The 288358-nt window shown below is 41.8% G+C and overlaps 10 protein-coding genes, 1 long non-coding RNA gene and 1 pseudogene across 16 annotated transcripts; 6 read left to right on the top strand and 6 right to left on the bottom strand.

Annotated features, from left to right (window-relative positions):
* Positions 1-7940: 7940 nt before the first annotated feature.
* LOC117545537 lies at positions 7941-13767 on the bottom strand. 2 transcript variants are annotated; one of them, XM_034215355.1, is made up of 12 exons: positions 13242-13766; positions 12229-12299; positions 11916-12025; positions 11512-11643; positions 11267-11406; positions 10860-10950; positions 10467-10632; positions 10274-10382; positions 9668-9746; positions 9413-9554; positions 9179-9306; positions 7941-8813 (listed from the first exon to the last, which is right to left on the bottom strand). In XM_034215355.1, the coding sequence occupies exons 2-12, from the start codon at positions 12293-12295 to the stop codon at positions 8499-8501; spliced, it is 1479 nt and encodes a 492-aa protein (XP_034071246.1). In that variant the 5' UTR covers positions 12296-12299; positions 13242-13766; the 3' UTR covers positions 7941-8498. The 2 variants fall into 2 exon arrangements, with proteins under 2 accessions (XP_034071246.1, XP_034071245.1); XM_034215354.1 differs by having other exon boundaries at positions 12229-13767.
* A 2616-nt stretch (positions 13768-16383) lies between these two features.
* Positions 16384-31887, top strand: LOC117545540 (chromodomain-helicase-DNA-binding protein 8-like). Of its 3 annotated transcripts, none has more exons than XR_004568854.1 (6): positions 16384-16449; positions 25010-25108; positions 28185-28296; positions 29456-29623; positions 29761-29915; positions 30988-31887. XR_004568854.1 is itself a non-coding variant. In XM_034215357.1 (5 exons), the coding sequence occupies exons 1-4, from the start codon at positions 17350-17352 to the stop codon at positions 29860-29862; spliced, it is 444 nt and encodes a 147-aa protein (XP_034071248.1). In that variant the 5' UTR covers positions 17229-17349; the 3' UTR covers positions 29863-29915; positions 30988-31887. The 3 variants fall into 3 exon arrangements, 1 of the variants encoding a protein (XP_034071248.1); XR_004568853.1 differs by lacking the exon at positions 16384-16449 and adding an exon at positions 17229-17411; XM_034215357.1 differs by lacking the exons at positions 16384-16449; positions 25010-25108 and adding an exon at positions 17229-17411.
* Positions 31888-33730: 1843 nt separating this feature from the next.
* On the top strand, positions 33731-48911 carry asip2b (agouti signaling protein, nonagouti homolog (mouse) 2b). Of its 2 annotated transcripts, XM_034215358.1 has the most exons (3): positions 33731-33979; positions 47572-47645; positions 48177-48911. In XM_034215358.1, the coding sequence occupies exons 1-3, from the start codon at positions 33865-33867 to the stop codon at positions 48342-48344; spliced, it is 357 nt and encodes a 118-aa protein (XP_034071249.1). In that variant the 5' UTR covers positions 33731-33864; the 3' UTR covers positions 48345-48911. The 2 variants fall into 2 exon arrangements, with proteins under 2 accessions (XP_034071249.1, XP_034071250.1); XM_034215359.1 differs by lacking the exon at positions 47572-47645.
* A 14918-nt stretch (positions 48912-63829) lies between these two features.
* Positions 63830-65065, bottom strand: LOC117545543. 2 transcript variants are annotated; one of them, XR_004568856.1, is made up of 5 exons: positions 64985-65065; positions 64776-64898; positions 64562-64688; positions 64355-64429; positions 63830-64059 (listed from the first exon to the last, which is right to left on the bottom strand). It is a non-coding gene; the product is annotated as an uncharacterized LOC117545543 (long non-coding RNA). The 2 variants fall into 2 exon arrangements; XR_004568855.1 differs by having other exon boundaries at positions 64562-64898.
* Positions 65066-88437: 23372 nt separating this feature from the next.
* Positions 88438-106548, top strand: LOC117545542 (V-type proton ATPase subunit d 1-like). The gene is made up of 8 exons (XM_034215361.1): positions 88438-88561; positions 89721-89892; positions 95369-95547; positions 97400-97479; positions 97664-97741; positions 105685-105861; positions 105955-106032; positions 106384-106548. The coding sequence occupies exons 1-8, from the start codon at positions 88441-88443 to the stop codon at positions 106546-106548; spliced, it is 1050 nt and encodes a 349-aa protein (XP_034071252.1). The 5' UTR covers positions 88438-88440.
* Positions 106549-106645: 97 nt separating this feature from the next.
* On the bottom strand, positions 106646-212660 carry LOC117545615. Its single transcript, XM_034215469.1, has 75 exons — positions 211259-212660; positions 211013-211063; positions 210695-210861; positions 210553-210623; positions 210193-210358; positions 209858-209995; positions 209161-209338; positions 208945-209087; positions 207617-207720; positions 206338-206503; positions 206060-206242; positions 205786-205938; positions 204116-204260; positions 202903-203061; positions 202702-202820; positions 202415-202615; positions 201728-201886; positions 188373-188557; positions 188107-188289; positions 187256-187347; positions 186936-187105; positions 186705-186858; positions 186554-186630; positions 186295-186475; positions 185563-185718; positions 184815-184948; positions 183964-184122; positions 183653-183836; positions 182138-182349; positions 179885-180073; positions 179216-179358; positions 178956-179115; positions 178789-178872; positions 177372-177509; positions 177074-177190; positions 176900-176992; positions 176539-176759; positions 176022-176215; positions 174394-174648; positions 174089-174318; positions 173822-173986; positions 172853-172930; positions 170437-170808; positions 169034-169378; positions 166906-167241; positions 166027-166158; positions 165745-165897; positions 164724-164840; positions 163914-164087; positions 163606-163810; positions 161866-162020; positions 161681-161793; positions 159999-160080; positions 159714-159851; positions 155474-155636; positions 154469-154584; positions 153621-153767; positions 152749-152862; positions 152380-152496; positions 146503-146661; positions 146079-146240; positions 145250-145412; positions 144564-144748; positions 126240-126332; positions 125957-126161; positions 120399-120586; positions 118094-118191; positions 116659-116843; positions 112796-112986; positions 112490-112658; positions 112279-112397; positions 112097-112204; positions 110520-110646; positions 110294-110412; positions 106646-107158 (listed from the first exon to the last, which is right to left on the bottom strand). The coding sequence occupies exons 1-74, from the start codon at positions 211314-211316 to the stop codon at positions 110402-110404; spliced, it is 11457 nt and encodes a 3818-aa protein (XP_034071360.1). The 5' UTR covers positions 211317-212660; the 3' UTR covers positions 106646-107158; positions 110294-110401.
* A 189-nt stretch (positions 212661-212849) lies between these two features.
* zgc:153115 (uncharacterized protein LOC768186 homolog) lies at positions 212850-220801 on the top strand. The gene is made up of 2 exons (XM_034215356.1): positions 212850-213404; positions 215598-220801. The coding sequence occupies exons 1-2, from the start codon at positions 212912-212914 to the stop codon at positions 215840-215842; spliced, it is 738 nt and encodes a 245-aa protein (XP_034071247.1). The 5' UTR covers positions 212850-212911; the 3' UTR covers positions 215843-220801.
* An 847-nt stretch (positions 220802-221648) lies between these two features.
* LOC117545614 lies at positions 221649-245220 on the bottom strand (annotated as a pseudogene).
* On the top strand, positions 245201-248961 carry tsen15 (TSEN15 tRNA splicing endonuclease subunit). Its single transcript, XM_034215231.1, has 4 exons — positions 245201-245357; positions 245438-245519; positions 246599-246734; positions 246849-248961. The coding sequence occupies exons 1-4, from the start codon at positions 245298-245300 to the stop codon at positions 247018-247020; spliced, it is 450 nt and encodes a 149-aa protein (XP_034071122.1). The 5' UTR covers positions 245201-245297; the 3' UTR covers positions 247021-248961.
* On the bottom strand, positions 248436-257795 carry LOC117545461 (uncharacterized protein C1orf21 homolog). Its single transcript, XM_034215232.1, has 7 exons — positions 257686-257795; positions 257403-257562; positions 256026-256166; positions 253836-253915; positions 252182-252252; positions 251549-251612; positions 248436-249624 (listed from the first exon to the last, which is right to left on the bottom strand). Exons 3-7 carry the CDS (start codon positions 256114-256116, stop codon positions 249583-249585), a joined length of 348 nt encoding a protein of 115 aa, XP_034071123.1. The 5' UTR covers positions 256117-256166; positions 257403-257562; positions 257686-257795; the 3' UTR covers positions 248436-249582.
* Positions 257761-261536, top strand: sec22ba (SEC22 homolog B, vesicle trafficking protein a). Its single transcript, XM_034215228.1, has 5 exons — positions 257761-257957; positions 258990-259099; positions 260140-260300; positions 260378-260524; positions 260902-261536. Exons 1-5 carry the CDS (start codon positions 257883-257885, stop codon positions 261054-261056), a joined length of 648 nt encoding a protein of 215 aa, XP_034071119.1. The 5' UTR covers positions 257761-257882; the 3' UTR covers positions 261057-261536.
* Positions 261537-261792: 256 nt separating this feature from the next.
* On the bottom strand, positions 261793-268348 carry imp3 (IMP U3 small nucleolar ribonucleoprotein 3). Its single transcript, XM_034215229.1, has 7 exons — positions 268087-268348; positions 264435-264542; positions 263932-264006; positions 262751-262830; positions 262585-262636; positions 262360-262432; positions 261793-262238 (listed from the first exon to the last, which is right to left on the bottom strand). The coding sequence occupies exons 1-7, from the start codon at positions 268221-268223 to the stop codon at positions 262212-262214; spliced, it is 552 nt and encodes a 183-aa protein (XP_034071120.1). The 5' UTR covers positions 268224-268348; the 3' UTR covers positions 261793-262211.
* Positions 268349-288358: the final 20010 nt, after the last annotated feature.

The following is a 288358-nucleotide window of genomic DNA, read 5'->3' as shown; positions in this document are numbered from 1 at the left end:
GCACTCTCCAAAAACTTGGAGTTTCAGGCTCTGCACTTTCTCTCCTCACCTCATACCTGAAAGACCGTACCTACAGGGTGACTTGGAGAGGGTCTGAGTCCGACCCTTGTCAATTAACTACGGGGGTCTCTCAGGGCTCTGTTCTTGGTCCCCTCCTCTTCTCCGTGTACACAAACTCGCTCGGATCAGTCATTAGCCCGCATGGTTTTTCTTACCACTGCTACGCTGATGACACCCAATTAATTCTGTCCTTTCCCCGCTCAGAGACCCAGGTTGTTGCACGCATCTCTGCTTGTCTAGCTGACATCTCTCAGTGGATGTCTGCTCACCACCTCAAGCTCAACCTTGACAAGACTGAGCTGCTCTTCCTCCCGGGAAAAGATTGTCCCACTCTTGACCTAACAATCAACATCGGCACCTCAGTTGTTTCCCCCGACTCAGACTGCAAGGAATCTGGGTGTGACCCTAGATAACAACCTGTCCTTCACTGCAAACATCGCTGCTACAACCCGTTGCTGCAGATACACGCTTTACAACATCAGGAAGATACGTCCCCAGCTGACTCAGAAAGCGACTCAGGTTCTGGTCCAGGCTCTCGTCATCTCACGCCTAGACTACTGCAACTCCCTCCTGGCTGGTCTACCTGCATGTGCCATCCGACCTCTGCAGCTCATCCAGAATGCAGCGGCTCGTCTGGTCTTCAACCTTCCTAAATTCTCCCACACCACTCCGCTCCTCTGCTCCCTTCACTGGCTTCCGGTAACTGCTAGAATCCACTTCAAGACTCTGGTACTTGCTTACCATGCTGCGAATGGATCTGGCCCTTCCTACATCCAGGACATGGTTAAACCGTACACCCCAGTGCGTGCACTACGCTCTGCATCAGCCAAACGACTCGTTGCGCCCTCGCTGCGAGGGGGACCCAAGTTCCCATCGGCGAAAACATGTGGGTTTGCTGTCCTGGCTCCAAGATGGTGGAATGAGCTCCCCATTGACATCAGGACGGCAGATAGCTTGCACATCTTCCGGCGCAAACTGAAAACTCATCTCTTTCGACTCCACTTCGAGCATTAGAACTATTAACGAAGCACTTTTATACTAATAAAGGACTGGCTTACCTAAAGCCAGTTGAGTAGCACTTGAAATGTTTGGCTCTATGAAACCTGATGTACTTATATGATTCTGTTTTCTTCAAGGTTGTGTCTTCCTGGTCGAATGTACTTATTGTAAGTCGCTTTGGATAAAAGCGTCAGCTAAATGCAATGTAATGTAATGTCATACACAGTGTTGGGACTAACGCATTACAAGTAACGCGTTACTGTAACGCCGTTATTTTTGGCAGTAACTAGTACTCTAACGCATTACTTTTTAAATTCAGTAACTCAGTTACCGTTACTACATGGTGCGTTACTCCGTTACTGCGTTAGTTTTTTTATATAGTCAACAGCCAGGCGAACAGAGATGAGAACTGTACTTAAGTACAGTACTTGAGTAAATGTACTTTGATACTTCCTGTGTCACATGCGGAGACGCGCTGTGGGCGTGTTTGTGTTGTTTACTAACAAGATTATCATGGCGGCGGCGGAGCTCAAGTCTAGTTTCTCCACCTGGAGATATTATCACTATTTCACTTTTGTCGAGCACAAAGAAAAGAACGTTTTAGTTAAATGTAAGTTGTGTCTTGGCGGGTCAAAGATCCTATCTACTGCCCAAACCAGTAATTCAAATATCTTAAAACATCTGCAAAAACAACATGCTGGGACGAAGCTAGTAGCTAAGACCACAGAGACTCAGCCGACGCCACTCCACCTCCACCTAAGCAACAGCGGCTGAATTTTAACCAAAGGACTGTTATCCAGGGAAAAGTCGATAAAGCCATTGCACGGTATGTTGTAGAACACATGCAGGCTATTGCTACAGTGGAGTCACCCGCTTTCAGGGAGCTAGTTAGCATGATAGCATGTCCGGGCGGCACACGGCATATGGGACGGAAAACTTTTTCCAACTACCTGGAGAAAGAATATACAAAAATGGAAAGCCAGCTAATATCGATGCAATCCAGATTGCATATAATGCATGTCAAGTTGATCAACAGATTGTATTATTCTCCAATGCAATAACAGTACTGAAATGAAGGCTATAAGGGCATTAATGGGAGCCCTTTTTTCAAGTAACGAAAACGTTACTTTTCACAGTAACGCATTACTTTTGGGTGTAAGTAACTAGTAAAGTAACTGAGTTACTTTTGACATGAAGTAACTTGTAATGGTAACTAGTTACTGGTTTTCAGTAACTAGCACAACACTGCTCATACAGCATCTCTGTAAACTACGTGTATTCACTGAATTTCACTCTCTGCCTTTAACGGCTCGTTGTAGCTCCAATAGCTCCAGCCCCACCCTCCCTGGGAGCACAGTGTGCTCTGATCGGTCGGGACACGTAACATGAACGTGCCGGGCGGCGCGGTCCCGTGGGTTAGATGCACGTTCATAATGCAGAGGGAAATAACTCTCAGAATAACGTTATTAGCTAATTTTTACAACTTGAGGAACGAATGTTTTTAATAAGGGCTATACAAGTGTTCATACTGGGTAGTTTATTTAGTTTAAAAAAAATTATCCAACGAGTTACAGACCACTCTTTCCCCATGTAAGTCAATGGGAAAAAGTGTTTCCGGGCCTGGCAACCAAACGGAAGTGTAGTACCGCCGTTTGGCCAGCACGAATATTTTCATCTGAGTCCGGCTCACTTCCTGGGGGCTTGGGTTCAACCGATCTGAATCGCTTCCTGAAGCAGTCACGTGGTATCGACAGGCAGCGAGGCTTCGTTTGTCATCGATGACGTCACTGGCCCAAAACGATACAAGCCGCGATACATGCTTCACAAAAAGCTTCGGGGATTACTCGACACACCCTCCGAAGCCTCGGTGCAATACGTAACATCACTAATGTTTACTGTTATAGGAGTAACTTGTACCATTAATGCACCTTATATCATGACCTTTACACCCTAAACATATTCTTTGCACCTAATCTCAACCGCTGTCAATCTACCCAAACCAACACTTTTGGCGCTCTCGCTATAACTCCCCTTTCTTTCCAGGTGGAGCCGAGAGCCCGACCAGCGTCTGCCAGACGACATCACAATTTAATACGGTTGAATCACTTAATACACACTACATCAATAAATAGTATACAATGTGCAAATAGGCAATGTTTAACTGTACTGTGCAAATCCCGCTAATAAAGTGCAAACTGTTCACTAAAGTGCTGAGTGACATTTGTCCTGTGCAAACCCACATGTGCAAGATTACCCGGCCCGAAGCCGTCAGTCCATAGTGACGAAGTTACCTTCTTCACACTCACAAAATACTTTAATGTAAATGTAAATTTAAATGTGAAGGGATGTGTGTAATGTGGTGATTGACATTATTCACCCACGGACCTATGGGTTGGGGTATTGTTCCGCCCGGACATTTTAGTTAACCGGACTTCCTGTTGTGAAATCCGAAAACATTTTTTAAAAATAAAATAATACTTTATTCCGAGTTCGCTTGCTTTTCTCTTTGGAGGTCATCACATAACGGCATTGTAATACACGGTTCGGCTGCATTACATATAGATTCAAAGTGAAACGGCAGGATTGAGGCTGTGTGTTCATGATTTAATAAATGCCCACACCGGGTTGTATTTTTGGACGTTCTGCCTCTGCCTCCTTGCTTAGTCGGGCCGCTCAATTGTCAGCTTCACAATTGGTGTCAGAAGTGGGATTGACCAAGTGAGGAGGTGAGAGTGATGGAGGAACTGAGGCAGATGAGGTCACTCCTGCAGCTTCAGGCAGCCGGTGAGCAGCAGTTCGCACGGGAATCCAGAATAAGAGAGGAACGGAGACTCCGGAGGCAAGACGGCCGATTTGCTAAAGGCTCGACAGGCACTAACTCTGCTGCTGGGGCATCAAAGATCCTAGCGGAGAACCGGAAATTCATGCGGGAGCAGAAAGAGGAGATGCGCTTAGTGGAGGAAGCTCGTCTGATACGCCTGGAGGAGGAGAAGAAACTGGCAGAGGAGAAGTTCCGTCAGGAGAGAGAACGTCAGCTGCTGGAGGAGCTGGAGAGACGGAAACGGCGACAGGCAGAGCTCGCGGCCCAGAAGGCCAGAAAGAAGGAAGAAGAATTGCAACGGGAGGAGCTGGTAAAAATCCTGGAGGGGAATAACCGCAAGCTCAAGAGGGAACTTGAGCGAGCGGCCGCTAAGAAGCTGGAGACGGTGAACAGCAGCCAGCGTCACCTGCAGCGCAGCACGAAGGAGAAGGAGGAGCGCGACAGGGAGCTCATCAGCATGACGCAGCAGATGGCCACGCTGATGCAACTACAGCGGTCCCGGGCGGATCCCGCTCCGCGGGAGAGGCCGCAGTCCCGGCTCTCTGAGAAGAGCGGAGAGATCCAGAACCTCAGGATGAATTATATGAAACGTCTCTGGAAACACCGGGCGGAGTGGAGACACATGGAGGAGGGCAAAATGGCCAAAACGGTTAAGACACTGTGCTTCCTGGGGAGAGGGGTAAGGATATGTGACGAAGATAACTTTGTCACTATGGACTGACGGCTTCAGGCCTTGTATATTGCACATGTGTTTTTTATTTTGAAAAGTGTTCCCCCTCCCGTTCTTTCTGTTACTCCTGATTATGTTCACCTGGTGCCCTGTGTTGTCTCCTCCCCCCCACAACTTTGTCTAATTCAGGGGTGGGGAACCTCCGGCCCCCGGGCCGTATACGGCCCGCGAGACAATTTGATACGGCCCTCGAGGTAACTCACGCAGTGCTTGAATTGGAATGAAAAAGGTGCCAGTACTCTAAAATCAGCAACTTTTTCAAGTCAATTTTATATATATAGCCCACAAACAAGAATTTGGCTACTATAATGCTGGTGGGTTTGTCTCTTTACTACTGTATATTTTAGAAAGGTTCACTGTACTTAACATTTTTTATGATAGGCAGCGGATATGGCTAAAGCTCTGTAAGGTCAATATTAACTGAAAATATAGCAATCAAAGTCTAGATCTTCTGCTGAAGACACATGAAGCAGAGACCTTTCAGGTGAGAGCCCCTCTGGTGGTGTTCAACATTAATGACAAGGAAACAAAGCTCTGGTCAGAAGCATTTTTTATAAAAAGCTTTAACAAAATTAAGTATTTCTGTACATTTTGAATGCAATCTAACTTTCCAACTCAGAAAACGAAAAACGAAAAAGTGCCAAAAGTCTTCTCACATGGCTGAGCTGCTTTGCAATATACTTCACCACTGAAGAATACAAATATGTATAAAGTAAACTATGATGCAATCTAACTTTCCAACTCAGAAAAATGATAAAGAGCATGAACAAAGAACATGTAAAAACAAATGCAAAATTTGCACAATCTAAAATGAGAAACTGTAACTGCAAGTAACAAAGTCTGAGCCATGGTAAAGAGTTACATTGAACACCAAGCTGATCAGATAACTCCCTGGTTGGTCTGAAGTCCTTCTATCTCCAGGATCTGTACAAATCGGCACATTATGCCAAAAGTCTTCTCACTGGGTGAGCTGCTTTGCAATATACTTCACATTGTTAGAAAAGGCTCCAGAAGGCCTTGGGGACATCAGTATCAGGGGCTGGAGCTGGACAGGCTCTTTCATCAGCACTTCTCCTTCCCTTTGCCAGCCAGGACCTCACATACTGTTCCGGATTGAACTGTCCTAGTGATGGTCCATTACATTTAATGAAAACCAGGCTGGACAGTCGGCTGACAGAGAGAGCATTCCTTTTTGCAGTAAGGATATCGTTCATGCAGCTGAATGCCCGCTCACACTCACTAGTGGAGACAGTGATGGTTCGGACTGCTTTCAGTAGAGGCTCCATGGCAGCAGGTGTACGGGATGCCCTGGTTTCCTTGTATTCGCGAAAGCCCTGAACAGTCTCTCTTCTGTCCACTTTCAGCACTTCGCACAAACGTAGCACCTCTACGTCCCCATACTGTACGTCTAACTCCTCTTCAGGCCAACTTCCAGGATGGATAACTTTCATGTCCTGGATTAGCTGATTGTCCCGGGCCTCCCGGCCATGTAATGGGATTTCTCTTGTGCTGACATGAGAGGAGGTTGTGGAAGTCATTCTGTGTCTCAGATTCTCTACCATTAGGGTTGGGAACCGAAACTCGGTTCCAGATGAGAACCGATAAGAAAATGCCGGGTACCGGGTACCCGTACAAAATACACCTTTTCGGTTCTGCTTAACGGTTCCTAAACGCGGTAGACCCTGTATTCCAGCGGGTCCGTCTGTACCGCGGCGACCCGGTGGAATACAGGGCGGACCTGGAGAATCACAGAACGGCCGGTCATCAGCGGGCCGTTGACGGCCGGCTCGGTACACTGATGGCCGGCACCGCCCTTAATTTTTTTAAACGGCATCATGTAAGTTGCGCTGACAGGCGACAGAGGTCCACAGTTGCCCCGCAGCGAGGCTCCCCGCCCTCCCGTAGACAGTTCACGAGCTCAGTCACTTCATAACACCAAAGATGGGTCGCGGTAAACGCTCTGAAGTGAGGCTCCACTACACTAAAAAATAAAAAGACAATTGGGCACAGTGTTAATAGCTTGCCACAGGCATAGCTCAGTTAAAATAAAGCACAGCTATTGTGCAATACATTTGTATTGCATGTATATTTTTTATTTGTAACAATTTCAGTTAAAGCTGAAAAGAATAAAGATATTTTTGTTATCTAAACGTTTGACCTCTTTCTTTTACAATTTTGGAATCGAAACGGGGAATCGATAAGAACCGGAATTGATAAGCAGAACCGGAATCGGAATCGATAAATTTCAAACGATACCCATCCCTATCTACCATACTGCGGAAAAACTGACCTGCATGAATCTGTACAAGCCTGCCATTCTCACGCAGGGCAACACCCTTGAAGGACTTCTCAGCTAGAGCTGTATGAACTGTAGTCATGTGTGGGCCAGGCATGGTGACCATGGATTCAACAACTCGTATTTCTCGAGTTAAGAGCCTATCTGCTGTAGGCAGTGTCATCTCTCTTTTTTGGAGTTGCCGAGAGAGGTCGCTGAGCTCTGTGAGCGCATCGTACATCAGTCCCAGATTGCTGACAAACGTTGCAGATGTGAGCACATCATCCAGGCCCTTGTACTTTGCTCTGTCTCTGGAATCCCTGCTCGTGTCGTTTGCAGCATTTGTGAAGTGATCATGAAGCACTCGGTAGTTTTCCCAGACTGCTCTGACGCTCCTTTCACTTGAAGCCACCCAGCGGATGGACAAAACACGCCCTATCACCAGGAGACGCTGTCCGACTGCTTGCGCACACTGCGCTAACTGCCTCTGATTTTTGGGGGAGGCATGGAACAAGGAATAGAGTTTGTCAAAAAAGATCTGGAAATGATTGAGCCCTGAGACCTCCTTGACCACATCCCCAACTGCCAGCTCTAGACGATGATTGGAGCAGTGCCACACAAACAGGCTTGGGAATTTACTACACAACTGGGTAGCAACGCCTGCACACTAAAAAATGCTGGGTTAAAAACAACCCAATTTGGGTCGTTTTTTAACCCAACGCCAGGATCAATATTGGACCAACCCAGCAGTAGTTAATTTGACCCAACGAAATGGGTTGCGTATTTTAACCCAGCAGATGGGTTATACATTTAATCCAAATGCTGGGTCAAATTAATTACAGCCCTGGGTTAATTCTACCATGAATTGGGTTAAATATTACACCCAAATGCTGGGTCATAATAGCTGCGATGGGTTAATTCTACAAGTTATTATCGTCATGTTTTTAATGCAATACCCATGTCTCTTAAACATTTAAATTACAAACCCTTTTAAAATGCATCCTATATTTGGTCATGCAAATAATATAATATGCAATAAACGTTTTTAAACAATGTTGGAATCTTAGAAAAATATTCATTTTATTGTTATAACAATTGACAGTTCAATAAAGTGCAAACATATTCAGTTCACAATAAAGTGCAAAACTTTCTTTAAACAAAACTTAACATTTATGCATGTACAGTACAGCCTGTAAACAACACACATTAGCAGATCTACAAGCTCTGGTTTGAGAACCACTAATAGCAACATACGTTTTTTCAGAAATGACTGGTTCATATACTGGCTATGTAAACGTTACAAAGAAAATCCTCCAACATGATCACAACAATGTACTGCTCCTTTAGGTGATCCGAACTACAGGAAACTAAGATGTGCAAATAAACATTTTAACAATTTATGCTTCCACCATTTAGCTCTTTTTTTAGCACACAACTTGCTCATAAAATACTTTGAGCATTAGGTAGTATTTTGAACATAACACACACACACTTCACAAATCCAGCAATATTTAATTTAACCAGATAGAACCCTACTCTGAGCCAAGCAGCAGAAGAGAGAGAATAGAACAGGAGGACCAGCAGAAGAAAATAAAAGGATCAAGACCACAAGTCTACTTGCAAGCAAGTATTGCTGCACGCAAGGACGTAGCAGGTTTTGACTCCTCTCCTCCCTTGATTTCGTACACTGCATTTTGGAGGAATTTCCATACAGCTTCACACTGCTTTGTGTAGTCGATGTCAAAGATATAGAATACCTTGAAACAGACATCTACTGCCTGAAGCAATGTGTTTTGTTCCAACGCCTCCCCATCAAGAATAACGAACGCCTGAGAGGTGTGCCAAATATCGTTTCCCAGGGACAGGACATATGGGTAAGGTCTTGACACCTTCGCCTCATGGAGGTACTCCACCAAGTTTGTTCCAACCTGAGAAAGAAATAAAGAACAAAAGACAAGATAAATTAAACAAAGTAAAAGATTGTGCAAAAGCAAAGAGTAAGCAAGATTTGGCAGTGGCTGATACAATGCATATTCAGAAACAATGTTTTGAATTATTCTTGAGCCCAGGAATAACAGGCAGTCAGGCACATTCTTAACCACTTAAACTGGACCTGGGTTGGCTCTGTACTTTAGACCACTGTTTTCCATCTTCACCAAATCTCTTCGCCAAAAATAGCCGATCTAGCTGCCATGTTTGGCTAATGTCCCCGCCACCCCCCCCAAGAATATGGATGCTGGGTTCAAGTGATTAAAAGAATAACATTTCCCTTTAGATATGCAGAGGGACTTACAGGCTTATGATCAATGAAGGCCAACTTAGACTCCTCGATAGTGTACCGGAACACTTTTCGGCCAACCCTGTAGACAGTTGGTGGAAGCAGTGTTGGTAACTGGCTCAGAGCAAGTTCCCCCAAACAATCTGTAGGAAGACAATTTTATAGGTATCAATATGTGGCATGGCATATCTGTGAATTGGTCATTTAGTAGCAAAATAAAGTCTGCTGTACAATATAACAATGTATTACCGGGTGTTAATCCATCAAGCGACGAGATAAGTTTCCCTTCCCGTCTCGCCAGGTGCAGGATCTTGTCTTTAAACAAAGGTAGCCAGGTTTCGAAGAGCTTAGGCGCAGCCTCTCCATGTAGGATCTGAAAGTCCTGTGCAATCTAAATGAAAAATTGAAAAAGAAAATTCAATGTGGCAGCTGACATACTGATAAAAGATTGTTATAAACAATGCATCCACATCATATGTAAACATATACTCCTTCCTAACTTACCATGCCTGGAGTGAATAGATGTGGGAACTCTTGGCGGATCCCTTGAATGTCCCACCCGTTTTCCCTTAAAGACTTGGCCCTGTTTGATAGTTTGCAGAAAGTACAGCAGTACAAGAATGTTAAAAGGATATCACAAAAAGCCCTGAGGGCAGTTGCAGACAGGTGCTCTTGTATGGCAGTTTTGGAGGGTAAGGAGTTGCACTTTCTTGATGGCTGGTGGTAGGGTGTTCCACATTTTGGTAGCATAATAGTAAAATGCATTCATCCCCATGTTTGTGCCGATTATGGGGGGGGGGGGGGAGAGAGTAATGGAGCTCCCACTGGTGTTGTGCCCTTTTATTTTGACAGGTACATGGCACTGGTCCCTTGAAAACCAGGCCCATTGCAAGTTGCTGTACTCTGTCCTCCCCTGAGCCATCCCACTATAGCATCATAATGAGCAGGGGTTAGGTCATAGGTGTGAGAGGTCTAGTAGTAGTTTGTTTTGAGAAGTCTGTAGTTCAGATTTGAATGACTTGAGGTGCTACAGTACCATGAGGTGCATGCATAGGCAAAATGACATTGAATGAGTGCTGCAGCTAGTGTCCTCAGTGCATTCCTACTGACCTGTACACTGCTGTATCCTGCATGTATTGCTCCACCTGGTTGAGGGGCTGCGAATTGTGTTTCAGCCATTCTTTACACTGTATGGCTCTTTCTTCCGATATGGTACATTCTATAAAAGTACACATAAGGATATTAACAATCTCAAATTATATGTCTGTATTGCTTAAACAAATTATTCAGTTCCAACGATTACCTGGTATGAATGTCCTACGAGTGCCAGCTTCACTACTTTGTGGTGGTGTCTGCTGCGTGCTCTGTGACCTGGCCGGTTTTCTCATCCTCTTTCTGACGTTCCGAAGCCTCTCTTCGAGGAATCCAGTGGCTGGGCGGCGGTTCCGTCCTGGGGTGAACCAGTATCCCTGTCAAGAAATGAAAGTCTTTGGTGAATAGAGATGAGGCACATTTTGATAGCGTGGCGACAACATGTGGCTGAGCCATCTAGAACAGGGTTTGTCTGTATGTCTGTCTGACAACACCGGGCATCAAACAGCACAGAAGTCCAGTACTCTGGTGCTGGGAGATGAGTTATATTGTGTTCAACTGACTGTTTTAGCATCAATTCCTCAATAAAATGTTAATTACTTACGAAGCCACTGCTTGAGTCCGACTCGTCCTTCAAGGAGGGAAACCCATGAATCAAAGCTGCAGCCAAGGCCTTTTTTGTCTCACTGGTAGGACTGCAAACACAGAAAAACTAAATTACCAGCAGAGTCAAATTAGATCTTAAGTATTTCTAAAACATGTGTTGCACCCCAGTATAATGGCTGTAGCATATTCTGCAGCTAATAGGCATCCTAATAAATTAAAAACACTACTGAACGTGTGTTTTGGTACATGTGTTGTGCATGTTTATGTTGGTGGTCTAGGTAAATGTCAGACTTGAAAGTAGTGTCCCGTCTTATTCTTTTCCCCTGAAAGAAGATTCATATACCTTTTTCAAACTAACATAACATTCACTAAAAACAAGAAAAAAAACCCACTATTTTTAATTACCTCTCTCCAAACTTCTCCATGAGGTGAGACACCAAAATACGGACAAGGCACTTTCTTTGCGAAGGGATGATCACATCCTCATCAAGGCTCCCCAGGATCAGCTTGCCTTCAGTTGAGCCTGTGAGAATCTGGCGGATATCCTGAGAAAATTGCAAGAAGGGACAACATCACAGATATCGTTTATTACTCTTTAGTGTTGATTAAAGAAAAAAAGTGAAACCCAAGTCTTAAAAAGTGGAGCTTACAAATTGTGGAATTATATGTAGTGTTTGAGGTATCATCGCTGGTACGACAGGTGCCGTTTGGTCCTCCATGGAGGGTGGAGTTGTGGCAGTTGGTTGGACATCAGGACTTGTAGGTGGCACAGCAGGTTCAATCTAAACAGAATCCAGGTTAATGTAACAAACAGTGACAGCCACCTAGAATTGCCGGATGAGCATCAGTAATGTAAATCAGTGTACCACACCAGCGGACTCAGAAGACTGCACACAGTATGCATGGTGTGAGAGATATGCACCACGCCAAAGTTTTGATAAATTCAGAGACCTGTGTAAAGTATGGTTTATATTGACCCCTAAGCAGAAATGAATATGCGTGTGTGGGGGAGGGGTGTAGCCTCTCACATCTGCAGTGATCTAACTATACTTACAAGTCCTCTACATTTTTTGAGGAACTTAAGCCTGGGGCCAGCTTTTGGAATCAATTGGCTGATGGTCCCCTCGTCTAAAAGAAGAAAACTCTCCTCGTCAATTCCCTCTTCTGAAAAACAAAAAACAAGGACATCTATTTAAACCATGGAGAACAGCAAAAAATAAGAGGCTAATTACATGGAAGCTATTGGAATAAAAATGCATTTTCAGTAACATAAAATACAATGCAGTCAATGCCATTTCAAATAATTCCTTTACCTAGCTATACAGACCATCTGCTTGCTGTGAACGTAAAAAAAAACATGTTCTTACCTTTAAATCTATCAATAACGTCTGTCAACTGCCACTGTGTCAACGTGTCACACACAACATCGTCCATTGATCTGAGACAAAAAACACATAAAGAGCTTAATTAAAACAAAACATAAAATGTACATTTGCATGACTTCAACCTCACTTCTGGGGCTAATTTATTCAGTTGATGAGGCTACTAAAACTGACAAATGTCTGCTTCTCCTATTTATTTATTTGTATTACCTGTTGTATTTAGCACACATGAGCCCCACTTACTATGGTTATTAGCATTGTATTTTATCTGCAGACTTATGGTTATATCAAAGCCTTTATTTTTATATAGAGTGATACACTTTTGTGACTGCTAGAAACAGGTCAACCCACAATAGAGCAAGATTAGTTAACCAACTACGGACAGCAGCCACAGGAACTTTTGCAGTCACAAATTGCTGTGAAAAATTGAGAGACCAATGAAAGTTAAGTTACAGAGAACCTGCTTTTTTTTACACCAAACCTTATCAGTCCCCTTATCAGACAGAGAGTGCGACTACCGACACTGGCAGAGCGGCATCCGTCACGTAACATTAACTGCAGAGCGAAAACCACAGTGGCAGTCAGCTCCGCATGGCAGCTAGCTCCGCATGGCAGCTAGCTTGGCAGCTAATGTACGTGACGCAGACGAATAACGGCGCAACATTCCTTTGTAAAAGGGGCTGATATTACTGACATATATAAGCGCCTGGGGTAGCACACTTTCCGTTTAACTTTCCCAGGGTAATGCTACCGTCCTTTAGTTTTCAATCCTGATATCCTATATTTGAACCATCTCCCTAACTGGCAGTTACACAGACTAGCTAGTTAACGACGTTAGCTTTAGCATGTTTGTCGGCTCATTCGGCTTTTTAAGTGAGATAAAAAATAACACTAAATAACAAATTAACTATCAACGTTACCACAATATCGCTCATGGACTAGCAGTTGATGACATTTATTAACAGCTTCACAGTTAGATGACAATGTGTTCTGCTTACCTCCTCCAACTTTCGCCAACGGTCTTTATTGTCTCAATGATCCTCTCTCGCGATGATGATGGTTAAGTTTACGGTTATGCCCAAATATCGCGAGTGCACACAGGATGCAGGGGAAACCCTTTCCCGCCAGATCGCGGTCAAAATCAAACCATGGCAGAGTTCTCTTAATACATCCATGGAAGTGTCCAAGAGCAGTCAATAATGTAGCATGCCTTATTGTTCAAGCCATGTTTGTTGTTTCACATCTTTACAACCGTGAACATTTAAAAGTAGATTGATTTTTGTCTCTGTTTACATTAGTTGGTATCATAGACTGTGGTTGGTATCCAGTTTATTGGTGGTTATACCGCCACCTTCTGCTCTGGAGTGGGAATCAGATATACCCTAATCCCTTTGTCTCAGTTTATCTCAACATGAATGAATCTAATACATGTGAAATGGTTGCGATTCATGCAAACCAATACCCAATACCATAGGCGGCGCCGGCGCGTGAGGCTCAGGTTTGGAAAGGCTTAATCACTTTTTTTTACCTGACGCTGCCCGCCTCCGGCATCTATAGAAAAGAGATCAACTCAGTGTGCAGAGTTTAAATCTCTCAAGTCATATTACAGGATAAAGGAAATACAGTTTAAACTGCCGTATGCAGAGAAGACGCCGACGTGTCGCACTTATCATTCATATTACATCATCAATCAGATCATCGATCATATAATATTATAATATATCATATATTTCCTTATCTGAGTCAGCTTCTCCAGCCATATCTGGCCGTGCAACACTTACAGTGTCACATACTGTATGCAGAAGTATTATTTTAAGCAATACATTATGTTCACGAAACACTCGAGTCAAATGTAATTAAAGTCAGATCTGGTGAGAGAAACCCTGGCTTGATTTACCGAGTTGATAACCAGCGTCGTAGGACCGCTTAGCGAGATCTCGTTTGTTTGTTTGTTACTCAAACATATCCAGGGTATGTTGAACTGGCTTCGTAGTACAGGGCTAGCGGGTGGCTAGCAGCGCTAATGTCAAAGACACAGACATTATACATTAGCCTATATTTGTATTTTACCAGGATGCAGTGACACAAATATTTGGGAAGGCTTAGCCTTCCCTAGCCGCTACGGCACCCGCCGCCCCTGCCCTATACCATATAAATAACCCAGAATGAGTTAAACATTTCATAACCAAATGGTTGGGTAGACAAAAATATTTTGACCCAGTACTTGGGTTGCACAAAAATAACCCAATACCATATTAATAACCCAGAATGGGTTAAACATTTCATAACCCCATGGTTGGGTAGATGAAATAACCCACTGTTTTTTAGAGTGTGTTCTCTTCCCTAGCATGACTGAAGCCCCATCACATGCAAAAGAAACGAAACACTGACCTAAAAAGTCCTCGTTAAAATCTCTTCCAAGACACTCCATTAACGCCTTTGTGATGTCATCAGCCGTTGTTCCATCCAACTCGATCAGCTCCCAAAAAAACGTTTTGGGCTCAGCATCAGCTAATGCTGAGCGTAGACACACAACAAGCACCGTTTTACCACTAATAGTGGTAGATTCATCGACCAAAACACAGTTTTCTTTGGTTTTCTGTAATGTCTTTTGCCATTTTTTTCTTCAGCTCATGAGCTATGTGGTCGATGATTTCGCCACAGGTTTTATTGGAGTGCAAAACCCTGCCCACGTTCAGCCCATTCAGTTTCTGTACATTCAAATCAATTGGCATGTCTGTGAATGGCCGGCTATGTTTGCCAATTTTATATGCCGTTCGAAAAACTCTGATAGTGGTGTCTAATTCAGATGTATGCATAGACTGCACTTGATGTTGAATAGTTTCACGTGAAGCAGATGTAAGGATGTCAGCAGCTTTTACATGGGCTTGTGATTATTTATGTTCTTTGATTTTTTTTCTCAGGCTAGCTTGTTGTTTGCCCTTGTCAACACCGAAATGAGACACTGCACACTCACCCCATTCAGTTGACAGTTTCAGTCCTTGTCCAGTGTGTATTCCCAAAGATTTGACATCTCTGCATATCCGACATCCTAGCTTCTTATCTTTAAGAAGGAGCCATGCATTGGTCTTGCAAAAATATTGCACCTGGTCCGTTGTCCAGCAGTCAGGTGCATCGCTTTGCCCGGTGTTGGCAGTTGCGCCAGCAGCAGCTAACGTTAGAGGCTCTGGAGGAGGCGGCGGAGCTAGTGCTAATGCTAATGCACTAGAACTTGGAGCAGGAGGATCAACCAAAGAAAGCTCCCTATCAGACACAATTTCCAACACAGGCACAGCATTCTCTGTATTTGAAGTTTCTTCCGGTGACAACCGCTGTCTTTTTGCACTTTTATTAATCCACGCTAACATTTTAGAAATGCTAATTTGTGACGTGACTTGCTTTCCTTCTCTCGGGGGCGTGCCTGCTCTGTTCTATCACTCTACATAGCCACCCACTGGGTGGGAGTTGCACTGCATAAACACAACACACGTGCATCTAGGTATGTACATTGTAAAGCATTAAAACATGGTTTTACTAACAGTTTTCAGTATGTTGTTACTTCGGCATTATTATTATTATTATTATTATTATTTTGAAACGTGTATTACTATTAAATCACGGTCAAATAGGTTAATTTTGACATAGTCGTTTCCACCACAGTATTTACATGGAGAAGATAAGCCCCGCCCCCTCTCCAGCACGTTCTGTTTGAATGACAGGAGTAACAGCTGACAGCCGCTGTGAAACTCCAGCGGTTAGAGCGATGAGAATGTCCGTTCGGCACCTCATGACGCATCTACTGAGTACCGGGCGGCTGTATATATATATATGGATGTATAATAAGAACGGCGGGAGAGTGTTGAGTACTGGCACGGTGCATGAGTACCGGAGTACCGCCAGCATGCCGGTACTGAGCAAGAAGTGCCGGTACTCCATGGGTCAGAACCAGAAGTGCCGGTACTGCGTACCGGTGAGTACCGGCCCAATTCCAGCACTGAACTCACGCAAAAAAGAAAAAAATTAAGAAATCTAGACCGCAAAATAATTAAACAAGCGAGTGCCTGTTTTTCCTGGCCATGGTCAGGGTCCTTGAACACAACACGAGCCTAACGTGTCATCACGTGGTATATGTCTCGTCTCGTCCGACAGGGGTTTAGAGCTGCCGGAGAGCACCAGGACGTCGCTCCGGGCCGGGACGTCACAAATGTCAGTACCCATAAGGAGCCGTACACATGCCGCAGTTTTTTGCGTGGCTGTGTCTTCAGTTGTAAGCCCAGTGGCGATCTGTTCATCTGTCATACTGATCATACAGTCAATAACTTTGTTGTTATTAGCATCTGGTTAGCTAGCTATGCTAACGAATATAAGAAGCTTTTTCTCCAACCAGTGAGGTAGGCACATCTTTATATGATCATTATAGTTATAAAAAAAATAAGAGAATAAAGTAAACAGGTATAAAATACTATATGACAGTCAAAAAAAGGTCGTTATTAATAAACAAGAATACAGTTTGAAAGGGAAGTGATTTGTAAAATATCCAAAAAGAAAATCTGCTTACAGTTCTGTTTCATATGGGTGTTGAGAGATGTATTCATAGATCTCTTAATGTTGCTCTCAAAGTGCACCAGATTGATGCTTTTAACTTAAACATTAAAAAAAAAAAATCACTTAAATCATATTCACATGGATAGGAAACTAAATTGCACACATCTTGTGTCCATATCTTTCTGTTTTGGTGGTCATGCCACAATCGTGCACACGCGAGTCATGGTAAAATATCTGGATTAAGAGGTTGCTTTTTCTTTGCACAGCATGAAAGAAAGGCCAAATGAATGGGCTGTGAATTTTAGTATTTTTAAGCAGAGGTCAATAATTTGTACGGCCCTCGGTGGATGTTGAAAAATTGAAATGGCCCTTGAGAGGAAAAAGGTTCCCCACCCCTGGTCTAATTGCTCCCCCCTCACCTGTGTCTTGTTGTGCTGATTAGTGTGTAGGTATTTAGGCTCTGTTTCCCTGTGTGTGGAGGCTGGTAGAGTGTGTGTGTGTGTGTGAGATCCTTGTGGCAGAGGCAGTAGAGATCTACTAGAAACAGTGGAGAGGGAGGAGATGATATGCAGCAAAAGGCCGAGCCGGATGGTTGCTGCTCCATGTGGAACGTGTTCTATCAGGTAAAGCACTTTGGTACCCAGTTATTTATGGTATTGAGTTTGAATTTAGCTTTTGGAATGTAATTTCCAACTGTGCATTGTAGGGGTGTAACGGTTCACAGAAGTCACGGTTCAGTTCGTACCTCGGTTTTGGGGTCACGGTTCGGTACGGGTTCGGTACAACAAGAAAAAGCAAAACAAAGTCCCAAATGCATAATTCCAGGTTTGTTTTTATTTATTTTTGAACAGTAGTATACATTTTTCAGTTTAAAAATAAGGAACTCTGACATTTTGAATAATTAACTGTATTAAACAGTTAAAAACAAACGGTACCACACACACTCAGATGGCCATATTATCAATAATGGCTGATGTCAAACAAAAAGGTTTCATCAAGCTGTACTAAAAAGAATGTATTGAAAATATTACATCATAAATAATAAGAAATTGTTTCAAGGGCGCATAGTCGTTGAAAAACATATGCCAAAAGCTTCCGTTATTTATTTTGGTCTCACGGCTTTCATGGCTTCTTAAAAACAGCGGGGATAAACTGTTGAACTGCTGTTCAATCAGTAGAGACGTGATGTATGAAATACATGTTTATTATCGGGACACATGATATGCGGGAATAGTGATTGACGTATTACAACAAGTAACTGTAATGATGTTTTGGCGATTAGGCCCCGGGTTTGCAGGATGATCATTCAGGAGGGTAAAGAACCGCTCTGATGAACCCTCCGGGGTCTAGACACTGGTGGTGGTGATAGTAGTTCGTCCGATCTGAAGGGAGAAGGTTTCAGCTTGGCCCTGTATTAGGAGGTGAAGGGGTGGAGGAGGGTTGTGCGTTGACGCCTGAAATGACAACCGACAGGGAGGGGAGAGCAGATTTAAGGGGTTAGCAGGTACGATGATTGGCTAGCCGGGGCGTGACGCCCCTGATCGCTTATTGAGATAACGTGTGACACCCGATGATATTATCTTCCTGATTGAACTTACGCTGAGCTACATTTCAATCAGGAGAGACGTGATGTATGAAATACATGTTTATTATCGGGACACATGATATGCGGGAATAGTGATTGACGTATTACAACAAGTAACTGTAATGATGTTTTGGCGATTAGGCCCCGGGTTTGCAGGATGATCATTCAGGAGGGAAAGAACCGCTCTGATGAACCCCCAAAAGAAGTGAAGTATGAAGTACGGAGCTGTGAGCAATTCTTACCTTGCGGCTGGCTGCGGAAATCTATGGATGAAATGAGAGATTAACATGGTGACGTGTTGAGCGCCGGAATCGCTTCCGGGCTGCGGGGTTAGACATGCGCGGACCCACTGGCCGCAACCTGCACTGCAGGGTTAACATGACGCAGACCCACTGGCCGCAACCTGCACCCGCAGGGTTAAACCTAACGCGGACCCGTGTCCGCAACCTGCACCCGCAGGGTTAAACCTAACGCGGACCCGTGTCCGCAACCTGCACCCGCAGGGTTAAACCTAACGCGGACCCGTGTCCGCAACCTGCACCCGCAGGGTTAGCGTACGCAGACCCGGAGTCTTAGCCTGACAGTTACGAGAACAGTTGACACGTATACATGCTGTTATAGGCATAATTACCATTTTTAGTGTTTGAGGGACCTTTTGATAGCCAGCACGGCACTGATCTCCGGGCGGATGTAGGATGTGAAGGCAGAGGAGGACCATCGTCCGAGTTGTTGCAGGGATGAGGATGAGACGCCTTGATTAGCAGCGGAGGTAGCTGCGCCTATCCTGAACGAATGCCCCGAGATAATTGGGGTGATAAGCCGGATCTAATGAGAACTTGCTTAAGTAATGTGATGGAGGGACGCTAGCAGGGGCGCCGTAAGGGGGTGAAAAGTTAGGACGATTCTAAGGGCCCGTGACTGACGGGCCCCAAAATGTATAGAACATTAAGAAAAAAAATGTAAGTAACCTTTCATCAATCCTCAATAATTAATATTAATAGAACGTTATATTGATAAATTACTCACTAAACTTACGATTCATTTAACTTATTTTCTTCCAAAAGTTAATTACACAAAGCCTCTGTACACCCCCTTCTATTTACATGTAATTTTCACAAGAAAAGGTGGGTGTGGTCCATGAGTGGTGGAAATTAGTCTGTTAGCTAATGTTTTTTGTTTACTAAGCTGACATTAAGTACTATTGATATCTTTACAGAAAATTCAGAGGTCTTTCATTTCACTGCTCTTTTAGCTGATATTTAAAAAGGTATGGTAGGTAATTCACTTCAGAAACACTTTTTGTTATATTCCATGGAATGCTCTTAACATCCCGATAGCAATGAATATATGAAATGCTTTGACACTAAATACATACAAAAATGTCATCTGTGGAAGCTGTGGCGCTGTAAAAAGCACAACCAATCATCTGAGCCGGCCCGGCTAAAATAACTGGATGGCCTACCTGCCTGTCAGCCTTCCATCTGTGCACAAACTGTGTGTTGGAGGAGGGGCTCTGTAAGGAACTCTGAAGGAAGGGACAGATTTTTTTCGGTTGTGTACTTTCAAATTCTAGCGCACTCGAGCTGGTTTCTCCATTCTTACCTACCTTTAATAAATGCAGGCACATTTTTAGCGCCTATTCATACTAAATCAGTGGTCCCTCCCCCTGGTGGCAGGACCAACAGATCCATCTTTAGGCTCAGCAGCCCTGTCCCCCCATAATACTGAACCTGAACCAGCTTTTCTCCCAACTGAAGGAGGTGAGCAGCATTGTGTTGAATGACATGCCACTTAACATATCTGAAGGGAGACTGGAATACAATATATATATATATATAACAAAAAGCTAACATCTAATTTAAATTATACATTTCAAACACAGTATTTTCCCACATAGCCAATGATCTATATAAAACAAAAAACTGCTTTTAGTCTATTTAGGATGATGGACAGTTTGAAGCATTGAGTGATCAGTCTGTATTAGGTAAACAAAATGTTAATCACCGACATTTTGGTTATGATATTAATACTAATGTTATTATATTAAAGCAGGGGTGGGGAACCTCCGGCCCGTATACGGACCGCTAGACCATTTGGTACGGCCCTCGAGGTAATTTATAAACAAAGTTGCCTGTGCCTGGTGGTGGGGCCCAATGTGATATATTTTCATGGGGCCCAAAATCTCTGGCGGCGCCCCTGGACGCTAGTGTTAGATCCAGAGAGTGTGATAATAAATGTGTAAGCGATAGTGGAATCTGAGCGGCCGCTATGCGGATGATCTCATGCAGATATTCCCCCCCAAAACGGAGGATGTGCAATGCACGTCCTTAAGGGACAGGGAAACCGCGGTCGTCGTGAGGCCGGCGGAAGCCACGTCCAGAACGGGAGATGATGGCGTGCCGAAGATTATCCGCATGCAAAGTACGGTTGCCCGGTGAGGAAGAGCAATTGCCGTTGGAGATGTTTACTGTATACGCCTTGACGTTTATGTGGATGCACGCAGTTTGGTTAGAGGAACATTAATACCATGAGCTTGATGTGATGCCTAGGCACTCCAGGTGTGTGACTAGGCCTATAGTTACTCATGATTAGGCACGCTGTGCTCTTGGAGGAGTCTCTTCTTGTTTCTTCTTCTCTCTTCTTTCTTCTTCTCTTTTCCCAGTTGAGCGGGGTTATAGGTTAGTAATGTTGTATTTGAACACTAGATGGCGTAAAGCAACGCATGAGGGGATCTCCCTGGGCAGTGGGTGATTGAACTGGGGAGAGACACTATTAATATTATTTACCCGAATAGCCGGTGCACGCGTAGTTTCTCCTTACTTGACTCCCGCTTAAGGCTGAAAGACTTCCGCTGAACGGATGATGGGAACTTAAAGCGCGTCGTTAATATCTGCTTTGAAGAGCCAGCCTTGCCTGCACGCTATTAAGATTACATTATCTCCGTGCGTAGAAAGGGGGAACATTGACCTTGTCATCGAGATTGCCCTGAGCAATACCAGTCATGCTAGTAGCCTACGCTAAAGTGAATAGAGTTGTAACGAGCAGTAGCGCTTGAACAAAGTGACTAGAACGCGACCGCACCTTGAAATATTTATACAGTCGGGCAGCACTAAGAATCTGTTATTGTGTAGGAAATGGTTTAATGCCGCAATGATAGTGACAGTAGTCAAGATGACTGATTAGCTTGGTTGCTAAGCAACATCACCTGTAGGATGCCAGGGAACCTTAATGACGTTGTTGTGATGCAGACGGCGTAAATTCATACTGAAACACATTGCTAACAGATGGGACATTTTTATAGCTGCTTATATGACAGTCGGACAGTGAGTGCTTAACGACGACTGCTGCGTGTGAGTTAACAGTAGAATAGCTCCGGTGCACAATGCACTGCAGCGGCATTTATGCCGCTGAACCACGTGATAACCGATACAACACGGCATTCTAGAAAAGTATAGGTTGAAGAAGTAGTTCTGATTGAATCTGGCTTCGTATGATTGAAAACTACCCGACACAATCCTCCATGATGTTGTTTGACAGCGGTAAGGGAGAAAAACGGCGACGTAAACAATTACGTCATGACGCAGACGCGATATTACACCTTTGAACCTAATTCACCTCTGTAATGCGTAAGGATTTAGTGGATCAGAGACTGTGAACGGATTTGGACAGTGCTGCCGAAAATATGTTGTTGTCGCAGATCCAGCCGTTGGTGCACCGAAAAACGGAATATTCTAGTGGAGAAAAAGAAAAACGATCATTAACGGAGCGTCCACACAGCAGCGTGCGTCGACGCTTGGAGGTGGGCGTATCTGAAGCTTGGGGATTTTTTGCGAGCAACACGACCAACAACCAATCACATGAATCTCCCGCCCCCGACATACAAAGCAATAGCAATGTTAAAACGAAGTAAACTGGATATAAAATCCCCAAACAGGCGAAAACCTACCAGTTTCACCCACTGTCTCTGCCTCCTCCCTCCATGCCTCGCTCCTCCGGTTTGTATCCCGGTAGATGAACAGAGACTGATCATACAGCACCGGGTGATTCACTACCGCTACAATGAATTTCCCCTCAATTTTTTTGAATATGAGGAAATGACCTGCGTAGTCTCTCCCAGCATACACGCGGTTTGATTGGCTATGCGATTGTACTGGCAGATTTGAATAAACGGGATTTCATTGGCTGACGCCTCCGTCGAGGCGTCAAAAGTTGAACATTGCTCAACTTTTGACGCCAGCTACGCCAGCAACGCTCCACGTCGCTTCCCAAAATGCATTTCGGCTAAAAGTGACGTCACCCCATTCAAAGTGAATGGGCAGAAGCGTTGGAAGCTTCAACGCACGCCGCTGTGTGGACGGGCCGTAAGTCAATAAATTGTTCAATTAATATTGGGAGTGAATTCCTAATTTATTTAGTATCTGATCGTGTCATAAACAGGAATGTGCAGCGACTTGGTCATTGAGGAAAAGAAGCCCTACGAAACACCATTCATTTCAGGTAACACTGTGATGAAGCTTGAAACTGCGTTAGTTACTGAGCATTGTAATGGGTAGTAATACCCGAACTGCATTAGCAATGCATTACGATCTTCGTACGCAAAGAAATACGTTACTGAAACTCCATACTGTAAGATGTTACGCCCAACACTACCTGGAACTCACCTTAACCCTGAACTAAAGGTAGCAATGCATTCTTTCACACAGTGATGTCACGAGCTACCCACAATGCAATAAATACGCCATTTTCCTGGAGGTGCTAATATCCTGGAGGTGCTAATATAAACAGCTAGCTAACGTAGCCAGGCAGAGCGCACTAGGTTTTTTTTCTGAATTAACGACCGAAGAAATCGCTGCATGTCTTCGGATTACATCTCTGGACTTGAGGGGTGTGCTCTAGGTCGTTACCAGCGTAAACTAGAGCTGTGTGGGTTGTTGGATTGCCCTTACAGACTGCCTGCAGATGTATGGAAAAACGACTCTCGAAAGTGGCCTTCGGTCGATTTTGGCAGCATCTACGTCTATCTTCTGGAAACACCAAGTGAATACCCCACTTGTCACAATAATATTATCATGCCATTGCATATATGTGGTATTTTAGAGTTGACTATATTTATTAAGGCAATAGACTATGATATTCTGGTTGCACCTTGTGTGAAATGGCAGATACCGGAAGTACGGTGTCGCCCTCGGCCCAAAACCCATGTGTGTGAAAGAATAGTGTTAAACTTCCTGTCGGCTCCCAGACCGTAGTCGAGGAAACGGGGGGGATGACTCTCTGTCGTCTCCCAGGCAGAAGCAAAACATGTATCCCGCTCGCTCGCTCTACCACACCCACGCACACGTGCACGCGCCACACCCCTCTCTTAAAGGGGTAGCAATCTCACTCTGCATGACCCAATGTCATAATATAACGAAACATCTTGTGAATTTGTTGCAACTGCCTTTTGCCAGCGCTACCCTGACGCCTGTTTAAAGTGAGCGCAGGAGGAAGTAGCTTCAATGGGATATAGCTTAAGCCCTGCCTGCCTGCAGGAGGGGTTGTGGTTGAAGCCAGAATGGGTAAAACTCTGCATGCGATGAGGACCCATTCCGCGTGAAGCCGGAAGCGCCGCATTAGGCGGCCCTGATGCCAGTGATGCCTTCTCAAGAGACTGAAGCGTGCGTCAGTTGTTTGCGTGAAGTAACCATTCCCATTAAGCCGGAGGAACTTCCATGGAGCCCGATTTCCTTGTCTTTTCCTCCCGCGTCCGGGTTTGCGGGGGCGGCCGGCTGGACCAAAGCCCTCAGCTGGAACGAAGCCCTGGTGCTGCTTGTGCGTTGACGCCTGAAATGACAACTGACAGGGAGGGGAGAGCAGATTTATGGGGTTAGCAGGTGCGATGATTGGCTAGCCGGGGCGTGACGCCCCTGATTGCTTATTGAGATAACGTGACACCCGATGATATTGTCTTCCTGATTGAACTTACGCTGAGCTACATTTGTCTTTTGCCGGGCTCCGGTGATTGGCAAATCTGGTTGATGCCTTCTGATATGATTTAGCATGTTTGGCGTGTGTTCCCATTAGCATACGGCACCGCTGTCTAACAACGCTGACACACCGTCCTCGTCCGATCCACCACTCGCACACTCCATCGTTATTGTAGTCCACAGGGAACCCGAAATGTTCCCACACAGCTGATTTAAAAGAAACAGGTGGGTTCTAGCTCCTGTGTGTTATCTGAAATCGCCATACTAACTTTTCTTCTTCTTGTATTTTGTTCGTTTTGTTGTTGTGTTTCTTTTTGTTCTTCATTTGTTGTTTAAGGGCGCCTGGCAAACAGCTTTTAGGTGCAATACCGCCCCCTGGATTATATATATATATATAGTGAAGTGGATACTGCCCTGAATGACAGACTTTTTTCCCACTCTTAAAAAAAAAAAGGCGTATTCGTCGTGTGACTGCATGTGCCGAACCGTGACGTCCGAACCGTGACATCTGAACCGTGATGTTACGGGACGAATACGGATACCGTTACACCCCTAGTGCATTGTAAAGACTGAAAAAACAGGCTCAGGTTAAAGCTTGACATGATTTGGTCTTTTACTTAAGAGGATGTTTGTCCTCCTGTGTTGTCTTATTTCCTTGTCTTTCTTTCAGGTGTAACATCTACCAATGGTTGTACATGACAGAGACCTCCTCCACCTCTTTGCTGTCTTACTAGTCAATCCTCCTGATCAGAGCCTTTCCTAAATAGTGGTAAGTTTTACAGTTCAGTGCATAGCCGCGGGAAGTCATTTTGCCATTCTGCACTCCAGTCCAAGTATTCAAAGCTAACCTTCATGTTAACAATATTCTCCTTTGACCCACATATTCCCATAAATGTCAGCGATACAAGCCACATAAATTGTTTGTTTAAGGCGAGACACGGCAGGCAAAAACATCGTTTTTCATGCACTGGTCAATTTTGAGATGTTGTGCTATTTTGATTCCATAACATGTTTTCTTTCAGGCTTTTGGAAGGAAAACGTACAAAATACACATTTAAGTGTTTATTTTACTATAGTTTGTCTATTTGCGTCTGTATATTTCTCCTAAATTCACCAAAAGTTAGCATTCTAACGTAACATAAAGTACCGCGACCGCTGTTTGCACCATGTCAACAGAGATATCGTTGGAAAGCTCCGTCTCTCCTGCACAATCTCATCAGATCCAAATATGGTAATTTCCTTTGTATCAGCAACCAATCGTGAAAGTACAAAAGGGTCTTAAACCAAGAAACGAAATCTCATTGGCTGGTGTCAACTTCTGACAACGTGATTTGTTCAGATGCGTCATGTGGTGTGCTAAAACACTTCCTGGTTAGCTTTCCACTAGAAATTGAAATCTCAAAATGGCAAAAGAACGGCGAAAAAAACGTTCACAGAGAAGACAACAACAATTGTCACTTGCACGAAGCAAGGTTATACAAAAAACAAATGACCCCGAACATGAAATACCTTCACGGAGTGCGTCGATGCGCAAGCTGTCATCCAAAGAACAGGAGGGTTTAGCTAGCGCCTCACTGCAATCTTTAAAGGTCGTTTTCTCAAAATGAGTTGTTTCTCCTACTCTGAGTCCGACATTTCCACTTCAGTTGCACTTACATACACCAAACCTTCCAGTTATATTCCTATCAATATTATGAAGGCTTTTACTGAAGGGTTTGTTCATATGTCATTCATAGCCTGAATTATACAAGTTTTTATACCTAGAAACATGGCGAAAATTGATATTTTAGGGCTGTTGACAGTATTTTCTGATTAATGGAGTGATAAAAAGAGATATCCAAAATCCCTTCTGTAAAAGCCTTAGATGCTAATATGACTACAAAATGAAACGAGAATTTTGAACCTGGCTTTATCCAAAGTTCAGATTTCGGTTCCTGAAATGTGTTAAGATATGCGCAAATTTAATGAGATAATGGATAATTTGCATATTCAGAAAACTTGTAATACAAGAAACAATTGCCTCATTGTAGGTAATTAACTGGAGAGATTTCCAGCTGATATCTTTAAGTTAAAAAAAATTACCCTATTCACCTGGTGTCTCGCCTCTGTTAGGCTTAATACACCATTATCGACCTACATCACTTAGCAACAGCTGCACATTCCCACATGCTAACTATGGGTCTTACGAACCTACATAACATTACAAATAGTCAGGAAATATTATTTACAATATTAATAAAACTATGAATTCAATTTTAACTGATTGACAAGGCAAAATACTGCACAGCGGCAGCAGCATTAAAGGAAACATATCGTCTTACCTTGTGTTGGGGCTTCACAAAACTCCAAATGTAGCCTGGGGTGGCACTAATGAAGACCCTCATTAGAGCAGAAACATCCACATTGTCCAAAATGTTACTATGGACATGCATCAAAGTCAGATGTGTCAGTCTCTTCTGTGTCATATTACTCTAGTTGTAGAGGTGGTGGGCTGAGGAGTAGCTGGTGGTCCACTCTTTTTATTGGGTTGTTTGTTGGAGAAAAAAATCCAAAATCCTTTTTTGCGCCATTCTAGAAAGTTGTCACTCTGCAGTGTGTGTGTGTGTGTCGCGTCAATTACGTCACTCTCCCACGACCTACGACCTAGATGACTCTGATTTTATTTATTTGGAAAATTCAAGCCACCTGACATATAGAAATATATTCTATGACTATTATATGCTACTGTATACAGCTAATTTTATTTTAAGTGAAATCATAACTATTTGATGTAGTTTAATCATTTTTATTTAGGTGGTCACTCAGTTTTTCAAATGTACACCACTCGCCAACAGGGGGTGCTGCAGCACCCCCCAGCACCCCTACAGTTCAGTGTACGTTCATTTAGCAACTTAATGATTTACCGCTGTTGAATAAATCCTATATTGCTAGTCATTTTATTAAAACTACGATTTGTAAACTTTTTGATTCCAATTACAATAATGTTTTTGTTATAATTGTAAAACACATCTTAACATCCATCAGCAATCAATACAACAAATCATCCAACACTAAATAAATTGCTTACCATGCTGCGAATGGATCTGGCCCTTCCTACATCCAGGACATGATTAAACCGTACACCCCAGCGCGTGCACTACGCTCTGCATCAGCCAAACGACTCGTTGCGCCCTCGCTGCGAGGGGGACCCAAGTTCCCATCGGCGAAAACACGTGGGTTTGCTGTCCTGGCTCCAAGATGGTGGAATGAGCTCCCCATTGACATCAGGACGGCAGATAGCTTGCACATCTTCCGGCGCAAACTGAAAACTCATCTCTTTCGACTCCACTTCGAGCGTTAGAACTATTAACGAAGCACTTTTATACTAATAAAGGACTGGCTTACCTAAAGCCAGTTGAGTAGCACTTGAAATGTTTGGCTCTATGAAACCTGATGTACTTATATGATTCTGTTTTCTTCAAGGTTGTGTCTTCCTGGTCGAATGTACTTATTGTAAGTCGCTTTGGATAAAAGCGTCAGCTAAATGCAATGTAATGTAAATAGAAGAAATCTGGACCTATTTCTTTTTATACCACAGCATCTATTGGGACTGCTCATTGATGTCATCAAGAGCCATTGAGTCTACCTTTTGTAGTCGGCCTCTCAGAATGTTTAGCATTTCTTTGTCTCTTAACATTCCTATAATCATTTGTTTTTTTATTGTTGATATTGTTTTGTTCTTTATTTTTGTTGTGAGAATCACAATTGTGTAAGTGCTATATAAATAGTTATACTAATATTATTGTTCTTACCATCATTACTATTATTAATAATGTCTTCTTTGTTTTCTTTATTTATCGCTGCAGAAAGGATCATGCCAGCCCACATCAAACACCTGATCAAGAGCTTGTGAACCTCACTGCTGCGGACACCTGTGTGATATTCCACTCTGACTGGAACCCTCAAAATGACCTACAGGTACGATATATATATCTGCTCTGTCTGTCCTAAAGATAGTTCAAGGTCCCTCCATTCAGGAGGCTGGTGTTAAATTACAGGCTGTTTTTAACATTATTCAGACTCAGCTCGCTGAGCTTAAGCTTCTTTTAAATGTTGATAAAACCAAGGTAATGCTCTTTTCTAAAGCTAAAAAGACTACAGACACTGCTTTGGATATTGTTACTATGCAAGGACAAGTACTTGAAGTGGTTACCAGTTATAAATACCTAGGTATCTGGCTTGATGATTGTCTTACTTTTAAACTTCAGGTCATTAATCTGCTTAAAAAGCTGAGGGTTAGACTAGGTTTCTTTTTCAGAAACAAGTCCTGTTTCTCTTTTGAAGCCAGGAAAAGGCTAGTCACTGTGACCTTTTTACCTGTGCTGGACTATGGTGATTTGATCTATATGAATGCACCTGCCCATTGCCTGGAAAAGTTAGATGCCGCCTATCACAGTGTCCTGAGATTTGTTACTAACTGTAAAGCACTTACTCATCACTGTACCGTATGCCAAGGCAGGTCTGCCTTCACTAACTGTACGGAGGCTCAGTCATTGGTACATGTTCATTTACAAAGCCATGTTGGGTAAACTACCTTTTTATATCTGCTCTCTGATCTCTCGACGAATTGAAAGTACATATTGCCTGAGATCTCATGATGTTGTTTTATTCAATGTGCCAAGTGCTAGGACTGTCTTAGGGAAGAAAGCTTTTAGTTGTGCAGCTCCACTAAATTGGAACAGTCTGCAAACATGTTTAAAACTGAGCACTTTGGTTCCCCTGCATCATTTTAAAACTCAGCTGGGTGACATGCTGTGTGATACTCATGGTACCGGTCTCTGTAAATAGAGTTTGTAAACTGTACCCTGTACATTATGTTGTATGTCATCCTTATTGTTGTTCTGTTGTTTTTATGTTACATGTGTAACTAATGTCCTGCAGGTCACCCTTGAAAAAGAGATCTTTTGATCTCAAGGGGCTTTCACCTGGTTAAATAAAGGCTACAATAGGGCTACAACAACAACAACAACAACAGTCTTTCCGTTTATTCCCTTGGTTCTTTAAGTGTATATTTTCCCATTTAATGCTTAAAAAACGTTGAACAGCAGCTGCACCCTCTTTTCATTTTTAATTTCAGGCTCAACCTCGGTGTCATCGTTTTGGCCAGTCTAAGGCGGTGAAGGTGTACCATCTGATCACTAGATACTATGAGAAGGAAATGCTGGATAAAGCTAGTCTGAAGCTCGGGCTGGACCGTGCCGTCCTGCAGAGCATGAGTGGGAACAAAGAAGGCAACAACAACGGGGTGAGAAAAAGAAAATCTGTCATATTTCTAGATGCCAAGTCATTTTTGGGTCAGTCGCTGTTGCAGTACGCTTAGTTTATTTTCCAAAAGAGTTTTCTAAATCCACTTGTGTAAATGTCTCTCTGCGTCGCCTTTAGCCGGTCCAGCAGTTCTCCAAGAAGGAGATCGAGGACCTACTGAGGAAAGGAGCCTACGACGCCATCATGAACGAGAACGACGAAGGCAATCGCTTCTGCTAGGAGGACATCGACCAGATCCTGCAGCGAAGAGCCACCATCAACACCATCACCAGGTATGTTCTTAGCAGCACTAGCCACCGCGCTTTGTGTTGGTAACCAAGTACTTGGTTATTTGAAATGTAATATTGATGATGTAATAATTAAAACTAGGGATGGGTACCGAGCCCCAGTATTAACGGGGCCCCGGGCTGAATTATTAAAGACCGTGGTACCGTTAAGGTCCAACGTTATCGATCTTTTTATCGGTACTAGAGACATTTAAAAAATAGATGTCATATGTATTATATCTACATAAACATTATATCACAGTCTTACTGTCGCCAACTCCGTTTCTAATATGCAATAAGACTACAAAGTGCATCTATGATTTATTTTCGATCTTTTCAATCCAGACGAGAGATCTCTCCCCGGTCGGTGTGCGAGGGGGTGGGGCAGTTTACACACACAACCTGCTACATGCATGCAACACACACACACACGCGCGCGCACACACATGGCGGAGAGAACTAAGCGCCCCGAGGGTAGTTATATGTTACCTGTCTTGAGCATGGATGTATAATAAGAACTGGATACAGCGTCGGAGGCGGGGTCTCGTTCTTTCCTATGAGAGTTGCTCATTGGCGCATGAAGTCAAAATGGCCCAACTTTTGAGAGAGCGAAACGTCACAGATTACCCGTCATGCCTGGCTGTCAGAGCAGAATAACCCGTATGTAGTACCACCGTTTGGACACAATGAATATTTTCCTCAGAGTCCGGCGCACTTCCTGGGGGCTTGGTCTTGAGGTGGAAAATGCTCATTGCCAAAAGTGCAATAAGAGTTTAGCATGTCAAGGCGGTAACACGAGCAATTTGTCGAAACATTTAGCAAAAGTGCTCCACATTCAGACGGAGGAATGCACCATTTTCTAGTAGCTCTGTAGCCCCATCCACGAGTAACATTTCCATGTCAGGTGTTATGTATGCTAGCAGCAACACACGGAGTTAACTCAATGATACAAACATGGGTTAATGACTAGAGGTAACTGAGTTATTTATTTTGTTAAAGTTTCAGCTATTCTGTTTACAGTTCTATCATCAGATGATTTAATACGATTTGTTAAAACATTGTTGTTTCTTATTTTCAGTTTGCTTCAAGCAGTGGCTGTACGAGGAAGACGTGGAGGACCAAGAAATGCTGGCCAGATTGGCAAAGACCGGAAGATACATAACAGAGAAGATAATGGATATTAACAAGAGAAATAAAAAAAATGTTTATAATTTCTTTGTTGCTGTTTAAATTTAGAATTATATTTGTTATTTTTTAAATCAAATCTATTTTAGATGATATATTTATTTAGATGTCCATGCTGGTCAACACCATGCTGTTTTTTTCAGCAGGAATGCAACCACACACTTGTAAAAAAAATAACACACTTTATATTATAAAGTCAGGCAACACTATAACCAGGCTTCGTGTGATTCAGTTTATTTGTACCTTACTTTGACCATCCGTTCACTGTCATTGATCATTGTGGAGAGGATCAAGCAGACGTTTTGTTTTGTATTAGCAGCTATCGGATAGAATCAATACTGTACATGGGCTGCACAGGTTGTGCTGTCCGACTATCACAAGTAGAATCATAATGAAAAGGTGAAATGTGCCTGTAGAAAACGGCTTATGCCACAATAGGATAGTAACAAGTAGTCAAGATAGTCAGTTTAGCTTCGGTTGCTGTTGCATAACTGCGGTCAACTCAGCCGTCTCTCGCGTTCGCTTGGTCAAATCAGCAGCTATTCATTTTTGAGTGCGCAATGAATAGCGCCTTTACGGTAATCGCTGTACAAGAGTAAAATAATGCATTTTTTTTTCTGCTTTATTTGCAATACAAGTCATTTGTACCATAAGTTCTTAATAAAACTGACACTGTTTGACTCAGTCCTAGTTTGACTGCTACAATAAAATGAAGTTTTTACTGTGTACTTTTTGGGTAATACTCTCTCAAAGCCCCCTCCTGAGAACAAAATCATGCCACTTCTGCTTCCGCCTTATTTTCATTTAGTAGTTTGCCTTATTTGTATTCAGTAGTCCTTCTCTTTTTTCTTCCTCTTCTCGAGTAGTCAGTGTGGTGCTGTTGCTTTGGTCTGGGTCTCTGGATCTGTGAGCTAACCACGCCCCGTTCATTTGCATAAGGAATGGAAATGAGTCATTATGAAATACAAGTCCCCTGAAATAAATAAACGTGTCATTATGAAATAAAAGTCCCATGAAATAAATAAACGTGTCATTATGAAATACAAGTCCCCTGAAATAAATAAACGTGTCATTATGAAATACAAGTCCCCTGAAATAAATAAACGTGTCATTATGAAATACAAGTCCCCTGAAATAAATAAACGTGTCATTATGAAATAAAAGTACCATGAAATAAATAAACGTGTCATTATGAAATACAAGTCCCCTGAAATAAATAAACGTGTCATTATGAAATACAAGTCCCCTGAAATAAATAAACGTGTCATTATGAAATAAAAGTACCATGAAATAAATAAACGTGTCATTATGAAATACAAGTCCCCTGAAATAAATAAATGTGTCATTATGAAATAAAAGTCCCATGAAATAAATAAATGTGTATTTAAATGTAGATGTATACATATTTATTGCCTCATTTATTTATTTCAGAATTTATTTCATAGGCATATTTATATATATATATATATGTATTTATTTATTTAATTGTGGCTTAAATGGCATTCCATAGACAGCGGACACAACATTCTTTATTCTGTCCTTTTGCAGACGGTTTCAATGTGGGATTTTTCCTGGAAATCAGATGGTCTATCATTACACCCAAGTATTTGAATAAAAATACCTGTGTAATTTTGTCAGTGGGTATTGATAGGAACTTTATGAGTCACATGGGGAACCAAGACAACTTTTTCTGTTCAACTTCATCATTATTGCTCCACTCCACCACTTTGTTTACACTGTGTCTGCCATCCTAACATTGCAAATTAAATTGACTATTTAGAGTTTATATATATAGCAATAGTAATGATACCTCAAACTTCAATGTGGTTTACTCACCAGGCAAACAAACCTGATGAAACCTGTTAATTCAGCTGTCCAAAACACATTTCCAATTTATATTGTTCAACCAATGTATAAATTATTTTCTGATTCTGAGTTTATTTTAATTTTATACACACTTTTTTTGTCTAAATGTTGCCTCTTCAATCAGAAGGGGATCTCTTGAGCTCACCACAGCTCTGTAGTCCACTCCTCATGTCTGCATGAGGCAGACAAGTGGAACTGTGAGCCTTTTAGAAGCAAGGTTTTGACCATGCAGAATGTGAGATGAGAGTAATGATACATCTGTGGAGTACTAATTTGAATATCACTTTATTTCAATCGGGAGATACTTGTTTTGAATTAGGAAACTTTGATTGATGTCTGCAGGAGATGACATCAATTAGAATAGTCTTTGACGATTAGACCCCAATCGTAGGTAGAAAAAGGGGTCTTGACACTGGCGGAGTGCAGTGATGTTAATGGGGTTGGATTTGATGAGGAGGCTGCTGAACAGACAAAACCTGGATTTTGGCCCTCCCAGGAGAAATACAATTATTGTGAATGTGTAGCCATGGATGTAATATAATCAGTGAGAGGCTCAGAATGAGGCACGAGGGTGGGTGTGCCTCTTTCTGTCATTTTTCATTATGTGTGTGACACAAAGTTAATACCTATCTCTGATCTGTTGTCTGTTACTGCGACAACAGTCCTCCTCCTGCCGTGCGTCAATTCTGTCACGTGGAGGCGCAGCGTTTTCGGAGTTTTTGGTTCGTAACGCACGCGCGCTGCGCTTGAGACACCTCCTCAAAGCCGGAGAGAGAAAGCAGAGGAAAGTGAGGTACTGAAGGAGAACAAGTCAGAGAATATTTCCCGCCACCACAGCACCTGCCAATCTGAGATTTTTACATTTATATGAGAGGGATTTTGTACATCATCCACAGATTTCTTCATGATGATGATGATGATACCCGGCACCCACTTGTTGTGCCTGTTCCTGCTCGCCTTCCCTCTTTCCTGGGCAGAGGACACGAAGAAAGATGTGAAAAAGAAGGATAATGACACAGGTGAGGATTATTTAATTTGTTATGATGTTTATGAATCATAAAAGCTCAGTTGATCTGATGAAATGTGTGTAAATGCGACACCATGAGGAAAAACAAGTGCAGCTTGTGATTTAAAGGTGCATGAACGAAATGAAATACATGTGTCCATCTAAGATTGACTTCTCCAAGTGTTATAGTCTTTTATAAACCATGTATCCATTGGCGTGTTTGGGATTTATAAGGTATTTATAAGATGCAGGTTGCTACCTGTGTCAATATACAGGGCCGGCCCTAGACATTTGTGTGCCCTATGCGAGATTATGATTTGGTGCCCCCCCCCCCCGCCCCTCCAAGCAATACACAATAGAATATATAAAGAATAAATGAAACATCTCTACAAAAGACCAATACCCTACAAAAACTGAAACGGATTGACATGTTGGTTATATACATAAAGAAGGTTTCAAATGTATTCATTATTGTATGAACATGTTTTAATTGGAAATATTTGTTTTAACATTTTAAAGTAAAATGCTTCAATCTGGTGCACTTTGAGCAGAATTACTAGAGACCAGATCCAGGGGGTACAACTCTAAAACACCCATATGAAAAAGATCGGTTTACATTTTAATAATCAAATAAGTATGAGAACATAACCAATAACCACCATAACCAATAACAAATAAATGTAACTTATTTTATTTTGGTTTACCTTATTTCACCTAGTTAACATTTATTTATGCTTTTTTTTTGTATATCTCCAGTTTTAAACTGTCCTATAGTACATTGAAATGATTTCAAACCTGTTTTTATTTATCCTAATAATTATAAAGGTGTACCTTGGAAATATTTGTTTACAAAAATTGTGACCAAACCGTTTGAGACCCATGAGATAACTTAGACTAAAGTGAACTATCTAAATACTCGGAGTCCTTTACCTCACTGAGCTGTAGTTATCAGCCTCAATCCAACAACAATCCGCGGTAGCGATGCAGAGGCTCGCTCGCACTCAGGCTGTGAGCTGCGCCTGATAAGTCAACATCCCCCACTTTCATCACTTACAGCGCCCATCGTACAGGGCAAATGCAAAATGTTGCCGGCCCGGGGTGCAAAGGGTGTTTACTTTATTCAATTATGAATGTAAATGTATTACATCAAGGGCAGAAAATTAGGCAGAATAAAAAATGTTTTTTAATTAGTTACATTTAAAAAAAAAAAAAAAAATGTTTCTCCCATCGCAGCGCCCCTCCAGATCTGGCGCCCTAGGCCACCGGCTAGTTCGCCAGTGCCTAGGGCCAGCCCTGTCAATATGTATTGTATGCAGGGGCGGACTGGGACTAAAAATCTGCCCTGGTATCTGACCCTGTCCGGGCCCCATGAAATGTTGACAAGTAATACACTTTTGTTTGATCTATCGTTTTTTTTAATATTAGATATTACACCTACTCTCACACTGTAAAAAAAATACAGGGGATTTTACAGTAAATTACTCGCAGCAGAGTTGCCAACAAGTTACTGTATTTTTACTTTACAGTAGCGATCCTGTATTTTGTTTACAGTATCAAAATCAGTGCTGTATTTTTATATTACTGTAATTTTGTATGTTGCTGTAATCTCAAAAACAATATTTTACTGTGATTTATACAATACTGGTATTGTGAAATAACAATACATTACTGTTCTGTATACAGTATAATTTTACAGTAGTGTATGCATTAAAACAGTATATTACTGCAGTTTTCTCTTTAACCAATTTTAGATCCTTGTCTCATTTGCAATAGGTGCTACCTGAAACGATAAAAAAAAACTGGGATACAATTTAAATAAAATATGTTTCTTGATTTCCTTTCAATATTAAGTTCAATATGAAAAACATGGTTGAATAGGACAGTTCATAACAGATATAAATATAACAGTTCATAACTGATATAAATACAACTGTTTATGACAGATTACATTGGACAGTTCATGAAAGATATAAATACAACAGTTTATGACAGATTACATTGGACAGTTCATGACAGATTCAAATACAACAGACCAATTCAAATACAAAATAGTGTACAAGTAGTGAGGTCACAACTCAAATCACAGTACATATTCTGTAATTATGTGAAAGTAAAAGGGTCCCCTGCAAGAGAAGTGGACAAAATGGAAAAGGCAGCATATCATTGAAAATGTTTGCTACTTCAAAACTGAACAATGGAATACTATAGAGATCATATATGTATGAAGCACACATACAAAACATGGGGAATTAAAATATATGTTCAGCTTTACATGTCAAAAGTAAAGTGTCAAACCAAATCCTTACCTAACATGATGAGCTTGAAGACACCCACACACACACACACACACACACACACACACACACACACACACACACACACACACACACACACACACACACACACACACACACACAATAATATGTTCAAATTAATGTACAATACAATGTAATATTTGAAAGGCATCAATTATTACATTTTCATTGCACAAGATCTCCGCTTACATCAGCCAAAAGGAAAAGAGCCTCTTCTTTTTCCTTGAAATGTGGCATTATGACCAGCAGAGAGATCTTGGTTGGAGGATTCCTCCTCGATTTGGGTGAGGACATTCTGTATCTCTCTCCTCCATTTGGTCCCCTGACTGTTGAAGCTGTTTAGCCATATAATACTGCAACTCAATCTCAAAATAAAATACGAACTTTTAGGGGGGAAAAACCGGCAATAATAACGTTTATAAACCTAAATAATCCGTTAAAGGTCACAGCGGTTCTCTCCTCTTGCTCCTGATATTTTCACCCCGAAATATTGTAACAACAAAAGTTACTGTAACATTACAGCACTATTTACAGTATTGCTGTAATATTACAGTATCGTTTTTAAATTGCTGTATACATTTCCCGCCTAAGGATAATATTCCCACAATGTATCACACTGTATTACAAATTCAAAGTAAATTACTGTGGGTAATACAGCAATTTACTGCCTACATTACAGATTTGTTTTACAGTGCATGTAATAATTGTTTTATTTATTTTATTGCTTGCATGAGCAACACACACTAACTGGAAAAACTAGGTTGAATATACTTGTCTTCTCCATAGTATTTACCACCTCTTGCTCTTGCCCTGCACTTGCATGTGCCATTCAAGTGCTTGTTGAGCTGGTTCTTCCACCTGCTCAACTCTCTGTCCTCATGAACGCAGGCTGGCTGTATATCTGAACTCAGACTCGCACCCTCATCATTCTCTTCATCATCTTGCACTTCTAAGCTGCTGATAGTACTAGTAGCACTAGCAGCGCTGCTGCCAAAAAGGTCTGTCAATTTGCGACATTTAGATGCTTCACCTGCTAGTGAATTCACCTTTTTTTCTCTTGCCTTCTTGGCCCCACCCTTTTCGTTTTCGTTTTCTTAGATTTTTATCCATGTTTTTTCATTCTCCCTGTCTGCCGTCTAATCCCTTCTCTTCGTATGATACACCATCATCATATAGAGAGGCGAAGTCCCTCCCTTTCCGGTGGAACTCATGGGACCTTATTTCGGAAAAATTATGTATTAAAGTCAATGGGGAGAGAAAACGTATCTTTCCATCCTGTTTGAATTGTGCCATGAATTACACATATGATGTTTGTCAATCTTAAACAATCATTTCCATGTCAAAAAAGTCACAGTTTGTCGTAAAACTGTTGAAATATAAGACTACAAAAATACGCAACTGAAAGACTACAAATCCCAGAGTCGCGTAAGTGATGTTTGTTTTCCTTATTTTCCTCCACTAAATATAAGAGATAGCTAAGATAAGATAACTTTAACAAGATGCCTGTGTGCTTAGTACCAGGTTGTTATCATACCAGCAATGGGTCTTACTCGTTCTTTCGCTTCCCGTCTGATGAAAGGACCAGGAGCGGCTGGATCAAGTTAGCTACCTAGCTAGTAGCAAGCACGTTAGTTAGCATTACAGCCTTAGCCTTGTCATTTGTATTAGCCTTAATATGAAGTAACATCAAGTAACCCACAATGTTAAACAGTAAGAGTAGTAGTCATATTTCGTGAATCCTTTGAAGAGTGCTGTCACACCGGTGCGATCATTCTATAATACATCGTTTAAGCCCGGATGCCCCCTCCCCCGCTACATTAGCATCGTCGATCTTTTCTACTTCATGCTATCTGCACAAATGGTTAACATTGAACATTAAAAAGATCAGGCAGTTCAGAGAGAATCAAAGGAAGGCAGGCAGGCAGCTTTGCATGACATTCTTCTGGACCTGTTTCATTGTGGTGATGATGACAGTAGTGACGGCCATCTTGGTGACGTCACGTGTGTTGTGCAAGACCAGAGATGTAGTTCATTGAGCGGTTTCACACAAAACAAAGTGTTACTTCACGGTTTGACGGCACAAAAAAAAAAGTTTAACTTGCAAAATTATCTTTTAAATTGACAAACATCATATGTGTAATTCATGGCACAATCCAAACGGGATCGAAAGATAACATTTCTCTCGCCATTGACTTCAATACATAATTTTTCCGAAATAAGGGTTGCGGTTGAATAGTCCATTTAGCTTAGGAACCTTCCTAATGGAGTGAAATGACCCGGAAGTACCTCAGTGGCAGCCATGATAAGAGCCGTTCGAATTCTCTAGAACAGGGGTGGGGAACCTCCGGCCCCCGGGCCGTATACGGCCCGCGAGACAATTTGGTACGGCCCTCGAGGTAATTTATAAACATACGCAAAAAAGAATTTTTTTTGAGAAATCTAGACCGCAAAAAAATTAAACAAGTGAGTGCCTGTTTTTCCTAGCCAAGGTCAGGGTCCTTGAACACAACACGAGCCTAACGTGTCATCACGTGGTATATGTCTCGTCTGACAGGGGTGCAGTTCTGACTGAGAGCACCAGAACGTCACTCCGGCACTTCCAGAAATTGCAGTACCCATAAGGAGCCGTACACATGCTGCAGTTTCTGCGTGGCTGTGTCTTTAGTTGAAAGCCCAGTGGCGATCTGTTCACCTGTCATACAGTCAATAACTTTGTTGTTAGTAGCATCTAGTTAGCTAACTTTGCTAACGAATATAAGAAGCTTTTTCTACAACCAGTGAGGCAAAGGCACATCTTTATATGATCATTATAGTTATAAAAAAATAAGAGAATAAAGTAAACGGGTATAAAATACTATATGACAGTAAAAAAAAGTTGTTATTAATAAACAAGAATACAGTTTGAAAGGAGAGTGATTTGTAAAATATCCATAAAGAAAAATAAATCTGCTTCCAGTTCTGTTTCATATGGGTGTTGAGAGATGTATCCATAGATCTACTAATGTTGCTCTCAAAGTGCACCAGATTGATGCTTTTAACTTCAATATTTTAAAAAAAATCTTCCCGGGGGAACATGCCCCCCCCCCAAGAGGAGGTTAGCTCCCCCCCCACTTAAATCATGTCCACATGGATAGGAAACTAAATACTTTTGCACACATCTTGTGTCCATATCTTTCTGTTTTGGTGGTCATGCCACAACCGTGCACATGCATGCGTGCGCGAGTCATGGTAAAATATCTAGATTAAGAGGTTGTTTTTTCTTTGCACAGCATGAAAGAAAGGCGAAATGAATCTGCGATTTTAGTATTTTTAAGCAGAGGTCAATAACTTGTATACGGCCCTCGGAGGATATTGTAAAAATTGAAATGGCCCTTGAGAGGAAAAAGGTTCCCCACCCCTGCTCTAGAATGATAGGAAAGAAGGTTTCAAACTTCCTTTATAACCAGGGCTGCACATAACTGGTGCGCAGGTGCGCATGCGCACCTCCGCCAAAAAAAGAGCACCGGGTCATTTGAAAAAACGCGCATTTGCGTACCAACATTGAGAGAGAGAGAGAGAGGGGGAAAGAGAGAAGAGAGAGAAGGGAGAAGAGAAAAGAGAGGAGAGAGAGAGAAAGATATTTGCGAGTTGCATATGAACTCAGGGCCGGCCCGTCGCACTGGCGTTATAGATTTTCGCCTAGGGCGCCAGATCTGGGGAGGTGCTGCGCTGGCAGCTCTGGGAGGAACAAAAAAAATGTTTTGACCGTTGGGGCTCATCCTAATTTTCGGCCTTGATGTAACAACATTCATAATTAAGTAAATGTAACACCCTTTTCACCCCGGTTACACGTTTCATTTGCCCTGTACGATGGGCGCTGTAAGTGATGAAAATGGGGGATGTTGGCTTATCTGGCGCCCGCAGCTCACAGCCAAAATGCGAGAGAGAGAGAGAAGGGCGCACTGCCCGGTACCGGCGCTGTTGTTATTAGAATCTGGTGCTAGCTGCTCTAACGGATATAAGAAGAAGATGTTTCTACAATAATGTGGAGGGAGAGTCCTCTCCAGTCAGACTGAGAGGCTGATACTACACCTCAGTGAGGTAAAGGACTCTGAGTGTTTAGATAGTTCACTTTAGTCTAAGTTCAAACTGTTTGGTCACAATTTATGTAAACACATATTTCCAAGGCACTCCTTTATAATTATTGGGATAAACAGGTTTGAAATCATTCCAATGCATACTATAGGACAGTAACCAAACATATCCTTTAAAACTGGAGAGATAAAACGAATGCATAAATAAATAAATGTTAAGGTAAAATAAGATATGAATGAACAACACAAATAAAATAAGTTACATTCATTTGTTATTGGCTATGGTAGGTTATTGGTTATGTTCACATACTTATTTGATTACATCCACTTGTCTAAGATGACAACAGAGACTTTCGACCCAAACCCAGCTGTTGACTTGTGGATGCAAGCAGCTAATCGCAGACTCAAGAGAGAAAGAAGTAGGCCTACATCATCAGCTACCATGTCTGACAGAGAGGAAGACAGTGAGGAGAACAGTCAGGAGGGTAGTGATGACAGCTTGTAGGATTACTGGTCGTGCTAATGTTGTCTTGTGTTCACCTCTGCATGTGTGTTCTGTGTTCACCTCTGCATGTGTGTTCTGTGTTCACCTCTGCATGTGTGTTCAGTGCCGTGTGTCTGGCATATAAAGTCAAGACCCCCTCAAAAGTTACGGTTTATTTCATTTTAAGGATGAGCACCAAGCAACATCTCCAGGTGCTCCTTTGAGAACCAGGGCAACAAAGTTATGTGCACCCCTGTTTATAACCTCCTTTAGCTTAGGAGCCACTGGACCTCCCTTTACAAAAGAAAAGTAGAAAATGCTACCCCACAATGCCTTGCGGCCGCAGCATTTGCCGTCACACAACAGTCGGCTGTTCACGGAAACAACCGATTATGACCGAGAAATTATATCATGAAAGTTATGGTGCTTATTAAGCATTTTAAAACGTATGTGGTAAGTTGCCAAAGTGCTTTGTTTTGAACGTTCATCAGTATTATAATCAAAAAGAGAAATATGAACGTTAGTTTTTACTGAAATGATCAAATAAAGTCAACATCTCACAGTCTTTACTGAGCTGTGTGGGGTTTGTTCAACTTTTAAAATATATTTGAATGGTGATATACACAGTGATAGATGTTAAGGACTAACGTTTATAATAAATACATTTGTATTGATTTTAAGATATTTTCATACAATCATACGTATTTGGATAATTTGTATTAATGTGGACCGGAGGGAGAGGGTGACGAGCATAAGTTTCACTTTCCTTTTTATTTCAATTCCAACTTTGGTCACGAAGAATATGTTTCTCTGTTGTCCACGTTCATAAAGCATAAAACAACAGCATCAGAGCACGGTGCAGAGTCTCTAGATGAGTTTACAGTAGTCCGTCGTTCTTATTATACATCATGTCCGCTGTATAAAAAACTGTAGTTCCCCCACAGCAGCAGACGCACATTTATGACGTAGTGAAATAGTGAAAGTGCATGCACCCTTGACGACCGGCCGTTCTGTGGTTCTCCAGATTCTACAGATGGCCAGTCCGCCCCTGATTGTATGTGTATTTTGTCATCATAAAATGACATCTATTTTTCTGTTCATCACAAGTTTTTGCACTGAAGCGTTTTACAATTCCACATTAACTTTTTTAAGTCTGTTTATTCTAGTAAAACTGAAGTTATAAACAGTTCTTTAAAAAACGTTTTTGAAGTCTATTAGTTTTGAGCTTTTATTGCAGGTTGTAAAGTATATCTAACGTTGTTTGATCCCATCAGGAGTTACTTTATCAAATTCCATTTAATTTATGCAAACATTTGGAACATTTCCTCCATTTAAAGTATCTGAAACTCCTGCATATTTTTGTAATTAACCTATGCTCTGGTACATCTGGTATGATTCTATGGTAAAGTAAATCATTAAACTGTCAGAGCATCTTAGGGTTCTGATCTTGAGTTTATGACAGCTTTAATTTGGGATGAGTATGGTTTCATTTTGGGCTGATTCACTTTGTTTTTCCTGGAGAGTTGCAACACAGTTTGAGCAGGACATGTGCAGAGTCTGTCACATGAAAATGCCCAATCATTTTTGACCATAGCAATTAGAATTATACTAAAAATGATTGGTGAAAGACTTGACAAAATAAAAATAAATTAAAACTACAAAAAGTATTGGCATTCAAATATACCTAAAACCCCCAACATACTATTACTTATAATCTGTATATTATATAGTCTATACTTTATGTGGCAGCTGGGAAGGATGTAGAAAAATGCTGGGTAGCAAATCTATAATAAGTCGCCATACTATTATTGTCTATAAATATTAAATTTCTTAAAAATAGATGTTGTCATATATATGTAGTGCAGTAAAAAGTACAAAACGTGCGTCTTAGATTCGTTGGAGTACACTCCCCACACACACATACACAATGTACCCGCGACTGTTACAATGAAGGCTCGATAATCAGCTCACGGCATATAGGTGTAAGCAGGGGTAAAGTGCTATTTTTGTAAGTCGGTGGTGGATCTAACCTCCTCTCCCAGGAGATCTCCCCCGGGAGATTTCTTTTGAAAATATTGAAGTTAAAAGCATCAATATGGTGCACTTTGAGAGCAAAATTAAGAGATCTATGGATACATCTCTCAACACCCATATGAAACAGAACTGTAAACCGATTTTCTATTTCTTTATTGATATTTTACAAATCACTCAACATTTAACCTGTATTCTTGTTTTACTGTGTCATATAGTATTTTATACTTGTTTTTCATTTATTCTCTTGTCTTTTTTTTACCTATAATGATCATATAAACGTGTGCCTCAGAAATAATTGTTTAGATTAATCGTGACCAAACCGTTTGAGCCCCACTGAGATAACTTAGACTAAAGTTAACTATCTAAACATTGAGAGTTATTTACTTCACCTGAGTTGAGGTTATCTCAGCCTCTCAGTCTGACAGGAGGGTGTTCTCCCTCCACCTTGTTGTTGTCTCTACGTGTAGGCCTACTGTAGCATATTATTTTCGAATCAATCATTTTTCAAATTATTTAAAAAGACACATACAGTGGGGCAAAAAAGTATTTAGTCAGCAACCAATTGTGCAAGTTCTCCCACTTAAAAAGATGAGAGAGGCCTGTAATTTTCATCCTAGGTACACTTCAACTATGAGAGACAGAATGGGGGGAAAGAATCCAGGAAATCACATTGTAGGATCTTTAATGAATTAATTGGTACATTCCTCGCTAAAATAAGTATTTGGTCACCTACTGTACAAACAAGATTTCTGGCTCTCACAGACCTGTAACTTCTTCTTTAAGAGCCTCCTCTGTCCTCCACTTGTTAACTGTATTAATGGCACATGTTTGAACTCGTTATCAGTATAAAAGACACCTGTCCACAACCTCAAACAGTCACACTCCAAACTCCACTATGGCCAAGACCAAAGAGCTGTCAAAGGACACCAGAAACAAAATTGTAGACCTGCACCAGGCTGGGAAGACTGAATCTGCAATAGGTAAGCAGCTTGGTGTGAAGAAATCAACTGTGGGAGCAATTATTAGAAAATGGAAGACATACAAGACCACTGATAATCTCCCTCGATCTGGGGCTCCACGCAAGATCTCACCCCGTGGGGTCAAAATGATCACAAGAACGGTGAGCAAAAATCCCAGAACCACACGGGGGGACCTAGTCAATGACCTGCAGAGAGCTGGGACCAAAGTAACAAAGGCTACCATCAGTAACACACTACGCCGCCAGGGACTCAAATCCTGCAGTGCCAGACGTGTCCCCCTGCTTAAGCCAGTACATGTCCAGGCCTGTCTGAAGTTTGCTAGAGAGCATTTAGATGATCCAGAAGAGGATTGGGAGAATGTCATATGGTCAGATTAAACCAAAATAGAACTTTTTGGTAAAAACTCAACTAGACGTGTTTGGAGGAGAAAGAATGCTGAGTTGCATCCAAAGAACACCATACCTACTGTGAAACATGGGGGTGGAAACATCATGCTTTGGGGCTGTTGTTCTGCAAAGGGACCAGGACGACTGATCCGTGTAAAGGAAAGAATGAATGGAGCCATGTATCGTGAGATTTTGAGTGACAACCTCCTTCCATCAGCAAGGGCATTGAAGATGAACTGTGGCTGGGCCTTTCAGCATGACAATGATCCCAAACACACCGCCCGGGCAATGAAGGAGTGGCTTCGTAAGAAGCATTTCAAGGTCCTGGAGTGGCCTAGCCAGTCTCCAGATCTCAACCCCATAGAAAATCTTTGGAGGGTGTTGAAAGTCTGTGTTGCCGAGCAACAGCCCCAAAACATCACTGCTCTAGAGGAGATCTGCATGGAGGAATGGGCCAAAATACCAGCAACAGTGTGTGAAAACCTTGTGAAGACTTACAGAAAACGTTTGACCTCTGTCATTGCCAACAAAGGGTATATAACAAAGTATTGAGATTAACTTTTGTTATTGACCAAATACTTATTTTCCACCATCATTTGCAAATAAATTCTTTAAAAATCAGACAATGTGATTTTCTGGATTTTTTTTCTCATTTTGTCTCTCATAGTTGAGGTATACCTAGGATGATTATTATCTCTCATCTTTTTAAGTGGGAGAACTTGTACAATTGGTGGCTGACTAAATACTTTTTTGCCCCACTGTACATTTATTGGGGGTGCTATGGCTATTCTAGGGGGAGCTTCAGCACCCCCTAGCGCCCCCTTGGTGCCACCTATGGTTGGCGAGGGCCTCAGCATCAGCAGGAGAACAGGCAACACAACTGGGCTGAAGGTATTCTCTGCAAAATAACGGGTAGATTTTAAACATCTGGCCAAAGACTAGCCCAAGGTGATGAGATGGATTAGAGGGGAAGGTGCAGCGATTAATCTTGGGCGTCTGGGCCAAGAAGGAGGGTTTCTGATTTGTTGCATAGCAAAGGTTATAAATGATACACTGTAGTACAATGAATAGAAGGTGCCAGTGTCTGCAGTTGTTTTGGTGTTTGGTGTTTTGGTCATGTTTCAAAGACCAAAAGTCCAGCAGAGAGGAGGTGTTTAACCAGGGCCGGACTGGGACAATAAGTCAGGCCGGGAATTATACACCCAGCCAGGCCACAACCAGTTTTTTGTGGCATTTTGCTGGATTTATTTGTCAATATTTACAGCGTTGCTGCCCGTAGTGATAGCCCTCTAAATCTACTACCACAAAATAAACATATGGAGATGGGTTACTATTTTAAAAAATGTGCAAATCTATTTAGGAACCTATTCATGTGAACATATTTTAAGTGGGGGTGGACCTCAAATCCTATAGGGGGGTCCCCCGGTAAGAATTTTTTTTAAATGTTGGACTTAATTGCATCAATCTGGTGTATTTTGAGGGGGAAATAAAGAGAGAGACTACACCTATATGAAACAGAACTGTATACATTTAAATAATCATAAAATCATAAGAACATGGCCATAACCAATAACATACCATATCCAATATGAACAAACATTGAAACTTGTTTATTTATTTGTTTTTGGTTCATTTATAGTTGTGAGTGTGTCTGGGCTCCTGAACCAGCCTCACCTGTCTCCCTCCTCTCCCCCTGCTCCTCTTTGAGGCAGCAGCAAAGACTAGTTTTAGCTCTCAACAAGTTTTTAAAGTTTATCTTACCTTTTTTCACCTAGTTAACGTTTTTTTTATTATTATTCATCTATATTTTACTAATCACTCCCCCCTCAAATGGAAATATGTGTTTACATGAATGGTGACCAAACCGTGAGACCCACTGAGAACTAAGTTAACTATCTAAACACTCAGCAGAGTCCTTTACCTCACCTGAGCTGTAGTTATCAGTCTCTCAGTCTGACAGGAGAGGACTCTCCTCCACCTTGTTGTTGAAACAGCTCCTTATATCCGTTAGCGTAGCTAGCTAGCACCAGATGCTAACAACAACAATAGCCTACACGTAACCGGTGTGCGCGCTTTCTCTCTCTCGCTCGCGCCACACATACACACACCCTCCCGAGCTTGAATGACACACAGAGACCAATCGAGGGCATTAGTGTATGGTCTGTATGAAAGTGGCCATGTCGGCAGGCCACATCATGTACAGCCAGTCACCCTCTGTGAGGCAGAGTCAGACCCACATTTGCGCAGCGTTGCGTTCACAATACATACATTAAAACAATCCTCAGGCCAGCAGGCCACTTAGCAGGCCAGGCCATCGGGAAACCTCCCGGTGTTCCCGATGGCCAGTCCGGGCCTGTGTTTAACCATATCATCTGGATTCCATTTCATCACTGACATCAATCAAACTGTTTCTATTAGCTGCTATGGCTTCAAAGCAAATATTTAAAAAATGATGCCCATGTGTGCAGCTGATCGGCCATGATGAATGAATTTACTGTGGTATGGAAAACCTACCCTACTTATTGTATTCAACATACGGTTCTTTGTGCTTTTTGGAACTGTTAGCTGCCAAAAACAAAACTACTATGATCAATTTCCAATGTTTGGAGCTGAAGTTCAAGTTATAAATGCATGATAGAAATCCTCCTATACTTGATCGAACTTTAGCTACAAATTCAACATACTAAATAAAATCCAGTTTTCTTTGTGGGGTTAGCATATTGTGGCCTCACCAACAACGCCCAATGGTTCCAGAACCGATTCCAAGAGTGGGTTTACTGTACGGTTGATCTCTGCATTTGTGGTCCAGTCCTACGCTTTCTTAAATCGCTGGTGCCTTGGTAGAGGCTACTGCCTGTACAATAAGGGACTCTCTGTACCCGACAATACAGCTCCCACAAACCCATTCACCATAATAAGGTGCCGATTGAAATTGGACAGCAAAGAGCTCTGACCTCAGACAGAAGCTTTTGGTGCACCTTCACTATGAAAGTCGCATGTTGAAGTGGTGTAGACGTCTGATCAGTGTGACTCCTGGACACCTACCTGAAAAAGGTAATCCTGACAGGTCCGACTGGAAGGTAACCCCAGAACAACCAGAAAACCCATCTGGATATCCTTATAGAAGAATTCCACTTCAAAGTGAGGAGAATGAACACAAGGCCTATTGTTTCATGGCCAGAATGTATGTAGTTCTCAAGAGAGTGTGTTTTTTGTTTTTCTCGGGAACAGAATCCAACTCCGAACAAAAAATACAGAGATCATTACATTAAGGAATGTTTACCAAGAGTTTTTTACCGTCAGTATTAACTGTTCTATTTTTTCCATTTTTAGTTTTGGGCCAAACTAGGACCAGACGACTGTTCGCAAGGCGAAAGCTTTCTCCGCCGCCAGAAAGTCGAACTCCTGTAAGCTTTCTTTGTTACTCTTAAACAGCCTTACTTTTCAGTGAATCAGTTCAGTCAGACAACTCACGTGTTTCTTAATATGTTTATTATAAGCAGCATATAGTTTGAGTTTGGCGTCTAGGCTCGGGCCTCATCACTCCACAGATTTACAAAGAACATTGAGTGATGATTAGATAACTATCCCCGAGCCTACAGGTGGAAGCTGGGGTGGAGCTGGGGTGGAGCTGGGGTGGTGGTGGGTCAGGCAAGCAGCAGCAACATGAAACACAGCAGCAGGAACATGAACGTAGCAATAGCAAGTGAAATAGAGCGGCATGTTTAGGAGAATGTGTTTGGTTGGTTGAAAGAGGGACGAGGTGCGTCACGTGTTAATGTATCATTGGTGCTCGAGTTGACTGCCTGAACTAGCTCGCAGGCTTCGCCCCTTTTGTGAATGCTTAAAATGACAAGGGTTTGGAGTAATCTTGAGGACTGTATGCTATTTAAGTTATGTATTTGTTCACATGTTGAACCTATTTTTCTATGTTTCAGAAGCACAAGTCAAACGCCATGAGCCCTGCACGTCGATGCGGCCGGCTGATGGAGAACTGCTCGGCCTACGTCCCGTGCTGCGACCCCTGCGCCTCCTGCCGCTGCCGACTCTTCAACACCATCTGTCACTGCTGGAGGACCAACCCGCTGTGCTTAATGAAGACGTAGATAAAAACAAGTACAGGACCAGCACCTGGACATAGACAGGGATATACATACATTTTGTTTCCATTGTACAGAGCACCAGAGTGATGGAAGTTGATATGGGAATGAAGCCTGTGTGTTTCTGTCTTCAGTCTTCTGAGATATTGATACAAAATTACTCACATAAATGTTTACAGCATATCCAAATACCTAATGTGTGTGTAACAACCGATGACCGACATATGCTATTTTATGTATGTATGTATGTATTGTGCCTTGGGTATTACCCACATTATTGCTACTTTACCACTTCTGCTCCCCTGACGTTTCTAATATGTGGGAACCAATAAGAACAGGCTCACATTAGAACATACATCACTCTTTTTTTTTTCAAACTCAATGCCCTAAAGATAAGACATGGGGAAAAAAGCAAAATCAGTCATAAAAAAAGTAGATGTTTCTGTTCCTATGTAAATAAGCCTTGGAGATCAGATACACTGTATTAGGGTCCCAAAATCTGGAGTTATTCATTATTCACATGTGGATTTATGAGTTTTAACTATTTTTTGCTATTGAATAAATATATCACAAGCCAAAATTATCTTTGTGTTTTTGTTCCTTTCCTTGTTGTTTTTTCCCCATGGAAATATCCTAAAATGCATACATGGATACATCAGAATGCAAGTCACTTGCATGAGATCTATGGGAGACCATGTTTGGTTTGGGCAATATGGGGGACATTATCAACACAAAGGCCAAACATTTAAAATTGAGCAAATGTTGCTGGCAGCTGCTTTGAATATTTTTCCAGGGGGGTGATTTGGAAAGCTGAAAATTAATGAACGAGAACAATATGTGTAGGGAGCCAAGTGTATGGGCTGAGAACAGTCTCATAATACACACATGCACACAGAAGGATTCACACTTGTATTTCATGATCTGCAAAAGGATTCACACTTGTATTTCCGGATCCACACTTGTGTTTTTCAATGCACACACAAATATGTTCTGTTTCATATACATGAAAATACAGAAACAAGTTTTACATGTGTATTTTTGATCATCACATAATTGTTTTCCGTTTAAAACCGCTGCACCTACAAACGCGAATACAGCTGCTTTATTTATGTCTGTATGAAGTTGTTGTGAGTGTGGAGGGAGCAGCTACAGGTTCGTAAGAAGGGCCGTACAGGCCGTAATTCATACTGGTCCTCTCACGCACATACATTCTCCTTATACATACATATATTTTCACTCTTACACACATACATTATCCTTTTACACATACATTTTCACTCTCACACATGTATATATTTACACTCACACATTCATGCATTTTGCTCTCATATTATCATATTTCAATGCACACATTCATATATTTACACTCACACATTCATGCATTTTGTTCTCATATTCATATATTTTAATGCTCATATTTATACATTTTGCACATTCATTCAATTTTTACATTTAATATTATAAATAATATATGCATGTCTGAAGACAATATATGTATGCAAGAGAAGAATGCATTTATGTGTGAAGACAATATATGTATGCAAGAGAAGAATGCATGTATGTGTGAGAGAAAGTATAGTGGAAACGGAAGGAGTATGGTTGAAACGGAAGGCAGTGTGCCTTTTACCATGCCCCTATGCCAACTGTGATGAAGGCTTCTTCTTCACATTACCACCCTCCTCTCCTACATCAACGATGTTTGGCAGCCTTGACAGGTAGTCTGTGGTGACGTTTTCCTTGCCTGCTTTGTGCCACACACAGAACTTGAACGGTTGTAGTTCAAGATACCATCTAGTCACCCTGGCGTTCCGGTCCTTCATGGTCTGAATCCATGTCAAGGCTCTATGGTCCATCTGTAGGTCGAATTCCCTCCCGAGTAGGTAGTACCTTAGGCTGTCCAATGCCCACTTGATTGCCAGACACTCCTTCTCGATGGTGGAGTACCGGGTTTCACGGGGCAGAAGTTTCCTGCTGAGATACAACACTGGACATTCCTCTCCTGGTTCTCCCTGAGCCAGCACTGCACCGATGCCCACTCCAGAGGCATCCACCTGAACCAGGAAGCGTCTTTTGAAGTCAGAACTCTGCAGTACCGGAGACGAGCACAGTTTTTTCTTCAACTCCTGGAAAGCCCTTTCACACTCTTCATTCCATTCCACAGGATTCCGAGCAGCCTTGCACGTGAGGTTGGTCAATGTAACTGCTAGAGTGGCAAACTGAGGAATGAAACGTCGATACCATTCAACCAGGCCAAGAAAGGACCGTACTTGTTTCTTGGTACGAGGTCTCGGACTGTTCAGGACGGCCTCAACTTTGTCCACCTGCGGCCTGACTTCACCGTTCCCCAGCTGATACCCAAGGTAACGAGTCTCCTGCTTAGCCCACTCACATTTCTGTAGATTGAGTGTGAGTCCTGCGGCATGGATTGCACCTAGGACCCGACGAAGGTGATCGAGATGTTCCTCCCAGGTCCTGCTGTAAATGACCACGTCATCCAGGTAGGCAGCACTGCAGTCCTCGCACCCCAGAAGAACTTTGTCCATTAACCTCTGGAAGGTTGCTGGGGCACCATGTAGACCAAACGGCATCACAGTAAACTGGAAGAGGCCGAGTGGGCTTCTGAACGCGGTGAGGTGCCGGGACTGGCTTTCCAAGGGGACCTGCCAATACCCCTTGCAGAGGTCCAAGATAGTGATGTAGTTGGCTCGACCAATCCTCTCCAGCAGGTCCTCAATCCGGGGCATTGGGTAAGCATTAAAGAAGGAGATGGCATTCAGCTTCCTAAAGTCAATGCAAATGCGGAGAGAGCCATCCTTCTTGGGTACAATGACAATAGGGCTACTACACTCACTGGTTGATGGTTCAATTACTCCCAGCTCGAGCATCAAGCGGATTTCTTCCTTCAACGCCTCCACTAAACGTTCCGGTACTCTGTAGCATGCTTGCCGAACTGTGTTCTGCCCCGGTTTTACTCGAATTACATGCTGCAACACACCTGTCCGGCCTGGTTTCTGTGTGAACAAGTGGGGAAGGGTATCGAAAATAACTTGCAAGTCAACTGGCTTCTTACCATCCAGGTGGGAGAGATCGACCTTCGCTGGCTGCTGATTCCAGGCACCCACTACCCCTTCGGAATCATCCTCTTCAACCACCCTGCGGGCCAGTAGTGAGGTGATGGGAGGAGGGCTGCTTCTTTCCTCCCATGCTTTAAGGAGATTGACATGATAAGTCTGCTTTTTTTTTTTCTTCTCCGGGTGCAAGATCTCATAAGTCGTAGGCCCCATCTTCCTTAACACTTCAAACGGTCCCTGCCAGTAGCTTGCTAGAGGAAGGAGGCAAGAGTAACAAAACCTTTTGACCTGGTTTGATCTCACGGTTGCGTGCTTGCTGGTCGTACCATCGTTTCTGAGTCTTCTGGGCATCCATTAAATTGAACCTGGCCTCCTCTCGGTACTGATCCAACTGGTCCCTGATCTGGAGGACATACTGAAAAATACCCTGCCCTTCTGCCTTTTTGTCTGTTACCTTTTCCTCCCAGTTACGTTTCAACAGATCCAAGGGCCCTTGGACTGGCCAGCCGTAGAGTAGCTCGAACGGGGAAAATCCGGTGGACGCTTGAGGCACTTCCCTGTAGGCAAAGAGTAGAAAGGGTAACCACTTATCCCAGTCTTTTCCAGTATTAGATACGAACTTCTTTAGCATCCTCTTGAGGGTTTGGTTAAACCTTTCAACAAGTCCGTCAGTCTCTGGGTGGTAAGGAGTCGTCTTGATAGCTTTTATCCCCAACTCCTTATGCAGTTCAGGCGTGATGTGAAGTTGGTTCCCTGGTCCGTCAGAATTTCCTCAGGGATTCCTACACGAGAAAACAGCTGGACAAGAGCACTGATCAACTTTGGGGTGATTATAGACCGGAGAGGAAAAGCTTCAGGAAACCGAGTAGCATAGTCACATACCACAAGAATGTACTGGTATCCTGTTGAGCTTTTTTCCAGGGGCCCCACAATGTCCATGGCAATCCGCCTGAATGGGGTTGTTATCACCGGCATGGTTTGGAGGGGTGCTCGGTTTGATTTGCGGAGAGGACAAGTTTTCTGACACTCTGGGCATGTTTTACAATATTTCTGCACATCAGTGTACATTGAAGGCCAAAAGAACCTAGAGGCAAGTCTGAGATACGTCTTATAGTGACCTAGATGTCCTGCCCATGGAAGTGTGTGTGCAAGGTGTAGTACTAGGGATCTACAGCTACCTGGCACAACTAATCTCCTGCCGTCTTGCTCTTCCCCCTCATAAAGCAGGTAATTGTGGAGAAAGTATGCTGCACCACCTACTAGCGCGGTTTGATTGGCTGAGTTTAACACCTTGGTTAGCACAGACTTTAACAAGGGATCAGACTGTTGCAATATGGTCATATTCGCTGGTATTTCCCACTTTACATTTGACAAAGCATTGCCAGGCATTTCACCAGGTACAGGTGACCAAGCGTGTTTCTCTAACCGCCGTTGCCGACGTGTTTTCCTTGGTGCTTTTGTTCCAGCACTGCACAGACTACCACATAAGTCTGGCAGAGGCTGGACACCAGGATTTGCTTGGGCTTTTGCCTGTGACCGTGTCACTACGAAACAAGAAACATGCATTTTCTGTCCTGACAAGGGTTCACAGACATGTTTAGTACTGCTAAGGAGATCATATAGAATAAGCAAATCCCTCCCCAACAGCATCTCAACAGGTAAACTTTCAATTACCCCCACGTTTAACAGATACCTTTGGCCTTCTACATCAACTGTAAGCTCTACCTGTGGTTCTGGCTTGCAATCACCATGTACACATAACACATCTGTCTGCTGGTTGTAGTCAATAGCACAAGGCACACAACTTTTCCTAATGAATGACATGGAGCTTCCAGAGTCAAGGAGAGCAGTTATAATTTTACCATTAACTTTTACCGGGATCACTTTACACCCTCCTTCCCTGTCTTGACAGTCAATCTCCTCACCCTTTCTGGGCACATAACACAGTCCTGTCAGTTTTGGCTTCTTCAGGGGGCAATCTGACGCTTTGTGTCCCTGCTGCTGACAATGATAACATACAAAAGGTTTAGTCCCTGACTGAGCAGAGGGTCCCCGGTGATATGCCCCCCTGTTACCTTGACCAGTCTTTGGAAAGTTGTCCCTTTGGTGGTTCCAGTCCCTGGTTTCATCCCGCGTTGGTCGTGATGTCGCCCCCTTTCTGGCGTTCAGGAACTGCATGGCCAACTTGGATGCTATAAGACCATCCTCCGGTTCATGTTCTTTTACTGGTCAGCTTTCTGTCCCCAGAGTCAGAACTAAACATGGTAAAGCAGCGTTCAGTTATTATGCTCCAAATATCTGGAACAAACTCCCAGAAACCTGCAGGTCCGCTGCAACTCTGACTACTTTTAAATCCAGGCTGAAGACTTTTCTTTTTGTCGCTGCTTTTAATTGAACTATTCATATCTTAGACTGCACTGTAACTTTTATCCATGTACTTTTTTCTTTTAATGTTTAATTGACAGCACTGTAACTTTTATCCATGTATTTTTTCTTTTAATGTTTATTTTATTAGCTTTTCTTTTTAATGACTGATTTTAAATGCCATTTTCTTAATCTCTTTCATTTTTTGTAAAGCACTTTGAATTGCCTTGTGTTGAAAAGTGCTATATAAATAAACTTGCCTTGCCTTGCCTTGCCTTGCCTTTTACCCACGTACGAGTATCTGGAGGAAGCACCTGCAGCAGCTGCTCCAGGATGATAGTCTCCCCCATCTGTTCTTTACTCTTCTGCTCCGGTCGCATCCAGTGACGATAGAGCCCTTTCAACCGGTGGTATGATTCTGTCGGTGTCTCCCCCGGTGGCGATAAGGTGGCCCGGAACCGCTGACGATAGGTCTCTGGAGAGATGTCAAATTTGACCAACAGCGCCTCCCTCAGATCTGGGTAGCAGTTGGACATGTCTTCATCCATCGCTGTGTAGGCCTCCAGGGCATTAGCAAAGGGACAAGTCGACAGGCCCATTCCTCCCTTGGCCACTGCCATGTCTTTGCCATGCGTTCGAAGCGTAGAAGGTAATTTTCAATGTCTTCACCATTTTGATACACTGGCATCTTTGGCTCCTTACGATGAACTGCCGCTACACCCCCAGAAGGATTACCAAATCTGTCAGGAGAAGACATCAATGAAGGCCCAACGTCAACGTGTGGACCCCCCCGGTAGCGATGTACAGGCTGCTGGGAGTCCTCAACTGAGACCCGCAGGCCCCTGAGCTCCTCCTGTAGGATATCACCTCTCCTCTGCTGAGCCGCTATGAAGTCCCTGACAATATTTACAATATCACCGGTTGAGGGACATTGCTGCTGGATTTTCGGTTTTGCCCCATGGGTTTCAAAACCAATTGATAGTCCTTCTTCCTCTGACGTCACAGCTGTGTCCCATTCCTCATCCTTCTTCAATTTTTTTTTTCCGCTCAGAGCGTAGTCCAGTTCGTTTTTTAACAACACGTCCATTTTTGCGACTGGCCATCCCACTTCTGACACCATATGTTACAAAAAGGTTCGATGGAAAAACTAGGAATTAAATAAGATGGCTAGAGTCACGAAAAATGTATCCTTAGGTGCTTTTATTGACAGCCAACATGCTGAAAAACCACAAAGTAACCAGGATTTTACAGGAAGAAAACAAAAACCTCATATATACATTACAGGTCGAGGACATATAACTGGTACCTCTCTGCTCTACAGCCACAGTCAGACTCCCCCCAAAACACTTGTGGCCAGGGTTTTATACATGTTAAGCCCCTCCCCATAGGATAATCCACTATTTATACCCCTAACCAATGTCATTCTAATCTACAAACACATTCACAATGCAAGACAAATTACCCAAACACACCAAATCAAAATAGGTCAACATATTATCTCTTTCTGACCACAGAAGCCCCAAACAATAAAAATGTTATACTCGCAAGAAAAGTGCCACCCGCGCCCATGCACTACATGGTATGCTCCAATTGAGCACAGGTGTTCCCACTGATTGAGCCTCTACTTAAGGCTGCTTCTTTCTGTTGCTTCGTTTGGCCTTCACAACCTTGAAGGAAAGGGTAAGCAGGTTACTTGCAAAAAGACTTCCAATAAATTAGTTTTGAACAAACAATGACTTGGGTTTTATTTTATCAATGTGTGTTACCCTCAGTGTGCCTTTTACCATGCCCCTATGCCAACTGTGATGAAGGCTTCTTCTTCACATTACCACCCTCCTCTCCTACAGTTGGAAACATTTGCATTACATCAGCATGTGTAACAGTTGTAAATATGCAGTGGTGTTTATTTGTAAATCATTTCGTATAATCACACAAATTCTGTGTTTTATATTTAATAATTCTGTGTTCTTTATTTATTGATTGTTCAATAGCTGACAAGGCCGGAGATTAAATATCTACATACATTTTATAAGAGTATAATACATGTGTATAATATCAGTTCAAATAAGTGCTTCAACATAGTTAACCCTTCTCTTGCGTTAGGTCATACCCCCCTTCCCATGCTATTTTCGGTCAAAATTGACCGGTGTGTTTTGCACAGTGATATCTCTGGAACCCCTTATCCAATGTTGATGGTTGACATCTCCTTTGAATAGTCAAAGCCAGTAGAACCAAGGGATGACAGACAGAATGACACCAGGGGTGAATTTTATATTATATTTGGCAGTAAGTTCAAAGATAGTGCTTATTTTACATTACTGTATATTATAAAAATGCTTGCCATGTAGGCTGTGTTTACTGGAGATGGAAATGATTTAGTTAGTGTTGTAGCTGAGATTCTTCCTGTTCCAATGATGTATGGGATGTATTGATTTGATACAAGCAAGCCAGTGTTTCATGTCATGGTCCGGAACCACCGGTGGGCCCATTAAGTTCAGCATTCACTGTGATGAATATAAGACACTGATACTATTTTCTTCAACTAACATTTATTGAAAGAGAAATATACCATAATAGAACGTGTGTGTGTGTGTGCTCACGTGTGTTCACGCACATGGTTGGCAATGCAAAGTTGTAGAATGTCACCTCAGGCTCCGCTCCCTCAGGGGCCTCTATCTCAGGGGCCTCTCCCTCAGGCTCCTCTCCCTCAGGGGCCTCTCCCTCCTTTCCCTCAGGGGCCTCTCCCTCAGGTGCCTCTTCCTGGTCTGTTGTAGGCTCATAGTCTGGATCGCTGTTGTCTTCCATTTCTGAGACATCTTCCTCTATCTCCTCTTCATCTGGTTCAATCTCCTCTTCATCTGGTTCAAAAATGTGTCCAGAGCCCCTCGTACAGAAAATCGCCTAATCGGTTGCCTGCTCATTGTGTCGAAGACACCAACAGATTTATTATAAATGTTTCGTTTACAATACTATTACTATATATGAAAGCAACAAATAAAACACATTTTCATTTTTGTAATGTGTTTTTTATGAAAATGTGTTTTATTTTTTTACATTTTTTAATTAAAAATGTGTTGTGACATCACGCACTGACTATTTCCCGTAAAATCGTGACAAACTATTACTTATTCTTAAATGTGATCTCTTGCTGCATGGTTGAAAATGATAGATGAAAAATAACTTTTTTTAAAAGAGTCAAGTTTTTCAAGATCAGATACAGGTCAAGAAAATGCATAGAGGAGGTATGGTGCTGGCTCATTAGCCTTCTCACTCTTCTTAGAATGATCCTGTGCAATTATAGTTAATAAAAGTAATTACACATTAGTTCACAAATCCATACAACTAAAAGAGAATATCCTTAGGTATCACTATTAAAACCTAAATAAGATCTTTTGAAAATAACCTCTTTACAAACAGATACTTCTTGTAGTTAACAGTTTCACAAAAACTTGAAAAGAAACATCCTTAGCCAGCACACATCATTTAAAACAAACCCTGAATCAAATCTAGAGAGGACAATAACGTTTTTAGATGTCTTGGTGAGTGAAAATTAATGGATGTTTTTATTTAATTTGAGCTTATTTCTTTTTTTTAAAACTAACTTCATCCCTCTCTCTCTTCTCCTCTCACAGAGAGTGTCTTAATTAACATAGGCATTTACACCCCAGGCTTATCGCAACCCCCACATCAAGGGGGGGGGGGGGCTCCAACGTGTGTGTGTGTGTGTGTGTGTGTGAATTGTTCTTAAAGGTAAGGGTTAGATCATTTGGAGAAAAGTGAGAGGCTTTTGCAGTCAAACCGGGGGGAAATCGTCCACTTCCTCACAGAGCCCTTCCTCCAACACACATGAACGCGTGCATGACCAAAAGAGGGCACGAGACTGTAGGCGTCTGACCCCCGCACTGCTGCTGCATTCGTTTCTTGACTGACGCTACGGACGGATGGCTGTAAATTGTCACAGGCTGATTAACCCCCCATTTTTCTTTTTTGAAAAGGTGACTGGGTAAATGGAATTGCTGTCTTGTTATTTCGTTTGAGCGTATTTCTACCTAATTCCACCCCCCACTATTTGTTCGCGTCGTAGCCCAGGAAGGGGTAGAAAAGGGAGGCTGGGAGGGGGGGGTGGGTAGACAGTCTCACACATAACTTCAAAGAGACACCTAGATTAACATCAAAGGTTTATAGCACACCAGTGTGAAGTCACACCGGCCTGTTATAACACTTCACATCAAAGGGCAAACACCAAAGGCTAATTAGATTAGACATCATAATTAGATTAGACGTCATAATTAGATTAGACAACAAAAGGGCTCTGAGGGGGGCCTACAAATACAGCTTCAAAGAGACTTAATCAACACATCAAAGAATTAGACAACAAAGGCGCTAGCCCGGGGGCTTTTCACATAACACACATCAAAAGGATCTCGAACAAAGGCGCTACACAGGGGGGCATTTCACCCCTAGGGGGTGATGACCCCTCACCCCCACATCAAAGGATGTTGATCAATGGGAGGTGGGACTTAGCTCATTTGCATAATTGGGGGCGTGTCCACCTGTCACTTTTTATGCATACTAATGTGATTGAAACAGTATCATTATTACTACTTCTGTTGTCCACGTTCATAAAGCATAAAGCAACAGCATCAGAGCACGGTGCAGAGTCTCTAGATGAGTTTACAGTAGTCCCTCGTTCTTATTATACATCCATGTTGTAGTCCGCTGTATAGAAAACTGTAGTTTCCATAGTTTCCCCACAGCAGCAGACGCACATTCATGACGTCCGCTGGCGCATCATAAACACGTCGGATAGTGAAAGTGCAGTCGGATTCTATAAAGTACCGCGGTCTCTTCTCCTAAATCCTTTTGAATTCTCCTATCCACTATCCCTTAACCCCGTGACGTTTCACTCAGAGGTCAAGGAATAGGGTTAGAATTTAGGATCTGATTTTTGGATTATCGGAACGCAACCCGGGTGCACCTGGGCAGAGGCGGAGCCAGGGAGACAGAAAACAAGGAGGGGAGCACTTAACACATGTCTACACAGACATCCACTCAAAGTCAACAATTTTTCTGAAGAATGTGCTGACATGGGGGTTTAAATTGCCATGCCTCTTTTTGGCTTTCCAGCCCGTCTCAGGATTAATGCCCAGGATGCACCTGAAAACAATAAGCCAAGACAACCATTTCAATTTTACATAGATGTATATGTTGCCTCATTTATTTTAAGGCACATGCAGCGGTGCCCCTTTCAATTTAAGTAAAACCTGCACCAAAGAAAGAAATTAGTATTTAAAGCCAAGCAAGAGCGATAAAAGCAAGAAAATCACTTAATTTGTTGTGTTATCACAGAGGATGGTCTGAATACAGTATTTTACTATGAAATAATACAGTAACATGTTGTGAAATCCTGGTAATCATTGATCCTGTACATTCACAGTAATTAACTGTGCCTGTATTGATTTCACTGTGAAATTCTAAATTACAGTGTGATATTGTGAACATTACAGGTAAAGACTGTAAAGTGGTAAAACAGTAATTTATTGTAAAATATTACAGCTAAATATTGTGAAATCATGGTAATATTTTACAGTGTAACATAAGGTATTGAGGCAATTGGATGAAAAACACAATATTTATGATTAAAACAAAAGTCATTCGGTCACTTTTGACCCGAAACGCAAGAGAAGGGTTAACATTGCTGGAGGTATGCACAAATATTGATAGATGTCTTGTAATGCACTATTGAGGAACCTGCGACCTAAGTTTTTCATTCATTGCATAACTACACTGTTTGTGTATATGATATGTCAATAAACCTTAGAAAATCTTGAAATCTTGAAAGGGACTGAAGCGGTATTGCGCTAAAGGGAAATGATTTTGACCGAAGAGATTTAGATTTGCCGGCTAACGGGAACTCTGACGTCACCATTTTGTGTGCTTCGCGGATGCGCTTGGCTCCTCTCAACTGCTGCTCGGGTCTGCTCGGTCAGCTTCCGGATGAGGAGGCATTCGTTCGACCAATTTACAGTAGATAACATTACAAACATTTTTAACAGGGGCCATAATAGTGTAAATAATGTTTGTTTTGGCAGTTATAACTGAATGTAATGTTTTCTACTTTTTTACATCTGGGAAGGCATTTGCCTTCATCAGATGGAAAGTGTCTTGACCAACAACTTAAGTATTTCTTATAGCTATGCAGGGCATGCAAGCGAGCACACACAAACAAGAACAAACAAACAAGTGAAATGAAGAATACAATTGAAATTGTACAATATAATATTGTGGTGGTTCATCTTATAATTCAGTCTAGAGCAGTGGTTCCCAAACTTGTTGTGCCCACGGCACACCAAAGGACAAGTAAAAATCTCAAGGTACACCTATTGTGCAAAATAGCCCTTATAACACGTGTTATCACTCATATCATGTAAAATATCTGTAAATGTGCATAATTATTTACTAATGCCAAATAAAATGTGACAAAGACAACTATATTACTCATGAAATATTTATTAACGAAATATTTTAGAAATTAATTTGAAACTTTATCAAATTAGGCTTCATCAAAGCAGCAACACACTCATTGAAACCAAACAGGTCACAAAATAAAAAATGAGGCAAAGGAAACTCAGCAGAAATTCAGCACAGAGAACTGTCAATGCAAGGAAGCTGCATTGTCCATGGTCCTGAACTACAAATTATAAATGTAACATTTCAGCAATCAGCATTGAAACATGTGCTATTGTAAATATTTTTGCCCACTTACAAATTAGTGAGATACATGTGCCTGTCGGGGCACGCAGAATTTTTTAATCCTTGGTGACACTGAGGAGAGGGCCACTCGCAAGTCCTGTTCAACAGAGAGCCGTGACCTCCGGTTGTTCTTCATGTAAATCAGAATAGAGAACGCCAACTCCAGAGATGGGGTCGTTACTAAAACATTTGTATATATTACATATTACTTTTTAAAAAAAAAGTAATATATTACACTACTTCGTTACTATCTACATAGAGTAACTCGTTACTTTACTCGCCGAGCACGTACGAACTGCGCGTGAGTGGCAATAACTTTCCTTACCAGCAGGCGGCGGTAGTGTGTATTTGTCATTCAAAACAGGCAACAACCGGAAGACAGAGAAGAAGAACAGACGACGTGATATAAACAAACAAATAGCTGTGCGTTAGCTTCACCTTAGCATGTGTTCTTTGCAGGTGTTTGTTGAGGTTTGACGTGGTGTTTACAGCAGTGGATAACAGCTTCTGGCCTGGACACAGTTTGCACCTCACCGTCACATTCCTGTCTATTCTTCGGACGAACTCAAAGTAATGGGCATACCTCCACCCAGGGGTGGACTGGGACAAAAATTCAGCCTTGGCATTTTCTGTCCAGACCAGCCCACTACATTATCAGCGGACACTACATAGAAGTCCACTAATCTCGCGGCATTTTCACTCATGCATACTACAAAGGAGAGTCATATTCCTTGATAGCAGTTAACAAATAAAGCACTTAACTATGAACTAAAGGACTAAAATTGACAGCTATAGCAATCAATCAATCAATCTTTATTCATTATAGTGTCAAATCACAACAGAAGTTATGTCATGACTAGGGGTGGGACAAGACTAACGGGAAGAACCCTTATGATACCCTTTCAGTTTTTAGTCTGTGACTGTGAAAATCTTTTGGTGTAAGCCCAGTATTAGTTAAAACCAGACTCGGACAATAATAACAAAAAAATATCCTGACAAATAATCTAAATAGAAACATATTACAGACAGTAGCAGCATTAGAGCTGAAACTCACTCACTCAACGGTGACACAGTCATTATGAAACCATAAATAGATAATTGGAAGAAAAAAAAAATATATATATATATATATTAGGGCTGTCAAACGATTACAATTTTTAATCAGATTAATCACAGCTTAAAAATTAATTAATCATGATTAATCACCATTCGAACTATGTCCAAAATATGCCATTTATTTATGTATATTGTTGTGGGAATGGAAAGATAAATGAAAGAAGGCGGATATATCCATTTAACATACAGTATCTATGTTTATTATAACATTGTTCTGCGTGTCAAAATTAAGGATAGCCCACACACCTATCAATCATCAAACCGTGGGGTCTTAATTCATTACGTGTAGATTTCTATCAACGGCAGGTCATTGTGGAGAAAGTATGCTGCACCACCTACTAGCGCGGTTTGATTGGCTGAGTTTAACACCTTGGTTAGCACAGACTTTAACAAGGGATCAGACTGTTGCAATATGGTCATATTCGCTGGTATTTCCCACTTTACATTTGACAAAGCATTGCCAGGCATTTCACCAGGTACAGGTGACCAAGCGTGTTTCTCTGACCGCCGTTGCCGACGTGTTTTCCTTGGTGCTTTTGTTCCAACGGGAGTACTTCAGGAAAGTCGACAGAGGGGGGGGGGGGGGGGCGGCGGCGGCTAGTGGAGTACTTCGTGACCACAGAGTGTGAACGTTGTGATCAGCTGTTTTAGCGCAGTTCTCCAGTGAAGGGGGGGGGGGGGGGAGTCTCCCTCCGCAGCCGGTTGGCGTAGTTTTGGCACAATTCCGTTGTACAGACCGACGTTAACAGCAGCCCTGTCTGTGCACACGGAGACCGACTCTGTCGTCCGGTGATCTAACCGCCTTCTGGAAAAGCTTCACAAGTACGTCGGTACGCAAATGCACTTTGTGACACAAGTGACAGTACGCATTTCAGATTACGCACATAACCTGCGTACCAGTTATGTGCACCCCTGTACTACAGCAAAAGTATTCTCCGTCGGGACTTCCTGCAACAACACCACGCCGTTATCTTGATTCTGATTGGCCAGAAGACATTATCAAAGATGTTCTATTGAGAAGACGATCACTACGTGACAAAAGTTTTCAAAACCGTTTCTGGTCTTCGGTATTTCCAGACAGGTGGCTACTGAAATCAATCTTACTAACTGCTGTCTGTGCAATTCTCGGCGCGAGTTGGCGGACTTTATTTTGCTTACTTTAACATAATTTTTCATGGTGGGGATAAGCCATTTCTTGGTATGGGTGTAGCCTACCCCGCTGCCACTGGTGGCACGTATGGGGCGGGCCATTCTGCGTTAAATGCGTTAAATATTTTAACGCAATTAATTCAAAAAATTAATAACCGCCGTTAACGCGATAATTTTGACAGCATTAATATATATATATAGCTGTGTGAAAAGTCTAAGACATGGGTTACAGGTCTGAATAGATATGCATTCTCATATACGCAGTGTTGAAAGTGTGCCGGTCCTACCCGGTCCTTAGTACCGGTAAGAGATTTCCAGGCGGTCCGGAGGACCAGGAATAATTGACAGCTCCACCCGTGGAATGTATACTACGAAGGGAAGATATTTGGTTTGGATTACTGGTCTGGGGGAAGCTCGTGTGTGTGTGTGTGTGTGTGTGTGTGTGTGTGTGTGTGTGTGTGTGTGTGTGTGTGTGTTTGTGTTTGTGTATTTTTGCGTTTGTCCGTATTGTGTTTGTTTCCCGGGGGAAACACTCACGAGAAACACCGGCTGTTATTATGCCTGCTGTGACATTAAGTTGCTCCGTTCTCCGCTTGTAATTATGCCGTGAAAAGCTTCAAAGTTGTATTTATCATCTGAATTTGCCGAAACAAGTTTAATATTCTGAAAGCCAAGACTTTGTTTAATTGAAATCAGATGAAAACAAACTGTAACGGACCCTGCCGTGTTATCTATGATTACTATACTCTTTCATAATTTCAGCCGGAGGGAGGGGGGCGGCGCTGCGGAAGAGCAGATTGTGAGGGAGAGGTGCCTGTATTCGTCCCTTGACAAGCTTCAAAAATGTATTTATCGTGTGATTTTGGAAATAAAAGTTTCATATTCTGAAAGCCAAGCCTTTGTTTGTTTAAAATCAAACAAAACACCCGAACCCCGAAAAAAATTGTTTTTTACGTAAATCCACATTTATTTTGAAATGAGCCGTTGTGACTTCCGACTAATTTCGATAGAGCGGGTCACATATTGTCAAGTGTTTCTAATTTCTACCCCATAAAGGCATTAAAAATGTGAAGTTTGTGTTCAGGGATGCATGAAGCTGGGGGCGGGAGGAGAACAATATGAACCAATGAAGGTCGGGGTAGCATTATAGTACCTGCAAGAAATTCAAACCACTTTCACCCCTGCATATACGTGTATGTGCACAAGTATGTATTGCTCTACTTCCTCGTCCGCAGCCAGCCAGCTCCACTCCTCACCAAATTCGTGACCTGCAAGAAACAGCAAACAGAACTTGTACTCAGTATCTGTGTACTGACAAGTATATGTAGCCATGTAGCCTTTTTGTGACGTAGTGACACTTAGTGAACAAATGTATCTGTCATGAAGGATGACTTAAGTCTCAAAAGAGCCCTAAGGCCTACCTGCATAACTGTTAATTGAACTTAAAAGATATGCAGATGTTTGAAATTAAAACCATCAATATGAAAATCTTCAGCCAGGAAATAATCATAATCAAACCTTTTGTTTCAATCTGAGACAAAACAAGTTGCATAATAAACTCACAAAGTCAAGACGAAGCTCTCAGATATGATGGATGACTCAAGCATCATAGAAGAACTTCTAGCAGGTCAGGAAAACCTGTTTGACAGGAGATAATGGTAGCAGAGAATATAAAGAGACATTTATGAATTACCAATTGTCATTTTATCACACATATAGTATGTTTCTTCACATAAACCTTTAAACATACACATATTTCATTCCTCTCACCACATGAAATAAGCCCAGGAACCCAAAAGTGGCCCAGTGAATGATGGAGGAGACAAAGCAGGTCCTCAAAAGGGGACAGAGGGAAAACAACTTATTAGGCTCTCATATACTGTATAGGGTGGTCAACCTAAAAGAGACATGGAAACATTATTAAGTCTCTCATCATCACAAATCAAGTATGAATTCATATAACATTATAAGACACATGACATACTCAACTAATCATAGACTTCTCAGTAGCCAAAAAGTGGTGAAGTGGAGGCAGTAAGGGAGCAAATCCTTGAAAATGGACGGAGGGGGAACAACTCCTCAAGCTCTCACATGTCAAGTGGTCAACCTGAGAGGGAATTGGATACATTATTAAGTCTCTAATCATCACAAATTAAGTATGATTTCATAAAACATAACAAATGATAAACTCACCATACTAGAGGAGACTCAACAGCCAAACTTTGGTGCAGTGAAGGCAGAGAGTGGAGGCAGAGAGAGAGCAAGTCCTCGAACATGGACAGAGGGGGAACAACTCCTCAAGCTCTCACATGTCAAGTGGTCAACCTGAGAGGGAATTGGATACATTATTAAGTCTGAAAAATAAATAAAATGTTTTCCTCTGTCCTGCACCTAGAGTTGAAAACTTTTGGGATGTGCGTTTCTTTCAAAACTTTGTTAAAATTATGAAGTATGAATTTATACAACATTAAAAAATACATGATAAACTTACCAAATTCTAACAGTGGTCCAAATGAGAGAACAAGTCCACATATAGAACAGAGGGAGAACGACTCCTCAAATATATCAGAACAACCTGTAGTGGAGAATAATTGATCATTTAGTGTACATGATCACACCATTAAGGATCAACACATGAGCACAATAACACTTCTGAAAAGCATCATTCAAATGACAAATAATGAATTACTACATCCATAATGTGTGATGTGTGATAATAACAATAATATGAAATATTTCTCGCCTTATCAGTGGAGCAGCTTTTTAAGCAGTTCACTCTTCTCTGCAAGTCTGTCTATCACAGAGTCAGAGTCCAAGGCCATGAGGATGTCTTTCTCTGTGGCCATCAACATAAATGCCTCCAATTTATCAGATGAGAGGGTGCTTCTGAGTCTGTTTTGAATAAACTTCAAAATTGAAAATGTGCGCTCACAAGCCACCTGTGTGAGGGATAATGTAAGCAGGTATTTATAAGCAAGGCCTAGGACAGGGTATGCATCTGTTAGCATGTTGAAACGGCGAAGTATCTGGTAGCAGCACAGAGGGCATTCTTTGCAGGAGCAACAGCTTATGGGAGTTATCTCAACCTTTTCTTTGTTGTCCTCCTCCTCACCACCTGATCCATCTTCTACTGTTCTTGCTTTGTACTCTGCCAATGGGGATGCCTTCAGCCTGTTCCACTGGTGTGCAAAGCTTTTCAACTCGGCCTGCAGATTTTCCTTGGTTGCCCTGCTGTCAAATCCTTGCAAGCACTTGCTTAAGTCTTGAAGGGCAGACTGGGGAAGAGCACTGGTGCAGAGCTGAGGGAAGAGCACTGGGATCCAGACATGCCAAGTCAGCATATAGATTGCCGTGTGTTAAAAAGCACCTATGAATGGCTTCAATTGTCCATGATCCGGTTATGCACATTCACCTCATAGGATTTTTCCACACATGCACCTGGTTTGGAGATTGTGCAGACAACAGTGAGGAGAATCCTTTGTATTGGCCTTGCATGTTTGATGCCCCATCAGTCGCATTTCCAATGCACATGGTCTTGCTGAGGCCCATTTTGTCCAGAACCTCTGACAGCATGTTGACAAAGGCCTGTCCAGTGGATGAACTGCACTTCAGCACTGCAACAAGCCTCTCATGAACAACATCAGTAACATACCTCATGATTATAGAGCATTGATCCTGAGAGGTGATGTCCTGCGTTGTGTCCAGCTGCACTGAAAACATTCCTGCTTTCTTGATATCACTGGAGATGTTTTCTTGAATCAGATGGTGAATTGCATCTATCAATGAGTTCACTGTGGTTTTGGAGAGTAAAGTTACAAAGGAGCCTCTGCCTCTCGTGCCACCAGACAAATGCAACTTTTTGCTGTTCTCAATGCAGCTGTCCAGGTGCTCTTTTAAACAGAAATCATACTTCCCCAGTAGAAGTATGAGTTCCAAGAAATTACCATGATCAACTGTGTGGTCTTCCAGAGTATATGCTGCCTCATTTTTTGACCTCCTGTATGCAAGCCCCCTCTTCCCAAGAACCTTGATGACATCTATGATGCGCTCCAAAACCTGCCGTCTCTTTCTGACCTGCTCTCTGTGCGCCGACATCTGACTGCCACCAAACACACTGCTGATATCAGCACTGGCGGATTTCAAGAGGTAAGCTTCAGCACAGTTTCTGTGTGCACTGCTTCTCTCATGCTCCTCTGTGCGCTGTTGTATATGCCTCCAATCTGACATTCCACTGATGAACAGACTGCTATCAGTTCTCTTACCGAATGCCATGCAGATGAAACAATACAGCATGTGACGCTCTGGACAGCACGTCAGCCACCTTCTACTGGTGCCGTCTCTGCTACAGAACACTTTCTGCACCACTGGATTGCTACTTTTTTGCTGAGGATGGTCATTTAAAAATGACTGGAGATTTTTCTGATCAGGTTGTGAAAAAAAATCTGTTATTTGACTGGCACACTCATAGCTCTCAACAGCTGTTTCCCTCTCAGGTGATCCAGTCTTTGGGCTGACATACTCCTCACTCTCTACAGCCTTTTCCCTCTCAGGTGATCCTGTCTTTAGGCTGACACACTCCTCACTCTCTACAGACTTTTCCCTCTCAGGTGATCCTGTCTTTAGGCTGACACACTCCTCACTCTCTTCAGCTGTTTCCCTCTCAGGTGATCCTGTCTTTAGGCTGACACACTCCTCACTCTCTACAGCCTTTCCCTCTCAGGTGATCCTGTCTTTAGGCTGACATACTCCTCACTCTCTACAGCCTTTTCCCTCTCAGGTGATCCTGTCTTTGGGCTGACACACTCCTCACTCTCTTCAGCTGTTTCCCTCTCAGGTGATCCTGTCTTTGGGCTGACATACTCCTCACTCTCTACAGCCTTTTCCCTCTCAGGTGATCCTGTCTTTAGGCTGACACACTCCTCACTCTCTACAGCCTTTTCCCTCTCAGGTGATCCTGTCTTTAGGCTGACACACTCCTCACTCTCTTCAGCTGTTTCCCTCTCAGGTGATCCAGTCTTTAGGCTGACACTACTCCTCACTCTCTACAGCCTTTTCCCTCTCAGGTGATCCTGTCTTTAGGCTGACATACTCCTCACTCTCTACAGCCTTTTCCCTCTCAGGTGATCCAGTCTTTAGGCTGACACACTCCTCACTCTCTACAGCCTTTTCCCTCTCAGGTGATCCAGTCTTTGGGCTGACATACTCTTCACTCTCTACAGCCTTTTCCCTCTCAGGTGATCCAGTCTTTGGGCTGACATACTCTTCACTCTCTACAGCCTTTTCCCCTCTCAGGTGATCCTGTCTTTGGGCTGACATACTCTTCACTCTCTACAGCCTTTTCCCTCTCAGGTGATCCAGTCTTTAGGCTGACATACTCCTCACTCTCTTCAGCTGTTTCCCTCTCAGGTGATCCAGTCTTTAGGCTGACACACTCCTCACTCTCTACAGCCTTTTCCCTCTCAGGTGATCCAGTCTTTAGGCTGACATACTCCTCACTCTCTTCAGCTGTTTCCCTCTCAGGTGATCCAGTCTTTAGGCTGACACACTCCTCACTCTCTTCAGCTGTTTCCCTCTCAGGTGGTGCAGTCTTTGGGCTGACATACTCCTCAGTCTCTACAGCCTTTTCCCTCTCAGGTGGTGCAGTCTTTGGGCTGACATACTCCTCACTCTCTACAAGCCTTGTTTCCCTCTCAGGTGATCCAGTCTTTGGCTGACATACTCTTCACTCTCTACAACAGCCTTTTCCCTCTCAGTGATCCTGTCTTTGGGCTGACATACTCCTCACTCTCTAACAGCCTTTTCCCTCTCAGTTGATCCTGTCTTTGGACTGACATACTCCTCACTCTCTACAGCCTTTTCCCTCTCAGGTGATCCAGTCTTTGGGCTGACATACTCATCCTCTCTACAACATACAGGCCTTTCCCTCTCAGGTGATCAGTGCCCTTTGGGCCTCTCAGGTGATCCAGTCTTTGGGCTGACATACTCCTCACTCTCTACAGCCTTTTCCCTCTCAGGTGATCCAGTCTTTGGGCTGACATACTCCTCACTCTCTACAGCCTTTTCCCTCTCAGGTGATCCAGTCTTTGGGCTGACATACTCTTCACTCTCTACAGCCTTTTCCCTCTCAGGTGATCCAGTCTTTGGGCTGACATACTCTTCAGTCTCTACAGCCTTTTCCCTCTCAGGTGATCCAGTCTTTGGGCTGACATACTCCTCACTCTCTACAGCCTTTTCCCTCTCAGGTGATCCAGCCTTTGGGCTGACATACTTCTCACTCTCTACAGCCTTTTCCCTCTCAGGTGGTGCAGTGTTTGGGCTGCCTGAATTGGTCTGGCTCTCTCCCTGAACTGACCAGCTGGACTTGCCCTGAACCTGTCTGGGCTGGACATAGGAAAAGCATTTATCATTGGATGGGGAAATAACTCAAAACCACAGAATAATGTACAAGATAAAAGATTAGTTCATATTGAACGAAACGTTCGCGAGCGTAACAACACTAGTGGCTTTGCCATGTTTTCATTATGACACTTACTAGTGTTTTCCAATGCAAACAAGTCAGATCTTTGTGACAATACCTGAAAATGCACATTTACACAGAAATTAAAGTTACACACAAATTATGAAATAGTTATCACCTCAGTAAACAATAAATGAATTGAAAGATTACAATAAATTCAATGGCAAATATTGCAAATTAAACTAATTATTTCCTATAGGTTTACTTGTATTTTGTGCTCAAATTCAAAGTATCTCATCTGTATTTACAATACAGCTTGATTCTGCATCTCTACTTACAGCTCGTTGGTCCATGTGAACGTTTACTGTTGCTATGGCAACAAGAGACCGCTGACGTTAGCAGCTCTTAGCTAGCCTAGCTAAATCATCTGAACAATAATAACCCATAATATCACAATTCTGCATATTTAAACAAAAGCAACCACAACTACCAACATTCACAGCCCTTCAACTCTGGACGACGCTGAAGTTGGCGTCCGATTCAGAGCATCCGATTCGGCAGTTAAGGGGAAAGTTAAGGGACATTTAATTTACAGCGCTGAGCGAACAATCCTCCGTGTTTGAACCTCTTAAATCGCTGCATAGCCGATTTATTTGGACTGGATTATCCCAGAGAGTCTAAAGATTCTTTATAACCCAGTTTCAGATTTGTGAAACCTTTATTCTATTTGTGAAAATACAAAAAAGGGAGATTTCAGTGCTTTTTTCGCATCCTGACCACATTAGACCAGGTCCTGATCTGAAACCACTAGACCTAGACTCATCAACTCTGGACTGGATTATCCCACAGAGTCTAAAGATTCTTTATAACACAGTTTCAGATTTGTGAAACCTTTATTCTATTTGTGAAAATACAAACACAGGTGGAAGGCTGAGGTTGCTGCAGCAGGCCAGGATCAGGATCAGAGAGTGAACCTCCCAGCTGGGCAAGCCTTTATGCCTTTTTGTATTTTCACAAATAGAATAAAGGTTTCACAAATCTCAAACTTTGTTATAAAGAATCTTTAGACCCTCTGGGATAATCCAGTCCAGATTTGATGAGTCTAGGTCTAGTGGTTTTAGATCAGGACCTGGTCTAATGTGGTCTAGATTTAAAAAAAAAAGCAGCAAAATCTCCCTTTTTGTATTTTCACAAATAGAATAAAGGTTTCACAAATCTGAAACTGGGTTATAAAGAATCTTTAGACTCTCTGGGATAATCCAGTCCAAATAAATCGGCTATGCAGCGATTTAAGAGGTTCAAACACGGAGGATTGTTCGCTCAGCGCTGTAAATTAAATGTCCCTTAACTTTCCCCTTAACTGCCGAATCGGATGCTCTGAATCGGAAGCCAACTTCAGCGTCTTCAACTCTGGGCTAATATGTTGTCACAAGTAGGACTATGCAGTTAATTAGGTCACATCACATTCAATGTAAAAACGTTTTCTACTTTTTTTTTGGACATGTCTAAAAAATGTAGCCTAGCCAGCCCCAGGCTAACGTTACTTACCATGTATGCCTCCACTCGCTCGTCTCCCGGCGCAGCAGCACCTGCTGGGGTGGTGACCCCGGCACCAAATAGGTCCGTCAATTTAGAATATTTAGCAGCCTCCACCTCCAGAGACTTCAGCTTTTTAAGTCGCAGTTTTTCAGCGCCACCCGGGCGTTTCTTCCGCTTATCCATTTTCTGCTCAGCCCCAGCCCGTCCCGCGACTCCCGCCCATGCCATGAGGTCCCGCCCCACCCTGGTTTGTGTTGTGATTGACAGCACTGTCAGGGCTCTCTGAGCCTGTCAGCCCATGATTGATTGACAATGACAAACAATAGACCAATAATATGTGTCGATGCTGGCAACACACTGCTAGCCCTCTGTATCAAATTGGCCGGCCCAATTGGAGGGAATTTAGAAGAAAAAAAAGAAAAGAAAAAAAACAGACAGGACCGGCCCACATTGGGTCAACGGCCCACCGGGACGATGCCCGGTATGCCAGATGGCCAGTCCACCCCTGCCAGGCTCCACCCCTCGAAAGTTATCGCTGACTCAGCCATGTTTATGCAGCACTGCACGTGGAGATGTGGACGCACAAGTCGCGCAGATTACGTACATATAAATCTACAAAGTAGCCTACTGATATAGTAAATTAAAACATAATTATTTTTGTGTAGTTGTATATTGCAATAATAACGTATGGTTGTCACAAAATCCCACGGCACACCCGGACTTGCCTCACGGCACACCAGTGTGCCGCACAACCACTGGTCTAGAGAATGCACCAGACAGCATCTAAGACCTGCAAAAATCTAAATTTTCTAGGGGGAGCCCCCCCAAACCCTTCATGCCATTTCGTCCGCGCGCATTTTTCAGGGCAATCTCTATTGGGCTCAGGGCCATCTGTAAATTAGCTTAGATGGCCCACAGGGCCATCTCCCAAAATCCTTAATGTCATGCACTGAATATACTTTATAGGGATCCTATTAATCCATCCATCCATCCATCCATCCATCTTCTCCCGCTTATCCGTGGTCGGGTCGCGGGGGTAGCAGTTCCAGCAGAGAGCCCCAAACTTTATTTTCCCTGGCGACATCAACCAGCTCTGACTGGGGGATCCCAAGGCGCTCCCAGGCCAGCGAAGAGATATAATCCCTCCACCTGGTCCTAGGTCTACCCCTTGGTCTCTTCCCAGCTGGACGTTCCTGGAACACCTCCCTAGGGAGGCGCCCAGGTGGCATCCTAACTAGGTGCCCGAACCACCTCAACTGGCTCCTTTCTACGCGAAGGAGGAGCGGCTCAACTCCGAGTCCCTCCCTGATGAGCGAACTTCTCACCTTATCCCTAAGGGAGACACCAGCCACCCTGCGGAGAAAACCCATCTCGGCCGCTTGTATCCGCAATCTCGTTATTTCGGTCATGACCCATCCTTCATGACCATAGGTGAGGGTAGGAACGAAAATGGCCGGGTAGACAGAGAGCTTTGCCTTCTGGCTCAGCTCCCTTTTCGTCACAACGGTGCGGTAAAGCGACTGCAGTACCGCTCCCGCTGCTCCGATTCTCCGGCCCATCTCACGCTCCATTGTTCCCTCACTCGAGAACAAGACCCCGAGATACTTGAACTCCTTCACTTGGGGTAAGGACTCATTCCCTACTTGAAGTGGACAGTCCATCGGTTTCCTATTAATATCTAATAATACAAATAATGAAATTCAATAACATGCTTTAACCACTAGGTGTCCCTTTATATCAGCTGTGCACCTTTATGGTGTAAATACAGCCTATCTACCAATTTGATCAAATATAAAAGTCAGCCGAATTAGTGTTGATACTGCAAGGAGACGTATTGTGTGAAAAGAAATGTAAGATGTTGTTTAATTGCTGATATATTTATGATCCCCGTCACGTTTTCAGTGTTGGCGGCAGTTCTTCATGTTTGTCTAGAAGTCTTCTCATCAGGGCTCTATAAATAGAGAACTACGGCAGATATGTAATATTTAATGCAGCCGAACCGTGTATTACAATGCCGTTATGTGATGACTTTCAAAGAGAAAAGCAAGCACACTCGGAATAAAATATAATTTTTTTTTAAAAAATGTTTTCGGTCTGTTTCCGGTATTTGTTAATGACGATGTGATGTGAGATGTGAGACTGGAATTGCACAGGGGAAAATAACGTATATGCCACAATTTTAGATGGGGATTTTGTTAAACTAATACGTTTGCGCTGTGGACCAACACTATACATTGACGGGGAAGGGGATAGCAATACAGATAACACTATTAAACAGTTACACAACATAGCAGAAATAATATCGATAGCAGCGTCCCTAGCAACCACCTTGGTAACAATGAAAACGTTGTATGGACACAAATTCCTGAAGTAATCTTCGTAATAACTAGCAAACTAAAGATCATGTACATCCACTGCACACATCATCTGAATTAACAACACATATTTCTCGCATCAAATGACATCAAAACGCATTTTAATGGCCAAACTAACTTTAAAATAGGCATTTTCCACCGAGAATAAAACAAAGCAATATTTAACTGAAAATACTAGAGAAATGTTTACTCAGAATTTTTCTTCCACACTTGCCCTAAAAAAAAAAAAAAATGTTATCGATGCCATTGCTCCAATTAAGGTAAAGGAAGTGTCTGGCAAGATAATATCTCCATGGAGAAAGGCCATGACAGTGAGAACAGAAAAAAGAGTGTCAAAAACAGGTGACGAAAAAAAAATCTCCAGGTTAATTTTGAAATCTATAAAGAGAGACTTGGCTTTTACAATTTGGAATTGAAAAATGCACGACATTCTTTCTTCTCTGACATCATTGCCAAAACCAAAAACAAAGCTTGTGCCTTGTTTTGCTACCGTCGACAGACTAACAGACCCCCCAGTGCAATGAATTTGCCTCCTTCTTCACTGACACAATTCAGAAAATCAGATAAGCAGTCAGTGCCTCTGTATCAGGTACAGCAAATGTTTTGTCCCTGTGTCCACTTAAAATCAATTTAAACACCATGACACAATTTCATCTGATTAAAGATAAAAATCTAGAAGACATTATACAGCATCTGAAATCCACCCCCTGCTGCCTTGATATTATTCCTACAGGCTTTTTCAAAAATGTTTTTCATTGCATGGCCTCAGATCTCTTACATATAGTAAACAAGTCTCTTCACTCAGGTGTTTTTCCACAGGCCCTGAAAACTGCAGTCATTAAACCGCTCTTAAAAAAGAATAATTTAGATGCTTCAGTAATGAACAATTACAGGCCCATATCAAATCTCCCATTTCTAGGTAAAATCATTGAAAAAGTCATTTCTTGCATTTAAATAACTGTTTCGATGTCAGGCTTTCATCCAAACCACAGCACTGAGACTGCTCTTGTTAAAGTCTTCAATGACATCCACTTAAACACTGACAGTGGAATAACTTCAGTGATTGTATTATTAGATCTCAGTGCTGCGTTTGACATTGTTGACCACAACGTATTACTAGACCGACTAGAAAACTGGGTGGGACTTTCTGCAACAGTTCTAAATTGGTTTGAATCATACTTAAAGGACAGAAAAAACGTTGTTTCTATAGGTAAATACACATCTGAGTTGACTAATATGACATGTGGGGTTCCTCAAGGCTCCATCTTGGGGCCTCTTCTCTTTAATATCTACATGCTACCACTGGCTCAGATAATGAAAAACAACAAATGAAGTTACCATAACTATGCGGATGACACACACATTTACATAACCATTTCACCAGGAGACTATGCTCCAATTCAGACACTGAGTAAGTGCCTTGAACAAATAAATGACTGGATGTGTCAGAACTTTCTCCAATTAAACAAAGGTAAAACTGAGGTAATTTTTTTGGGTGCCATGAAGCACATATAAAAGTCAGCACTGAGCTTCAGTCTGCAATGTTCAAAACAACAGATAAGGCTCTGTGCTTGGACCCCTCCTATTCACCATCTACATGCTCCCACTTGGTCAAATCATCCGCCAACATGGTCTCAGCTTTCACTCTTATGCTGATGACACACAGCTCTATCTCTGCACTAAACCATCCATTCAGCTCCCCCCTCAATCCCTTGTCAACTTCCTATAGGACATAAACAACTGGATGTCATCAAACCTGCTCAAAATCAACAGCAATAAAAAAGAGCTCATGGTTGTGGCTCCCAAGGCGCAGCTCCAGAATGTTGGAGACCTGCTTCTCTCCATTGACAGCTGCTCCATCTCCCCGTCCACTGAAGTCTGCAACCTGGGAGTCATCCTGGACACCACCCTCTCTTTCCAGGGACACATCAAATCTGTTACCAAATCTGCCTTCTACCATCTCAAAAACATTGCCAGACTCCGGCCTTCACTCTCTGACTCTGTGGCAGAAACACTTGTACACGCCTTCATCACATCCCGTCTGGACTACTGCAATGGAGTCCTGTCCGGGGTTCCCAGCAAAACCCTGGACAGGCTCCAATACGTCCAGAACTCTGCCGCCAGGCTTCTCACCCGCACCAAGCCATGGCAACATATCACCCCCTACACTGCACCCTATTTATTCCTGGATTTATTCATGTTTTTATTCCTACATTTATTTATCCTTTTATTTATTTATACTTATGACATGTTCCGACCTCTATATAAGTGAGGGTCTGAGCTCTCTTAATTCCATTGTGTCACCGGGCCCGGGTACAGGAGGGGTAATATGGTTATTATACATCCATGGGTAATATGAGCGTTGTGGTTCAACCGATCTGAATCGCTTCCTGAAGCAGTCACGTGGTATCGACAGGCAGCGAGGCTTCGTTTGTCATCGAACGATACAAGCCTCGATACAAGCTTCACAAAAAGCTTCGGGGATTACTCGACACACGCTCCGAAGCCTCGGCGCCAGTGGTGGCCGGCCCATAGGGGCGCTAGGGGCGCCACCCCCCCTCTTCCCACATGTTTGATTGTCATTACAAAAAAAAAAAAAAAAAAAATTTAAAAATTATTTATTATTTTTAATGAACAAGGTAAATATGATATGGTTGGTATCAGTAAAATGTATAATCTAAAATAAAATCTCGTTTCAAATTGTGTTACGATGTCTAAAGTTACTGATAAGTCACATGTTTCCTGTCTGGCCGCAGCGTGTATCATTACCCTCTCTCGTCTGGGCGCTAAGAAAGGAGCCCTCACTCAGCCCCAGCTGCATCCAACACATTGCTGACTGTTGCTATCTGTAAACTATGAAACATAATTTCAGCCAATCAGCGTCGTCAGATCTGATGGTCAAAGGGCGGCAATTTCAGCGCCCGATGCAGTCTGTGAGTTGGTTATAGCTAGAAAGGATCCGTCTTGTGTAAAACTCTCGTGAGAGTTTGCGAGTCACGTGGCTGAATGTTTACGTTTGGCAGGCAGCCTTTCAGTTACGATCGTTAACATCAGTGGTCCACAGCAAATGATGGTGAGAAGCTAAACTATCTATTAATTATGTCAATTACAGGGAGTGTGATTGTAACTGTGTGTGTGACTAGCTGGATGCAAACAGGTAAACGCTGTCTTTTGTTTCTCATGCTTGCTCTTCAAACAGCCGGGGACAGATACTATGTCCCCGTGATAAATAAACACACACACACACACACACACACACACACACACACACACACACACACACACACACACACACACACACACACACACACACACACACACACACACACACACACACACACACACACACACACACACACACACACACACACACACACACACACACACACACACACACACAATTGTATATAGTTGAGTTTTGACAGCATCCATCAAACTAGATTTATTGCCTTAATGGTCTGTTTTCTAATATTTCTGTGTTTCTGAACCACGTCTGTGTCTGCATATAATGTTCGTATTTAGTCTCCTGATTTTAAATGGGAATTAAATCATTTGAGTGTTCCCAAAGAACCGGTGTTCTGCAGTTTGTGTGGGCCTACTTTACTGTTTCACAGTTTACTGTATAAACTATGTCCAGGACAAGGTATTTGGAAGTTTTGGAAGATTCATAGCTAACCACACTGAAGATTATGGAGGTATTAATCAGTCTTCTCATACCTCTAACATCACCAGAAGTCATAATTTAAGGGGTAATTTCTCAAAATGTTCCCTGTGTGGTTTATTCACCATTACAATAGCCCCACCTCAAATAATTTCCACCAGCCGCCACTGCTCGGCGCAATACGTAAACATCACTAGTTTTTTTCAACAGCTTTTTGTTGTAAATAAAGCTTGCCTTTGTTACATTTTTAAACCCGCTTCCCTTTTTAAACTGCATTTGGGTCCTACCTTTCCTCAAATACTGACACAACGAACCGACCAATAATAGACTCAGCAGTTTATTTTTCGTTGGCTCAACAGGCGGATCATCTCAAATACTCTCTAGAGCAGTGGTTCCCAAACTTTTTGTGCCCAAGGCACACCAAAGGACAAGTAAAAATCTCAAGGCACACCTATTGTGCAAAATAGCCCTTATAACACTCATATCATGTAAAATATCTGTAAATGTGCATAATTATTTACTAATGCCAAATAAAATGTGACAAAGACAACTATATTACTCGTGAAATATTTATTAACGAAATATTTCAGAAATTAATTTGAAAATGTATCAAATTAGGCTTCATCAAAGCAGCAACACACTCATTTAAACCAAACAGGTCACAAAATAAAAAATGAGGCAAAGGAAACTCAGCAGAAATTCAGCACAGAGAACTGTCAATGCAAGGAAGCTTGACACCCGATGGACACACGATAAAGGAAATGTTCAAATTCGGCTGTGATCGTAGCAACATCGGGCCATTCGTGAGGGCATCTTAAGCCATCTTATGATCGCTGGTGGAGTTTCTCAGGCTCCGGCAGCAACTTCGTGAGCGGTGGCAAAATCTTTGGCATGCCAAAAAATTGCAGAAGGACCTTGCGAAGCTATAGGTTCATTTTCGTGTTGAATTCGTGTGTGAATGTTGCCCTTCGTAAGGCCATCGTGAGGGCATCTTGTTATCATCGGTGCCATCGGGCATTCGCCCCGATCAGAGTGAGGGTGAATCAAGCGGCAAACTGTGGGGTAGAGCCGGGAAGCCAATACGGAAGTGCCACACACTGCAGTTCATATATTGGCCGATAGGCGATGGCTGCAGAAAGGAGCAATTTCCATAGACCCCCATGTTAAAATGCCCAACTTTACATCAGAAAAAAACATGTTTCTACTCCTGGCTCCATACATTTTATTATCGATATAGTTAGATTCCACCTTCATGATTATGGATATGTGAGTGAATTGTTTTCTAACGCGACCCTTTTATTTATATTAGGTCTTAAAGTTTGTGCATAAATTAGGGCGTGGTCACATTGAGTGACGGCTCTGTCAAGTGCCTGCCGCTGTTAGCTTCTTGTCTCTCTGCTAGCTGCTCCGTGAAGCTAGCTACAGGGACTCTGCCTGCTCAGCTCATCCAGGAAACACAACTTGTAGCCGGCCGTGGTTGTTTGTTCTTCATGCTTATATATCGGACTATTGTGACTCGCTCTGCGGTTAAAACAGACGGTGCATGAATGCGGTTTTGCGGTAAGTGAAATTCTAGTGCTTTATTTATGTGTTAATGATTTTAATCAGCTACGTAATGAATGGTGAGGCTTGGGTTAGCATGTAAGCTAGTGGTAGCTACATCGGTGCTAACGATTGTAATCGTAGCCTCCAAGTTAAAATCATAGACTGTATATATAAAGGTTACAACGAAATAGACAAGTGTTAAGTGGGATAATACTGTTGAACAAACGGCTTCTGTTTGAGGTTGATAAAATAAGGTTACATCCTTGTAACTTAGAGATATTTTATTATGTAGGTAGAACTGTATGCATCTAAGGTTAATTTAAATTGGCTATGCTCAAGTATGTAGACAAGCTAATGTCGAAGTAGTATATGTGAAATCAACCTCACAATAAGATGTGTGTATATTACAATTATTAATCTCATATTTCAAGATGATTAAGATATTACAATATGGTTGGTTGAGCTGGAGTTCATTATTGAGCTTACACGTTAACGTCACAGTCATCTGAAGAACGAACCCAAACCTTGTTGTTTTTATTAATTGTATTACCAAATGGGTATCAAATAAACAGTAAGCATTGGTAACACAACTCAACTTCCAAAGTTACAGTAAAATAAAAAGGCCCCTGACTCGGACAATACACAATCCAACATGTTCAACAGAAGAGAATCAGTTATATTGTTTGTACACATGGTACTTTACATATATATATATATATATATATCTGTTTGTTTAAGGTGTCCAGGTGATGCAGACAGGCTGGACCAGAGAGTGAGAGACAGAACTGGACTCCTCACAGCAGTGAACTTCAGCACAGGTACAAAGACTCTTTTTTCATACTGTACAAAGAATCAAGAAAGATATTGGTTTAAATGAATGAAGTATTGACTTGAATACACTGATATACATTCCATTAAACAATACTAAATACTAGATCACCTACACATCAGTTAAGTTGAGGTTTTTTTCCATGCAAAAAGTTACATTTAGATGATAACAAGCAATATGACTTTGTCAGCTTTCTAATTTAATGTATGGAAGGCAAAGATATTTAACACATAGTGAGAACTGCTACTATTTATCTCTCAATATTGTCTGAAAAAACGTGGTAAAAGTTATTCTTTCAGTGAGACAACAGAGCAAGCTTCTACAGTTGCACTACGTTTTGATAACAGTTAAATATTATTTTGATAATAACATATATTTCAATGTTGATGAACTTCATACTGTTCATTCATAATCTGATTGTCTTTGTAGCTCATTGTTGAAATAAAAACAAAACATTACAATTACAAAATAATTATATCTACAGCCCCTAAACACACAAACACACCGCTTTCATAAATAACACACTTGTTCTGCAATAATATGTTTTATGTTTCCTGTCATTTTTGTTAGGAAAGGACATGCCTGAAAGACACGACATTTTCTCCTTCTCTGAGGGTCAAGAAGAACATCCAAGAGGAACATTAAAAGCTGATGTTATGAGATTTTAAGACCAGTACAGGACATTCACTAAGAAACTACTTTTATTGTAAAAACAGTCAACTGATCGAATGCAGCTATTTCCACATCTACACTCCATCAGCTGATTATTTCTATTTGCCTCACTTTATGAGCTTCACAACATGTACCTTGTTTTGCAACGTCACAAATAAATGGGGCCAATCTTCAGTCAGATGTGAATGTGTAATCTAACATTTTCAGTAAGAATAATGGACGAAAGGAGTGCAAATACAAATACAATTTATTGAAATGTGAACCAAAAGTTAATCAAATGTTTTAAATAAAAAGCACATATGGACAGAAGGTGTAAACCTATTAAATGTATTAAACACATTTAGTCAAATAAAGTGACCGACTAGGCCTGTGCAGTTGGTATCAGCTTTGCCCCAGCATGGGCTCCTTCATCAGCCCTGGTCCTCCTCGCAGAGGAAAGACCCTCAGTCCTCTCCAAACCAACAGACAGGACGTCCATCACACGGAGGTTTCTCCCTGAAATCTCTCCTGCTCTCTGGACACCAGACTGTCTCAATCCGTCCACACTGAATATGAGAGGGGGAAAATGAAAATAATAAATGCTTTAGACAATAAGAAACATAAAGTTGACTGTTGAGTTGCTCAGTTTTTTTAGATTGTCAATACTATTACTTTATAACTAATATCTCAGGTTAAGAGGCACATTCAAATAAAGATTGGTCTTTAAATACATTTTGTCTTTTGAATTGTTTGTCTAAGTCAAGGATCTATAACTGGTACTTAGTTTTAATGATAGTCTGGCTATTATGCTGTTTGGAGGAGGCCTCACAGGTAAGAGCGCTAACTAGCTACCATCACATGTACCTTAGCTTGACTTAAATGTATTAAACGTATAGTTAAGTGATATCAAAATATAAATAACTAATGTCATGCAAACATATTAATATTTGCTTGATTCCAGTGTTGAATTTAGCACAATTGCATACAAACGTTAAGGGGTTTTAAGATTCTGAAGTATTATGCTAAAAGCTCAATAACTTAGATTATTATTTATAGTTTTGCTGAATAGTTTCATGTCCGCTTACCTTAGAAACGTAAAATGCGACGGCAGCGTGCAGATGGGGAGCTTGGTAGCTTCAGCTAGCTCTGGAACTTCCAGCTCGGTGGCAGTAGGTCCCGCCTCGGCTCCGCCTCTTTGCCCTTATTTGGAGCAGGCTGGAGAAGGCGGGAGTTGAACTCTGGCGTCACTGTCGAGCCGTTAGTGGCCGACTCCGCCTACTAAGGGCTTCACGGCAACTCTGCAGAATCCTATGGGTGACGTCACGGACCCTAAGTCCATTTATATATACAGTCTATGGGGTGAATGCACCGATGATAACACAAAGATGACACGATTTGACAAGATGCCCTCACGAGTGCCTTACGAAGTTGCCGCTCACGAAGTTGCTGCCGGAGCCTGAGAAACTCCACCGGCGGTCATACGATGGCTTAGATGCCCTCACGAATAGCCCGATGTTGCTACGATCACAGCCGAATTTGAACATTTCCTTTATCTTGTGTCCATCGGGTGTCAATTTCGGGACAGTGTGACAGGTGCTTTACCCATGCGTACGCACTAAGCACAAAAACGGGAGAGACGAGAAACTGCAACACCGCGTTGGCAGAAGGAAGAATGGAGAGAAATATGTGGAAATAATTCCATAAATAAAATGTTACCTCTCATTTATCATATATGAAGAATTCATTTTCAAACATTGATTAAAGCCAATCTTAAAATTATTAAACAAACGCCTGTTTACGACTCCTCAGTGCACACAAAAACATAACTTGGAGAAATAAATAAATACGGATATGTTATTTAAAACCACCTCGAATATGTTGTGTTAATGTTATGAAATGTTTTCTCATAAATGATGCGGTAAGCAGGAGGACAGAATTACGTCTAAACTGAGGCTGTTTGCATTTCTATAGGTTAGATACGAGCATGGTTTTATATAGCCTACTATCACGTTTAATCGTGTTTTATGCCGTTTGCCAAGACTTGATAAGTCGCTCGTAAAACACAGGGGGTATGGAAACTAAGAACACCATATGTGGTAAATTGTACAGCTAATATAACACAACACATTGGTTGAATTTCCTTTAACTGGTGGATATAGAGTTGCTGCGGGGAGGGGGGTTGAGATGCACAGGCTGCAGTGGAGACGCTGCGCACAGCTGATCGACAGCTGGGACACAAACCACCAAATACAAAAACATAATTCAGATCCAGTCGTCATGACTCCACACCGGGGGGATTCCCCGATCATTTCTTACAGTTTCTCATCAAGAGGGGGTCTCCTGTCCCCGGTACAAACACACTGCCTGAGGAAGGCTATGTGTATTTATTTTGTCATTAACCTTTTTCGGACCACTTATTTATTTATTTTGGTGACGATCCGACCTCCATGCTGCTACTCTGGTTCAAACTGCATCCACCAAACAATATGATTTATCTCGACCTCCCCAAAATAACCAAAATCTGACACGGGTTGCGTTCCGATAATCCAAAAATCAGCTCCTAAATTCTAACCCTATCTCCTATTCCTTGACCTCTGAGTGAAACGTCACGGGGTTAAGGGATAGTGGATAGGAGAATTCAAAATGATTTAGGAGAAGAGACCGCGGTACTTTATAGAATCCGACTGCACTTTCACTATCCTACGTGTTTATGATGCGCCAGCGGACGTCATGAATGTGCGTCTGCTGCTGTGGGGAAACTATGGAAACTACAGTTTTCTATACAGCGGACTACAACATGGATGTTTAATAAGAACGAGGGACTACTGTAAACTCATCTAGAGACTCTGCACCGTGCTCTGATGCTGTTGCGTTATGCTTTATGAACGTGGACAACAGAGAAACATATTCTTCATGACCAAAGTTGGAATTGAAATAAAAAAGGAAAGTGAAACTTATGCTCGTCACCCTCTCCCTCCGGTCCACATTAATACAAATGATCCCAATACGTATGATTGTATGAAAATATCTTAAAATCAATACCAATGTATTTATTATAAACGTTAGTCCTTAACATCTATCACTGTGTATATCACCATTCAAACATCTTTTAAAAGTTGAACAAACCCCACACAGCTCAGTAAAGACTGTGAGATGTTGACTTTATTTGATCATTTCAGTAAAAGTACGTTTTAAAATGCTTAATAAGCACCGTAACTTTCATGATATAATTTCTCCGTCATAATCGGTTGTTTCCGTGAACGGCCGACTGTTGTGATGGCAAATGCTGTGGCTGCAATGCATTATGGAGCAGCATTTTCTCCTCTCCTTTCGGTTAGGGAGGTCCAGTGGTTCCTAAGCTGAAGGAGGTTATAAAGGAAGTTTGAAACCTCCTTTCCTTTCATTTGGAGAATTGGAACGGCACTTATCATGGCTGCCAGTGACGTACTTCCGGGTCATTTCACTCCGTTAGGAAGGTTCCTAAGCTAAATGGACTATTGGAATGCAACCACGGTGTGAGATGTCTTTTTTTAGCTGTTCTGTCGTCATTTCCTGCTATCTTCTTCATGCAGTCAGTCAAAATGAATGGGCGTTTCTTTGACTATTTATAGGCAAATATGGGCGTTACGTGAAGCCCGCAAAAGCTGCACCGCATTTCCAGTCGATTGTGATTTATAAAGGGAAACCGGCGTAGGAAGTGCTGTACGCACTTTCCTCACCGGTGTTGCGGTTTAACTGGTTGCACCGGGGAACTCGTGACGTTCTAACGGTAGGAATGGGGCGTGTACTTTGAGGAGCCATTGTCGAATAACCAGGAAATACACATTTCGATCGCTTCTTTTGTTGTTTACATTTATCTTTTGGTATATTTGGCTCCATAGGAACACTTTGATGCACATTCAGTATCAGTCTGTGAGGTGGTTGCAATGCCGATATCCGGACGCGTACAGCGAGGACTACAACATGACAATGAGGTGACTGGGGATGTCTGTTCAAAACATTGCAAACGTGAATAAATCATTTCAAATATGTATTTGTCTCCGACTTTAATTTGTACATCGTTGTTAATGTGATGTTTAGTAGCTTTGATAGCTGTCCATACTTCCAGACAGCCTAAAAGTAAGACACAAGTTGTTTACTCACAGCCCGAATGCAGCATCGAGATCCGTGGCCAGCTGTGATCCTCTCCGATTAACTTGTGACAGGACTTCTGTAGCTATTCTCTAGCGAGCAAGGTTTTATTAAATACCTCCATCCCTCTCATCACAACAAGACTCTACACTGTGCAGAAAAAAAAACAACATAAATGAAAATAACCTTGCTGGATAGCTTAGAATGAAACAAACAAACTATCTTCCATGGCTGATACTGATGTCACAGTAACGGCCCGTCCACACAGCGGCGTGCGTTGAAGCTTCCAACGCTTCTGCCCATTCACTTTGAATGGGGTGACGTCACTTTTAGCCGAACTGCATTTTGGGAAGTGACGTGGAGCGTTGCTGGCATTGCTCGCTTCAAAAGTTGAGCAATGTTCAACTTTTGACACCTCGACGTATATGCCAGTACAAGCTCTAGCCAATCAAACCGCGTGCTTGTGTGTCTGGGGCGGGAGATTCATGTGATTGGTTGTTGGTCGAGTGTCAGACACGCCCGCCGGCAAGCGTCAACGCACGCCGCTGTGTGGACGGGCCGTAACGGCCCGTCCACACTACAGCTTCGACAGCTTCAAAAACGGTTTCCAACGCGTCTGCCCATTCACTTTGATGGGGTGACGTCACTTTTCGCCGAACTGCATTGTGGGAAGCAGAGCGGAGCTTTCCTGGCGGTTCAGGCTGCAAAAGTTGAGCAATGTTCAACTTTTGAAGCTTCTGAAGCTTTCGGTGGAAGCGTCAGCCAATCAAATCATATGCCAGTACAAGCTCTAGCCAATCAAACCGCTGCATGTGTGTCAGGGGCAGGAGATTCATGTGATTCGTTGTTGGTTGAGCTTCAGACACGCCCAGCTCCAAGCTTTTTTTTAAGCTGTAGTGTGGATGGGCCGTAACAGCTAAACCACAGACAAGTCCAGCGGGGCACAAGTTGAATCCATATATTTAAATTGTTATTTTATATATATATATTTATATGTATGTCTAATCCTACATTGTCTAGGCTATATAAACCGGCGGAAGTGTCACAACTTTCTTGGTTTGTGATTATAGAGAGAGATAGATAGCAAGACAGAGACATAGAGATACTGTAGAGATAGAGATAGACAGACATAGAGAAAGATCGGCTGTGCGTAAGTGAGTATTGAATGTGATGTGATGTGTGTGTGTGTGTGTGTGTGTGTGTGTGTGTGTGTGTGTGTGTGTGTGTGTGTGTGTGTGTGTGTGTGTGTGTGTGTGTGTTTGTAGAGGTGTGTGTGGTTAAAACACATCAGCCTGCCTGCGGTCGCTCTTTAGTCAGAGAAATGTGAAATGTGAAAATACAAACACAGGTGGAAGGCTGAGGTTGCTGCAGCAGGCCAGGATCAGAACCTCCCAGCTGGGCAAGCCTTTATGCCTTCTTGTATTTTCACAAATAGAATAAAGGTTTCACAAATCTCAAACTGTGTTATAAAGAATGTTTAGACCCTCTGGGATAATCCAGTCCAGATTTGATGAGTCTAGGTCTAGTGGTTTCAGATCCGGATTTGGTCTAATGGGGTCTACATGTAAAAAAAAGCACTGAAATCTCCCTTGTTTGTATTTTCACAAATAGAATAAAGGTTTCACAAATCTAAAACTGTGTTATAAAGAATCTTTAGATTCTGTGCGATAATTCAGTCCAAATAAATCGGCTATGCAGCGATTTAAGAGGTTCAAACACGGAGGATTGTTCGCTCAGCGCTGTAAATTAAATGTCCCTTAACTTTCCCCTTAACTGCCGAATCGGATGCTCTGAATCGGAAGCCAACTTCAGCGTCGTTATAGCCAACGAGCTGGGTCTGCTGCACTTACACGTTGTGTGTTCTGCCCGGTTCCACACGGGGACTGGTCGCTTTGCATAGGCCAGTTGAGGAATTGGAAGCCAGTTTGAAGTGTTTTGTTTCTAACACAGTGTTTATCGTTTTTGTTACTCTTTACTCCTTTACAGCTGATAGGACCGTATGACCATGCACTTGACATTTTCAGTTTAATTAGAAGGCCCTGCAATGACAGCAAGGACTAAAGGTAGACCTATATTGGATAATATAACTGTAGTTAGTTACAACATTAAGGGATTGGGAAATTCTATTAAGAGGAAAAAAATACTTTCTCAGCTTAAGGCTTTGAAATGTTCAATTGCGATGTTACAAGAGACCCATATGTCTGAAGTTGAGCATTTAAAGTTGAGGAAAGACTGGGTGGAACGGGTTTACAGTGCATCGTATAAGGGTGGGAGGAAGAGGGGGGTTGCGATCTTATTCAGTAGGTCTGTGCTCTTTGAAAGAGTAATTCAGGACGAGGAAGGCAGATATGTCATGGTGATTGGGGAAGATAAATTCACATTTCTAAATGTATATGCCCCGAATGAGGACTGTCCTTATTTTTTCAAGAAAATTGCTGCCAAATTGGCAGAGGAGGGGGAGGGAACTATTGTGATAGGGGGGGACTTCAATTGTGTATTAAATTCGAGCATGGACAGATTGCCTGCTAAGAAGGGAATCAGATCTAGGAAAACAACCACTGCCCTGGGGATGTTAGATGGACTGGGTTTGGTAGATGGACTGGGTTTGGTAGATGTCTGGCGATATCTCCATCCCAAAGATAAAGATTATACATACAGATCTCTAGTTCATGGGAGTTACTCTAGAATAGACACAAAGAAAGTTACATCTCAGTCTAAAGAAATAGCAGAAGCATTTGCTGTGTATTACAAAAAGCTATATGAGGGCCAGGAGGTACAAGGGAAAGAGGATAAGATATCACGTCTCCTTGACTCGGTAGAATTAAACAAACTGTCACAGGAGGAGGCTGACATGATGTGTTCCCCCATTACAGTAGAGGAAATAATAGATAGTATTGGTAACCTCAAGAATAACAGATCTCCCGGTATCGATGGGTACTCGGGGGAGTACTATAACGTTTTTGTGAATGAGTTGGCACCAGTCCTATGTCGGGTATATAATTATGAATTGGATGAAGGAGACCCACCGAAATCCTGGTCAGAGGCAATCATTACGGTTATTCATAAAGAAGGGAAGGACCCCACACAATATATGGGTTATCGGCCCATAAGCCTTCTCTGTCAGGATTTTAAAATCCTGACCTCTATTCTGGCTAGTAGAATACAGAGGTACATTAGGAAGCTAGTACACCCAGACCAAACGGGATTCATTGCTGGGCGCCATGGTACTAACAATGTTAGAAGAGCTCTCAATTTACAATCACTTGCAGCCGGGAGGAAAACCCCATCAATGCTTCTCAGTCTAGACGCTGAGAAAGCATTTGATATATTAGATTGGACATTTCTGCAGAGGACACTGTCACATATGGGCTTTGGTCAGACCTTTATTAACTGGGTCAAAGTGTTTTATAATAACCCAAGATCGAGAGTTAGAGTCAATGGCCACTGCTCTGATTTCTTTGCGTTGGGAAGGGCGACGAGGCAGGGAGATGCTTTATCCCCAGCCCTGTTTGCCCTTAGTATTGAACCTCTTGCAGAACTAATCAGGAGTAATCCTCATATACAGGGAATAAAATATGAGGATGGGAATCAACATAAGGTGGGTCTATACGCGGACGATATAATATTATTTCTGGAAAATCCAGAGTCCTCTGTCCCGGCCCTCCTACAAAATCTGGAAGAATATGGCCTGGTATCTGGATATAAAATTAATCCACTAAATCAGAGGCAATGATGATCTCGGGGATGTGGCCAAGTCAACTTGATAGTACAGAGTCCTTTCACAGGTCTGGTCAGGGATTTCGATACTTAGGGATTGCACTCACCCCCAAAATAACACAGTTGTTCCAAGCTAATTCTAAAAATATATTTGAGGTGTTTAAAACTGACTTAACTAGATGGGATGTGCTGCCGTTGTCACTTTTGGGTAGAATAGAGGCTGTAAAAATGAACATATTACCCAGACTTTTGTTTTTGTTTCAATCTCTGCCCATTTGGGTCCCGGCATCTGCCTTCAATATGTTGGATAATAAATTAATAAATAATTTCCCAATTAATTAAGAATAAAGTATATGAAATGTAATCTAATCTGATTATGTAATGGAACATAATAGTACATTTACTTTTTTACTTTAAGTATACTGATGCTACTATTTTGACTTTTACCCGTATTAAGGTGGTTCTATAATGATGTATTGCTAATGTTACCTAAGGAAACCTATCTTAAAACTAGCCATACTAAATGTACTAGTGAGACAGCGGACATATTTCGGGCAGTTATGGAATTTATTGGTGTCAAAGAGGAAGGGACAATAAGTGCATGAATATTAGTCAGACAGGGAATAATGCAGAAGTTACAGCTAAAAAAAGCACTAAAGAAAGACTCATTTGAACACTGAAACATAATTTCTCAGACAGCATTTCTCTAAACCGCTCTCGGCTTGTTAAAGGCTCATTGGCACCATGGCAGAGCTCAGTTTCAACAAGGATCACGGCTATCTGGAGGGTCTGGTCCGCGGAATGAAGGCTGGGATCCTGACTGACACCGACTATCACAATCTGGCCCAGTGTGACACACTTGATGGTAAGCATGTTGGTGTTGGGGAAGCTAATTTACAGGCATTGGATGAGGTAGAACTGTATACATCCAGATGGGAATGATTGAGTCAGAGAATGCTCTAAAATTACAACAGCATAGGACAATTCAAAGTAGAGTACATATTATATGTACACAAGTGAAAAAATATAATTTGACACAAATAAGGCAATTAAAGTAAAAACTCTTTGAGCAAAAAAAAACTGTAGATGTTCCAAATAATATTGATATGACTGTTGTTCTTAGTGTCAGATTTTTCAGCAAAATGGGGAAGACTTGCATGGTTTGACGGCCACTGGTAAAAAATACCTTTTCAACAGCTTTGACAATTAAAAACTACTTTACCACAGCAAAGCGGAGAAATCTAGTTTGGTTAGCAAAAGCTACTTGGAATAAGTAGTGCAAGCTACTTTGAGCATTTGTTGATCAGACTGACAATATATATCTTTGTGAATCAAAATTATTAACGTAATATAACGTAAAAAAGTAAAATGTCTCTCAACTGAGTTATTTTAGGGTGCACACTTGAATGCTGGTCCTATAAACAACACAAGAAATATACACCACTATCTTAGACCATTTGACAGACTTGAGTAATGGTCTAAAAAAAGGAAACATGCCAGTTGTCTGCTATCAGAGGGTAATTTGCTGCAGTGTAACTGACAGGGATCATCTTTCCTAACCTGGACCCAGTTTTTCAAAACAGTAATCTGATTTTCTTACAAGGTAATATGCATTCCTTTCTGGGAGACACATAGGCTACAGGACAAGTCAGTGTGGATGAAGACAAATGACTTGTTAGTGTTGAGCTACTGTGTATATTTTCAGGAATGTTTACTCTCCCACTCACCAGTTCTGTAAGTTTGTGGATCTTGGAAAGTGTTTGAGATAGTTCTCCTAACAGACCCAATGCAGTTTATTTATTTTTACATCATAGCCTATGTGTCCGCCATCCGCTGAAATCCGTTTAACAAATTGGTCAAAAGTCAGGGAGTGCCATGTGTGAATTACATACTGTATAGACTTCCTGTTTTTTTTTTTGTAAATGCAAACTCCCAGGAAGCCGTTGTGGAAAAACACTGATTTGAGCTCAAGTTAAGCTATGAGGACGATAAATGTTGTACAAAATGTTCTTTTCTTTCCCCAGACATGAAGCTGCATCTGCAGAGCACAGATTATGGTAAAATGCTGTCTTCGTCTGAGGAGGACCTGACTGTGTCTCTGGTGGACAGCAAGCTGAGGGAGAACCTGGTGACTGAATTCAGCTGCCTTCGCTCCAACGCCCTGCCTCCATTATCCACCTTCCTTGACTATATAACGTACGATAATGTAATTAATTAAGAATTATACAAAGATCACAAGACAGAGTTCCTGTCGTAATCTCTCCATATATCTTGCAATCTACAAGTCCCAAATCCAATCCATTTAAATGTTTAATTTCACAAATCTTTGTGTGCTACAAGATTCAAATGCTGTGTCTCAATTCACGTACTTCTTTACCTAGCTAAGCTATTTTAAGTGTGACCCAAAATTCACTATGAGTACCCAGTAGCGTAGGCAGAAATGTACTTTAGGGTGGGCCTGTAAAAAATAGGGTGGGCCAGATTTTTCTTCTGCGCATCAGAAGCTAACAACAATCCCCGCCGGTACCGGTGACAGATTACTTTTAGAATACTTTTGGAATACTTTCTTTTTCCATAACAGATGGGTATGTTTTGGTGAACAGGAGACACGTATTTCACTGTTTTAATGGCTTATCAAGAGCTCAAACACAACATCTTGGTGTCATTCTGGACAGCTCTCTCATCTGCACCACACATAAAAAAATATCACCCGGACTGCATTCTTTGTACTGTGTTAAAACCTTTCCTTAGAATATGTTATGAATTGTAAGGTGTCCTAAATAGAATGAATTATCATTATTATTTATTAGGGCCCGAGCACGAGAGTGCTAGGACCCAACGGCGTCCTAGCACGAAGTGCAAGGATACCTATTGTTATTCGTGGAATTATTCTTATTTTTCTGCTGGCGTTTCCTGTTTTTGAGGCCTTTAGGACGCTGAAAAAGTTGTATAATTTTGCACAGATTCCAGAATCGGTGAAAACTACAATATTCTGGACTCAATGTGTTCAAATTGTCCAACATGCTCTCTAGCGCCACCTATGGCCATTTCCGTTTTTGGAAAGATGTACAAAGTCGCACCGTAACTCCAAATGACCTGAAATTTTTCACACTTACTCGGGTGGACCTGCTCTACATATAAGGTCCAAGTACCCGTAAGCTCCGCCTACTTTATTTTTTTTTTAAATTAGCATAATTTGAAAAACAGTTAAATATTCACTTAAATTTCAAATTTTGGTTTTTCAACACCAAACTCAGTATACAGTATCGCCGGAGGGTCAGACACATTATCGTAGGAAATGAGCATGTTCAGTCGATAAATGTGGCCCTCATTACTCTAAACGTGTTCGCAAAAAGGCGGGGCTTAGATAGAAATGCTCATAACTCATCAACAATGTACAAAAAAAACACACATTTTGGTGGTAATGTTCAATCTGTATTGGGGAATAGGCACAACAAGTAATTTCCATTTTGGACTATAGGGGGCGCCAAAAACATGACAAATGTATAACTCATGAACTGATGGACGAAATATATATATTTTTTTTAGACATACTCTGGGGATGAGTATGGACTTATATTTAAATTGTCACAACGAATGACAAATGTGGGCGTGGCCTGTACTTTTTTTTTTATGACGATGTGCTAAAATGTGTTTCGGTACGCAAAACTTGGTACACACGTCACAGCCCACGACCTTTTCAAGAATGTAAAAAAAAAAACGTACTTTTTCTAAAATACTGCTCACTAGCGCCCCCTATTGTGTGGTAGTCTCATAGTTTCTCACAACTTCACGAATTTTGGCACAGACATTCCTCATGGAATTGAAGACATATTTGTACATACATTCCATTAGCCCCGCCCCCCAACAAGTCGGCCATTTTGAAATATGTGCGTTTTTCAGCCATTTTAAGCACATTCTTGCACACTTCTCCTAGGGGAATGATCGGAAAAATTCCAATCCAGGACACGTTCAGCCCCTATCCAATATGAAACTTAATTGAGAAGCACATTTTTGAAAAATTACTCGTGGAGGTCGTAAGCTAACAGCGAATACACCATTTTTGACGATTTACATGTCGCAAATTACTCCAAACTTCTCGGATATAGTTATTCCGATATTCACGAAACGCTGTATACATATTGCTATTATGATTGCACACATATTTCACATTGCCTTCCATTAGCCCCGCCCCCCAGAAAGTGGGCCATTTTGAAAAATGTGCGTTTTTCAGCCATTTTACGCACGTTCTTGCAAACTCCTCCTAGGGGAATGATCAGAAAAATTCCAATGCAGGACACGTTTAGCCCCTATCCAATAGGATACTTAATTCAGGAGCACATTTTTGAAAAATTACTCGTGGAGGTCGTAGGCTAACAGCGAATACACCATTTTTGACTATTCACATGGCGCAAATTGCTCCAAACTGGTCGCATATAGTTTTTCCGATATTCACGAAACGCTGTATACATATTGCTATTATGATTGCACACATATTTCAAATTGCCTTCCATTAGCCCCGCCCCCCATAAAGTCGGCCATTTTGAAAAATGTCCGTTTTTCAGCCATTTTACGCACGTTCTTGCAAACTCCTCCTAGGGGAATGATCAGAAAAATTCCAATGCAGGACAGGTTTAGCCCCTATCCAATAGGATCCTTAATTCAGGAGCACATTTTTGAAAAATTACTCGTGGAGGTCGTAGGCTAATAGCGAATATACCATTTTTGACGATTTACATGTTGCAAATTACTCCAAACTACTCGGATACAGTTGTTCCGATATTCACGAAACGCTGTATACATATTGCTATTATGATTGCACATATATTTCAAATTGCCTTCCATTAGCCCCGCCCCCCATAAAGTCGGCCATTTTGAAAAATGTGCGTTTTTCAGCCATTTTACGCACGTTCTTGCAAACTTCTCCTAGGGGAATGATCAGAACAATTCCAATGCAGGACAGGTTTAGCCCCTATCCAATAGGATACTTAATTCAGGAGCACATTTTTGAAAAATTACTCGTGGAGGTCGTAGGCTAACAGCGAATACACCATTTTTGACGATTCACATGTCACAAATTACTCCAATTACTCCAAACTACTCGCGTATACTTTTTCCAATATTCACGAAACGCTGTATACATATTGCTATTATGATTGCACACATATTTCAAATTGCCTTCCATTAGCCCCGCCCACCAGAAAGTCGGCCATTTTGAAAAATGGCCGTTTTTCATGCATTTTAAGGACATTTCTGCAAACTCCTCATAGGGGAATGATCGGAACAATTCCAATCCAGGACAACTTCAGCGCATATCCAATGTCATGCTACATTGAGAAGTAATAGTCCTTCGCTCAAACGGGTAGCTCGTAGGCTAACGGAGAATGTACCATTTTTGACCAATTATATGTCAGATAAGCTACTGAGGCCTGCCTGTTTGCCTGGCACATCAACTCTCACACACACACACACACACACACACACACACACACACACACACACACACACAAACACACACACCTACTGTTAGTCCAACAACGCCCTTTGCTGGCGGCATATTCATTACAAAAGACACTCGCTAACCCTAACCCTAACCCTAACCCTAATGTTTATTTGTAGATATCTCCTAAAGCCTACAAATACAGTGTGACATGTAGGCCTGTTACATTTGTTATTGAGCGATATATATTATACACACTGTTCTGCTTTCTGCACTGACCTCAGCAGCTGTTCTCACTGTAACATCACCTAACATCCAGGGGACATGTGATTAGTGAGTAAACAAACGGTAAAGGGCAGAAAGTCTGATGCACATTTGATCATCTCAAATAACTTATAATCACAACGGGAACACTTTGCAGAGCTGTGCTTTGTTGACAGAAGTCCAGACATGCGTCACGCCTCTTTTAAACATCACTGTTGGCTGAAATCGTCTCAGGAGAATACTTCAGTGTACCCTCGGTTATAGCTCCTCCAGAGACACTCCTCTCTCCTCTAAATCAGTGTATCCTCGGTTACGGCTCCTCCAGACAGCCTCCTCGATAATCGATCCTCGACGACCCTTTAGAGAAATTTGTTTTCCTTCGACATCCGTTTCCGGGTCGCTGCCGGAGCACCTGGGAGTCTGGGACGCGAAAATTAGAGAAATGACAAACGGCTCATTTCCCAGGACTCGCGCACGTCTGCTTGACGCCGGGACGACCTGCCGCCCTCCCCGACAGGCGCACGGACGCGAGGGCCCGCTCATCACTGCGCGCACAAGTGCGACCGCAGTTTTAATTATTATTATTATCTGAAACGATGTAATAACTTTTAAAACTTTTTCCAGTCACTTGCCCCATGCATTCAGCAGCAGCAGGCCATTCACTTTGATTTTATCCCGATATAAATGTCATCATTTCGACAATAAAGAAATGCTACATAAACGTTATCTTGCACATACAAGAGATCTCTCTCTCTCTCACCTGCGTGCGGGGGCGGGGCCTCACAGACACGCTGCACAGCGCACAGCGCCGGTAATGAATATTACATTTTGTGAGGAAACTTTTCCACCAATAATTCCAATAAGTATTCCAAAATGTATTCACTTCAGGTTTACGAAAGTAACTGTAATCAGATTACTCGTTTTTCAAATGTAACGCCAGCTGAATACACTTGATTTTTGTATTCTGATTACGTAACGCTGTTACATGTAGGCTATTCCGTGACAACCCAACCCTGTGTATATCTCTCCGGACTGTCCACCAGCAGATGAAAAACACCCACCTCTCCGCCTCTTCCAAGGGACGAGGGAACCGTGCGGCAGAGTTTCCGTTAACATTTTGTTTCTTCTGACAGCCCAGCAGCAGGAGAGGTGGGGAGAGGGAGGCGGGGCTATTTCATCGTTATCAGAAAATGAGGGCAGTGGGGGCTCTTCTTGGAGTCTGGCTTTAAGCCATCATTTATTTAGCAGGCAGCTCTCTGCCTAACAAACAATCAGTTTTACCGTAAATGAGTTCGGTTCAGAGGATAAAACACATACAACATTCATTAAACTCGATATTTGTTCACTTGAATTTCACTTTGAATTATTGGATATTCTCAATGGGTGAATACATTTTTTTATAATAATATAAAAAAAATTAAATGACACCGAAGCTTTCTCAGGGTGGGCCAATGAGTAAACTGGGTCTGAGGCCCACCCAGACTTCACGCACTCAATGGTAACTTGACGGAAGTTGTGTGACCTGCCAAGATTGCGGTTGCTCTGGTGAACACAGCATTATACAATTAAAATATATACTTTATATTATTTTTACTATTTAATAAACATAGCAGTATAGTGTTGTTAAAAAGAAGCCACTGTTCATTTAATAGCTAGGTAGCAACAACCAGGCATCCGCTAGGTAAAGAAGCACGTGAATTGAGAGACAGCATTTGAATGGGTTTTCAACTTGCTAGCTCGCTCGTTAGCTAGCAAGTGTGGACATTTCAACAATCAGCCATCGTCTTTAAAATGTGCACTGCTTCACTGACCGCACGAAAAATGTGTATTCAAATTTAGTCAAAGCAACAGTCGGTAAACATTTTCTTAAAATGTAAAATAGTTCAATATGCCCTAAGTAAAAGGGATGTAATATAAAATGGCATGCACACAAATAAAGTAACATCTATTTACTCTGTGTTGCCATAGCTACAGCTACATGATCGACAATGTGGTGATGCTGATCACAGGTGCCCTGAAACAGAGAGATGTGGCAGAGGTTCTCCCACGTTGTCACCCACTAGGAGCTTTTGATCAGATGGCAGCAGTGGGCATCGCTCGCACCCCGACTGAGCTCTACTCAGCCATCCTGGTGGACACACCACTGGGTAGGGTCATTCAATCATTTGTGTTTAACTAACTCCTAAAGATGGTAACTATAGATAAACTGTCAAATAAGATTTAACACCTGAGATGATTTTATATCTCCAGTGTTAAAGTGAAAATGTAATTGTTTTATAATGGGGAGGAAACATTTTCAAAAACTGAAGTTTGATGAATAGGACCCTTTCTGGTTGGAGATCAAATTAAATATAAAAATATATCATTGTTTAACACCTAAAAGTGGGAGTGGAATCATCTGTGTTTATATACTGTATAAAATATGTGATTGTGGAGAAGGTAGGAGACTCATCGACTATAGGCGCAAACGGTACATAAGTTAACCTTTCAACGTGCTAAACAATTAGGTAAAGTTCAGGCAGTGACAATACTGTAGCTCTCGAAACGTCTTTATATTTTCTCTGTTCTCCATTCTTTTTCACTCTGAATTTTATCCAAATTTCAATCAAGACTTGCCAAAAGAAGAAAAACACTCTCCCTCTACTCTTGGTACCTTGACCTTATGTTCCCTTAGCCAATGTTCCCTTAGCCAATGTTCCCTTATCCTGTGTTCACTTGGCCTTAAGTTCCCTCACCCAACGTAACCTCTGCTCTTTCTACATCATCCAGTGTTCACTCAGCCTATTTTCACTTAGTCTATGTTCCCTCAACCGGGGTTCCCTCTGGCCCATGGTTCCTCAGCCTATATGTTCCCTCACGCAACGTTCTCTTAGCCTATGTTCCCTCTCCAATTCTTTCCTCAGCCTATGTTTCCTACTCCTATGTTCCCCTGTCAAATGTTCCCTCGGCCTATTGTCCCTTGCCCAATGTTCCTTGAACATATTTATCCAAATTCCCATAAGGCGATGTTCCCTCACTCAATGTTCCTTTAGCCTATTGAGGTTTTCCAAACACATGAAGTGGCTTGGCTCAAATCTGCTTGACGACACAGGGATTTGCATTTTCATTTCAACAGGACTACTCACTTAAAAGTGTGTCCTGATCCTCGGGAATTCTGGATCTAAGTAGTGGCTGTATAAATGGTGGATAAACTCATTTATATCCCTATTAGTTTTAACAATAAAAGTCCCCCTTTATTTGTTATGCTTACTCTTCCTCCCGGCAGTATTAATAGTCTTGTTTTTATTGAAGAATAGCCATTTACAAAGCTCCACTTTGGAGCCAAATATAAATCACTGAAAGCTGACCACATAGACTTTATAAAGCGTATGCCTCTCTTGTGTTGCACATGAGATCAAGGCACGGTCGCACAACAGGTTGGTGGGAGAGGGAGAATTAGTTTGTATTCTGTAGGTTGGTTTGGCCCAACTCTGGAGATAGTAAAACTATGAAAATGCAAAACAGCGAGGCCCAGCTTGACTGGCAATCAAAATGGTCAACGAACAGTATTTGTTCGGGAGAGGGACGGGTTCAGGAAAGTCATGGTTGGATTTTACCCTGTGTTTTTATCCACCTTCTCCAAAAAGTTGAGAAGTGAGGTTATATAAGGGAACAGCATTCGTCTCTTTAAGTTGAGGAACATTCTTTTGGATTGTTTTTATAATATTGCATTGAGTGAATTACAGGAACATAGGTCTGAGAAAACATTGGCAAGCAACACAGCTAATAATATATTATGACTTTTTCCGTTTTTGACTGTCAGGCTTACTGCTCCCTCCACCGTCAACATCATCCATCCATCAAGACAATTTTCTATTGGTCAACCGGTCAAAGTTCACAAACACGGATATTCCATCGTAATTGAATAATTTCACGGCCAATTTGGTCTTTAAGCTGCTCGATCAGACATTGATTTATGCCAGAGACTAATAATGATACCACTGTGTTGTTGTGTAAAAGCTCGGTTTTTCCAGGAAGCTGTATCCGATACCAACCTGGATGAAATGGAAGCTGAAATTCTCAGAAGCAAGCTGTTTAAGGTGACTACAGGGTACAATTATACTATAAAGCGGTAACGTGGTGTGCGGTGTGTCTTCATATAAATTCTGGACTGTTGAGTTTTAAGACAATGTGCTTACCCTCTTCCTTTGGGGTCAGGGTTTTATGTTACAGACACTTAAAGACTTTTTTTTAAAGATATGATGAATATGTGTTTCTTTAAAGGCATATTTAGAGTCTTTCCACTCCTTCTGCAAGAGCCTTGGTGGAGCCACAAGAGATACAATGTGTCCTGTCCTGGAGGTACTGTGAATAGACTTTATACATATTTGTACGTAGACCGTCCTTTTCATGCTAGGAATCATTCAAGTAGGTCTTAAGTCCCATATTTCTTATTGTGTATGGTCATCTCTCTCAAATATAGTAAAATAACATACAGAGCTGTCTGACCAGAACTGATAATACCAATATTTGAGGAGTCATCTTTAGATAAAAAGCTAATTGCTGCTGCACAGAATTAATACATGAAGGGAAAGGGCTCCAAATTGGAGTAGTTCAGTGATGATGTAAAATTGTAGCTAACCGGAAGGGGCATCATATGATAAACAAAATCACATTTGGCAGGATATTCTCCACAAATGAACACCTCTTTGTGATTGTGGAAAAATATTCGGCAGTAGTAAAAAGCTATAAACAAACTACGGTTACATGAGTAGTGTAATTACTGTCGTATTTAATGTCGCAGAACAAAACGTGAAAATATAAGCTTGTGAGCCTTATTTACGGCCTTTAACCAAAAACATGTTTACATTTTTTTGGACTATGAGACGAGGGTATGAAGGTAGATATGGTGCAAAATGCGAGAGTGTGTAAAACCTGATGTGAGCACTTGCAGAAAAAATCTGAGCTTGTAATACATTTACACTCGTATAAAATATCCACGTAACTGTGAACCAAATTTACACTTGTATAAAATATCCACGTAACTGTGAACCAAGTTTGAAGTCACAGAAGAAAAAAAAAAAGTTGTGTAGCTTGTAGAAAAAAAATGAACTTAGTGATGAAATGTTCACTTGCAGAAAAATACATATTTTTAAAATATATTTTCCATTACAACTGCAACTTGGTTATTACAACCTCTCAAATCAGTAATTACAACTTGACGAATCTGCTCTGTGGCAGTATACATCGACGAATCTGCGGACTTCTTGCGATAAATGTGTCGCAAAAGTAATTTTCACCTGTAGATGTGGGGGGAGGGAGGGGGGTTGGAGCGAAGGGGCGGAGCTATCAGAACGACGAGGCTCGGGTCAGTCACACAGTCATAGCCACAAGAGGCTTCTCAATTCTTAAATTTCCCCTCCTCGACTCCCCTCCTCGAGACTTAGTCCCGCCCACAGGAGATGCGAGCGGAGGACCGAGGAGGGGGAGCAGCAGACGTTTAAAGAAATGAGAACTCCTCTCCTCTGAGCGGTCATATTAAAGCGACGTCCGTGCTGTCGAGTCATAGCGCTGTATTTTATAATCTCTGTTAGATCAGCTGAACATTGTTCCCCCACATATTTACTTTGAATTCATTGAGAGTGCGGTATAATGAGACAATAACAGGCTACAGATGCGGACACACACACACACACAATATATTTATATAAATATATACAATTTAAAGTATGAGAGCACTCTCATAATAACGTAACACAATCAGAGACTGGATATATCCCCCCCCCCCCCTCTCTCTGGTCGCTGAAATGGGGAATTGAAATTACGGGCCAAAAGTTGTATTTACAAGTATTAAAAGTAAGCAGAGGACACCAAACCAACTGAGACCCGTCTGTCCCCCGCATCTACGCACTGTACAACACCAACACATCCTCACTCCCAGGTCGGTCTATGTTGACGTTATGTCAAGTCCCCTGTGTCGGCTTTTTCCAACGCAGGGGGGGGGGGGGGGGGCCTTAGCGTACATTTTCAACTTTTCGGGATGTCCATTAGTCCTCAATAGCTCCCTAAACGTATGTTGTAGACGACTTGAGATCGCGAGCAAATGCTACCCGCAGATCCATTCTCACAGCGTTTATCAACCTTTTTCTTACTCAATATCAAGCCACACTTATTGTTTTTACTTCTTCATTTTAATTGAATAATGTAGGACTTTTGTTGCCGTCAGTTATGGGGAGAGTAGGGGCTCAGAATACAGAAATCTGTATCTGTATTAATGGACGTGCCGTTGTGCGATGAAGTGATTGCACAATAATTTACAAACTCTTCAACTACAACCCTAATTATATATTTTAAAACATTTTAGAAGGCCTCACGAAATACTTTAATGTAAATTAAATTGAAATGTGAAGGTATGTGTGTAATGTGGTGATTGACATTATTCACCCACGGACCTATGGGACCTATTGTAGCGCACGGACTTCCTGTTGATGTGAAATACGAAAACATTTTTTAAAAATAAAATAATACTTTATTCCGAGTGTGCTTGCTTTTCTCTTAGGAGGTCATCACATAACGGCATTGTAATACACGGTTCGGCTGCATTAAATATTACATATCTGCCGTAGTTCGCTATTTATAGAGCCCTGCTGAGAAGACAGAAACCCGAAAATCTTCGCGCGCGTGCGTGTGCGCGCGCACGCACGCACGCGTGGGACACATGCATGTGTCCCGTTTTTCCATTTCTGGAAGTTGGCAACCCTAGTCAACATAGGCCGACCTGGGAGTGAGGATGTGTTGACAACACACACCTACACACTGTACCACACACACACCTACACATTGTACCACACACACACCTACACACTGTACCACGCACACACCTACAGCTCCTAAAGCATAATCAGGCTACAGCCGTTGTGTATTTTATTATGTGAAGCACTAAATGGTTTTAGAAAAATATCGACTCTTTGTTTGTAGTTATCTACTAAACTAAAGCAAACAAAGAGAGTAAGGCTGTTATACTCAGTGGTATATATTATACACACGGCTCTGCTTTCTGCACGGACCTCACAGCTGTTCTCTCTGGAAACATCGCAACGCGATGAAAGCAGTTTCTAAAATAATATCCAGTCACGCCTCCACCGTTACCGGAAATGCATCCGCGGAGGAGCCGTGGAGGAACCATCAGTGTATCCTCGGTTAGAGCTCCTCCAAAGAGCCTCCTCGACGCTCGATTCTCCGATCCTCGGTGTGCATTTAGAGAAATGAGATGTCCTTCAAAATGGCGCGCTGAAATTCATTTCCGGGTCACTACCAGAGGACCGAGGAGTGGAGATTTGAGTATTGAGAAGCCTCTCCTGTCAGGTCGAACCGGATGACTGCGGGGCTAGGTTCGTGTCGCTACCAGTCCGTTGACATGGCGCGTCAATCAACGGTAAGTTTAGCCCATTACTTGCCCAGTATTACTTTGAATTATATATTATTGTGATTGAGGATTAAATCCGCTTTGAAGACCACCGTTTTATATTGTGTAGTTTAGTGGCAAAATAACGTCAGTTAGCCAGCTAACGCTAGCTTTGATGAGTCTATGCTAGCTAAACAAGTAGTGGTTGTAGTCTACAGCAGTAATTCATATATTATAGTAGGGCTGTGCGATTATGGCAAAAATCATAATCACGATTATTTGGGTCAATAATTGATATCACGATTATTTTGACGATTATTCATTGACCATTTATTGAACTTTAAAACAAATAATATTTTACCAATAAACAAGATCAACAAATATGTTGGAGCGCACTTCCAAAACCATACTAAACATATATTATTAATATGATAAATAAAAATAAATTAGACCAAAATAAATTAAATCCAATATGTTGCAGTGCACTGTCACAACCTACTGAAAACTCCTTAACATAGCCAACATTTTGGTAAAACATATTCATTATTCCACTCAGTTAAACGTTGAAGGCTGGCCAACCGTCATGGTCCAGAAGTAACAGGAAATAAATGTTGAACTACAATTTAAGACCAAATAAAAATGTTTAGGCCACCATGACAAATGCTGGTAGGGCTGTTCATGTCATCTCTTAAAGATTTTTTGCAAGAAACACCAGGCTGTTTACATGGTCTGGTTTCAGAGATCAGCGCAGGCAGGTGACGATATTGCCACCTGTACTGAAGACCCTCAGCGGCTCAGCCACGCCCCGACACATGGGGTGACGCCGGCCAATCACAAAGCTTTGATGCATTCAAGTGCATTATTCTGGCACAGGAAGATTATGTTACAGGACATTAACGATAAAACAGAATATTGTTGTTCTATTTTTAGACACATCTCGCGATCGACTGGTTGGGCACCCCTGGGCTAGACCATAGGTCCGTTGTGGTCGCAAAGTAGTCACGGCATTTGTCACATAGCGCAGGCAGCGCAGACCTGCTGAAATAATACCGAGACGGCATCGCGTAACGCTTGTCCAACGTGTTGACAAGTTGCTTAAAGCCCTGGTTGCTAACAGTGCTAACTGGGCACATATCTTTAGCGATGTGGAATGTAATGGCAAAGTACTTGCAAATAGTGGAAATAGTTTTACCCTTCTTTTTAACGAGTTGCTGCTCTTGTTCTGACATCTTCGCTCGCGCTGAACACTCACAACACATGTCACTCCCATGTGGCCGAGTGGGCTTTTAGGGAGGGGTGAAGCGCACCCAGCAAAATAATCGTATTTTGTCAATTATGCTGTTTTCATAATCGTCGCAAGCCATAATCGTAATCGCGATTAAAATACGATTAATTGCACAGCCCTATATTATAGCCTACTGCTTTGGCACTAACGGTTGATAACCGTTTATGAAAATAAAACCAATTGAACTGTGCTGAAATAATGACAAGTTTTATAATTGTCTTGGGCTCCTGCTGTGTTTTTAAAGCCTTTGTAAATTATCGATGCTATTTTCTATTTAGCTAACGTCGAAGTAGTGTATGTGAAATCAACCTCACAATAAGATGTGTGTATATTACAATTATTAATGTCATATTTCAAGATGATTACTTAGATATTACAATATGGTTGGTTGAGCTGGAGTTCATTATTGAGCTTACACGTTAACGTCAGTCATATCTGAAGAACAAACCCAAACCTTGTTGTTTTTATTAATTGCATTACCAAATGGGTATCAAATAAACAGTAAGCATTGGTAACACAACTTCCAAAGTTACAGTAAAATAAAAAGGACCCTGACTCGGACACTACACAATCCAACATGTTCAACAGAAGATAATCAGTTATATTGTTTGTATGGTACTTTACATATATATCTGTTTGTTTAAGGTGTCCAGGTGATGCAGACAGGCTGGACCAGAGAGAGAGACAGAACTGGACTCCTCACAGCAGTGAACTTCAGCACAGGTACAAATACTCTATTTTTCATACTGTACAAAGAATCAAGAAAGATATTGGTTTAAATAAATGAAGTATTGACTTTAATACACTGATATACATTCCATTAAACAATACTAAATACTAGATCACCTACACATCAGTGAAGTTGAGGGTTTTTTCCATGCAAAAAGTTACATTTAGATGTTAAAGGTGGGGTAGGTAAGTTTGGAGAAACCAGCTTGAGTGCGCTAGAATTTGAAAATACACAGCCGGAAAAAATCTGCCACTTCCTTACAGAGCCCCTCCTCCAACACACACGAACGTGCACATGACCAATGAGGGCACGAGATAAGTCATCCAGTTATTTTAGCCGGACCGGCTCAGATGATTGGTCGTGCTTTTTACAGTACCACGGCTTCCACAGATGACGTTTTTTTATGGATTTTTTGTCAAAGCACTTAAGATATTCATTGCTATCAGGATGTTAAGAGCATTCCATGGAATATAACAAAAAGTGTATCTCGAGCCGGTTTCTCAAACTTACCTACCCCACCTTTAACAAGCAATATGACTTTGTCAGCTTTCTAATTTAATGTATTGAAGGCAAAGCTATTTAACACATAGTGAGAACTGCTACTATTTATCTCTCAATATTGTCTGTAAAAAACGTGGTAAAAGTTATTCTTTCTGTGAGACAACAGAGCAAGCTTCTACAGTTGCACTACGTTTTGTAACAGTTCAATATTATTTTGATAATAACATATATTTCAATGTTGATGAACTTCATACTGTTCATTCATAATCTGATTACAATTAAAAAATAATTATATCTACAGCCCCTAAACACACCTCTTTCATAAATAACACACTTGTTCTGCAATAATATGTTTTATGTTTCCTGTCATTTTTGTTAGGAAAGGACATGCCTGAAAGACACGACATTTTCTCCTTCTCTGAGGGTCAAGAAGAACATCCAAGAGGAACATTAAAAGCTGATGTTATGAGATTTTAAGACCAGTACAGGACATTCACTAAGAAACTACTTTTATTGTGAAAACACAGTCAGCTGATCGAATGCAGCTATTTCCACATCTACACTCCATCAGCTGATTATTTCTATTTGCCTCACTTTGAGCTTCACATCACTTGTGCCTTGTACTGCAGAGTTTGCAACGTCACAAATAAATGGGGCCAATCTTCAGTCAGATGTGAATGTGTAATCTAAAATTTTCTGTAAGAATAATGGACGAAAGGAATACAAATACAATTTATTGAAATGTGAACCAAAAGTTAATCAAAAATGTTTTAAATAAAAAGCACATATGGACAGAAGGTGTAAAACCTATTAAATGCTTTAGACAATGAGAAATATAAAGTTGACTGTTGAGTTGCTCAGTTTTTTTAGATTATCAATACTATTACTGTATAATTAATATATCAGGTTAAGAGGCACCTTCAAATAAAGATTGGTCTTTAAATACATTTTGTCTCTTGAATTGTTTGTCTAAAGTCAAGGATCTATAACTGGTACTTAGTTTTAATGATACAGTCTGGTTATTATGCTGTTTGGAGGAGGCCTCACAGGTAAGAGCACTAACTAGCTACCATCACATGTACCTTAGCTTGACTTAAATGTATTAAACGTATAGTTCAGTGATGGCAAAATATAAATAACTAATGCAAACATATTAATATTAGCTTGATTCCAGAGTTGAATTTAGCACAATTGCATACAAACGTCAAGGGATTTTAAGATTCTGAAGTCTTCGTTCTAAATAGAAAATAGCATGGATAATTAACAAAGGCTTTAAAAACACAGCAGGAGCCCAAGACAATTATAAAACTTGTCATTAATTCAGCACAGTTCAATTGGTTTTATTTTCATAAACGGTTATCAACCGTTAGTGCCAAAGCAGTAGGCTATAATATATTCATTACTGCTGTAGACTAGCGTTAGCTGGCTGACTGACGTTATTTTGCCGCTAAACTGCACGATATAAAACGGTGGTCTTCAAAGCGGATTTAATCCTCAATCACAATAATAATATTCAAAGTAATACTGGGCAAGTAATGGGCAAAACTTACCGTTGATTGACGCGCCATGTCAGCGGAATGGTAGCGACACGAACCGTTAGCCCCGCAGTCATCCGGTTCGACCTGACTATGGCTGTGACTGTGTGACTGACCCGAGCCTCGTCGTTCTGATAGCTCCGCCCCTTCGCTCTAACCCCCCTCCCTCCCCCCACATCTACAGGTGAAAATTACTTTTGCGACACATTTATCGCAAGTACACTGCCACAGAGCAGATTCGTCAAGTTGCAATGACTGATTTGAGAGGTTGTAATAACCAAGTTGCAGTTGTAATGGAAAATATATTTAAAAAATATGTATTTTTCTGCAAGTGAACATTTCATCTCTAAGTTCATTTTTTTTCTACAAGCTACAAAACTTTTTTTTTTCTTCTGTGACTTCAAATTTGGTTCACGGTTACGTGGATATTTTATACAAGTGTAAATGTATGCACACAAACTCAGATTTATTTTCTGCAAGTACTCACATCAGGTTTTACACGCTCTCGCATTTTGCACCATATCTACCTTCATACGAGGGGAACCAGAAGTGGTAAAGAACATGCTACATGCCAAAAATGCTAACAAATGTTACGCATTTTAGGACTCTTTCCTGCATCACTCACAGTGGCAGCAGGGTGGCCACATCTATGTGTCCTTGTTCTTTAGTCATTGTCAACCTCATGATCAAACTTCATTTAAATCTTAGTATTGTTAGACATCAGCTCCCTGTCTCCAGCATCCTCTTTGTGTTTTCTAGCATATTACTCGTAGAATTTCCTTCACAATTTCTTCAAGTTTTTACTACGTAAGATTTATTTTTGCTAAAAATGCTGTGTATGTGCTTCAGTTTGAGGCAGACAGGCGTGCCTTCATCATCACAGTGAACTCCTTCGGGACGGATCTCAGCGGAGCAGACAGGAGTGTGTTGTATCCATCTTGTGGCAAACTTTACCCTGAAGGACTGCAACTGCTGGCCAGGGCAGAGGACCATGAGCAGGTCAAAGCTGTGGCAGACTGCTACCCAGTGAGTCCAAAGTAAACACATTGCCTGCTGTTTTATGACTGCACTTAATTAAAGTCGTAAACAAGGTTAACATGAACCCTAACCTCCCTGCAGGGCTATAAGATCATTTTTGATGACCCTGAGCCAGAATCAGGATGCAAGACTCTGGAAGACAGATTCTTTGAACAAGAGGTAATATCATTTGAAGGTTCTTCAGACTTTAGTGTCCCATGAGGATGTGCAATCTAGCTGTTGAAGTTTGGGACCAATATATTTGGACCAAGCACAATATTTCACACAAAATGTACCTTGAAAGTACTCACACGAGGATTGTGGCCACTAGTGAAAATAACATCACAATGAGTTTACAGCCCTCATTGTGGTAGTAAGCATCTTCCGTAGAAGGCAGTTTGTTTACATTATTTTCACTGAGGATATGTTAGTGAACATTTTGGGATAACTAAAATATCTATCTATCTATCTATTTGTGTTGTAAGTGCCTTTCTGTGTCTGTTAGAACTCTCATTATCTATCTTTTCCCAGGTGAAGCTGAACACACTTGCTTTCCTGCAACAGTTCCACTTTGGAGTATTTTACTCCTACATCAAACTGAAGGAGCAGGAGAGTCGTAACATTGTCTGGATCGCAGAATGTGTCACACAGCGACAGAAGTCCAAGATACACAACTACATACCTATCTTCAAATAAATTAACGGAGCGTGATTGGTCCATTTTGGGGTATTTTTCTTCTTCAACATGTCTTCTTTTAGACTTGTGAAAGAAAACATCCAAAATCAACATGTAGGTGTTTATTTGAGTAACTTTGTTTATTTATGTATGTAGATTTCTCCTAAATTCACCAAAATGTAGAATTAGATAATCCCTTATTCGCATATTTAACGAAAACATCAACAGCAAAAAAACGGTAATTCAAAAAAAATGTGATTAATTTAATCAACTGGTGAAGTTTCATTTTGATTTTCTTAATTTTTGTATGTTTACCCTCTTCTCTATTAGTTCTGTCTTTAATAAACAATCGTAAGATAGCATACAACAGGTAATGCACTTTGTCAAAAACATTTGTTGATGTCTTCATAGTCCAAGTTTGCTTGTTAGGATTAGTTACTTTGGGGTAAAATAGTTTTCAGTGTTTGTATTACAGACCACAGAAAATATAAAAAATGAGGCCTTGTGATTAATAATAAACTTGCTGTAGTTAGTATGTTCACATTCACGTTCCTGGCCCAATATCTGGATGTCTAAATAGTGAGGTATAACAATGTGTAAATATACAATTAAGAACAAAATGCAATACAAATTAAAACTGCGGTCGCACTTGTGCGCGCAGTGATGAGCGGGCCCTCGCGTCCGTGCGCCTGTCGGGGAGGGCGGCAGGTCGTCCCGGCGTCAAGCAGACGTGCGCGAGTCCTGGGAAATGAGCCGTTTCTCATTTCTATAATTTTCGCGTCCCAGACTCCCAGGTCCTCCGGCAGCGACTCGGAAACGGATGTCGAAGGAAAACAAATTTCTCAAAAGGCTCGTCGAGGATCGATTATCGAGGAGGCTGTCTGTAGGAGCCGTAACCGAAGATGCACTGATTTAGAGGAGAGAGGAGTGTCTCTGGAGGAGCTATAACCGAGGGTACACTGAAGTATTCTCCTGAGACGATTTCAGCCAACGCCTTTGAAAGAGGCGTGACGCATGGCTGGACTTCTGTCAAACGAAGCACAGCTCTGCAAACTGTTCCCGTTGTGATTATAAGTTATTTGAGATGATCAAATGTGCATCAGACTTTCTGCCCTTTACAGTTTGTTTACTCACTAATCACATGTCCCCTGGATGTTAGGTGATGTTACAGTGAGAACAGCTGCTGAGGGCAGTGCAGAAAGCAGAACAGTGTGTATAATATATATCGCTCAATAACAAATGTAACAGGCCTACATGTCACACTTTATCTGTAGGCTTTAGGAGATATCTACAAATAAACATTAGGGTTAGGGTTAGGGTTAGGGTTAGCGAGGGTGTGTGTGTGTGTGTGTGTGTGTGTGTGTGTGTGTGTGTGTGTGTGTGGTGTGTGTGTGTGTGTGGTGTGTGTGTGTGTGTGTGTGTGTGTGTGTGTGTGTGTGTGTGTGTGTGTGTGTGAGAGTTGATGTGCCAGGCAAACAGGCAGGCCTCAGTAGCTTATCTGACATATAATTGGTGAAAAATGGTACATTCTCCGTTAGCCTACGAGCTCCCCGTTTGAGCGAAGGACTATTCCTTCTCAATGTAGCATGACATTGGATATGCGCTGAAGTTGTCCTGGATTGGAATTGTTCCGATCATTCCCCTATGAGGAGTTTACAGAAATGTCCTTAAAATGCATGAAAAACGGCCAATTTTCAAAATGGCCGACTTTCTGGTGGGCGGGGCTAATGGAAGGCAATTTGAAATATGTGTGCAATCATAATAGCAATATGTATACAGCGTTTCGTGAATATCGGAAAAACTATATGCGACCAGTTTGGAGCAATTTGCGCCATGTGAATAGTCAAAAATGGTGTATTCGCTGTTAGCCTACGACCTCCACGAGTAATTTTTCAAAAATGTGCTCCTGAATTAAGTATTCTATTGGATAGGGGCTAAACCTGTCCTGCATTGGAATTTTTCTGATCATTCCCCTAGGAGGAGTTTGCAAGAACGTGCGTAAAATGGCTGAAAAACGCACATTTTTCAAAATGGCCGACTTTCTGGGGGGCGGGGCTAATGGAAGGCAATTAGAAATATGTGTGCAATCATAATAGTAATATGTATACAGCGTTTCCTGAATATTGGAAAAAGTATACGCGAGTATTTGGAGTAATTTGGGACATGTAAATCGTCAAAAATGGAAAGTTCTCCGTTCGCTTACGAAGTCGTCGTTTGAACGATCAACTATTCCTTCGCAATTTAGCATCACATTGGAAATGGGCTGAACTTGTTCTGGATTGGATTTTTTCCGATCATTCCCCTAGGAGGAGTTCGCAAGAACGTGCGTAAAATGGCTGAAAACCGCACATTTTAAAAGATGACCGACTTTCTGGGGGGCGGGGCTAATGGAAGGCAATTTGAAATATGTGTGCAATCATAATAGAAATATGTATACAGCGTTTCGTGAATATCGGATTAACTATATCCGAGTAATTTGGAGTAATTTGCGACATGTAAATCGTCAACAATGGTGTATTCGCTGTTAGCTTACGACCTCCACGATTGAGCTATCAAAAATGTTCTTCTCCATTAAGTATCATATTGGATAGGGGCTGAACGTGTCCTGGATTGGAATTTTTCCGATCATTCCCCTAGGAGGAATCCGCACGAATGTGCTTAAAATGCATAAAAAACGCACATATTTCAAAATGGCCGACTTTTTGGGGGGGCGGGGCTAATGGAATGTATGTACAAATATGTCCGCAATTCCATGAGGAATATCTGTGTCAACATTCGTGAAGTTCTGAGAAACTATATGCGACTACCACACAATAGGGGGCGCTAGTGAGCAGTTTTTTTGAAAATGTACGTTTTTTTTTTACATTATGGAAAAGGTCGTGGGCTGTGACTCGTGTACCAATTTTTGCGTAACGAAAACCATTTTAGCTCATCGTCATAAAAAAAAAAGTACAGGCCACGCCCACATTTGTCATTCGTTGTGACACTTTAAATATAAGTCCATACTCATCCCCAGAGTATGTCTACAAAAAAAGAAAAATATTTCGTCCATCAGTTCATGAGTTAGACATTTGTCATGTTTTTGGCGCCCCCTATAGTCCAAAATGGAAATTACTTTTTGTGCTTCTTCCCCAATACAGACTGAACCTTACCACCAAAATGTGTGTTTTTTTGGTACATTGTTGATGAGTTATGAGCATTTCTATCTAAGCCCCGCCTTTTTGCGAAGACATTTAGAGTAATGACGACCACATTTATCAACTGAACATGCTCATTTCCTACGATAATGTGTCTGACCCTCCGGCGATACTGTATACTGAGTTTGGTGTTGAAAAACCAAAATTTGAAATTTAAGTGAATATTTAACTGTTTTTCAAATTATGGTAATTTAAAAAAAAATAAAGTAGGCGGAGCTTACGGGTACTTGGACCTTATATGTAGAGCAGGTCCACCCGAGTAAGTGTGAAAAATTTCAGGTCATTTGGAGTTACGGTGCAACTTTGTACATCTTTCCAAAAACGGAAATGGCCATAGGTGGCGCTAGAGAGCATGTTGGACAATTTGAACACATTGACTCCAGAATATCAAATTTTTCACCGATTCTGGAATCTGTGCAAAATTATACAACTTTCTCAGCATCCTAAAGGCCTGAAAATAAGCATTGAAATATGGAATAATAATAATAATACCACGAATAACAATAGGTATCCTTGCACTTCGTGCTAGGACGCCGTTGGGTCCTAGCACTCTCGTGCTCGGGCCCTAAATATAAGTAATGTAGCACAAACAGTGGTATAAAAGTGTAAATGTGTCAGTTTTAGCAGCTAACAGATATCACAAATCCGCCATGTTCACTCTTCATCAGCGCGTCCGGTCATGCTTTCACTAAATAAAAAAACAGAAACATATCAGGGCAGTTCAGAATCACGGACTTTAGAACATGGTGTGAGTCTAACCAGTCACGTCCTTGGTTGTGTAATGGCCTGACTTACAGCAGTGGACAGGGACCTCCAGAGGTATGTAGTTCTGCCGGCAGAGGTGAACAAAAGCAGATGCTAATCTACAGGGTGCTCTCCAGGAGCTCAGTTTACACACCGACCAGAACCGACCGGGATCCACCTGACAACAAAAACACTTTGTAAACATGGAGCTCAGAAACAATCACATACAGGTGATGCTCAATGCAAAGCCCTTTTATAAGATTATTATTGTAGATCAGGGGGATTCAAAGTCAAGGACTGTAGGCCTCTTGCAATGTTTGGAAAAAATTGCGCCTTCACCCTGTCTTACTTTTGCTCAATTCCAGGATGCCTTTGAGATTATGATAAGGTTATTCGAACCCTTAGACACTCAACAATGTAACCAACATATCCTTATATTGCCGTTTGACATAACACAGATTACACTAAATACATAATAGATGACATGCTAAGACTTTAATCAGTTTGGGATTCTGGGAAAGTATGAACAACTTCTCTCTGAACTATCACTCAAAAATAAATCACACACATTTAGGCTATTGCTAGTATAATGACTCATTTGACATTGCTTAAAAACTCCTTCTATGGGTTAGGCAGGTGTAAACACGTAACAATGGTCAGAAACACATGCAAAAGAAGAAACATCTCAGATCAGATATGCAGCGTTTGTTGAGCGCTTGTTGACAGTTGGCTCGTTTAATAATCCCTGAACGTCAACAAGCGTTCTTGTCCCTGTTTCCATTTTGTTTTTGCAGCTTTTTCATTTATGCAACACTTTGAAGAGTTGTTGGTGAATATTTTGTAAATGCTGCGCATGTGTTGTGAAGTTGGTGACAATGTGTTTTTCATTTGCATGTGTTTTAGCATATTTGTGTTTTAACATTTGCATAGTTTATGAAGCTGCAGCGCGTTTGTCCTAATGGAAATGTTTTGGGCCGTTGTAGCGCGGTTGCACTTGTCGGCCACCCTAGATTTGAGATTGAAGGCATACTCTTTACATACTTTTTTTCTGTTGAATTTATACTGTGTGGAAAATATAAATAAATAAATAAAATAAGTAAGTAAAATATATATTTTACTAGTAAATGTATTTTGAACTAACTACATGTATGCAAAACGAGTAAATAAATAAAAAGTTTAAATATCTATACACTGTATGTTTTTTTCACTTTCCTTCGCTGAGCCTCCACTGAAATTGCGTGAAGCTCCCTTGGGATGCTGGTCTCACACTTTGCTTTAGATAAACATATGTATATTTGGTTTTCATTACTTCTGGCAGGACTAAGAAGTTAAATTGACACTCATTGACACAAGTTCTTTAGCTTCATCTACCCTATGAGTGGAGTTCAGTACAGATGGATCATGTTTGTTCTGACACATTAACATTGCTCATCATGTCCGGCTAATTATTTTATCTTAGCCATGAAATCCATTAGCATCAGTTAGATCTGCCAGGTAGGCGCTGTGCCAGACACATGTTTTTAAATTGTGTAACATCCACATCCATCCTCACAAGACGATGATAAGGCTCATTAATAACATACCGCTGGGTAAGAATTATTCACTCGCACGAGCGTGTTTGCACTCACCACCCTGAAACAGGAGCTCAGCGGGGAATCAGGAGAGGAGAACAAAGAGTCACAGCTGGCTGCTTGAGGGAGGTGCTCTGTTACACCTGGAATACAATCCAGATTCATCTGAAAAAAAAAACGTTCTTGAAGGGTTGTGTCTATTGTATATAATTGAAGTACAAACACTGACAGTGTCTCACTTGTCCAACCTGCCAACTATGGAAGAACTCCTCCAAGTTTTCAGCCTGAGAACCATCAAGCAAAGGAAAATCGTTCCCGGCTTCATTGTCATTCGTTCCCAACAGACCAGTGGACACACCTATGTAGAAGAAAACATGTTGTTCCCAATAATGAGGATCAGTAGGATATTTAATCTCAGGACTCATGTCAAATCTTTCGTTTTAGACCTACCATGCAACCATCCATCGAGAGTGAAGCTGCACAGCTCAAGCAACAGGTCACATGACACTGACGCCCCATTCTGATTGGACACCTGCACAATGTTTGACCCTCTTCTGACAGTTACTCCATTGTCACTGTGAAATGTGCGCGTAACATCGTGGTTACAATTGGCCTTCACCTAGGACACAAACATGTATTTTATTTATTTTTAAAGGCACGTTGAAAGAAATCCGTCTGCTGCAGTTTTCATTTTGTTCTCTGAATAAACACAGTCCACTCTTCTAATTCTTTGGAGTCCCCAGCATTAACACGTACCTGTCCATTGTGCTGAATGGTGACGGTGCTGTTATTCATTTCTATGAGAAGGAAGTCTGTATTGCGCAGCAGTGTAAATGAAGGCTCAGCGCTGACGTCTTGAGCAAGGAGCAGTGCACAGGAGGGGGGGAGCTCATACAGATGACCATCAAATGTCACCACAAACTGATCCGCCACCAACAGAGCTTGGTCTGAAAGAGAAAAACAGAAAGAGAGAGACATCATTAGAATTACAAGATTAAAGGAAATATTTCACCTACAAAATCTAATTTACCCAGTTGTATGCTCACGATCTAAAACACATGCATTTTCATTGAGACCTTACTATTTAAATGTCTCAATGAAGTGGAAGAGGTCATATAATGGAAAACTCAAAGGGACATTTGTGATGCCCGAGTGGGTTCATCAGTGGAGAGGGTGTGGCTGTCCTGTCTTGGCTGCATTGATTGCAGTGATTGCATTAACTCAGGGCACCTGGGTCTGGTGCTCTGCAGCTATTTTAAAGCCTCTCTGCTCCTGTCTGGTCTCGCTCTGTTTTCCTGCAGGCACCCGGCTCTGATGAGTATAACCAATGTGTTGAATTGACCAGTGTTGTGCAAATAAACACCTTTACCTACCCGTTGACATGTTGTGTCTCCTTTTTGTTGTGGCCTTTTGAGCCAGGTCGCAACAAATGGGGGCTCGTCCAACGGGTTATTTATTTAAAAAGTTTGTGTAGTGCTCATTGAGCAGCTGATTCATTGTTGTGGTCCAGCTGTGTGCTGGCTCTGCGCTGCTATTTGGGGGACACATCATGTCTTTTGGGTTTCAGGATGCTTTAGTGTTTGACATGGCATCAGGTTTTGTGTGCCAATCAGAAGGTAAGATATTGCTGTTTGTTACGCTTTTGTAAAAGAGATTTTCCCCGCTAGGCTTAAGTGGCGTTTCCCCTTGGGTTCCGTCTGTTTGTTTTTTTCATAGTGTTGTGGCGACGTGGTTGGTGTCAGCTGTTTTCGGACAGCTGTCTCGGGGGCACATCCGCGTGATTTCTTGGTGTTACCTGCGTGCAGGTCGCTCCATAAATCCGCCGGGTTCCAGTGCGTAATTACCCGCCGCAAGCCACATGAAGACTAGGTGAGATTAGGAAGATTTTGGTAAGGCAGTTAGGGGGGAATTCTCTGTTGGGTTTTGTCTTTTCGCCCAGGCGTGTTGACAGTTGAGTACTTTGCTTTCTGATTGGGTATAGGCAATATATTATGGCTTCTTTGTCAGCGTTTGTGGATGCGCCCTCAGTATCTTTCTTGGATGGTTGCCAGAAGGCGCAGTTGATCGAAATAGCAGAGCATTATGAAATTGCTGTTGTAGGGAGCAAGCGGAAACATGACATTAAAGCTGTCATCGTGTCATCTTTGTTTGAGCGGGGAGTGTTACAGAAGAGTGAGTCTGGTGTGGCAGGGTTCAGACAGCTGGTTTGACATTCGAACAGCAAAAGGAGCTTTTGGCCATGCAATTTAATCAGGAGAGATTGCAGTTGGAGTTGAAGTTGGAGCAGGAGAAGTTGCAGTTGGAGATGAGGGGTCAGCAGCAGGAGGTAGAGAAGCGTTTAGAGGTGGAGAAGGTGCTGGAGGTGGAAAAGATGAAATGTGAGGTGGAACATGCTAGATTACGGCTGATGGGAGAGGGCAAGTTTTCTCCAGGGGAGGATGGTGGTGCTAGGTTAGCATCAGGCAGTGGCGATATAATTTCTTACTTGCGATTGGTGCCAAAGTTCAATGAGCGTGACCCGGACATTTTTTTCACTCTATTTGAACACATAGCAGAGGCAAGAAACTGGTCAGATTCGGACAGAGTGCTGTTACTTCAGTGTGTACTCACTGGGCGAGCACAGGAAGCCTATTCAGCTATTTGTGGCGAAAATACTTTGGACTATGATAGAGTAAAATCAGCGGTGTTGAAATCTTACGAACTGGTTCCTGAAGCGTATCGTCAAAGGTTCAGAAGTGGGGTCAAGGGAGATAAGCAGACACATGTGGAGTTTATCCGTGATTTAACTTCTCATTTTCAGCGGTGGTGCGCGGCAGCAAAGGTTGCAAGTTTTGACGGTCTTTGTGAGCTCATTGTCTTGGAACAATTTAAAAACATTCTCCCTCAGCGTGTGGCCACGTATGTGAATGAACAGAAACCTCCCACCGCGTTTAGAGCTGCTGAATTAGCGGACGATTTTGTGTTGACACATAAGGGCAGTTTTGCGGAGAAATATTCTAGGGGTGATTGGAAACGTGGAGAAGACAATGGAGATGCCCGTGCAAAGTTTTCACCAGGCTCCTCTTGTAGATTTGCAGGTACAGGGCGACCCGAGGGGGCCAAAGTGGACCAATGTCACTATTGCAAAGGTGGGGGTCATTGGAAGGAGCAGTGTCCATTGCTGGAAACGAAGGGGAAGCCTCGTTTGTCACCACATGCTCCAGCCATGTGTTGTTCTGCCGTGGTGGATAAAAAACCGTTGGGTGTAGGCTCGGGCATGGTGCCTGATAAGAAGCCGGTTTGTGCCGACCCGGATGCGGGTTCTGGTTTTGAGCCGTTCATCACTGAAGCGGTAGTATCAGTAGTCGGTAGTGACAAATATGTGCCGATTAAGGTGTTGCGTGATACAGCGGCTAGATACTCATTCATTGTTGAGTCAGTGTTGCCTTTTTCGTCAGAGACAGAAACGGGGGATTTTGTGCTGATGAGGGGCATGGAGATGGGCTTGATCCCTGTGCCACGGCATACAATAGTGCTGGATTGCGAACTGGTGCGGGGAGTTGTGTCTATCGGGGTGCGTCCCGCGTTGCCACTCGATGGGATACATATGATTTTGGGCAACGATCTCGCTGGTAGTGCTGTGTGGGCTGGTGTGCCACCGCCTGTGGTGGTTTCCAGGCCGGTGGCATCTGGGGAGCCAGATGAGAGTGGTTTGCAGTTTCCAAGTGTGTTTCCAGTTTGTGCGGTGACACGTGCACAGAGCCGTAAAATGTCTGCTGACCCACATGTTTCGGAGTGTAGCAAAAGTAATGTGGTACATGTGGTCTCACTGCCTGATCTCCCTTCGTCGGTGTCAAAGGAGGACTGGGTCAGGAGTCAGAGGGACGATTCATCTCTTTCTGCTCTGTGGACTGAAGTGTTGCCGGCAGAGAAGGTCAGAGACATAGCCCAGGGTTACTTTGTTCAGGGGGACTTGCTGGTGCGTAAGTGGGTGCCCTGTGTTGGTGATGCTGTGGGGGGAGGCAATTTTTCAGGTGGTGGTGCCGAGTAGCTTTCGTGATGTGATATTGCAAACTGCGCATGATAGTGGGGGACATTTGGGGATAAAAAAAACCTATGACCGTGTCCTACGCTATTTTTTCTGGCCTCGGTTAAAGCGCGATGTTGCAAGTTATATTAAAGCATGCCACATATGTCAGTTCACTGGTAAACCAAGTCAGGTGGTGAAGCCTGCACCCCTCAGTCCCATTCCAGCCCTTGGTCAACCTTTTGAGCATTTGATCATAGATTGTGTGGGTTCATCAGTGGAGAGGGTGTGGCTGTCCTGTCTTGGCTGCATTGATTGCAGTGATTGCATTAACTCAGGGCACCTGGGTCTTGTGCTCTGCAGCTATTTTAAAGCCTCTCTGCTCCTGTCTGGTCTCGCTCTGTTTTCCTGCAGGCACCCGGCTCTGATGAGTATAACCAATGTGTTGAATTGACCAGTGTTGTGCAAATAAACACCTTTACCTACCCGTTGACATGTTGTGTCTCCTTTTTGTTGTGGCCTTTTGAGCCAGGTCGCAACACATTGTTTTGGGTAAAGTATTCCTCTAAGTCCTAAAGTTGCAATGCGTTTCTTACTGAAAAATGTGTCTTACGTTTAAACGAGCTGTCCATCATCTTCCTTTTGAGGCGGTAAAGTTCAGCTGTGGGCCTGACAGTGGCGAGGGTCTGCAGGGGTCTCAGGAGCCACTCCTCTAGAAGGATTTCTACCAGTCCAGCCTCGGACACCCTGGACCAGGAGAGCGGTGGCAGCGGCACTGACACAACCACTGAACACTCACTGAAAAAAAAAACAAGGCAACTAGGTTAAAAATATCTTACTGGAATAATTTTCTTATTAAGTTACATCTTTTTTTAAGATTTATATATATAATGTAACAGCAAATACACAACTATGAAGTTTGAGTTTATATACAATTTCACTACAGTGAGGGACACAGGGGACACAATTGTATGTATACAAATGAAAAAGTGGATTTTGCATAATAAGTGTCCTTTAACTACTTCATGACAGAATATTGGAGATAAAGCCGCACATGAAAATCAGGAAATCTGTCAACCCTTAGCTCATCCACCTGTCATTCAGAGGACATTCCAACTTGGTCTTTAAAACCTGTATTTTAGGCAGGTGGTCAGAATATTTTATCATTATTAACTGCTCCCTGTCTTTTGCCACTTTTTACCCCTTCTTGAAGAAACCATGGTTAAAAGTATCTATTTTTTTTACACATTGTAGGCCTATCTCCAAGCTTTTGTTTTTATCCAAGATTTAGGAATACAAATGTCACCACACAGTTGATTTATTTATGTTTAACAAAAATCTTACCATTGAAAAAATGTAATCTGGTTTTCAAGCTTCACACGACACATGGTTTTGAAATGACTTACTGCTTGTATCTGTCATTTGTGGAGCCTCTCGTGATCCTTACTTTTGTGGGTGCCCCCCAGGGCTCTATACTGGGTCCTCTTGCCACTAACTTGCTATCCCTGGTGCAAACCATGCCAAGTATAGACCTTAAATGATATGTAACTGTATGTCCCTTAGAATCTGACACAACTAATGTTTCCTTTATGTCTTGGCTCAATAATAATAAGAATAGGACATCCTAAAATGTTGTAATTTCAAAAAAGAGTCCCGCAACCTGGTAGTTATTTTCAACTCAAGTCCTTATTTTCTTCTGCAGAGTAAGGAAAGGCCTTCATGCTTTTATCTCCTCCAGAGTTAACTACCGCAGTGCTTTGAATTGTGCTATCAGCAGGCAACACATCTAAGAATACTAGGCAGAGAAACTCAATAACCTCTATCTCTTCTTAAATCTCACTTTTATCTTTTAAACCTTTTCTTAAAGACAGAGTATTTAATTTCACATTTTTTATATAGTTTTATATCTTTCTTTCATTATAATTAAAACTCAAGAAAGAATATGTCCCTCCACTGACCTCTGTTCATAACTGAATGAAAGGAATGTTTAAATAAAAAATGGGTTTCATGGAGCTTTTCTATATGTTTGTGTGAGACATGTGCAGTACCTGGGGGAGAATTTGTAGACAGAGGCCAGGCGTTTCCTGACCCCAGACAGAGCCATCGCCAGCCTGGTCTCCACCCAGTGGTAGGCATGCTTTCCTGCCTGGTTCGCAGAACACCATCAGTCATCATTCCATTTTACAAGTTTATCATCATATGACAGGGCAGGGGGCAGCGGATATGGCTTGGGTAAATGTCCAATTGGCTTCTTGTTGTCACGGTAACCAGGGCTATGCTTAGTTCAAGGTTGTTCTACACAAATATGTGTGTGCGTGTGTGTGTAAACTAAAGTAAAGTAAAATGAACATTCTTCTACTTTATATTTACCAATTTTTTATTACATAACTTGAGAGGATTTCGCATCACTACAAATAGATTATGGTGGTAAAAGTATCCCAGTTTATGCAGGTTTTAACAACACCAGGTCAAGAGCTCTTTCAGGTTTTTGAAACTTGGATATTTAGATGCAGACGACATAAACAAGTTACCCTACTGCAGTGGTTCTCAAAGTGGGGGTCAGAGGCATGACAGGGGGGGTGCGAGAGACCAGGGGGGGAAATGGTTATTACAACAAAAAAAAATCATATTTTGAAAAATTATTGATTGAAAATAATATGATACAGTACAGTACTATTACGTCTGGGTCTCTGTGTTTCATTAAAGCTCGGCTCTGTGTGTGTGTGGAACGAGCCATTTTGTGTGCGTGCACGAGCGAGAGAGAGAGAGAGAGAGAGAGAGAGCGCACCGGTACCGGAGATCATAGTTGTTAGCTTCTGGTGCTAGCGAGCTACGCTAACGGATATACTGTAAGGAGTTTTTTCAACAACAAAGTGGAGGAGAGTCCTATCCTGTCAGACTGAGAGACTCAGTGAGCTAAAGGATTCTCTCAGTGTTATCTCAGTGGGTCTCAAACGTTTTGGTCACCATTAATGTAAACAATTATTTCCGAGGCACACGTTTATATGATCATTATAGTTATAAAAAAATAAGAGAATAAATGAAAAACAGGTATGAAATACTATATGACAGTAAAAAAAGAATAAAGTTTAAAAGGGGAGTGATTTGTAAAATATCCATAAAGAAATAGTAAATCTGTTTCCAGTTCTGTTTCAAATGGGTGTTGAGAGATGTATCCATAGATCTCTTCATTTTGCTCTCAACGTGCACCAGATTGATGCTTTTAACTTCAATATTTAAAAATCTTCCCGGGGGAGCTTGCCCCCGGACCGCCCTATGTGAGGTCCACACACCACCTATAAAAATAGCACTTTACCCCTGCTTACACCTATATGCCGTGAACTGATTATCGAGCCTTCATTGTAACAGTCGCGGGTACATTGTGTATTTGCGTGGGGAATGTTGCAGTAGAAAATTTCACTGTAGCGACCGGTACATTAATGGGAAACCCTAAATGTTTGAGCACCCTCTATGAAACGTCAAGCTACCCCACAGCACACCAAAATAAATCTCTGGCGCCGCCACTGAGCCTGACTATTTGTGTTGGGGGGGCCCGACTTTTTTTTTTCTCCAAAGGGGGGGCCTGACAGAAAAAGTTTGAGAACCACTGCCCTACTGTAACCCAAAACCTAACTCAGATTGTAGTTCTTAAATATCAACACATTATTTTAGTCAGCGAAATAGAATTTACCAGGGCTGTCAATGTTAACGAGTTGTTCAAATATCTTCTGTAATTCCAGCATAGATGTTTACTATGAATCGCATGGCAGTGCAAAGGCAAACAAAATGGAGAAGTCGGCACGAGCTATATGTATCTGCAGACTGGAGACCACTGGACATCAGTGAGCAATGGAACACCTCATCCATCACAAATGGCAACTGCACTTGTTGGCTTTAGATGTGGTTAGTACAGAGGTAAGGCACTTTGCTGAACCATGCTCCTGTAGTTGCACAGGAGTGGGAGAAAGCAGACAGTCTCCACTGTAGGACCGACAGATAGAGCCCACAGTATGATAGCGGCAGAGATAACATGCCATGCATGTGTAGCGCACATTATATGAGTGGTATCACAGCGGCTCTCTGTGACATCAGCTTTGTCGATGCTTTAGCTGTCAGACTTCATGCCATAAATTCAGATATCATGTTATAATAAAGTAAAAAACCCTATGATTTCTATTAGCAGTTTGTCATACATTTCTTAATTACACACCACACGTGGTTTTTTTCCCCCCCAAATACGAGTAAACACTAGTTTGAACTATATTATTTTATTTAAGTGTTTTAATCGTTGACAGCACTAGAATTTGCTAATCTTACTATAACATTTGATGCTAGGAAAAAAATATTTCTCACCACATCCAGGGCGGCGCTGAGCGTGGTGACCCCAGCCTGAGCCAGGGGCCTCAGCTGAGGGTTCCCAATCAGCACAGGGAGGACATGCATCAGCCCGTCAGTCCACAGAGAAACAGCCTCCCTCCACAGGGCCTCCACCCTCTGGCCCTTCACATCTTGGTACACACCTGCCAGAGTGGCCAGGGGCCCTGAGAATAGAGCAAAAATGCATTAAGATGAGAGCAGCAGATAAACAGTATTATCACATTCAAATAACTCAAATGGAAAGTAGGGGTAAAGTATCCTGACAAAAGAAACATTGTGAAAAGATGCTTCTCATGCGTCATATAATGACGCAAAGGAAAAGATAATTAGTTTGTGATTTCATGAAGAAATTCGATTTCTGGCTTTGAGGAAAGGCAGGGACTGACTGCATCACTCAAAAAGTCAAATTTAACTCCGCTGACCATATCAGTGTAGCGCTTATTAGCCCGTGGACCTGTCTGTCCTAGAAGCAGGCTTAGACCTACTTTACACTTTATTGTGCCCCAGGAGGAAATTCCTTACAGCACCGTACACATCACAGAGCAGTACACATGAACACCAGTACACACTCCTATCCAGTGAGGCCAGTTGTTCAAAGGGAAGATTGGAAGTTTTGAAGTGGGGTTGTATTAGGAACTTATCTTTAGAAAGTGTGAGCACCTGTAGCTCTCTGAAGAGATGGGTGATGTCATTTGTGTACTTAATTATAATTAAGTACTTACAGTATGCAGAAATCTGAGTATTCTCTGAATCGGGTGCCTTTTGGGTCTTTTGAAAAATGAAACCAAAATGTTTGGTCATAACATCTGGTAGTGGACTACTTACATGTTCCCACCTCAGGCACAAAATATAAATAATTACTAGGAATTTCCTTGAAAAAATGTAACAGGGTTGAAGTTTTTGACAAAAAGTAGGCATGAGACCTTGTTTAGCTAAGATATGGCACCACATGGAAATCAAGGACATTACAAAATTGTAATATTTTGCAAAACTATTGTTTATTTTTGTAATAAACAATTATTTACTATTATGAATTCATATAACATAGTTGAAATGTTGAGCTTGTCAATCTTAATCTGAAAATACAAAAACTGAAATATAGGTAAGAGAATAAACTGACACTTTTGTGATGTAATTCCCTCAATGCAGATCACACATGGACTGATCCATTATTTTAATAGGAGGGTAAATGGTATAGCGTGACGGGGTTGAAACAAACTGAGGGACAATATTGCAATTTCATAGATAATTCAAGTATTTATTCAGAATTGATTTTTGATCAGTTAAAGTTGACAAGCATATGATTATATTAGCAGCAACATTTTGGGATAATTGGCCATTTTGATTTGTTTAATATTAAATTAATATGTAATAATGCTTAGTGAGGACATGCAAATATGTCTGTCTAAGACAACCAATTTTTGTGTCTGTCTAAAACAAAATATATATTTAATTTTACATTGTAATGCAAAACAACCTGTTCCATTAATTCATTGCTTTAAAATACATTTTGTAGTTTCCTTTCATTTAAAATGGTTGAGGTAAGCTTGGGGGACTCAAAGGGCACCTGATTGTTTGTCTGAACACCTTGTTTCTCTTGTGCATTAAGAACACTTGTGTTAGGGCATGAATTAACAATAAATAGGTTATATACAGTATAAAATACCACGTACTGTCCGCCCTCCTATGCCACCCTGGCATGACCTCTTGCCTCCCCTTTGCCCCCCCATGTAAAATGTTCTAGAACCGCCACTGCACTTAACCCAAAGTTGCTCAGGATGTCAAGGTAAGTCCGAGGGAATGTTTGAGAGATTGTATGAATAATTTGCATGAGCAAGTGGCACCTTGTGCGGCAGCCTCTGCCTCTGTCTGAATGTGTGCAAATCGGGAATGCTCACCTAAATGCAAAAGTGCTTTGAGAGGTCACAAATACGGTGGCCGACAGGAGCAAATGCGCTACAACGGTCCAAAACATTTCCATAAGGAGAAACGCACTGCAGTTTCAAAAACACTGCAAATGAAAAAACACGAATGAGCCAAAACACATGCAAATAAAGAAACATCTTCACCTACTTAAAAACACATGCGCAGTGTTAACTAAAAGCGCTGCATAAACAAAAACTCTGCAAATAAAAAAACGCTGCAAGAAGCTAAAAACACAACGAAAATCAGGGGACACTAAAAAGTGATGCACACACTGGCCAACTGTCACTGGCCGTTTCTCAATTGCGAGGATGCTTGCTTGGTAGCACATGTCTTCCGAGTCACATCCTTCAGAAGCTAGGCAAGAATCCTTCCTGGCATTCGGAAAACGAAGAGTGGAACAGGCTAGCAAGTGTGCGTCATATGAGAGGCCCCGCCTTACATTTTCCGCCACAGATTTGGGGAAATTGGTCCGTGCGCAAAGCATTGTGGGGATTTGAAGGACGCGAAGTCTACCCATGTGCAGCCTCGAAATTACTATTTGTTTCCGATAGCTATGAATTCTAGGACATGCCTTTTAGTTTAGGTTAGCCCTTCAACACATGAGGTGGTGATTATGTGGCGAGATACAGTCTATATTAATTACCGGTTTTAGAGGCCTTATTGTTGAGCTCTGTGAAGTTGGGTGTGGGTGATTAATTATACAGGCGGGGATGTTGGCTATGGGTATGTGAACAAAAGTAAAGACGCAAGAGTAACTCCATGTTAAGGAGGCCCTATTATGCTTTTTGGGATGTTCCCTTTCCTGTACTGTGTGTTTTTTGTGAATGTAAAATGTAAAGGCTAAAATCCCTGTGTTCCCTGTGTTCCCTCTAGACCAGGGGTTCTCAAAGTGCGGCCCGCGGGCCAATGGCGGCCCTCGGAAATGTTTCTGGCGGCCCGCAATATTTAATGTGACACGCTGAAATGCATGCGTTATATTTGAATCCTCCATGGTTGTATCTAGTAAGAATTAGAATGAGTAGCTTTCCAGCAGTATCTCCTGTGAGACTGTAACCAGGGCACAGCAGCCAATATGGCCGCTCAAAGCAGCTTGACTTTACACTGTGTGGGATTGGTGGATTTGTGTGTCCGTCAAGGAAATCTCGGCCGGCAGCCATCATGGTCTGAAATGACCAATGGACATCGAGAAATCACTAAGGGCCTACCCACCAAGTAAAAAAAACATAAACCACGTGTCTCCCATCAGTTTACATCTGTGAGGAGAGAGAGAGAGAGAGAGAGACAGATAAAATGGCTAAAAAAAACTTTACAGTTGCCGACTTCGCTAGAGATTTTTTTCGCTAGCAGCAGTGAAGATAGAGCCTCAGAACCTGAATTCTTCGACTCTTCTGAAGAAGAAGAATACAAAGACAACAACAAGGATCCATTTGGACATGGGTAAGTGTAAATATTACAGTAATAGTGTACTGGCAATGTGTGGGGAATACCGCGAAAATGAACAATAGGTTTATTGATATATATTTTGTATCGATAGTCATGAACTTTTTATTGGAACAAAATAGACTCTCCATTAGCAAACGTTTACTCTGTGTTAACGTTATTTTGGTGTGTAAAAGTGAGATTACATGTGTAGATGATTAAATTAATCATTTATTCATCCCACAACGGAGACATTTACAGTGACATGTTTTTGCCATCGATTATTTTATCATACTGTTCTGTATAGATTTATTTATATGTGTGCCTGTTATTATTTTACCGTCCTGTACAGATGAGACTTTGTAATCAGATGTAGCCTATGTATATGTGTTTCTGTGATTTTATACTGAATGTAAAGTAACTGGAAATACCTGTCTGTGTGTGTGTGTGTGTGTGTGTGTGTGTGTGTGTGTGTGTGTGTGTGTGTGTGTGTGTGTGTGTGTGTGTGTGTGTGTGTGTGTGTGTGTGTATGTGTGTGTGTGTGTGTGAGAGAGAGAGAGATCGAGAGAGACTCCTTCTGCAACCTCCCAAACTCTCCATCTGCGGCTGCCACCAGGTCAAGATACACCTCAGCACAAAGGCTCCACCACAGCCATCACCTTCAACCCAGCCAGAAAGGAGGTCTCGTATAGCACTTGTACACCCCACCTACACAGCAGCCCATGCACCATCACCCCCACCTACACAGCAGCCAGACCCACTGTCTTGGAAGACAGACAAAGACCTTGACACTGTCTTGACATTTATAATGAATAGTTGGTTGAAAGTTCTGATGTTCAATATTGTAAATAGTGAGATTTTCCAGTTTCTTATATTTATATAAATAGTTGGTTGAAAAAAACATATTTCTAATAAATTGTTGGTTGAAAAAAAAAGGTTGAATGCTCAATTTGTATTTGTACACATCACATGAACCTTGGTATGTGATATGAAGTCATTATTCAGTCCTAATGTATCTCAGTCCCTGCTGTGGTGAAAGTAGAGTGATAAATACCTATTTTACTAAAAATTTGAATTTAATGTTTTTCATTTTAGACATGAATAACACATTTATATACAGTGTAATTCAAATATTTCACTGCTTTTGTGATCCTAGGACTTTGGTAACCAAATCTAAAATACCAAAACAATTCGATCACATGAGTAAATTTGTGTTTTCACAAGAGTTTTGAAGATTTTCCAAAAATCAGATTTCACATTTTAAGCTTTTGAGCTACTTATCTCATCAAACAGTGCTCTAAGGTGAGCAATATGCATATATAGCAAGACCAGAGATTGTCCTGAACATTTTGATATTTAACACATGGGGTGCCATGTTAGAAGAAATACATTTAAAAGGTGATTTAAGAAAACATCTAAAAATCGAGAAAATACCCTTAGACTCCAGAGGGTTAAGAATGGTAAAACTGCGCCCCCTGGGTTGTCATTCATAAATTATGAATGACAGCTTGTGGAAAGTTTGCTAGACTACTGGTTGCATGGCAACTAGGCATCTCGCGAGTTGCGGTAATTGGTTAGTACAATAAAGAAAGGATTTGTTTTGGAATTATTTTGTGTTCCGTTTTTTCTTGGGCGGCCCTCAATCCAATATTGGGTACCTAAATTGGCCCTCACTCATCAAAACTTTGAGAACCCCTGCTCTAGACTGAGTCCCCAAGCTAAGACGCCTCCATTGGACTCCTTTATTATGAGGACATCCCTATGTAACACTTGCTTCTATTGGCTAGCACTTCAACACATTGTATGTGATAGGCTAAGGGATACCAATCAGGGCACACTGGGCTCTGGTTTCAGACAGAGGGTGAAAAGAGGTGCTGCAGCACAGGCAGTATGAGAAAAATAAAGAGCTTTTTGAACATTAAAGCATGGAGACATGTGAGAGTAGAGGCACAAAATATAAAGATGAACCTGAATTTAGCCGAATATGTCCTCTTTAAAGCATTATTTTCAAGTGAAAGAACCACAATGTTTTTCTTAAGGAAAAGTAAAGTATTGGCCAAACCAAAGCAGCACGAGAGCGTCCTATCTCTTTTATCTGCTCTCTTAATCTTTCTCAATTTCCTTTTCAGTGACACAAAATGCACGACCCCATGGAGGCAATGTCTGCCATGTGACCCCTGTGGACTCACTCCTCAGTTCCTGTTGTCCCAGCAGAGAGGCGTGCTGCAGCAGGCTGAGGAGGCGCGGCAGGCTGTCGGTAAAGACGCGGCGCAGGGGGCTGTGCTGCCACAGAGCAGGCAGACCCCCCTGTCTGTGCTGCAGCAGAGCCTGAGCATGCTGGGAAACATGAAGCGGAAAGGCACTCAGCTCCTGAAGCAACTCGCTGTCCCTGGACTGTGGAGAGAAGGTTGCCAAGTTCAAAACATTTAAATGCATTTGTTGACGTAACTTATCCTGCAGTAATTTGTCTACCTGCCGTCTGAATTCCACGAGGAGATGCTGTAACGTCTTGACTCTTTGCAGCAGCTTGGTCTGTATGCGAGTGCTTAGATATTGAATCCGTGCCTGTGAAAACAAAAACATATTGAACAGATTCTGAATGATTTGAACTTATTATTCTCTTCACGGATCAACTCTATGGAATAATAGAATGATTACATTTAATGGGGAATTGTTACGAGGAAGGCATTTTCTTTGTTTATGATCTGTCCGATTGCACTGGTCACTTTATTTCTTAAACAATTTGAAAATACAGATATAACAGATAAAAAAAGTATACATTGCAGGAAGAGGCAGAAAACCAAATGGTCTTATTTGAAGCCTCCACCTATGATGAAGGTAGATATGGTGCAAAATGCGAGAGCGTGTAAAACATGATGTGAGCACTTGCAGAAAAAAAATCTGAGCTTGTGTGCATACATTTACACTAAATATCCACGTAACTGTGAACCAAATGTACACTTGTATAAAATATCCACGTAACTGTGAACCAAATTTACACTTCTATAAAATATCCACGTAACTGTGAACCAAATTTGAAGTCACAGAAGGAAAAAAAAGTGTTGTAGATTGTAGGAAAAAAATGAACTTAGGGATGAAATGTTCACTTGCAGAAAAATACATATCTTTTAAATATATTTTCCATTACAACTGCAACTTGGTTATTACAACCTCTCAAATCAGTCATTACAACTTGACGAATCTGCTCTGTGGCAGTATAAATCGACGAATCTGCGGTCTTGACTTTTGCTACACTTCTTGCGATAAATGTGTCGCAAAAGTAATTTTCACCTGTAGATGTGGGGGGAGGGAGGGGGGTTGGAGTGAAGGGGCGGAGCTATCAGAACGACGAGGCTCGGGTCAGTCACACAGTCACAGCCATAGTCAGGTCGAACCGGATGACTGCGGGGCTAACGGTTCGTGTCGCTACCAGTCCGCTGACATGGCGCGTCAATCAACGGTAAGTTTTGCCCATTACTTGCCCAGTATTACTTTGAATATTATTATTGTGATTGAGGATTAAATCCGCTTTGAAGACCACCGTTTTATATTGTGCAGTTTAGCGGCAAAATAACGTCAGTTAGCCAGCTAACGCTAGCTTTGTTGAGTTTACGCTAGCTGAACAAGTAGTGGTTGTGGTCTACAGCAGTAATTAATATATTATAGCCTACTACTTTGGCACTAACGGTTGATAACAGTTTATGAAAATAAAACCAATTGAACTGTACTGAAATAATGACAAGTTTTATAATTGTTTTGGGCTCCTGCTGTGTTTTTAAAGCCTTTGGAAATTATCCATGCTATTTTCTATTTAGAACGAAGACTTCAGAATCTTAAAATCCCTTATAGGCCTGTGACAAACAGCCAAAAAGGGCTTTAGGTTTCGAGATACCGTTCCCGGAGTTAGGATAAAACACAACTTACTTTTTCCTCATCTCTAAGGCCTCCCATACTTGAAATGGATTGTTGTATACAAATATTTTACTGCAAAAGTGGTGAAATTGATATATAAAGTTATACACCCCAAACTAAAAATAAAGCCTGGCCGTCTGGGGGTTGAGGCATATAAACTCATGTAGATTCACAATGGAAGGTCTGATAGGTTTAAAACTTGGCATACCTGAGGTCAGGACATCCCTCTGCATTATAGAAAAGACTGAATGTCAATATCTTACTGTAAATTGGAGATACAGTCATTTGAACACATACCTACAATAGGCGGAAATGTAAATCTATGTAGAACGTTCTCTTTACTTTGTAGTGACTCTGACATGGATTGCCATAGCAACACATATGAGGGCTTGTTGGAAAGGTGTGGTTCTACTGAATCCAGCAATACTAATTGTGTAAAGGTAGCTTACATACTCATGCAGTTATGTCACTAAACGTATAAGGTGTCCCAAATGGGGAAAATATGAAATAGTCCTAATTAAATCTATAGTATCACCAATTAGTTTTATTTTGACTTCACTTATCAGGGGTGGAAAATAATAACAAATTATCTTGAGTAGAAGTCCCTAAAAGGTATGACAACTTGAGAATTGTTATTTTTTTAAGTAAAATATTGCAACTTCAACATTAGTGCAGAGAAAATGCAGGCCTAAAATGCAATAGAACTACTAACGAAGTAGTAGTAGTTGGACATCAGCTCGTCGCGGGCGATGTTGGTGGTCAGAAACTGATCCACTAAGAACTGCAACACCTTGATTTTACAACTCAAGCTTATGCTCCTCATAACAGCAAGTCATTCAGCTCTGTAGAGAATCAAGAAGTTATACTACAGTATTTGACTCCACCTGCTTTATCTGCATCTCATTGCCTTCGTGGGTTTCTTCACAAACTAGGGTTAGGGTTAACCCTAACCCCTAACCCAGGGACAGGTAAATCATTGCAAATATTTTTGGACTGTGAAATGATGGGACCTTGTCAAATAAAATGGCTAATTAGCTAACTGGAAAGTGACCCAGCTTAATGTTTCATTAATGTAACAGAGCCTGTCCAGTAGCCTATATTCACAATAAACTCTGTTTCTCCTGGCTTAATTAGTATCACTGGTAACAATACTGTAAATAGAGCCTAACAAAAACAGTTTAAGTACAACATAGATACTGTACAAATTCTGAAGTGTATCTTTTTTCTTTTTTTTCAATTTTACCAGAATGGAGAGTGATGTACAAACAGTGGATCCAAATGGTATGGTAAACATTTTGAAAAAGGGAAGAAACAAGATCCATATGTCAAAAATCCCACAGCAGAAGGCCTCCAACGTATACGAAATGTTGCTCAACAGAGAGATGATGATGTTCATAAAACTCTCTCTCCATATACAGATGATATACTTTCGTTTAAAATAAAGGTGTCATGTAGAGCAAACTACTCCAGTAAGACCAATATCAGTGAGCAACAAGTTGCAAATGTTGAAAGTGAGAGCATACCTGCATCAGTCTCTTCAAGAAGACTGAGTAGGGTTGATACATTATCGTTTGACATACGAAGAGATTGTTTCATTTGTGGGAGGGCCAGATCAAGACCAGAACCTCTGACAGCCATTATGACTGGTACAGGTAAGAGTACCCGAGACAAGGTCCTTCATGCAGTCTCAGAAAGGCTTGATGAAGTTGTACATCTTCGGCTGCTCTCATATCCGGATCTCTTTGCATATGATGCCAAATATCATAGAAGCTGCCTTAAACACTATATCTCTAAACTAAATATAGCAGCTGCCAGACGAAAAAAAGAATCAGAACAGCAGACCAGTATCTATGACAAAGCTTTTATTAAGCTCACTGAACTCATTGACAAAACTGTTTTCTCAAAAGAAATGAAAGTGACGACCCTCAACTCCTTGGCTGGGAGGTTTGATGACACTGAGGTCTGGGGAAGAAGATGAGACGGTCCAACACACTAAATACAGCTCCTGGAAACTGAAGGAAAAGCTCTTACTGCATTACAAGCACAGGCTGGTATTTGTAGAACGAGCTGGAAAGTCTGATTAGGTATGAAGGTGTGCCCATGGGATTGGCAATGAGAGCTGTACAACTCGAAGACAAGCCAGAAGAGACAACAGCTTCTACAGCAGACTGTGAGACACAACAGCAAAGTCAAGGTCTCTCTGACAGGCAAATACTACATAGAGCTGCAGACATATTGAGAAAGAGCATGGAGCAGGTTGACCATAAATCATATGTCAGCAGTGATCGACTATCACGTCTACATTGCAGCAATTATGTACCAAGCAATGTTTATGACTTTGTGAACTGGTGTGTTGATTCAAATGCTCACAGAAATTGCGAGACCTGTGATGAGGAACCAGCTTTGAAGGACAATCTGCGTGTCATTGCAATCTGCCATGATCTCATTGCACAGTGCCGTCACATCCATACGCCAATAATACTGGGACTTGCCATTTTGATTCATCATTTTACTCATCAATGAGCTCAGTGCAATGGGGCACTGTGTTTCCTATACAGAGGTTCGACAGTTCCTCACATCTGTGGCAGCAGACCAGATATCAAGGACGTGGTGTCTACATCCCAACTGGCCTCACTGGAGTCACTGAACATGGAATTGTTGATGCAGCCATCGATAACTTTGATCAGAATGAGGATACTCTGGACGGGAAGCAAACAACTCATGCTATGGCATCTGTTGTGTACCGAAGAGGCCATGTCTCCACTGCATATGAATGTCTAGCACGAGTCCCAGAGAGGTCTCTCTCAACCTTGAACACAGCTGACTTGAATGGAGAGAAACTTCACAGATATGTTTGGATTATTTGAATTTGTATTCATTCCGTTTTCATGTGTATAGTCACAGTACAAATTAATTGGTGGGGGTGTTCAATATGAATACTTGGTGAGGTTTAGTGTTCTGAGTTGATATTTAATGCATATGATAACAAGCTTATCTTATTATTTCTGGATACAGATATATCAAACCTCCAAAGCGACCAGAACCGCCCGAACTTCCAAAACCTGAGATACTACACATAAACACAGCAGTCTCCAAAGCAGCAGAAGGCAGAGACCTGGTATGGAAGCTGGCTCGAAACCAGAGCGAGAATCAACAGCATATTCCTGCGTGGTCTGCATTCAATGCCTTCACATCAGACACACCTTGTCCAGTAGCCAGTGTACTATACATGCCCTTCATAAGAGAATCGCCCTCAGATTTGTCCACCATCTATACAGCTATGATACAGCTTGTACAGCTAGCTGAAGAACTGGGACAACACCATGTGCTTGTGACTGCAGACCTTGCAATTTATAGCAAAGCGCAACAGATATTGTGGAACAAACCAGAGCTCTTAAAAGGGAAGATCACAATGAGACTAGGAGGTATGCATATCACAATGGCTTACCTTGCAAGCATTGGAAAGCTCTATGGTGATGGCGGACTGTTTGACATACTCACTGAGTCAGACGTGTATGCAGAGGGCACAGCCCGACAGTTGCTTCAGGGGAAGCAGCTGGCAAGAGGAATAAGGAGCATAAAGCTAGCCTCTGAGGCTCTGTTCAGGCTCTTCTGGAAAGCCATGCAATCATGGCTTGAAAAGAAAGGCAAATGTGCAATAACTGGAGCACAAGAGCAACTCCTACGAGATGTACAGCATGCATTTCATGGTAATGACAAGGCCACTGCTCAACAGCTTATCGGTGAGGTGGAGACGGAACTTACTGGGATCCAGAACATTATCAAGACTTTCATAGTTGAAGGGGCTAAGCAATCAGCAACTTTTGGATATTGGTTAATGTTCCTCAAGGGTGCTGATCTGTTGCTAAGGATCCTTCGTTCAGAACATGAAGCAGACTTTCAACTTCACCTGAATAGCATGTGTGAAGTCATCCCTTGGTTCAGAGCTGCTGGAAGAACCAATTATGCCAAGTACATGCCGGTCTACGTTGCAGAAATGAAAGCTCTTGAACATGAACAACCAGAAGCATACACATTCATGCAAGAAGGCGGATTTGCTGTCCGCCGGTCAGAGGATCACAGCTTCAACTGTGTGGCGACTGATCAGGCACTGGAGCAAACCATTAACCGAGAAGGCAAGAGTCAGGGTGGAGTTGTTGGCTTCACATTGCGAAAGGCAGCTCTCACAAGATGGTTGATGACAAGGCATGTGACCACACCATACGTGGATGCCATGAAAGACCTTTGTGACACTGATGCAAAGGGCCCAAAAGCACACAAAGAACATGGAGCCTCTAGAATGGACAGAGATGAGGGAGACATACAAAAGATAATGGAAGCTGTGGAGCAGAAGCAGAACCCCTTTGACCTTGATAGTATCCCTGAGGAACTGATCAATATTGCAAGTGGTCAGGTTGCATCTGAGAAAGTTGCAAAAGAGCTATCAAGTTTCCTCCAAGATGGTGCTGAGCCGAATGCCATCTTTATTGAACAACGCCTGGCAAAATCCAAAAAAACTAAGAGCTTCTGGGATCCTGAGAAAAGAAAACAGTGTGCAACCTTCAAAGACATGAAAACATCAGGTGGAGTCAGTACTAGAAAGGTTCACATGAACTCAGATGTGCTCTTTCGAAGATTACTTGCTGTATCCAAGCAAAGAGAGGTATCCATGGAGACTGTGATGTCTCGTGAACTTGCTGCTGTCCCCCCCTCTTTGTTTTATGATGATGGAAGCATGAGAAAGACAACAAAAGCCGACCTTGCTAAAAAATTGGAGTCAGTAGTTGAAGAGACACAGCAGTTGCCTAATGTTGCTGAACCATCTGCATACATCATCGATGACATGGCTCTTCTACAGAGTCTCCCTGACTCAGGCTTTCAGACATTCAATGACCTGGGTGAGTGTGTCTGGAAGAAGATCACAACACTAATGGAAAAGGAAAACAACAACTGTGTTGCTCTAGTGTTTGATAGGTATGATCATCCACACTCAATCAAAGACCTGGAAAGGCAAAGAAGAGGCACCATCCAAGCAAGCAGATCATGTCATCACAGGCAAAGCCAAAGTTCCTAACTACAGGAAATACCTCAAGGTCAGTGGTAACAAGGCTGCTTCATTCAGCTTTGTAAGCAACTACATAGCCAATACAGGGCCCAAGAGAATCTCCTCAGAGAACAGTCATTTTGGCAGGTGGCTTTGAAAATGGTGAGGAGGTCAAAGTGGTCAGCAAGTCAGGTGTTGACAACTTGACAGATCTGTATAGTGACCAGGAGGAGGCTGACACCAGATTGGTATACATCTAGCAGAGTCTCATTCTCGGGTCGTCATCAGATGTGATGATACCGACGTACTGGTTTTGCTTGTGTATTATTCCAGCAAAGGAATGTTTGGATCCTCAACGGTGTTCATGCACTCTGGATATGGCCCAAGGGAGAGGTTTGTCCCAATCTGTCCCATCGCAAAGAAGCTTGGTGCAGCATGTTGTGCATGTCTACCTGCATGCCACGCCCTCACAGGTTGTGATACCACAAGCAGCTTACAGAATTGGGAAGGCTACTGTGTTTACAAGACTTAAGACCCATCTGAGTGACTTAAATGAGATGGCCAGTTTTGGACTTTCTGGAAGTCTGGAGGAGGCTATTCCTGTGGCAAGAAAGTATGCCCTCCTTCTGTATGGCCAAAAGAAAAGGGAGGATGGCCGTCCTTGCACCACCTTGGATGAGCTGAGGTACACACTAGCATCTACAACAGATTCATCAGCTGCAAACCTACCCCCAACAAAAGATGCCTTCCAGCAACATTTATTAAGAGCCATGTACCAGACCGCAGAGTGGTGTCACAGCCATGTGGCCAAGCCTCATCTCTGGAACCCAGTTGGTAGAGGGTGGAGGCTCAGAGAAGATGGGTCTATTGAACCAGTGATGTTCGTCAAAGAACCTGCACCTAAAGAAGTCAGAGACATCACACACCTATACTGTAAGGACGGAAAGTGCAATGATAGCAGCAAATGCCAATGTCTTTCAGTAGGCTTGACCTGCACAGAGTTTTGCTCTTGCTCTGACTGTCCAAATGTGAGCCATGTTGTTTTTGATGACAATGTGGACGAGTGATAGAGATGTGTTTATATGCATGTATCCCCCGGCTCCCACTAGCTTAGGTTTACTTAAGTTTAGATAAGAACATCTAATTTGAATACTAAAGTTTGTTAATCCAAAAACCTGTTTCCTTGTCTCTGTGTCTCACCTTCTAGTCCCTGGCACATTTTGGCTGCAGTTGGGCATAACAGTGTATAAAGACACCATAAACGTTTAGTGACATAACTCGATGAGTATGTAAGCTACCTTTACACAATTAGTATTGCTGAATTCAGTAGAACCACACCTTTTCAACAAGCCATTGTGTGTGTTGCTATGGCAATCCATGTCAGGGTCACTACAAAGTAAAGAGATCATTCTACATAGATACATTTCCGCCTATTGTAGGTATGTGTTCAAATGACTGTATCTCCAATTTACAGTAAGATATTGACATTCAGTCTTTTCTATAATGCAGAGGGATGTCCTGACCTCAGGTATGCCACGTTTTAAACCTATCAGACCTTCCATTGTCTCATCTACATGAGTTGTTATGCCTCAACCCCCAGACGGCCAACCTTTATTTTTAGTGTGGGGTGTCTAACTTTATATATCAATTTCACAACTTTTGCAGTAAAATATTTTTATACAACAATCCATTTCATGTATGGGAGGCCTTAGAGATGAGGAAAAAGTAAGTTGTGTTTTGTCCTAACTCCGGGAGGGGTATCTCAAAAATGTTGGGGCCATTGTCACTAGCCTATTAACGTTTGTATGCAATTGTGCTAAATTCAACTCTGGAATCAAGCAAATATTAATATGTTTGCATGACATTAGTTATTTATATTTTGCCATCACTGAACTATATGTTTAATACATTTAAGTCAAGCTAAGGTACATGTGATGGTAGCTAGTTAGTACGCTTACCTGTGAGGCCTCCTCCAAACAGCATAATAACCAGACTGTATCATTAAAACTAAGTACCAGTTCTAGATCCTTGACTTTAGACAAACAATTCAAAAGACAACATGTATTTAAAGACCAATCTTTATTTGAAGGTGCCTCTTAACCTGAGATATTAGTTATACAGTAATAGTATTGATAATCTAAAAAAACTGAGCAACTCAACAGTCAACTTTATATTTCTTATTGTCCAAAGTATTTATTATTTTCATTTTCCCCCTCTCATATTCAGTGTGGACGGATTGAGACAGCATGGTGTCCAGAGAGCTTCAGAGACTTCAGGGAGAAACCTCCGTGTGATGGACGTCCAGTCTGTTGGTTTGGAGAGGACTGAGGGTCTTTCCTCAGCGAGGAGGACCAGGCCTGATGGAGGAGCCCATGCTGGGCATAGCTGATACCAACTGCACAGGCCTAGTCTGTCACTTTATTTGACTAAATGTGTTTACTTATACATTTAATAGGTTTACACCTTCTGTCAATATGTGCTTTTTATTTAAAACATGTTTGATTAGCTTTTGGTTCACATTTCAATAAATTGTATTTGTATTCCTTTCGTCCATTATTCTTACTGAAAATGTTAGATTACACATTCACATCTGACTGAAGATTGGCCCCATTTATTTGTGACGTTGCAAACTCTGCGGTACAAGGCACAAGTGATGTGAAGCTCATAAAGTGAGGCAAATAGAAATAATCAGCTGATGGAGTGTAGATGTGGAAATAGATGCATCCCATCAGCTGACTATGGTTTTCGCCACACTTTATAAGCCTGACTATAACCACCCCTTCTCTGAGGTGCAGGCAGCGTCACAAACAAATGATGGTCCTGGTAGACTACAAAAATATTCGGTGTGCAGATCTTTGTATTCACAATAAAAGTAGTTTCATAGTGAATGTCCTGTACTGGTCTTAAAATCTCATAACATCAGCTTTTAATTTTCCTCTTGGATGTTCTTCTTGACCCTCAGAGAAGGAGAAGATGTCGTGTCTTTCAGGCATGTCCTTTCCTAACAAAAATTACAGGAAACATAAAACATTATTGCAGAACAAGTGTGTTATTTATAAAAGAGGTGTGTTTGTGTGTTATGGGGCTGTTGATATAATTATTTTTTAATTGTAATCAGATTATGAATGAACAGTATGAAATTCATCAACATTGAAATATATGTTATTATCAAAATAATATTTAACTGTTATCAAAATGTAGTGCAACTGTAGAAGCTTGCTCTGTTGTCTCACTGAAAGAATCACTTTTAACACGTTTTTTACAGACAATATTGAGAGATAAATAGTAGCAGTTCTCACTATGTGTTAAATAGCTTTGCCTTCAATACATTAAATTAGAAAGCTGACAAAGTCATATTGCTTGTTAACATCTAAATGTAACCTTTTGCATGGAAAAAACCCTCAACTTCACTGATGTGTAGGTGATCTAGTATTTCAACCCAGTCTCATGGGATTTCGTGTTCACCAACACGATTTTTAATCTATTGATTCGTGTTCACCAACACGATTTTCCCCTTTTTCTCGTGTTGCACAGCACGATTTTAAAAGCAATGTATTTCTACTGGTAATGTGTGTTGTGCCTGCAGCAGCACGTCTTTTTCTCGGGTCGGGTCGTGGAAGACCGAAAGCTGTTTGGTTCATAAAAACATGTTCTTACTCAATATCAAGCCACAATTATTGCTTTTATTTTAAATCGTATAATTTCGGACTTTTGTTGCCGTCTGTGAGGAAAATAAATGGGGCTCAGAGCCTCAGAATACTGAAATCTGTATTTTTAAATCTTTTTTTCCTTCTAATTTGTTATTCTTTTCAAAATAACACACTGTTATTTACTCACCAATAACACACAATTATCCTTGCTTTTATTTATTGGTTTAATTCCATAATCTCTGGCTTTTTTGGCGTCCGTCAGGAACTGAATTTCAAAATAAAAATAACCGGAAACAGACGTAGGCATTTCGAGCGATTACCCAAGATCCTCAGCTATGGTTCAAGCTAGCTGATTGGATGTTTTAGCCGCAATGCATGCTGGGATTTAGTGTTTATATTATATGAAATCCGGAAAACATTTTAAAAGAATAAAATACTTAATTCCGAGAGCTCTTGCTTTTCTCTTTGAAAGTCATCACATAACGGCATTGTAATACACGGTTCGGCTGCATTACATATTACAGATCTGCCGTAGTTCTTTATTTATAGAGCCCTGATGAGAAGACCTTTGGAAAAACTGAAGAAATGCCGCCGAAACTGAATACTTGAAGTGGATCATAAATATATCAACAATTAAACAACATCTTCAATTTCTCTTCACACAATACGTCTCCTTGCAGTATCAACACTAATTCGGCTGACTTTTATATTTGATCTAATTCATAGATAGGTTATATTTACACCATAATGGTGCACAGCTGATATAAAAGGATTTGTAGTTTTAAAAGATATTACTGATTTTCTTTGAATATAAGAATGTAAATACTGAGTCTGAAATAGTATAGCAATATGCTGTAAAATTATGTGAAAACATGAATAAAACTACACATCAGATGTTGTACATACATAAGTGTCCTACACTAATAATACAAAGTTATTATGGCTGTGTGTACCTTGTGTGCACCGCCTAGTGGTTAAAGCACATTATTGAATTATTGTTTTTATGTGTTATATTTGATTAAAAAAATATTAAGAGTACATACTTTCATAGGGGGAAAGTAGAAGGTTTGTGATAGAAATATAGAATATAAAAAATCAAGAAGATACTGTAAGTCAGTGGTCCCCAAACTAAGGCCCGCGGGCCGAGTACGGCCCGCCTCCACATTTGGCCCGGCCCCCTGAACAATACCAGAGACGCATTATGATTTTTTTTTTTTAATTAAAAAAAATAAAATAAAAAATTCAGTCTGGCCACGCGAATCCTAGACTAGCCCCTGTCAAAATGTTGTGACCTGCTCCATCTAAATCAGTCGCATTGACCCGAAGACACATTTTGAGTTGTATACACTGTTGGAAAGAGGATATTCCTAGCTTTCTAATGATATCAGGATTGTTTTTGTACTCCAAATATTAAGCGAAATATGTCACATTATATAATGACTGTCACCGAGTCATCATTTTGAGAAAAAGGCCTTCAAAGTTGTCTCTTCTCTGGAATCCATCGATCTGATTGATTATTAGCGGAGCAAATGATCAAAATACTACAGAGGGAAGATATTTTTGTTTGGAGGGGAAGCTCGCGAGTGTGTGTGTGTGTGTGTGTGTGTGTGTGAGTGTGTGTGCTTGTGTAATTTTGCGTTTGTGTGTATTGTGTTTGTTTCCCGGGGAAAATAATCACGAGAAACACCGGCTGTTGTTGTGCCTGCCGTTCTCCGCTTGTAATTATGCCGAAGCTTCAAAGTTGTATTTATCATCTGAATTTGCCGAAACAAGTTTAATATTCTGAAAGCCAAGACTTTGTTTAATTGAAATCAGATGAAAACAAACTGTAACGGACCCTGCAGTGTTATCTATGATTACTATACTCTTACATTCATAATTTCAGCGGAGTGAGGGGGGGGCGGCGCTGCGGAAGAGCAGATTGCGAGTGAGAAATAAATAAATTGGAAATAAAAGTTTCATATTCTGAAAGCCAAGACTTTGTTTGTTTAAAATCAAACAAAACACCCGAACCCCGAAAAAATAGTTTTTTTTACCTAAATCCACGTTTATTTTGAGAGATTCTGCTCTGACAACTAAGCTAAACTTTTACCTGTTAAGATTGTGCACGGCACAACAGAAAGTTACAGTAATTTTCAATGGACTTTTTTTCTGTGAAGAACCCAGAGAGGGTTATTTGGTTATTATTTATTTCATAAATAATGTTATTTATTTCATTAATAGTGTTATTATTTATTTCCTGACTTTTTTTCTGTGAAGATCCCGGAAAGGGTTATTAATATTTGGTTATGTGTGGCTTTCTAGAAAACAATAAATGTTTACGTTTAGACACCCATGCGATCGTCACACTTTTTCTGTTACAAACTGACCCGGCCCCCATCAGAGAAGGGAAAAGTTATGTGGCCCTCACAGGAAAAAGTTTGGGGACCCCTGCTGTAAGTGATCTCTACAATAAAACAGTTTAGTGCAGGATGTACAAAGATATTAATAGGAGGAGGTGCAGAACAGAAAAACGAATTAACCTTTATTTAAACATTAAATAACAGATTAAGGTCTTCTTTTAAATAAGAAAAAAACTTTGGGGGTATCTATCTACAGATACATATTAAGCCTGACAAAGTACTTAACGTCTAATATATTGCTTTCCTGCCATGTTAACTATGTTGAAGCACTTATTTTAACTGATATTATACGTATGAATTATACTCTTATGTATGTAGATAGAATAATAAATGTGCAGAATAAGACAGTTTAATGGTGGAGGTACACACATATTGATAGATGTCTTGTAATGCACTGTTGAGGAACCTGTGACACAAGTTTTTCATTCATTGCATAACTACACCGTAGTTGTGTATATGATATGTCAATAAACCTTTGAAAATCTTGAAATCTTGAAAGGGATGTGCAAAATAGCCATAATATACAGTCTTTAATTAACTATTAGTAGAGAATAACGAGTAATGAATATACTTTATTACTCGTTTCCATTCATGTCAATTGCAGATATGTTTAGTCTTCTCAAGCACCAACTATCAAATATCTCTCCTGATTGTTGGCACTTGACAATCACCTTCCCTAAATTTTACTCAGGTGTAACTAAAGTCTGATTTAAGGGTTGTTTATATTTCACATAATTAATCAGAATCTGCAAAGTAACTCAAATAAGTGTAGTGTAGTAAAAATACCAGGTTAACCTCTGAATTGTAGTGGAGTAGAATTACAAAGTAACAATGAGCTGTCATGTGGGTATTAATGCTGCGCATTATGGACACAAGCGATTTTCACCCATTTATTAATTATATGTTTTACATTTGATAACACCAATGTGTTTAATACTGGCAACTTCTAATTGTGGGAAAAACGAAAACGTTCAGTAGAGACGTCCCATAGAACATTTTGCGAAACACAATAGCCAGCATGTGTAGTTCTGGGGGGGCGTTCGATTCCAGTTTTGGATAGTCTGGCGTGGTTTCGTTCCATTTCAAACAGCTGTTTGACGCTCGGCGTAACCTTGGCGCACTGCCACTCCAACATCCAATCCCAAAGTTTGAAGATTAATCACGGGGAGTCGGACTGTAGTCCTAAACGATAGCTGGGGATTATGGGTAGTGTAGTGTCTTCGGCCATCCTAAACTCAGAAATGTTGACAATTGCAATGATGCTCGAAATGTCCCTTATAGGCCTACGTCTGTTTCCGGTTATTTTATTTTGAAATTCAGTTCCTGACGGACGCCAAAAAAGCCCGAGATTATGGAATTAAACCAATAAATAAAAGCAAGGATAATTGTGTGTTATTGGTGAGTAAATAACAGTGTGTTATTTTGAAAAGAATAACAAATTAGAAGGAAAAAAAGATTTAAAAATACAGATTTCAGTATTCTGAGGCTCTGAGCCCCATTTATTTTCCTCACAGACGGCAACAAAAGTCCGACATTATACAATTTAAAATAAAAGCAATAATTGTGGCTTGATATTGAGTAAGAACATGTTTTTATGAACCACACAGCTGTCGGTCTTCTACGACCCAACCGGAGAAAAAGACGTGCTGCAGGCACGAAACACATTAGGCTTGTTTGAGACAAGCGAGACCTGCGCAGAACTGCGCAATTTCGATCAACGTCTTGCTAGTGCGTTGCATGATGGTTAGTCATTTTGTCCGACTTGCTCTGGAGGCTCGCCTACATGAGATGTTGAAATCTCGCGGGACAAAGACGCCCGCAGCCTTGAGAGCGAGGTGCGGCGGCGCAGTTCCTCTCCACGGGCTGCGGAAGCGAAATGCTTGATGGGAAACGACTCGCTGGTATCTCGAGCTGAGCGGTCATTGGTGGTTTTTACCACGTGCTGGTGATGAAACTCTCCAATTGGCTCAGCAAAAGTTTGTTGTTGTTTTGTGTCAGTTTTACGTCGCCCCTCCATTAACATTTTTCATAATTGTTTCACAATGTTTATCATCATGAAATTAATATCTATATATGTTATACTAGACTTGCACTGCTTACCGTTTTCATACTTTATATATCTTAGCATATTCATACACACTGTTCATACTGCTCACAGGCTGATATCTAGTGTATTCATACCCCTCACTGTTTATTCATCATTCAATTCATTCTATATTTTATTCTGTAGATTGTGTACATTACTTTTCACTTTACTGCTTTTTGCACTCCTGGTTAGAAGCTAAACTGCATTTCGTTGTCTCAGTACCTGTAATATGTGCAATAACAATAAAGTTGAATCTAATCTTGAGCAAGAACAAATGTATTTACTTAGTACATATCTGACATTAACGATTAAACACATGTGTGCATTCTTTATAAATGCAAACCGAGTCAAGCCGACTCCGGAGGTGGCGGTATGCACCTTAAAGTTGTTTGCAATCCGCCAAAAAACCGAGAGAAGAAGAAGACGAAGCCGACTCCGAGCTGTCCGACTTCAGGCGAGCTTTTTGAGACCTCCCCCGGCTGCGATCGGCTGCGATCGGCTGCGATCGGCTGCGATCGGCTATTCTCGTCTACTTTTGAGGCGAGCCGCAACGCGTCTCAAACAAGCCTATTACCAGTAGAAATACATTGCTTTTAAAATCGTGCTGTGCAACACGAAAAAAAATGGGAAAATCGTGTTGGTGAACACGAATCAATAGATTAAAAATCGTGTTGGCGAACACGAAATGCCATGAGACTGGGTTGAGTATTTAGTATTGTTTAATGGAACGTATATCAGTGTATTAAAGTCAATACTTCATTTATTTAAACCAATATCTTTCTTGATTCTTTGTACAGTATGAAAAAAAGAGTCTTTGTACCTGAGCTGAAGTTCACTGCTGTGAGGAGTCCAGTTCTGTCTCTCACTCTCTGGTCCAGCCTGTCTGCATCACCTGGACACCTTAAACAAACAGATATATATATATATATATATCTATATATATATATATATATATATATATATCTATATATATATATATATATATATATATATATATCTATATATGTGTAAAGAACCATGTGTACAAACAATATAACTGATTCTCTTCTGTTGAACATGTTGGATTGTGTATTGTCCGAGTCAGGGTCCTTTTTATTTTACTGTAACTTTGGAAGTTGTGTTACCAATGCTTACTGTTTATTTGATATCAATTTGGTAATACAATTAATAAAAACAACAAGGTTTGGGTTCGTTCTTCAGATGACTGTGACGTTAACGTGTAAGCTCAATAATGAACTCCAGCTCAACCAACCATATTGTAATATATACACACAATACACACATCTTATTGTGAGGCTGATTTCACATACACTACTTCGACGTTAGCTAAATATAAAATAGCATGGATAATTTCCAAAGGCTTTAAAAACACAGCAGGAGCCCAAGACAATTATAAAACTTGTCATTAATTCAGCACAGTTCAATTGGTTTTATTTTCATAAACGGTTATCAACCGTTAGTGCCAAAGCAGTAGGCTATAATATATGAATTACTGCTGTAGACTACAACCACTACTTGATTAGCTAGCATAAACTCAACAAAGCTAGCGTAAGCTGACTGACTGACGTTATTTTGCCACTAAACTGCACGATATAAAACGGTGGCCTTCAAAGCGGATTTAATCCTCAATCACAATAATAATATTCAAAGTAATACTGGGCAAGTAATGGGCAAAACTTACCGTTGATTGATGCGCCATGTCAGCGGACTGGTAGCGACACGAACCGTTAGCCCCGCAGTCATCCGGTTCGACCTGACTGTGGCTGTGTGACTGTGTGTGACCATAGACTGTATATGTGTGACTGACCCGAGCCTCGTCGTTCTGATAGCTCCGCCCCTTCGCTCTAACCCCCCTCCCTCCCCCCACATCTACAGGTGAAAATTACTTTTGCGACACATTTATCGCAAGAAGTGTAGCAAAAGTCAAGACCGCAGATTCGTCGATTTATACTGCCACAGAGCAGATTCGTCAAGTTGTAATGACTGATTTGAGAGGTTGTAATAACCAAGTTGCAGTTGTAATGGAAAATATATTTTAAAAATATGTATTTTTCTGCAAGTGAACATTTCATCACTAAGTTCATTTTTTTTCTACAAGCTACAAAACTTTTTTTTTTCTTCTGTGACTTCAAATTTGGTTCACAGTTACTTGGATATTTTATACAAGTGTAAATGTATGCACACAAGATCAGATTTTTTTTCTGCAAGTGCTCACATCAGGTTTTACACGCTCTCGCATTTTGCACCATATCTACCTTCATACCACCTAAATAAAGTTAACATTCACAATGTTATACAGAACACAAGGTTAATATACAAACCAATAATAAGAATTCACAGTGACGGCATCACTACCTTTTTAGGTATCATTTAAATTATAGTAATATTAATAAAGTGATTTCTGTGTCGCTGATTCAGTTAATCAAGAATATTTGTATGTTTTCCATTGACAGAACAAATTGCCAAATTGGTGATTAATGATGAAATAATACAACATTTAATTACTTATGTATTTGTGCTGTGGTTTGAACGGGCTGTTTGAAGTGCCAGATATGTAAACCATTATGAGTAAAGCACATTCTGGAATCATGATAATGGTTTATTTTCCACAAAGTAAAAGAAAATGTTATTTAAAATAATGAATAACGTTCAATGGGTTGCAGAGTTTCTTAGATATTGTTGAAATTATAATTATACTAATAACGTTTGTAAAGCGGGGAACGAAACTTTCGAAAAAAAATGTATGCCTAGCCTCAAATATTTTTTTTAAGATAAATGACAACCAGACTTTTGACCAATCAAATTTTTGTATTGACTTTTTAAAAATGTCTCTATTTCTGACATGGTTAATTTGATAATTACTTTTTTTACAATTACATATCTACTGTCAACCCAGTCTCACGGCATTTTGTGTTATAGTCACGAAATTAATCTATTGATTCGTGTCACACAGAACGATTTTAAAAGCAATGTAAATAATAACAAATTAGAAGGAAAAACAGATTAAAAAAAATACAGATTTCAGTATTCTGACACAGAACGATTTTAAAAGCAAGTATTTCTATTGGTAGTATGTTTCGTGCCTGCACCAAATAATAACAAATTAGAAGGAAAAAAAGATTTTTAAAAATACAGATTTCAGTATTCTGAGGCTCGGAGCCCCATTTATTTTCCTCGCGGACGGCAAAAAAAGTCCGACATTATACAATTTAAAATAAAAACAATAATGGTGGCTTGATATTGAGTAAGAAAATGTTTTTATGAACCACACAGCTTCCGGTCTTCCAAGACCCGACCGGACAAAAACACGTGGTGCAGGCACGAAACACACTACCAATAGAAATACATTGCTTTTAAAATCGTGTGTGACACGAAAAAAATTGGAAAATCCTGTTGGGGAACACGAATCAATTGATTAAATTAATTTCGTGACTATTACACGAAATGCCGTGAGACTGGATTGCTACTGTACTTCTTTTTAATTAATTAATTTAAGTAATTAGAAAATACTGCTTATTTTTATTTGCATATAAAATCCCCCACACTTAAGTGTTCTATGTTTCTTCTATCATTAATTGGTTTATACAGCATGTCTGTATTCTCTATGAGTGCTTGTAGGCTTGTTAATGAGTATTAGTATTTTAAAAAGTGCCATGCTTTATGGTAATATTAATGTATCTGCTGTTGTTGTCTTGGTGATACCTCCACTGCTGTCAGACTTTCCAAACAGCCTCCTGCTCTCAGCCTCAGCCTCTGATTGGCTGCTCCCAAACACACACTGCCCAGAGTCTCAGGGTCTGTGCTGCTGCCGTCTCGTTTCTGCACATCCAGCGTCACACTGCCATTTGTTCCCACACATGCCACAACTGTGACGTCCTCGCTCACACCTGGACATAAATTCAAATTCAAATTCAAATATTAATCATCCTAGATTCAACTTATTTTTTCTTAAGAAATTCATTTTTTACAGAGCAAACGCAATACAAATGAAATACAGTTAAAACGATGATACCTAAACAAATCTGTAAGAAGAACTCAAAAATGATGATGGGATATATTTAGCAGGAAACGGATATATAGTCAACATCTAACCAAAGGTAATTTCTAATATTTTGTGTTTACCCATTTTCCCCATTTTTTATCAAATATATCAACACAAAAATAGGAATTATCATGGTTATTTTTTCCATTCCATATATTTCATGTATAAGTTCTTTCCATTTAATGTTTTTAAGGTAATCATCTTTTGATGATTTCCTTAGAATGTGGCTACTCTGACTACTAGGCTGAAGTAAATATTCTTCTTGATTTCTTCTATTTTTTTTTGCAGAAGTTGTGGGTTTTTAGAGCAATATCAAAATCCATATTTATTTTTCAGATGTATTCACCGTTCATATAACCCGCTGTGCTCTGCAGACATGGTCCCTCTGCCGTCCCGTTAAGCCAGATCTTCTCTCTGCCGTCCAGTCTGGCCTGCACCTGGAGACCGGACCCCTGGGGCCCAGACAGGACACTGCCCCCCACCTCCACACTCCAGTTGCCAATCCTAGACTGTGAAGTGTACAACACACACATTGTTGTACTTGTGTATTCATAAGAACCCACAAAGATATACAAAAATCTAAAATACAGCATGTATGTGTTTTAGACTTACTGTAACTTCCTTGAGTATTGCATGGCAATTAGGGAAGACTCACAAAAGTTTGACAAACAACCTCCGATAATGCCACAAATGGTAATCTTCACACACATTTTTTTTTTTAAACAAACTAATCTAATTTGTAATTTCGAGCTTAAAGTGCACCTGTCATGCTATCTTAAAAAGGCATATATTATGGGTCTCAGATATATAAAAAATATATAAAAACATGTCTATGATGTGTTTTACTCAAAATACAAACAGATGTAACAGATTGGTGCCACTCTATACTTTTACTCCAATTGATTTAAAAGGTTAATATTGTACTTGTTACTATGCTATAAATATACCTAAAACAACCTTTTCAGGACATTTTCCTGATTATACTTAAATAAACTAATATACTAGTACTTTTACTTCCGTGAAGGACCTGAATACTTCTCCCACCACTGCATTTTGTAGATCTAAAGATTAATCAATCAACCGAAATATATTTGGTAGCTTCTAAAATTGAAAGTAATGTTTACAAATGTGATTGAAACCAAGGAAAACTAAGATTTGATCCGGGGGATGTTCACCTTGGAGAACAGAGACATGTTGGAGCCCTGGGCTGTGGAGGAGTTGGTCAGAGCGACGGTGAGGCTGCACTGGTGGGGCCGTCCTGTCACCGAGAGGCGAGACTGAGAGTAAAACAGCTCCTCTCCCGAGTTCACTCTGTGGGATCCTGACCACGATACAGTCTGAGAGACACACAGAGAAAATAAACAACAGCTGGAGAAAGGAACCAAGCACAGCGGCATCCTGGGAGTCTGACATCGTACAAGAAATTACGAAAAAAAAGATTCCTCTAGGGTTCAGAGTCTATGCAAGTTGAACCACACACATTACCAAAAGAGCAGCTACAATCTGCACATGTATTCAGATGTGGGAGTAAAACACCAAACTGTAAATCATTGTGAAGGAAAGCAGTGAGAAGAATAGGATGCAGATGTGTTGACTCACAGGCTGGGGGGGGCAGAGGCCCAGCAGCACTGTGTGCTCCAGACGGTTCCTCAGGTTGGTCTGAATCTTCGTCAGGAGTGTGTGTGAATGACAGGGCACAGGGGACACTTTATCGAGGCCCACATTCACCTGAAGGCTGTGCATTCCCCGTGGACCCCTCTAGAATTACAAAAGCAGAAACATCAGTCAAACATGAGGGAATAAGTCAGGGGAATTTAAAGCTTACAGCGGGTTAAAGGGGGAAAGCTCTCTGGAGCCCCACCGCTGAGAGGGGGGGATAGATAACAGCAATCATAATGTTTATCCTGGTAGAGTGTTGCAGGAAGGAGTCCTAAAACCTGGAAATGAGTTAGCATTTGACAAAATTCCAGTCTCAAAGTAAATTTGAACGTGTTTCTAGATGCCTGAAACACAATCTGATGTTAGAACAAGCTGATTTTCGAGATGAGACTTTCAAATGTTGTTCTAAGACATAAAATACTTAAGTAATTACCTCACTCGTGATTGTCCCAAGCTTTTAGGCGTCTTAAATACGGTGGTTGCTAACAAGTGAAATGAGACTACTGAACTTCGCTACATCCAACATTAGCGCCTTTAGCTTAGCAGAGGTAACGAGCAGCCATGCGACCGTGTTATACTTCTGGGGATTGCCTTTACGCTTTAAAAATGATAAAAGTGGTGTTAATATGAAGGTTATATTTATTCGAGGGAGCCCTTGCAATGCTATCTTACGAGTTGGCCTGTATAAATACTTCACTGCACCACTATATTTTTAGGCATAGGTAACATTGTATTTATTGCTACTTTAGTAAATGTTGCCTGTTTCTTAAAGAGGACATAGTATACTCTATGAGGGGCCGTACAGGCCGTAATTCATACTGGTCCTCTCACGCACATACATTCTCCTTTTACATACATATATTTTCACTCTTACACACGTATATATTTACACTCACACATTCATACATTTTGCTCTCATATTATCATATTTCAATGCACACATTTATACATTGTCACTCACATATTTATACGTTTTTCACTCACACATTTTTACATTTTGTTCTCATATTCATATATTTTAATGCTCATATTTATACATGTTGCTCTCATGCACATTCATTCAATGTTTACATTTAATATTAAAAATAATATATGCATGTCTGAAGACAATGTATGTATGCAAGAGAAGAATGTATGTATGTGTGAGAGAAAGTATAGTGGAAACGGAAGGAGTATGGTTGAAACGGAAGGCAGGTCATTATCGCGCTGTGATTGGTTCAGAAGGTCGAGCGGGGCTGGCTCATGTTCAGAACTTCTGATTCAAATCAACATGATGGAGGGGGAGATGAGTCCGTGTATCTACGGACCATTTGTTTTTCTTTATTAAAAAGTAAACAGAAGAGCGTCTGCGAGGCGTTTTTGCTTTTTACCTTACTGAATGGTCTAATGGTCATTGGAGCGAGGTTCAAGGTTCAAGGTTCAATGTTCTTTATTTGTCATACAAACATAGCTACAGTAGTTATGTCGATGAAAATCTTAGGTCACAGGCTTCTCCAACAGTGCAACACAATAATACAGAAAAACAGACAAATATAGTGCAAGTAAATATTAAAAAGTAAATACAAAAAGAAAAATAGTTTTAAAAAAGTGAAATAGTGAAATAAGAGTCTATATGCAAGCTATTGGAATGATATATTAGATAAATAGATAAATAATTACTAAGTAGCAGATGAATGTTATGGATGTTGTTTCAACAGTTCAGGTGTTTAACAGTCTTATTGCCTGAGGGCCGCGAACCTCGCGGAAGTGATTTCAAAACAAAAGCACTCGTTTGCTTGGAACGGTGATAATATTAGAAACAAGGGGAAACAAGGTGAATTTAGCGATCACAACGAAAACGGCCAAGACACACATTGAGCCCAGAAAATGAATGTTATTAAGGGCTGTAAATATAATAAGCCTATGTCTAAAATGGACAACATTGTTAGGAGATTTAAACTATGCAGCGATTCTGCACTGTGGTCACTCAGCCGTCTCTCCACTTTGTCTTTTCAAATCAGCTGCTCTTCATTTTTTTTTTACAAATATTTTTTACCACAAGTTCTTAATAAAACGGACACTGTTGGACTCGGTATTATTTTGACTGCTACCAACAATAAAATGAATTACTTTTACTGTGTACTTTTTTAGTAATCCTGTCAAAGTCCCCTCCTGAGTACACTGCATGTTTTTCTGCTATCTTTGATGAGTGATAAAAAGACCATTTTACCATTAGTTCTTAATGATATTGATACTGCTGGACTCAGTAATGTGGTTGTTGAAATCCTCTGTCAAATTTCCCTCCTGAGAACAAAATCAAGCCACTTCTGCTAAGTTTGATGAGGGAAAAAAACTTTTTTTTGCCATTGGTTCTTCGTGAGATTGATCCTGTTGGACTCAGTACTAGTGAAACTACTCCCACAAGTACTATGAAGTACTTTTACTGTGTACTTTTTTAGTAATCCTCTATCAAAGTCCCCTCCTGAGTACACATGCATGTTTTTCTGCTATCTTTGACGAGTGATAAAAAGACCATTTTACCATTAGTTCTTAATGATATTGATACTGCTGGACTCAGTAGTGTTGTTGTTGAAATCCTCTGTCAATGTCCCCTCCTGAGTGCATGTTTCTCTACTATTTTGAATAAGCTTTAAACAACCTTTCTTCATGAGACTTTTATTGTTGGACAGAGTATTTTAAGAGGATGGTAGACATGATATCAGCACTAGTACTCCAGCAGCAGCATTTGACACCATGGAAAGTCTTTAGAGTCTGGCCTAGATAGCTGGTCTATCCTTCAGCACTGACACACCCTGTCACTCTTGTTGGCCTCTTATGAAGCTGCTGTCTTTTAAAATATGATTATTTCTCTGCTCCTAGTTTATTCCTCTCAGATTCTTCCATCAGTCCCAGTCATTGCATGTCAGTCAATAGAGCTTCGAAAAACGTGTCCAATTCAACTAAATGTTTTTTTTTTAGTGAAGGCCAGAGCTAAATTATAGATTGTTTGATTGTGTAATTACAAGGTGAGAGAAAATAATTCCACATCCTCCGATGAAACGTATTTTATTTACTTGTCCATGTTATACTTATACTTAGCCTACTTGTATTAGAACATTTGCATGTTGAACTACAGGCTGGATATCTTCCCCACCCTCAAGGAAATACAATAAAATAAATGGATTCATAATTTTAAACAATTGATAAAAATGTATACATTAATAATGTTGTGTGCAAACATTTCAAATTTAAATACAAAAGGAAAACAAGTTTACTTTTGAAATGATTTCTCACAAAAACCTTTCTAAATAGTAAATTATTAAAAAGGGTTTAGTCAATATACGTTTTTCTGCCTAAAATAGTTGAAATTGAACGTAAACTATATCAAACACCACATCCATGGCAATTAACCCATTTTTGCCCGCTATTTAAATTGACTTCGGTTGAAGTTAAAGGTGGGGTAGGTAAGTTTGAGAAACCGGCTCGAGATACACTTTTTGTTATATTCCATGGAATGCTCTTAACATCCCGATAGCAATGAATTTCTTAAGTGCTTAAGAAAAAAATATCATCTGTGGAAGCCGTGGCGCTGTAAAAAGCACGACCAATCATCTGAGCCGGCCCGGCTAAAGTAACTGGATGGCCTACCTGCCTGTCAGCCTTCCATCTGTGCACAAACTTATCTCGTGCCCTCATTGGTCATGTGCGCGTTCCTGTGTGTTGGAGGAGGGGCTCTGTGAGGAAGTAGCAGATTTTTTCCGGTTGTGTATTTTCAAATTCTAGCGCACTCGAGCCGGATTCTCAAACTTACCTACCCAACCTTTAATGCAAATGTTCATATTATATATAGAATATCATTGATGCAGTCTTTCTGAACACTTTTAAAATAAAATACTGCAAATGAAGAATATTTGTAATGTTCTGCACAGATAGTGCCTTAACTTGAATTTGAAAACACGTGGCAACTTTATTAATACAGCAGATGAAAAGATTTGTGGAAGGATAGATTCTTCATTGGCTTCAATGGCTCTCTAGATAAAGGGCGTTTTATGGTTGCTTGTATTATCCTCAGATAGTGGTTTGTTTAAAAAACTAGTGACATTTGAATAAATATTGCAAAAAAGGGCTCCAAAAAAGGCATATAACCTGGCCGGCTTAGCCAGTGTGTATTTTTTCAAGCACCACAAGATTCAGAGCTTATAAAGTAAGTACACAGTAAAAGTACTTCATAGTACTTGTGGGGGTAGTTTGTTTCACTAGTACTGAGTCCAACAGGATCAATCTCACAAAGAACTAATGGCAACAAAAAAGAATTCCCTCATCAAATGTAGCAGAAGTGGCTTGATCTTGTTCTCAGGAGGGGACTTTGAGTATTTCTCAAAAAATACACAGTAAAAGTACTTCAATGTATTGTTAGTAGCAGTCAAACTAGTACCGAGTCCAACAGTGTCAGTTTTATTAAGAACTTGTGGTAAATAATATTTGTATCACTCATTGAATATAGCAGGGAAAAAATAAAGAGCTGCTGATTTGAAAAGACAAAGTGGAGAGACGGCTGAGTGACCGCAGTTCAGAATCGCTGCATAGTTTAAATCTCCTAACAATGTTGTCCATTTTAGACATAGGCTTATTATATTTACAGCCCTTATTAACATTAGTTTTCTGGGCTCAATGTGTGTCTTGGCTGTTTTCGTTGTGATCGCTAAATTCACCTTGTTTATAATATGATCACAGTTCCAAGCACACGAGTGCTTTTGTTTTGAAATAACTTCCGTGAGCTTCGGAAGTGATTTCGAAACTCAAAGAGTTTCGAACGCTCCAATGACCATTAGACCATTCAGTAAGGTAAAAAGCAAAAAGGCCTCGCAGACACTCTTCTGTTTACTTTTTAATAAAAAAAAACAAATGGTCCGTAGTTACACGGATTCATCTCCCCCTCCATCATGTTGATTTGAATCAGAAGTTCTGAACATGAGCCCGCCCCGCTCGACCTTCTGAGCCAATCACAGCGCGATAATGACCTGCCTTCCGTTTCAACCATACTCCTTCCGTTTCCACTATACTTTCTCTCACACATACATACATTCTTCTCTTGCATACATACATTGTCTTCAGACATGCATATATTATTTATAATATTAAATGTAAACATTGAATGAATGTGCATGAGAGCAAAATGTATAAATATGAGCATTAAAATATATGAATATGAGAACAAAATGTAAAAATGTGTGAGTGAAAAATGTATAAATATGTGAGTGACAATGTATGAATGTGTGCATTGAAATATGATAATATGAGAGCAAAATGTATGAATGTGTGAGTGTAAATATATACGTGTGTAAGAGTGAAAATATATGTATGTAAAAGGAGAATATATGTGCGTGAGAGGACCAGTATGAATTACGGCCTGTACGGCCCCTCATAATCCTCAGGACAGGTTCATATCTGTATTTTCTGCCTCTACTGTAACATGTTTCCATGCTTTATGTTCAAAAACCTAGGGGATTCGGCCTCATGACATAAGAAATGTACTGATCTGAACCATTACGGAGTGAATTTCCTTAGCTATGTCTGCCCATAAATCAGGATGTCTGAAAAGAAAAAGAGGGAGCTGGGAGCTGGGAGCTGGGAGCTGGGAGCTGGGAGCTGGGAGCTGGGAGCTGGGAGCTGGGAGCTGGGAGCTGGGAGCTGGGAGCTGGGAGCTGGGAGCTGGGAGCTGGGAGCTGGGAGCTGGGAGCTGGGAGCTGGGAGCTGGGAGCTGGGAGCTGGGAGCTGGGAGCTGGGAGCTTTCAGAGGGGCCCATGTTCCTGTGTGGTCCGAGCTTGCAGAGTTTACCTGGTACTTCAAGCCTTGTTTGACGCTCCTGTTGTCCCATCTGAGCTCTGCATTCTGGGAATACGAGTTTCCCTCCTGACCCACTGACACACAACCTTTGACAGACGACACCGCCATCTAGACCACACACACACACACACACACACACACACACACACACACACACACACACACACACACACACACACACACACACACACACACACACACACACACACACACACACACACACACACACACACACACACACACACACACACACACACACACACACACACACACACACACACACACACACAGATCAAGTAACACAATAAAGAAAGACTTCTCCTACACGTGTGTACCATCCTATGAGGAGGGTCTTCCAACCTGTTGTGTGGAGAACAGAGCGCAGGCCTGCCCCCTGCTGGAGTTGTTCTGCCACTGCTTGTTCAGGCTGATTGAGATGTTGACGGGCACCGTGTTGTTCCATGACAGATGGGTCTGCAAGCACAATAAGATGAATGAATAATCATTATTATTATTATTATTATTATAATAATTATAATAATAGGAAAGTTAAAAAATGGACTTGCATATTTAAAAAAAGATGCAAACACATTATTGTTATTGCAAAACATAGGTGTTACAGCCTGTTTTGTGAGTCCATGATAGTAGATATACAGTATGTTTTAACTTCAGAGGTGGGAAGTGACGAAGTACATTTACTCAAGTACTGTACTTAAGTACAATTTTGAGGTACTAGTATTTTACCTGAGTATTTCCATTGTATGCTACTTAGTACTTCTATTCCACTATTGTTCAGAGGTAAAAGGTGTACTTTCACTCCCCTACATTTATTTAATACCTTAAATTACTTTACAGATCTGGATGAATGATGTGAAATATAATCAAGTGTTAAATCAGACTTTAGTTCCATCTGGAGTAAATCCACAAGCTACCCTGCAGTGTTACATGTAACATTAAGGCCACTAATAAAGGATTGAACTTGGTATAGAGTAGACAATGCCTTTGTATTAAGTAGGTAATACATGCGTACAACTTTACTATACCAGTGGTTTTAATACAATGACATAAAATCAGTGACCTTGTCCATTTGAGCGATCAGATCCAAAAGATACATTTAAAATGTTTTTATGAGAACCTGAGCTTTGTTAAATGTTTCAATTCAAATGACAGAAGCGTGGGGACGTGAGAAAATATGTGAGTAGTGTAGTATAAGATGAAAGGTGTCAGTGTACCTGGTGGCTGGTGCGCTGCTCCATCAGTGCGCTGTGTGTCAGGCTGTGCAGGGACAGGCTGCTGAGGGTGGAGGAGAAGGGCTGCTGCAGCTCCACCCTGCTCTCACTGCTCTCCTCCGAGCGCCTCCACCAGCTCTCAGCCCGGACCTGTAGCGGAGCCAAGACGTTAGTGAGGAAACGTTGGGAAAAGTGTTGGAAATAGAGACAGAGTGAACCCAGAGAGCAGGATGCAGTATGACTTGTTATTATCTGCTGATAGCTATACACTTTTATCTATCATAAAATGTCATTGTGAATGATTATGAAGTATTATTATACTTGACCTTTATTAATTATAAAAATGTGTTATGATTATTATTGAAGTAACATCAATATATGATTGCTTTTAAATGTAACATACAATGCTATAAGCAGTCTAAGTATTTATATTATGCCTTACAGTCATATAAAGTGTTACCAAATGAAAACCTCATACATTATCAAATAAATGCCTGATTTATTTTTCAATCAAATGGAGAAAATGACTCCAGCTCCAAAAGGATAAGGCCGATTGATATTAAAAATATGATTGTTATAAACCTCTTAGATCTTAACAATGTCATATTTTCGTCTAACCTCTTTTATATGCATTGTGACCTGTACCATGCTTTCATTTTTATTGTATTTAAATGTTCTGATTTGTGCTGTATTGTCACAGTCCTGATGTGTTCTATGTTTAAAAAAGAAAGAAAGAAAAGTCTAAACAAACATAAATAAAATCACTGTAGAATATGACCATTTGTGACTTCAAAAAGGGAGGAAGAAAACGATACAATGAATTCTTCACATTGTCATTATCACAGTCTGACCTGCTCCAGGAGGCCATGCCTGACCCAGCCCACCCCCACACTGTCCTGCCCGCCCTGGGGGGAGCGCTCCAAGGTCACCTCCACATGGGACCCCCGGGGAACACAGCTGACCTGAACTGAAGCAGAGAACAAGAGAGAGATGGGGAGCATAATGAAAGACCAACAGCTGCTACATGTATCACATGTTGGCTATGATTCAGCCCTCTTGTTAGATTTGATTTAAATGGAAAAACATTTGGCCTCTTTCCCCAATATAATAATAACAGCATGTGTTCTATAACCACACAGTTATTGGTACCTTGGTCTCATAATGATGAATCCCATTGTTCTCTAAAATGTGAAGGTCAAGAAGGCCCATATCAACTTTATACACAACAACTTCAAAAGTTCTGAAGTACCTTTGAAGTTCATGCCTTCATATTTGGTAGCGGCAGAAGTGGATATAAAATAATAGAACAAATATTGTTCCGTTTATTTATTTAAAAAAGACCATAATGCTTTACAGTATTTCATCTGACATTCTGTTTTCCTTCCTTCTATTATTTGTATTTGTATGTATTTGTGTATTTCCTTGAACTCACTTCCACCTTTTTCTATTGCACTATTTTATCGTACTATTTTAATGTTGTTTTCTTTTTTGTTAGTAACAAAACAAGTATGTTGCATTGTTGCAAAGTCTTTAAATCTTCAAATTAAAAAGAGAATCATTTAAGAGAATGAAGGTCATAATCAAAAAGACATTATAAATAATTATAGTATTGTTAATAAAATCCTGTTTTATACAACTGTAGAATTCATGTTTTTGAACAAACATGCCAGCACTCAAATGTGTGCAAGTGTGCTAATGAGTATATGTTGAAATCGTTTTTACTTCGAACTAATCCTTAAATAGAAAACATTGGTGAGAGTCAGAATCTTCATGATAACATGTGGATTAGAGCTGGGTATAAGAAAGCTTGGTGAGTGATGGTGTCTGTGCAGGTGCAAACGCTCTGCAACAGTTACCCTTCAGGGTGTGGTTCCCCTGCTGCAGTGCTGGGGGGGCAGAGTAGAGCCCAGACAGGACTAACTCCTGGCTGCCCCACACCGCTCCATGCTGGACCTGGTGGCTCCAGCTCCTCGCCTCGTACACCGTCCTCACTGCCACCGTCCTGGGAAGGGGCCTCAGCTGCAGAGCAGAGGACAGCACTGAAACACTGTGTGTAAGTATGTTGGTCAAATGTTGCGGTGGAAGACTTTTTAAGATCTGACCATTGTGTGTGCTCATGCCTGGATTACAGTGCAATATTAAATCACGTCTGGGGAACTCCCCTCCCAATTTTGTTATGAAAACGAGCTATACCCTCCTAAAGTCAGAAACCAGAGAAGAAAATCTCAATCTTGTGATGTCATCCATCCAAGTTATTCTTTTTATACCAAAACTTCTCCGGAAGTATTTCCTTGTACGATGTGAGGGTCTGAGGACAGAGGGTGTCGTTTTCTCACACTGATATTCTGCACAAACTGTGCTGTTGTATTTGCTGTAAAGCAGGGGTTCTCAAAGTGCGGCCCGCGGGTCAATGGCGGCCCTCTGAAATGTTTCTGGCGGCCCGCGATAGTTAATGTGACACGCTGAAATGCATGCGTTATATTTGAATCCTCCATGGTTGTATCTAGTAAGAATTAGAATGAGTAGCTTTCCAGCAGTATCTCCTGTGAGACTGTAACCAGGGCACAGCAGCCAATATGGCCGCTCAAAGCAGCTTGACTTCACACTGTGTGGGATTGGTGGATTTGTGTGTCCGTCAAGGAAATCTCGGCCGGCAGCCATCATGGTCTGAAATGACCAATGGACATCGAGAAATCACTAAGGGCCTACCCACCAAGTAAAAAAAACATAAACCACGTGTCTCCCATCAGTTTAGGTGTGTGAGGAGAGAGAGAGAGACAGATAAAATGGCTAAAAAAACGTTACAGTTGCCGACTTCGCTAGAGATTTATTTCGCTAGCAGCAGTGAAGATAGAGCCTCAGAACCTGAAGTCTTCGACTCTTCTGAAGAAGAAGAATACAAAGACAACAACAAGGATCCATTTGGACATGGGTAAGTGTAAATATTACAGTAATAGTGTACTGGCAATGTGTGGGGAATACCGCGAAAATGAACAATAGGTTTATTGATATATATTTTTTATCGATAGTCATGAACTTTTTATTGGAACAAAATAGACTCTCCATTAGCAAACGTTTACTCTGTGATAACGTTATTTTGGTGTGTAAAAGTGAGATTACATGTGTAGAGGATTAAATTAATCATTTATTCGTCCCACAACGGAGACATTTACAGTGACATGTTTTTGCCATCGATTATTTTATCATACTGTTCTGTACAGATGAGACTTTGTCATAGATTTATTTATATGTGTGCCTGTTATTATTTTACCGTCCTGTACAGATGAGACTTTGTAATCAGATGTAGCCTATGTATATGTGTTTCTGTGATTTTATACTGAATGTAAAGTAACTGGAAATGTGTGTGTGTGTGTGTGTGTGTGTGTGTGTGTGTGTGTGTGTGTGTGTGTGTGTGTGTGTGTGTGTGTGTGTGTGTGTGTGTGTGTGTGTGTGTGTGTGTGTGAGATCGAGAGAGACTCCTTCTGCAACCTCCCAAACTGTATTTGTATGTGTGCATTGTTATTTGTGCTTGAGCAACATTTTACTTGAACTTTATTTCAATTAAATTAGTTGTAATTATTGTCCTACACAGGCGGCATTTATCCAGCAGCCACAACATCCATCTGTGCTGGCCCCCAGGTCAAGATCTACTGTGGCTCAAGGGCCTTCACCAGAGCCATCACCACCAAGGACCAGCAGACCAGCATCACTACAGCTGCCTCCACCTCCATCTGCGGCTGCCACCAGGTCAAGATACACCTCAGCACAAAGGCTCCACCACAGCCATCACCTTCAACCCAGCCAGAAAGGAGGTCTCGTATAGCACTTGTACACCCCACCTACACAGCAGCCCATGCACCATCACCCCCATCTTCACAGCAGCCAGACCCACTGTCTTGGAAGACAGACAAAGACCTTGACACTGTCTTGACATTTATAATGAATAGTTGGTTGAAAGTTCTGATGTTCAATATTGTAAATAGTGAGATTTTCCAGTTTCTTATATTTATATAAATAGTTGGTTGAAAAAAACATATTTATAATAAATTGTTGGTTGAAAAAAAAGGTTGAATGCTCAATTTGTATTTGTACACATCACATGAACCTTGGTATGTAATATGAAGTCATTATTCAGTCCTGATGTATCTCAGTCCCTGCTGTGGTGAAAGTAGAGTGATAAACACCTGTTTCACTCAAAATGTGAATTTAATGTTTTTCATTTTAGACATGAATAACACATTTATATACAGTGTAATTCAAATATTTCACTGCTTTTGTGATCCTCGGACTTTGGTAACCAAATCTAAAACACCAAAACAATTCGATCACATGAGTAAATTTGTGTTTTCACACGAGTTTTGAAGATTTTCCAAAAATCAGATTTCACATTTTAAGCTTTTGAGCTACTTATCTCATCAAACAGTGCTCTAAGGTGAGCAATATGCATATATAGCAAGACCAGAGATTGTCCTGAACATTTTGATATTTAACACATGGGGTGCCATGTTAGAAGAAATACATTTAAAAGGTGATTTAAGAAAACATCTAAAAATCGAGAAAATACCCTTAGACTCCAGAGGGCTAAATTATGAATGACAGCTTGTGGAAAGTTTGCTAGACTACTGGTTGCATAGCAACTAGGCATCTCGCGAGTTGCGGTAATTGGTTAGTACAATAAAGAAAGGATTTGTTTTGGAATTATTTTGTGTTCCGTTTTTTCTTGGGCGGCCCTCAATCCAATATTGGGTACCTAAATTGGCCCTCACTCATCAAAACTTTGAGAACCCCTGCTGTAAAGTGTCTTTACTGTAGGGTATTTTTAGTATATGTGCAGCACTTTGGCTCGACCAAAAATCGTTTAAAAATGTGCTATATAAATAAAACTTGATTTTTTTAATTGTTTACCTTTTTTACAATTCAATGTCAGTGGAGCAGTTTCACATTGTATTCTTGATGACATCACACATTTGTTTTTAAGTTACTTTTTAGACCGAGAAGAGCCTTGTTAAAGGTGGGGTAGGTAAGTTTGAGAAACCGGCTCGAGATACACTTTGTGTTATATTCCACGGAATGCTCTTAACATCCCGATAGCAATGAATATCTTAAGTGCTTTGACAACAAATCCATACAAAAATGTCATCTGTGGAAGCTGTAGTGCTGTAAAAAGCACGACCAATCATCTGAGCCGGCCCGGCTAAAGTAACTGGATGGCCTACCTGCCTGTCAGCCTTCCATCTGTGCACAAACTTATCTCGTGCCCTCATTGGTCATGTGCGCGTTCGTGTGTGTTGGAGGAGGGGCTCTGTAAGGAAGTGGCAGATTTTTTCCGGTTGTATTTTCAAATTCTAGCACACTCGAGCCGGTTTCTCCAAAATTACATACCCCACCTTTAATGATGACGTATGTTTTTAGAACATAGGAATATATACATTGCTAGGTTGCCCCTTAAATGTGAATACAACAACAACAAAGTTTGGTAATTAAATGTATGTATCATATATTTGACTATTTGTGATCATGTTATCATCTAAATCAGTGGTTCCCAACCTTTTGTGTCTGGTGTCCCCCTTGAGCTGGTCTCCATTCTATAGGAACCCCCTCCCTCATCTGTGATGATTTGCCTACATTTCTTTCTTGTGCTAAACCCTTTGTCATCAAATTGAACCCAACTGTTCCTTACATTCAATCACTTGTATAACTCACCCTAATACAAATGCATTAAACCTGACATCTACACTTGTGAGTGAAATAACAAAATCATATTAAGACTTCTAGCAGTCACAACATCTTTTGTGAAGACTAGAGCTTCATGAGACACTTGAGCTTCCTAGTCTTTAATAAGCTGTGATAGTTCTGGGGCAGAACACCAGACTTATGAGAATCGATTTTAAAATGTTTTTTTTGAGTGGAAATATATTGCAATCTCTATTCTTTCTACGTACCCCCTGCAATCCCCTCAAGTACCCCTAGGGTAAGGCAACCACTGATTTCAATCATGTCCCACACCATTGGAATGCCTGTTCATTTCCCTTTACTACTGATGATGTAATTGAGTGTAGGGTCCCATATCATATCTAGCATCCTGCTCAGCAGTACCTGAGGGTACGAGTGTTTGAGCTCCACAGCCTGTCTGTATCCACTCTCTATGGCTGTCAGCTCCCCCACCGCCCACAGCCTCCTCCGGCCTGACGACACCTCCACCAGCCCTGCTACACCCGACTGGGACTGGTTCAGCTGCAGGGAGGAGAGAGGGCAATACAGTCTAATTACTACAACAAGTGCATGGACAAAAGTGACACAGCAACAGCATAAAAGGGGATATTCCAGTACACATGTTGCATTGCTTCATTCTCATCTGAATAGAATGTAATAAGCCCCCACCTGAGAGCGGATGTTGAGCTGAGGAGGCAGGTACACCAACATCCTGGGAATATTCTGCACCACCTTCACCATCAGGTCCTTGCTGGACAAAAGAACAGCTGTCATGTACATGTTCAATCCAAAACAGTTCATGGATAGCTTCAGAACTGGGTCCCAGGGAAATCAAAGCTTCAAACACTTTATTTCCTGCATGGTTGCATCGATGTATGTTGGAAAAAGTCTTGGTAAAAGTTTTAGTGTAAGAAAACACAGGTGACAATTAAAAATAAAAAGAGTCGTCAGATAAAACCTTTTTTCTTGATGATTCTTTTATGGTATAGTGGTACATCGTTAAATACAGGTACAGATAGGTATAGTGGTACATCGTTAAATACAGGTACAGATAGGTATAGTGGTACATCGTTAAATACAGGTACAGATAGGTATAGTGGTACATCGTTAAATACAGGTACAGATCATTAAAGTGATGCATTGTTTTGTGTATCTGTTGAGATACTACAAATAGTTTAAAACATGTCTAATGTCGTTTTATTACATTACCCTTACATCAGCGAAAAGATATAGAATATGCCAGATTGTAACTATAGATAGTTACGGTGTAGCGGGTTTATAACCAATATATATGTATTATAGATAGTGTTACTATAACTTTAATAAGAAACATGTTTATTGGTTTATCAATTGACTGTTTCCCATTCTGTTTCTAAGTCTGATTATTGTGTTATTCTTTCACACAATTAAAACTACTGTATATAAGGGTAAAATATGAGGCTGAGTCAAATGATTCCAAGGGATAGGAGGGGTTCCCGGTATATTCTCTACAAGGGGTCCTTTGCTGAAGAAACAATTGATAACCTTGAGTATGAGAGGGTGTGAGATAAGCCTAAGTATGAGTGTGTGCCAGAGTTCCCGTTAGCCGGTAATTACCGGACTACGACCGGTAAAACCGGCAAATCTAAATCTCTCCGGTCAAAGTGTCCAGTCAAAATCATTTCCCCTTTGCACAATACCGCATCAGTTGCGCAACTTGCGCCACTTATGTGACAGACAAAAGAGTATGTGACAGACAAGAATAGTCAACTCTAATGTATCTCATGTAAACATGTAAACAAATGCATAATGCTGCGCTATACTTTGTGGCCTCACCCAGTTGCATAGCGACACTTATTGTTTATGTGTCTTTTAATAAGCAGGTAGTCATATCATTAGCTAGAACTAGCTGGATCTGATCGATATGGACATAAACGCGAGTGAAGTCTAATCTGACGGGAGAGAGAGATCAGCTGCTGCTGACGAGTCCACACGAACAAAACACACACTTCAGGTTAGAATATCACACGTAGCTATTTTAATGACCTCTCAAACTACCTAAACTAGTTATAGATATGTTTAGTTTTACTGTCGGGTCACTCATTACTGGATCCGCGAGCTGCATGATACTGACGGGCTGTCAGGAGAGGGAGAGCGCTCCGTTTATTATTCCCGTGTTATTGTAATTACTGTACACTTTTGAATAATGTAGTTAATCTACTATAATTAGTTTGTTTAATATCGAATCATATCAATTTGTTTTAAAGCTCAATAAATAACAAAGAAGACCTTTGACCGGCACTTTGACCGGAAAAAATATTCTAACGGGAACTCTGGTGTGTGCATGTATTAAATGTGAGTGTTTCCAGTACCTGTGGGGCCGATGGTGTCCCTGCATGATGAGGGCCAGAGAGGAGCTGAGTTCTGGGTTCAGGGCGATGGAGCACCTCAGCTGGGACTCAGTGAGCCTCCCCCAGGCCTCCACCTGTCAGAGAGAGGGGGTCAGCACCAGTGAAGAGCAGCAGGGGGGTGTGTAGAGTGTGCGTGCGACCCTCACCTGTAAGGCGGGGCTGGTGAGTCCCTGGACTGTGTGCCTCAGAGTGACCCGGGCCTCCTTGGAGCCCCCGTGGGCCCCCCAGCCCCCTACGTCCCCCACAGCTCTCACTCTCCAGTGGGGACAGTGAATGTCTGCGGAGGCGCTGCGCAGAGGACCTGAGGGGAGGATCAGGAAGAGCATGATCAGGGTTCTTATCTTCTACATCAAATTCAAGGACTTTTCAAATCAATCCATCAAATGAGGAACGCACAACAGTATTGCTTGAGATACAGTTCGTGGTCATGAACTTTTAATGTTGGCCAGCCCCTCCCTCCCAAGAACAATAGAATAACTGGAACTGATCAAATAGCACAATATCACTTTTTCTCTCCACTTTTATCTCCTTTGTATTTCTTGTGTTATGATCCGAATTTGTTTTCCCGTTTTACAGTATTTTGAAAAGTGGTGTTGGATGTTGCATGTTCTGAGAGAGTTTATGGTTTTGCCTTGTTTGCCTGGCCCGTTCTGCCAATAAAGAATTTAGATTTTAAGAAACGGCCTTTTGCATTTGGGTCCCATGTACTCTGCTCTCAAGCCGTGACATTATGTTCAACATTTGGTTTTAAATGTTTTGTAAATACTTTGTATTTATTCAAGGAGGGACAATAGCCGCTTTCACACCAAGTATTTTGCCGTACTTGGTGCCAGCACTTAGTTCCCAGCACTTAGTACCCCCATGGAACTAAGTACAGATCGCATTCACATCGGAATAACTTTTTTCTCCTCAGGATAGTACCACCTCTCTAGCAGGCACTAAAAATGGGGGTAAAAGTTCTCGGAACTAAGTTCTCTTTTTGGTATGAACGCAAAATTCCAGGCACTAACAGAACTAAACGGGAAAAGTACGGGTAAAAGTACTCCGGTGTGAACGCGCCTAATGCACATTATTTAACATGAGCACTGGAGTCCATCATGTACATGTGCCAGATTTAGCCATAGATGCTAATTTCCATCTGGCGGGTTGATGGCATTAAATGAAAACATAGAAGAGCACATGAGCACAGAGAAAACCCATGAGCATAATCACAGCACATAAGCATAGTCCATTTGCAATCCACTATAATAAATGATAATAAAAAAAGTCTCCAACTTTTTATATTAGGCAGCTGGTACGTCACCCTGCCATATGGATGTCTGGCGGATCTTCAATAAGCCTGAAATAAATATCTTAAGTGAACCACCAGACATGGAATTGACATCTTCCAGGCATAACTGAAGGTTGCTTCACATATCAAGTTGAGTTAGATTTATACTCACTCAGGACTTAACCCTAACCATCCAAGGTCAATTGAGCTAGCAAATTGAAGGACACACTCTCACCTTGCTTCAATCAGACTTCACTCCACAGAAAGAACAGAAAGAGCCACACAAACGTACGCTATTTACTAACCTCAAGTTAAAAAAAGACATTAAAATATTCAACTATCATAGCCTATGTATTTTTAAAGTCTTGATTTTTGCCCTCAAATGGACATAGAGGTCAGTCTTTGATACTGTAGCTGAATGAAAGGACTGAATGTAAAACCCAGATAAAGCCCTGCAATGCCATAATCATTAAGGTGCTGGTTATTTGAAGGTCTTCCATATAAAGGAGAATAATCGTATCACCTCAAAAAGTACCGATATACAACTGCAGTGTCCCAAACTTAGGGAATAGTATTAAAACACAAACATGGAATCCAGAGGTGAATACACTCTGACCTTTGAACTGTGCAGTGATCGTGGTGTTCAGACTGTTCTGGGTTCCTGTCAGATTTGCAGCGGGGGGGGAGAATGAGAGTAGCAGAGACAGGCGTCCGTCAGAAACACTGACGTTCAGCCCGGAAGAGAGCAGCTGCTGCCCGTCCACAGAGAGCCGGACCCCCGACTGGAGCTGAGAGAAGACCCCCTGGACGGAGCACAGGCCCTGAAGAAGACAATAAGAAGAGAGGAGATTTTCTTTTTTTTAAAACACTCTTTGAATACCAGTTTGATGAACCTATATAATGTAAATAACCAAGATATGATACCTCTATGTTGCGGGGCAGCCCCCTCCCCTGCAGCCAGGACCAGCCGTGCCACATGCTTCCTCTCATCTCTTTGCTCGTTGGGAGAGATTTCATCCTGAGTCTCACCCCAGCCTGCTGACCTCCAAACTGGGACTGTAAGGTGAAGGCCTTCCCTCCTGCTGAGCCCAGCTCCACCTGTATGTACACACACACACACACACACACACACACACACACACACACACACACACACACACACACACACACACACACACACACACACACACACACACACACACACACACACACACACACACACACACACACACACACACACACACACACACACACGGGTTATGTCTTAAAAATAACCCATAAAAGATAGAATTAAGGAGATTTAAACTGAACAAAAAAATAAATAGGAACATTAGAGAATAAAATAATAAAGACTGAAAATGTTTATCAACTAACTTTTTATAATTAATTTTTCCCGCAGAAATAAAGAAAGCCCCCTGGGCTGGATTTTCGCCCTATTTTCTTGACAATTTTGAGCAAAACCCTTAATCCATTATTCCAGAAAATCTGCTTATGAGTCTATAAAGAAAATAAATGTTTGTTGAAGACAAAAACACACTTCTAAGATTTAAAGCACTATTTTTTCACATTTAAATTCTTAGATTGAAAAGTCAGACAGGAAATGTAAATGTCCACCTACTCCTTAGCACTTTGTATTTTTCGAATTTGGCCTTCTAAAAAAGAATTGGACAGGCACACCTTTATTCATTGAACTGTTTAAAGTCAATTCACTGTCACTTGTTGACGGTTTCTAACCTGCATGCTGCTGTCTGCAGGGACTCCCGCTCTCCTCAGGACGCACACTGTGTGTCTGAAGAGACTCTTCACTCGGACTGACTCAGACATCTGGGAGACGCTCATCTCCTGAGTTAGCTGGAAAACATGGAGAGGAGCAGCCGTTACATACAGTGGGAACTCACTATCATTATAAATATATATATCTTTTTATTATTGAACAATTATATCAAATACAAAATCAAAAGGGACATAAACATCAATGTTCATCACATCAATTCACAAAACTGAGGGCATTTTGAACAGAAAGAAAGTGAAAAAAAAAGAAATTCTTGGGCTGTTCTTACTTTGGCATAATTTAATAAATGTTTTGTATCATCATGCCTTTCATTTAGAAAGGCAATAGAAACTGGGGAAATATTGAAAAGCAACATTTGTGAATTTAATATTTTGCTAAAATAATCAATTGATGAATTCCAAATTCAGTTTTTTTGTTTTCAAATTGAAGGCCGGATTTTACATTATCATAGATGTGCGAAATGTTTTGCTCATTATAAATGAACCAATACTGGAAAGTGGAAAATGTCTAAATGACAAAAGGAGCTTATATTTCAATCTAAATTGAATCCGTGGTGTGAGAAATGATTACAAAGGTACATTTCATTCATGATTTTAAAATGTACTTCTTTAGCTTTTGGTGAAACTGGAAAGAAAAGGTAACTGGTTCTTATCTTTATAATATAATTGTTTGAATACTTTTCAAAAATATGTTTTCTTTTTAGCTGTGAATTATCCATTCATAAGTAATGACAGCTCTTGTGGAATAACCACAGAATACGAAAGCATGCCTTTAATTCAAACAATCATTGCTTGAGGGATTGCTTTAATAACTATCTTATATTGCCTGTCAGTGCATACTAAATTATATTTTTTTATAAATGCATCATGTGTTAAAACATTTCCATAATGATCCACCAAATGAAAGATTGACCAGATACTGTTTGACTTTCATTTGATTCTAAACTGATTTATAAAAGGGTACCTTCTGGCTTCCTGCACTGCTGTGTAGCAGGTAATAGTACGATCCGTTGTCATGACTCCCATAATGCATTGTGAGTGCAGCACTGACAGGGAGATCCATCTTCTTCAACACGGGCACAGAATGGTTCACACTGAGCGATGCTTCATTGATATCCTGGAAAACAACAGCAGTGAAAAACGATACGTGATGTCACTTCATCTCAATGCCTTGTGTAATGTGAATTGTTATTGTTTATTTATGTAACAAATGTAAAAGGACAAATGTTGCCATGCATATCCACACCTTGGTTTCCTTGAGAACCACAGAAGCCTTTAACTCTGCTTCATCAATCACCATGGAGACCCGAGACTCTGTTAGAGTCGGGGAGACGACCAACGCCCCAGAATACTCCATCCTGTCGGGACTCCCCCACTCCTACAGACATCAGACGAGAGGGGAAGAGTGATCATTGAATAATTAAATATAGTTTATTTAAGTGAGCCTTGAATAAATAAATAGCATATATGCCTGATTGAAGAACTAATACATACAAATTAATGTTAGAATGTATTAGATTTTCTTTTGCTGTATAATAACACTTCCAAAAAAGGAGACAGCATGTTTTTTTCCACCAACTCCCGTGACATGGAACCAAAGATATTAAACCGAGCGCTCTGTGGCGATAGCTTTACAATGTATCCTTGTTTCTTTCACATGCGTCCAAGTCTTGTTTGTTAGTAATAGGTGAAATAGGATTTAACAAAGCTTTTCAGCTCAAGAAACTGCAAATGACAAGTTTTTGTTCCTTTTTTTATTCACATATCGGGGCTAAAGAATGCTGTGTTTTTTCTTTAATTTGTTGGTCCTCTTCATAAAGAGTACATTGATTTACTTGTACATTTTCATTATTCATACAAGGCTTTGGCAGGTCTGTATGCCATTATAATCATGGCTACAAATCTATTTAAATTGAGAACTCAACTTGATTACCAGATCAAAGTCAACATAAAACATTGTGGACTATTCTACACAGTTCTCCAAACATTTGTTTTGTATGTATATGTAGCTACATCATTGTAAGAAGCAATCAAACTCAAATGACATTCGAAATGAAATAGAAACTGATTAAAAGTGATAAGCTATTGCGACCTCAGCAGTTGGATGATCATGTGGTGTGTGTACCTGAATGAGAGTGCAGTTGTTGTGATACAGCAGCGCCCCCTGCAGGCCTGTCTGTGACATCACAGCTCCACTGGCTCCCACAGTGCACTGCTCCAGCTGAACGAGGGCCTCCCCGTCATACCGCTGTTCACCGGCCCTGCAGGAGACCCTCAGTCTGCCGTGCTGCGGTAACCCTCTCAGGGCGGGGAGGTTGTGACGGAGCACGCCCTCCACACTCAGCTCCGGCCAGGCCCTTGCATTCAGCCTCAGGAAACCCCTTTTATCCTCCTGGTTGGTGTCCACTGTCACTGTCCAAACACCCAGAGGGCCCTGCCACACTGAGCCATTCAGATGAGCCTGAAAAGGACAGAATATCAACACTATTATCACTGGTAGAGATAAAAACGTCTTATACACACACTGACTGAAGATTCCTTATCCTTCAAATTGCCCCAAAGTGGTAAATGATTGACCTATAATAGAGTACATTTGGACTTTCCAGGAAAACCACCATCAATCCATCAATCAAAACCATATGTAACTTAGACTAACATTTGCTCCATTTAATTGAGCGCCCCAGTCTTAATTATTGTGATGTAATTATCCCTGACCTTTTCGTGACATTTCTACATGTCTGCAGTGAAAAAGGTCAAAATGCTTAGACAATCAATAATTGAATAGTAATTGGATCTCTATTTTATTCAGCCTTTAACTTTAAAAGGAGAAACCCCTCATAATGTGTGTCAGACACTAATGAATTCCAAAAATTAATATTGTTTTAGTCATACATGTAGATACCTGATTAAAAAGGAACAATTCACCCACAATAAGATCAGTTTCTCACCCTGTTACGAAAAAAATGTGTTTTTCTCGCATGTCTAGCTGGTAAATGAAAGATACACAATTGGATGGAAGTAAGGGCTGTGTTTAAAACCAGCAAAACTATATCAAAACATCTGTTTACAAACTGGGGTTGAAAGGTAAGTTGTGCACATACGTAACATCACTTCCGTTGGTATTTCAACCCAAACATTGACACATTTGACATGGAATTAAGTCACTTGTGTCATTTTTAACCATTACTCGATCTTTTTCTTAACCCTTAGATGCATAAGTGGGTCTTTTTTGACCCGCTGAGGTGGTTTTCTTGAAGTATCTTTGTAATTTCATTTTATAAATCATTTCATATTCCAGCTATTCCTCAAAAAACATGTTTTGGATATCATGCCATTCTAATTTTAAATTTACATTTTAAGAAATTGTAGTTTTTGTATTTCTACCCCAAGCTTCCACAAGTGGGTCAAAAATGACCCGCATGCATTTTCTATGGAATCCTATGGGAAAACGTTTTTTTTCAAAATGTAAAAAAAAATTATAAAATTATAAATAGTGAAAAATGTAATACTAAATAATACAAGTGATTTTTCTTAACCAAAATGACAAAAATGGCATAAAAACACATTATTCTAATACGGGTCCTTTTTGACCCACTTATGGAAGAGTGTAGGGTCCAGTCACTCGGGCATCTAAGGGTTAAACCAGTTTCCTCTGAAGCTGAAAGTTAACTTGCACGTTTACTTTATGTTGCATTGTTTGAGGAGCCTGGGACTTAAGGTTTTCATTGCCATATCTACACTGTAGCCACTATGCATATAACATTAAACCTTTGAATCTTTGAAATGCATATGAGATTACTAGACTTCGTATACAAAATGTGCAAGATTCGTAAGATATCATACAAACCGCTGTATGAGTATGCCTTGTTCTAATACACTTAGGGCTCGTAGCGCATCTCATCAAGTGTGAACATCTGAAGTGTTTTAAATACATACATCATTTTTGGTGAAAATGCAGATATTTGTGAAGACTTCAACATACTACTGTAGAATTAAGACTTGAATTATGCTGCAATAGTTGTGTAAGAGTTTGTAAACGGTTGTTTTGATATAGTTTTACTGTTGTAAAACGCTCCCCCATTTACTTCAAGTCATCCAGACTGTTTTGATTCTTTCTTCATCCTGGAGCCATAAGAGAAAAACACAAGAGCTCAAAGTAACACAGCTCGAGTATTTCATATACAAATGGTCATTGTATGGAATAAGGACAGCTTTAAAACAACTTCCTGCTACATCAAGACTTTAGTAGTTACCTGTAACAATGGGCATTGAGCATCCAGAGCCCAGAGCCACGGTGTCCTTCCTGAGGACCCTGAGACTCTATTGGCTCTGATGGAACACGTCCCAGCCTTTATGAGCAGGGCCCCTGCCTGCTCTGGGGCCGAGGCCTCTATGCTCATCGTCTGGGGCACGCCAAGGCTCCTCAGCCCAGAGAAAGAGTGGGTGAGGCTCCCAGAGAGACGTGGGGGCCTGCAGACCTGCCCCAGCTCCAGGGAGAGGCCCTCAGAGTCTGCCCTTAGAGAGGAGGTCATGGTGAGCTGACAGGGGCCGACTGACAGGAGGCCCCGGAGGGTCAGGGACACCGGGAGGACCGTTTCCTGTGGCACAGACATACAAGGAGGATGTTCATCAGTAGTTGTTTTTGATATAGCTTTATTACTTGTGGATATAAAATAAACTCTCCTATATTTGATATTTTTTTGTCATCATTTTATGGCTGGGACATGTTTACAAAAATAATGAAAGGAGACCAATGGAGGCGTTTCAGGCAGGGGGGAAGACAATTCCTCTGGAGTAAACCCCCAAAAGCATAAAAAGGCCCCATTAAAGATTCAATATTGGATAATGAAAATAATGAACTAGTTGCAGCCCAATGCAGATTCACATCTAATAATCATTATACGTTAATAGTCTTTTAATTCTGTATTATCTGCTGCTTTTTAACTTCCTACCAAACATTGCATACAATACCTTCTCACCCTTGTCAATTGTATATATCTTTTAAAGGAGCCCTATTGTGCTTTTAGGGGGTTCTTCCAAAGGACGTTTTGGATTTCTTTGTTTACTTCAGTAACATACCAGCATCACTATGTAACACTTGTGCATGATAGGCAAAGCGGCGGGACATTTCTAAGCGGTTGACCAATCACAACAGACCAGGCCAGCTAACCAATCAGAGCAGACTGGGCTCTGGTTTCAGACAGAGGGTGAAAAGAGGTGCTGCAGCACAGGCAGTATGAGACAAAGAAAGAGCTTTTTGAACATTAAAGCATGGAGACATGTCCCAGTAGAGACACTACATACAAATATGAACCTGAGAATGAGCAGAATAGGCCCCATATGTACAGCCCATGTTAAGTCCAGGGACTCAGATTGTCTCTTGGTAGAAGGAGATTTGGCACTCAGCAGGTGTTTTTACAGGTAACCCAGCATGTGTTGTTCTGCTCGCTGCTATAATAAATGAGCTGTATCTTGACTTTCTAATGAGCTGGAAACTGTTTTTCAAAGGAATCTGTGTAAACATGACCGGGTTGAACATGTAGGAAATCCCAGTTCTTCTAACTGCGATGAAAGAAAGATCAATATGTCGTCACAGTTTGAGTAAGATTTACAATTGAAACATATGAGTTTATTCAGGAGTGATTGATTGTCTGACCTGTAGAGCGGGGCAGTGGTTGGTCACATTGACAGCGTAGGAAGCCGGCTCCTCCTCTGTCTGTGGATCCTGGGTTTTCCCTAAATGACCTCTGAAATAACAACGACCCAGCTCCACGCCGACCTCCACGCCAGGCAGATGTGCAGCTGAGACTTTCAGGATGAAAGCTCCGTGGGCAGGAAGTCCCAGCATTTGTACGGCCTCTATAGAGTGCTGTACAGATGCTCTCAGACTGAGCTGAGGGCAACATGTGGAGTGCACACTGAGGCTGCCTTTCTGCTCCCCATCAGCATGGAGGACAGCTCTGAGATCAGTGCAGCAGCCAGAGCGGGTGACGGAGATGTTGGCTGAGGTCTGCGCTGGCAGGAGGGTCTGAAATGAAGAAGGAAAGATTAGAACCCCCTTACAAACTTATAAGCAGGGGGGGTTAATTAAACAAGTCTTAAGATGTATCCTTCAGGTCATAATCACGTTCCAATTCACTGTGGTGTGAGTAAAGAAGTCCTTGCTATAAGTGATAGAAGTCACTTTGCTGACCGTACCAATAATATTTATTATTTCAGCTTCTTTCTTTCCATGATTTTGAACAACATATTATTGTTAGCAAGGTTGCTTCATGTTTTTACTTTTGTACCACTTTGAACATGTGCTTTGGCAATAATGTGTTATTGATAAGGACATTCAAATAATCTATCTTGGATAAATAACTGTTTTTCTATAGCAAAATTCTTTCTGAAAAATACGTTTTAAAAAAAGTTTGTATACAAAAAAAACGAAGGACCTTAAAAATAGTAATGACTGTGTAAAGTAAAGTGCATACAATTACATACTTTGTGAGGCCTAATGTAGGATTAGGGCACTGGACTTCTTCTGGGATTGTTTTATGCTGAATACAGGTCTATATCCTTTGAACTCTAATTAATCGCCAATACATCTATTAACCACTAACATACTGAAGTTCACAAACAAGACCATTGCAATATATTTCAACTTAAGTGCAAAAAAGGTTTAATATTGTTGAGATAATTGTGAATAGAAAATCTTTGATGTCATTAGTGTGGCAGGTACTGGATCATAAACCAAAGACATGGACTAACTAAAGTGTTCACCTCATGATGTGCGTTAGTTATTACAATTGATTCTGTTCCTGTGATCATTATTTGTATCAGTGTTAACCAAAGTGTTGAACATAGGGACAGACATTGCAGACCATACAGTCTTATAAGCGCCCATTCCAGGGTCCACTGATACTTTTATCACAGAGTAACAGTGTTATCAATGTGAATTGTAATGTAATGGAAAGACAGAGTCATCTCCATGGCGAAGATGTTTCTTTTGCTTTCCTCTGCTGGGAAACAAGTCTCTGTGCACTTGTTTCCTCTCTAACCTTCAGTAAGACACATCGCTGGTGGACAAAAAAGCTCCAGCTGCTCCTCCTGTCTCCTCCTTTTTGTTGATTTGTCAGGAAAAGCACAGAGCACGCATCACTTTCCACCTCCAATTCAGCTCGACCAGCCGTGGTCAACATGCTAACGGTTAGCTCGGATGGTACTCTTGTGTGGGTCAGGTTTTGCTGAAGCATGACCTTCAAGGAGGTGGAGGGCTCCCAGGAAGTAGTCAGGTCCATCAGAGCCGAGCGGGTGTTGAAAGAAACCATGGCACTTCCAGAGAGGGAAGTGTCACTGAGCTCCCCTGACCCCTGGAGTTCTATTTTGTTTGGGAAGATGGAGGTAAGAGAAGCCCAGTGATGCTGCAGAGTCCAGCCCACTTCCGCCTTTCTGTCCTTCAGCAGTACAGACAAGAAGCACTGACAGGAGTCCTTCACACTTTCCAGACCTAGGGAACATGTAAATCCATCTTTCCCTGCCAGCCCATTTACTGTTAAAGAGGTTTTGTGTGGTACACCCCCCTCAACCCTCCTAACCTGCACCCATGTTAACCTCCCCACCCCTTTGCACCGCACAGACAGCACCAGACTTGAGGTCAGTGAGTCCCAGGCCACATTGACATCCGCCCAGATATTACACCAGCTTTCCAGCTTCATCCGACCTGTCAGCTCAGCCTTGTGGGTACACACACCGCGGCCCCCAAACTCAAGCAGTCCATGCCAGCCATACAGCCCAGGCCTCTCTAGCCTCAGTCCCACATTTAGGTCCATTCTCCAAGGGTCACAAACCAACCCAACACTCAGGGCCCACCTCTGAGGCCCAGGCCGGAGCAGAAGCCTGAGACTAGATTTGGTAGGCACGCCCAGATACGTTAGCATTAGCACGGAGGAGTGGGTGAGGTTAGCCCGGAGCTCCGTCTGGCTGTTAGGACCGTAACAGCCTTTAGCTCTAGCGCTAAGGCTAAAGTGAGCTAGCGACAGGCCATAGCAGAGCCTGTTGTGTGGTCTATAGGAGCGAAATACTCGTACCTCCACGGGGCGACCTGAGACATTTCCATAGCACTGGGCTGAGAGACGCTCTGCGCTGGAGTCCCCTGTGCAGTTCATCTGTGAAAACAAAAACACCCGTTGGCAAAGTTTGTTTTTCAAAGAAGAAACTGAAGGAGGAGATGGAAGAATTTCTGTGGAATTACTGAACCTTAGACGTGCAACAGTCAAGCATGTTGTGGTACACCAACATGCTAATTTGAGCCCATTTTCTAAAACATAAAATGTTTATTGTTGAAGCAGTGTTTCTGTTTAGTTCTTACTGGTTCATTTGATACTACTGATCATGGTGTGCAGCTGGACATGCTGGAATACTGGGACAACCTCTTTAAAGTCATATTTCTTGGTTGTTAGCTTAGATTAGCTGAGCATAAAGACACAAAAAGAGGAAGACAGCTTTCCTTGCTTTGTAAAACTACTTGATAACTATTAAATTGATAGTTAAATCATTTAAGTTGATAGTAATTTAACAAATAATACAAATATAATTTATAATGTTTAATAAATAGTAATTTAATGTATGTCATTTTATCATTAAGTTATCATTTCATTCTCTGTTAACAGTGAAATAGCTATCAATATACCATTTATAAATGATTTATTAATAAAGTGTTGCCATCCCTTTAAGTGGTTTCCTACATGCAGGGTGAACATATGGTAGTTGTACCAATGTATGGATGTTACAAGGATCAAGTGAAGTGCGGTGTCCTCCAGGGATAATCTGTGGGCCCTCTCTATTTGACATTATTTCCAAAAGCAACATTATTTTATGATAGAATTACATATTTTTCTTTCCAGATAATTTTAATTGATGGATTAACTGATAACTTGATGTATAAAGGACAACGCTCCAAATGTATTGTTTAATATGAAAGACACAGTCAAAGTTCAAATGTTCAGTCATAGGCAATCAATCGGTAAATTAAAGTATATACATGCTGTAAAGTTTACCTGTAAAGAGGTGGGTATGACACCCTGAAGGATCTTCATCTGTTGCCATAGAGACAATTTCAATATAGCTGCGCTGTTCTTTGATCCAACATTAAAAAGGATATCAACCACTCTCTGGTCTCCTGTGTGAAGGACCACGCCTGTGTCCAGGCTTTCTTTTTCTAACTAACCGTGGGAAAGAAAACACAAGAACAGATATCAAGTTGATACATCTAGTGTTGTTTATGAAATATGCTAGGGATATACAAATGGTAGATAGTCCTGCACCTGGTAATGTGCTTTAGCTAGTATGGAGCTTGATACACCTCTCTTCAGCAGGGCTTTGAAGTGATGGTGCAGCCTGGAGAAGAACTCCCATCGTTGTGTAAGCTGGTCAGTCTTTCCTCCATTAAACTCAGCTTTTAGATGTTCTACTCCAGCATGCAGCTCTGCAAAGACTGACAAACGACCTCCATCCTGGGCCCACCTCAGCTGGGCATCACTGCTGGCAGGTACACCTGTATTCAGTGGTCAAAGGCAGTCAGACAACAGGAGAAGCTATATGTGTGCATATGTATAAAGTAATGATTTACCTGTGGCATTTAGTAAGACAAAGGAATGAGATAGCCTTGTGTAGATCTCTCCCATCCCTCCATCCCCAATTCGGCGACTCGCATTCATGCACAAATGCTCCGCCCCTGACCGAACACACAGCCAATCACGTGCCATGTGAAATGTTGTTCCCATCATGTCCTCTTCATCTTCTCTGTCCAAAATATCTCTGAGAGCCTCCTGATGTCTGAGCTCCACGCTGTACAAGGTCTCCATCACTCGTACTCTCAGCTGTCCTACAATGACAATAAAGAATAAAAAATGATCACGATGTCAGGAAGTAAATGTCCAAACTAAATCACAAGCTATCATGTAATATTAAAAATATAATAATAGGTAACATTTCCGCATTCAAATGTCTAAAAACCTATAAACCTACAATATGTTAGCTATTTGGTTGTGTTTCCAACAATATTCAATATCAAGAAATTCCGGTTGTTTAAATCAAGGAAACGGTGCACTTCAATTGACACATATGTTGATGCATCCCCTGCCATAAATTGACGTGTTATCCGATTTTAAGCCACTTTTTTACAACACTCTTTTTAGATATTGGTGGTTTTTAGCTTAATATTTTACCCGGTGGAGGACTTTAGTCATCTAACGACTGTATCTTAAATGATACGATATGACTCGATAATATTGTCAGTTCAAGTGAAAAGCTTTTTTTGCAGATCCATTTACAACTTCAGCTATGACAAACATTAAACAAGAAACAAGTAATATGTCCGGCAGTGGCTCAGTCAGTGGGGGCTTGGACTGTGAGGGTCGCCGGTTCAAGTCCCCGAACAGACCTAAATATGGAATGTGGACTGCTACTTGGAGAGGTCCCAGTTCACCTCCTGCCCAGCCGTGGTGCCCTTGAGCAAGACACCGGACACCCCCCTCACCCCCACTCCCATTGCTCCCCGGGCGCTGTACAATAGCTGCCCACTGCTCCTAGTACTAGACTCCTGGTACTAGGATGGGTTAAAAGCAGAGAACAAATGTCACAGTGTGTGCTGTGTGACCATTAAAGAGGGTTTCATCCCTCCGATTCTATGTTCAACACCCTTTAATGTACATTCATTTGGGATTAAATTAAGTGTGGTGCCTCAGGGATCAATCACTGGGCCCTCTTCATTTTTCATTTTTGTTATCATAGCGTTACTGGTGATACATAGACATATGGTCTATGGATTACAGCTTACTCAACGTACTAAATACTCAAACACAATTCCCCACAACTTTTTTGGGGGATTAAACTCCTTATTTAATTGTAAGATTGACTGATTCACAAAAGAGTTATCACAGAAACAAGCTAAGCAGATGTTAGGAGCAGCCGGACTGCGTCGGGGAAGCACTGATGTATAACTGTTGTTTTATCGAGTATTATAGTTTAATACCCCAGATGAATTAATTTTGAAGAGGAGGGGACCTCTCTAGATAACTCAGCTCCCTGTAAAACTAAATATGAAAAATGAAGGAATCCTATCCAGGAGAAGCTAACTGCAAATAAAAACTCTCACGATTCCATGCTTCTTTGAGATGCATCCAAAGTCTTTAGATATTGTTTTGATTGGAAAACCCCTGGTGGCAGAAAATTACTAGTTGATTACATGAACACTACCTTCAATGAGGGTGTCAGACTGTCCCAGCAGCCCGTCCAGCCCCAGGACTGTAGGCAGCACAGCGAGGCTGGCCATGGAGTGCCTCAGGTCCCCGGACACAGCCAGCTGTAGACCCCCGGTGTCTTTGAGAGACCCTTTGAGCTGAGCCAGCAGAGCCTCATGGCCCTGAGTGTAGGAGCCATGTAGAGACATACTGGAGGGACGTTAATGCAATGAGAATCAAACGTCCAAAAAGAGACTTAAGACATTATTTAACACAAAATGATACAGTGCAATAGATGTGGTGTATTACCATTACATGATCGCAAAAGGAAAACCTACTTTACATTTTCTATAAACGAATGACAAGAAATCATAACAGCGATAAAACAGGGATAAAATACATATTTTTTTCATCATTTGCATTTTGTTATCATTTTGTGTGTTGCTAATATTATTTATTGTTGTATTTTTGAACGGATGGTATTCAAATCCTCACTCAATTATACTATACCAAAAAAAAATAGATGCACACACGTGTCTGAGGACATGTTGGCAGCCATGTTTACGTGCAGGTCGGTGGCAGAAGGCAGCAGACTCTGGGATACGTTCACAGTCAGTCCCATGGCTCTCTCTCCCCTCTGGAAGGAGTGGGACATCTGGGCGTCCAGCTTCACCCTGTCCTTCCCATCAGCCCTCACATGTACGGAGCTACTTCCTGTGCCACAAACTGCAGAAACGTCTGCAGTGGCCTGTACCTTAACGTGGAAAACATCACATTTAGAAGATAGCTTAGATGCTAAAATGCAGACACATTTTGTTATCTGACTTTTTATTTATTTGACTATTTTCGGACCACTGACAGACATTATTTTTGCAAAAAACCGAAGCAGTCTACCTCTAATGTTTTGGGTATCTTTGATTTGAAAGGATGGGTGAGGGAGGAATAAAGGCCGACTCTTCCTGATGATCCATTGAGCTGTACAGAAAGCTAAAGAGAAACAAACAAAAAATCCATAATTAACGCCAATTAAACATGCAATAATTACAATTCTGAGTTGTTTTTACTCACTTGGCATTCCTGTCGCTCTATTCTCAGTTTCCCTCCTGCCTGATAATCAAAGTCACTGTTGTTTTTGGGGTTCCATCCTACATTTCCCTCCACTATAGCGGAGGAGGGGAGCTGCAGCTGTAACAGTAATAACAGACAAGTGGTCACAAGTTCGGCCTTTTCTACTGTAAACTATACTGTACGCTGCTGGAGGTGGACTTGTTAGTTGTTAAGAACTTACAGCTATCTGTATGCATCATACATACTGTATAACAACTGGTTTTGTCTGTAGAATAATGATGGTAATAGTCTGCTTCACCTGGAGTAGATGGGAGAAGTTGGCTCTGACTTTTATCTCTTGGTGAGTTGAGTGCAAAGGGTTAAACTGAACTTGTCCAAAGAACGTCAGTCTCTCTTTGCTGCCGACCCGTAACCTTCCCTGTATGTCTCTCTGGGTCTTAAAAGGAAATGTAAAACATTTATTAAATACACAAATGTTCCCAACATTTTCTAACAGTATATAAGTTAGTGTACTTACTTACATTTGATCACACTTATAAAAATAAATAAATATGCTTATCCATTGTAATTCAATTAAATTATCCTACAACTCTGCAAGTTTCAGTTTGTCATTTACAAGTTTAATATCTTAATAAACATTGAACTTGAATTTAAGGGGACACGATACAGGAGAATAAGGTCAAACATGTAACTAGTAGATATCACCATGCTCATAGGCGTCATTTGCACTGGGGACGCGGGGACATGTCCCCAACACTTTTTGAAATGGCCAATTTTGTCCCCACCACTTTTTAAAAGTATAACTTGTAAATGTTCTGAAAAATAGCATGCAAAAAGAAATGTAAAAAATGTAAAAGAAAATATTGCTCTGGCTTTGCAGCAACAGAGTAATTCCTCCTTACTGTACTGACTCTAAAATGACCCAAAAACATACAGCAATGTTGTTTGGCCTGTTTGCCTGGCCCTGAAGTAAAGGTTGTCTTTATTTTCTTGTCCGAGAGTACCAGAATGCGTAGTTTACATGTTAAAAGGGGGAGGATCCCCCCAGACCCCCCTGCAGGGCTTCAGTTTGCAAACATGGTTTTCACAACATGTGAGTGTGCATTTGCGTCGCTGTGGAGAACAGGCGTGTTCAAGACTCTTAAAGAAAGACGGAGAACATTGGCTTCCTCAATAATTTGCCCCTGGCCACACATCTATAATGGTTCCTACGAAAACAGTCTGTAGCCTGAAACTGTGAATCCTGTCTATACACGTGTTGATAGCAAATAGTAAGGAAATGGGTGTGTACAAAAAAAGCAATACAGTTTTATTTTTATCTGAAAAAAAGTGTCCCCACCCCATGAGCATGCTACTTCCCCAGTAGATAACATACATTAACGCAGTTACTTTTTGGTTTATTTGTCATTTTCTAAAATGTTGAAATATGCATTATTAAACGCTAAGTTTTTGGTTATAAGCACTTAATGTGTGTGTATTTTGGATAATTTAGTTTTACTAGTCTCAAAGAAGAAATGTTATAGAAGCAAAATAGCCAACATTTTCAATATTGACCAGAGAAGATATTTCTGTATCCAGACACCTTAAAACCGAAGGAAAGAAGAGTTGAAAATGGAGTAAAAGGATATGTATTAAAATGTCATTACCTTTTAAATAAATAAAGAGGTTATTTTTTTTATTGTGAGCGTTTTGAGTTTAGAAGGCTGGCAGCTTACCTGGTTGCTGGTTAGGGTCACGCAGACTTCTGAGTCTGATGGAATAGTGTCAGAGCCGAAAGGATGGACGAGTGCAGAACAAACCTAAACATGGAAAAAGCCAGAAAACATATCGATAATCGACTTGTGTCATGTGTGAGTCATAAATCAACATGTGTCAAACTTACAAAAGGGCTCGGTGGTTTGTAGCCGAGGGTGAGGGTGTGGATGACCTCTCTGTTGCCATGGAAACCCGCTTTGGACTCCAGGATGTAGAGGCCTTTGAGGAGGTCGACGGTGAAAGTCTCCCGTAGGAGGAAAGTCTGAGGAAAGGTCTGGAAGGGCTGTCTGTGCGATATGGCAGCTATTAATGTCAGCAACTGGCATTTTAACATAACGACAACATCCTAAAATACATCAACAGATGAAGTCCGAGTGAATCACAGACCTGAGCTGCAGCATGGCTCTTTTCTGATACATCTTCTTGTCCTTCCTCAGCTCCTCCACTACACCCTCAAACTCCAGCTCTGTGGACCGACTCTTCGGCTTCGAGAAGGTCATCTTCAGGATCGCTTGCCTCTTTTTCAAATTCTAAAAGAAGTGAGAAGATAATCATTTTCATCTAACTGAGCAAAAAAGACATAACACAGACAGAAATACTGACCAAAAGGAGACACAAAATAGGTAAAAAGAGACAGAATATGATCACAAAAAGAAGCAAAATGTCCAAGAAAAACAACCATAAAAGAGACACAAAAATATTACAAATGGGGAGAATATTGCCACAAAAAGCCAAAAACCTTTCAAAATAGACAGAATACAAAGAGACAAAAAACGTCCAAAAATAAATGCAAAATGACATAAAAGAGCTACAAAGAGCCACAAGTCACAAACACCATTAAAAAAAGAGCGGATTATAAACACAAAGAGACATCAAATCACTACAAAGACAGTCAAGAAAAAGTCTCTTTGAATCTGTGGCTCTGGTTTAACTGTGCTGTATATAGGATGGGCGGGGGCCCTTTACATGTCTGTGCCTGGGCCTAATGTCTCATATTCCGCCCATAATCTAAAAGCATTTCAGTAATAATCCCACCCTTCCACAGACACCACCCACCTTGTCCACGGTGTTCAGGGCAGCAGAGAGGCTGGCGTTGTGCCTGCCGCAGGTGGAGGTCATGTGCAGGGTGTGGCTGGATTTATAGGCCTCCAGGGAGACGTCTCCTCTCAGGGGGGGGGTCCAAAACGAGCTCAGAGAGCCGGAGGCCTTCACACCGTGCTTCCCCACCACGGCCCACCCCCCTGCCTGGGGAGGGACAGGAGGAGTGAGAAACACAGTGGAAACTTTAGGTAAAATGTTCATAGTGTTATAAATGAAATCGCTAATGGAGCATTTGAGTGATATCATTAATTATTTAAATAAGTATTTTTGCTTAATATGTGTAACCTTTCTAGTGCATTATTTTTTTTTATTGATATATTTGTGTGACCTTTATTATTAATTGTTGTTTATTTTAATCTATTTACCTTGTTCATATGGTGCCTTACATCTTTAAAATAAAGTTTTAAAAAACTGATCTCCTCTCATCTCAATCAATAACATTGTATTTATATACTCTACACCAGGGGTGGCCAACCCGCGGCTCTCGAGCCGCATGCGGCTCTTTGCCTAGTTTCATGCGGCTCTTCAGTTCATATCGAATTTTATATGTGTGAGTTTGGGGGAGAGACACTGACTCCTGACTAGTGTTGCACGGTGTACCAATACTTGAAAGGTACCGCAATACCCTGCCGTTAAAAACGTTACGATTCCTCCGTTTCATTAGTATCGGTACTTTAAGAATGACGGAGAAAAGTACTCCGGTGAGAAAGCGCTGTTTTAATAAGAGCCGTGTGTGTTCAGCGCTCTGCTTCCACTCCCTGCACTGCAGCCGTGCCTGCAGCCCCTCCCTTCTCAATCACGCTCTAAGTCCCTCCCCTCTCTCATGCACGCGCTAGCTGCCAGAGCATGTGAGAAAACGAGAAGCATGGCTGCAAGTGGGAGTGCAACTGCCGCTGCGCCTCGGCCTGTCTGTGAGACATGTATTAATTGTATTTAATACGAATTCTTGTCATTTATTTTATTTATTGTTCTCATTGTTTAAAAGTTTGTGTTATGGTTATGGTTCTGGTGTGAAATAAAGCACAATAATTACATTTAAGACTGTTTCCCTTTTTTTAAGAAAAGTATCGAAAAAGAATCGGAATCGCAATTCTTGACTTGGTATCGAAACCAAAATGTTGGTACCGTGACAACACTACTCCTCAGAGTTAAACCTAATATTTAGTAGGTCTGTTAAGTATCGAATGCTGATCATTCTGACGTAATTTGGCCGGTCAAAGTTGTTTGGGCTCGGATAAAATCGCTCCGTTACTTTCGTCCTGTGTTACTTTCGTCCCGGCTCTACGTGTGTATGTGTGGTGTCATGTGTCAGTATGAGAGGATGCCAGCGCGTCTAATTTTGATGTGGCCCAAGAGCCAATCACAATAATACCTGCGATGCGGTGAACCAATCACCTTTGAGGGGGGGAAAACCTATCGTTGATTAAACATTATCCAGTGTTTCCCCTACCATTGTCTTGGAGGGGCGCTGCACCCCGCCAACGGAGCCCCGCGCCCCCCCTGAAATTCAAGGTGTTTAAAAAATATATATAATTTTATTTTTTTTAAATATATACATAGCACCAAATTGCAAATAATCTATAACTACTGTCACTTTTCACATTGAACATGTGCTCTTTTATTAAATAAACTAAACGCTTTCATTTCAAGTTGTGAGTTTAGTGTTTTTGACCCTAAGAAACACTGATGCATTAATCAATAACAATAATCCACAGCTCCTCTCTCTGCTCCAGAGGATTTAAAAAATATATATCCCAATGCCACAAAAATGCATCAGTGACGTGGTTGAAATCTTGTCTCCAGAAAACAAAAAACTGAAACAAGCGGTATCAGTGTGTTTGATGTGGCTCTTTGCAGTAACATAGAAAAAATGTGGCTCTTAACCTCTGACTGGTTGGCCACCCCTGCTCTACACACACACACACATTACACATTTGTCTCAGTCAGCAGTTGTTATAGTGTGTACAGCACACAACACCTCGCAATAACAAGGAGAATCCCCCCAAATAAACCCACAATTAATAGGACAAAAAATGAAGACACTTTGGGAGAGAAACAGAGGATGTCCTTCTCACAGGACCAGGTGTGTGTAGATTAATAAAGATAATACAACTACACAATCATTTCACAAATAATAAGAATGATATGAACGTATATAAATAAGTTAGATTGTTAATATCTCCCAGGCGTGTTCCCCCCCTCCCTCACCTGGATGTACTGAGCGGCTGCTGTGCTGATCTCCAGGCGGGCCTCCCCCCCCCGGCCCCGGCTCCTGTAGAGAGCCTCCAGCATGAGGGTCCGGATGTTCAGCCACTTGCTGGCGGTCAGCTCTGAGGTGAGCTGGAGGGAGTGGCTCTGCTGCTGGGTCAGTCTGTGGGAGGTGAACACGTACAGCCAGGGAGAGTCCATGGTGAGGCTGCCTGGAGGAGAAGAGACAGGATTCTGACCAGGGCCTCACTGCCAACACACTCCAATTACAGTCAGATAGAAATGTACCGGTAAATGTTGATAATAAAAATACATTAATTATACATTAGGTTCTAAATCAAACATCTTATTGTTTTTTTGAGAGTGTCTGTAGTACTACGATAAGATATGATAATATATGATATCTGATAAACAAGATACAATACGAAAACGATAAGATATACGATATGCAATATAAAATAAAATATACAATACGATATGCGATATACGATATACAATATATGACAATATAAAATACAATATATGATACGATATACAGTATACGGTATAGGATATCAAGATACGATATACGATGCGATATGATATACGATGATACGATATGATGTAAGATGCGATATATATAATAATAATAATAGCTTGGATTTATATTTATATTTAGCGCCTTTCATGAGACCCAAGGTCGCTTTACAAAGAAGAACAGGAGTAGAAACAAACATAACAAAAGGCAGTCAGACAAACAGTCAGACAAAACAACAAATAGATTAGGGGCCAAAGGCCTTAGCAAACAGATGGGACTTGAGGGCCCTTTGAAGGCGTCATGCTGGATGTTGCGGATCTCCGCAGGGAGAGCGTTCCAGAGGGTGGGGGCTGCCACACTGAAGGCTCTGTCCCCGAAGGTTCGCAGGTTGGTGCGGGGGGTGGTAAGCAGGCCAGAGTCTGAAGACCGCAGGTTCCGAGGTGGGGCATGTGGGCGGAGGAGGTCCGATAAGTACTGGGGGGCATGGGCATGGAGGGACTTGTAGGTGAGCACAGTTTTGAACACACTGGAGCCTGACCAGGGTTTTGTTGGGGTCCCCAAACAGGACACCATTGCAGTAGTCCAAGCGGGAGGTGACAAAAGCATAGACTAGGGTTTCTATATGATACGATATACGATATGCAATACACGGTACAATAATTGATAAGACACAATATATGATACGATAAACTCTACGATAAACGACATACGAGGTACGATATCCGATATGACATAGGATAGACGATACAATATGATATACAATACGATATATGTTACGATAAACAATACGATAGGATACAATACAAATACGATTGACAAAAACGATACGATAAACTATTTAATATGATAGGCTACAATACGATATGAGACAAAATAATACAATATATTATTATTAAACACAATGATGCTTTAAATAACTATAATCCTTTGTTAAAAGACCATTAAACATAGGCAACAAGTTTAACTCTATCTATGTCAAATTAAATATAGCTGTTTACCTTCCCATTTCCTCAGCGAGGAGCCTTTGGGGGGGCTTTTCCAGTGTAATCCGGCCACCAGAGGCATCAGGTTGTTGTAATGGATTTTGAGATGAGTGCTGCTCTCTGAACCCAGCTGTTTCAGGTGAGAGTGCATCAGCTGGGTTCGGTAGTTCAGATTCTTCTCTGGGACCTGGAGACTGAACTGGGTTCACCAGAGGAAAGATTTTACTGTACTTTGGACATAAAAGATCAATTTCATGCTTAGAAAATTTAAATATAAGGATTATTTTTATTATATATGTGCGGTGGTTTGGAATAGTTCTGTTTACCTCCAGTGTGTAGCTGGTGTGGTTTTGTGTGGATTGGTTTTTGAAGGACTGGCTCAGTAGAAGTGTGCGTTTGTTGTTGATCTCGTCCCAGTGTTTGCCGTAGCTCACGTCCAGGGACGATGTAATGTGGACGGGGCTTTCCTCGTGGCGGAGGTGGATCTGCAGACACAGAAAAGAAACAAAGAGCTCTGTTCGGAAGCTATATAATAAGATTTCTCAGCATTTCCACTCATGATTTTCTATACGAATGGTGCATATAAAGAGATATATTGAAACAGCAATTGACCTAAAAGGACAGAGAAGTTGTTGGTGTTGAGTCTATCAGTTTGTTTGTTTGTTTGTTTATTTGTTTGTTTGCTTGTTTTGTTGTTTGACTATCCCAACAAAAGGAAGTCACGCTATGTCACAAACTGACTTTGCAAGGCAGCTGTAGACGAACAACTCCCATGATCTTGGAGATAAAATTACTGTTTTTTTCAACAAAGTATGGTGGCTTTGGGGAGGTCTTAGATAACAGATGCACTTTCCTTGTAAAAAAAACTATCTGACGGCAAGGTCAACCGTTGGAAATATTTACAATATAGCATACATTTAAAGCGTTATACTTTTATATAAAGTGAGCCTTTCTTTAAGCTGGCAAAAATACATTTCGCACCTGCCTCTGTCCACAGCAATACATTGGGTTTTTTGTTTTTCACAAGCTGTAACTACTTGTTTTTCAAAACTGGGGGCATGATGACCATCGTCCACTGTAGGTTATACAGCGACTTTATATTAGTGCCTCATAACCCCACAAAATCCAGACTACCCTTTACCAGCTTGTGTGAGATCACACAGTGGGTTTCAGGTACCTTGTGGTTGATGGGAGCCGTGTTGGAGCAGTAGAATTCATGTTCTGCTCTCATGATGTAGGTGAGGTTTGAGTCCCTCTCCCTCCTTAGTCTCTGAGACGTGTAGCACTCCTGACGCAGGTGCCGGGCATCACCTGTGCAGGGGTCAAAGGTCAGGGAAACTGAAGTTTTTGTGAGCTAAACATTATACCTGACGGGGAGAAACTTGATGTAAAATTGCTCAATTTCCTCCAAACATTAACAAGAGCCCTTTTTTTTTAGGAAGAACAGATTTTTTTGTGGTAGTAGCTTTAAAAAAACGTGGATAGGCAGTTGGTCCGAAGAAGGAGAAATTCTGCTGCTGAGTTTTCCAAAATACAGAAACAAAAAAGATCTGTTAACCTTTGCAAATGACACTTTAACAATCTGAAGGAATAGAGCAGCACCTTAGTACCATTTCCTTTTTAAACACTAACCCATATTATATTACCATTGATGGAGTTAAAGCAGTTAAATACCGTCCCTTTTCCTAATTGCAACCTTTCCCACTAAAGAGGACTATTGGAGGATTCTTAATTTTTTGTATGGTTTTAGGCATACTGTTCCTTTACTTTTTTAGAGTTTACTCCTGCTTTTTTCTTTTTTGCAACTTCATTTCTCTGGTAATATTATGAATTCACCATTATACACCAAAGCAAATTCCTTGTCTGTGTAATAAACCTTATACTAGTGTGTGGCTTCTCAAAATGTACATATTTTAGTAGCTCACCTCCTAGACCATATTTGAGCCTGAGCGCGGAGCTCCACACTGAGCCCTTCTGCTCCATCAGACCCAGCATCCTGGTGCCCACCACCCCAGGTAACAGGAGCTCCGCCTCCACAGAGTACTGCCTGCTGCTGGCATCCCGCCTGCGCTCCAGGGACACTGATGGAGGAACGAACACAGCTAAACCACATGTCAAAGGTAAACATTCTAAACAGCATAGGAACAACTTTTACAGGGATTCCTTGGCCCATCCACACGGTGGCGTGCGTTGAAGCTTCAACGCAGCTTCCCATTCACTTTGAATGGGGTGACGTCCCGCTTTGCCGAACTGCATTGTGGTTCCGTCGCGGCGCTTTGCCTCTACGTTGCTCGCTTCAAAAGTAGAGAAAAGTTCAACTTTTCAAACTTCGACGGAAGCGTCAGCCAATCAAATCATATGCCAGCGTGGACGCTGCGTAAACCTCAGCTATCATGTGAGTTAGTCACCAACTGGGGCCAACGGTTATTTTGTAATTTCAGGGATGTTCCATAAACCTACATTTTCTACCAGTATGCGGCAAATTCACTGGTTAATAATTGTTTTCGGATTGCATAGAAGTCTATGAAAAAATGACCCTACTTGTAACTTGATTTGTGACTTAGGGTAACATTTTCTGAATAATACATTTATGGTAAATATTATGTCAAATGTAAATGTCGAAAATGTATATTATATATATTATATTAGTTGCATACCCGACAGTGATGCAGTTTCTCTGAACACATTCTTCACAGTGGCGGAGAAGCTGGTTTTCCTGCCCAGTCCACGTGTAACATTGGCAGAGAGGATCATGGGAAGTCCATCAGCGGCCATTTTGGCTTCAAGGTGATAGCGCGTCCTCTGCTCTGACAGCAGGGTGTGAGTGTCCACCAAACCCTAGAAATAAACTAATTAACATATTTCATGACTAGACATGTAATCTTATCACATAGAATACACAATCTCAATACTTGCCATGACGTAATAGTGAACACCATCAATTATAAGCTCCAGCTTCCCTGACTTTACGTTCCTCTCTTGTTGAAGTTGCCCTGAAAAAACAACACATTTTCAGTATTAAACCCTGAAAGAAGTTTTTTTCCCATAATTCCCCTCTGCGACTGACCTTGTATGTGGATGGTTTTCAGAGGGTGGGTGATCCTCAGCATCAGTCTGTGGGGGTTGAAGGTCAGGTCCAGAGACATGTCCCTGGGGATGGAGGACTGAGGTGTGGCCAGGAGGAAGTGGATGGAGGCCTCTCTGGGCAGCCAGGTGCCTCTCTGAAACACAAGTTGTGTGGCTAGATAAAGAGATCTCACACAGGGGAATACAAAGAATGTAGCTTCTTTTCTCCTACCTGAGGGCGCAGTGAGTAGGCGGCCTCCAACATGTAATAATGGAGGCCTCGGTCAAGCTTCAGCAGGCGGAGGGAGAGGTGGACGGGTCCTGGAGCAGGAAGTGAAACCCCTGGGGCAGCCGATGGGTACGAAGCGTTGGAGCACAGCTGCCAGCCAACCATCTTGGACCCTGCCAAGGAAGCAGAGATCAAACCGAATCTAACTTTTATAATCTGACAATCGTAGAAAGTAAGCCAACAGGTAAAATCCTAAATCGTCCTATCCCTGCTTCTGTGTGTGATGTATCAATCTATACAGAGTGTTGTGTTGGAGGACTCACATGTCTTTGGGGTGCAGGAGGTCTTCTGCACTCGACTCTTTGGCCCCCTGATCTCCTCTCTGTGGTCTCCACTGAGCTGAAACACTCTGGAGCTGGTCAACACACAAATGGACACACTCGCTGAAACCCTTGACATATCAAACACTGACTGATTGTCTTCAATTCAAATGCATTTATTAATTAGAAGATTTTGCAACCTGCTAAACATAATCTAGAAGAAAGAAAATGTGTACAAATAAGTGTAACGCAAAGTGCAAATGTGGTAAAAAATATGTATTAAATATTGAACCAATTCAACAATTACATTTTAAAAATCTTACACTAACAGCATCTCCAGGTCAAAACAATTATCACAGATCTATAGGACCTTAAAACGGCATCCTTCTAATATCTAGCAGGGGGTGACTCCATTGGTTGCATTAAAAGAAAAAAAAGGCTTATTGTATAAAAGTCTATGAGAAAATGACATTACTTTGCACTTCTTTTATTACCCCAGTAAATATTTTCTAATAATTTTATAGTCTCAATTTCTAGTTTGTAGTCTTTTTCAATACATCGTGATGTTAATTTAGTAAAGTTGGGTCCCATTTATAGTGAAATAGACGATAAAGCAGGAAATACTTTAGGGCCTATCTAATTAGCAGATCTCTACCACATGGTGTAGAACAGTTGGGGTGTTTTCGTCTTACAACTTTAACAGTGCATTTACAGTTTCAGAAAGTTACTTTTTGGATGCCAAAAAGTTTCGGTGTTTGTTTTTACTTAGCTTTACCCTCTTGTACCATTTCTGATTCTAAAAGATGACGAATGTAATAAAGGAACAAATAATTCTGGTAATAATCCACTGTTACCTGAGAGAGATGATGTCCATGACGTCCTCCGGTGTGTTCAGTGTGACCCGGACATCCCGCCCCTCCTGCAGCTGAACACTACCATCCAGACTGGTGGAGCTCCTCAGCTCAGAGACCCAGTCCACCGCAGCCTGACCCAGAGCACCGTCAACCCCCATCCTGGCCGACAGCCCCACGTAGGCACTGGGAATACAGACAGCAGTTACACTCTACCGCTTGTAACCAAATGTCAGAGTAGTAGCCCCTGTCAGATTATATGGAAGTACTTTGGTTTGATGTATCCGGTCAGGGAGAAGTGAGAGGTGTCCCTGTAGTTGATGTTGCCCTTCAGACGCAGTGACAGGAGGGAGGTCATGTTGATGCCCAGTTTGATGGGTAAACCGGACAGAGACGGTAAAACCAGCTCGTCTGTCATCAGCACGGCCCGGTGGTTCAGCTGGACTTCCTGACCCTGGAGGACAGAGAGTGTGTGAGAAACTGACAGGAGGGTAAACAGACAGAGACTAGCTCAAGTAAGACTAGGAGCATGGACTGAGGTTAACCTGTTAGGCTCGAAAATAACATTTCCAGAACATATTCCCTTCTAAATGCGAAAATTAATAATCTTTTTTCTCAAAGCAATGATAAACCTGTGAGTTGGATGTAAAAAAGTCAGAATCAATATAGATGATTTTTATTTTAAAGAAAATTCAGATTGAACATGGTAAAAAACTGTAAATGAAAGTGTCCGTCCAAAAATTATTTTTTACTTATATTGAAAACTATAGGTTACTTAAGTAACCTCAGTTCTCAGAGTAACATGAAGTGAGATGTCTCACTATGGGATGCGCCTCAACGCGTATGCAAACAGAAGCATCAATCTCATTACGCCAATCCTGATTGGCTGGTGATCTTGACGTCAACGTCAGGGAATCCACCCACCCTTTAAAGGAATGGTATGCTCATGACACTCATTTTTAAATAATTATCATCCGATAAAACAGACCAGTCTCTGCCAGTCTTTTTTCTTCTTTTTTTTAATCCGATGACATTATCAGTGATTTTAAACTGATTAATTACCGAAATAACATCAACACTGTGGGCGGCGCCATTTTACCGGACGTGACGTAAACCATGCGTTTGGTTTCGAGGACACGTTGATGTTCATGTTATTTACTGTAGTTACTCTCTTCAAATATGCCTCATTGTATCGCGAAACATTGCCACAATTCTGATAGGAACAATCCACAGAATGCTCGGTTCCATCTGTTGCCAAAAGGTAAGCGTAGGAAGTACGTTCGGAGGCAGTGGCTAGCGAAATGTGGCCGGCCCGAACCGAAAGATCCACAGGCGCATGTATGCAGCGAACATTTCAAGTTTCCGGACGACTACTCTGAGAGTATGATAAAACATAACATGGGATTTATTGAACAACCATTACTTAATGGAGATGCAGTACCATCGGTCTTTCTGGTGTCATCACCGACCAGGACACCAGTTCGGCCAGTTGAGAAATCGCCCTCTGCAAGTGTGAAGCGACGGAGGACCAGAAGTAGTGCTCGGAGTAAGAATAAGGTATGTTATAGCGCATTTCCATTGCAGCGGGTAGCCCCGTTTAAACGTCCTTTATCGTCCAGGCCAGGCCAGTTTTTGGTGGCCTTTCCATATAGCGTAGTACCGGCTAGTGGGTATTTTCCCCCAGTTTTTCCGGCCCCATAAAATCGTGGTTCTAGGGCCAGGGACAACGAGGCTGAGTATGCTAAACTAGAGAGGGAATCGCTAGCAAGGGTGGTACTACATGCATACATATCTAGTAATCAAAATCATTGTATCTACTAAGTAGTACTAAGTAGGCTCGAACCTGTATGGCTGAATTCCCCCATCCAATCTCTTCATATTGCTCAAAACTTCGCCATGTTTTCGTGTGTTTACAAAGTGAACGCATGGATGACGTCACGACCATCACGTGACTACTGAAAATGGGCAAAATGGCAGCGGCCTGACGGAATATACAGGTTTTGATCAAAAAGAGCTATAAAATCATTATTTACCGGGGAATATCGCTGATTTCTTCAGGGTATGGTTTAAACATAATGTTTCACTAAATACTGAAGTTTTGATTAATTATCTAATGAGTGGAGCATTCCTTTAAGTAGCTTGCGCTACGACGCAGCGTCATTCAAAATAAGCACCTCTTCTTGCTTCGCCTTAGCAAGAAGGGCCGTCTGGTGAGACATCTCACTTCATGTTACTCTGAGAATTGGGGTTACGTAAGTAACCTATAGTTCTCATTCATAACACTCCGTTCGATGTCTCACTATGGGATATTGAAACTCCCGTATTGCTAGACATGCTTATCTCGAAAATCACCAAAACAACCAGAACTTAACAGGTAGAACTCTGTCTCAACACGGGGCCCAGCACTGCACGGGCCACACATGGAGCAGAGACATCTAGCCTGTAAAAGCGGACAAAAGTGAGCGGCGAGGACCAGCTCGCTGCTGCACAAATGTCTTGGATGGAAACACCCTTGAACAAAGCCCAGGATGTAGCTAGTCCATGAGTAGAATGAGCACGCAGGCCCGTTGGTGCCTGCAAACCCTGACTCGTATAAGCCAGAGCAATCGCTTCCACAATCCAGTGGGAGAGCCGTTGCCTGGTAACGGGCTTGCCCTTCTGAGGGTTAGCCCAGGATATAAAGAGTTGGTCATTACAACGAAACTCTTTTGACCTGTCCATATAGATGCGTAAAGCACGAACTGGACACAGCAAATTCGGCCGCTGTTCCTCAGAGGAACACAGCGGCGGAAGAAATGCCACAATGTCAATGGGGGTACATGAGCCAACCACCTTAGGTATAAGGTGTGCATCTGGACCCGGTGACGACATTACCTATTGACGCAGCAACCACTGTAAGTTATATTCTTGTTTAATTAGACTTCTCTGTTTCATTTATTCGACTCTGTATAAATTGTTATTGTAGCGTAAACGGCTAAATCGCGTTTGAGAGATTTTAAATCTCAGATCTGCTCAGGCGAAACCTGCTTTACAGGTCTCAGCACTCAAGCCTGCATTAATATAGGCACGGCCAGTCTATTGTCGCCCATCAGCTGTAGATAGTTAACTAATTAGAGGGCCGTGGCCCTACAGCTGTGAGAACTGAGCAATCAGGCGTCCATTTCGGGTAGCTCTTTCCTGGAGCGTCAGCTTCAGCGTCAGACAGCCGAAGACTGACAAAGACATTGGAGTCCTGCGGGAGTCTCTAAGACTGACAAAGACATTGGAGTCCTGCAGGAGTCACGAGGGAGGCAAAGAGGAGGCAAATCCTACTCTGATCGAGCTGGTGTCTTATTTCTCTTTTCTTTAGTTTTCTAGCCCCGCATGCTATAATCATGTGTATTTTCTCTATTCCTGTTCATGTGTCTTCTCGCAATTATCACTGGCCCCGTGTATCTCCTAATCGATATAACCGGCCTGCTCTCGTCTATCCCACGTGCTCCACTGAGATCCAACATCTAGTTTCTGGTGGCCTGTGGAATTGCCAGTCAGCTGTTCCTAAGGCTGACTTCATCTCTGGCTACGCCTCCCTGCAGTCTCTGGATTTCCTTGCTCTACTGAGACCTGGATTACTCCATCCAACACATCCACCCCAGCAGCTCTCTCCACTGCATATTCCTTCTCCCATACACCCAGACCCACTGGCAGAGGAGGTGGCACTGGTCTCCTGCTCTCTCCCAAATGGAGCTTTTCCCTCTTCAAGCTACCTAACTTCACTCCTTCCACCTTTGAATTCCATGCCGTCACAGTAACCCATCCTATACAGTTAACCATTGTTGTTCTCTACCGTCCACCAGGCGCCTTGGGGGACTTCTTGGAGGAATTAGATAATCTCCTCTCACTCATCCCTGAAAATGGCCCTCCCGCTGTACTTCTCGGAGACTTCAACCTCCAGACGGGGAAGATAGACGAACTAACATCTCTGTTAACCGCCTTTGCTTTCTCACTGTCTCCGTCCCCACCGACTCATAAAGCTGGCAATGTCCTTGATCTCATATTCTCAAGGAACTGCGCTACTTCTAACCTCTCTGTAAACCCGCTCCACACATCCGATCACTTCTTCATTTCATTCTCTCTATCCCTTTCCAAACATAACAAACTAATCTCTTCTCATCCTGCACTTGTCCGCCGTAACCTTCGCTCCCTCTCCCCCTCTAGCTTTGCCTCGTCGGTGCTCTCAGCCCTCCCTTCCTCTGATTCGTTCCATCTCCTGCCTCCAAACTCTGCTGCAGAAACTCTCCTCTCTACTCTCTCATCCACTCTGGACTCGCTCTGTCCTCTCACATCTCGGCAGGCTCGTCAGTCCCCTCCTGCTCCCTGGCTAAATGATGCACTGCGTGCTAATAGAACCGTCCTTAGGGCAGCAGAGCGGAAATGGTGGAAATCCAAACACTGTGACGACCTCCTAACCTATCAGGCTCTCCTCTCCTCTTTCTCTGCTTCGATCTCTCAGGCAAAAAGCACTTTCTTTCAAGATAAGATCCAATCTTCCTATTCCAATCCTAAAAAACTATTTTCCATCTTCTCCACCCTCTTGGACCCTCCAAAAGCTCCTCCCCCCTCCTCACTTCTGTCAAGCGACTTTGTTACCCACTTTGAAAAAAAGGTTGATGATATTCGCTCTTCTTTTTCTGACTCACCTTTACTCACCGCTGGGTCACCAGACCCTCCTTCCACCAACACACTTACCTCCTTTTCCCCTCTCTCTCCAAGTGAGGTTCTTACCCTCATTACCTCTGCCCGCCCTACCACCTGTCCTCTGGACCCTATCCCTTCAAACCTCCTTCAGACTATCGCTCCTGATATTCTACCGTTTCTCACCCATTTCATCAACACTTCTCTAACTTCTGGTCACTTTCCAAACAGTCTCAAGGAGGCAAGAGTAAACCCTCTCCTAAAGAAAACCACTCTCAACCCGTCTGATGTTATAAACTACAGGCCTGTCTCTCTCCTCCCGTTCCTGTCTAAATCACTTGAACGCGCTGTCTTTAAACAACTCTCCTGTTATCTCAAGCAGAACAACCTTCTGGATCCGCACCAGTCTGATTTCAAGGCAGGTCACTCCACAGAAACTGCTCTCATTGCTGTCATGGAGGAACTGCACACTGCCAAAACTGCATCCCTCTCCTCTGTCATCATCCTATTGGACCTGTCTGCTGCATTCGACACGGTGAATCATCAGATCCTCCTTCGCACTCTCCAAAAACTTGGAGTTTCAGGCTCTGCACTTTCCCTCCTCACCTCATACCTGAAAGACCGTACCTACAGGGTGACTTGGAGAGGGTCTGAGTCCGACCCTTGTCAATTAACTACGGGGGTCCCTCAGGGCTCTGTTCTTGGTCCCCTCCTCTTCTCCCTGTACACAAACTCGCTCGGATCAGTCATTAGCCCGCATGGTTTTTCTTACCACTGCTACGCTGATGACACCCAATTAATTCTGTCCTTTCCCCGCTCAGAGACCCAGGTCGTTGCACGCATCTCTGCTTGTCTAGCTGACATCTCTCAGTGGATGTCTGCTCACCACCTCAAGCTCAACCTTGACAAGACTGAGCTGCTCTTCCTCCCGGGAAAAGATTGTCCCACTCTTGACCTAACAATCAACATCGGCACCTCAGTTGTTTCCCCGACTCAGACTGCAAGGAATCTGGGTGTGACCCTAGATAACAACCTGTCCTTCACTGCAAACATCGCTGCTACAACCCGTTGCTGCAGATACACGCTTTACAACATCAGGAAGATACGTCCCCAGCTGACTCAGAAAGCGACTCAGGTTCTGGTCCAGGCTCTCGTCATCTCACGCCTAGACTACTGCAACTCCCTCCTGGCTGGTCTACCTGCATGTGCCATCCGACCTCTGCAGCTCATCCAGAATGCAGCGGCTCGTCTGGTCTTCAACCTTCCTAAATTCTCCCACACCACTCCGCTCCTCCGCTCCCTTCACTGGCTTCCGGTAACTGCTAGAATCCACTTCAAGACACTGGTACTTGCTTACCATGCTGCGAATGGATCTGGCCCTTCCTACATCCAGGACATGGTTAAACCGTACACCCCAGCGCGTGCACTACGCTCTGCATCAGCCAAACGACTCGTTGCGCCCTCGCTGCGAGGGGGACCCAAGTTCCCATCGGCGAAAACACGTGGGTTTGCTGTCCTGGCTCCAAGATGGTGGAATGAGCTCCCCATTGACATCAGGACGGCAGATAGCTTGCACATCTTCCGGTGCAAACTGAAAACTCATCTCTTTCGACTCCACTTCGAGCGTTAGAACTATTAACGAAGCACTTTTATACTAATAAAGGACTGGCTTACCTAAAGCCAGTTGAGTAGCTTTGGATAAAAGCGTCAGCTAAATGCAATGTAATGTAATGTAATGTATAAAGGCAGGGTTGGGCTTCAGCAACACTCTCGTTTGCCCCAGGGCAAACTGAGTGCATGAAGGATGTACAGAGAGCGCATGAATGTCACTGACTCGCTTGGCAGATGCCAGAGTCAGTAACAGCACTGTCTTCAGTGACAGGTGTTTCATGTCAGCTTCTTCCAGGGGTTCAAATGGAGGTTGAGTGAGCCCATCTAAAACCACTGCCAGGTCCCATAAGGGCACCAGTGACCTGGAAACAGGGAGGAGCCTGCGAGCCCCCTTCATAAAACGGCAGACCAAAGGATGTTGGCTAGCCGTCTTTCCCTCAAAGCCCACATGGCATGCAGCAATAGCAGCCAGGTACACTTTGATCGTAGAGAAAGCTCTGTGTTTATCAATTAAGTCCTGTAGAAATGATAAAATCACCCCGACAGGACATTGAAAAGAGATGTGTCCTTTTTGAAGGCACCACTCCTCAAACACCCTCCACTTACAGTCATAGAGGGACCTGGTGGAGGAAGCTCTTGCACTCTGAATAGTGTTTATCACCTTCTGAGGGAGCCCCACTGTATTCAGATTGTACCACTCACGGGCCAGGCCCATAGTGCCAAGCGCTCTGGGTGTGGGTGAAAGATCGTCCCCCCCGCCTGAGACAGTATGTCCCTGCGTAGTGGGAGCTGCCACGGCTGCCCGCACAGCAGCTGATATATCTCCGCCAGCCAGTACATTGCAGGCCAGTGCGGAGCTATCAGGATAAGTGTGTGGCGTTGTTCCCTCACTCTGGCCAGAGTTGGGGGTATCAGAGCCAGGGGTGGGAACACGTACAGAAGGACTGGAGGCCAAACGTGCGCGAGCGCGTCCACGCCTAACGGTGCGTTTAAATCGTGCATTGAAAAGAACATCTGACATTGAGCATTTTCTTTTGATGCGAACAGATCTACCGCGGCTCGGCCGTAACGCACCCACAGCTGACTCACAATCATTGGATGTAGAGTCCAGTCTGCATTTAGTGGTGCACCTCTGGACAGCAGATCCGCCCCGAGGTTCATCACTCCTGGTACGTGCGTCCGCAGCTCCATAAGATCAGTTTGCGTGCCAGCATGTGTAACTGGAGAGAACGCAAACCCCCTTGGTGGTTTATATATATTGTGGTCGTGTTGTCTGTCCTCACGAGGACATGATGTCCTCTGAGAAAAGGCAGAAAGCGTTTCAGGGTGAGGAACAGCGCTAAAAGCTCCAGATAATTTATGTGTGACCGTTGGAGGTCTCTGCTCCAGAGACCCCTCACAGGTCGACCTTCGTATATATCCCCCCAGCCCGTCAGACATGCGTCTGTGGTGACCACCTTCCGCGATAGGACAGCACCCATAGGCACGCCCTGTACTAGAAAAGTCGGGTGTAGCCAGTGGCGCAGTGCCATTACGCATTTCATAGTGACCATCACTCTCTGCGCGCCATGACGCGCAGGGTCCAATCTGAGGGCAGCTACCCAGCGCTGAAACTCCCTCATGTGTAAGCGTCCCAGTCGTACCACCAGAATGGCTGACGCCATGAGCCCCAGCAACCGCAGACATGACCTGAAGAGAACATATTTGCGTGGCTGGAAATGAGCGAGGCAAGCCCTGAAGGCTTTCACTCTCTCTGCTGACAGGCGGGCTGTAAAGGGCACCGAATTCAGGCGTAGGCCCAGGAAGAGTACAGTCTGGGCTGGAGACAACATGCTCTTTTCTGTGTTTATTACGAAACCCAGGTCGAGCAGGTGTTTTACGAGGACATTCGTCTGCGTAATAGCCTCTTGCTCCGACTGTGCGAGAAGGAGCCAATCGTCCAGATAAGTTGCCAGGCGAATACCCTGTTGTCTTAACGGGGCTATCGCGGCTTCCGTACACCGTACAAACACTCGCGGGCTGAGAGACAGACCGAAGGGAAGCCTACTCTGTACTCGTAACGGACACCCTGAAAGGCGAACCTCAGATATTTCCTGTGTGGGTAATATACTGGGATGTGGAAATACGCATCTTTCAGGTCGACTGATGTGAACCAGTCGTTTTGGCGCACGAGACGCAACAGAGATGTGTGAGTGAGCATTCTGAATTTGTATCTTTTGAGATATTTGTTCAGAGCTCTCAAATCTAGTATAGGCCGAATTCCGTTCCCTCCCCGTTTGGGAACGAGGAAATACTTGGAATAAAAGCCGCTCTGACTCTGTTCGGCGGGTATTATCGATATAGCCTTCTTTTCTAGTAGCGAGAAAATCTCTTGCTCTAGAATATGGGCCGACTCTCCCCGGGCCTGTGAATACAGAATGCCCGAGAAGTGAGGGGGGGTGACAGCGAATTGGAGCCTGTAGCCCTGTGTTACTGTCTTGAAAACCCAAGCAGAATCTGTGAGCATCCTCCACTTTTCGCTTCTCAAAGCGAGCGGAGATGTTACAGCTCTGTCGTCTGCCCTCAGTGTCTCTATTTGTTGCGTTATGGGGCCCTCTAGTGTCTGAACACGGTGGTACCCCAGGTTGACAACCCCGGCCGACACTGCGCATGCGCGTGGCGGTGGTGCCTTCACAATCCCGTCTATTGTCCGCCTTTTGAGAGAGGCCGTAGCCGCTCTCAAAAGAGCGGCAGACGACAGACTGTTTATTGTTTTTCTTTTCATTTGTATTGACTGCGCCCTTGGCTTCAAGCCTGGAAACGACAGTGGAAAATGATTTATTTTGAAACAACAATGATGACATGTGTTTGTGTGACTTAAACAGGCAGCGGAACTTGCTGTCTTCGATGTTAAGTCCATTGCCCTGATGGCGCGAACTTGAGGATGACGTTCTGGCATCACTCGAGGCGGCGGGAAGATGGGGGCATGGTGGCACCCCGAAAACACACGGAACAAACACTGGATCCAACACTGGAACGTGCTCTGGAGCTGGGGAACAGGGAACTTCCAGCTCCTTCATCGAGGAGAGGAGAGGAGGCTGTCAGGCCACCCGCTTCTTCTTCCTCGCCTGGTGGCTGAAAACCTGGGTCGGCTGCGCCTGAGCGGCAGCTGCCGGAACCGGATATTTTCTTGGCCAGCTCTCTCTTGCCTCGTGCCGGGGCTGGGGACCCGGGACGGGCTGCGGTCTCTGCTGCTTCGGTATTTTGAACCGGGCAGGACGTGAGACAGCTTGAGTGAAGGCCTACCGCGGGACCATTGGAGGTGGCGGCTGGACCCTTCGGGGGAGACAGAGCTGGAGAGCCTCGTCTCCCTTCCTTTTTGACTCGCATCTCAGCTGCATTGAAGCTAGAGCGGAGCCAAATATGCCCTCGGGAACAATAGGCATGTCCAGAACATCCTCTTTTTCCCGGTCTGGAAGGTTCGTCAGGTTGAGCCACCTGGCTCTCTCCTGTACCACCATTATTCCCAGTGCTTTGCCCGTGGCTCGGACTGCACAGCGCTGCACACGGAGGCAAATGTCCGTGATCGCTGCGATCTCGTCCCACACGGCAGGCTCAGGTTTGCTCGATATGTCTTCGCAGAGCTCCGCCTGGTAGGCGGTCAGCAGCGAGGAGACGTTGAGTGCCCTGGCGGACAAAGCTGCGGCTTTATAGGCCCGTTCGGTCATCGCTGACTGGAACCGGTCTGCCTTTGCCGGTAGCATGGGGTTCCTGCTCGGTGTCGAAGCCAGCCTCGGTTGGAGGTGGGCTGCCACCAGCGGTTCCATGGGCGGCATGCGGAGCAGGCCGATCCTCTCCATACCGTCACAGTCCAGGGAGGAGGCACCCTGGATTGGGGCCTTGTTGATAAAGGGACGGTCTTTCCACGAGACCGACTCCTCGTCCAGCATCTCCCGAAAGACTGGAAGGAGCTGCCTCTTCGTCCTCGCTGCTTGGGGCAAGTTCTTCCCCTCGTAACGAGATCTGGAGGTCTCCTTGGCCACTTCAGGCCATGGGATGTCCAGCCTGGATGGAGCGCGTTGACACACGGCCTGCAAGTCCATGCTTAGGACGGGCGAAGCTGGTGTGCTCTCGCCCGGGGGAGCGGACATCGCTCCCGGCTTTGCAGCCTGAGCCGATGAAACGAAGATGTCATCCGAGTCCGAGTCAGACAGGAGGAACTCAGAGGTATCCTCTTCGTCCTCCATATAGTTCAACTCCAGGACATCCTCCACGGGTGGAACCATGGTGAGGTCCAATTGGGAGCCCCAGCTTGACACAGCGCGGGGCTCCGCTCTCGTGGCGCTTGCCGCCACCGGGTCCCAGCCTGAAACGACGTGGGGCTCCGGTTCAGCGGCTGTCGCTGTTGTTGAGCCCCAGTCTGACACAGCACAGGGCTCAATCTCTGAGGCGGACGCCATAATGTCTTGATTGCCGGCCGGCGAATCAGCGGACATGAGGGGGTCCTGTCCCGACAAGCTAGCTTGGCGTGCTAACCGTCGGCGGAGGCTCTTAATGGTGAAGCGGGTACAATGCCCGCACGAGCCGGGGTTATCGATAGCCTCCCGGGCTCTACAGAAAGAAACGGCGAGGCAGATTACAATATTAACTGGTGTGTTAATATTGCTCAGTCTTCTTGCAAAGCAAAAAAGTAACCGGCAAGCGCCCGTCGACCGAATGTTAGCTTTGGGTTCAGTCTGTGGACCGTTAAGCTAGCCCGGTTACTGATAAATCGAGATGTGCTCTGAAGCGAGAAGAGGTGTTTGAATGACGCTGCGGAGTGTTATGAATGAGAACTACCCTTGGATGATGGGTTAGTAGACTAAAAGCTTTAGGAATCCAAAGTACAACATATACAACAAAAAGTACCCTGCATCAGCGTTAGCTTTGTGGTTTAAAAAAGAAAAAAGATCAGTTAGCTGAGTTTCTTCCCGTTACATGGATATGAAACATTCATAGTTTATTACATCTTAACTAAGAAGCCCTCAGACGCTGTTGCTTGCAGATGTTGTGGTTTTGGCCCCTTTGGCGGGTCCGTGGGGCTTAAGAGGTTAAATCTGGAGGACGACTGGTAACGACGTCTCACAGTTATATACAGTGGGGCAAAAAAGTATTTAGTCAGCCACCAATTGTGCATGTTCTCCCACTTAAAAAGATGAGAGAGGCCTGTAATTTCCATCCTAGGTATACCTCAACTATGAGAGACAAAATGAGAAAAAAAAAATCCAGAAAATCACATTGATTTTTAAAGAATTTATTTGCAAATTATGGTGGAAAATAAGTATTTGGTCAATAACAAAAGTTCATCTCAATACTTTGTTATATACCCTTTGTTGGCAATGACAGAGGTCAAACGTTTTCTGTAAGTCTTCACAAGGTTTTCACACACGGTATTTTGGCCCATTCCTCCATGCAGATCTCCACTAGAGCAGTGATGTTTTGGGGCTGTCGCTGGGCAACACAGACTTTCAACTCCCTCCAAAGATTTTCTATGGGGTTGAGATCTGGAGACTGGCTAGGCCACTCCAGGACCTTGAAATGCTTCTTACGAAGCCACTCCTTCGTTGCACGGGCGGTGTGTTTGGGATCATTGTCATGCTGAAAGACCCAGCCACGTTTCATCTTCAATGCCCTTGCTGATGGAAGGAGGTTGTCACTCAAAATCTCACGATACATGGTCCCATTCATTCTTTCCTTTACACGGATCAGTCGTCCTGGTCCCTTTGCAGAAAAACAGCCCCAAAGCATGATGTTTCCACCCCCATGTTTCACAGTAGGTATGGTGTTCTTTGGATGCAACTCAGCATTCTTTCTCCTCCAAACACGTCTTGTTGAGTTTTTACCAAAAAGTTCTATTTTGGTTTCATCTGACCATATGACATTCTCCCAATCCTCTTCTGGATCATCTAAATGCTCTCTAGCAAACTTCAGACGGGCCTGGACATGTACTGGCTTAAGCAGGGGGACACGTCTGGCACTGCAGGATTTGAGTCCCTGGCGGCGTAGTGTGTTACTGATGGTAGCCTTTGTTACTTTGGTCCCAGCTCTCTGCAGGTCATTGACTAGGTCCCCCCGTGTGGTTCTGGGATTTTTGCTCACCGTTCTTGTGATAATTTTGACCCCACGGGGTGAGATCTTGCGTGGAGCCCCAGATCGAGGGAGATTATCAGTGGTCTTGTATGTCTTCCATTTTCTAATAATTGCTCCCACAGTTGATTTCTTCACACCAAGCTGCTTACCTATTGCAGATTCAGTCTTCCCAGCCTGGTGCAGGTCTACAATTTTGTTTCTGGTGTCCTTTGACAGCTCTTTGGTCTTGGCCATAGTGGAGTTTGTAGGTGACCAAATACTTATTTTACCGAGGAATTTACCAATTAATTCATTACAAATCCTACAATGTGATTTCCTGGATTCTTTCCCCCCATTCTGTCTCTCATAGTTGAAGTGTACCTAGGATGAAAATTACAGGCCTCTCTCATCTTTTTAAGTGGGAGAACTTGCACAATTAGTGGCTGACTAAATACTTTTTTGCCCCACTGTAGTTCAAAGCAATCCAAAGCTTGATTATCATAGAAGTATCCAGGTTTTATTTTGCAATCTCAACCCATTTGTGGTATTCTTGTCCATTACTATCCTGCTTTTGGCAGAACTACTGCGATAATATAGCAAAAACACTGTTGATAACTGTTAATGTGTTTCCCTATATTGCAACATTTAGGTTTGCAGAAGACTCCAAACATTACAACTCGAAGCAATGAGATATTCTAGCGTTCACTTCCTTACTAGAGACACGCACACACAATCTTCTTCATTGGAACTCCGCAAAAAAACTCTATTACTTAAAAATAAGATATTCGGTGAGACAAAATCTTATAAGATATAAATCTAAATAATTTTTTTACACACCATGTTGTTTCAATATTACAATTTAAAGCTCATCACACACTGAATTCGGAATACACACCTCGAAATTCAAAAACGGGACCATCCAAGGAGCACATAAACGCACCATTAGCCTTGGTGGAAGTCTGGGCTCTCTGGGTGCCATTCTACTTTCGTTTTTTTTTTATTCTTTCTTTTGTTGTGTTTTTTTCTCTATTGGGATTTTCTCTATTTTTTTTTTTTTTACTTTGAATAGTTTGCATACAAATTTAAAATGCAGAAAGGATACCTTCTTGTCCTTTTGATCCATTGAGATAAACATAATCTTAATTTAATGTATCATTTTATGTCATTGTTAAACTGACATTTTCCTTTTCTCTTGTGCCATATCTTAAAAAATATATTAAAACATATTCAAGAGTAGCTGCTGTGAGTATACCTTGAGCAGTTTGACAGCCAGTCCGGCCACGCTCAGCGACAGATGGTCCAGTTGGTTGTAGAGATCTTCACATGAGAACACGCTGAGCTCATTGCCAAAGACCTTCACACCGACCCAGCACCGGGGCCTGTTCTCCTCTGATCTCCTCCTCCCAAACAACTGGAAAAGACACATTTATGAACAGCCTCTAAAATTACTTTTGTTTCAAGAGAGCTGAAACAAGTAGTCAGTTATTTGTTTGGCAGAGAATTAATCGCCAACTAAGGATTTGATGATTGTGGCTTCTTAAATGTGAGTATTGATGCTTGCATTTTTCTTGTTCTTCATTTCTTGTAACTAAATAACTTAGATGCAAATTCAGGAACTTAGGTCATTTTTATTTTCTAATCTCATGGGTCAATGAAACATTAATCAAGAAAATAACCTGTAAATGAATCAATAGTAAAAAATAGTTGTGAGCTGCAGCCCTAATTTAGGCATTTACTTCAAGTATTTTACAAATGTACATTCAAGATATCAGTTTTAAATCTAAAATGCAATATAAATGGCCAAAAGTCTGCTGCAAAAACCTCCCCACATGTTCACGTCTGTGTATCCCTCTTGACCAGGCTTGGTGTTAATCCTGCTGCCTTAACTCCTCTTAATAAAGTAGAGATAACTGGCCTTCAGCAATCACAGTGACCTCACCATGGCCCTGGCCTGGCTCAGATAACTGCTGGTGTCAGATAAACACGGTTCTTTTTCTGCACTACGTCCATCCTCTGTTCTTCTTCTTGATGCGTCTTTGGACTGCGACTTTGGACTTTGAGCCTGGGACTCTCTATCTGAGTTCTGCTGACCGAAAAAGTTCCTCAAAAGAGGTTCAGCGTTTTCAACGTGAAGGTCCACCTAAGTTGGGAAATAAATACATGGGTTTAAGTACATTTTGTAGGACTTTAATTTAGTTTTAGAATTCAAGTGGACATCAAACTCACTTCCAGAAGGTTGTGGGCTCTGCCATGTAAATACAGTGTCAGGTTGGCAGAGGCAGATCTTGGTAGAAACGATTTGGGAGAGAAAACCAAAGAGGTTTCCACATTTGTAATCCCCATGCCTGAAAGGAATTAGTCATGTAACATTAAGTTGATCTTGTATTGTTTATCTGGAATTTGAAACTGAAGGGACGCCATCTTTACCTGATGAAATAGTGTAGTCTGAATAAAAAGAGTATTTCAAAAACTCAGCCTCAAAGTCTCTGCTGATAATGTCATCAGGCAGTGACTCGATTAGGGGCTGCTTCATGGGGTCCTCGCTCCTCAGGACATTAGTCAGGTGACTCCACACATATGAGCCCACTGGAGAAGCAGAAGAGAAACAGTTATTAATGTCCATCAAGATGAGAAAGTTCTAAAAAGGAATATCCCACTTTTAGTTTTGCCCCTTTACCATTCATTGTTACTTTAACCCAGAAAGATATCTCGCAAATTTGTGAATTAAATCTCAGATCATTTCTTTGTACTTCCTCGCAAATAGGACGCTATAATCTCAGATGTTCAAGCTTTTTTCAGAAATGTGTGATTTTTTGTTCTCATAAATGTTTCATTGTAAAAAGGAAAAAAGGGTTTTAATTGCTTAGACATGAGGCATAATGAAACTTGCCAATTCTAATTCTGAAGTTCAATTTTGTTTGCATTTAACCACTTTGCATAAGTAGATAAACCAGAGTTAGCTTCATAAATTACTACTTAAAATTATTGGAGTAAGTCATTTGGATACATTGGGTCATTCATTTATATAAATGAGGAATTAAAGAAACACAGGAATAGACCCCTGGGGTACACCATACTGTAATTGGGCTTTGCTTTAATGGCAATGCAACCTTTTTAACAATGTTATGTATTACACAAATAATATCCTAGCCATACGATTGCTGTGTTGAGAAAACATACTTCTGCAGTTAACACTGTAAAAGTTGTTATTCACCTACACAACATTTTACAACAAATAAATAGTTTTTGATCAAGTTATAGTGAGATTTAATCTGTCAGAGAAAGCAAAGCCATGTACCCTAGTGGACTTTAAGTCATACTGATGTCTAGACAGAATAGAGTTGGAATTAAAGTAAACAAGATTCATTTTATATACACATTCTTAGTAATTTGGGGAAACATGCCAGCAGACAATGTTCGGTAATTATTAGAACAAATCATCATCTATGTTTAAAAAAAAATGAAGTCTTGTTAGCAAGATCAACTAAAAACATACAGAAAATAAAGTGGCTTCTAATCTATAATGAATACTTCATCTGTTTGACAATGAAAGCTGACATTGTTTATTAATATTTTAATTGCTAAACCTTTTTCAGGAGGAAACACATCTATCTACCAACCACAAAGGTTTGAATCAGACCTTGGCTGGAGGTCTCGTTCCTCAGCGTGGTCTTGACCACTTCAAACACGTCCTGGTCGGGGCAGTGCATGAGCTGCTGGTATGCAGCGATTCTGACCTCGGGATCCTCCTGGGAGGAACGGTACAGCTGCAACAGCACAGACCTCTGAAGGAAGGAAACTGCTGTCACTCACTCATGTTAGACGGCTCAGCACCTCTTCACCTCCACCTCTACTCATCATGAATCAATTAGACAGTTAGCCTCTTTGATATGAAGAGATATTATATTTGAAATACGAGTAAATGAACCTTCTATTGAAAAAGGACAGTTATCATAAAGTTACCTATTTTCACAAATGTAAGTGAATGATTTCAGTAAAAATGTAGGTATTAATTAGAATCAACTCACATCAGGAGCACTGTGTTAGCCTAACAGGTACACTAAACTTGTATTCTTGGATAACTTGGATCAGTCATTAGCCCGCATGGTTTTTCTTACCACTGCTACGCTGATGACACCCAATTAATTCTGTCCTTTCCCCGCTCAGAGACCCAGGTCGTTGCACGCATCTCTGCTTGTCTAGCTGACATCTCTCAGTGGATGTCTGCTCACCACCTCAAGCTCAACCTTGACAAGACTGAGCTGTTCTTCCTCCCGGGAAAAGATTGTCCCACTCTTGACCTAACAATCAACATCGGCACCTCAGTTGTTTCCCCGACTCAGACTGCAAGGAATCTGGGTGTGACCCTAGATAACAACCTGTCCTTCACTGCAAACATCGCTGCTACAACCCGTTGCTGCAGATACACACTTTACAACATCAGGAAGATGCGTCCCCAGCTGACTCAGAAAGCGACTCAGGTTCTGGTCCAGGCTCTCGTCATCTCACGCCTAGACTACTGCAACTCCCTCCTGGCTGGTCTACCTGCATGTGCCATCCGACCTCTGCAGCTCATCCAGAATGCAGCGGCTCGTCTGGTCTTCAACCTTCCTAAATTCTCCCACACCACTCCGCTCCTCCGCTCCCTTCACTGGCTTCCGGTAACTGCTAGAATCCACTTCAAGACACTGGTACTTGCATACCATGCTGCGAATGGATCTGGCCCTTCCTACATCCAGGACATGGTTAAACCGTACACCCCAGCGCGTGCACTATGCTTTGCATCAGCCAAACGACTCGTTGCGCCCTCGCTGCGAGGGGGACCCAAGTTCCCATCGGCGAAAACACGTGGGTTTGCTGTCCTGGCTCCAAGATGGTGGAATGAGCTCCCCATTGACATCAGGACGGCAGATAGCTTGCATATCTTCCGGCGCAAACTGAAAACTCATCTCTTTCGACTCCACTTCGAGCGATAGAACTATTAACGAAGCACTTTTATACTAATAAAGGACTGGCTTACCTAAAGCCAGTTGAGTAGCACTTGAAATGTTTGGCTCTATGAAACCTGATGTACTTATATGATTCTGTTTTCTTCAAGGTTGTGTCTTCCTGGTCGAATGTACTTATTGTAAGTCGCTTTGGATAAAAGCGTCAGCTAAATGCAATGTAATGTAATGTAATGTAATGTAATGTATTCAATTCTGGCATTGAGTCATTTTCCTCACACCAAATGTTTTCTTCTACCCAATCTTTAACTGTCCTCTGTCATAAAAAGGCAACAAAGCTGTAAAGATAATGTAATCAACTCACATCAGCTGAGCAGGGAAAGCGTCTGAAGGCTTGGATGGCAGCTAGTCTCAGCTCAAGTGCAGTTGAGGGGCTTAGCATGTAGCATTTTAGCAATGGAATAAAGGTTGGAGCAGACAGACCAATGTTTCCCACAGATTTCAGTGCATAATAAAACTGTTGGGGTGAAAACATACATTTATATTAGCCATTGTTCATGTACAATTGTTCAAATCAACAGGTTTAGTCAGGTGAATATATGCTAATGCAGCTAGTGTGCGTGTCTGTATGAAAGCACCTTAGCTTGAGTGGGTTGTTCTTCCTCGCAGCCCTCCTTCAGGGTTTCCTCAAGCGTCTGTATGAAGGACTGCACCTGAGGAAGTTCACTACAGGAGGCTTGAGACTTTTGGCACAGTTGATACACAAGAGAGGATCCAGCAAGCAGTGCCTTTGAACGCAGCTCTTGGACCTGCAGTAAGGCCTAACACAGATAGAAGACAAGCCTCAATACAGAAATTATTTCATTTAATTGATGAGATATTTAGTTCTTCATTAATGTCACATAGAGGTTCCTACATTGATGGACTCGATGATCTGTGGCGATGGATGAGGGATGAGGGCCATGGTGGTTACAAAAGCGTATGCCTGCTCCTCCTCCAGCTCTTTGCTCCTCATCAGGTCGGTCAGCAGTACGACGCAGTGTTCAGATCCACAGGCTGGTAATGCATCCAACAGAGGCTGCCTGTCCAACCAGTTAATGAGCATCAGTATCAACCTCTGCTGTATCATAATGTGGTATTAAAGAAATGACTGCTGTTTCCAGTGTTTATGCTAGCAGCTAGGCTAACCGACGGCTAGCTTGTAGCTTCATATACAGACAGGAGGGTAGGTATTAATCTTCACTGTTGTACTATATTTGTTAATGTTGCCTTCATCTCATTTAGCTGTGTCAGTTAGTCATACCATGAACAAGAAATCACAAAAAACAGGTCAGCCGGACTTTACCGAAATGGGACTGTTGCTTTTTCAATAATCACACATGTGCTTTGGGGGATCTTGTGTTTGGTCTTTGACTATTTACTGTTTTATTCCGTCATTGACCACTGACTCATGACTTTAGTAGAAAATTACATTACTGGCAAGCAATCGGTTTTACAAACCGCAAAACTGGCTAAGCTGTAACAGGGGCACTGGTAGGCCTATTGTTTTTCGTTTTCACAACCATGCCAATCACAAAACCTACAGCTGTGTAGTTGAGTTTAAAAGATTTGTTGGGCAAGGGGAACCCAGAATTCAGGGATAGGAAGTACCCCCCCCCCAAACGTTACACCTATGGCCCGATTTGGCATTTCGGCTGGTGTGATCCCATCACATGATCTCTAGTGGCCTTTGTGGTGGCTGAACCATTGACCTTAGACCAAAGAAAGGTTTAGTCTCAATTTAAACTGGAATATATGCAGAGTAATCCATAGCTGATATTTTATGATTATGAAGTTAGTCTTGAAACAAGATTTTGTATCTTAAGTCAAAATGTCAGTTTGCTATATTCTGCATCACTAAGAAGGTTTTCTGTAAGTCATCCGTATCACAGTAGTCTCCGATTGAGTTAGTTACTATCCCACACACTGTCTTTTGTTAACATATTTTGCCAGAGGCTGTGTATTTTCTAATGGTAACCGATATACAAAAGTCCCTTCAGCTTAAATCAAATGTACTGGTAACACAATAAATGTTTTTCTCTATAACAAGTGTGGAAATGTCCAAGTTAAACTCCCATGTATAGACATTGATTCATAACTGAATGACTCAACATAACATACTGTATGTTATTATATAACACAAAGGAAATACTGACCAGTCGTTGAGGCACTTGAAAGACGCTTCTTGCCAAAGTGTCTTCAATTGAGCAAGTGTCAGATCTCTTAGCTGGAAAGCCAGTTCAAGGAACTCTTGCGATAGCTGAGAGCAAACACCAAACACATATAGACTTAGATTTTTGATATCCTAAAATCAATTAAATCTACTCTCCATTTTTTCAAAACTATTCCTGCTCAACCAGAATCAATGGCTTCCTACAGAATGCACTTTTTATCCCACACAGCTTTTATATCAGGCTCTCGGTCTGACAGCTATTTTTAAACACATCCCATGTAAACAAATTATGATGAGGGCTGCCAGATTATGTTTGACTGACCTCCTGTGTATGGGAATCATTTAAATGATTCACAGTAAAGTATTGGGGGAAGTCAATCCTCTTACTTAGGCTAGCCAACATTCTGGGAGGGTACGGGCAATCTTGTAACCCATTGGCATCTTGTTCTGACGCATTGATATGTGTAAAGAGAACTGGATACAGCATTTGAGGTAGAGCCCTGCTCATTTCAATCAAAGTTCTGGTTGGACATCTGAAAGTAAAAACACCCAGAATTCCGCATCAATGAGCCCATGGAGCAAGCATTCTAAAATTATGGTTTAGAACTACGCTAACTTAAATGGTGATAAACAATTTAACTGTGCACATAATCTAGACTTTCAAACTTCATCAGTCCGAATCAATCAAATAAAAATAAAAAATGTTATCCAATTATTTATAGAGGTCTCTAAATCAATGTAAGTCAATTGGAAAACAGATTTTTAGGACCAATGGGATCAGGTGACGGAACCCTGCAGAACCCTCTTTCTTGTGACACTCATTGTTTACAGTCCTTTAGCCTTTTGAGAGGCCGGAATGGAGTTGGAGTAGCGAGACAACGACGTCTATGACCATTTTGTTTCAAAAGTAGCCAGTTTATTAGCTAATGTTAATGTAGTCAAAAACATAATCATCGTCAGACGATAACGGATGGGTTTCCTAAATTGCTTTTCAGCCAATACTTTCTGCCTATTTTGCTCTCTACACGGACTGTTTACCTGCATTCAACCAAGCATGCGCAAACATGATTGGTCAATAGTACAAGGACTACAAACGGAAACCAGAAAGCTCCCGATGCCAAAGCCTTGTCCTGTTGATTACAGATTCTTCATGCAAATTATGTTTATAGAGATTAGGGTAGGACGTACTCTACAAGTGGTTTCTATCATCAGTTGAAAAGGACCGCTGTAAGTGTAATTATGCAAACTAAAACATAAAATAATCATTTCTTGAATACAGTTCAAAGGAAAATTGAATTTGTTGAGTCCTACCAGTTGTGGGTCTGAGGTGAGGCTACATAACATCCGAACAGTTTGGCTGGCTTGCTGAGGTGTTGACGCTCTGGCTTTTCCTTGCCTTGCAGCCCCCTCGTCCTCAAACTGCAGATCAGTCAGAACACCAAGACCTACGGAATCTGCATTGAGGAGAATAGGCATCAGGATACTTGTCGATAAAACAGTTGCTAAGTTGTAAGCACTCCTCCTGACCTGCTCCTGATGGGGTCCCTGGCTGGGCTCTGAGCAGCAGCAGGGTCGACACTGTTTTTGTCTTAACCAACCCTGCAGTCCCGGACCATGTTGCCATAGAAACAACTTCAGTGCAGTTGACCTCTTCCATCACTGTAGATCCATGCTTCTGAATACAGTTCAATTCTGATTGCACTGACTAGCAAAGAAAGAAAACAAAGCTTGCATCATGAAAGAAGAACTGTAATGCAACAGTTGAACCACATTACTGATGTTATTTTGATGACAGAGGGCTCAGGGTTAGGGTTGTGCAGAAAAGTGTGAAGCAGCGTCATCACTCTCTTTCAACTTCCACGTTCCTTGAACTCAGATACCAAAGATAAGAAAAAGGAATCAACAAGTATAATGGGCCAAAGCTAGGGTTTTGTAAGTACTAGCAAGGATGGAGTGCAATAAAATCCTTTAAAATAGAATCAGAGCTTGTTTTTGTTTGCAAAAAAAATTGCCAATGTGGTCTGGGCTCGGCCCTTAACGTCCTGACTGCCCCTATCAACATTAACAAGGCACATGGACCCCCACTGACACTGACCCTTAGCCACATCAGAGGCATTATGCTTTACATTAATGTACAGAATATGTAAATTAGCATAATTGGGCCCCTTTAAAATGCCTCAGTTTCAACAGTGTCTTTATAAAAAAAGAAGAGTGGTAAACTCACAGTATCTTCAGTTAAAGCTACTGAATGGGGCCAGAAGTGTGCCAGTCTGGCCTGTTGGCACTGTTTTAGATCCCTGCTCTTCAGCAGTACAGCTCCTCTCCTCTCATACTTGCTGCTGCACGTCCCATACACATCAGTCTGGGAAGAGGGATTAGAGAAAAGTCAGATAATTACCATGTGAGTGCACTACATTATGGCAAGGTGGTGTTAATGACGGTTCTTGTTTGTTGCAGGAGTAGAGGGGATGTTTTCGAACTAGAAGTAGTTATTTTGAAATGTCCATAAAGACAGAGGAGCTGCTGCATACACAGAACAGAGCCCTCATTAACCCTCACCTCTTTTACTAATTCCTGTTTGGAGGCCATGCGGGAGGTCTGGAGCATACTCAGTAGAGCCCTTTTAATGTTGAGGGCCCACACCTGCTCCCCCTCCTGGAGACAGAGGGCCGTGACCTTTCCCCCATGGAGGGAGAACTTGAGGCGCGTTCTCTCCAGCGAATCTCTGAGAAACAAAAACAGCAGATGAGCCCCCCGGGGACCCCAAAACACAGACAAGTGAAGCATCGGAACAGAGTATCACATTCATAGGAAAAACAGTTGTGGCATTCCAAAACGATCTGGACTTTGAATGCTGCACAATGAGGACAGACATGCAAAATAGAGCGCATTTACTTATAAAAACACATAAAGTTTTACCTCAAGCTCTTTAAGCGTTGCACAGAGTGTTCCTTCTGAGGGGAAAGTCGCTTTATCTGTGGATTCCTGATCTGCAAGTGCACAAATGAATGAGTTTTTGCATTTCTTTTTTATTCCCACTAACACTTCTATGAAAGCTGACCTGCATCATTAGGTGACACTTGGAAACCACGTCGATATCAACCACACAGTCCAAAGCCAGTCCATTCCTTCCAGCACTGGAGCCATGAAGGGTTGTAGTAATTGTCGTGCTATACCTGTAAGTATACCTGACCCCTCTCTGATAGGACAAGTCGGGGGTAGGAGACCCTAAAGACATGAAATAATAAGATTTAAAGAATGTGAGTGTTTTAATTGAGGCAAATCTTGTGGTATGAAAATGTTTATGTCAAATCTTATCATTTAAGTATTTTTCAGTGAGCATACATTGTATGACATAAGCAACAAACTGGTTTCTCACCAGCACAACTTGAATCACAGAGACTTGGTTCCGTCCGAAAGCAATCACCTACTGCATGGAAAATCAGGTCAAAAAACCATAAACATAATGACAAAAAACAACAACTTTTCGTATAGAAAACTCACCAAACCTCTATATTTAACCCTCAGGTTATCTCGACTCCTAGTCAAGTCAACTCTGCCTTTAATGGAAAATTCAATTGCAAACCATGAAGGAATATATCACACAACAAAAGACACAACTCACTGTGTAGCAGCAGAAAAAGAAGATGCAGACAACTGAGTGGTAACAAGAACATAGCCATAGCAACCCCTGTAGTAACTTCAGGTTTGGCTTCCTCCAAGCCTCCTCCACATGTAAGTGGGATGAAAACCAAGCACTGTTCCCACCACTGAATGACCAGGCTTGTAGTGTGCTTCCACAGTGACCCATGGTGCTCACAGCGACCAATCAGGAAACACCTTCCCAACTGGAGCTACAAACACACTCCGAGCCAATCACTTGGGTGGACCTCAGAAAGAACCCCCCCCAAAAAAACATGGAATGACATACAGTGAGATCAAATTCAATGTATTGCATTGTTCAGTTTGAAAGATGGCATCATAATATACAATGTAAAACATATTTGTCTGCAGGTATATATCCTAATTATAGTACAATAGTAAAGCATGACAGAGCTCAACCTGGAGTTATAATAATGACCAAAGTGTTATTGCTATTGTAAATTAGATTAATAGTTCAGGAAACACAGTTAAACACATACACATTGTCATTATGACCATAATCAATAAACCACACAACCAGTGTGGACTCTAATCTATTAAAGCTGATTCATAAACTTCTCTCTACACACAGCTGAGGTGAGCGTCAGGGAAGAGGGACATCTAGTGTCTGGGTTTTATGGATAAAAACTGTTGGAAAAGTGTATACAGAGAGTCCTTCATGTAACTAAATGTGCCTGGAAGGTGTAAAAAAAAAAGAAGCCCTGCACTACTCAGTCCTGCTCTTCAGCCTTTCGGGTGGGCTCCAACTAAATTACCCATCGCGCCTTTCATCCCCATCTCCTTCCCCCATCATTACCCAAACTGCCTGCCACCTACTTTCCACGATGCACCCGCCGCCGAGGTCCACGCCCGTGCTGCGACGTCAGTTACTGCGTGCCGCTGGTAGACAATGCGTTCATAACGTAGCAAAAAATGGTAAATAAGAAATGTCTCTTAAAAAATACCGTTAACCCGGTTTCACCCCAACTTTTAGAGTCCTGAAATCATAGAAATAGCGCATTTTATTACGTTCAGTATGTAAATTATGCACTATTATGGTCATTTAAAAGCATTATGCTTGGGACTTTGTGGTTATTTATAAAACATAACATACCTAGATGCTATATTCATAGTTTGTATTAAATATTGTCCTTTCTGATTTGATATATGGAGTTTATGTATAAATACTGTGTTTCAATTATAGATACGATACTGAAGTAGTTAAAGTGACAAAATAAAACAAAAAGGGCGGCATTTTTAGAGATTGTTAACCTAGAACACCCCCAGAACCCATTTATCCGATAGGCCCTAAACGCATCTAGGGGGCGTAGGTTTGACCGGCTTCTCGGAGGCTCAGACACAATGAACCGTCAACGGTGAGGGGCACGAGTGTTTGGCTTGAATTATTGGCAAGGTTTTAGCACATTATTATTCTCAATTGTGCCTCTTCTTTAGTTAAATAAGCCATTTTCAGACCACTGACACACTGTATGGCAGTTACAGGGCTCGGCTGGAAACGGTTGGTTCGTCGAGTTTGATGAAAACGAGGTCAGGCTCAGACTACCGTTAGCCCCTCCTGGCGGATTCGTTTCGTTACTTTTTTCTAGATAAAGCCAACAAAACGAGGCAGATAACAATGTCGTTGACTGCTTCGTCTGATTATTTCGCTGCCGAGTGTCTGGTATCGATATCCAGCGGTCCTGTCTTGCACAGACCCACCCCGGTCGCCCCCGCCAGCCAGCCGACCACCGTGGGCCTGCTCCCCGGGGAGCCCGACGTTTCGAACGAGGACAGGGAAGTGCGGGAGACTCTGAGGCTGGAGGGGGCCAACATGATGGCGGTGGCCGGGATCCTCACCGACCTGCACGTCAAGTTCCGCCCCATGTCGGCCTACTCTGAGAGCAGCAACTCCTCGTGTGGAGGGGAGAGCGGCTACACCACGTTGTCGGACCCGACCACCCCTACCATGACCCCCTCCGCCACCCCGGTGCCCGGACAGCAGCTGAGGGGGGGAGTAGGCGTGGGGGCCCCGCGGTCCCCAGTGAAGCGACACCAGTGCACTTTTGAAGGATGCGACAGAGTTTACGGTAAATCCTCCCACCTGAAGGCACACATCCGGACACACACAGGTAAGAGGACAACAACAGTTTGTAGTATCAGCACTTCATGTTGTGTACAGCTGGAAATAAAGTGTGTCCATAACTTCTGCTTTGGCGGTGACATGTACTCCCATAGTGTTTTAACCAGGGGAAGTGCCCCTTATCGGATTAGCTAATAGTAGCTCTGCGGTGGTAAATGTTTTCCCTGACTTGGTACAATAACGTGGCCAAACAAAGAGGGAAAGACAGAAAACTCCCCTCAGAGACTGACAAAGAAGTAAACTAACAAAAGAACTGGGCTGGACGTTAAAACCGGTGACGAAAGTCTTCCTCCCGACTGCATTTGCATATGAAATGAACGTAAGACGAAACCTTAACGTCGAGTGTAGAGAGTTCATAGTCGGACATGGACTCTCCTGTTGATGGCAGCAGCAAGTTATGGTGTTTGGGCTGCTAAGTTGTTACTGTTTGCATCACCTTCTCTTCCTCACGTCTGCTGATTACTAAAATTGATTTTACTCTCGGAGAAGTTGTTGATAAAGCATTCTTAGAAAAGCTGCAAGGGGTGCGACCGATAATGGATAAGCCTCCCGATAATGGATGAGCCTCCCGATAATGGATGTGCCTGATTAAACACATTATTATTTATTTCTGGTGAGGGAGAACACTGTATGTGTAGTTGCGCCTCTCTTTGCAATGCATTTGGTCATTTCTCGCGGTGTATTAACATGATATACAAAGCTAGGTTTAGTTGGAAATATATCCAGCAGCCAGAATGAAATCTGATCCCTAATGCAGAGTTATTAACGTGCCTGTGATTTTTCACAAAATGAGGGGAATCGGTGTGTTCAGGGTCACTGAGCAGGCGCACACGGATTAAGCACAGGAAACGGCTGAAAGAAACTGCGGTGGGAACGCCCACAAAGAGTTCTGCAACAACAACGTGGCCAGGCTTTGTGATCTTGAAAATGGCTCCGAGCATCCCACTCGTTTATCCCGGTGTTGCTAATGTTGCCTGCAGGAGATTAAGGCTAGTAGTAGCTTAGGAACACTAATCTGGACCATCTAAAAGCCCAGATATGTTTTGTCACATATTTAACTATGTTGAGATCTTTCTCTGGTTTATATCATGTTACAGTGAATATCTTTGGGATTAGAACCAACCACACAAGACTTTTAGAAACTGGGATCAACATTGTTCACTATGTTATGCACCGAACAATCAATTCAGAGATATAGAAAATAAGTACAGCAGTAGCTCAGTAACTACTTCATTTTCTACCAATATTCTATTTGTTAATTTATGGATTGATGAAAAATCTATGCAAACCTATTCTATTTTCTTTGTACTGTCAACTGCTTGCACACTGCATAAGATCAATTTGTCAAAATGCCCTTTTTTTAAGGTATGTTGAAATAACAAAAAGGGGCCGAACATCTGTTACCTTTAGCAAAATACCAAACATCCTTTATTTGTATTCTGTGTTTTTTTCAGTCAGATTTTTCAAGACATCAAAGTGCATTTTCACTAACTTTAAGACATTTGATTGACAATTCATCGGGTACCATGTGCAAATTAAACAATAATAGAAAAAAAGACATATTTGCTATTTAACCAATGCAATGCAGAACTGGTGAGTTGGGCTTGGAGTTGCAACGATTAACTGATGAGTGGTTAACAAAAAAAACAATAGTCAAATACCACAGACATTGATCAAATCTATTTGAGTGATAAACAATTTCTCTAAATTCAGCTTTTGAAACAACAACATTTGCTCGTTTCTATACTACTCTTTGACAGTATACTAAATATCTTTTGAGTTGTTGACAAAACAAGACATTTGAGGCGGTCAATTTGGGCGTAGGGTTAGCATTGATCGACATTTTATAGATAACAAAGTTAATCGATATATAGTCTTGTGTTGGTAACATATTTTAATCATCAAAAAACTGCATGCTGTAGACCTAAGCTGCATTCAGAGCCTTGCGGTGAAAAGATTTGTTTCTATGGTTACGTCCCCTGCTAAGTTGCGTCACTTAATTCAGTGATCATCTGATTGGTTGCACTGCAAAAGGTCATGCGGTAAACAAGCTCAAAGTTTGGTGACAATTAAGAGCGGTCCACGGTGGCAGAGTTGTTTTACCGCGTATCATGTGAACGCAGCTTGACAGATATGGTAAATGGTGTATGGTGTTAAATGGTCCTCTCTCTCCTTGCTGCAGGTGAGCGGCCCTTCCCCTGCACCTGGCCCGACTGCGAGAAGAAGTTTGCCCGCTCTGACGAGCTCGCCCGCCACACCCGCACCCACACCGGGGAGAAGCGCTTCCTGTGCCCCCTCTGCGATAAGCGCTTCATGCGCAGCGACCACCTGATCAAGCACGCCCGCCGCCACCCTTACTTCCAGCCCTCCATGTTGGGACGCAACAAGGGCGCATCCCCCTCTCCCAACCCGGCCGCGTACCATTAGGGTGGTTTGGGTTGTGGGGGGGCGTTCTACAGGAGCACAGAAGGTCGGGCGGTTTCAAGTTAACCAGCTACAATCAGTCCACTGGTTAGGGTTAAGCATTTTTGTGTTGTACTCAAAAACATACACACATACACAGAACTTGAAAGTGAGGGGGAGCAGCTTCATCCCTCTGTCTACAAACGAGTCATGTGACCACTATCCCCTAATGTAACTAGGGTTGGGTACAGAGAAACGCTCAAAATCTTTAAGAAATGGGTTTTTGTAAGAAATGTGCTTTTTGATTCCACTTATCGTCTCCTGAAAGTTTGTTTACATTTTGGGCTAGCTTTCAAAACGGCTTCACTAAAGACAGTCACGATGCAATGACCTCTAATCTCTGCATGAACATAAAACAACATGCAAGGGAACATGCTTTTTCATGGCATGTATCGTGAAATTGAATGACATATTTTTAGCGTTAAAAGACCAGATGGGGATGTTTTGGGCTATTCTACTCAAAAGTATTACAGGGCAGATCAAAGAACTTCATCACATTGATGCAAAACATCTTTAAAAAAAAGAAGCCATAATGCAGTCCTGCTCACATTGCCTAGTATAATTAATTAGGCTTTAATTTCTCAGAAAGCTAATTAAAAAAACATTTAAAATGGCACCGCTTTTCTGCTTTTTAACCAAAAACCATCACTAAATAATTTGTCCTTCATAACATGTTTAAGGCAGAGATTATGAAAAGAAACATATTGTTTGTTTCTTTTCCTAACTCAGGATTCGATGAGAACGGGAACATTAAGCAGATTTAAAATCGAGAAAATAAACCCAACCCTATCAATAACACGTACACAAATGCAGGGATTTTTCACATTTTCTCAAAAAAATCTGCCAAAACTCCTGTTTTACTTGTGGTTAATTTCTAGATTGTTGTTGTGCTTTCAGTACCATTTATTTACCATGAGTAGCACAAGATTGTGATGTTAGGTAGCGAGGCATTGACTAAACGCTTTTTATTTTTAGCTTAGCTGATTCCATATAAAAGTGTTAGTGGTGACACATTCCTTAATTTTTCTTGCATCGGTAACCGTCATTGAGGCCATTCTGTAATGCCTTCTTTATATCCAATTTAACTATAGATCAAATATTGATTTTTCCCAGATCGTGGATTAAACTTCACTAGAGGAGCGGTTTGCACACCATCCTTGACTCTAGATCAGTTATCACAAATGAAATGCTGACACGTAATACACTGTAGTATTATGTCCTATACTGATGCAAATGTCTATAAGCTTTAAGCTTTTAATGTAGATAAATGGTAATGCTACTAGCAGCAGAATTAATACATGTGAAGAATTGTAGTCCTTATATTAGGGGTAACGGTATACTCTTGATAGGATGGCATTGCCTGTGAGTGTTGGTGTGTATGTGTTTTTTATTTACATTTTTGTTAGCGGCAGAACTAAGAAAAAGTGTGTATGCATCGATATCAGAATGACATAAAAGTGTCAGGGGTGTGGAGCCAGAACACATTCAGGTTCAGGTGTGCCAGGTCACAACTATTGAGTGGTGCAGAGATGTATTTTTGTAGGCCAACCCGGAAGTGAAAAAGCAATGGGATTTTCCTATTGGTTTTCAAAATATTGCAGAAAATGAGATCTCTGGCCAACACATGTTTATGATACTTACACATTTGGTTCAGCAGGATTATATCCACATATTACACGTAAATGTAATCGCCAGAAGTAAAAAGCTAACGTTAAGCCAATACATGACAATGCATCACCGCTGCTAAGCTAGGGCGGCTAATGTTCAGCGTGATGACATTGAGTAGTCTCATTAAGCCACTTGTTAGCAACTGCTGTTTACATGACACAAAAAAGCTTTGGACATTCACCAGTGGGGTATTTACTGACATATTTTAAGTTTGTGATAACCATAGAATTTATTTCAGGCATCTAACTAAAAACAGCTTCAAAAAAACATTGGCTTCGAGACGAGAGAAGACCAATTGGTAATATGCTAATTCATTTCCGGGAGTTGGACTCACTCCAGCACCACACTATACCATTTGGCCTTTATTGATTTACACTCATTTTGACTTGTCAAAACAAATAAAAGCACAGGTGCAACCAATATAATCAAGAATGGCAGTCGGGGTGACCTCTGCCAAGGCCAATGGTGCATTCACATGCTTCTTGGGGGTACCATTAGTTGAGTCTGACACTTTTCTTGTTGAATTCGTTGTGTTAAGCTTTACGGTGTACGGTGGAAACGAGCGTTTCTCAATCTCAAATTGTTAATGATTCTAAAACATAACTTTTGGATCAGCCCCCAAAACATGTAATGGGTTTTTGGCCTATTCTAGCTACACCCTTCCACCACGTTCAATGAAACTCGCCTACTAGTTTGTCCTTATTCCCGCTGACAGAAAAACTGATTTGAAAACCTTCTTGGTAGAAGTAGCTCAGTATAAGCAAATGGTGGCTCTATTCCATATTGGTGTGTCTTTGAACCAGCCAACCTCTGTTAACGGGATGCAGCCATTCCACAATGTTATTCGTTACACCTGTTTTTCACAAGTCAAAATGTCCACTGTGATAAAAAAAAAAAATAAAAAAAATGTTCAGTGAATTTAAGTGAACCAGCACCTAAATATTCCTATATGCCAAAAAAGGAAGTCAACAATCCTTGTGTTTCAGGAATAATAACATTCATGAGCAAGCCATCAAATAATCAAATCTATCAGAGTACACACAATATCCAGGTCTGAGTAAAGAGGGTGAAGCTTTTCTTTTTGTTTTCACACTGTCTGTCCAGCTCATGGACATATTCCTTTTGATCTCAGTGAACAACACTTAAAGCCTTAAACTATGTCATAACTACTTTGCACCATGTTTACAGTCGAATCATTGTACAGGTATATGTATGCCCTCATCACAGATACTCGTTATGCAATATGGCACTTTTTTCTTACAGGTGTATTTGGGCTGAATTGTGTCATGGCTTGCACTGTTGCTATGCTTCTACAAGCAAGCACTGTGGGACCATGCTCATGTGTTGATAACCAATGGTTTGTAAAACTGCCTTTTTGTCCAGGTCTTTAGAAAAAAAACGTGATGCAAGAAGTGGTTTCTATTTAGTTTTTCGTTCTTTTGTAATGTTTGCTTTAGTCATCGTGGCCATCTCTTGTTGTGGATTTTTTTTTTTTCTATATCTCACACCCTTCATTTGTGCTTCCTGATCTGTCTTCCGCGTTCACACGTCAAACCATCTCACTGTTGATCTCATGGGAACATTTCGTACACATTCCTCCTCCAGAGGTTTGATCTGTTGATAGTTTTTGGTTGCTGCTGGCAGTAACCACGAACATACGGACTGTTTTAACAAAGGAACACACCATATACTCGTTTTTTAAAGCCTTCAAAATGGAAATATGAGCTTCCATCACCCCTCACAGATGGGAGCGTCTTCTCACAAAGCTATATACCACATACATACCTCACAGATACTCTTTTTCTTTACAAAATCCATCCATCCTGTCTTTCAGAAATTCCTTTTAAAGCCTTGGATTTCAGAAGTTTAATCAGCTAGATGGTCTGCTATGTACCCTATGTCCTTACCTATGGTGGCCAACAGTTCCTAAAACGATGCAAACTTAAAAACACAAAAGTGCCAAAACACATGCAAATGAAGAAACCCCTTCAAAAACTTGACAGCACGTGCAGCATTTAGAAAATATTTACTAAAAGTGCTTGAAACAAAATGCTGCAAGAAGTTAAAACATAACAGAAATGGGAACACTAAATAGTGATGCACACAGGTGGGACCACAGCTCTTGTTGTCGGTCACGCATTATGCAGTTGGCCAAAAGTCACTGGAAACGTACCTTTTTAAATTCAAGTTTTATTGGCCTATTTTAACAATGTGATCACATGATTCCTTCCGATATGATTGCAGATCCGCTGCAAGCTAGCTAGCATGCTTACAAAATATTTTCAAATTTGACTAACTCAGCGAGTGTGACGGTTGGCAACTTGAAATATCGCCGAACGTCATCAAGCACTTTTTTGTGTCCCTGCTTTCTTTGTGTTTTGAGCTTCTTGCAGCAAGTGAACCCTGCCCATGTTTTATGTAGGAGAAGATGTTTTTCTTCCTTTGCATATGTTTTGGCATATTAGTGTTATATTTGAAAATGAGGCACGTTTATCCTAATGCAGCATTTGCACCTGTTGGCCACCGTACTTATGTCTTTATATGCAACATCACTACTACCTGTGCAGCAGAATTTCCTTTTTCCTGCCTCAATTTCTGTTGTTAATGGACAGTAGCAAAAATGAATCTCTGGGATAAATCCAGCCCCTGGTTGTCTAGGGAAAAAACTCTTAAAGGGGTGTTTAGTAAGTAAAGAAAGATACATGTTGACTTCAATGCAGAATTTAATTAAAAGAGCGCGGTCCAAATCTATATGTTCATATCGCTGAATGTGGCTTGATGACAGATGAACGTTTGAGTTGAATTTTTGCGTATAACGACAAATTCCTCGTCACCACACTAATTCAGATATGCACATTGTACAGAAATGGATGTTTTTTTAAATTGATGCCTAATTTTTACATAAATGTAATTTTTTAATAATCCTCTTATCAAAGCTTTAGTTAAGGGGGAACTGTGGAACTAAATAATTGCTGAAACAAGCTGTTTTGATATTTATATTCTCAGGTGTCTTCAATTTTGAGCATTGGACCTTCAATATTTCCTGTGCAACACCTAAGTACAAGCATGTTTTTTTTCTTTTGTTATGCTGATTAATTTATTCCAAAAAAAAGAAAATGTATAATTTGTGTGATTTAATTATTCTTTTCATAACACATTTTGTGATATGGAACAAAACTAATATTAAGTGGTTCCATTGTTTGCTTGACATGAAAATACCAGTGCTTTTTTAAGAATTAAAATCCTTAAGTTGAATGCTGTCTTGTCTGTTTCTGTTTTTGTCTGTACAGTTGGACTATAAGCATATTTATTTATTAAAGAATAACTGTCAGCTGTAACATTTGGACAGAAATTGTATTTGAGTGTTTTAACATTTAATGTGGGTGTCCAAGTGGCAACATTGGCTGTATTATTTTCATTAAAGTCCTAGCCTTATTATTGAGGTTCATATATTATATTTCTGTATTCCTACCACCATGACAATATCAAAAGTTTATAAAGATCCTTTCTATGTTACAACAAAATATTATTTTTGTTATCAATGCAAACTAAACTATTTTATTTTCTTCATGTAACCTTTGTCTTTATTACCACATATTTATAGTTAATTCACAAATCTAGACGATTATTAGGCTTATAAGTCAAAAATGTTTTTTTTGTTTAAATATCATACAAACGTATCCCATTTAAACAAGAAATATTTTCAAGATAATAATAATAATTATGGGTTTCATTTGTAACGCACTTCATATTTGAAGTCAAATCCCGAAGTGCTAAGCTCAATTCTAGGGAAGCCAAGAGGTAGTGCCCCCATTATATTAGGGCTGGACCCCCTTTTGGCCCTCATGTGGGCACACATTCCCTTTAAAGGTTCCAAACTTACAGCTTCTTATCTGGTTTGTGCTCATTTAATTCGGAGTTTGTTGGAATATCTACCACTGAAGCTTAATATCAGCTTAGATGATTAGGGTGGGTCTAAGAATATATTTGTACTCAAATGTAGTTTTTATACCTTAACTATTTATATTTATCAATACGTTTTCTCAAATGAACACAGAAATCTGTTTTGTTTTACAGAAATGTTACACATTGCACAGAAAAGGTGAAGGAATATATCTTAATAGGCGCCTGGTTGCTACCTGGTGCCCCCTCTGAGGATGATATACTGACCAGGGTGTTGGACCTCAGTCCCCCTCAGAGTTCATCTCTGTTTCCACTGGCAGAGAGAGGAGGCGCGGCCCCCCGAGCTGAGTGGGGGGCCGCAGGAGGAAATGCTCCGTCCTGAGTGTCCCAGTCTGTCCTCACAGCCTCATCGTCCCAGATGCTGGAGGTCTCAGTGTCGCTGAAGTACCCCGGTTCTCCGGTGTAGTGTGTGGGGAACAGCAGCAGGGGCTCCACTGAGAACGCTCTCAGGTCTCTCGGCTCGTAATACTGCAGGTACTCGTCTCTGAAAGGGCAGGGAGGGGACAACATTGCTTTAGCTGAATACAAAAAGCTCTAACTACGGAGTCCTAGGAGTGCCATTGAAAGGAAAACATTGGTAAAAGAATAAGAAAGTAAAAGGAATAAATAATTGAAAAAAAATTGGAAGTATAAAGAAAATATACATTTTCTCATATAAGAAAAACAATCCAAATGTGTCTATTCCTTAGAATAATCTACCCACTGTTTGTGCTTTTCCGTATCACGGTATATCTATTCCCTAACAAACAAAAGCAATAGGGAAAGTGAAAATAAGGAAAAGAATAAATACAAAATCAAGAGCATGCCTGCATGTAAGGGAGGAAACTTATACAAAATGTACACCACCCCAAATTGATCATGTTGTTGATGGTGCTACAGATGCCCTGCAAATAAAAATAGACTCTGTTGCTCCTTTGAAAAAGAAGAAAATAAAACAACATAGATTAGCTCCATGGCATAATGCCGAAACCCGCAAAATAAAGCAAGAGTCGAGACAACTTGAAAGGATATGGCGTTCCACTAAACTTGAAGAATCTCTTTTAATTTGGCATATTACTCTCAATGAATATAAGAAAGCACTGCGTAAAGCGAGAGCAGCCTACTACTCTTCATTAATAGATGAGAATAAGAATAATGCAAGATTTCTTTTCAGCACTGTAGCCAGGCTGACAGAGAGCCACAGCTCGATTGAGCCTTCTATTCCCATAGCACTCAGTAGTAATGATTTTATGTGCTTTTTTAACGATAAAATTGTTACTCTTAGAAACAAAATTAATGACCTCTTGCCTTTGACCAGTATAGTGTTATCAACAGCTCCCGGAAACGTAAGTTCTAATATTACACTAGATAGTAAACTAGAACGCTTTTCAGCCATAAACCTTGAACAATTAAATTCAATGATTCTCTCTTCTAAACCATCAACGTGTATGTTAGACCCAATTCCAACTAAGCTGTTGAAGGAAGTTTTTCGAATTTAAAAGTGCTAGTGAAGGTCACTCCAAGGTTCAGGACAGAGGGGAGGATGTTTTCATTGAGAGAGCCCAGAATATCAACCGGAGAGGTTGGGGTCCAAAAAAGATTACCTCAGTCTTGCTCTCGTTGAGGTTAAGGAAATGTTGGCACAGCCAGGATTTGATCTCTGTTAAGCAGTCCATCAACTGCTGTAGTGAGTGTTTGCCATTTGCTTTGAGAGGCAGATAGGCATCATCGGCGTAGCAGTGGAAGGGAATATTGTGTTTAGTGAGAATTGAACCTAGGGGCAGTATGTACAGTAAAAAGAGGATGGGGCCTAGGATAGAGCCTTGGGGAACCCCACAGGTAAGAGGGGCATTGGCAGATAGGACCTGAACCATGCAAGGGCAGAGCCTGTGATGCCAGCGGACTGTTCGAGCCGCAACAACAGGATGCTATGGTCCACAGTGTCAAAGGCAGCAGTCAGGTCTAACAGCACCAAGACAGCTGGGCTACCTGAGTCGGCGGCTAGGAGCAGATCATTAAAAATTCTTAAAAGGGCTGTTTCAGTGCTGTGCATGGGTTTGAAGCCAGACTGAAACTTTTCATGGATGCCATGCATGGTTAAGAACGATTGCAGCTGGACCTAGACTACTCGCTCCAGGGCTTTAGATAAAAAAGGTAGCTGGGAGATGGGCCTAAAATGTGCGAGAATGGAGGGGTCGAGATTTTTCTTTTTACTGTAAGTAGTGGCTTGACCACGGCATGTTTGAAGGCAGCTGGGACACATCCTGAGCTAAGAGAGGTGTTTATGAGTAATAAAATACTTGCTCCAACTGATTTGAAAACATATCTGAGAAGGCGAGAGGGAATGCTGTCTGAGGGGCAGTTTGTCGGCCGCAGGTGCTTGACTACATCCGAGAGAGAAGAGAGGGATACAGGCTCAAAGTGGTCGAGGACAGCAGGGCACAGAAAAGGAGCAGGATCAGTAATGTGCTCTGTTTTGGCTGATTTGACTGCCGTCTGGTAGTTGGATAGGCAAGCACGAAGGATTTCTAGGGAGACATGGAGTTTATCTTTCTTCCATTTTCTCTCTGCACGCCTGCAGGTCATACACACGTTGTGCCTCTCCACCTCTGTTCCTTACTTCTTACTTGCTACCCCTTTCCCTCAACCTATCCTAAGGGAGTGCATGTATGTAGACACGTTGTGCCTCTCTCTCCACCTCTGTTCCTTACTGCTTACTTGCTAACCCTTTCCCTCAACCTATCCTAAGGGAGTCCATGTACGTAGACACGTTAGTTTTGCTGCTATAGGCTTAGACTGTCGAGGGACATCTTACTTCTTCCTTCTCTCTGTCTGTACCTGTGTACTCATGTTCCGAATAACCCAGCTTCCCCCAAATTTCTTTTTGGTGTCTATCTACGCCAGGATCCTGAGTCGTGGCTGATCCTGTTGCTGTGGTCCTGTGTCCTGGATCCTGAATCATGTGTCCTGGATCCGGAGTACTGGATCATGAGTCCTGTGTCCTGGATCCTCTGAGTTCTGGATTTAAGTCCTGGACTTCGAGTCGTGGCTGAACCTGTCTCTGTGGTCCTGCCTGACTCTCATCATACTACTTCCCTGATGGCTCCCACAGGATTGTTGACATCCTCATGGATTCATCCTCTTATTACAGACACATGCATTTCCAAACATTTGGACTACCTATGTTGTAAATGTATTATCTTTTCGATTTACACACGGCATCTATTGCACGTCTGTCCGTCCTGGGAGAGGGATCCCTCCTCTGTTGCTCTCCCTGAGGTTTCTCCCATGTTCCCCTTTAAACTGTGGGTTTTCTCCGGAAGTTTTTCCTTGTACGATGTGAGGGTCTAAGGACAGAGGGTGTCGTATTGTCATACTGATATTCTGTACAAACTGTGAAGTCCACTGAGACAAATGTAACATTTGTGATATTGGGCTATATAAATAAACATTGATTGATTGAAGAGGAAAAATTATCAAGTATGAAAAATATGTAAACAAAAGGGTACTTTATATGATTTTTATATACACAGATATATACATTTCGAAAAAAATAAATAACAAAATATATGAAAATGCTTTAAATAATTATTTGTTTTACTTCGTTTTTTCTACATTTTTGTATTCCTTTATCCTTTACCCTTCATATTTCAACATTTATTTGATCACCTTTTTACGGATTTCTTTTTCTTTTTTTCGCACACCGAAGACTCCATTCATCCCTAGTTCTGAAGGCATTATCATTTGAAAATGCGTACACTGGGTGACACTCACTTGGGGTGCTTGTTGAACATGATAGGCAGGAACTCATCCACAGGCAGCATTTTGTTCAGGGGCCTCGCCTGGAGGAGCTTGCGGGCCCCTCAGTGACAGGACGTATCCCAGGGTCCAGTAGGAGTAGTCTGGGTGCACCAGGTCTCCCACTCCCTGCGCTCCGGCTCCTTCACCTGCAGGCGCTTACGGCCCACATAACTGAAGAGGAGAAGAAGTGACAGATCCAAGGTGCTTTCAATAAAACATACAAAGGGACATTCCAGAATGTCAGGTAGGTTAGGCCAAGGTAGTGAAACTAAGCAAACTATCTCATTTTAATTGACAATGGTCTGAAAGAAAACAAAATTCTGATCCTTCATTGTTGTTATTGTGACAAATTAAATGTTATTCCATTGCATATATGCTGAAATAATATATAAGTATAAGCTTTTACTGTGTACATGCTCAAAGAAACGTTGGTCATTGGTCACTGTCATTTAGTGATTAAATAATGAAAACAAATTGTTAATAACATTTATGTAATATTTTTGGCCATTATATATTGGACCATAACCATTGCTGATTTATTTTCAAAGAACTGTCAATACTGTAAATATCTAGATTAAATACGAGGAAATACTACTAGTACTGTACATTTTAAAGTGGAAATCCATACACTTCTCAGGCTCTTATAAAGGGATTAAAGGATTAAATGACTAACATTAGGTCCCATTCTAGTCCCACTCTCTGGACATTTTCCATGAGCGTCACCAGCCTGCTGTGGAACCTGGGCTCAAACCTCACGTCGTCCTCCAGAACCAGAACCTGCTGCAGATCCTGCTGCTGCACCTAGAGGGAGACACATGACAGCCTGGACTCTACTTCCTGTCACACTCTGATCACACTCTGATCCACATCCCACAGCATGTCACACTGAGGTTCACAGATGGAGGCTGAACCTGCTTCCAGATGTTGTGGTGGCTGAGGAAGCAGCCGATATCCCCTCTGGTCAGCACACGCTCTGAGTAAGGGTCTTTGTACCCGGGCAGCATGTCGATACCCATGGCCTGCAGCTGAGAGGAGTTCAAGGCTCTGTGGAGATCACATGGACACATATTTCCTCATAATCACAAGCTATGGAAGCCTTGAAAGGACAGCGAGAAAAAAATAATTTGGATGATAAATGTTGTATTTGATATAAAGTGTTTTCCCTCCAGGTAAAACAGGGTTTGCAAAGATAATCTTTTGAAGTTTCTTATTTTTTCATTTTCAAGTGCCAAAATTGTTCTTGGCAAAGTATTTTTTTCACCTGTTTTGCTGTAAAAGGAACAACATATTGGGGATTAATTATACATTAGAGGTACCAGATTCCTTTCAGGCTATTTCATATGTTTACTCACTCCACTATATTTATTCAGTCGATATTCACTACTTACTTAGTAGATAAAAAATGTACCTACATTTTTTTTTTTCAAACTAAACTAGAATTGATCAACCAAGAAATAAATCGTCAGATTTAGAGAAAAATCATAGTTGCAACATGGAAAATGGAAACGTCAATGTTCAAACTTTCCGTGTTTGTGAGCATCTCTAGGGCTCCTAATGCATGTTTCTGCAAGAGTTGGCCTAGTTCTGCCTATTGACCATTGCACATGATCAAAAGATGCAAGTAATTGGGCATTGAGTTACAATTATGAATAGGCTACTTCATACCAGCTATAACACAGATACATAAGTAAATGTAATACATTTATATGATCAATTCTTCTTACTTTTGAAACTTTTGATCGTACCTAAAGCTTAGTCATTGTTATGCTGTTAACGTATCTGAATGCTTCTTCCAGCACTACATAATAAATGCAGTTTAATGTGATTCATACTTGCCGTCCACGGCCTCTGTCAGTGTAGCGTTGATGCCGAGGACAGACAAAGAAGTCAACATCCTGTCTCTCCGGTCTGAGCGGCGCTTCAGGTTGATCAGAAAGATCTAGAAGAGGATAAGAATAAAGTCACTTTTGAATCTAAACTGGAAGATACATCTGCTGTTGTTAATATATCTGTACCTCATCAAATCCCATCTTCCCTTGCTCTTTGGGCAAAGTGTGAATATGCCGCGAAGGCTCCATGGTGAAGGAAACTGGAAAGTAAAGAATACACATTCACATTTCACATGAAGTATGGTAAATTTGTCTTTTGCTGCACCGCCTGTTGCTTAAAAGGGAATTTCCATGGATCTGTTCAACTTCTAACTGATGTGAAACACTCAAATAAGAAGGGGAGGAGAGGAAGGGAGAGGCAGAGGGCTCTAACAGACCAGTGAGACATGTGTCAGGACGGTGAGAGCAAAAAGAACCAAATGTGCTCACACAGAAGAACGGAAAGAGTGAGCAGAGATAGAAGCATTCAGAATTGAAATGATCTGTGTCAAATACAATAAATGCATCTTCAGAGGAAGTGCTTACTGAGAGCCTCCGTCAGTGTGTGGGAGAAACTCTCCTCCTCTTCCTCCAGCGTCTGCTCTGGTTGGAGGGGAACTGGTAGATATCCATAGTGGTCCTTGTTGCACACATACATCTGAACCCCTGCAGAGGAGCACACAGAGCAGAGGGCTTTTTAACATGCAGCCGCACATGGATTTACCTTTAATCGTTAGAAGTGGCATAGCATATGGTACGACAAGAAAATAACGTAGCCCCAAATTCATAGTCTGTCCACATGTGACAACACCCAATATACACATTTATCATGTTTATTTTACTGATTTTGTCTTTAATGTTTTTAGATTTGCTTCAATTCAGCAAAAGTTAGCATAGCTTAATAGTCCAGCAGCAAGTCCTCAAAAAAGGCTTTAGTTTTTTAGATACCCCTACCCGAGGTAGAACAAATGACAACAATGATTTTTCTTATCTTTAGGGTCTCCCATTAATGAATTGTCAAATTTTATTTTGGGGGAAAAAATGCTTTTTTTGGTTGTTCTTTAGAACTACCCCAATCCCTGAAAAAGAGCCAAATTAGACCAGGCCGAATGTGGGAAAGGTGACAAAAAAGCCCATAACTTGAGAGTGACCTCTCTTTTCCTCTTCAGATTTGCTGATGTATGAACCAGGTGGCTGTCCTACATCACCAAATAGTCAGACAATTATTTAACTTATTATTTAAAAATACTGAAAACTTAGCTTTAGTTTAGAGGGAAATTGTACTTTTTGGTGAAAGGAACATAGGACTCAATCACTTTTCTCTCATTTTTCAGAAAAACAGAAATCCCTAAAAAATATACCATTACTGAATTGTCTAGTGTCATGATTCTCATGTTATGTCACGTTTGTAGTTTTGTATGTTTGGGTTTATTTTGCTGTCCGGTTAACCCTATCTTGTTTTCCTCCTTGTATATTGTCTGGTCCTTCTCCCTGTGTTTTTCCCCTGTCGTTAGTTTCCCTGATGTGTCTAGTTGTCTGATTGTTTTCACCTGTTGTCCTTGTGTTTCTCCTCCCCTGCCCGGCTGTTTCTCGTCCTGTGATTACCCCTCCCTGTATAGTCTTGTCTCTTCCTGTGTTCAGTGTTGGTTCGTCTTTTCTTGGTGACTGAGTTCACCGTGGAGTGTTTTGTTTTGTCCGAGTTAGAATTTAGTCCTTGAAATAAAGGTATTATCAGTATAATCTGCATTTGGGTCCTGCCTGCTTCACTCTATCGTAACAGTCTAGGGTGCTATTGAACACTAATCATTTCTGGTACAGTTCTATTGCAAATGAGATTTCTTTAGACATAGGCCTACCTCTTCTCTGATACAGTCAAATTCCGAATGGGGGATAAGTGGCACAATAGCCTAGTTAAGAATGCACACTCTGATGGTCATTATATATGTGATTTTCTGGATTTTTTCTTCTCATTTTGTCTCTCATAGTTGAAGTGTACCTAGGATGAAAATTACAGGCCTCTCTCATCTTTTTAAGTGGGAGAACTTGCACAATTGGTGGCTGACTAAATACTTTTTTGCCCCACTGTATATATATATAATATGTGCCAAACACTCAGTATGATTTTGTGAACGGGTGTGTCAATGCAGGTGCATTTAAAAAAGTGCAGATCTGTAATGAGGACCCAGCTCTGAAGAATAACACAAGTGTTATAACCTAGAGCAAAACAAATGTCCCAAACTACAGGAAGTACTTGAGGAGTAGTGGAAACAAGACTGCACTGTGCATGTTTGTGAGCCACTACATTGTCACTGCTGCCCCAAAGAGACTACACTCAGGATTTGACGAAGGGGAGGAGGTGAAGAGCATCTGCACTGCAGGAGTCAGCAGTTTGACATCACTGGGATAGAGCTCCATACATCTTGCAGAGTCATATTCCCGCATCATTGCGAGGTCTGATGACACAGGTGTGGAAGTACTGCTCATATATTATGCAAGCAAATACATGTTTGGTTCATCTCTAGTGTACATGCAGGCAGGCCATGGAATGAGAGAGAGATATGTCCCCATCAACACCATATGTGAGAAAATTGGAAAAGACATAATAATAATAATAAATAGTATTTGTAAAGCACCTTTTATTGCTAAAAGCAATCCCAAAATGCTACAGGAGGCGTAAGAAACAAACAAAAATAAACAAAAGTTTAATCAAAGGCTTTTTTTAAAAGAAAGGTTTTTAGGCCTTTCTTAAAGGCTACAGTGGTCTGTGGAGTCCTCAGGTGGTCTGGGAGGGAATTCCACAGGTGAGGGGCAGCTGCACAGAAAGCCTGATCCCTCATTGTGTGGAGTTTGGTCCTGGGGGGGCGAAGCAGATGGTTTGTTGTGGAACGGAGGTTGCGTGTGGAGGTTTGTGATGTGAGTAGTTATTTCAGGTATGGAGGAGCGTTCCTGTGGATGCACTGATGGGTCAGTAGTGAGATCTTGTATTCAATCCTGAACGAGACAGGAAGCCAGTGGAGGGAATGAAGGACGGGTGTGATGTGGTTGTACTTTCTCACCCTCATCAGGGTCCTAGCGGCACTGTTCTGTATGTATTGGAGCTTCTGAAGGCTCCCGCTAGGAGTTCCGATGAGGAGAGCGTTACAATAGTCAAGCCTAGAGGAAACGAAGGCATGGACCAGGTGTTTGATGTGGGTGTCAAAGGTCAGATGTCGGTCAAATCTTACATCCAGGTTGGTAACTGATGCAGAGAGGGGTATGTTTTGGCCAGAAAAGGTGATGTGGGTTATGGGGGATGACTGGACCTGGTTTGGGGTGCCAACTAAAATAGCCTCTGTTTTGGAGCTATTTAGCTGCAGGAAGTTTTGTTGTGTCGAAGCCTTTATCTCCTCAATGCAGGTGTTAGTTAAAGGATGTTGATGGGAACGGTGATGATGATGGTGACAGTGAGGATGCATGTGAGATAGGGTCTGTCTTTATATATAGCTGCGTGTCATCAGCGTAGCAATGGAATGATATTCCACGCTGGCTGATGACACGGCCAAGGGGCAGAGTGTACAGGGTGAACAGAGTGGGCCCGAGGACCGACCCTTGAGGGACACCACAGGTGACAGGGTGTGTCTGGGACCTTGCACCTCCCAAGGAGACGTACTCTGTTCTTCCAGACAGGTAGGACTGGAACCAGCTCAGGGCGGAGTCAGAGAGTCCGATGGTGTGTTCGAGGCGCTGAAGGAGGATGTTATGGCCGACAGTGTCGAATGCTGCAGTCAGATCCAGGAGGATGAGGAGAGATGGGGAACCAGTGTCACCCGCCATCAGCAGGTTGTTTGTGACCCTGACCAGAGCTGTTTCAGTGCTGTGGGCGGAACGGAAACCGGACTGGAATTTCTCAAAGAGGCCATTTAGTTGGAGATGGTCCTGAAGCTGAGCGGCAACTACATGTCTAACTGTCTACCAGCATGTCATGCACCCTTGTGGCACAACAAGTAGTTTGTACAGAATCGGAAAGACAACAGCATTCACCAAACTCAAGACCCATCTCAGCGAGCTCAAAGATCTGGCCCATGTTGGACTCTGCCAGCTTGGAAGAGTCTTTGCCAGTCGCAAGAGAATTTGCGCTTCTGCTATATGGAAAAAAGGAAATTGGACTGATGTGCACAAACTTGGATAAACTGAGGTTCATAATTGCATCAACAACAGATGCAGCCTCTGAAGATCTGCTGCCAACAAAGGATGCATTTCAACAACATGTAAAGAGCAATGTTTGTTGTTTTTAAGTCTCTGTTTTTTTTAAGTCTCTGTTATTTAAGTATTTTTTTTTAAGTCTTGTATTACTGTGTGCTCTTCTTTGTTGATTGTTTTTAATTATGCTCTGTAAGGTGTCCTTGAGAGCTTTGAAAGGCGCCCATAAATGAAATGCATTATTATTATTATTATTATTATTAAAACATGTACTATTTACACCTATGTTTTAGAGGCTTGCAATTTAGAACTAATACACTTTATTGTATTGGGTTACTCTTATTCTGACTATTTGGTGATGTAGTTCAGCCACCTGGTATTTCCCTCTTCAAATATAATGACCATCAGAGTGAGCATTCTTAACTTATAGGCTATTGTTCCACTTCTCCCCCATTTGGAATTTGACTGTATCAGAGAAGAGGTAGGCCTATGTCTAAAGAAATCTCATTTGCAAAAGAACTGTACCAGATATTTCCATACAACTACTGGTTAGTGTTCAATAGCACCCTTGACAATTCAGTAATGGTATATTTTTTAGGGATTTCTGTTTTTCTGATAAATGAGAGAAAAGTGATGGAGTCCTATGTTCCTATCACCAAAAAGTACAATTTCCGTCTAAACTAAAGCTAAGTTTACAGGACTATAATTCAGTATTTCTTTAGTTAAATAATTGTCTGACTATTTGGTGATGTAGGACAGCCACCTGGTTCATACCTCAGCAAATCTGAAGAGGAAAAGAGTGGTCATTCTCAAGTTATGGGCTTTTTTGTCACCTTTCCCATATTCGGCCTGGTCTAATTTGGCTCTTTTTCAGGGATTGGGGTAGTTCTAAAGAACAACCAAAAAAACATTTTTTCCCCCAAAATAAAATTTGACAACAATCAATTTCATTAATGGGAGACCCTAAAGATAAAAAAAATCATTGTTGTCATTTGTTCTACCTCGGGTAGGGGTATCTCAAAATCTGAGGGCCCTTCCTGCTAGACTATAAGCCTGATTTGCATATTTATACATAAAATGGCAGAGTACTGTACTATATTCTCGAGGTATTCACAGAGGGTTTGACCATATTTTATTCATAGAACATTTTATTAAAAGAAAATACTTTCAAAATAATTGTTGTATTGCTGTTGACACAAACTATCCCAAATGATCTCTATAAAACAACTTCAACTCCAATGTTAGGTTATATATAAGCGCTTTGAGCACCAGGAAAAGCCCTATATAAATAACATGTATTATATGTATATGTATTATTATATTAATGTATAAAATAAGCATGTTAAGAGAATGTCTAATTTGCACATAAAATATCAGAAAATCTGTAATGCAAAAATAAAAAGGAGGAAGTTATCACACAGGCTCCGCCCTCTACTGGACTCTATGGGTGCTACTCTCTATCATGCTATGCAGGCCTACTGAGTTGCATAAACGTAGCCGGCCAATCGGCGCGAGCCTACCTGAATGCGCGCACAGGCCCAGAGTATATAAGGCGACTACGCCTCCCGACTGTCATCCTTTTCTCTTTAGCGAGCGGCAACAACTGAAAAGAAATCTAAACGTAAAGAAGATAAATAGGAAAATAATATGGACTGACCACTCCTTGAAACTCGGCCTTGCCCTACATGCCCTGGCTTAATTGCGGGCGCTGATCCCCACCGCCTGTGCTTCGAGTGTTTGGGGCCCGACCACGCTGGGGAAGGTGTCAAACATTCTCCGTCCTGCAGTGCCTGTCGTGCGTTCCCGCGGCTCAGACGCCAACCTCCGATTCTGGGGGTCCCCAGAGCATCTGCGGAGGAGGGTCTCCACTGGGGCGAGTGACCTCCTACATCACGGTCTTCACAGACGCATCCGTGACGGGATGGGGGGGAACCTGCCTAGAGAAAGCTGTAGGTGGTGGCTGGCCTCTGACAGAGGCTCGGCACAGCAACCTCCTAGAGCTGCAGGCAGTAATGTTGGTCCTACAGCACTTCAAACCCTTAATACAGGGCAAACATGTGCTAGTGAGGAGCGACAACTGCACCACAGTGGCATACATCAACAGGCAGGGCGGAGTCCGCTCCGTAGCCTTGTTGACCGCAGCAGAGAACCTGTGGTTGTGGGCTTCACAGAATGTGTTGTCTCTAAGGGCCCAGCACATCCCGGGACGGGAGAACGGGGGGGGCCAACCTCATGTCAAGAGGCGGGCCCCTGCCAGACGAGTGGAGGCTTCACCCAGAGGTGGGGAAGCAGGTCTGGACTCAGTTCGGGAGAGCAGAGGTGGACCTGTTCGCCAACCGGCGCAACAGCCACTGTGCCCTGTGGTTTTCACTGGCCCAGCGGGACAATCCGACCTTGGGGGTGAACGCATTTGCACACTTCCATGGCCAAGAAAGCTGCTCTACGCTTTTCCATCGCTGCATCTCATTCCCCCCCTCCTGGAGAGGGTGAGACGGGAGCGTCTGTCAGTCATCCTAGTTGCCCCAGGTCGCCGCTTGGCGCCGTGGTACGCGGAGGTGACACAGATGATGGTGGGCCAGCCCTGGATGGTTCCTCAGGTCTGGGGGGCGCTGTCTCAGGAAGCAGGTGCAATAGGGGCGTACCTCTCCAGGCTTGGCTCCTGAGACGGACAGGCTGAGACATGTGGGGCTATCTGACAACGTTATTCAGACTATCCAGGCAGCAGGATCCACCACAGCCTGTTACAGGCCAAAGTGGGCGGGATTCCGGCGATGGTGTGAAGAAAGGAGTCGAGAGCCTCTATCGTGTACGTTGGGCTCTATTCTGTCCACAGATACTGATGGACAGGGGGCTGGCTCATTCCACAATTTAAGTGTATGCAGCAGCCATTTCGTCCTCCCACGGCAGATTTGGCGGCAAGTCAGCCTTCAGTCAGCCGCTTATGTCGCGGTTTTTGCAGGGGGTCTCCCCGCAATGGGACCTGCCGTTGGTGCTCGAGGCTCTGGTCACAGAACCATTTAAGCCTCTGGAGCTCTCCTCCCTGAATGCACTGTCATGGAAGACAGCGTTGCTACTTGCCCTGACTTCGGCCAGGGGAGTGTCCAAGCTGACCGCTCTGTCGGTGCACCCAAGTTGCTTTTTGGTCTGGGGTGACCGTAGCGGGGCGACACTCAATCACCCGAACCCCTGCTTTGTTCCCAAGAGCCTAAGGAGTTTGTTCAGGTCGAGGGTTATTCAGTTAGGTGGCTTTAATCTTCCACCCCATATTGGGGCCAGGGAGGCTAAATTGCACCTCCTCTGCCCGGTGCTTGCGCTGGCATTTTATGTAGAGCGCACGGCTGCCATTAGACGCACTGAATCGAGCGGTCGGGGGCAGTGTGATGGGTCGATGTTGTTGGACGACAGGGCGTTTATACATCAGGCTCCACCCACTGTACCCATAGAGTCCAGTAGAGGGCGAAGCCTGTGTGATATATAACGGGGGGTTACGTATTGTAACCCTAGTTATATAAGCACAGGTGGAGCCCTCTTTCTGGGGGCCCTGTCTTTCCTATGCCGCTCGCTGAAAAGGGTGTAGGATGACAGTTGGGAGGCATAGCCGCCTTATATTCAGGTAGGCTCGCCAAGCTGCCCTTCCGCTGCCACCTATGGATGGGAATGTACTCCGGGGTCCTCCTGTAGTAGCCCTGAGCGGAGGAGAAAATCACTTCATGCAGTTTTGTATTACACACGAGTTTGGTTTGCTATATATTTCACTTTTTTTACTGTTATCTGTGATTTTTTCATCTCAAATATAGCTATTGGTATTGGCCTCAAAAATCCCACATCCCCTATACAATATATTCTGTTTTGGTCTCAATCAACCCTACCTTACCTGAGGAGTGATGCCGCACCAGAAGTTGGAATAAAGGCCTTTTGATTCCAGCATGGGGGCCACAATTGTCAGATTCTCCGCCATCAGATCAGACAACACCTGGCTGTTTGTCAGCAAGTTGTCACTGTCTACAAACTGAAGAGGAGAACATCATAGATGGTGATCATGATACACCAGATACTGTGAAATATTACTGTGAACATTAGCCAACTTAAAGGGGCAGTTTAAAATGTTATGAAGTTGGGTTTTATGATTTACTTATCACAGTCAGTGTATAGTAGATGGTGGTCAGCACACCCTACATTTGGAGAAATGGACAGGAGTCACAGCATGGAGCTAAGGAATGCAAACTATTGTTGATGGGACCAGGAGCTAAATATATTTACAATACCTAAATAAAAATAGTCTTAGTTTACATTATTCATTCATTTCTTTACTGCTTAACCTTATAGTCAGACTTTTGGGCAACTTCCGCCATTATATCTCTCTCTTTTAGCTGCTCTGGCCAAAGCCACCAGACTGCTTTGATAAAAAAATGTTATTTAAGCTTTCAGAACCCTGTCGTTCCTAGTCTATCACTTCCTCATTTGCTCAGGTAATGAGCATATGAACTGAGGGCATGCCAACCGTCATCTACTGTAGGTCCAACACAGAGGTTGCGTTAACCGAATATTTTCCGTCTATGACGGATTTTTTTTAACAATGACGGACAAATCTGAAAGCAGTCCATCATTTTGACTGATTAGAACAAACTCGGAACAGCGCCAAAGTTTCCCCGCAGCGAGGCTCCGGTGTTATGCCGTATTATGCATGCCCTCCAAAAAGGAAATTATACTGTTTCCAAACCTAACTGTGCCGTACAAATCATTGAAATGTCTGTGAGTTTTGGCTTTACGCTGTGCACGCTCCCGCGAGGTGCAGCAGCCATGCATAACACGGCGCATGTGAACTGCCCCCCCGTTGATAGTTCACGAGCATGCTTCCTTCCCCCCCAGAGTTGTGTAAAGGCCGACGGGTAATTCTGGATTTTTACGGAAGTTTTACGATCCTGTCCGTCAAAATGACGGGCAGCGAAAAAGTCTAGCGCAACCTCACTAACTTTAGATACCTCATACAATCCTACTTTAGAACACCAAACTATCCCTTTCATTATTTGTGTCCTGTATGCTTTATTCCCTCACCAGTATGTAGTAAATAAATGTAAGGAATTATTAGTCAGCCCAGAGTCTCCTGCCAGCTCTGAGGGCTTCCTGCCTTAGCTTCATCACGTGGGTGAAGCGGGACTTGGACCAGTGTTTGGGCCCCTGTTCATCTGCGTAAGAGCTGGTAGAATAATAATGAGAATTAATCTGGAACAGTATCAGGAAGGTGGATGAGTGTAGTTGGTGCTCCAGCTGATCACCTGGGTGTCTCTGGTCTCCACAGCACAGAGTGGTACAGAGACTCCACCTCTGAGAGCCAGGCCTGCAGCAGAGCCCTGCTGAGGTCCAGACTGTGGTCGCAGGCCAGCCTGAGAGAGACACAACACCATCACCAACACCATCACTGCGCCTCTTTCTTTCTTATTTTTCCTTATACCATATTTTTTTTTTCTTATCTTTTTTGTATTTCCTTTTTATATATTTTTCTAATTCTCTGTCATACTTTTTAACTTTTTGTTGGTTCTTTCTGTAACGACTGAATGAACACAAGTGGAGGACTCAATAGCACGACTCAGAGACAGAAGATTAGGATGCAAAAAAAGGTCTTTATATCCAAGGTTCGGTACACGGGAGATCAGTCAATAAGGCTAACAAAACAGACGAGGAGTAGACAGGGACCGGGTCAGGACACGAAGCTAGGTCAGGTACACGTGGAATCAGATACTAAGAAAAACACTGCTGGAACGCTAGGAATAACTAAGACGAACTGGCACTGAAGGGAATGTGGATGCAGACTAAGTAGACAGAGGGAGAGATGATAATGGGGCACAGGTGAGGCTAATTAGGGAAGGGAAGCAGGTGGGGTTCAATCAAGGGCAGGAAAGCTGAGACTGAAATGAGAGAAACTACAATGAAAACAGGAACAATAACAAAAACATCAACATCAACATGCTGGCTAAGCCCTTGCAGTACCCCCCCCCTCTGGGGACGGCACCTGACGTCCCAGGTAGTTCAGGATGTTGGCGTTGAAAGTCTTGGATGAGGTCCTTACTGACATTACTGGTGGAGACCCATGACCTCTCCTCAGGACCGTAGCCCTCCCAGTCAACCAGGTACTGACGTCCCCGGCCTCTAAGTCGAACTGCCAAGAGGCGTTTCACAGTATATACAGGTCCACCATCAATAAACCGGGGGGGGGGAGGGGGTCTGGAGGTGGGAACCAGTGGACTCACTTTAACCGGTTTGATGCGTGACACATGGAATGTAGGATAGGCTCTCAAGGATCGAGGTAGTCGAAGCCGCACTGCCACAGGATTGATGACCTTGGATACCGGGAAGGGACCCACAAAACGAGGAGCCAGTTTGCGAGACTCCACTCGAAGGGGCAGGTCTCGAGTAGAGAGCCACACACTTTGTCCAGGTTGGTAGACAGGAGCAGAGATACGTCGGCGATCAGCCATCCTTTTATAACGGGCTGAACTCCGTAGTAGCACCTGGCGGGCCCGGCTCCAGATGCGATGACATCGGCGGATGAGGGCATGGGCAGATGGAACACTGACCTCCTTCTCCAGGTCGGGGAACAACGGTGGTTGGTATCCATAGGCACACTGAAAAGGTGAGAGACCAGTAGCAGAACTAGGCAAAGTGTTGTGTGCGTAGTCCACCCAAATAAGATGCGTGCTCCACGTGGCAGGGTTCTGAGACACCAGGCAGCGTAGACAGGTCTCAAGCTCCTGATTCAGCCGCTCCGTCTGGCCGTTAGACTGCGGATGATATCCAGAAGAGAGGCTGACTGTGGCACAGACGAGTGAGCAGAAAGCCTTCCAAAACTGTGAGGTAAACTGTGGACCGGGGTCTGACACAACATCCCTAGGGAAACCATGGAGACGGAAAACATGGAACAACACTGCCTCTGCTGTCTCTCTGGCAGATGGCAACTTAGGCAGCGGGACAAAGTGGACCATCTTCGAAAATCTATCCACAATTGTCAAAATAGTGGTGTTACCTTGAGACGGCGGCACCCCTGTGATGAAGTTCAACGAGATGTCAGACCAGGGGCGATGTGGCACTGGGAGTGGGCGCAGAAGACCAGAAGGGGGCTGACGGGAAGTCTTGTTCCGGGCACAGACTGAACAGGCTGCCACGTACTCCTTGACTGACCTCTCCATGGAGGGCCACCAGAACCGCTGCTTAATGAAGAACATGATGCGGCGAACGCCAGGATGGCAGGAGAGGAGGGAAGTATGTGCCCAGTGGATGACCTGTGAGAGAAGAGGGTCAGGAACAAACAACCGGTTCTGTGGGCAACCGTCGGGAACCAAAACATTAGCACTCGCCTGCCTGACCCTCTCCTCAATGTCCCATGTGACTGCCCCCACTACACAAGAGGGGGGAATGATTAGCGAGGGAGTGCGAGGAGCTGGATCGGAATCAAACAGGCGGGATAGAGCATCAGCTTTAGCGTTCTTAGAACCGGGACGGTATGACAGGGTGAAGTTGAATCGGGTAAAGAATAGGGCCCACCTGGCTTGTCTGGAGTTGAGGCGTTTTGCAGATCTGATGTACTGAAGGTTCTTATGATCGGTCCAGACTAGGAAAGGGTGCTCGGTTCCCTCCAGCCAGTGGCGCCTCTCCTCCAAAGCCACCTTAATTGCCAACAGCTCCCTGTTACCCACATCATAGTTTCTCTCGGCTGGGGAGAGTTTCCGAGACAGGAAAGCACAGGGGTGGAGCTTGTTGTCTTTCTTCGACCTTTGAGAGATGACTGCCCCAACGCCCACATCTGAAGCGTCCACCTCAACCACAAACTGCTGGAGTGGGTCAGGAAGCGTGAGAATAGGGGCCGAAGTGAAGCTCCTCTTAAGCCTCCGGAAAGCCTGTTCTGCTAGGGGCGACCACTGGAACTTCACCTTGGGAGAGGTTAAAGCATGCAGTGGGGCAGCCACAGAACTATAGTTTCTGATGAAACGTCTGTAGAAATTAGCAAAGCCCAAAAATCGTTGCATGAGTTTCTGATTGGAAGGTGTAGGCCACTCAGTGACTGCACTGACCTTTGATGGGTCCATCTGAATGCTGTTCTCCGAAATGACAAATCCCAGGAAAGAGACGGTGGAGACGTGGAACTCGCACTTCTCTGCCTTCACAAAGAGTAGATTATCCAAGAGACGCTGCAACACCTGGCGGACATGTTGAATGTGGGTCGTCTCATCCGGAGAAAATATGAGAATGTCGTCGAGGTAGACAAAACAAACTGGTTGAGCATGTCACGGAGAACATCATTAACCAGAGCCTGGAAAACAGCTGGAGCATTGGTTAACCCAAATGGCATTACGAAGTATTCGTAATGGCCACAAGGGGTGTTGAAAGCAGTCTTCCATTCATCCCCCTCCCTTACCAAATGATAAGCATTTCGAAGATCAAGTTTAGTAAAAATCTTTGCATCCTGTCATAGTTCAAATGCTGAAGAGATAAGAGTAAGGGGGTACCTGTTCTTTATGGTGATGTCATTTAGCCCTCTGTAGTCGACACATGGACGAAGAGTCTTATCCTTCTTGTCGACGAAGACTGCTCCAGCCGGAGAGGAGGAAGGCCGAATTATCCCGGCAGCAAGGGAGGAGTCAATGTATCTCTTCATTGTTTCCCTTTCGGGGCCAGACAGGGAGTAGAGATGTCCCTTAGAGGGAGAGGTCCCAGGGAACAAGTCAATGGAGCAGTCATAGGGTCGATGGGGAGGCAGGGTGGAAGCACGAGTCTTATTGAAAACCTCCTTCAGGTCCCGGTAACAGGTGGGGCACCCTGCTAAGATCCGGAAAATCAGAGTCTGCTGCAGCTTGGAGAGGGGTTGAGACAGCAGTAGTCAGGGCAACAGTCACATGGGTGGAGGGCAGAGGTCTCTCTGGAGCAGGGGCAGAAGGGAAACATGTGGCCAAACAATCCTTATGCCAACCCAAAACTCTCCCGGTGGACCAGTCCATGTGGGGATTGTGTTTTACCAGCCATGGGTAGCCCAAAATAAGAGTCAATTAGAGCAGCATGCGACAAAGTCTGAGTAGGAGTAATTAACTGAGCAGAGGTGAGAGTACGAGAGGGACAAAAAGAAACAGTTCGGCTCACCAGGACCCTCCTACTTACTGATGAGCCTGGTCTTTTACTGGGCATCTGGCTACAAAGTGACCCCTCTGTGAGCAGTAAATGCACCTCCCCTCCCGTAGGCGGCGCTGGCGCTCCTCAGGAGTCAGCCTTGCTCTTCCCAACTGCATGGGTTCCTCCTGGGCAGTAGGCGGCGCTGGAGAGTCGGTCGTCTGGAAACGCTGCTTGGGGAAAAAAGGACTAGCCTGAGACTGCCCTCTCTGGCCGGGCGGAGAAAACACAGCTCTCGACTTCTCCCTTTCTCTCTCTACGAGGCGAGTGTCAATTCTTATTGCCATAGCAATGAAACTATCCAGGTCAGAGGGAAGCTCTAGAGGAGCCAACTGGTCCTTGATGGGGCCAGACAGCCCATGGCGAAAAGCGTCGAAGAGGGATGAATAATTCCAGCCGCTGTCTGCAGCCAAAGTGCGGAACTCCACGGCGTAGTCGGAGACACGCCTCCCTCTCAGGTGTAAATCCATTAGAGCTCTCGCTGCTTCCCTTCCCTTCTGGGACGGGTGGCGCAGTGGTCTGTGCATCCGATCATCAGATCAAGGGGGAGTGCTGGGGAACTCCAGTTCGAAACCCGCTCCTGCCGCCACTGCGTCAGGCCGTTGTGTCCTTGGGCAAGACACTTCACCCGGATTTGCTCCTGTGGGTATTGTCCACAGTACATGTATAATACCAATGTGTACTTGTAAAAGCGCCTCAATGACCTCGAGGCGTGAAGATGGACGGTGTGGCGCAGTGCGCTGTGCAATGATCATCAGATCAAGGGGTGAAACCCGCCGCTGCTGCGTCTGTAAAGCCGGTGTGTCCTTGGGCAAGACACTTCACCTGAACTTGCTCCTGTGGGTATTGTCCACAGTATCTGACCATTGCATGTATGATATATGTGTAATGTGTGTATATGTAAAGCGCTTTGAGTCATTGAAAAAGCGCTATAATAAATGTAAGGAATTATTATTAATTATTCCCTGCCTGGAGTTGTGTGATCAAATACTTTGCTTAAAGTCTCTGTAAAACCTCTCAGGGAATTACAGACTGGGGAATCTCGAGCCCACTCCGCCGTAGCCCACGCCTCCGCTCTGCCGGTGAGGTGGGAAACGATGTAGGCTACCTTAGCCCGTTCAGACTGGAAGGAAGATGCTTGCAGCTCGAAGTGCATCCCACACTGGACCAGGAACGCACGACAGTTATCCGAGTCTCCGGAAAAACGCTCTGGTCTGGAGAGGTGAGGAACCGAAGGCAGCGGTGTCGGCACGGTGGCAGGAACAGGACCGGGAGCTGTAGCCGGATCCGACGCAGGAAGCGGAGTAGCAGAGCAGCAGAGCGTTGTGGATTGAGATGGGCCACCAGCTGCTGGATCTGATCTGCCAGCTGGCAAACCTGGCTGCCGATGGAGGACTGGAAACCCTCATGACGCTCTGACAATTCTCTTACTCCCCGGCAGACAGCGGTAAGTTGTTCATCTTGCAGGTTAAGACGAGCCCCCTGGGATCGAATAGCGGACCGCAAAATCTCAGAGTCGGCTGAGTCCATGGTTCTGGCCAGTTCGTACTGTAACGACTAAATGAACACAAGTGGAGGACTCAATAGCACGACTCAGAGACAGAGGATTAGAATGCAAAAAAAGGTCTTTATATCCAAGGTTCAGTACACGGGAGATCAGTCAATAAGGCTACCAAAACAGACGAGGAGTAGACAGGGACCGGGTCAGGACACGAAGCTGGGTCAGGTACACGTGGAATCAGATACTAAGAAAAACACTGCTGGAACGCTAGGAATAACTAAGACAAACTGGCACTGAAGGGAATGTGGATGCAGACTAAGCAGACAGAGGGAGAGATGATAATGGGGCACAGGTGAGGCTAATTAGGGAAGGGATGCAGGTGGGGTTCAATCAAGGGCAGGAAAGCTGAGACTGAAATGAGAGAAACAACAATGAAAACAGGAACAATAACAAAAACATCAACATGCTGGCTAAGCCCTTACACTTTCTTTCTCTTATTTTTATAGATTTGTCTTTCTTTCTTCTCTTTTTATTCCCTTTTTTCTCCATTTTCTTTTCTCTTATTTTCTATTTCATTTGTACCTTTTTCTCTTCTTTCTATTTATTTTATTCGTTATTTTGTTTCTTATTTTTTCTTTTAAAAAAGGTGTCTTCCGTTCTTTATATTTTCATCCTTTCTTTCCTTCTTCCTTTTTTTGTCCTCATATTTTGATTCTTTGTGTCTTTGTTTCTGTCTGTCTTTCTTTGCTCTCCTTTTTCTTTTTCTCTGGATCTTTCTCTTTCTTTCTTCTTTATTTTTCTTTCTAAATAGCTCTCTGTCTTTATCACATCTACTACACACAGTGCTATCTGTAAATAATATACTATGTATCTACTATGCCAAAAGTAAAGTGCAAGTTTCCTTACTTTTACCAGAAATAAGACCACATGTTTTAATCATATGATCATTGCGATAAATACAAGTATGTTACCAGATGAAGATGCGGTCCTTGGGGTAGTCAGGGCTCTGTTCTTGGTCCCCTCCTCTTCTCCTTGTACACAAACTCGCTCGGATCAGTCATTAGCCCGCATGGTTTTTCTTACCACTGCTACGCTGACGACACCCAATTAATTCTGTCCTTTCCCCGCTCAGAGACCCAGGTCGTCGCACGCATCTCTGCTTGTCTAGCTGACATCTCTCAGTGGATGTCTGCTCACCACCTCAAGCTCAACCTTGACAAGACTGAGCTGCTCTTCCTCCCGGGAAAAGATTGTCCAACTCTTGACCTGACAATCAACATCGGCACCTCAGTTGTTTCCCCGACTCAGACTGCAAGGAATCTGGGTGTGACCCTAGATAACAACCTGTCCTTCACTGCAAACATCGCTGCTACAACCCGCTGCTGCAGATACACGCTTTACAACATCAGGAAGATACGTCCCCAGCTGACTCAGAAAGCGACTCAGGTTCTGGTCCAGGCTCTCGTCATCTCACGCCTAGACTACTGCAACTCCCTCCTGGCTGGTCTACCTGCATGTGCCATCCGACCTCTGCAGCTCATCCAGAATGCAGCGGCTCGTCTGGTTTTCAACCTTCCTAAATTCTCCCACACCACTCCGCTCCTCCGCTCCCTTCACTGGCTTCCGGTAACTGCTAGAATCCACTTCAAGACACTGGTACTTGCTTACCGTGCTGCGAATGGATCTGGCCCTTCCTACATCCAGGACATGGTTAAACCGTACACCCCAGCGCGTGCACTACGCTCTGCATCAGCCAAACGACTCGTTGCGCCCTCGCTGCGAGGGGGGACCCAAGTTCCCATCGGCGAAAACACGTGGGTTTGCTATCCTGGCTCCAAGATGGTGGAATGAGCTCCCCATTGACATCAGGACGGCAGATAGCTTGCACATCTTCCGGCGCAAACTGAAAACTCATCTCTTTCGACTCCACTTCGAGCGTTAGAACGATTAACGAAGCACTTGTATACCAATAAAGGACTGGATTACCTAAAGCCAGTTGAGTAGCACTTGAAATGTTTGGCTCTATGAAACCTGATATACTTATATGATTCTGTTTTCTTCAAGGTTGTGTCTTCCTGGTCGAATGTACTTATTGTAAGTCGCTTTGGACAAAAGCGTCAGCTAAATGCAATGTAATGTAATGTAATGTAATGGGTAGTCCAGTCAGTCTATACATCCTAAGAAGTATGGCAGGCTGTGCTGTGCGTTGCAAGCGAGGATGGTGATCAGCACAGTGGGCTTCAGCTCCGAGGACCCCTGATGGTCCTGCAGCTCCGAGGACCCCTGATGGTCCTGCAGCTCCTCTGTGCTGCCGGGCAGGAACAGCCGTCCTGATGAAAACACTAAACATAATATTAATAATAATCCAAGAGGCATATTTCCAGCAGGGCACCTGGATGTCTCTGTAGCCTCAGACTGGTGCAAGTGAGGGAGAGAGACTCTTTCTCTCACACACACACACACACACACACACACACACACACACACACACACACACACACACACACACACACACACACACACACACACACACACACACACACACACACACACACAACACACACACACACACACACACACACCACACACACACACACACACACACACACACACACACACACACACACACACACACACACACACACACACACACACACACACACACACACACACACGGGAAAGAGAGAGATAGAGAGTAACCATATTGGCTCACACACATGTACACGTATACTGTATATTATTTGTATCATTTGATTCAAAAATGTGTTTATTTATTTTGTGGAATGGTAAGGAAACGTACACTTCATTTTTACCTTATAGATAACAATAATCTTTTAGAAAATGAATAGGCTACAAGCAAAAATAATATGGATAGTTCAGAAGGTTTAGAATCTACTTTAAATTTAATACAACTTTTCTGATGTTTGTTTAGCGTTTCTTCAAATTCAAAAACAATTCAGTTCAATTCAGGGACTTTACTGGCATGAAAGTTTTAAAAGTATTAAAATAAAATGTGTCCAAATGTATTTAAATGTACAACATAAAAAAAAGATATAATCATATGAGCATGAATGTTAGTGAATGTGTGGGGGTTTTCTTCTTTATGTCCTTAGTTTGGGCTGTAAGGCATCTGCTATTCCACGGCCTGACGCTAAAAACAAGCATGAGTACCATTTTCCGCCCGGACGACTTTCAGTGTAGCACACCTGAAAACACATCTGACACATGCCGTCGCGACAGCAGCGCTATGTCGGGACATTCAATCGTGCTGTATGAGACATTAGACTGTAGATAAGTTATTAAAATGTCGGAGGCGTCACACAGAGCAGAGGAAGCTCCTAACTGGATCCTCGTGCACCCAGCAGTGAGTATCCTCCGTGCTGCGTTCACAGGTCCGACGCTAAATCATGCAATAACCAGTGTTTCTCCTTCTTGCTGTTTTAGTATCAGCAAATGAAAAGTCTGGAGGTGGATGACAGTGCACAGGTACACGCAGCTTTCCTCGTGTACATGGATCTGTCTGAGGGTGAGTTTGAGAACATTTAGCAGGAGCCCTTACTTTGTGTCTGTTTTTGTGTGTCATAAACATGGGGTCAACATATTGATGGTCATTTTTATCTATAATTTTAAAAAAATGATATAAAAAGGAATCAGATGTGTTCACTTTAAATTGTTTCCCCACCATTATAGTTAATTGTTGGTTCAATACATATAAGGATAAAGTAACATAAATAGCCCCTTTTAAAGGCCCCTATTATACTATTAAAGGTCTCAGATATGTAAAACAAGTCTCTGAAGTGTTTGGCTCTACATACCAAACTGATCATTGTAGCATGCCTTAAACCCCTCTGTTTCAGCCCTGTTTCAAAAGTGCTGATTCTGTAGCTTTAAATGCTAATGAGCTGCTGCTGGCCACGCCCCTCTGAGAGATGATTGGTTTGAAAAAACACAATGGTGCTATAGGAGGAGATGATAAGGTGGGCGGGGTTACCTTGGTTGGTTATTGGCACAGCACAAATAGCTAATTAATTCACTATCTTGTCAATATTTATATGGTGGTGTTGGGTCCAAAATATCTCCATATTGCCAAGCCCTACAAATAACAATTTAAAACGACCTAACTTCCCAAAAACAGTTCTGACGACATACAGTAAACTTGTTGTGATAGCCGGTTCAATATTGTCCTAGTCAAACCGTAAGTGTCATGTTATATTTACTCCCTTAAATTCTCTCAGCAAAATCAACACAATTAAGGAATTTTAAAAGAAAGACTGTCAAGGATAAATGGTTGACTAAAGCCCATTACTGACCTGATTAAATGTTGGGAGACCTTTTATCATCTCTGTAAAAAGTGCACTCAATTCTGATGTATCAATACGCATAGGTAACATATTATCTTAACCTTAATCCTTTCATTTGTGTCTATCCAGCCAGAGAGAACTATAAAAACATGTTCTAAACGGGGAAAAGGGATTCAGCAGTGAGAGAAAACAAGTGTGTCCTCCACAAAGTCCTCCATCATAATAAGATGTGTAGGACCCACTACAGTTAGGCCCAGAGTAAGTTAGCTCTCACTGTCTCACGTTTATTCTGTGCTCCTTGCAGTGCGTCAGTGGAAAGAGGTGTCCTGTGTCAAGAGTCCTGAGCTGCAGGTGGTTCTGCTGGAAGGGAGGGAGAAGGAAGGAGCACCCATCCAGACAGTTTTTCCACTGCCTACTCACCGACCTCTGAGCCACCAAAGGTAATGAGACACTGGGGAATCTCTAAAATGTACTGGCCCCTCCGCCCTCTCGGTTCTTTGGTTGAAGACTTTTACCATCACAAGGCTAACAGCTTCACCCTCTCTGCCGTGCAGCATACGTCACGTGCTGGACCGAGGCTTTCCCATGCTGCTGTGTGCCGTAGCCTCTGACTCCACCCTGGTGTACCAGAGGATGACTAATGGCTTGGTGACACCGGACCCTCCTACTGGTCCCTTCCAGGATTTGGGTCGCCGGCAGCACCGGAAGAGGCGGAAGCAGCAGTGAGACGGGTCCAGCTGCAGAGCTCCAGGATCGGGCCCAACTCATCCATTGGACCCGTTTATGTCCAAAGCTTAGAGAAGGAAGTGATGTCAGAAACTGTCTCACAGAGATGATAATCCGGATACAATAACATACATTCATCAGTACTAGAGGGGTGCAGGGATGATGTCTTTTTTGTTTGTCTGTGGGATTTTCACAATTGATTTTGGATTATAGCTGAAAATTAACTCTATGGCAAAAGGATGGTTACGATACTCGCATGTTTTGTTCAGCAGGATAATGTTCACATATTAAGTAAATAAGACAACGTAAGGCTATAAACAAACGGTCGTGGTCACATGACTTCACGTCTCCTCCACTTAGCTAAAAGCGGCTAGTGTTTAGTGTGATGACGTTAGTAGTCTCATTTAGCCACTTAATAGCAACCGCCATTTTGAAGACACAAAGAAAGATTACTCATACCTGCACCATTATATAAGCCACACAACCTTACCAATAACCAGGTTAACAATACACTCTGTTCGAAGTCATGTAACTGTAACGTTAAGTAGCAAAAACTTGAGCTAACCTTATGAGTTGGCTCACGTTAGCTAGCTATGCTAATGGTGATGTCTGCTGAAATATTTAAATTCTTTGCTCTTTTTTCCCTGTTGTGCTAACTTTAAATTAATTTGCAAATGACATTAGCATAGCTAGACATCTCCTAGGGTTAGCATAGGTTATTTGTTGCTTTGTGTGACTTCTTTTTTTAAGCTACAGTTGTACCAAATATTAAGGTTGTAATGTTTACCTTTGTATTATAAGGGGAAGTTGTGTGGCATAGACATGATGTATTAAATATAAACTCAGTAGGCTACTTTAATGAATCCCCAATTAACGGGATAAAGAAACTACTGCACAATATAATACAGTGGCAAGTGAATGTTAATTATTGATAATGAATCGCGATAAAACACAAAGGATTTTCCACCTTACCACACACTGAGTTTCCACCACCAGTATCAATGCCAAGGTGGGCCAGAGCCTGGAGCTTCGCAGGGGGATGCTATCAGAAGCACTGACCGGCTGGAGTGAGAAGACACTTTGGTGCTTTGTACGAATAAAGAAGAGCAGAATTGGACAGAGACACTGTAAGCTGCTCTTAAAAAAAAGGTGTACTGATAACATGTCAGCAGAGGAACATGGACACAAATGCATCTCTAGGAAACCTTTAGTTACATCCTACTAGGGGAAACAGACAGACGAGACATGCCATGTTTGAGAGATTAGTTGACTGCTTCTTCAATGGAACCAAGGATATTCAAACCATTGTTTAACGCAACAATTAAGTTAATTTGAATCATACTAAAAACCGGTTGAGCTACAGTGAGTATATCGTCGACAAAATGATTCATCCGGCAGGAGTGAGACAGTATGGATAACTTACTGAAAACACTTTTTATTTTCTAAAAAAACAAAAGTTCAACATAGAAACACTACAACATATTACTGGTGAGCGAAATACATAATCAGACTTGTATGTGATGAAGCAGTGTCCACCCTGTAGGTATAACACGGGACGGATACTGAAGCAGGGGACATGGAAGACCCTGCTGCGTGAGTGCACGAGTGTCTGCTCAAACAGTGTCTTTATGAGAGGAAGGACTTGACCACTTGAGACAAAGATTACAACACTTCAACCCTGAGCCTTATTCAACATAGATTCTCTACATCATAGCAGAAAACAGACATGGACAGACGCTACGAAAATGATTGCGTCCAGAAATAAGGATTAAATGAGAAAATGTTTTTGTTTTTGCGTTTTCAAGAATAAAGTAGCAAATGTTGAGAATAATTGTCCAACTGAGAAAATATCTGACCACTAGCGTTAACGCTTATACTGGACTTTGACTTTATTATTGACATTTTGCCTTGAAATGCAAAATAAAAAAAGATTCCTCCTCATTTTTGCCTGGCACTAATAATCTTCCGTAGACAAACACAATGTACTGGCCAACGTACTGTAGAAAAGAGGTTTATACTGTGTCTTGGAATGCAGGAAGTTTCCAAACGGTTGACTTTTCAGGGAGGCATTCAAGAATGGAATATTGAAAGTGATGCAGATGGAGATATACGTTTTCACGGTAAGTGTCCACCAGAGCACTGGCTGCTTCTGCCATTGGAAATGTAAATGTGCAACAGTCGTAATGTTTCAAATGTCTCAGTGATGGCCATTTATATTGACCATACAGGACTTTTCCAAGGTTGGGAAGAAAAGCAAGTGTGTCTTAAAATCCCAAGATCTCTGTCATCCTGTAATGACTTCATTAAGGAAGTAAAATGTAATGTTCTTCTTTTCGAGGAGGTTAAAAATACTTTGATTTTGGTGGTCCTTTCTCTCTTAGTTGATATATGAGCAGGTTGTGAGCAGGAGGGCAAAAAGGTGCTTGATTCAAGTCTGTAATCCATTTTTCTCAGGCGTGGACATACAAGGGACATTTCCCCTGAGTTAGCACATGGTACGGTCCATCCGTAGCACTGCGATGACAGTTCCTCCACATTGGCGCGATGGACACGAGCACAGTGCTATGTCATATCTTCTTCCTCTTCTGAGCAGTAGTCCTGGCCCTGTAGACAAAACACAGATATGAGTGTGCACAAAGTATTACATGATGGTATGTATCTCAGTTTTCTTAAAGCCTTTACACAACCAAGGCCTGACAAATGAACAACCCAAAAATCAAAAAATACTTGCCTGCCAATATAAATATCTAGGGCTTTTATTGTGAAAGGTAAACATTTAAGGATTGGTTTTGGAAAGCGCGCCATTTGTCAGTAAGGAGTAATCAAGTTTGCCATCTTTGTTCAGACTAAGGAGTGCCCAGGCTTTTGCCTTATAATAATCACAATTAAAGGGGCAACTCTGCGCATCGTGATTGGCTCATGGGTGTATTATTACATGTCACTTGTTAGGCGCTTTTGCCCAAAGCGACTTATATACAATACAACTCAATACTTTAGGCATCCCCACAGGAGCAATTTAGGGTGAAGTGTCTTGCCCAAGGACACAGCGGCATGCTGATCGCAGCGGGGATTGAACCAGTGCCCCCTTGATCCAAAGATCAGCGCACTGAGCCTGCCTGTATAAAGAGAAGAAGATGCAGTGCAGGAGGCAGGTCCACGTTTATTCCTATGAAAGTTGTTCAACAGCACATCAGACCAAGATGGCCTGACTTGAGAACAATAATACCCACATTTTCCAGGGGTCTTCCGCATCCATGAGCCCCATAGAGCATGCACACTTGTGTTTTCCAAAACCCCGCCTCCTAGCCCATACGTCTCAGTCAGCCTCAGCTTAGCCAGGCTATTACTGCAATATACAACCTTTAGAATATAATGGTTTGGATAAGGACTTTTCAACTATTCCTCCAAATAATTATGAGCTGATTTATTTTTACAATGGGAAAAAGTATTTATTGGCCAAAAGGCATTACATGACTCCACCAGATGACCACTAAAAAAAACTTGCTTCTAGCCCTGGTGCACTTCCTGTGCTTGGATTGGCTGTGTCGGAAAGCTAAAAACAAAACTGTCCTTGTTTTGGAAAAATATCTGTTTCTCATCACTTAAAGGTGGGGTAGGTCATTTTGGAGAAACCAGCTCGAGTTCGCTAGAATTTGAAAATACACAGCCGGAAAAAATCTGCCACTTCCTTACAGAGCCCCTCCTCCAACACACACGAATGCGCACATGACCAATGAGGGCACGAGATAAGTTTGTGCACAGATGGAAGGCTGACAGGCAGGTAGGCCATCCAGTTATTTTAGGCGGGCCGGCTCAGATGATTGGTCGTGCTTTTTACAGTACTACGGCTTCCACCAAAAAAAATGTATGGATTATTTTGTCAAAGCACTTCAGATATTCATTGCTATTCATGTCAAGAGCATTCCATGGAATATAACAAAAAGTGTATCTCAAGCCGGTTTCTCAAATGTACCTACCCCACCTTTAATGTTAGCTCTTACAAAACAATTTTAAAGACAAATGTATCCATTTGCCAATTCATCTCCTTACTTACCAGACACGCTGTGGCAGATGGTAATAATGGTGTCCACAGCTGAGTGAATAGTGCATTAGAGACTATATTAAACAGCGGATAAAAACACATCTGGTGTGTGTGAGTATTTTCAGCAGCAGGACAGTCCCTGTGCTTAGTGCAATAAAGGAACATGTCACTCAGTGTGGCTCATCTATGTGTTTAAATACTCTATAGAAAAAAATAGAGCTCTATGTTACAGAGAAACACACTGAATCTAGATTTAGATATACTGCTATTAATGCCAGAATCAATTGTTAAAATGTTTTCAAACATACACACATTGAGGTTTTTTTTGACACATCATTATGTCATCTGCTGTGTCCTCACAGATTGGCTGCAGTGATAGGATTAACCTCAGTGTCATTTAGACAAGAGATTTGGGCAAATATCCAATAACGATACAGTGTGATGCTTCGATGATGGGTTGTTGTTGTTGTTGTCGTCGTTTCTTACCTTTGCAATTTTTTCATCCAGCATCTTGAAGAACTCTTGCTGACTCTCTGAGGAGTGGATGCTCCTGCAGAGGAAATGGAACAATGTTAAAGATCGGCAGAATAACTCAAGGCATGGCCATGACTTTAAAGGACAGAATGGAGTGTCAAAAAACAAAATGAAATCTATAAAATAATAAAATGTATATATATGTGGAGGCATAGGGAGAAATAGGGGTAAAAAAAAGGGATAAATAAAACAATGTGGACATATAATGGAAAATAAATGTAAAACAACACATGTAGAAATATAGACAACTAATTAATAATAAACATTTGCATTTTGCATTTAAAAATCTAATTTTGTGTTTCATTTTGTAATTTATTTTTGCTGTACCTTATACATAGAAATATAAAACGGGCAAAAGCAATAGGGAAATGGTTTATAATTCAAATGATTGCATTTTTCCTTTAAATGTTTTATATTACATTTTCACAATTATTGATGATTTTTTCTCTTGATATTTAATGTTTTTATGAACTTATTTATTTGTGTATTTATTCTTTATGGCAGCGCTATGACTAAATATAACTCAATAAACACAAGCTATGAACGCATGTTAATGATATTGAATCATCCGCCAGGGACACTCACAGAATCTTTCCGTTCCCATTGGACCCTGACTCCTCCATGTGTTGACCTTTCCCCAGGAGAGCACTTTTCTCCTGCAGGACATCAAAGCACACACAATCACACACCTGCTCCTACAGCTGTCTCATATCCCTCTTTATTCAGCAGAATAGAAATCACATCATGAGATAAAAACACACAATCAGCTCAAAGTTGCCGTATATTGTAATGTGATCATGATATTTTGAAACAAAATAAAGAGGCCCTATTCTGCTTTTTTGGGTTTTCCCTTTCCTGTAGTGTGTTATAGGTTTTTGTGCATGTAAATGCCCCCTCCTCCCCCCCCTCCCTGCCTGAAAACGCATCCCTGGACTCCTTTGTTAACTTCACATGGTGACATCACTATGTAGCACTTGCACTTTCATTGGCTATCACTCCAATGCATTGAACGTGATAGGCTAAGGGGTGGGAGATCTCTAATGCCCCTTTCACACCAAGGCTTTTCCCGTTCTAGCTCCGTGCTAGAGCTTTTCTGGTTCAGAGCCGGTTCTTCGGTTTAGCTCCCGCTCTGTTCACACCGCTCAGAGCCCGACTGGTGCTGCGTCATTGCGTCATCGTTTGCGTCATGACGTAACCGTTTGCGTGCCTGCTTCATAAAGCCAAACCGCACTGAAACCACTCACAGCTCACATCGACAACAACAACAATGGCCGATTGTATTGAAGCGCTACTCGTTTTGGTTTCGCTCTGTCGAATCGAAATGGAAGAAATGGGACGACTTTACTACCAACTTTACAGTCGTTACATGCTACATTCAAAAGTTCTTTGGACCGCGTGCTCCCCTCCAGCTTCCTCTGTACCTCTTTGGAAGACCAGATTCCCAGTAGGTAGCTGGTCTCTTCAGTGGACCACTGCTGCTTGTTAAGTTTCTCCATCGTTGTGAACAAACTGGATAAAACGTGGGCTTTTTGTTGTTGTTAGAGGTTGATCCCGCCCCTGCCCCCGCCCCTGCCCCCGCCCCCGCCTCGACGTAAGCATGACCTATGCGGTGCTTGCTTTCTAGACCGACAACTTTTTGGTGCTTGAAACGAACCGGATTCCGGAGCTTAGAGGCGGCTCCTCTGCGGTGTGAACAGGAAAAAAACGGTGCTTTTCAAGCTCCAGCTCCAAACCGGCCCTGAAACCGCGTTGGTGTGAAAGGGGCATAAGTGGTCAAAACAGACCCGGCCAGCTAAGGAACCCTTTAACTAATTACAATTAAAAGAGTGACGTTTTAGGGATGCATGATACATACTGATAAACTGACATGTCAAATGAATGTTTTTAAAGATTTAGTATAAAATAACGCCTAGCAGTTTGCAAAACAAGCGTTATTGATGTACGGGAAAAAATACCCTTATAAAAAGGAATTATCTTGTAAATTCAATATTAGAAATTGATTTTGTTTTTATTATAATTAGAAATAAAGTACATAATTTGACAGAGGATAGGTAAAATGGGTGAGGTGTTAATAATAATCTTCCAGTTACATTATTAGGCAATGAATGTAAGTATAATGAATGATGTATTTATATCCTATCGTTTTCTTTACCCTTTGTTTCCCTCTCAATGTCTTCTAATTTGTTATTTACATATCAAGTGTATTCGTTTTCTCGTGTATGCTCTATAAAACACGCACTGTGCTGTCCTGGCCGTCGACTCCTCCTTCGTCTCCACTGATGTACTTGACTTTCTGCACTCCTTTCATCTTGTACTCATCTGTGACAGAGTGGGAGACAGAGAGTTAGAGAGGACGGCTCCTCTTATTAAAACACGCCTCCGGGTTAATAGTGCTCACTTCTTGGCAAAGTAATGATGTGCTGGAGTTCTCACGCTGCAGACTAAATCCTCTCTGAACAATGGCTGGTGAGCGGAGAACACTTGAGCCCCTCTTTTCTCTGCTTCTCTTTCCTTCCACTTCCACGCATTTGAAAGGAGGAAATTGAAACAGTGTATGATAATGATGGCCTGATGGACTCAGTTATAACACATCACATTAACGCTGTGCCAGTTATCATTGAAGCTTCATTTATTATTCCTCCGTAGCAGACAACTATGACAATTATAGGTTTGAACTATTTGACAGATTGTGTGAATATGCCAAAAAATAAAGCACATGTTAAGGGTTTTATTAGGATCTGACAGCTGGGATTTGTTTCCCTTTATTTGACCAGAAATATCACATTGAAGGTCTTAAGTCACTTAGGTCTGAACTTTGGACAAACTGCTATTAATTTGATTGAGAAAGCAGCATGTCCTTCAAATCAATGTATTGCTCATGTTAATGAAGCGTGATCTATAGAGACGTTTGAAGTAAGAAATATATGAAACACTGCTAACTATTAAAATGTTCAAATCAAGTTTGCATTCACACTGTGTTCTGTTATTATTATCGTCATAATTATTATGGATTCATATTTGTTATGTTGTAAAGCCCAACCTTTGTGTCCTATTCATCCAGAGAATTTGAAATGAAACTCATCACAAAGTGATCTGTTTTGACATCACAGCATTAACTTGTGTCTGCTTTTACCTACTGAAAGATTGTGTTTTATAAGAACATAAAGCATTTCCATAATGATGTCAGCACCTTTCAGCTCTCATGCGCTTCTGCCTTTAATAAAGCAATAATTCATGCTTTCATCTGTAAGGGGCTGAGAGGCAGGGTAGTGGGAGGCACCTACATTCCCAACAGGTGGCTCCACCCTCTTCCAATTATCAGTATTGGGAGCAGGTGTGGAGACCTCACACCTGGTGCTAATCACTCCCTCAAGGGAGACAAAGCACACAGAGTTGCTCAGTTGTGTGTGGCACATGGAGTTAGCCTTTGTTTAATGGAAGGTATTTTTGGAGTTTGATAGCAATAAAGCCTTTTTTGGATTTGAACACTGATTGCTGCACTACCACTTTCCTCTTTATCTACCCAGTCCTGTTACACATCCTTAACTGAGAGCATCAGGATCACCATGGATACATCTAACAAGACTCCAGAATTATGTATATTACATTTCAAATACCTATATTGATATAAATGTGGTCTAATCTTGAAAAAAAAAAAAAAAAAGCCACCACAGGCTGTGTCACACAGGAACTGTCTGCAGAATGACAGATGAATGGTGGCGATATATTGATATTACATGTATTGATTATAATATGGATTAGCCATCATCTCATTATGTGGATATTGTAGTTTTGCTTAGTGTTATCTTTTTGTTGCTTTAAAATCTGCATTACTGTGAATTGATTTATTTTAAGAACTAACCAGACGGATTTATTATTTGCCTAAACCCACTTTCTGAAAATGGCATTGTGTGAATATTTTATGAAAGCATTATCATCACAATTTCAAGATATTTGGTTCAAAAGAAAATAGAGATTAGATTATTTTCTAAATCCGCTAGCTCTTGTGTCAAAAACCTCGTATTTTTTACAAAAGTAAAAGTAATCATTATGCAGTTCATATATTACACAATCGCTGTCATGTTTAACCAATTTTGAACACTGTGTAGATAAGTAGTATAGTTCTGAAGTACTATAGTACGGCATCATATTATACAGGCAGACCATGTGTTTGCATTTATAAAAAGTAGCCAGTAACAATGAGTGTTGAATAATAATTGTGTAAAATGTACAATATTTCCATCTTAAATGCAGCAGAGTAGAAGTAGCAGAACATGTGAATTGATATGTGGTTCCAATCGCACAGCCCTAGTGGCACATACGTCATATACTGTATATTATTTCAACCCCAAATGAAAGCAAGGCTCTTAAGGGATTTGAACACTTAAAGTGCATGGGACATGTGATGATAGTGAGTGGACAGACTGACCGGAGTGGAGGTCCCCGTTGCTGTGGGCTTTGCTCTGGCGCTCCTCCCCGCTGGGCACGGCAGACACCTGCTTGGCAGAGGTGCAGCCCATCTCCCACCCTCAGCTGCTCTGCTCCTCAGCCCTGAGCACCACAGGCACACCTGGGGGGGGGGGTATACAAAGGTATTCTGTAAGCAAAGACCTTTCCCCAGCAGAAACACCTCAGACGATCTCTTGATTTAGTTTCTGTCCCTGGGGGAAATCATGAGCGGAGCATCTGTCAGACACGTTAGAGGACAGTCTGCTCCATGTAATTTCCAAAAGGGCTGACGCTGCACATTCTTTACCTAAACTGTGTTCCGAAATAACAGATAACGTTTACACTGTATCAAACAGCAACAATTTTGCCATTGACTATTTTAGAGTCAGTTGCTCAGTCCGCTTAGGAACTGGATGGTCACTGGTTTGAGTCCCAACACATTGTGTGTACTTGTGGCTTGAGAGATGCCAGTTCAACTCCTGGACCCTGTTGAAGTGTCCTTGAGCAAGGCAATGAACCTGCCACAACGAGACTGGCCCTTTGCTCTGACACCTCTCCACCATGTGTTCATTTCGGGGCCAATGTGTATAGGTCCTGTTTGCGTGTATTTACTATCATATCCTCCTCCCAGCCTCTGAGAGGAAAGGAAGTCTTCCTGGACTCCGGCTGGGCTATCAGTATGTTTTCATAATCAATTAGTCATGAAGCGCCCCACCCTGGAATTAAATCGCTGGCTTCCCTATCTGTTCCTGTAGAATACACTGTGTAGCCGCGCTGTAAATCATGCAAGCGGCGCCTGGGAACACCAATCAGAAGGTGGTGCCAGCTGCACCGCAACAATAAGGCCTTTCAGTCGGTGTGGTACCCCCGTGCCAATCCGCCGGCTCCCCTCTCTATCAGGGGAGGTGGGGGGTTCTGCGGCGCGCAGGATTAATCTGTGGCGGCGTTCAAGTGCTCCCACCCCGCAGTATCATGGCTAAAATTACGGTGTGTTGGTGCCAATCACCCGGTAGTGTTTTACATTAAGCTCCAGGTACATTGCAGAGTGATTGATCCCCTTATTGCATGGACCATCGCGCAGCTGCTCTGCACACATTTGTATATAAAGATAGAAGCTGCATCCAATACTGTTAGGGGAGCAAACAAGAAGAAAGATGAGAGTAACATGCATCCCCTTTTAGCTGAAATATTTCAAACATTCATCGCAGAGAGGGGATAACGTGCAGGGCTCCTTAAACAAATAATAACAAAAGAGCAGCCATTCCACGGCCAGCAGGAAATAGCCAGATGATATCGCATGTAAGGAATCAGCAAGCGTAAAATATCGAAATGCATGTACAGTAATGGGGGAAATTACCTATCTGGTTTGACCATGGTTCCTCTGGGTTTAGTACGGAGAGGCTTCACTCCAGACGGAGGACCCAGACAGCGCATCTGCAGCTCCACACAGGCATCGGCGGTGCAGATGCGGTCCGTCCGTCTGCCAGCTGTCTGCTCCGGGTTCATGTCCTGATACCCTGTTAAAGGGAGAAAATGTATTTTTTTAGAGAATACAAAAGCGGATCAACCAACAGCTAACTTGGTATATTTTTTCACATAACCACAGTCTTTTTTCTTTACAGTTTTTAGTTGCATCCTACCTCTTATGCGATGGAAATTTGACTACTTAGTCTAATCAGTTTCCACCCGGACCGAATTCACCGGCGCACCAGGAACTTCCGTCCAGCTCATTCCTTCTGCATCATCAAAGTTGACAGCAAAAGATAGAAAGTTTATAAGTGCGCTGTCTTTGACCAAAAGCAGCAGCTGACTCTGCCGATAGTTGACCTCCAGCGGTATGACGACCCTCACAATGATCGCTCGGGTGGCGGACGGACTCCCGCTCGCTGCGTCCATTCAGGAGGATGAGCAGGTAGGAGGGATGCTAGCTCCCTGTTAGCCTCTGTGTGAGGAAAGAGCTACACGCCAGGCTCCATTCACAAATCATACTGTTTAAGGACTGCTAGCTTATCCGCAACTGTAGTTCTCCAAATAACAAGAGTAAAGTCCTTATTTTAATTACTAGTGGTACATTTGCTATGAAAATAATTAACAAAGCAGGAGTTTTATTATAGAAAATATGATATTTGTATGTAAAGGTCAGTAACGATAACAACATACGTAGTTGTTATCGTACTCCGTTACGTACTCTGTGTGAATTATTATACTGGAATTTGTCGAAATAAAAGGAACTACGTTTAGCTAGATACAAATTTAAAAAGTGTATTGTTTTGCGTGCGGAAAAGTTGATACACATTTTTTTTTTAACGATTTTTCATCAATGATAGCTCTGTATACCAATATGCATGCATTTGAATTATGAATGTGTAATGCCCTGTATAACAGATGGAGGGCAGCAGTTCACCTCTCCTACTGGCTCCATAACATCTAAATGAAGAGTCATTATAGTTCTAAAATAGTGAAATAATACATAAATAAACGAATAACTAAAAACAAGTGGTGTTACAAGACAGGGTGGGCCAGGGCTAGTCAGTTAGCATGTGATTTCAGTAGATATGTCTGCAACATAAAACATGCACTACTTGAAAATCATGTTGACATCCTAAACTCTTCAAATTATGAGAACGTCAGTCGGTTTTTTTTACAGCAAAAATGTGCCCTTATTTTACACATTCGGCCTATAAATGATTAAATGTAAAAAACATAGAATATACTGGGATTATTCATTCCCCACTGCTGTGGATCTTGGGTCGATAACAACCATGGAAACATTGACACATCTCCGCCTCCGTTTCTTTTTCAAATCTATCTCTGTTATTAAAGGACCTGGTAGCGCAGAAAATAATCTGGTTATTTGGACGGTTTGTGTCATTTTAATGAATCTTGATAAAAGAGTAAATGCCATTCAGCTGACTATAACCTCCTTTTTCTTCATGTCTCTCAGTCAGGAAGAAACCTGCAGCACTACCAGAGCCAAGCCAAGCAGCTGTGCCGTAAACTGAACGCTCAGAGTCCGGACCGCTGTACGCTGGAGGCCGGGGACATGAACTTCCAGTAAGTTACCACAAGCAGGAAAAGTATGAATATCATACTTTTCCCTATATACTTGGAGCAGGAGCAAAACTTAATTCAGCATCTAAAAGAAAGGCACACCTAAATCAATCAATATCCATTTAAAGGTGGGGTAGGTCATTCACTTCAGAAACACTTTTTGTTATATTCCATGGAATGCTCTTAACATCCCGATAGCAATGAATATCTGAAGTGCTTTGACAATAAATCCATAAAAATGTATCTGTGGAAGCCGTGGCGCTGTAAAAAGCACAACCAATCATCTGGCCGGCTAAGATAACTGGATGGCCTACCTGCCTGTCAGCCTTCCATCTGTGCACAAACTTATCTCGTGCCCTCATTGGTCATGTGTGTTGGAGGAGGGGCTCTGTAAGGAAGTCTGAAGGAAGGGGCATATTTTTTTCCGGTTGCATACTTTCAAATTATAGCGCACTCGAACTGGTTTCTCCATTCTTACCTACCCTACCTTTAAGTTAACACTATATCAATATGTAGAATATTTTCACCTTTACTTTCCATTCAGACCTCATTTTACGACAAGGAACTGTCAATATTATATCGATCTATGCTCTCGCCAAAGCCACCAGACTCCATTGATAAAAACCCACATATTCTCGCAGAACAAAGGAGTTGCTGGTGTATCGCTGCCTCATATCAGCTAGTTTGTTTGGCGTTATTATGGGAGTTGGAGGATTCCAAACTGAACAAATTCACACAGAAACAGACTGAGTGGTGAAAATATTCTAAATAAAGTGCACATTAACATAATTATAGGGTCTAAAAATGAATTTGCTGCTGCCTCTTGTTTACAGCAGTATACTGCTTGAGTAATACACTGACTATGGATAAGTACCTCATATAACCCCACCTCAGAATATCCAAACTATTCCTTTAATTTGTATTCTTAAAGGGGTAAAATCCACTTTACTTCGATAATATTTCACAATTAGTTTGGTGACGTTTAGTTTTGATATTACCAGGCATTATTAAGATCCATTGATTTGGTGTTTTTTTGTTTCCAGCTACCTAATAGCAGAGGGTGTATGCTACCTGTTCCTCTGTGAGGCTTCCTTCCCCAAAAAGATGGCGTTTGCATACCTCGAAGAGCTCCACACAGAGTTCTACGACCAGTACGGGAAGAGAGTGACCACAGTAACCAGGCCGTACTCTTTCATCGAGTTTGGTAAGACTGTTTGTGATCTGCTACATTCAAGAAGTCTTTCACACAATCCTGACTTTGTCCTACATGCATTGTTTCAGACACGTACATCCAGAAAACAAAGAGGTCGTACGTAGACGGCCGGGCCAGGAGGAACTTCAGCAGCATCAACACAGAGCTACAGGACGTCCAGAGGATCATGGTGGCAAATATTGAGGAAGTTCTGCAAAGAGGAGAATGTCTTTCTGGTAAGTAGGTTACAGGAATGAAGAAAGATCAGTCCTAGCAAGAGCACAACACACAAGGAACCAAAAACCATCTGAATCCTAAATCCCTTACAAGTTTGCTGTTACTTTGCTTTTGTGAAAATTAAATATTAAACCTATAGTAATATATTATGCATTAACCAATCAGAGCAGACTACGCTCTGGTTTCAGACAGAGGGTGAAAAGAGGCGCTGCAGCACAGGCAGTATGAGAAACATGAAGAGCTTTTTGAACATTAAAGCATGGAGACATGTCCCAGGAGAGACACTACATACAAATAATGATCTTTAAAATGAGCAGAATATATCATCTTTAAAGTAAGTCTCTGGTTAATCTCTTTTCTACTCTTCTTCCCTCAGCTCTAGACACTAAAGCCAGCAACCTGACAAGCCTTTCAAAGAAGTACCGCAGCGACGCCAAATACCTCAACACCCGCTCCACGTACGCCAAGGTGGCCGCTGTGACCGTGTGCGTCATCACTCTCATCATCTATGTGCGCTTCTGGTGGCTCTGATGGACCCTCAAGAAAGGACTTTAAAATAAGGGAGAGGGAGTTTCCTTTGGGAAATGTAAAGGAGTACTCAAAGTATTCCTTTAAAAGTTGATGCTGTTACTTTACTCTTAAAAGACAGGGTGCCTTAAAGGAATCGTATACAGTCTATCCCTAGAAGGTAGATATTCTTTTGGTGTTTTCTCCAACTTTGACTCATGCCATGTATATGGTGTACACAGAGCCATTGGGTTTCTCTGTATGGGAGCAAATGCCTCATGGTGAGTTCATGTACCTCTGTTTACTGGAATATTAGGAGCAGGCTGTTTGTAAGTTAATTTATAAGCCGGTTGGGGGTTTTCTTCAGAGTTTGAGCATTATAGGTGAATCCATGTATGACAGGGTTTTGTGAAGTCCCAATACTGTGAGAAATGAATGTTTATTGTTCTGAACGTTTACATTGTAACAAAGTCTTAATGAAAATATTAAATATTTATCAAAGTTTCTATTTTACAGCTGGATTTATGAAAACGTGTTAATGAGCTGGATGGTACTTACAAACCAACATTTCCTATCTCACAAAGCAAGGCTGAAAGATGAATGGGAAATGTATCAGAACCGCAATGTGTACTACGATTTTTGTAAAATGCAAAATGTGTCATGGCCATTTGTATGAAGTATTTTAGTGCTGCAGAGATTTCTGGGCCTACAAATGCTATTCAACAGACTTCACATTCAAAAGACATTTTGGTACAATATGATCATTTTACTATATTTTTTATAAGAAATTAGAATGGAGCAAAAATGATCTTTTACTGACATTGTGACAATATAAAAAAAAAAAAGATGGATTGTTTTCCCATATGGTACGGGCTCTTCACATGCAGCTCATGTTCACACAACAGGAGGAAAACAGTCCGGGGGGGGCTCTGCTGGGAACATGAGGAAACAACTGAGACTGTGTGCTCTCATGGAGGAGCAGGAGATGAATCCAGAAACGTTGAATGGTTAAGGCTGGCACCACTAAAAGAGAGGTTTGGTGAACGATGTGTAATCTACTCCTGTCCTTGTTTAGGAGAACTTGTTTTCTTCCCACATTTTCAAGTTGGTAGGAGATTCAGAGGTGTCCATTTCCTTATTTGACAGTAAAGTCCTTTCCTCCGGGGTGATGAAAAGAGTTTATGCCAATAGATCAAAGTCGTCCCTCTGCAGAAGAAACACACATAACATCAGCATAAATGCTCTGCTTTTATGGCATTATCAATAACAATTTGCATGACTGGTTCATTGAGGTAAAGGTGATGGCTGATCCATAAATCTCACTCACCTCATCATTATAATTCAGGACATGCTGCTTGATCTTAGAGGAGTCCACCCAAGTGACAAAATCTTCCATATTTCTGAAAAAAAGTCAACGTGTAAATATTGCATCCATTGAGATGCTTTTCCACATTTATCTATATTTTCAGTAATGTAGGTTTTTGTGTAATGCCCTTTAGCACATAGAGTAGTTCAAAACCAATCATGGCAGAACCAAATGTTGTAAACTAACCTTGTGACGAGAAATGCCGGGTCTGTGATAATCTCCGGGCCAACTCGCACATCGGAGACTGGGTCAAGGTCAATACTGCAAACATATTTATTCCCATGGGCATAGACCAAACTAACTTATCTGTGGAAGGACATTCTAGACACAACAATGCTGTAGTGAAGGATACGTCCTTGTTGGATGAAGGTGATGGCGGTCTTCAGGTTCTGAGCCATACGGAGGTTCAGCATGATGCTGGGCAGCCTCCTCCTGCAGGAGTCACACGTGGATTTAATGAGAGAAAACAGACGAGTGATAATCATGGTCTCTACTGAGGAGTCTGTGATGATGTATTTGTGTAGGTTGTGTCGTGGATATTTTAAACTCGTCAATACTGTAAAGATGTACAATGAGAGTAATCAATAATAAACTGGTGAAAGCAAACGGCGTTGTCTTGTTGGTTATTTATTTGAAGCTTCGAAGGCACAGGTCTCACAGAGTACAGAGTAGTCACAGAATAGCAACGCTTATAGATAGGGCGGGTAGACAGAGTTTTGTGTAGCATGGCGGAACGCCTCAGAAATGTGCTTTCACACGGATTCTCATATCGCTATTAGACACCTGTGTCCTTGAGCTGCAGAAAGTATAACAGTTAGCAAAATATGGAAGTTCAAACTTAGTGTGAAGAGGAGTAGTTTCAACATAGTCTGCCAAATCAGCTCTGTGGCCTTGAAGCGCTTGAGAATAATAATCCTCATTAGAGTATGCAGAGAAAACAGCACATATCAAGAAATGGTACAGTAGTGTTAGACAATGCTTTTAGAAGCATTTGGTTTTAGCATATAAGGTAACATAAGAAATTGCCACTACAGTTGACAAGTTAGCATTGCAAGCGTTCCCTTGATTATAAAGCAATGGGATTTTCCCACTGGATTTCCAAATATGCAGAAAATAAGATCCATGGCCAACACACGTTTGTGGTACATTCAGGTTTGTTCAGCAGGTTGATCTTCACATTTTAACACCACTTTTATGAGATTAAAGTCATTACAAACCAAAAGTAAAAGCTTACGTTGGGCTGTAAACAAACTTCATCATGGTCGCATGGCCAATTTGCAATCGAGTAGTCTCATTCAGTCTCTTGTTAGCAACTGGCATTTTAATGACACGTAGAAGCTTTGGATATTCATCAGTGCGGTATTTACTGACACATTTTATGTCCTTACCTTATTTCTGGAATCTTACCAACAATACGTTCCAAAATTCATTGATTTTAAGACGAGGCGGTACAGAAGTGCTAAAATGCTAACTCATTTCGAGGACTTATTCCTGCACTCTATTAAAGTACAACATGTGTGTGGGGTGGTTTACCTGCAGAATGAAGAAGCTGTGACCTTCTCCGTCAGGGACAGATTCTGTTTGGTGGGCGTCAGACCGATACTGTACCTAATGTGAAGAAACAATCAAATCATCAGTGAGATATTGTACTTTCAAAAAGGATAAACCATGACTGTCATAAATAAGTCAAACTAGGAGCCTGTATGATGTACAACTTAAAGCAGATGTATAGTTTCACACACACATGCGTACTACAATGTGTGTACGCATTTCACTTGTGTTTTCATGTTGGTCACTTGGTCGTTGCTATGTTGATTATAGCGAAAGGAAAAAGTGACCTTGTAGGTTGCCATCGTGATCTACATAGTTGAAAGTGAGCCACCTTGATCACGCAGGAAAACACAAGGTAAGCTCAAAGGGAGAAGAAGACCTCCCCTCTGTTTTGTGAAGCAAGCCCCGAGTGTTGACTTAAAGGTATAAAATGGATGATTCGGTCAGGGTAAACGATATCACAAAGACACTCAATAATAACTCACAGTTTCTCCAGCAGATGGTGTGTGCTCTGAGCTCTGAAGCCATCCTTCTCATCCAGGTCTCGGATTTTCTGGACGAGTTCTCTGATGTGACGACTCAGCTTATTGTACCTGAGACACAGGAGGAAAACACACTCTTAGACAATATAAACAACTGATAGAATTGTTTTGTTTTTTCATTAAAAAAAACAAAACTAATTGGTTACAGAGAATACAGCACAAAAATGAAGATGAATAATAACCTAAAAAGTGAAGAAATAATGTGTATTATAATGTGTAGTATAATTAACAAAATAACGACAGTAAATAAGTTATGGTTAACAGAAACAAATACATCACTAATTATAACTTATATTCAATACAAATTACAATGTTTTGGGTTGTATATGTCACCCATTTAGTTTGCCTTGTGTGTACTGCATCTCTCCAGCAATATGCCGTTAAATTGTCTTTGTACTTAAAATATCAGATATAATGTGTATCTTTGCAGTGGTCCGAGTTTGTTGTGCTACGGTTTTTTGCACATTAGTTCCCAATCCTTTGGAGGTATAATGCAGGAAGGTGTATTTTCCTTTAATGGTTTACATTGACAACACTTTATCAGGATGTTTAAGTCATATATATGGAGTCATACAATTTAAGCATACATTTGATCAATGGGTTACTGGGTTTTCTATGTGTATGATATTTAACTGTTGGTTGTTCCCCTTTAACAAAGTAGAATATGTCATGTCTTGGACAAATATCGCGATCTGTTTAAATCAAATGCAAGATTTAAAGGTTTTATTATAATGATATTATATTTAATGAAATTGACTCAAAGTATGTCTGTATAGACAATACACTTAAATATAGAAGATAAAACACTACAAAATATTGACGTATGTTGTACATCAATAAAAGAGCTAGTCAGGAGTGTGCCAAACATGTCTGTGGGATGCATAACGTTTCATTTCCTAATGAACCTATGGATAGTGATGTTACGTATTGCGCCGAGGCTTCGGAGCGTGTGTCGAGTAATCCCTGAAGCTTTGTGTGAAGCATGTATCGAGGCTTGTATCGTTTTGGGCCAGTGACGTCATCGATGACAAACGAAGCCTCTCTGCCTGTCGATACCACGTGACTGCTTCAGAAAGTGCTTTAGATCGGTTGAACCCTATAGTTGAACCACAACGCTCATAATACCCATGGATGTATAAAAAGAACCATATTACTCCTCCTGTACCCGGGCCCGGTGACATGATGGAATTAAGAGAGCTCAGACCCTCACTTATATAGAGGTCGGAACATGTCATAAGTATAAATAAATAAAAGCATAAATAAATGTACGAATAAAAACATGAATAAATAAATACAAAATAGTGTCTAGTTTATTCATATAGATTCAGCGTTTGTGCTGTGGCTCAGCTGGAAAGCGGTTGACTTACAACCGCAGGGTCCCTGGTTCAACGACTGGTCAATACGTATTTTTGTTTGTTTATAAAAGCTACAGCTAAATGTGATAATGTAGAATGTATTCTTTGATATGCTTTAGCCTTTCTCCGGCTACAACATGGTTAAGTTTACGAATAGTATTAAGGAATACAAATCCCTCTTTGCAATGTTTACCAGCCTCCTTAGGCTTTTCAATGACAATCATTCAACTGGAATATAAAACAATATTGTTAAAATGAAAATATGATTTTATGTTCGTTGTTATTCTAAGGCTTTACTCATTGGGAACTCGGTATGAGATAGAGCACACTGTTGAGATGTCCAATCTGCCTGTTTTACACACTTTGACCAACAGGGGGGTTTGTGTTCAAATGAAGCCCATGATGAGAGATGGGTCTGGCTGCAGACCGCAGCAAGGAGGCGGATCGTATAGGGGCGTTTCCTAACTTTTTTTATCCAATAGAATGACACTCAGCAGAAATACATACTGTAGGTGGCAGTAATGCAATTTAAGGGATTCCAGCTGCTTTTATAAATCCTCGCAGAATAAGTCATTCGTTCTTTCACGATGGCCGAACAACAAGTTGAAACAGCGGTAATAGTATTTTCCAGAGATGCATGTTTATATTTATTGTAATGTCATTTTTCTTAACACACAATTGTCTCGTTATCAAAGTACAACATCGACTGTCCAACCTCGTTAAGCGTTAATAAAGTAAATAATAGTTGTATGTGGTAAAAATGTTTGTGGTATTAAATGCTAACTTAGCATGATGCTATAAACACGTTGGCCTATAGTCCCGTTTGCAACCAGGCCTATTCTACTGTTGTAATAACATTAAGCTTTGATAGGTCAATAGATTATCAGGCTCGGTAACAATACTGATTTGTGTTACCAAAGCTGATCATCTAATTGGCCTAAGGTTAGCGTATATGCTGTGATGCTAACCAGCACTTAGCATGATGCTAGTGTACTGTTGTATTATCTTGGAAATATAAGTAGGCCTGCCCTACATACTGTAACTTAATCAAATAATATGGTATGGATTCGGATAGACAACATGGCTAGCTTGGTTGGTTGAATTGAGTAATAAGATGTGCGGTACTGATTAAGGTTGTAACTGTAACAGTTCGTAACTACTAGTTGTAATGAACCAGATGAGAGACGGACGCATCCTTTCAGTAAATGTCGGCTGCTAATCAATATGTAAAAATAACACTTCGGATGTGTCTTCTATAATTATGTAACATTAGTTATGGCATCATCAGAAAAGATGAGCTGGCAGGATTCTGCAGCATTGACTGTTTCTATGATGCTGGAGGCCCCTTCCAAGAATAAAATGTTTGTTTAATAAAGACTTTCCTCTTTGTATGTACTGTATATATTTTATTTTTTTTTATTTTACCACCAGACACAACATGAACAAATGAATGATACACATCAGAACAGTAACTTAAACTTCAGTATTTTAGGTGTACAGAAACCTCTACTCATGTTGTTAAATGATATACAGCAATATCTTCCATAAAACATAGTTAATTGATTTGAATAATTACTACCACTGCACAAACAGTGAAAAATGATATGCCTACAATTTGTCTTCTCTGTGGGTTGTATACTCTTCATTCTTTATGCAAATTAATTATAATTATTATTTTTCAAAGTTCGTTTATGATTCATTCAAAGCATTAAAATAAATGAGAAACAGAGAGCGTCATATACCTTTAAGAAATACGTGGGGGCGGGGTTCATAACCCTTTAGGAAACGCCCCTATACGATCCGCCCCTATACGATCCGCCTCCTTGCTGCGGTCTGCAGCCAGACTCTATTGCATGATGAAGCCTCATGAGATGAACCCTTTTGCGAACCAATTGGCTGGAAAGCTTCATAGCTTCATAAGGCTTCATCTCGCCATCACTACCTATGGATAACTGCTGTGTTAAAGACTCTGTTATTAAGCCAAGTTACGATTCATATAATTATTAATATTTAAGAACAACTGACACTGGCTTCATCAGCTTTGATAAGCTTTAAAGTTTGATGTAGTGCAGCTGAGGATGTCACTGTTAGCTATAGCTCAGTTTCAAGCTAACCATTTCGGAAGTCAACCTTAGCCTCGGATACACTCGTTTTATTTCAACTTAAAATATAAATGTTTAACCTGTTTTCATCTTAGCCTGGAATAATTAAAAGAGTCTTTAACAGTCGGTGTTTCTTACTTGGTGTAGTCCTCTCTCTTCTCGATGCGGTACTTCCGCAGCACTTTGACCTCGTGCAGGTTGTTGTCCACCTCCCAGTTGATGAAGTCCACCTTCTTCAGCAACTTCTGCTCATGGTGCTTTAATTTACGAACCATTTTCACTCCTTTCGCTGACTTATAACTATGTATTTACAAGACAGGCTGCTTCCCATGCAGGATGGGATGAAGAGAAAACACCGGAAACACGTGTTCTTCTTCTTCGGTTATAATTTACGGTGGACCGTCTGGTCAGAGTGGTCCACAGCGCCCTCTACCCTGGCACCACGGTAAACATTTTCAAATCTCAACAAACAGTAACTCTTTATTGAGCCTTAAAGGGCCCATTGCATGCTTTTCCGGTTATTACCCGTCTCCTTGTGTGTTATGAAGGTGTCCATGCATGTAAACAGTCTGCAAAGTCAAAACCCCTCAAAGTACACCCTGTAGGGCATGGGTCGGCAACAGGCGGCCCGCGGGCCATTGTTGGCCCGCCAGCAATAATATTTGGCCCGTAATTTTGAGAATCAAAAATAAAATATTATTTTGATATTTTTATTTATTTTTTACAACATGTTTGTTTGTTGCCTTTATTTAACCAGGTGAAAGCCCCTTGAGATCAAAAGATCTCTTTTTCAAGGGTGACCTGCAGGACATTATACACATGTAACATTAAAAACAACAGAACAACAATAAGGATGACATACAACATAATGTACAGGGTACAGTTTACAAACTCTATTTACAGAGACAGGTACCATGAGTATCAAACAGCATGTCACCCAGCTGAGTTTTAAAATGATGCAGGGGAACCAAAGTGCTCAGTTTTAAACATGTTTGCAGACTGTTCCAATTTAGTGGAGCTGCACAACTAAAAGCTTTCTTCCCTAAGACAGTCCTAGCACTTGGCACATTGAATAAAACAACATCATGAGATCTCAGGCAATATGTACTTTCAATTCGTCGAGAGATCAGAGAGCAGATATAAAAAGGTAGTTTACCCAACATGGCTTTGTAAATTAACATGTACCAATGACTGAGCCTCTGTACAGTTAGTGAAGGCAGACCTGCCTTGGCATATAGGGTACAGTGATGAGTACGTGCTTTACAGTTAGTAACAAATCTCAGGGCACTGTGATAGGCGGCATCTAACTTTTCCAGGCAATGGGCAGGTGCATTCATATAGATCAAATCACCATAGTCTAGCACAGGTAAAAAGGTCACAGTGACTAGCCTTTTCCTGGCTTCAAAAGAGAAACAGGACTTGTTTCTGAAAAAGAAACCTAGTCTAACCCTCAGCTTTTTAAGCAGGTTATTGACATGAAGTTTAAAAGTAAGACAATCATCAAGCCAGATACCTAGGTATTTATAACTGGTAACCACTTCAAGTACTTGTCCTTGCATAGTAACAATATCCAAAACAGGCTCTGGTGTCTTTTTAGCTTTTGAAAATAGCATAGGACCGACAGTCGCACATCAGGGTTTCCGTTAGCCGCCGATCGATCGGCCGCTGGTCATTATCGGCCGATATTCACTCTTAATAGTTTGATCGGTGCTCTCTATAAAGGCCGATCAGGAGAGCTGGATCTGATCGATATGGTCATAAACGCGAGTGAAGTGTAGCCGGACCCGAGAGAGAGATCAGATCAGCTGCTGAGTCTGATGGAGACACGCAGCTCTGCATGATCACCACTGTTTAGCGAGCTGCATGAGAAACTGACGGGCTGTCAGGAGAGAGAGGGAGGGAGAGGGGAAAAGAGAGCATCCGTTTCTCCCGTGTTATTATTCAAAGTTAATGTAAACTTTTGAATAATGTACTTCATCTACTACAAGTAGTTTGTTTGAATGTAATAATTATGTTGTTTGTTGTTTGTGGAATCATTTATTGAAAAATGAATCTGAACTTTTCAATCTGTAACGATTATAAACTGAAGCAATATAACAATGAGCCCCATTAACTGAGTTTTAAACATCAGCATATCCGGTCCTAGTCCTGTGATTACCTGCTAACAGAAACTCTGCTACACCATTCTTACTATTATTATTGAAACATGACCGGTAAGTTTTAAATTTGTCCGGTAAAATCAATTCTGTCCCGACATATCCGCTTACATTCATAATGTCAGCGGAGGGAGGGGAAGCGGCGCTGTGGAAGAGCAGAGTGGAGGGAGAGCTGTCATCTTCCCTTTACAAGCTTCAAACATGTATTTATCGTGTGATTTTGGAAATAAAAATGTCATATTCTGAAAGCCAAGACTTTGTTTATTTAAAATCAAACAAAACACCCAATCCCCGAAAAACTATTTTTTTACGCAAATCCACGTTTATTTTGAAATGAGCCGTTGCGACTTCCGATTGATTTCGATAGAGCGGGTCACATATGGCAAATGTGTGGTTGGGGGGAACCAGGTCAATTCAAGTACTTATTTAACTATTAAATACATTGAGTTTGAGTAAAATACTTGGTGACTGATTAATTTAGGCTATAATATATGAAATTGCAAAGCAAAACTGCTGTAATTGATTTATTTTGTCCTTTGGTATTTTTTAAAGGTTTTCAACCTGAAATAATCCTAATGTGTCCTTGAAAAGTTGAAATAAAGAAAAGGAAAAAGGATTCCAGTTGCCTCTCAAATGTGGGCAAACACTCAAATAAATGCCAAAAACCCAGAGAACTTGACAATACTGAATCAGAATAAAAGTATGTTAAATAACACTGCTAGTTAATAACTCTACTTTACTCAGTGGAGGCTCGTCCATTGAGGAAAGGGAGGACCATCCTCCCTACAATTTCAGAGAAAAATAAACTTTGAAGAGAACAATAAATACACCTCAATTTAAAAGATAAGTCTATTAAAATACAGATAATAGCCCTGGCTTTGGGACTGAAATGGGGCTAGAGAGGACGAGCCTCCCTTTGGGCGGGTCTAGCCAGACTCAGGCTCTGGATTGGGCGCCTATATCATCAGTGAACCAATCAGCGGATCTGACTGTGCATCAGAGTGTTGATGGGGAGGCTTATCAGCGATATCAGAGTTTTTTCTGAACCGGGGAACAGGGGCGCTGCGCCCTATTACCAAAATCAATTCCTTGAATTAGGCTTTGATTATGTTCTGGCCCGCCATCTTGCGGCTCAGCAAAAAATTGGCCCACGGCCAAACTTACTTGCCTACCCCTGCTGTAGGGAGTAAAACTCTAACACAGAAAAGACCTCCCCCAAAAGCCTCGTTGGAGAGTTCTCAGTTTCCATTGTTTACTTCCTGCCCCGCGTGACGTAGCTGCACCGCGTGACGTCACTTCCTCTGCCAGCCGACCATATTAAGTGTCGTAAAACCTGCTTCTTTTCAAAGCTCTATCCAGTCATGTCGCGGAGGGTCTGTTGCCTGTCTTGTGTGGAGAAATCCACAATGTTTGCAGTACCGAAGGCAGAACCACGACGAAGTCAGTGGTTGACATTCCTTTTTAACACTGTTCCAGCTGATTTACCAGCCGGTACTGTTGTGTGTGCGCGGCATTTCACGGACCAAAGCTTTAAAAACTTAACAATGTTTAGCTTCGGACTTGCAAAGCTGATATTGGAGGACGATGCTGTTCCTACTTTGTTTGGACCAGCAGTGCCCCGCTGGACTTGTCTGTAGTTTAGCCTTACTTTACTGTGACATCAGTATTAGCCTTACTTTACTACTGTGCCATCAGTATCAGCCATGGAAGATAGTTTGTTTGTTTCATTCTAAGCTATCCAGCAAGGTTATTTTCATTTATGTTGTTTTTTTTCTGCACAGTGTAGAGTCTTGTTGTGATGAGAGGGATGGAGGTATTTAATAAAAACCTTGCTCGCTGGAGTATAGCTACAGAAGTCCTGTCACAAGTTAATCGGAGAGGATCACAGCTGGCCACGGATCTCGATGCTGCATTCGGGCTGTGAGTAAACAACTTGTGTCTTACTTTTAGACTGTCTGGAGGTATGGACAGCTATCAAAGCTACTAAACATCACATTAACAACGATGTACAAATGAAAGTCGGAGACAAATACATATTTGAAATGATTTATTCACGTTTGCAATGTTTTGAACAGACATCCCCAGTCACCTCATTGTCATTTTATAGTCCTCGTTGTACGCGTCCGGGTATCGACATCGCAACCACAACCTCACAGACTGGTACTGAATGTACATCAAAGTGTTCCTATGGAGCCAAATATACCAAAATATCAATGTAAACAACAGAAGAAGCGATCGAAATGTGTATTTCCTGGTTATTCGACAATGGCTCCTCAAAGTACACGCCCCATTTCTACCGTTAACGTCACAAGTTCCCCGGTGTAACCAGTTAAACGGCAACACCAGCGCCCTAACCACACCTCGCTGCCACAATAGTAATTTGTTTTGGGCATAGCATTTTCGAGCCTGAAACCTGAAAAACAGGCTCAGGGCGTAAGAGGTTGGTTACCATATAGTTTGCTCAACAGATGCCAGCAAATACCAGCAGTTTGACACACCTACTGAGGGCTGATTCAGTTTTTCATTAGATGTACCTGTCAAACTTTAGCTTGCAGTGAAACAAACGTCACAGATGCTGAAGTGACTACAGCCAAGGAATGGCAAGGTTTTTCATTCACCTGACTTTGAGGACCCTCTCTCTCATCCTCATAGGTAGGGTGAGTTGCCCTAATGTGGGACACGCCCTAATGTGGCACACCTAAGCTCAAATGGGTGTAGGTCTTCCGCAAACAAATGAGAGTCAGTAGGCTTGTTTGAGACGCGTTGCGGCTCGCCTCGAAAGTAGACGAGAATAGCCGATCGCAGCCGGGGGAGGTCTCAAAAAGCTCGCCTGAAGTCGGACAGCTCGGGTTAGTTCCGATAATCCAAAAATCAGCTCCTCAATTCTAACCCTATCTCCTATTCCTTGACCTCTGAGTGAAACGTCACAGGGTTAAGTGATAGTGGATAGGATAATTCAAAAGGATTTAGGAGAAGAGACTGCGGTACTTTAGAGAATCCGAATGCACTTTCACTATCCGACGTGTTTATGATGCGCCAGCAGACGTCATGAATGTGCGTCTGCTGCTGTGGGGGAACTATGGAAACTACAGTTTTCTATACAGCGGACTACAACATGGATGTGTAATAAGAACGACGGACTCATCTAGAGACTCTGCACCGTGCTCTGATGCTGTTGCTTTATGCTTTATGAACGTGGACAACAGAGAAACATATTCTTCATGACCAAAGTTGGAATTGAAATAAAAAAGGAAAGTGAAACTTATGCTCCTCACCCTCTCCCTCCGGTCCACATTAATACAAATGATCCCAATACGTATGATTGTATGAACTATTAAAAGATCTTAAAATCAATACAAATGTATTTATTATAAACGTTATTCCTTAACATCTATCACTGTGTATATCACCATTCAAACATCTTTTAAAAGTTGAACAAACCCCACACAGCTCAGTAAAGACTGTGAAATGTTGACTTTATTTGATCATTTCAGTAAAAACTAACATTCATATTTCTCTTTTTGATTATAATACTGATGAACGTTCAGAAAAAAGCACTTTGGCAACTTACCACATACGTTTTAAAATGCTTAATAAGCACCGTAACTTTCATGATATAATTTCTCGGTCATAATCGGTTGTTTCCGTGAACGGCCGACTGTTGAGTGACGCCAAATGCTGCGGCTGCAATGCATTGTGGGGCAGCATTTTCTCCTCTCCTTTCGGTTAGGGAGGTCCAGTGGTTCCTAAGCTAAAGGAGGTTATAAAGGAAGTTTGAAACCTCCTTTCCTTTCATTTGGAGAATTGGAACGGCACTTATCATGGCTGCCAGTGACGTACTTCCGGGTCATTTCACTCCGTTAGGAAGGTTCCTAAGCTAAATGGACTATTGGAACACAACCTCGGAGTCGGTGTCACTACCCGATCTGCAGCTCTGCCCGATCTGCAGTGCGCATGTGCGAGATGGTCCGCCATAATGGACAACTCCGGACGGCAACCCAAGATGGACCCTTGACACAGTGGCTTTTAGCAAAGCTAAAAAATAAAACGAGAGAGAGATGAGTTATTGTTATTACAACGTGACTTCACTATTATTTAACAACTCTTTTTAAGGGGTTCTTTTATTTGGTGTAAGCACATTGTCAGAATAAGTGAGAAATGAATTTAACTTCTGTTAGACAGCTATCAAACTGAATACATATTTACTGTGAATGTGTGCAAAAATGTATGGCATATAGCTGTCTAACACACACACACACACACACACACACACACACACACACACACACACACACACACACACACACACACACACACACACACACACACCAGAGATGGGGACTCGAGTTTGTGACACTTAAGTCGCACACACAGAGACTTCAGACTTGACTTGGACTCTGTTAACTGTGATGGTTATTCTCGCGTCCAGGAAAGAGAAGCTTAAAAAGGAGACTAAATGGAGTCTCTGAGATGTTTTCAAATTGGTACTTTAATTAATAAAAGGCGCGGTAAAGTCACAAACAGGATATTGTCCGACAGAAAAGCAGCTGTCTCTGGCCCTCGCTAGCAGAGAAAAGAGGCCGAACCGCTCAGGTGCTGCTCTTATATAGCTTCTGCAGGCTCCTCCCTGCGGGCCGGCCCTCCACATCTTAATGTCCGTTGTTACGTTTAAACAGAGGATTCAGGCATTGTACATTCAATACATACTTAAACACGCCTCTTCTCATATTGTCTTTCATCACTTTTCCTTTAACACATTCTAAACGTTGTAGTTAATATTCTAAAAAATACAGAAAATACTTCACGGCTGGTTTGGTTTCTGGTCATTCCGGAAGTTGTCACATCTTACCCACGTCTGTAAACAATAACTTTATTCAAATAAACTATACCTTCATTTAATATTCAGCAATAATAATACTTCTATAGTTGCAGTGTTAAAATCAGTAGGTTTCGGTGTGCATCACTCCATGTCATTTCGCTACTAAATTAACCTCTATAAGAAATGGTAAACTAGCCACATGCTAACCGGAGATGAAGGATTTTCAGAATGAAAGCTTAACTGGTTGTGCACAATAATTTTCTGGTTTTTCAGTATAAAACAGCATTTAAACTGAAGGTACATTTAAGGTACATTATGCCATCAAAATATTGATTTTAATTTCTAACAGTCCCTCCTTACACACCTAAAAGGTGTGTATAATACTGAAATCAATGAGTTCTTCATCTGAACTCTGCATAGTACATAATTCATATCAAAAACATACAAACAAAATGGAATAGTGCGAATATCCTCAATTTTACAAAAATACAAAAATACTTTGACTGTGTTCAAACATAAAAGTTTTCCCTTGTGCATAACTTCTAGTGTTAACATTCAATATGGTTCTTCAAAATAGCAGCAATGGCTTGGTATCAGAACATTTCTTCCTCCCTCCTTTCACAGAAACCATTCTCATAATACACTCAGTGTTAAGGCACTTGTTTTTACAAAGTGAAAAGAAACTACCCATTTTAGAATTGTAATGATTCGAAAATACATGAAATCTACCATATAGAACAGTGAAAAATAATAAAAATGAAATAAACTATCTTGTAATAGTATAGAGTAAATTGAAATGGATTCACTCCATTTTAGCATTTTATTTTGCTCACTTCTTCACATGATTTCATCATTTAAAGAATCACATCGGCTGGACATTCATTGAACAACCTCATCTCTGAACATCCATATCGTTTAACATCATTCAAACTAACTCATCATTTTCATCAACATCTGTATTGGGGTGGGCCGTCTTGTTCTACTAGCATTTGTAACTGTCTCCTCATGAGAAATGTACCCTCCCTCCTTTCATACCATTTAAGGTATGAAAGTAATATGTTCTCTAGAAGAGGCCGTCGTGATTAATCGGTATTTTAGGACATGGAATGAGTGCTACATTTAGGCCTCCCCTGGGCGCCCCTATGCTATCCTTTTACCCTGGAGCCTAAACTCCCCCTGGGACTGGTCTCTTAGCCCTACTGGCTTTGGGGTGGTCTGTTCTAATACAGTGATAAAGTCCCTGAAATGGTGTGAAAACCGGTGGAATATCAATAACTCATTATACTAATTTATTTTCATTTCTGGTCTACTTAAATAACTATGCTAACCCCCTTTAACAGTGTGTGGAACCTTGGGTGCTCTAACAAGGACTTCAAAAACAGAAGTCATTTAATGGTTTGTAGTTCAATTCAGGAATTTTCACTCATGGCAGATATGTTTCTCCTTTTAAATAACATCTCTAAATGTCAGGTCATCACTGATTAAATGGAGGAGCATTAGGAGGTGGTGGCACTTGTCTTTTAAAACTCATACTCTGGTGCCGTGCGCTCCCTCTGAAGCTGCAAGTAAGATTTAAAACATCTGCAGGGTGGGTTGAGCGACCCCTTCTCCCTGAGCGATATTTATTGTTGAAAATATGCACCATTAAAATGAGTGATCCAAGGCCCCGCATGTATTACTCCCAATTGTACTAGTTTTTTCAAAATTTAAATCTTCAATCGCTCTTTGCCTAGTGTCTTTTTAAAACTCTACATCTTGGACGACAAACAAATGTTGTTTCCACCTTAACAGTTCTCCTGTGGTAATAACCATGCTACAATGGAGAAACCAATACTCTAGATTGGAATACTTTCTTTGGCTTGGTTCCAGCTCTACCTTTAACATTTTCCATTCAAATAAAGATTTGCCTGCTATCTATATTGTAACAAATTAAATCTTCCCCAAATTCTCACATGAATAAGAATCTCTATAAGAATAATTTGTTTATATTATGAAAAGATTGAATAATATGTTCTACCCTCAGTGTGTTTTTAGGATTATTTTCTAATAAGTGTGTTTATGTGTAAACTCACTCACTCCTGTGTTCCTTCTCTCCCCCTCTGGTCGTCAAGCCACGACCCCCTCACGTTCTGCTGGCCCATGCCAACTCCTCTGGTTCTGTCTTCTCCTCCATCCTGTCTTCTCCTCAGTCCATCCGCACTTGGATCTTCCCGCTGTAATTCTTTTCAGTGGCCCAACTGCTTTGCATTTCATCTCCTCCTTTTCAGTCTCTTGGCTGTTGCATGGAGTGGTGTATTCTGCTCTCATGTCCCACTCTGCTCTTGTGCCAAATCTCGCGGCTCAGTTTGGAACTTCATGTCCTGTTTGAGGGACCGATGAGAGTTTGCCTCTTTGTCAGCATGCTGGTTTGGTTCTGGATGCCTCAGGTGGAGATGGTTCTGGATGCCTCAGGTGGAGATGGTTCTGGATGCCTCAGGTGGTTGTTGGTTCAGCTCGGGTTGTCTGTCTTTAAACCGGAGGAGGAGTCTCCTGTGGTGAGGTCATTTGTCTGAAGATGGGGTCGTAGCATTCTGACAGGCAGAGAGAGAGAGAGAGATCTCGGGAGGCATTACCTATAGCTAATTCTAACACACTGAGGTAAAATATATCCAATCCTTTCCACTCTATTTTCCTAATCTTACTATCTGTCTTAGATGTTAAATGTCATCTAAACCCAATTAATGTCTACTAATGGTTGTGCCATATCCCTAAACATTGTTTCCACCCACTGTAACATGGCTACTCCAAATAACTCTTTCAGGAAACCATTTTCTTCTATAGATTAAAAATACCTACATGTTTCAAGCACCACATATTTCACACACTATAAAAGAACGTCCCCATATTTTCTCCATTACTTTAAATCTCACTGTTATTTAGAACATAAGTAATTTTTGTGACTGAACATATCTGCAATGTCGCCACAATCTGCTGGGGAATTTTGTTCATAGAGTTTGTACGTACAAAGCTGTACTTGTGGGTTAGTAGCCTGTTTCTACTGTAATCATTTTTCAATAATTGTGCTCAGGTCACCGGTTGGTTGTCCATAAACTTAACAGGGGTGTTTCTGGCACAGACTAAAACATGGATCCAGTGTATTTTTAGATTCCCCTGGTCTTGTTAGAGATTTAGAGGGATAACTGGTCCGCTTTTCAAATCTCCGCGCGTTCCTATGAAGCTGGTTATAATACAGGAAGGAATCCATATCTACAAAGTAACCTTTAACAATAATCTACTTTAATGGCAATATGACAATGCAATACAATCATTACAATACAACATGATATATTACAGTTATATTGTAATGCTTAAGGAGTAATGCCGGCTTACTCCTGCCCTAGTCCGCATACTGCAGAGCTACTTTCACCCGAGGGCAGCATGTGAAGAAGAGGCCGAACGCCAGGGATCCACCGGAGATATACCAGAGTAAGAAGGAGGGGTTTGGTGTTAGGTCAGCTGGTCATCTTTTCAGGTCATCTCATTGGGAGACGCAACTCTGGCCAGCAGGAAACCAAACAGGCTCACTTTCCAACAAAAGGTCTCAAGGCCTGCATACCTACACCTCCCCCACAGAGCAATAAAACCCTGTTTACTCCAACCAGCCCAGAATGTTTATAGCCATTTGTAGTCCTTACATTTATGAAAGGATAAAACAGAGAAATCAATATAAAACACAAACACAGGTATTATTTGAACAGTATTCACTTAACTGCTACTGTTGATAACCACCAGAGAAACCCAAGGAACCTCTCTTAATATTACAACCACTGTAGCTTGTTCTAAGTTGAATGCAAATCAGGACATGCTCTCACCTTCCCCCATCTTCCTTTGTCCTCAAAAACACATGTCAACAGGCCCCAAATGCAGCTCACAGTTTTACCCAAATTATTCTCATTTTAAGCTTATCCATAGTTTGCTAACATGAATAAATACAAATATAACTCTACAGTCTGTAAATTCCCATCACCTACATATCCCAATCACTTAAACCCATCTCATCATTTGATACAAGAACTGCATATATGGGGGGTGAATCATCTTGATTGTAATCGCCTCACCTTTGGGACCAAGTATTTCTAACTCCTCCTCTTGTTGCTCAGCTGATCTTTTGGCTCTGGGGATAAGTGAAACTCTCTGAAACACAGCTGGAGTTTTGTTAGTGATGTGGGCATTCTCTATGAGTGGACTAATGGATCCATGTCTTACTTGATATTGTACTCCCCATCCAACCAGAAAGGTGCCAAGTGTAATGAGCACAATCAACAATGCTATTCTGACTCTTATCCCTAGGGGACCCCACAATAGCTTTGGCTTTGTTCTTGACATCATCTCTATTTTCTCCCTTGGTGTCAGTTACAGAATTTAAATAATGAGTACTATAATAACGTATACTAAAATTTGACTCTTTTTCAGATGTAAAACAAAAATAGGTTTTCACTTTAGTGTACTATCTATAAAAATCTATAGACAATTCGTCTTTTGAGCTGTTTCTATCTTTATCTTATTTCTATTTATTGTTTTGTTCCAGCTCTGCCAAATCAGTCCTAACTCCCAATAATGTTCTGGAAGTTGCCAGTGAAGGGTGACAATGTGTGAGGTGGTGTCAATTTGCTCCTTTTTCTTTACCTTTAAACCGGAGCGCGTGTGAAGTTCGTTACAACTTCTCACTGTTCCGTCCACCGGGGATCAGCTCACTGTCTTTTGTGAACTTTCACCCTCACCCAATCACCTGGCCGAACAGGAGTCTCTTCTGGTGTCTCTTCTGGTATCTCTGTAGCTTTCTTAGCCTGTGTAGACAAAACTTAGATTATATTACTCAGAGTTCTGACATATTCATCACTTCTATTCGTCTAATATCCAAAACTGGACCACTCCCTCCTTGGAGGAGGCCCAAGCTTTGGCATACCTTTTGTCGTTATGAGACCTATTATTAACTACATGTTATTATTTACTAACTACAACGTCACTGAAATCAACATATCTGTATAATCATGACACTCCCTCCTTTGAGCAGAACATGCTCAATTAATATTGCAATGATTACCCTATTCTGAACAGGACATGTAAAACCCATAACGTTGCATTAAATAAATATAACTTCTCCGTGTACCCATAAGGCGTACAAAATATCGTATGATGTATGTTTTCTGCTGGTATAAATAATATTTATCTAAACTAGAGGGAAACATACGAACCATTCTCACAGAGGGTGACATGCATGAAGGGCTGGTGGCCCTCTCTCAAAATGAGATAGTGCCTTACGCACTACACTATAAATCAGTAAAATTACTCAAGAATAAATAAATAAAAACTGATTCTTTAAACTGTTGTTAAAAACCCTACAACTTCTTCATCCAAGCTCTCAATCAGTGTTATGTTATTTAATCTGCAGCTCATTGCCTTAAAACAGATACTTCAGACCGATTATAAAATTGTGTTTGAGAAAAATGTAATCTGACTCCATAAATCACATAATTGTTTGACTAAAAAACTACACTTCCACTAACAATAAATGAAGTTCCCCTTTAAACACAGCCCCGGTCTTCTGACGGGGTCTATCTATGTACTGGCTGGAAAATGTTGTGCCAGTCTCTGTCGCTCTGTCACTGTTCTCCCGCTAACAGTCACTCTCTAGTTCTGCTGGGTTCTTGTTGACTTCTTCACTGGTTTGAGACAAGCGACCCTATCGGACACCTCCCTTTGTAGCCAGACTTCACCACAGCAGCATCGAGTTTCTGTTTTTAGGTCTCAACAGCTCCACGTCAGGTGTTACGCCGCCCCTTGAACTGCAGTCGGTGTAAACAGGAGGATTTGGTATGGATCCTCCGTCTTGGGCGAGTACTAGGTTTCCGTCTTCATATTTTTGGGTGGAAACCCCATCGTCTTGACCTCACTAGCTGTGTGGACACAACAGTTTTCTGTGTGGGGGAACAACATCACTCGTAATCTCTATCCTTCTCATAATTACAAAAATAGTCTGCTAAATGTTCTACTATGTTTTAATCTTCTACTAATCTGTGGATGCTTTATGTGTAAATGCAATATGCTACTCACTATCTTTTAAATAACATTAAACCTCTCCCTCCTGTGGTGACAGATATGGCTCAATGTAGCTGGATTTCAAAACACCCTTGTGCTGAAGATGCATCACCTGGTGGTCTGGCCCTCTGAGCTTCCTCATTGTTGTGGTTGATACCAGGCTGTCAGTGGCATTTGGTTCATGTTTGGCAATGCTGTTCGTCTTTGACATCCCTGAGACCCCCTGCTTCTGTCGTAATCATGGAAACCTCCCACAGGGTAACTAGATGGAGGGCCATTGTTTGGTGCATGTTGCCTTAGTAGTTGCGGGCAATCTCTGGTCCAATGGCCCATTTGGTTGCAATGGTAACATCCCTCAAACCGTAAACGTCTTCTGCCTGTGCCTCCTTGGAAACCTCCTGGTTGTTGGTTCTGCATCTGATTCTCTGGCACTATCTGAGATTTAACTGTTTGAGGTGTCTGCTCTGCATTCTCTGGTTCTTCCTGAGCTTGAATTGTTGGAGGTGTCTGCCCTGCCTTCTCTGGAAGTTTCCCCTCCCTTCTCCTTGTCTTGTTCCTACAAGCTACGCTGTCTTGTTTTTTCTGCTATGTCTTCCCTCACTGGCAGGTCTGCTACTCGGACCACATTTATGCTGTGTGCCAATAGGCTGGCATATTCCAGATGGAGTATCAGACTTGTAACTCTTATAAATCTTTCTTCATCTTCACTCCAGATAGTTCTTTTAATTGGAAAGGTTAAAGCATCTGATCAGATTATTACCCTTTCCTTGATATCTGCGGTTGAGCCTGGCTCTGCGTCTAGTCTCAATTTAGTTTCTTTTGGTGACATGTTCTCTAACTATTCGAATGAATATTATTAAGTTATCAAAGATTGAAACACTAATCCTCCGACTAGCACCTTCGTTCCTGATAAATAATATCCTATGTCATCCGAACTTAACTTTAAATCTGGGTAGGGTTTTTTTTTTTTTTAGAATTTTTTTTTTTTTATGATTTAAGTTTTTTTTTTTTTGTAAAATATTAATAAATCAAAAGATAACATTTTTTGAAATGTTAAAATAAAAATTGTACAGTGTATCGTTTTTGACTTTGAGATAAGAAAATCGAAGTCTTGTGAAAATCTAAATCTACTGTGTACAGTGCATACTGAAATGTATGGAACTATGTAAATGTCATAATTTGTGTTAGCTTTAATCAATTGGTGTTTGAATATTCTACAGTCTAGTTTGAAAGTCTATGATGTAAAGTTTCTCATATGTTAATTAGAAACCACTTTGTAATTCTGTCCCGGCGAATGTGTTCATCAATAACACTCAAAATTAAGCTTCAAAATGTTATAATATCTTTGTAATAATTCTGTATTACCAGCAGAGTGCGCTGTTGTAATTTCCAGCTTAATCCACTAGGGATAGCTGTTGCAAAACTGACCTCTTTTTAACAAGAAGCTTATTTCCTTAAAAATGGGAAGAAAATGTGAATATGGTTAAACAACACAGCACATAACCGCCAAAACACACTTGCAAACAAGAATATCTCAAATAAACCGCCAATACACACTTGCAAACAAGAATATCTCAAATAAACCGCCAATACACACTTGCAAACAAGAATATCTCAAATAAACCGCCAATACGCACTTGCAAACAACAATATTTTCAAAACCAGACTCCTACAAATACCAAACTTCCCACGGTAAGATAACCTGTCTATTTTATAGTTCCAACTTCTGCCAATAAATATGATTTGTCCTTCTCAATATGGAGTGCCTAGCCTCATGTGAGTGGGACTGTGTGTCAAAACAAACAGAGTACTTTCAATTAGCATTTCACGAAATGGCGACTGCCGTGTGGCTTATTTTCAGCATGAGGACAAGACAAGATGGCAACTGATTTTCCAACCTTTGACCTGAAGAACAAAGGGATTTGAAAACACCTCGTGGCTCTCAGAGGGGAGTTTAAATAATGGCGGGGTGTAATCTTGTCAAGAAAATTGAACACAAAACAACACTGCAGTTTAAAATAACATTTCTATCTAGTTTACTATGAAAAAAATGGGCTTTATCTTATTGATATCATCACTTAAAGTTAGGAACCCTTACGCATAAGCTATAAACCTATCTACGTATTATTTGACTTTATAGTCCACTATTGGTCAACTGCTGCCATTTCGACACGCTAGGTGGGAGTATTATGGTAACTTATCAGCGACCATTAAATGACCGTCGTCAATTTAACGTAATGCTGTTGTAACTCCACATCTCGTATTCCACCCGCAATATCTTGGTTGAAACTAGAACAGTTATGACCACTGATAAAGCTTACACCTTAATCAAGCCTTTCCTCAAAAGGACTTTTTTTAAAACAGTTCTCAACTGTTTTCGACTAGCACTGTCTTCAGTTACTCAACCCTAAGTTGATTCGCTATGCCTTGTTGGTTTTCAATTACTTGATCCTTAATCAATTCGCTATGTCCCATAGATCTTAACAATAATCGTTAAATGGACTTATATATCCTTACGTCATAGGCTAATTTAACTACTGACGTAACAAGGGACACCTACATGAAAACACAACAAGACACCTACCCAAAGTACAATGGCCACACACATTTATATTTTAAAATACTACACACACACAAATTAATAGCATGCAGGGTTAGATATAAGAAAAAAAGAAATTGGAACTCACCCTGATTGTGAAAATGCAACGCCATGTGTTATGGAATTCTTATTGTTATAAATTTGGTTGTTTTGACATTAAATACACAGCTATTTTCAGGATCCGCTGGCCTCCGTCCAACACAAACCTATTTTGTACTGCATAAACTATGAAGAATTTGATTTAACAGGTTTCCTCTTACCAAGTATTCAAGCTCGTTGTGTCGAACGGAATCCGCGTCTCCGGAAAACAGCTGGTTGTGTAGTCTCTTCTGTCCAACGAGAATCACGTCGGGGTCACCAATTGTTAACTGTGATGGTTATTCTCGCTTCCAGGAAAGAGAAGCTTAAAAAGGAGACTAAATGGAGTCTCTGAGATGTTTTCAAATTGGTACTTTAATTAATAAAAGGCGCGGTAAAGTCACAAACAGGATATTGTCCGACAGAAAAGCAGCTGTCTCTGGCCCTCGCTAGCAGAGAAAAGAGGCCGAACCGCTCAGGTGCTGCTCTTATATAGCTTCTGCAGGCTCCTCCCTGCGGGCCGGCCCTCCACATCTTAATGTCCGTTGTTACGTTTAAACAGAGGATTCAGGCATTGTACATTCAATACATACTTAAACACGCCTCTTCTCATATTGTCTTTCATCACTTTTCCTTTAACACATTCTAAACGTTGTAGTTAATATTCTAAAAAATACAGAAAATACTTCATGGCTGGTTTGGTTTCTGGTCATTCCGGAAGTTGTCACATCTTACCCACGTCTGTAAACAATAACTTTATTCAAATAAACTATACCTTCATTTAATATTCAGCAATAATAATACTTCTATAGTTGCAGTGTTAAAATCAGTAGGTTTCGGTGTGCATCACTCCATGTCATTTCGCTACTAAATTAACCTCTATAAGAAATGGTAAACTAGCCACATGCTAACCGGAGATGAAGGATTTTCAGAATGAAAGCTTAACTGGTTGTGCACAATAATTTTCTGGTTTTTCAGTATAAAACAGCATTTAAACTGAAGGTACATTTAAGGTACATTATGCCATCAAAATATTGATTTTAATTTCTAACAACTCCTGCTCAAAAGACTTCGGACTCGACTTGGACTCGTGTTTTGGGACTGGTGAACAATCATTTTGTTTTCTATTTTTGGCGTATTAAAGGTGGGGTAGGTACATTTGAGAAACCGGCTCGAGATCGCTAGAATTTGAAAATACACAACCGGAGAAAATCTGCCACTTCCTCACAGAGCCCCTCCTCCAACACACACGAACGCGCACATGACCAATGAGGGCACGAGATAAGTTTGTGCCCCGATGGGAAGCTGACAGGCAGGTAGGCCATCCAGTTACTTTAGCCGGGCCGGCTATCGGGATGTTAAGAGCATTCCATGGAATATAACAAAAAGTGTATCTCGAGCCGGTTTCTCAAATTTACCTACCCCACCTTTAACATTAACATTAACATCATGGTAACACCATGGCGACAGGCCGCACACCTGCAGCTGTACCGCTTGTAATTAGGTTCAACTATAAAAACTTCGAACAAAACGCCGGCGGCACCAACAAAAGGAGCGCACACTGCAAAGTCTGCAATATTCAAATCAAGGATGCTGGTGCAACAACGTCAAATCAGGCACTTGAAAACTCACTCCGAGAGGTCAGTCACATTAACGCATATGGATGGTTAGCAAACATGTTTAGCTCAGCATCAGCTATGTAATGTTAACTTAACTTGCTACTAGCTTTGTAACTGAATATTTGAAAAGCTGAGTGAATGTTTGCTTGTCACACTTGTTTGCGTTGAGTGGCGTTGACATCCAACTCTTGACATGACATAAAAAAGGTCGGTAACGTTAATCATTACGTTCCGCTGCCACCATCTACTGGCTAACGTTAAACGTAGAAAAATACATAGTTACATACATAAATACATCTGTTGGTTTATAGGCAGGTTACAGGTTTATTGTTGACCACGTAACGTTAATGTTACAGGTTTATCAGGTTACCATTACACTGGGTTTGAGTGAGAGGATAGAGGAATATGTTTATTTATAGTAGACTTAAAAGATGTCATTAGAGACCCAGTGTAATTAAACAATACGGTTGCAGAGGTCAAATTTTAACATTTTTGTCCACTGGCCAAATGGCGAGCAGCATTTGGCTGGTAAATGGTGTTAATGGTAGATATCTCTTTTGGAACAGGTCATGTTTTAATATCACCAGTTCAGTATATTTCAGATAATATTGCAGCAATAGTTTTTTAGTTGCAAATGGCACAGTACTTTTAACACAGTTTCCCTGCGGGGGATTAATAAAGTATTTGTGATACTGATTTCTGATTCTGAAGTGTTTTGCTTATAAGTTGTTTGCATTTAGCTAAAGTGTGATGTTTTTCCTCATATTGCATTGCAATAGCCTGTTTAAAGTGATCATATAACAAACAACTAATCAGTACTGATACTGTATGCTAATAGATATAGGAGTGATAATAATACAGTAAATGCTTTGAATTTCTTAGATATAGCTGTGCAGTATTCTTAACAGACTGGATAGCAGCAGACAATAGAAGGCTTATTACAACCAGAAGAGACATGAGACTTTTATTTTTTAGAGACTTGAGACTTGACTTGGACTCGTAACCAAAGACTTGAGACTTGATCAAGTCTCACCCCACAAAGACTTGAGACTTGACTTGGACTCGTGACCAAAGACTTGAGACTTGACTTGGACTTGCAAAAAAAGACTTGTGAACATCTCTGACACACACACACACACACACACACACACACACACACACACACACACACACACACACACACACACACACACACACACACACACACACACACACACACACACACACACACACACCTAAACACACTGACCTACTGTGTGGTTTTATAGTATAGTGTGTTAAAATATTTGTTGTTTTTACAAACCTACAGTGTGGTTTTATTGTATAGTACGTTGGTAAAATGTTTGTTTTTACATGCCTATAGTGTGTTGGTAAAATGTTTGAAATAAATCTGCCCCAGTTGGAGTCAAATGTTACCTATGTTTCAGTTTTTTTTATTGTGCAAGTACACTTACACACAATGACCTACAGTGTAGTTTTATTGTATAGTGCGTTGGTACAGTTACATACACACACAGCTACACATACACACCTACACATACCCACACACCTACACACACACACAGCTACACTTACACATACCCACACACACACCTACACACACACACCTACACTTACACACACCTACACACACTCGCACACCATTTAAAAAAAAAAAAATTTGGGATTTTTTTTGGGTGGAATGAATACCTATAGTGATGATTCAATGTAATACAATGATTTGTATATCTGGTACCTGGAAAAAGGTCAAATGGCACTGATGGAACCAGATGCACCCAAATGTGCCCAAAGCTTATTCCGCCTGGACTTTATTTACATAAACCTCTCTAAAAAGGTCAAATTTCACTTGTTTTGCCTCCATCTTGATACAGGGTACTTATTATATGTTATACTTAGGATTCCTAAAGCTTTTAGGCTACTAACCCATCATTCAAGGTTGGTCTTCACTATAAGTAATGGGTTTTCTTTAGGCGGAGATAGGAATTTACATTTTTTTGCTATGTTCCAACTGAATTTACTCTGACACAGAAAAATCTATATTGATTCTGACACTTCTACATCCAACTCACAGATGTAACCTTGCTTTGATAACAACAATTATTCATATAAACCTTTTAGAAGTGAAGTTATAGTCATTTGTTCTGGGCATGTCATTTTCGAGCCTGAAACCTGAAAAACAGGCTTGGGGTTTAACAGGTTAATAAACTAAGGATTCCTGTGAGGGCTTCTTGTATTTTTACATCATTATCCAAGTTTACAATTAAATGTACATCATTTATTTGGTTTCATCCATAGTACTATAATTTCTTTTGGTGAGGAGTTTTAATATATTTCCCCCCTGTGATACAAATGACTTGAAATATTATAAGGTTTTTCATTTCGGTCATGGGTAACATCCAGTAACATCCCAAACACACTTTTTTCCTCCAGCAGGAGTCACCAAGTGTTGGCTCCTTCAGGTCAGAGTTTTGGGTTTTTTCGCTCAGCAGAGCATGGGCGTGGGGTGGTAAGTGCCACCCTAAAAATAGGCCCTACCACCCCAGTTGGCAACTTTGTTTTGAAAGTTGTGGCTCATTGGACATTTATGAGAGAAAATCCCTAATGTCCGAGTGTAAGTGAATGCAGCACAAGACACGAGTCCACTGGCCCTGGCACGAGCGTGGAAATGTGGCGGCGATTTCATTTGAACGGGACGGCGCTAAAGGAGAAGCATTCGGACCCAAGTAGACGGAAGGAATGAGGTATTTGCGGTCTATAATGACAGAGAAGAGACTAGTCAAGTTTGGCTGTAATCAGCATTGAATCAAAACGCACTAAAGCTTTAGATCTTGATACGTTTGTGAGGCGTTTTGCTGAACAACATGGTAATCGCCGCATTCAGCTGTAATAGGCATGCCAACTTGATGCTCTGCTCACGGATGACTCGATGAGCATAACAAACTGTTAAGATTATGACCTCACCTGTGTAAATATATATTTTTCTTTGTGGAGGTCTGCCCCCAAAAACAGTTTTAAATCCTGAGAAAGTCAAATAAGACGGTGTGTAAAACTACACTGCACA

This window comes from Gymnodraco acuticeps, unplaced genomic scaffold (assembly GCF_902827175.1).
Source record: "Gymnodraco acuticeps unplaced genomic scaffold, fGymAcu1.1, whole genome shotgun sequence".
NCBI classification, from domain to species: Eukaryota; Metazoa; Chordata; class Actinopteri; order Perciformes; family Bathydraconidae; genus Gymnodraco; species Gymnodraco acuticeps.
Note: the sequence above shows the minus strand (reverse complement) of the source record. Positions and strands in the feature narration are given on the sequence as shown.

What these genes read in the sequence shown, in the direction of transcription:
- LOC117545540 (XM_034215357.1), top strand. Translation starts at nt 17,350, where the DNA reads ATGATATGCAGCAAAAGGCCGAGCCGGATGGTTGCTGCTCCATGTGGA. An exon ending in TGTGGAACGTGTTCTATCAG is followed by an intron (nt 17,412 to 28,184) that starts GTAAAGCACTTT and finishes TTATCGCTGCAG; the next exon opens with AAAGGATCATGCCAGCCCAC. An exon ending in AAGAAGGCAACAACAACGGG is followed by an intron (nt 29,624 to 29,760) that starts GTGAGAAAAAGA and finishes CGTCGCCTTTAG; the next exon opens with CCGGTCCAGCAGTTCTCCAA.
- sec22ba (XM_034215228.1), top strand. Translation starts at nt 257,883, where the DNA reads ATGACGACCCTCACAATGATCGCTCGGGTGGCGGACGGACTCCCGCTC. An exon ending in GCCGGGGACATGAACTTCCA is followed by an intron (nt 259,100 to 260,139) that starts GTAAGTTACCAC and finishes TTTTGTTTCCAG; the next exon opens with CTACCTAATAGCAGAGGGTG. An exon ending in GTACTCTTTCATCGAGTTTG is followed by an intron (nt 260,301 to 260,377) that starts GTAAGACTGTTT and finishes GCATTGTTTCAG; the next exon opens with ACACGTACATCCAGAAAACA.
- imp3 (XM_034215229.1), bottom strand. Translation starts at nt 268,223, where the DNA reads ATGGTTCGTAAATTAAAGCACCATGAGCAGAAGTTGCTGAAGAAGGTG. An exon ending in CACCATCTGCTGGAGAAACT is followed by an intron (nt 264,007 to 264,434) that starts GTGAGTTATTAT and finishes TCTTCACATTAG; the next exon opens with GTACAGTATCGGTCTGACGC. An exon ending in CACCTTCATCCAACAAGGAC is followed by an intron (nt 262,637 to 262,750) that starts GTATCCTTCACT and finishes ACCCAGTCTCCG; the next exon opens with ATGTGCGAGTTGGCCCGGAG.
- LOC117545461 (XM_034215232.1), bottom strand. Translation starts at nt 256,116, where the DNA reads ATGGGCTGCACCTCTGCCAAGCAGGTGTCTGCCGTGCCCAGCGGGGAG. An exon ending in CAACGGGGACCTCCACTCCG is followed by an intron (nt 253,916 to 256,025) that starts GTCAGTCTGTCC and finishes ACTCTGTCACAG; the next exon opens with ATGAGTACAAGATGAAAGGA. An exon ending in AATGGGAACGGAAAGATTCT is followed by an intron (nt 251,613 to 252,181) that starts GTGAGTGTCCCT and finishes TTTCCTCTGCAG; the next exon opens with GAGCATCCACTCCTCAGAGA.
- LOC117545537 (XM_034215354.1), bottom strand. Translation starts at nt 12,295, where the DNA reads ATGGACGATGTTGTGTGTGACACGTTGACACAGTGGCAGTTGACAGAC. An exon ending in CGTTATTGATAGATTTAAAG is followed by an intron (nt 12,026 to 12,228) that starts GTAAGAACATGT and finishes TTTGTTTTTCAG; the next exon opens with AAGAGGGAATTGACGAGGAG. An exon ending in ATGGAGAAGTTTGGAGAGAG is followed by an intron (nt 10,951 to 11,266) that starts GTAATTAAAAAT and finishes CTGTGTTTGCAG; the next exon opens with TCCTACCAGTGAGACAAAAA.
- LOC117545615 (XM_034215469.1), bottom strand. Translation starts at nt 211,316, where the DNA reads ATGGCTATGTTCTTGTTACCACTCAGTTGTCTGCATCTTCTTTTTCTG. An exon ending in AGAGCCATGCTGCAGCTCAG is followed by an intron (nt 179,116 to 179,215) that starts GTCTGTGATTCA and finishes CATATCGCACAG; the next exon opens with ACAGCCCTTCCAGACCTTTC. An exon ending in CTGCAGACAGCAGCATGCAG is followed by an intron (nt 164,088 to 164,723) that starts GTTAGAAACCGT and finishes GTGTACATACAG; the next exon opens with GTGGAGCTGGGCTCAGCAGG.
- tsen15 (XM_034215231.1), top strand. Translation starts at nt 245,298, where the DNA reads ATGTCGGAGGCGTCACACAGAGCAGAGGAAGCTCCTAACTGGATCCTC. An exon ending in GGATCCTCGTGCACCCAGCA is followed by an intron (nt 245,358 to 245,437) that starts GTGAGTATCCTC and finishes TTGCTGTTTTAG; the next exon opens with TATCAGCAAATGAAAAGTCT. An exon ending in CGACCTCTGAGCCACCAAAG is followed by an intron (nt 246,735 to 246,848) that starts GTAATGAGACAC and finishes TCTGCCGTGCAG; the next exon opens with CATACGTCACGTGCTGGACC.
- zgc:153115 (XM_034215356.1), top strand. Translation starts at nt 212,912, where the DNA reads ATGTCGTTGACTGCTTCGTCTGATTATTTCGCTGCCGAGTGTCTGGTA. An exon ending in ACACATCCGGACACACACAG is followed by an intron (nt 213,405 to 215,597) that starts GTAAGAGGACAA and finishes TCCTTGCTGCAG; the next exon opens with GTGAGCGGCCCTTCCCCTGC.
- asip2b (XM_034215358.1), top strand. Translation starts at nt 33,865, where the DNA reads ATGATGATGATGATGATACCCGGCACCCACTTGTTGTGCCTGTTCCTG. An exon ending in AAAGAAGGATAATGACACAG is followed by an intron (nt 33,980 to 47,571) that starts GTGAGGATTATT and finishes TTCCATTTTTAG; the next exon opens with TTTTGGGCCAAACTAGGACC. An exon ending in CGCCAGAAAGTCGAACTCCT is followed by an intron (nt 47,646 to 48,176) that starts GTAAGCTTTCTT and finishes TCTATGTTTCAG; the next exon opens with AAGCACAAGTCAAACGCCAT.
- LOC117545542 (XM_034215361.1), top strand. Translation starts at nt 88,441, where the DNA reads ATGGCAGAGCTCAGTTTCAACAAGGATCACGGCTATCTGGAGGGTCTG. An exon ending in ACCTTCCTTGACTATATAAC is followed by an intron (nt 89,893 to 95,368) that starts GTACGATAATGT and finishes GTGTTGCCATAG; the next exon opens with CTACAGCTACATGATCGACA. An exon ending in CAATGTGTCCTGTCCTGGAG is followed by an intron (nt 97,742 to 105,684) that starts GTACTGTGAATA and finishes TATGTGCTTCAG; the next exon opens with TTTGAGGCAGACAGGCGTGC.